The sequence below is a fragment of the Cynocephalus volans genome, chromosome 1 (assembly GCF_027409185.1).
Source record: "Cynocephalus volans isolate mCynVol1 chromosome 1, mCynVol1.pri, whole genome shotgun sequence".
Lineage (NCBI taxonomy): Eukaryota > Metazoa > Chordata > Mammalia > Dermoptera > Cynocephalidae > Cynocephalus > Cynocephalus volans.
In genome coordinates this window covers 76,246,885-76,535,242 of record NC_084460.1, presented here as the reverse complement: position 1 = coordinate 76,535,242, position 288,358 = coordinate 76,246,885, and the positions used below count along the sequence as shown (strand labels likewise).

Here is a 288,358-nt window from a genome sequence, read left to right as displayed (position 1 = left end):
ATAATGGATGGTTTTGTAGGCTTTTATAGCTGACTCGGAAGTTGAAGTTGAGATCTTTTACACAATTACATCTAGTTGTTATGAATCCATGCCAGTGAGGAAGCATGGAGAGCTGGGTTTTCAGTTCTTAGAGGAAAGAGACAGTTATTTCACAGATTGGTGCTTCAGGGCCCTCTAGTCTAGAAAAAGGTCTATAGAAACAGAGAAAATTCATTCTTTCAGTGACTGCGCTGAATCCGTAGCTGCTATCCTATCAGGGAGTATTGTTGCAATGATCTTTGGACAGTGGGGACAATCATTTCCAACTTAGATCTTTATTTAATAAAGTCTTATGCAAAGTATAAATTTTTAAGTGATCATGAATTAAAGTATTGAGAATATAATCACACTTGAGTGGAATTAATAGATTGATGTGGAATTAATAAATTTCACAGCAGGGGAGATAGGAAGAAGAGGAGAAATAATAAACTAATGGAATTTGAGGGTGTAATGAACCTAGAAGACAAATGTTTTCCCCTTCTGATGGGCCCTCTAGGGACAATTCTTGGAACATGGCCCACAGAAATTCTGTACAACCACATCCCCCTCTCTTCCCCAGCAGCAGCAAGACACTGCCCGGGCAAGAGTGTGGCGCCTTCTGCCCAGGCTCTAATTCATGCCTGCAGAATAACAATCTGCTCTTGGTGCACTGAACACAATGCGGGCCCTCTAAGCTGCCACTCACACAGGGCCTGCTAACACTCTTGGCCCTTGTTTCTGATTCTAGGCATTGTCGGGGCAGGGAGCGTGGGGAGAGGTGCTCACTTCCATGCTGGGAAAGGCTGAGCCCCTGGAGGCCCAGCAAGTCCGCAGATGGCCTGGGCAATAGTAGCAGCCAGATGAGCTGGAGGGCAGCTTACACCTCTTAGCAAACTTGCCAAACATTCAGGAATTTGAGAGTTGTCTGATCACTTCCCCCTCATCCCCCAACTAAAATATAAACAAACAAAACACAACACAAAAACTCCCATCTCATTAAAAATTCTTTTGGCATGGCAGATTTCTACAAAGTCTGACTGTATAGTACCAATGTCTTTCTAACACCCTTCAAATGACAGGGCTGACAAATTCCCAAGTAGCACTGGGGTAGCCATTAAATTATACGATCTTGACCTGGTTAGATAAAAAGTGAGGCTAGCAAAGGTGATTGATTGATTGTGATAGACAGATGACGTGGTAGATATTGGAAGTAGCAAGCTTTTTGCTCATCTTAACACTGTAGGCAAAAGAATATGTCAAAAACATCATACTCAGAATATATTCATTACAGGAGGAAGCAAAACACTCTTGCACTCAGTGGAGCTGCACATCATAGGTAAGCCTCAGAGCTGTTTTAAAGCAAAGACTGGTGTTGATTCTCAGCCAATTTAAAGCGTGAAAGGAGCTGTGAGACTATTTTATGGTAAAAATAAGAGCTACTACTTTTTGAACACTATGTTCCAGGGAGTTTAAATACATTAATTAATTTAAGTCTAATGGCAGCCTTGTCGGTAGGTACCGTTGTCTCCAATTTATATACAATTGAGGATTCTGAGGCTCATGGCAAATAGGAAGTTCTGCATGACCCCAAGTCCAGCACTCTTGGATTTAATGCATTAAACTGCCTTTCTGAGACTGAAAGGAGACACAGACCTAGGGACATGAAATAAATGGATTTTTTTTTCCTCTAAAGAATTGTCCTTTTCCTTAATCTTGGATAAAGTTTTATCTTAAAGAAGTAAGCATGGTTGCTCTTTGCAAGCAAGATACGACAACATCTAATATGAGCAAAAGAGTGAGCATTTCCATTTCTTCTGAATGAATCAAAACTGTACCAATAAAGTCTAGCCTTTGTGACAGTTCTTTGTTTCCTCCTTGGCCAGGAATGTCTGGACACACTGAGTCAGTCAGTGTCAGCACTCTCTCAACCTGCACGCAACTTGACATGAATCACTAGAAAGATTCGAAACTTAGGGTTGAGAAAAGCCACTGCTGTTAAGTTGGTACAGCTAAACATATTTGGGCTATGCTCCTGGATATAGCTTGTTCATTCATCTATTTGTTTATTCATTCAATAAATGCCTATTCTTATCTACTCACTTAAAAATAAAATACTGGGTAAAAAGTTCAATTAGTAAAAAAATAACAAAGAGTGAAGAAGTTTCTCACCTCAGTCCCCCAGTTTCTCTGCTTAGGAACAATGACTATTAGCAGTTTCTTGGGGATCCTTCTGGAGATACTCTGGGCATAAATGTACCTTTCTCTTGGCTTTCATAACTTGTTATTGCATTCCTGCAATAGCCTGGGCACTGGTTTACGTAAAGTGATGATCAAGACTTGGGACCTACCCTTGAGGAGGAAATAGACAAATAAGCAATTTCCACCATGTGATTGATAGATGCCCTGATGGAGGTGCTTATGGGAGTGGTGGTGGGCTGGTGGATCAGGGATGAAATATCAACGTGCCTGATCAGCTGTCACAAATAAATTGTTGTTACTAATAGCGAAGTGCCAGGGTTTGCAAATTATTGTTAAAAATAGATTAAAGCTTATACCTGTGATAATCACCCTCACTTGCATCTTAACTTGCTTTTGTGAGTGAGAGAGAAAAGCGTGGAGATCAAGCTGGTTCACTGAGAATTGTGCCCGATTCTGGGCATGCCCATGGAGGGTCTTCTTGTGAATGTGATCTGGTGCACATTCCAGGGGGTGGGGAGTGGGGTGAAAATTTCAGACATTTATTGTGCAAGGGGGGCATAATTCCTTTATTTTCTGGGAGGCAACTAGAAAGCTTTCCCTAAATAGTATACACTTCCCATTCAGTTGGAGTACTGGCCTCCTAGTTGCTTGGTTTCAAAATATCTGTACATGTAATAGAAGAGAAATCAGGAAGTGGCAAAGCCGCCCATCTGGATTGAATACGGTCGGGACAGTAGTTTGTGCACGGTGAGGCAGATAACGCTTTGCAGATTTAAGGGACAGCTCAGTCAAATGCATGTGGCTATAGGCTACTGGTGGAAGGCTTGGAGCAAGTCCTTTCAATGCAACTCGGATTGATGGGAGCTTCTCAGGAGCCTGTAGGCTTTGAAGAGGGGCATGTAGCAGTAATTTGGTTCACAAAGAGTTCATGTTTCCTTCGGTTCACCTGGATTCTCATCCCATATCGAGTTTTACTTGCAGTGTGCTCGTAAACCAACTCCAGACTCGGATGCAACCTCTGCTCAGTGTCTGATAGGGAGTTAAAGAGAGAAAATAAAAAATGGCATAAATATGTTTCACATGATTTCCAACTCAAGCTATGAGCTGGCTCTGGCTTGCTCAGTCAGCCAGGGGCAGGAAAAGTTTTGCAGACTTCAGTGACCCTTGCAGAGAGCCTGGTCTACATCCTGCCTTCAGGAGAAAACCCAGAACTGGTTGTGCCCTGTTTCAGTTTCTATGGCAGCTTGCCTTGCAGTCGACCTAGGAGAAAATGTAGCCCAAGAACATTCTCCTCTTCATCTTCCAAATGTGCCCCCCAAAGGGCAAGACGGTTTGCTGGTTATTATGACACATGAGGCAAAAATGCATCTTGGAATGAAGTGCAGCTGAACCGTGGAGCGCAGGACCATAAAATACAAACTTTTCCGAGGATTTCCTTCCTCAGGAGCTCAAATGGCACCCAGTTTAACAGCAGGGGCTCTATGCTGATGTAAGCTTTCATATCATGTCAGAAAGAACATAAATATAATTGCGCTCCCTCACTAAAGAAACCTGCACCCAAATTTGTACAGTTAATCAAATTTAAGTTGAAAATACACCGAAATATGTTATTATCCTTTAAGAAGTCAGCTGTAAATACTATGATACAAGGTTTAGGATTTGAGAGGGTTTTTTTTTCCCCCTTCCTTCCTTCTTAAAAGTAATATAAAGCAGAACTAGATCTGAGTGAAATCTTGGTTTTTCACCCAGTTTTTTTCCCCTAGCTGAGTTAAAGTACAAAAAGAGTGCATTTTCTAAGTACCTTATGGGATCCTGTCAATTTGTTTCTTCCCCTTGCTTTGAAAATGACCCCCAAAGAGATAAAATTACTTGCATTGATTCTTACAGAAAAGCAGCCAAGGTTTTATTAAAAACACTGTTCTTCATACTCTTGCATATTTTCTTTCCTTCTCTAATATAGGAGGATATCAAGTGTAAAGAAACACAAATGTGAATACGCCCTTTCATCTTTGCTCAGTTCCCCAAATCTTCTAACCTATCACTTTATTCTTCTTTATTAAACTTTAAAGCTGAGCAAGGGGAATGCTGCATTTGAATTTTGAGGGCTTGGGGGCTGTCTGTGATGCGTCACTCATTAGACTCTCATAAGCTCTTTTCACCTTGTATTGGAACTGGCAAAACATTTTTATACCTTGGGGAACATGTTCAAACTAAATGATTCCTATAAAACTCAGAATTCTGGAAGCTCATGTTCCTTAATGTGACTGGATTATTTAATATTTAGGGGAAAAAAAGGTTAAAAAGCATCATTGATACCTGGTTTCATAAATGAACTTTAAAACAAGTTTAGGATTTTCCCTCAAACACATATGACATATTATAGAGTACTGCTAGGAAGAACAATACTCTAAAATACATATGAAAAATAATTTGATGATGAAAAATAATTTAATGAAAAATGTGTGATGACCTGGATTTCTTTCTCTTCTTTTCTTTTTTTAAAATTCCAGCCTAATTTTGTTCACTAAAACCTGTCCCTGTCAAAAGCCACCTCTTGCTAAATGGGGGCAAAATGCCTGTGATAGCACATTAAGTGAACAAGAAAAAAAAGGAATTCAAAACTATGTTTTTTAAAAAAAGACTAAAAGGAAATGCACCAAAAGAATAGCCTAGAATTATTTGGTAACTTTTTCTTTTTTCTATTTCCATTCTTTCTGTAATTTGAGAAAATTACTTTTCTAACAATAATAACAAAAGACCAACCATAGTCCATATATTTTAGTGGGTCTGTTTTATCCTGGACCACCCTGTACATGGAGGTGCAGACCTCTGATTTTTAAAAAATAAGTGCTTTAAACTCTGAATAGCTTACCAGAAACTGTAATTATGTTTGATAAAATCTCAGTCCTAAAAGAAAAAATATTGGAGCAGTACAGTACATGCTGGGATAAACATTTTGAAACCAAGTGAATAATGAGGTTATTAAGTCAATGATGAACACACCTGAATTTTGATAAGTATGACCCAATAGCATATGGTGAAATCCTGGATCCACAGAGAGTGTCTCATCTTTACTAAACTCACCAGAATGAACATTTAGTCCCTATAAAGAAAGGTGCGATAAATCAGGGGAAAGCTGCAGATCCTGTCAGACCTGCCTGCATTCCTTTCCCCTCAGTGATTCCTCAGTTCAAGAGGGTTCATCCTTTGGGAATGTTTTAACACCCTTTGGAAACAGTGCCGAAGTCCAGGGCTTTGACAGCTTGATAAAACCTTATTTTATTCTGAGATGAAGAAAAATCTGCTTCTGGGAAGGGCTAAATTATCAAAGGAAATATGAAGTAGCCGCAGTAAGTTAACTGGCAGATCTTGGAGAGATGAGAACCCCTTTGAACTTGCTGGGAAGTTTAACAGCAAGAGTGAGGATTCCTGGGAGAAGATTTGTTACTAAAAAGAAGATAAAGAACCAATAAGTAGCTTTCCGGCTGGACAAAAGGCAGGAGACAGAATCCACCTGGCTGCAGAATCCATGTTTAATTCTTGCACTGGGAGAGGAAGTAAATACAGAGAAATTTATGAGATGGTATTGAAAATAGAGGCCAAAAACAAGAAATTGGGCAGTTTCATTTTTCTTTAATATTATGGACTAGAATGTAATTAAGTGGACTTAGTTGGATGACAAGTTGTGAGCCATTAGGGAATCTGGTGATTTACCAATGCCAATGCCACTTCTCTTCTTGGGGACTCTCTTTGAAGTCAGGGGATGTTGGGAACACAGTGGGTAAAAGGAAGAATGGGAATTAGGGTGGAAACTGGCTTTGTAGCAGTATCATGTCCCCAAAGCATTTATTGCTCTCCCCCTCCTCATTCACTCAGCAAATAGCCATGACCTTCTCTTTGTACCTGGTGTTCTGCTGGGCATTTGGGATTCAAAGATGAATACAGAAGAATTTCTACTTCTAGTGAGTCTGGAGTAACTTCAAATACTGACCAACTTCCTGTTCCTATTCTTGTCAGGAGGAGCAGCTCCAAAGAAGTGATGCCCTGTCCCATATTTCTATAATCTTTTGTTGCTAGTTTCAAGGCATTTCTCTTTTTGCATAATTTTACTCCGTTTAAAAAAAGGCAATTTATTAAATGTATAAAAGTCCATTTAATTTTGAGGTTATTTATAAGGCTTTCTCACCTAAATAAATTCATCTGTTAGAAAAGAAAATCCCAAGTCAAACAGACTTTCCATTCTGATTGTTGTTTTTTGAGCCATGTGTTCTCTGTACTGATTTCATGAGCTTCCTTTTCCATATGTTGGAATCCATGGATAGTATTAGAAAGACATTTGACCTATTGGGAGAGATCGATTAATTTTTATCAATTAGACATGAAGCTAGTCTGAAAACAACCACTAAAGGGTTTTTGTTTGCTTGCTTGTTTTTACCTATAAAAACATCAACTGGCAGCCATAAAACTGAAATATAAAAATTCGTTTAAAAAATCTCTATTTTGACTATTCAATCCTCTCTGAAGGGAGGAGAATAAACTTCTGATCTTTCCAAGAAGTGAAAACCAATTAATGTTTTAAAAAGTCACAGTATACTTGAAACCTGTTGTATATTAAGTGTTCAGAAGAGCCATTTCTGATCAGTCAAAATGCAAAACAGGATTCAAATACCTATTTCATGATAGGCTTGAACTACTTTGACCAACAATCTCAATATTTCATGCTTTATGGAAAAATTTTAGTTTCTCAGGGATCCTATGAAGATTGAATATGATGATTTTTAAGGACCTCTAGTTATCCCTGCCTCTGGATGTTTATGCCCTGTGTAGTCCCTTCTAACACTGTGTCAGGATTGATCTGTGTGACAAAAGAATATGGCAAAAGTGATTGCATATCTTTTTCTAGGCCTGATCATAAAAGACATGTGGCTTCTCTCTCTCTTTCTCGCTCTCTCTCTCACACACACACCACATGCATCAGTTTATCTAAGGGAAGCCAGCTGCTGTATTGTTAGGACACTTAGGCAACCCCATGGAGAGGTCCATGTGGCAAGGCATTGAGGCCTCCTGCCAACAGCCACATAAATGAGCCACCTTGGAAGCAGATCCTCCAGCCCCACATAAGCCTTTGGATGAACACAGTCCCTGCCACTCAGCTTGACTGTAACCTCATGGGGGACCCTGAGACTGAACCACTCAGCTAAGTCACTCCCAGATTCCTAACCTGCAAAAACCGTATAAAATAATAAATGTTTGTTAAGCTGCTAAGGTTTGGAATAATTTGTGATGCAGCAATAGATAACTGATACAAGAGTCCTTTCAAAACTGAGATTAATTGATTCTCTGATTCTCATATTACACTGGTAATATCTGCTGTGAAATATGCTTACTGGGAGGCTTGGGAAGTTTTAAATCTCTTCAGATGCCTGCACATTGCATACATTCATTAATACATATGCCTGTGTGATATAGTTTGGATATACTTGTACCCCAAAGGCTCATGTTGAAAACTTAAATCCCCACTGTGACAGTGTTAAGAGGGTGGGAAATCTTATTATGGTAGTTGAAAGGTGGGGCCTTTGGGGTGATTAGATTGTGAGGACTGTGTCCAAGGGAATGGATTAATCCATTGATGGTTTAATGGTGGTCATGGGTGTGGGTCTGATGGTGTTAAAAGAAGAGCAATTGAGGAGTTACTCTCATTCAAGCCATTTGCCATGTGACGTCCTGCATTGCTGTAGAGTCACCACCAAGAACAAGGCCCCCACTAGATGTGTTCCCTGGACTTTGGACTTCCCAGCCTCTGAAACTATAAGCAATAAATTTGTTTTCTTGTTACCCATTTTCAGGTATTCTGTTATAAGCAACAGAAATGACTAATATACCATGTACATGCATATATGCAAAGTTAGCACATTTTTTTAAAGTATTTTTTGAAATCCAATTTCTATTTTAAAGACAGTACATGCTTATTAAAGAAAATATGAGGGGAAAGTTTTTAAAAATTTCCCATAGTTCTAACACCCTAAGACAACTATTGTTAACATTTGAGTGTTCTTATCTATAATTTTTTGGGGGGTGTTTAAAAAGCAGTTTTGATCATATACTCTATACTGTATACCATGATTTTACTAAGCCCAGTCCATTTTCTTGAATAACAATGGCAGATAATGTGCTTTGCTCATCCTTGCCATTCAACTCCCTGCTCAGTGTGACAGGTTCTCAGGGAAATCAGATGCAACTGTGTCCTAAGTGTGCAGAAGGCCCGTGAGAGTGTTGTGTGGTTGGAGCCAGGACCTGGCAGGGATTGACCAGTGCCTGGGGGTGCCAGACACTTGACAGATGATTTATATCAACTTGCAGTACTAACATGTGTGTAAAAGGCCACTCACGGGCCCCCAACAACTCATATTTATGTCCACAAACTTCTTAGGGGAATTGACACTCCCTTATTCTTTGCTCCTCTTCAAAATAGGGCTGTGTAGAGATGTGGATTTACCGAGATGCTGATAAAGGGTAAGCATCAGGGCCCTGAGAAGGGTCCTGCAATGTGTACACATGGTCAACCATTTTTACAAAATTTGCAAAAGTAAGAAGCTTTAATAACAATTGGCTAAGACTGTTATCTCTTTCCATTGTACCCCGCCCCCCAACACACACACTTTCCTTTTTGCACGGTGGCACTGAGTAGCATGCAAGGGCATTTTATCCTCATAATTTTGAATTCTTGGTCTTAACAGATCCTGAAAAATTGTATAAGTTTCAGGACCTAAAAACCTGGATATACCTCTTCGTCTAGGAATTGCAAAAATTATATGTCTGAACAGCTTTTTTACTTGCTTTGTACTATGAACATAACTTATTTATTATTTGCTAGCCTAGTCTTATTTAAGTCAGTGGCAATTTCCGAGCCTTGATTGTTACAGAATTAGAGAATTTCTAATGAGATCAGTGTGCTCAAAATGGTTGCATGTAATTCCCATAGTAGTTTCATCAGAATCCATAAGTTCTCAGGAGGCCCTCCTCTTCATGCTCACAGAACCCCATTCATTGACTCTATGGACAGTTTTGAAGAAAATGGGTGTCTCTTCAGTTGTCTAATCCTACCCCTGAATTAAAAAAGAACCAAATAAATTTAACCTGCTCAACACCTTTAAACAGAAAAGAATGCAAAACATGTATTACCAACTGGATGGGTGTTTAGCTCTATAAAAGACTGTGCTACTCTCTGAATATTTATTCATTTCACCTGTTGATCAGAGGAATTTAATATTTTTTAGAAAAGCTTTTTGAAATTTTAAAATCAAATCAATGCCTACCGTGGTAGCCATGGGCCTGCACTCTTCAGACATCCCTTTAAGAGAACCTGCTGTGGGTGCAGAGCAGAAAGTGACAACCCCCCAGCTGCCATGTCTTTGGATCTGCTGCAACATTTGTGCCAAGCCACATCCCTCTGAGCTGCTTCCAGCCAATGGCTGAACGCTGCCAAGTTATGAGGGTACCAGTGCTGGCCCATCCTGCCTGACACTGGACTCCTTCAACACTCCCTGTCAGCCCGGCGAGTCTTTCTCAGAACTGCTCTGGGTTTTGAGGCTCTTCCCATCCAACATTTCCTTCTCTCTCTCTCTCCACAGGTGGCGGGCCTGATCCCGACAGATCTGCCTCTCCCTGTCTACTCCTGCTCCCTCTGCCCTCCATCCTTCACAGGCTTTCCCCCAGTAAGTCTCTTGCATATCAAATTCTATATCTTAGCATCTGCTTCTCTGAGCATCTGCACTTCCATAAATGGGCCAATCCAGAAGGGCTTATAATAAGAAGCAACAGTTCCTGGTCCCCTCCCCTTGATTCTCCCCTTTTCCCCATTCTTCACGTGGGGAACCACTTTTAACAATTTCTCTTTGCAGCTCTTTGGGCAGTTACCTCCATGTCTCTAAAATAATAGGTTTATGCCATATTTTTTATTATTTATTCATTATTTGTTATATATTGTATATATTTGTCATATGCATAGGCAATATATGTAAATTTATTTATTTATTACTATTTATTGCTATAATATGTTTATGCCATATCTTTCTTTTCTTTTTTAGCCATTGAGGTTTAATTGACACACAATGAACTGCTTATATTTAAAGTAAACAGTGTGATGAGTTTTGACATTTATATACATCATGAAAGTATCACTTCAGTCAAGGCAGTGAACATATCCATCACCCCCCAAAGTTTCTTTATTCCTCTTTAAAATATCCCTTTCCACATCTCTTTGTGCTCCCTCATCTGTTTTCTGTCACTATAGATTAGTTTTCATGTTTCTATAACTTTATATAAATGGAATCTTACAATGTGTAGTATTTTTTTTTCTGGCTTTTTTCACTCAGCATAATCGAGATTCATGCATGTAGTTGCATGTATTTATATTTCATTCTTTTTTATTGTTAAGTAGTAACAATAAAATGTTATATGTATAAACAATAAAATCTGTATGTATAGATATAGCATAATTTGTTATCCATTTACCGTTTGGTGGACATTAAGGCTGTTTCCAGTTTGGGGCTGTTACAAATAAAGTGGCTATGAATATTTGTATGCAAGCATTTGTACAGGCATATATTTTCTTTTCTTTTCTCCTCAGTGATCACTGTCCTTTACTGCTTGATGTCGAATGTCTTAAGTGCCATCGTTTCATGTATGTTATCTGGTATTTTAGTTGTTTCTGGCATGACGGTAAATTTGATCCGTCTCACTTCAGTTGACTGGAAGCAGAATTCTCGCATACCTCCTTAATCTACCATCACTTTCGAGTGATGCGACATTGCTTCACTTGCAGTGGAAGAACCTCCAGGACACCTCCGTCTCTTCCCTCCCAGCCTCTGTGCTATGGTTGTCATACATTTTGCCTGCACCTGTTATATAAGCCCTTCAATACATTATTATTATTTTCCTATTTCTTTTCTTTTTATTTAATTTCTTCAACTTCATCCTATTTCCTTATTTAACAATTTTAGGCTTGTCTGCTGATTCCTCTGGTGGTGGATGTGGACCTAGCTCACTTATCTTTCATTTTCCAAACCTGGCCTTCCTTTCTGCCATATCCCAGTGGAATTATGTCACTATTTTTAGATCTTTCTACTAGTTACCTTTGTAACTATAAAAAATATACTCACGTCCTTATTTCTAATTCTGTCGGCTACTGACAGGATCTTTTGATTCTTCACTTTGTGGAGTGAGAGTATGAATGTCCTTATCCTTTTCTTCATTTCTCTGTTCCCTCTTTTCCCAATCAAATGCTTATTTTTCACTTATATTGCCAACAAAGAAAACATGAACCTTGTCCTACAACTAGACCTAAGTCTTTGTTTTGCCTGTGGGTTGTTTCCAAGACTTGAAAACTGATCAACAGTGTTTACAGCATTGTGACTGTGTGAAGACTGTTCACTGCTCAGCCACACGGGAGACTATGATCCTATACCTTTTTCATTTTTACATAGACTTCTGTTTTTCTTGGATTTTCTAATTGTCTCCTCCTCTCCATACCCACCACTTGCGTTGTTGTATTTGTTACAACTTGATATTCCAGATTCTGAAAGATAGTATCAAATCTGTGGATTCTTTCTGCTCATATACGGTATCTTTCCAGAAACCTGCCTCTTGGAGCCCTTGTTTCATCAGCTCCAAACTGGATCTTTGCTCTCTAGATTTGCTGAAAAGCTATCACTATAGGTTGTCCTTCCATTTGTCTCCTGATTGGCTTAATAATTTCTTGAACTGCATATTTTTCTCTTTTTTAGTTTACTCTCTTGTTTTGCTGTAACACATCCTTCAATCACATCCGCAGAAAGGGTATGTGGGAGGACTTACTGAGTCCCTCCATGATAGAGAATACCTTTATGCCTTTATCCTGATGTGAGCATCCATATTGCACGCAGGTATTGATATTCAGTACTGCACCCCATAGACATGTACAATCAATTATGTTTCAATAAATTTCTTAAAATAAATAAATAAATAATAAAAAGAATACTTTTATTTTACTCTCAAATTTTATTGATAATTTAATTTAGTGTTGAATTTTTCATTTAATATCAGTTTCCCTCAGAACTCTGAGGGCAATATTTCATTGTCTTCCAGCATCCAGTATTGCTGAAGAGAAGTTTGATGCCAATCTGATTTTTTAAAAAAGGACAATTTGTTTTTTCCTTTTTGAACAATTTTTGGATTAAAAAAAAATCTTTGCTATTCTGAAATTTCACCATTCTGTGACATTGGGTCACAGAATGTCATTTTGCATTGTGTCTAGCGTTATAACATTTTTTCTTTGTTTTCTTCTTTTTTCTTCAGACTAGAGACTTGTGTCTTTTAGCTCTGATAGATTATCTTTTTATTATTTTTTAACTTATAGTCTCCTCTCATTTTGTCTGCTCTCTCTGGAGCTTCTGTTCATTGGAGATTAGCCTCCTATATTTACACATTACAATTTAGCCTTTCACGCTTTCAGTCAGTCTGTATTTTCTACTTTCTTGGAGATTTTCTTGATTTTCTCTTTCAGTCTGTTTATTGAAACTTTGCCAAACTACCACTTTTTAAATTTCTAACAGCTCTTTTTAAAATTTTCAGACATTTCTTTTATATAGCATCTAGTTTTTGAATTATAACTTTAATATCTAAAAATTTTCTGTGAGTGTACTACTTATAGTTTAAATATAATTTTCCAGTACACATTCTTAAAATGTACAAGTTTGTCTGTACCTTGTATGGACAATAAGTGTGTATGTGTCCATGGACATACATTTCTCAAGTGTTGGCATTTTTAGGCTGGCTGATTAGTTCAGTTGGTTAGAGCTCAGCCTTGTAACACCAGGGTCATAGGTTTAGATCCCCAAACTGGCCAGCCACCAAAAAAAAAAAAAAAAAAAGTTGGCATTTTAAAAATGTTCTAAGAGACATTATTTTTGTTCTTGGTAGAATGCAACTTTCTTCAGCACGAACTGAATTTTCAAAATATGGAGCCAATGTGTTCAGAATATGTATTTCCTCACTGAGCTAGACCAGCTGCTGCATTGAATTAGCTTTATTTTTTTAAATTTTATTTATTTATTTTTTAAACTGAATTTTTCAATGATTTTCTTTTCTTTATTTTTATTTTTGTCTGTTTCGTGACCCGCACTCAGCCAGTGAGTGCACCAGCCATTCCCATATAGGATCCGAACCCGCGGTGGGAGCGTCGCTGTGCTCCCAGCGCCACACTCTCCTGAGTGCGCCACAGGCTCGGCCCTGAATTAGCTTTATTGAAAGCTGCTTTTCTCCTATCAAAAATTTGGGAGGTCCTTTCTTTTTTATTATGTGTATATATTCTGCACATCAGTGGATAATCTGGGGTGAGGGAATTGGTATTGGAATAATAAATGACCAGAGCCAAATGGGGATACTTAACAGCCAGGACAGAAATTCTTGCAAATGTTTAGAAACTGAAGCCCCCTCAGAGTGCTCCTGGGATGTGGGTGCAGGAGGAGGAGAGGCAAAAAAGGTTATTATAACCCAGTAGTTGGCCCTCTCAGCATCTTTCTTCCTCCAGATAGACTAGTTGGGTGATCTGACTGCATGGATGTTCAGAGTTTTAAAAGCATATGCAAATTGGTAAACTATGCACCAAAATATTAGCCATTCTTATTTCTAGGTTTCAGGATGTGGGGTATTATCTTTCCTTTTCTAAAAAATATATATCTGTATTCCTAAATTTCCTACAATGAACATAATTACTTATGTAATAAGAAAATAACTTATTCTTAAAATGTATATATAAGGCTTTCGTCTGACTCTTCATTTACCATATTGAGAGTAGCAAAAAACCACAAATAAAACAAGGTAAAATAAAACATCAATTTTAACTGGAGTTAATCGGCTGATGATTGTACTTAAGATGAAAAGATGAAAATCCTGCAACGGAGGTGACCAAGTATGTGACATGGGGGGTTGGGGGAGAGAAGAGTGAGTGAGAATGCTGGGAGGGGACAGGGAAGGAGCTGGAGCAGAGAGGAGAGGCCCCAGGTTTGCTCTTCTGCCCTTCTCAGAGGTCAAAGATGATGGAAACATGGCTTTGGAAATAGTCTAGATTTGCAGATGGAATGTAATTGAAAATGGACATGTGAACTTTCAGTACTGCTGTGGTGTATACTCATGAACTAGCTTTCCTGCCCTGGCATAATAATTTAGAAATAAGTTACACATGTGGTTGGATGGTATGTACATCACTGACTGCCCATTTAAACAGGCGATATTCAGATCACCACACCACCCAAACAGCCTCTGCTTTGAAGAAGGCTTTTGAGAGGAGGGTGGCTTCTTCCTACTGAAGATCTATTCATTTACAAAATCAACAAATGCATTGGGACCTGTACTGAAATTTTTAGTCAGAGGCCAGAATTTAAAATGCTGTCAGGACCAAAACGAATGTATAAACCACATCACCAAAGAATTGCATTCATGAATGATTTGGGAGATGGACTAAAAGTAAAATTTAGATATAGTCTCAAGAGAATGAGAGCAAGCCATTAGAATACAAAAGCCAGTTTTGTTAAAAGCAGGATAAACATCACTCATCAGAGAGAGTTCTACCTTTTTGTGGGGATCCTTGCAATTCAGGGATTTGCATACATGGGCATTATTGGGAAACACTTATGTGTATAAATCTTGTTCCATTGCTTGTTGGGCTATATTTTAGTTTGTTTGAGTCATGCAATGATCAACTGGACTCAAAGACTTATTTTAAAATTCTAAGTCTGGAGTATCTAAGAAGACTTTGAAACCAACCCCTAACTTGAAGAGAGGTCAAATCCCAGAGAAGTAAAATTTAAATTGCAATCTTTTATTGCACATTTGATTGAATGATTATTGCTAAAAATGGATTAACAATTCCTAATAATAAACCAAAGGACAAATTCTAACTGTGGTGTGCCTCTCAATATATGACATACCCCTCAAATCAGGTCATTTTCAAGCTTATAATGAGTACAATGACTTGCTATCACTTGTCATACCTTCTTCTGTATTATCAGTGTCAGGAGCTGCCACTCTTTTCATGTTGCTGTATTCTGAGTGCAAGGATTGTACCCCCCACTCTCTGCAGCTACTCTCTCAAAACAAATATACTCACACAGCATAATTTTTACTGACTTATTTTTAAGGGTGGTATTATAAGATTTTAAGAAGCATAATTATACCAGCTAATGTTTTTGAGTGCTTACAATGTGCCAGGCACTGTTCTAAATGCTTTACATGTATTAACTAATTTAATCTTCACAGCAACCTGATCAGGTAATATAGCTGTTATGGATTTAATTGTGTCCCACCCCCAAAAAGATATGTTGGCGTCCTAATCCCCAATACCTCAGGACGTGACCTTACTTAGAGATAGCACCTTTACAGAGGTAATCAAGTTAAAATGAGGTCATTATGGTGAACCCTAATTCAATATGACTGGTGTCCTTATAAAAAGGAAATTTAGACATAGAGACAGACATACACAGAGGAAAGACAACGTGAAGAGACCCAGAGAGAAGATGCCATCTATACACCAACAACAAGGGCCTGGAATGGATCCTTTTCTCACAGCCCTCAGAAAGAACCAAGCCTGCCTACATCTTGATTCAGATTTCTAGCCGCCAGAACTGTGAGACAACACGTTTCTGTTGTTTAAGACACTCAGCTTGTGGAACTTTGTTACAGCAGCCCTAGCAGACTTATACAATAGTACTATTATTATTGCCCCCATTGAACTGTTGAGGAAACTGAGGGAAGAGAGTTAAGTAACTTGCCCAGGTTTAATTGTATGGATAGTAAGTGGGATAGGAATGTAGGCCGTCTGGCTCCAGAGTATGCCCTCCTAAATGCTAAGATATTTGACCTCTCTGAATTCAATTATCATAGACAATGCCCTTCATTCCCACCCTCCCTGCTAACCTCTTTATACCTGGTGCAGGGCATAATTATGATGCTCCATTGGTTAAGGTGCACACAAATGCACACAAAATGAAACAAAACAAAACAACAAATTAGCATAACAACAACAACAACAAAACATTTAATACATATATTGAACCCTTGCATTGAGTACTTATTATGAGTCAGGCTTCATACCAGAAACTGATACTTGCACATGAAAATGTTCATTGATCTCTGTCAAAGAACTCATACCTTAGAAGGGGATCATGTTGCTTCAGCAGGGCGAGACAGCACCAGACGGGTACATAGAGGAGAGATGAGTCAATTTTTGCACGGGAAGAGGCAAAGACCCTATAGAAGAGATAACCTTTAAGTTAGGCCTAGATAAGTGGAAAAAATTTGATAGGTGGCTGGTGAAGTTTGGAAATAGTTTCATTTTGGTGAATGTAGTTGGACATATAGGCATTACCAGCTCCAATTTTAAGAATATAAAAATGACAGAGAAACACTGGAGCTCCAGGAAAATACTTGGCATGACTGTTTCTATCAAATGAGAGAATAGCTGTAGATAATGGATATTTACTGGTTTTCACAGTTGTACCTCAAGTGCCATTGGCTTAAAGCTTAATAAGCCTACATGTCTTACTGGGGAAAGTCTTGGAAACCTTAATTGGATTCTCAGAGGCAGCAGAATCTGTACCAGTTGAATCTGGGACCAGTGAAGGGGGCTGATTAAAGTTGTAGGACCAGGGCAGTATTGAGGCAGAGATGACAAACTTACAGTCCTTGAGACAGGTCTGGCTTCTAGTCATGTTTTGTTTCATCTTCACAATATTGGCTAACACCAAAAATCAGCAGCTTTCTCATAATATTTAGAATTTTTCTTTCTTTTTAAAAGAGCACCAAAAGATCTGGCAATACAGGGCCTACATTCCTACAGGGGCTTCCTTTGTGTATTAGTCAAGGTAGACTATCCTATGCTGTCACAACAATAGACTCAGGCATGTCATGAATCAACACGGGAAAACTTTGTTTCTTAGTCATGTCAAAATCCACATGTCAACGTGCTTTAGGCAGCTCTTCTCCAAGTGGTGACCCAGTGACCCACAATAGAAATTGTGTGGCTCTGCTGTATTCATTGCAGAGCTCCCAAGAGCTCCGTGGGTATCTTCTCCATTTCAGTTGGGGGAAAAGAAAGAGTAAATGACTGAGAGGGAAATTTTTCATGGACCAGGCCTGAATGTAGTGCTCTTTCATACGATACACATTCTATGGGCCAAAACACACTGGCCATAACTAACTATAAGGAAAGCTGGAAAATATACTCTAACAGGGAGAAAGGGAAATAGAGTTTAGTAAGGTTTAATAAGAACACAGCAACTACATATGGGTTCTGCAGTTCACCGCAGTTCCTGCCCAGACTTCTTCATTAATTTACCTACATGGCTTCTGTATGTATTTGAGCTTGCAATCCCTAACTTAGAGATTTGGAGTTGTACTGAAAATTACTCAAATTTGGAATTAGACAGGCCTGTTTGAAAACTGGTTGACCACAGTATTGCTTTAGATATGGTACTTTAGTGAAATAAGCCTGACACAGAGGGAAAAATATCACTTGTCCTCACCCCTATGTGGGAGCTAAGAGAGAAAGAAAGAAGGAAAGAAAGACCACACTGGTGTGTTGGATTTGCAGAGGTAGAGAACAGAACTGGGGTTGCTGGGGCAGGGTTGGGGGGAAGAAGAGGGACATTGGGGAGAGGTTGGTGGGGGACATGGGGAATAATTGCAATTTGAAGTGGTGGGCATGCTGATAGCATTAATTTGCTCACCACATCTTGCGTACAGGTGCTGACAGTCAGCTCTTGCCCCATGAATATGTACAATCAATAATCAATCAATCAATCAATAAAAAATTTCAGCAAAGAGAAGAAAAAAAAGATAACTATACTTTAAGAGAGACCATAACACAGCGGCTTAAATGAAATAAAAGTTTATTTCTCCCTGACATAAAAGTCCAAGTTAATAGGTAATCCTAGAATGTAGGGCAGCTCTAATCCATGAGGTCATTCAGGAACCTAGGCTTCTTCTATTCCTCTGGTCTGCCATCTCCTGAGGTATAGCCCTGGTTCATGTGACTGAGGACGGTTCTTTGTCACCACTAGTGGGAAGAAGGAAAGAGGAAATGGAGGGCATGACATGTAAGTTAATCACATCTCTTCCTTCTACTCACATTCCATTAACCAAAATTTACGGCTCACAAAGCCTCAGGGAAGCTTGGACCTTTTGTGACTTTTTGCTGGGCAGTCATGTGCCCAGGTATAACTTGGGATATTCAGTCATTAAGAGAAGAATAGGGGCAATGACTATCAGTAGGCCATAGCCACTTACTACCACGCAGCTTTGGAAAATACTTAACCTCTCTGTGCCTCAGTTTCTTTATTTGTAAGCAGTGGTAATAACACCTTCCGATATGTGTCAGGAATGTGTTTGGTTACACATAACAGAAAACCTACCTACAGTGGTAAACAAAAAGGAGTTCAGTTTTCTCACATAACAGGAGATCTGAAGGTAGGTTGCTGTTTATCAGGTCAAAGATGTTTGGAAAAATATTTCAGTAAATTTTTTTTTTTTGTCTTTTTTCTCATGGTCTCAAGACTGTTGTTCAATCTTCAACTATCACATCCAAATTCAAGAAAAGAGGAAGTACCATTTGCATCTTTCACCTTTATCAGGAAAAGTAAACATCTTCCCAAACTTCCAGGCATTCAGTGAGTGATAAATACATATTATCTTTAAAAAGTTATTTGATCATTCTGAACCTCAGTTTCCCCAACCAATATATGAGATGCTAATACCTATGTTTTTGGGTTGTTGTGTTAGTATGTGTAGAACACTGCTTGACCTATGATAGATGCTCGATGAAGGGAAGGAATTATTATTTGATGCAGTAGAACTTTGATAGTTCTGTGTTTGAATCCTGGCTCCAATCCTTGTGGGTTTGATTAAGTTGCTTACCTTCTTTGAGCTTGTTTCCTCATCTTGAAAGATGGAGATCATAATCTGTTGTGCAGATTAAGTGGAGTTATACATAGGAAGCACCTGGCTCACAGGAGCAATTCTTGCAAAGTTTAAACAGAGTCACCCTGAGTTACTTAGGGTGAGTAGGAGAGGACAGATGACGGGTGGTCCTGCTGAGCTAGCTTCTCCCAGCACACTCCCAGAGAATGAGAGAGCAAAGCAGCCCATGCGGAGGAGGCATGAGGGGAAAGCCAGACACAGGTGAGCCCAGTAAAGAAAGCCTAAGTCTAGGGGCCTCTTCTCTCTTCTGCTCTGCCTGAGATGGAGACAGCTAACCAGGTGAGTTTGAACAGGGCTCTGTTTACCTGCCTCCACAGGAGGCCAGACCTTTCTCAACTGTCCAGCACTAGTGAGCTCTGATGGCCTGGAGGTGATCAGCAGACTCTGACAGGGCCCTGCCAATGCCGTCTCAACAGTCAGTTCTTGGGGCAGCAGAGGACACAGGCAGGGCTCTGAGGGTTGCCTTCTTCAGCAGGGTGCCGAGCAGCTGTGGTGGGGCTGGAGGACGTGCCAAGCGGATGTGGGTGAGGTCAGCCTGGTGAGTTACAAGGAGGCTGCAGGTCGTGACCTGCTGTAAAGCCTTCATTTCCTGGGGCAAATTTGGTCAATTAGAGTAAGGCCTTCTTTCCCCGTAACTCCTGGGAAGGGTCGTTGGGGAAAGAGATATTGAGGAGCGAGATTCAATAGTTTAGTGTTTACCCAACTGGTCTGCCCCCTAGTCTTTTTCTTTCTCCCTCCTTCCCTCCCTTCTTTCTTTCCTTCTTTCTCTCTCTCCCTTCCTTCCTCCTTCTTTTTCTCTTTTGTTTTCTCTCTTTTGCTTCCTTCCGTCTTTTCTTTTTCTTTCTTTTGTAACACCTTTATTGAGATATGATTTATGTACCATAAAATTCACCCACTGAAGTGTGCGATTTAATGGTTTTTAGTATACTTACAGAGTTGTGCGATCATCTGGAACACTTTATCACCCCAAAAAGAAAACCAGAAAACCTGTACCTGTTAACAGTCATTCCCCATTCCCCATCCCCAGCCTCTAGCAACCATTAATCTACTTTCTGACTCTGTGGATTTGCCTATTCTGGATATTTCATATAAACACAATCATACGATATATGGTCTTTGTGACTGGCTTCTTCCTCTCACCATCTTTCCAAAGTTCTTCCATGTTGTAGTGTATCAGTAATTCATTCTTTTTTATGGCTAAATAATTTCCCCTTGTGTGGATACACCACATTAATGATCAGTTTGTCAGTTGATGGACAGTTGGGTTCTTTCCATATTTTGGGTATTATGAATAACACAGCTATAAACATTTGTGTACAGGTTTTTGTGTGGCCAGGTTTTTGTTTCTCTAGTGCCACAGAAAAACTTGCACACAAATGTTTACAGCAGCGTTATTCATAGTAGGACTACTATATGAGCCAGCAGAACTGCTGGGTTATACAGTAATTCTGTGTTTAAACTGCAGGAACTCCTGGGCTGTTTTCCACAGTGACTGCACCATCTTACATTCCCGCCACTGTGTACGAAAGTTCCAATTCCTCCACATCCTCACCAACAGTTGTTGTTTTTCTTATATAGTCATCCTAGGAGGTGTAAAGTGGTACCTCATGGTTTTGATTTGCATTTCCCTGATGATTAATGATGTTGACCATCCCCACCTTTTTTTAAGAGCAAGCTTTTAAGAAAAGTGGCTTTCTCTGTCGGAAACAGCATGAAGATCCTGCAGCTTTTGGGGAAGGAGAGAAAGGAAAGGCCCTGCCACATCCCAGAATGGTTATTGAGAAGAGACAGAGCTTGTGCTCAGTTATTTAGAGAAGTACTCTGAAGGATTGGGAAGGGGTATTTGAGGACACTGACAATTTGCTTCTGGTCTCCTAACTTGCATTTACAGAGATTTTTGTCATCTCTCCTAGGGCTGAAAGATGGAGGCTCTGAGTGAAAAGTTGCTGTAAAGCCGAGGTGGTTAATATGGTCAAATGTTCAATAGTGTTAAGCTGCTCCCTTTGACTTTCCTGGAAACAAGGTCTATGAACAAGGTCAAGAATTCATCAATTGCCATAGCTAGCCTTAGGCAGAAAAGGACTTAGCGTTTAGAGCTCTGATTCCGAGGCACTTGCTGAGTTCTCCTTTCCTATGAGCACTGACTGGTAATTAAAGACCCCTTATTGCTGAAAGTAAATGAACAATCAGTTTCATGGCCATCTCAGTGGAACTAGATGGAACTGCTCCCTCCTCCTCTCCTACCTGGACACCAAGGTCATGAAGAGGCTGCTCCAAGCCCCAGGGAGAGAGAGGAAATCAATTAGGATTCCACTTTGTGTGCTCTGGTTTTTAAAAGCACTAGATTCACCTCTGCCTCCTTCCTGACAGTTCCCATTTTGCCTCCCCCACAACCGTAAAACAAGGTACTAGATCTGAGATCTTATGAAATCTTGCCTGAAGTGCTTTTCACAAGGAATCTTCTTAGGGCTAGTTCAGGGAACTAGGAAGGAAAAATGTCCTCCCCCTCTGCTTGGACACAGCAGGGAAAGAGGGGAAAGATGTGAATACCTCTGTAGATTTCTGGTAGGGAAGAACTCCCTGGGAAGAAGTAATAACTCGGGGCTCTGTTGGTTGTTCTTTGAAATGGGAGAACCTGGTATTTTCTGAAAAGCCACCATTTTGAACAGTATTCTTATGACCCTCTGCCGATGACTAGAAGGAGTGGGTGGGAGCAAGGGAGCTGATTTGCAAAAGGAACACACGTTGTCTGAATGATTTGTTCCTCTGAAATGCTTGGAATTTTCTTCTTCAAAGAACTGCTAAGTGGAATCTGGCTTCCAGGTATTTTGAAAACTTCTCCAAGCTTTCAGCAACTTTCCTGGATTGTGCGGAGACCATTTGTGTACTTAAAAAAAATAATAATCTGTAACATCCATCTCTTTGTGTGTCTGTTCCGGATAAATTCCCAGCCATGAAAGGTATGAGTCATGCTCTGTGGAGAAGGAAGTTGGCTGTATCTCTTACTTTGCTGGTCAAAGATGAGAACTAAAGGTGAAAGGGATTTTTCTTAAAAGTCAGGGAAAGAACTGGACACATGCATGTGCTGCAAAGATTTTCTGATGTGCTGTTGTATGACTTGGGATGAAATATGCTTGTGATGAAAACAGGAGGACAGGAAAAGTTATTTATTTTGGTGTGTTCTTGGGTGGGTGGAAGGTGAGGTGGAGAAAAAAGGACAAATGGTAATATGAGAACATATCTTTGTTCCTATGCCTAGTATTCTGATGGATTGAACCAATGAAGGGTTCAATCCCAGAACTAGTGCCAGTGCTATAAATTTTCCTAGAAACAAGAATGCATTTTCAATCTAAATTATAAAAAACTTCCTGTTATTTTTTTTCCTAGACATGTTCCCCAAACACCACCAGCTGACTATTAACTTCTCTCTCTGGGGTGAAGGGGTGGAAGGAAAGTGAGGGAGAAGCAGCGGTGGAGGAGCTGCAACCAGTGTGCAATACCAGGAATCCAGAAATCAAAGACTTTCCTGGTTATCACTGTATTATAATTAATCCTTTTGAATTTTGAGAAGGATTACGATAATTTACATGAAAAAGTTTCTTCATCAAAGTCACCTTGTTAATCTACTTGCTGGAGGGAATACATGGTCTCACTAAAAGTTAATGAGTTCTTAGACTGAAAATTGGACTGTGAGTAACATATTTGCAGCATTTAGCAGAACTATGTGGGAGGTTAGAATGCTGTAAATACACTGATTATTTAAAAATAAAACTACTTACATGCCAAAGTTGGTATAAAAACATTCCTTTGTATGAATAAGAAAATAAACACAATATTCTGGAAGAGGTTGTATATTCATTTGGTAAAGGATTGTTTCATCGAGGATAGCGTCATTAATGTATGTATCTTCCATCAAAATCCAAGCCATTTTATTTCGCAAGCAAGATTTGGAAAATTATAAAAATTTACATAATTGCCAGTGTACACTGAAACATCATAAAAAGTTATATAAAATTGCCTGTATATGTCCATTACACATATAGTCAGTGACCATAGTTTTAAAACCAGAAGCAGGGCACATAGTCTGCCAAGCAATCTTATACAATCATTCATTTCACATGCATTGCTTGAGTGCCTGTTGTGTGCCAGGCACTGTACTGGTTTTGGAGTTTATGACAGTGATCTAGAGAGTCACAGATGGTGATCATAGAGCAGATTATTTAAAATTGAAACCGCCTTAGGAAATCTAAATTGACTGATTGCTGTAATTACAAATCATGACTAGTTGGATATTACTACATCTTTTAATTGAATTTAATGGGTAACTTTTTCATGTGACAAAATGTTTGTATTTGTACATAGGTTTCCACATGGGGTATAAAATAGCATGCGTGTGTTGTGTTTTATGGGCCTTCGTTAATGTCAAGTCCCTGAAGCCTACAATTTAGAAATGGCTTACATTCCAGAAGTTTGTTTACAAGTCACTTGTTCAGTGGTTGGTTTCCAAAGCCAATCAGCAAAAATCTATTTAACCTATAAAGTAGCTGAAACAAAGCACTGGTCTTATAATTAAAACTAACCACTAGGGTTAACAATGTCTCTAAGGTTGAGGGCATTCGAAGTTCAATCTGGGGTTCCAGGAGTACATTTTTCCTAGAAGCAGTATGCAAATGGGAGTGGGGACATTCCTCTAATTCCAAGGTAATCAAGAGATCTATCACGTAAACAGGGGCAGGTCCAGGTTTTGTGGTGGCCTGAAGATTATGCCACTTGGGGTGCCTTCTTTAGGAAGAATGATTCACAATTATGAATACCAAATTAGATATGGGAACTTAGAAGGGGCCTGTGAAAGCTAGGACCCCTGAAATTTAAGCTTCATTAGTGTTCCAGTAAGTCTTCCTCTATAACCATGGCAGAGTCAGGCGAGGGGTAACAATTGATAGATGGGAGATTTGACAGAGGAAGTGAAGATTAGTGGAGGGCAGTTAAAGGACTAAGAGGGAAAGACACTAGAACCCTAACGTAGCCAATATAGGGGGATGGGGTGTTTAACAGCTGGAGTGTTTGTTCCCATGCCAGGGATAGTATCACCCTGACCCTTAATTGTCAGGATTAAAGGCATGTTGTTGGAGGGACAGGGCCTTCAGGGTGGCAGAAAAGAGCCATATGTGGGACATTAATAGGGTCCGTGAAAGGATGGGTGGGACTGGCCAAAAGTAGAGGAATGGGGGTGAGAATAGATTCAACAGCTGAAGTGGGATGGGGGCAGTGTTCAGGTTAGCTTCATATTGCTGCGATTAGGGGGTAGAAGGATTAAGTCAGTATCAGGAAGGGGGATTGTGAAGGTAGAAGGCAGGTGATTTCTCACCTGCAGCAGATGGAGGAAAGAAGCCAAGGTGCAGGGGTGGTGAGAAGGGGTGGAGTCCCATGGAACCCAGAAGGCGTTGATGTAAAGGCCGTGCATATGTCAGAAGCCACAAGTGAGACTCAGCCTGTAATTATGAAGAATTGTAACACTCAAACCAGGCCAGAGCATGATTTGGATACATATAAATTGAGAAACCCCAGTCATTTCAGATGAATTAAAACAATCTGTTAGCAAACCCACATAAACCTATAATCTGCAGTAGTTAGGTTTAGGATGAACTTTAGAGAGCACCCTGTGGTGACAGGAGATAGTCCCATGATCTTTAAATAAAGGCCACTGATGTGGTCAAGAATAGTTGTTTTTCCTGAGAAACAAGTGAAATGGGATTTTGATTTCTTACACTTGAAACAAAGCCAGTTGAGAAATGTAGAATCTGTTCTTGAGCACCAAACAGTCATTTCCCCCTAAAACCCCTGCCAGAGAAAGGCTCTGAAAAGAAGGCTTCTCTAATGGCTCAGCTGTGGTGCCTCACGTGGCCCCTGGCCACCATCATGAGGATTCTGACCAGAGGGATTTCCACATTTCATGCTTTAAGTGTTCCAGTTCTGAAAAGAATGCAAAGGCTATTATGCCCACCTATGTATCTACAAAGAGTGTCCTTTTAAAAGCCATCTACAGCATTAGGCAATGATAAAGAATAGAAGTTATGGGATATAGGGGTGGAATACAAGAAACTAATCAAAGGACTAGTGTCTCAGGAGCTCCACAATCTGAATCCAGGGCCATATGTTATATGGAAGAGTCCTGGGGTGTCTTTCTTATTTATGGGCAAGGCTGTTTCAAAGCAAGAAACAGAAAATGTGAAGTGTATCAGTCAGGTTCTCTGGCCAGGAAAACAGAAGCCATTCCAGGTTTTTTTGACAGATAAAATTTGATAGAGAATTGATTACTTATGAAATGGAAGAGCCGAGAAAACAAACATGGAATCGAGAGAGGAATTCCAGAGATCAGCAACACCAGGAAGCTGCTCCCACCTTAAGACTGGAGGGACTAGGAGGAAGTGCCCAGAAACCACCATCATTCAGTAAGAACTAGAACCGTGGCAGAGACTTCCCAGTTGGAGCTGAGACCACAGAAGGGACATACTGGTGCTGGAAGTACCACAGGGAACAGAGAGAGAGAAAACTACCCGAGCATCTTCCTTCCTTCGACCCCTCATTGTAGTACCCATGACCTCCACTGGCTGCACTGGGCTGGAAACCAGAGGTCAAAGGAACCTGGGAAATGTAGTTCCCTGAAATCAAAGCAGAGTTCTGGATTCCTATGAGAGCAAACTGATAGTGGACTACAAATCCCAGAAAATTTAAATTCTGTATAATACAGAGTGTTACCAGATTGTCTTGGAATTAGTTGCCCCTATATGATCAACCCTGCATTATTTCCATAAGGTGATTAGAAAATATTACTGTATCATCACTGAAATTCCTGAACTTAACCTTCATTATTTCTAATACAAAAAAGTATTTGTAAATAGGTAACACAGGAACATGAAAGAAAATTCAAAAGTTTTAAAAGGGTGTGTAGTGAAGAGTCTCAGCCACTCTTCACTTCCCTACATCTGTGTCATATCTACATCCATATCTATATCTGTCCTTTTTCTATATGTGAAAGATGCTATATACACTGCCCTGCTGACCCAAACTTTAGAACCCATTGGGACCTGCCAATTTAATACCAAAGATATTTCTTCTCTGTGGAAATAAAATGGGTGTTCTCACTGGGTCAGACATGTACCTAGATGATGAAGGGCTATAAATCATAAGGCTTGCAGGCATCCAATATTCAACCAGTCATGTAAAGAATTCTTCAAGGCAGTAATTCAGCAGCAGCTTTGCCAGGTCCGTCAGAATGATTCAAGGGTTTGGAATGACTCATTGGGGCTTGGGTTAAGTAATCTTGGCTTAATCATATCACTTGGAGCAAAGGTAAGTTGAAGATTTAAATCCTGGAGGCTCAGTATCGCATCTGGACACTGGCAGAGCAATTCTCAGCCCAGCAACAGTGTCAGAGTCAGAAAAGCAGCCCAACATAATGTCTGCATTGGTTGAAGAATATGTATATATGCACACATACAAAATACAAGCATATATTCATACATATTACAGATACACATGCACATGAGAAAGAAAGAAATCTGAAAATTTCTCAGATCTCTGGAGCAGAGACATCTTTATAAGCTTAGAAATGATAGAAGAAATTACTAAAGTAAACTGAATCGATTATGAGAACCTTAATAAGTTCTGCATATAAAAACACAAGAACACAAAAAATACATCACAGTGAAAATACTTTTACCAAATATGACAGATAAAGGAAAGACATTTTAATTATTTAACACATTCATATGAGGCCACACAGTGTGGTGAAAATAAGAGCCTCAGCTCTGATGTTAGACTTCTTATGATATGAACATACCTGGGTCTCAGTTTCATATGTAAAATGGTGATAATAACAATACTTATTGGGATTTTGTGAGGTTTAAATGTGATATGTGTGTAAAGTACTTAGAACAGTGTCTGGCATTTGATAAATGCTTGGTAGTAGTAAAAAAAAAAAGTTAGATATGTAAATGGAAAAGGACCTGAACAGTCAATTGCAATTAATAAATTAGCATAAGAGAAATATTTGAATTTATAATTTATTCTACTTTTGCCAAAATAGTTAAAAAAATTAATACCCAATGCTAATGAGGATGGAGTAAAACCAGTACACTTTTTGTGACAACAAGATTAGAACTATCCTTTGGAAAATAAAGTTGGCAATATATATTAAGAGCCATAAAATGCTTAAATTTTTGTTTAATTTGATAATTTTGCTACTTAGAATTTTCCTTAAAGATATAATCCAAAGAGATAACATGTGATAAACTTAATTTTTTTCTGTATTATTTATGAGAACAGTATAAAGTCCAAAGCAGCCAATACATGTTCCTATAAAATAGTTGATTATACTCTGGTAATTGTATATGTACACATCAATACCAAATGATAGCATTTGCTGCAAAATGGCAATTTATATACTATGGTTATGTAGTTTATATTAAAAATATAAAACTCAAAGTTATGATGATCTTATAGCAACATTCTTGTTATATAATTTTGCAATTTTATATGTTTACCCCATATTTAGACCCATATTAAAAGTCTGGAAGGCAGTACACAAAAATGAAAATAGTTGTGTTCAAGTGATCTAATTATAATTGATCATTTTTCTTTGTTTGTTTTAGTCCTTTAAAATTCTTTAAAATGACTTTTAAATCACGGAAGTAATGTATGCTTATTGTTAAGACAAAAAAAAAAAAAAAAAGAAGGTAAACTTTGCAGAGGCACATAGAGCAGAAAGTAAAAGTCCCACAAATAATCCCTTCCCAATATTCTACCCTCCCATCTATACCTACCCCTCAAATCCTGTTTCCTTCCTTAGAAATGACCTCTTTGGAATATGTCCTCCTAGATACCTCTCTATGCTTTTACACACACACACACCCTACACCCTGCACATGTACCACACATTTTTTCTTATATTAATGGCATTCCTACTATTCTGCAACTTGCTTTTTTTTTTTTTTTGCTTCATTAATATATTTTCTTTGATCTAATTTCTTGTCATTTCAAATAGAATTGTCTCACTATTTGTAATGAATGACTACATTGTGTTCCATACTATTGGCATACATACCACAATTTGTTTTTACAACCCACCACTGATGAATTTTTGTACAGTTTCCAATTTTTTGCTATTGGAGACATTGTTGCAATCCTTGTACTCTTTGTGAGTATGGGTAAGTATTTCTTTAGGATAGATTCCTAGAATGAAACTGCTGGGCCAAAGATTTGGGCATTCAAATTTCTGATTGTATTGTGAAAAGACTTCCTCAATTTATATCTCCGTGAAAATTCTTTTAAAGAAAGTAGTTGGAAACAGAAGTTCCATGAAACTAGCAGATAAGCAAATGTGCTTACATTCAATTGATTTCCACCCCAGAAGTAAGTCATTTAATTTTGGTTTTAATCCTTCAGATATCCTTATGAATTTGGCTAATTCATGATTTTACCATATTCCCCTCCCTTTTAAAGTTTTATTTTAACCCTTGTGATTTATCATCTGGTCAGAATGCCCATTTCTAGGTGTGGTGCTAGATGTGTGTATGAACTGGTCAGACCACACTATATCAAAAACTTTGTAAATTAAGCAAATTTTTACACCAGTTCCTAGAGCTGCTGGGCACGTTTGTGCAGTCTGTGCCCGGCCAATGGGGCAAGCAGGCACTGACAGCCTTTGTGCTCCACTCACCAAGCCCTGTACTCTGAACACAGGCAGTGGAGGGAAGAGTCCACTCAGAGGAAATACTTCCTTTTCACAAAGATGCCTTATGGAGGGTCTCAATTGCCCTAATCATTCATAATTAAAAATTTCTTTACTTAACTGAATATTCAGCCCTCAATAGGGCTTCTCATAGTAAAAGGACAATGAAAAATTTATATTAACAATTAGCCCTAGGATTTAAAGAATAAGTACAGTTCAAGCACATCTGGGCATTTGGCTATGATGAGAGAGACTTTAGGTGAGTTAAGGAGCCCCATGAGAACATAGCCATTAGGTAAAAACAGCAATGAAAATACAGTCTGATAATTTCCTTATCATTGATGGATTTTGGAAAATCATAAAAATTAACTCTTATGTAAATACTGCCAAATAATGAAATAAAACAGGGCTACGATATATTTAGTGTATAATTACTATAGCTGTTGAGTATGGTTCCATTGTCAAGTATCTTTTTTTGTTCAATCCTAATTGACATATTTTCAAGCAGATATAATTATTGCTATGCAACAGATGTTAAACAAAATATTTTATCTCATCTGTAATGAGGCACAAGTAATAATTCCAGTGGTGAGTCATCTAAATTGTGGATCATCTTTCAATTTAAAAAGACATCAATATTATACTTTATATTGTTTAAACTGGAACATACACAGTGTACCTATAAAAGCAGTCAATAATGAATAATTAAAATAGAAAATACTGAGCAGAGTTGGGGGACTGATGTACATAGATTGGGCAAAGATCTCACAAAACTCTTAGCATAGGGTTAGTCCCATGGGCCTAAATAACATCAGGAAAGGTTTAGGTTAGACCTAAAGGAAGTAAAGACGGACAGAAGGAAGGAAGGGAAGGAAGGAAGGAAAGAAAGAAGGAAGGAAAGAAGGAAAAAACAGACTTGCTGAGAGAGCTGTTGTTTCTTGGAGTTTTCAGGATAATGAAATAAGCTTTTTTGGATATCTTTATAAACAAGACACATGAACTTTTGAAAGTAGGCTTTTTTTGCTTTTGCTTTTACTTTTATTTCTGAAACTTCTGGAAGTAAGTTTTGGAAGAGAATGAGAGACTAGCTCTTGACTAGGGATTCTAAAATTCCAATAAATAATTCCTGACTGACAGTTGGCAGGTATAGTCTTGATGGGCTCTAATAAAGGTATTGATCAGTACTTAACAAGGAGAATTATTCCTGTTTTGCTCTCTGTGACTTTGATCCACTAAGAGGGAAAGTGAGGAACACAGCTCTCAATCTCCTTTTGGCAGCTCTAAAACTTTGAGAGTGTGTCCTTGGCCAAGTTCACAATAACACTGAATTCAGCCTGGGCCCAGCTGTTGAGTCCATGAAGGTCTCAGGCAAAGTGAGAATTGGTAGGATAGGTAGGAACAGAGCATCTGGTGGGTGGGTGACATTAGATAAATGTGCTAGAAGGTAGAGAGGGGAGCATGTACATGCCAGCAAGAACTACTGCTCAATTCTCTAAGGTTGGTAGCAGCTTTGCGGCAAGCCATTCTGAGTTACTGGGATAACAGGAGTGTGGCTGGTAAAATAAAAAAAGTTTAAGAACAGGTAGTTCTTAAATTTTGTTTAAGCATCAGAATCAAGTATCTCTCTTGTCAAACTACTAAACTGGGTCAGTTTGCAAATAACATTGGACCAATCTCGATCACTTCATCAATTCTTCCTTTCTTTTTTTTTTTTTGTTGAAACATGATTGATTATACATGTTTGTGGGGCATGGAGTTAAATATCAGTACCAGTGTACAATAAGTGATGATCAAATCAGGGTAATTAGCATATTCGTCATTACAAAATGTAAGCATTCTTTGCGTTCACTAACCAGTTTCTTACCAGCCCTCCTACTCTTCTCCATTTCTCACCTCTAGTAACCGCAGTTCTCTCCTTCTAAAAATTCACCCTATTATTGTGATTGCTGTTTCTTTTCTTTCTTTCCTTCTTTCTTTCTTTCCTTCCTTCTTTCTTTCTTTCTTTCTTTCTTTCTTTCTTTCTTTCTTTCTTTCTTTCTTTCTTTCTTTCTTTCTTTCTTTCCTTCCTTCCTTCCTTCCTTCCTTCCTTCCTTCCTTCCTTCCTTCCTTCCTTCCTTCCTTCCTTCCTTCCTTCCTTCCTTCCTTCCTTCCTTCCTTCCTTCCTTCCTTCCTTCTTTCTTTTTATCTTTTTAGCTCCCACTTAAGTGAGGACATGTGGTATTTGTCTTTCTCTGCCTGGCTTATTTCACTTAATATAATTTTCTCCAAGCTCATTCAAGTTGCTGTGAATGGCAGAATTTCATTCTTTTTTATGGCAGAGTAGTATTCCACTGTGTATGTATATCACATTTTCCTTACTTCGTCATCCCTCAGTGCACATTTAGGTTGATTTCATATCTTGGCTATTGTATTGAGCTGCAATAAACATGGGAGTGCAGGTGTCCCTTCGACATGATGATTTCCATTCCTTTGAGTATATACCTGGTAGTGGGATTGCTGGATCATATGGCAGTTCTACTGTAGTTGTCTGAGAAAACTCCATACTGTTTTCCATAGTGGCTGCACTAATTTACAGTCCCTCCAACGTACATGAGGGCTCCCCTTTCTCCACATCCTCGACAGCATTTGTTATTCTGTCTTTTTGTTAGTAGCCAATCTAACTGGGATAGTATGATATCTCAATGTGGTTTTGTATTTTCCTGATGATTAGTGAGGTTGAGCATTTTTCCAGGTTCCTGTTGGCCATTTGTGTCTTCCTTCGAGAAATGTCTGTTCAGTTCCTTTGCCCATTTTTTAATTAGATTGTTTGTTTTTTTACTGTTGTTTGAGTTCCTTGTATATCTTGGATATTAATTCCTTGTTGGATGTATAGTTTGCAAATATTTTCTACCATTCTATATGTTGCCTTTTCACTCTGTTGATTGTTTCCTTTGCTGTGCAGATTTTTAGTTTGATATAATCCTATTTGTTTATTTTTTCTTTTATTGCCTGTGCCTTTGGAGTCTTATTCATAAAGTCTTCACTCAGTCCCACATCCTTAAGTGTTTCCCTTGTGTTTTCTTCTAAATGTTTTATAGTTTCATATCTTATATTTAAGTCTTTAATTCATTCTTTCCTTTCTTTTTAAGCAAACGACTACCTGTTGCAGAAACTAGTCTCTCCCTCTCCCACCCCATTTCCTAAAAATGGGGGAACAATAATAGAAATATGTCTATGGGAAGATTCCCTGTTTAACTGAGTATCATCTACATATTTTTATCTAGAAGATATAGACCCTGAGGTCAAATCCCAGGTCATGATAAGATACCCATAATTTACCTTTATACAAAACGAGGAGCTCAGTCACAACGACAATAGAAATAGTTAACATTCATGGAGAGCTTATGGTGAACTGAGCACCATGCAGAGTGCTTGTGTGTATTGCATAATGCAATCTGAAATAGATATTGACTTGTATTCCTTATCCTTATTATATACTTGGGGAATCTGAGTAATAAAGAAGTTAAAGAACTTGCTTATGGTCACATAGCTGGTAAATGGCAGTAGCCAAGGCATTTTGATGCCCATAAGGAATTACTATACTGCATTCCCAAACCTAAGGAAATCCTAACAGTTAATATACTCAAGGGGCAAGCTGGATCCACTTAGCTCTTGTAGCTTCCTTTTGGTATCTTTATCCATGAATATAAACTATTTCTAAACATCACCCTGGAAGCATAGCTTGGAGTTCCGACCCTCCAGTGCATATGCTGTACACATTAAACTGTATACATAATGATATCATAACATGAAAGACTGAACCCGGCAGCCCTCTTAGAATACTGCAGGCTCTAGGTCCCCTTGAAGATTTAGTGTTCATGGGAAGAACTGTCCCCCTCAATCACAAAGTTCAGCTGAAACACTGTATGTAATCCATGACACATAGGGAGGGAGGAAACCTGTATTTATTTATGGGACTAGGATAAGGGACTAGTGATAAGGGACTATATGAGTGGGGCTTTTTCTTTCCTCATAGTTGGCAGAGGCCCAATCAAGCTGCCATCAGCTCCTCCTCTGGCTAGAAGCTTAAAGGAATGTCTGGAGCTTAAAAAAAAAAAAAAAAAAAAAAAAGCTAGGTCACCCAACAGGTAGAGCATGACAGGTGACTACACACCCTTTGCCAGGTACTGTGTTCACAGCCTGGCTCCAGCAGTCCCTTTTGCTGGAGCTGTGTATTTTCCTCTCTCAGTGTAATATTTTTGGATAGGACAGAAAAGTGTTAATGTAGTGTAATGCTAGCTCCATAAAGAGGAGCTTAATTCAGAATAGTCTCTCCCCCTCCCCTAGGCTAGGATGCCTATAGGTCAGCATTTGAGATACAGTTAGACCTGACCCAGCTGAACAAGGGAGATACATGCAACTAGCTAGTGATCTGGAAAATGTTCACGACACCTTGCTAAGTGAAAACAGCAGCTTATAAAACAGCAGTACACTTGAAAAATGCACAGAAAAAGACTAGAAGGATAGATACCACAAAGGTAACAGTGGTTACCTCTAGATGGTAGGAATATGGGGGATTTCTCTTTCATTTTATTCTTCATTCAAACATTATATATTGAGTGGCTATCATGATTGAGGCATAATAAGTTCTCAGTGAGTATTTTCTTTTATGTTTTAAAACATATATGATATATGAACACCTGTTTCTTTTGTAATAAGAAATAAACTATTTTTCAAAGACTATCTCATACCTTTTAAGAAAAGTTTTACCTCCTTGGAAGAAAAGCCAATGTGCCAAAATCATAAACTTAAATACAAATAAACTATGATGTGACCATTCATTTGACAAATGGATTCACCCCGTGGTTCTTTTTTTTTTTTTTTTTTTTTTAAAAGATGACCGGTAAGAGGATCTTAACTCTTGACTTGGTGTGGTCAGCACCACGCTCACCCAGTGAGCGAACCGGCCATCCGTATATGGGATCCGAACCCGGGGCCTTGGTGTTATTAGCACCGCACTCTCCCGAGTGAGCCACGGGCCGGCCCCACCCCGTGGTTCTTTTAAACAGAATGCTCTCCAGTGCTCAATATCTGATTCAGTTTTCAATAATTTGCCTCAATAATGAGGGAAATGTAAATTCAAACTTTAAAAACTGGGATAAAATTATTTTCATGCCTTTTGATTTAGCTCTGTAATCCAAATTAGAGTCAATAAATAAAAAAAGTAAACTATGCTGATGAAATGTTCTTGCCTACAGAATACAGCTATGCTTGCTGCCAAGGTGCCTGCTGCCCATCAACATCTCTAATAGGCTTGGCAAGCTGAACCAGCTGCAGGGACTCAGGCTGCCCCTGCCCCCAGTGCCACCCCTTCTTCCCTCTTCTACAAACCTTGCTGCTTTCTCTCATTTATAAGTGCACTGGCTATGATGGAGGCCAGAGGACTGTGAGGTGTGTAAGGAAAGGGGAATGATGCTCTGTCACCTGGTATCATGGCCTAATGATAGTGCTCAAAGAACAGAATAAAATAGACCTCACCTTTTCACAGTTAACGTAGAACGGGAGCATCTATCAGAGGGGGTTTTGTGTGGTCCAAGAGGCTAAGGAGGCTTGGGTAGAATGAGCGGTGTATGGATGCTGAGACCCCTCGCTCTGCTCCTGTGTGGATGGAAACAGTAAGGGGTTGAGGGATAGAAACAAGAATCCCCTTATAACCAGGGACAGTGAAAAAGTGAGTTAGGTCAGGTCTGGTGTGTCCAGAAGAATGGCTTTGTGTGCCTATGTGAATCCACTCTATTCAGTTCCTATCATGTGCCAGGCTCTGGGCTGACATGGTGGACACAAATGTTGTGACTCTCAGGTAGCTTACAGCGCAGGGCAAGGTAAGGCTTACATAAGCACTCAAATCCCATAATATTGGAGGGAGTGAGCTGCGGGCTGTGACGGAAGTCAACAGAAAGTCTGACCATACAGAGGAGACTTAGAGAAGGAAAATATTTCCTGGAGTTGGTGGCATTCAAGGGGGTCAAGGATTTTGAGAGGCAGAAGAGGGGAGAGAGATAACAGCAGGTGGGTCAGCTTAAGCAAAGTTGTGTAGCGGGGAGACATTACCCGCTTCTGTCTGGGTGGAGAGGAGGGTAGAGAGAGGAGCATGGTGACGCCATTTGGTCCCGCGCAGGGGAAGTGCCAGCCACAGAACTAACACAGTTTGTTTTAACCGCAGAAAGAGACATATGTCCCATGGCATCTTTTTTTTTATGTTAATTTTTTAGAACTGTACAACCATTGTAACCACCACCACTATGTAATTCCAGAACATTTTTATTACCCCAAAAAGAAACTCCACACATATTAGTCCATTACTCTGGACGTTTTATATGAATGGAATCACTCAGTATGTGGCTTTTTGCATCTGGTTTCTTTCACTTACCATAATGTGTTCAAGGTTCATCTGTGTTGTAGCACATATCAGAACTTCATTTCTTTTTATGGTCAAATAAGTTTCCACTATATCGATACACCACATTTTGTTGATCCACCAGTTGGTGAACATTTGAGTTGTTTCCACCTTTTGGCTGTTATAAATGATGCTGTTATGAACATTTGTCTACCCATAGGCATCTTAAATAAATACGTGGGAGCGCCCACTTGAATGACTCAAGTTCCAAGTATTTTCTTCTCTATCAAAGAATCTACCGGTCTTCCTAGGGCTTCTCTGTGGCTCAGCCCTCAAGAACCTGTACAAACATTTTGAGGACCACCATCGCTGGCTTGCTCTTTCTGCAGGTGTTGGAGCGGATCTATTTCGGGTTCCCTGTTGGTAGTTTCTTAACCTAAGAATAGGCATTATCTCCTCGTTCCATGTATGCACCAGGCTCAGGCTGCCCTACGTATGTGCAAGCCGGATTGCTATTGTACAGGTGGCCCAGTTCTCACACGTCACTGCTCTCCCTTTCACGGTTGTCTTGAAAGAGGCAAGATTTCTACTCAGCTATAATTAGAAGAGAAAAAACTCAAAACTCTGGACATTATCAAACCATTTTCTATGCATGAAAATGTGATCTAAAGACTTATTTTAAAAAAGGAAACATTCAGAGCTATTGTTTAAAAATACTGCATAATATTCAAAACTGTACTTTTGTTCTTTTAGGTGCATTTTTGCAATGTATTTATCTAAAATGTGAACAAGAGTGTAAGACCAGTAAATCTTGGCCCAAATCCACAAATCATTTCTTAAAACTACTCTTCTTTCTCGAAACTTTTCTTTTAATCCCCTTATCCCAAACCACACCCCTCTTCCTCCCATTCCCCTCAATAACTATAGACCTGTCTCACAAAAAGTCCCTAAATCACAGCCTTCCTTCTTAAAACTCTCTTTCTAAACCACAACCCCTGGCCTTTTCTTTCTAGTTACCTCATCCTCCAGACCACGGTCTTCTTCGAAACTTCTGTTTAAACTCATTTCCCAGGCACAGCCTCTTTCCCCAAATCTAATTCCTTGAGCAATAGTCCACTCCTCGAAACCAAAAAACACACATGTCCTGTGATTCACTAATGGGGTTGGGCCTGGGTGGGTCAGGGAGGGAAGAGACCAGGGTGCTAAGACCTGTGGAGGGTGGGGAGAAACGTGGGGAAGTTGCTGCAGACAGAAATTGGAGAACCATGATTTCAGGGACCCCTGGATATGCCCTGGGCTGTAGGCAGCTGCCTTCATTTGACTGGACTTTGATTTTCTCACTGGTATGTACTAAGCCTCTGGCTCATAGGAGATACTCAATAGAATTTGTTGACTTGATTAAGTTGTTGAATGAAGGACTAAGACGAGGTGACCTCTAAGCTCCTTTCAGCTCTATGTAAAACTCTAATATCCATGAAGTCAAGATGAAGGAGATAGGCAGAATTTTGGAAGTTTGGATTATCCAACCAATTACTTCTATTTTGTTGATCACTTTGCTTATGTAGGTGAAGTCTTTTTTGGTTAAGGTAGAAAATAAGTAGAGTCTTACTGGGAAGAGATACAAGATAGTTACTCCCTCCTTTAGACTCCAAAGTCCTTGACTGTATATCTGTCAGTAGGCTGCTAATAAAAATAGCTTTAGTTCCATGGGAATAACTGTGAGGACAATAAAATCCAGAGATGGGAACTGGGAGTACAGAATATCCAACCAAGATTGTTCTAAAGCACTCACAAGGCAGTAATGAAAGTGAAATGCCATGGTTAATAAATATTTGTTGATTGATTAAAGAACATGAAATACTGAGTATACCTCTGATAAAAATATCTTGTGGCTCTAAGCTTATATAACAGGGACCAAATGTAAATGAGCATAGTGGCTTCGATTAACAAGAAACCCCTTTCAAAAAGTTCTAAAAAATGTTTTAACTCAAAATGGGTCACAGATCAAAATGTAAAAAGTAAAACTATGCAACTTTTAGAAGAAGATATAGGAAATCTTTATGACCTGGGACAAATTTTTCAGAAATCACATATCCATAATGAACTCATATTTAGAATTTGTAAAGAACTCTTAAAATTTAGTAGATAGAAAAAAAAAAAACCCAGTAAAATTGGGCAAAACATTTGAACAGATACTTCAAAAAAGATACTTGGATAGCAAATTATTACATGAAAATATGCTCAAGTATATTAGTCATTAGGGAAATGTAAATTAAAACCACATTGAGATACTACTACACACTTAGAATGGCTGAAATTTAAAAAAAATTGACATTTCCAAGTGCTAGCAAGGATGCAGAGCAACTGGACTTTCAAACATTGCTGGTGGAAATGTAAAATGGTATAGTCACTCTGGAAGACAGTTTGCCAATTTCTTGTGAAATGAAACATACACAAACCATATGACTCAGCAGTCCCACTCCCAGGTATTTACTCTAGAGAAATGAAAACTCAAGTTCACACAAAAACCTGTACTCGAATGTTTATAGCAGTATTATTCATAACTGCCAGCAACTGGAATCTACCAAAATGTCCTTCAATGGGTGGATGGTTAAAGTTAAGCAAACCAGTTCATCCATACAGTGGAGTACTACTCAACAATGAAAAGGGAGGACTATTGATACGCATAACAATATTGATAATTTTTAAATGCGTTATGTTAAGTGAAAGAAGCCAGACACAAAAGATTATATAATATATGGTCAATTTATGTGACATGGTGGAAAAGACAAAACTATAGGATGGAGTTGCCAGAGGTTGGAGGTGGGTATAGAGAGTTTGATGTCAAAGGGGGAAGCATGAAGGTCATGGGGTAAGGGAGTTGTTCTGTATCCTGATTTTGGTGATGGTCACATGACTTTATGCATTTGTTAAAATTTAATTGCACCCCCCCCAAAGTGAATTTATTGTATGTAAACCAAAAAAAAAAAAAACCGTCGTGCAGATAATGGAAGTGAAAGAAAATTAAGGGCCGGCCCTGTGGCGCACTCGGGAGAGTGCAGCGCTTGGGAGCGCAGCGGCGCTCCTGCTGCCGGTTTGGATCCTATATAGGGATGGCTGGTGCGCTCACTGGCTGAGCGCGGTGCGGACGACACCAAGCCAAGGGTTGTGATCCCCTTACTGGTCACAAAAAGGACAAAAAAAAAGGAAAGAAAATTAAGTTATCAGAGAGCTTCCCTAGCTGAGGCTTTAATTTTTACAAGGAATAATTTTGCTTTTGATGCTTAACTAATAGCACAATGGGTACAAATGAACATTTTCCTGGTTCTGTATTTACATAGCAGCAAGTGTGACCCTTAAAGACATTCCCAAACACAGGGCTGCTGTATCCGTTTGCCTTTCCCAGCCAAGCTGTCTGACACTCAAGATCCTGTGACCTCGGAAGAATTATGACTGCCCAGCTAAACAAAGCGTTGATAACACCACACCTTGCACTTTTCACCTGAGCAAATGTCACCAAGATCTCATGCCTTGGTGAGTATGCCTCCTCACCAAATTCTCCCTCACCTTGCCCCCTGGACTAGACCCTACTGTGATGACAGGTGAGACCCAACCTGGGTGCTGCCCCCTGGGCTGGGCTCACTTTTGACAAGCCGGATTTAGTGCTCCATTTCTTTCCCTTACAAATCCTGTCTTTAACCCTGTGACCACTCCTTGTTTGGGAATTAAAGGTCTCCTTGAGAGTCTTTTGTGTGCTTGCCAGCCCCTCGCCAGGCTCTTGCCACTGCTGTGCCTCTGCCAGCCCAAGGCTTCATTCTGCAGCTCTAGGGAGGCAGGAGAGAACTTCATTGCTCACATCCATATCTAACCTGTTTATGCTCTTAAATTACTGCCCACCTGAAAAATCCTCAAAGTCCCAGGGGAACATCGTGAATTCCCCTCTGCCCAGGAGATGGTTTTGTGTTTTAATAGTCTTCCAAACTTTATTGTATGAAGTATTAGTGCTTCTTTGGAGTTTGTCATATGTCTGGATAATAAGTAAGTTTCAAAAATGTAATTAACAGACGTTCCAGTTGAATTTCCAAGGCTGGTAGAATTGTGTCCTTCTTCCTCTCTCTCGCCCCTTCCCTCCCCACCCCCACCGACCGCCACAGCATACATTAAAAGCTGACGTGCCAAACTTGCTTTCCTGCAGAAATTACCTCGGAAATGGAGCTGAGATGCCAGGGGTCCTGGCCTTGCAGAGAATCTAATCCAAGAAGACAAGCGGAACTGAGAGGCCTAGGAAGACTTGACGTTGAGGGAAAGAATTCACAGCTAATTTGGAGGATAAACAGGAAAGGAGTTCAGCAAAATATGAACACATTTCCAAGTGCTGCAGCAGAGGAAGATGTTAGGAAAATATAGGAAAACGGTCAGGGCCCCTCAGATGTTCAGAATCTTGCCAAGCATTTTATGTAAATATGCACGTGCGCCCAGGTGTCCCTTGGTTGTTGTCTAATGTAACCGCGCTGTGCGCCCAGGTGTCCTGGGTTATGGACTTAAGTATAAAGGATGAGTGGCTCTGATCCACGGGGCCCCCCACCCCCGGGAAGCCCCCTGGGGGAGGGCCCATGGGGAGGCCACTACTGCTGCTGGAGGCTGTTGCTGCCAGTGGCCCTAGGAAGCCCTGAGAGGTCATCGCCTCTGCTGCTGCTGCTGCTGCTCCTGAGGACTGAGTTCGTATCTTCTGCCAGTGGCTCCCGGGATCTTTCACAAGTACCAGCATGGACATGTGTATGAGGGGTCTGTGACCCAGCCTGGCATGTGAGGGGTTTGAGAACCAGTCTGTACAATGGGTTTGAAGGAAATACAAATATAATATTCCATACAAATGGAAACTTAGTATAACTAAAATAATGAAACGTTTTGGCTTTAGTTATGAATTACTTAACCAGACAATTAACGTAGCTATTGCCTCGACCCGGCAATTTGCGTGGTCGTCTAGCTTTACAGTAGGGGACTGGGACATTTGAGGAGGGGATCGCCCCCGTCCACTTCACTGCCTTCTCGCAGGCTTCGCAGTCGACAACCAAAACAGCCACCAACAAGAGGGCTGTTCCCGTCCCCGATTTATATACTTTTACTCCATGTGTACCAGGTATCTAACCACATTAGGGCTTCCAACCAATTTTTTACAATTTCATTTTGATTGCTCATGATTCCCTGTTGTTATTGTCATCAGCGTTGCATCCTGAAAGTTCACTTAGTCTGGCAGGCCCTCCCCTGCCCCAAGTAAAAGAGAACTAAGGTGGACTTTGTCTCAGGAGTGGGACATAACCAGCCATCTGGGGTAGTATGTATTCCTTCCTGCGCTAATCGTTCTACTGATTTTTAGGCGCTTGATTTTCAAAGGAAATGCAATCCTTATGTTTATACCTCATTTACACTCAACTTAAGAAAGCCTTCTTTCATAAGTGCCTTGTGATATCCCAAAAGGCTTCTTGACCACACATCTGCCTTCTCGTGAGTTTATAGAAATCTTCTGCTTCCAAGTTTGGAAGAAATGTCTTACTCTAAATTGTGAATCCAGTTAAACACGCCAGAAAGGTGGATCCCAGAAAGTTTAGCTCTGAATTTTCAGCTAACACCTACTCTCACAAAAGTATTTGAGAGCACTGAAATTTTAGTATCTAGAAAAAGAGTCTGTGGTGTGTGCTAATAATTCATTTCTGTAGTGTCAATAAGCTCTGATCCTGTAGTGAGTCCCATCACCAGGAATCCACACATTTGAATTCTGTAGGTCACTTAAGTGCCTTGCAGCAATGTTGAAGACATGGACTCTGGAACCGGACTACCTGCATTTGAATCCTTCGTTTGCCTCTTAAGTTGTAAATATTAAACGAGCTAAAACAGGCAAAGCACATAGCGCAGAGCCTGACAGAGTCTCTACTCAGTCCTATGAGCTGTGACCACTAGGCTTTTGCACACTGCTCTTGGGAACAAAATAAGAAATTATACAGAAAGATGTTTTTGTAATTATTGTAAAAGTACTTTTAAAGACACTGCTCATTTTGCCTTTCAATGTCCCGTATAGAAAATATGCCTTTGTTAAATTCATGTTAGATTGCTCAGGGTAAAAAGACAGAAATGGGTCTCTGCTGATTAACTGCTAGACTTCCTTTAATTTTAATATTGTACATACAGGTGAATAACTAGTTTTTAATTCTTATTTTATTTTTTTCTTTGGCTGCCAGGATGTCAGGATTTATGTTCAGTTGTAGCAGCAATCCTGATTTTAATAATAGTAGTTGAATAATAACTCTCATTTACCAAAACAAAACAAAACAAAAGCCAATGTTTAAGAGCAGTTTTGAGTGTTATTATCTGATTTTTGCATTAGCTCCAAAATGAAAACTAAAAGAGAGCTATGACTGCTAATAAACATACCTGAAATGTATAGACAGGGTCTTTTTGAGCTGCTTGATTTATTCCTATCCTGACTCAGACCTACATTGTATCCTTCTGAAAGAAACTGGATGAAAGGATAGTCTAATTTACAAATTTCAACAGCTGTTAAGATTACACAGTAACTGTCCTTTCACACTGTGTAGAATTACACCACAGTGAATTTGCTGCTGGTGTACAAGGGAGAAAATCAGCATCTAGGTGCTGATGAGTGCTCGTTAAATCAGACACACATAAACAGAATACTTTGGTTGATCTCCCTTTTTTTTGTCTTTTACTCCAGTGCTGTATAAAATATGCAGCAAAGGCTTTCTGGGAAAGTTTCTAATTCTCCACTTCTTCATGGACATGCACATAAATAGAAAGCATACGAATGGCCAGATCCATGACTGCACCCCAGCAGTTACTTACTATTCTGACACCCCACCCAGAGGAGGGTCCAAATCCATCTGGAATCTTAAGAGATTCCAGATGGACCTTATCATTAATCATCTAAACTGGGTTATAATTGAGAGTGAAAAGGGGCACAATTAATAATTTTGCCAGGACGATAGGGATAAACATATCCAAGACAAATTAGACAATTTTGGAAGAAATTAGACAGCATTGCCAAAAATGCCAGAGATTTATCTTGTGGGTAAATCCTAACAGGATTGGATTGGTTTGAACCTACTGTTATGATTCTTGGGGCACTGGGAAGGACTTTGGAAATATTTCTGCACCTCCCTTTCCTCACTGATGACTTGAATTTCACCATTACTGATTCATTCCTTTGGATTAGAAGTTCTCAACCAGAGGTAGTTTTGCCACCAGGAGATATTTGCCAGTGTCTGATGATAGTTATTATTGTCACAACGGGGAGGGGAGCTGCTACTGATAACTAGTGGGTAGAGAACAGGACATCCTGCAATATACAGGACAGTCCCCCACAACAAAGAAATTGTCTATCTGTTGGGGAAATAGAATAGTTTAGTCAGGGCCCTTGCCTTGGGTCCAGTTGGATGTGGTTCAGCATCTTTTGTAAGCAAATTGTCTGTGTGTGTGTGTGTGTGTGTGTGTGTGTGGAGTTGTGTGCCAATGTATCTTTAGTTTTGTTGCTATTCTTATGTTCTTTGGAGAGACAGAGAGAGAGAGAGAGAAGAGTTTTAGTGAAGCAGGCGGGTGGGTGTCTGTCTCAGGCGTCCTCCTGCTGCAGCCATGCTTTCCAACCTATGGCTTCAAGGACCTTTTGGCTGGTTACCTAGCTCATAGATCTGTGTGAAGGGGTCTGGTGAACCAGCCTGGCATGTGTGGGGTCTGGGGACCCAGCCTGGCGTGTGAAGGGTTTGTGACCCAATCTGTGAATGGGCTTGAGGGGTCTGTGAGCTCCAGACCCAGCATTAGCTCGAAAATCGGCCCAGTCAGTTCAGCATTACCAGCAGGTAAAAGAGCCCGACAACTGGCATGGCCGAGTAGCTTTACACCATCCCTAAGTGTTAATAGTGCTGAGGTTTAGAAACCTTGCTTTGGATTAAGCATGGTCTCGTCTCTGGCTCCCATTTGAAGACACATGAGGGTCAAGAGAATCAGAAGACAAGCCACAGTCAGGGAGAAAATATTTGCAAAAGACATATCTGAGAAAGGACTGTAACAGTTATCCAAAACAAGCAAAGAGCTCTTAAAACTCAACAATAAGAAAACAAACAACCTGGTTAAAAAATTGGCAAAAGGCATGAACAGACACTTCACCAAAGAAGACATATAGACAGTAAGTAAACATATGAGAAGATGCTCAGCATCATATGTCCTTAGACAATTGCAAATTAAAACAACAATGATACCACTGCACTCCTATTAGAATAGCCAAAATTCAGAACATTGGCGATACCAGATACTGACAAGGATGTGGAACAACAGAAACTCTTGTTCATAGCTGGTGGGAATGCAAAATGGTAGAGCCACTTTGGAAGACAGCTGGCAGTTTCTTACAAAACCAAGTAGATTCTTACCACATGATCTAACAGTTGCACTCTTTGGTATTTACCCAAAGGAGTTGAAAACGTATGTCATAAGGTTTATTCATAGTTGCTGAAACTTGGAAACCACCAGGATATCCTTCAGTTGGTGAATGGATAGATAAGCTATGGTACATTCAGGTTATGGGGTATTATTCAGTGCTAAAAAGAAATGAGCTATCCAAGCAATGAAAAGACATGGAGGAACCTGAAATGCATATTACTAAGTGAAAGAAGCCAATCAGAAAAGGCTACATATTGTATAATTCCAACTATGTGACATTCTGGAAAAGACAAAACTGTGGAGACAGTAAAATGATCATTGATTGCCAGGGGTTAGGAGGAGGAAAGGATGAATAGGGGGAGCACAGAGGATTTTTAGGGCAGTGAAATTATTCTGTACGATACTGGTGGATACATGTCTTTATGTACTTGTTAAAACCCACAGAATGTACACCAGCAAGAATGAACACCAATGCAGGCTTCGGATTTTGGGCGATGATGATGTGTCAGTGTAGGTTTATTGATTATACAGGATGGGCATCCCAAACCAAAGATCTGAAATCTGAAATGCTCCAAAATCTGAAATTATTATTATTATTAATGTTTTCTTTCTTTCTTTTTTTTTTTTTGCAGCTGCCTGGTATGGGGATCCAAACCCTGGACCTTGGTGTTATCAGCACTGTGCTATAACCATGTGAGCTAACTGGCCAGCCCCCCTGAAAATCTGAATTTTTTTGAATGCCAACATGATGCTCAAAGGAAATGCTCACTGGAGCACTTTGGATTTTCAGATTTGGGATGCTCAACTCCTGACAGAAATATCACTCTGGTGTGGGATTTTGATAGTGGGGGAGGCTGTGGGGGGGTGCAGGGGGGTAAAAAGGGATTACTCTGTACCTTCTGCTCAATATTGCTGTGAAACTAAAACTGCTCTGAAAAATGAAGTCTGTGTGAAATAGATTCATGAGGAAAAACAGACAAGTCCATCATACTTCATATGGAATGATTTTTTCCAAGAGGTGGTAAGAAAAAGTGATAGATAAAGGAGGTGCCAAGGTTAAAATATTGCCATCTTTAGAATATTGCCTATGCTGACCCTCCCACCGTGGACTGGGAGGTGGTCAAAATGTGAGGGAGGTGACTGCAACTTTCTGATGCTTTGAGAGAAGTTAGAAAAATCATTCATTCATTTATTCATTCATTTCACCAACCAAATTTTATTAAGTACCTGCTGTTGGCCTAACAGATTTTCCTATGGGCTTCTCATGCATAAGTGCGTAGTGGGAAACAGCCTAGAGCTTGAACAATTTAAGCCTATTTTCTGGCCATTCCTTATTTCCAGAGGTCAACAGTCAGCATGTGGTGGCTAGACCTATGCCAGCATCATTAAAACTTTGAGTGTGGACCTTAAACTCAGGCTACAGCTTCCTCATGCATGACATGATTGTTTTTACTCAATGATTACACACTCCAGTTATCTATCTTGAGGGTAAATCCGAAATCGCAGCAGTGCCCTGAACCTCTGGAGTGCGTAGAATGGGCCAAGTCTGAGATGCCCTCCATCCTAGATCTTGAAGTGAGTGGGAGAGAAGGAAGGCATTTGTCTAGAGAAACATTTCCCTTAATGTCCCATGCATGCCAGTTATTGGCTTCTGTACTCTTCTAATGCTCTAATCTAAGCTATGCATGTTGCCAGTTTTCTTCCAGAGTTCGTCTTGTCCCACTGACTTCAGACCTCAGAGACATGCAGGGCGTATCCAAGCAACTCCCAGTAACACCAACCCTAGTTACACTGATGACATCGGGTTCCTGTGCAGATGCCTCAAATGGATGTTGTAACAGACTAACAAAATTGATGGTGGGATTAACATGCACTGAGCCTTAATGAAAGCAATTTATTTTTCGTCTCATTCCATGCAGCTGTGATAAGTTTTTCTTCCCCACCCCCCCAATTCAGCTCCACAAAGCAGGGAATCCTTGGTTTTCCCCAAAGTAGCATACTTTTCCTGATGTAAACAGCAGACACCACCACAATCTCAGCTCAAAAAGTAGTTCAGAAGGAATATTTTTGTGGAATTTCAATTAAGGAAAGAAGCAGCTTACTTAGTATCCAGACATTTAGGAGTTGTACCTCTCTGAAAATTTCTATGCAGCAATTACTGTGTGCAAAAATATTATTTTTTCTTTTTATGATTTGGGGAATAAGATTAAGAATTGCTTTAGAAAAGCCATCTCCTTCCCCCTTACTTTTCTTCTAGATATCCCCTCATCTTTTAAGTTCCTATATTATGAAGTTTTAGATTCTCTTTTGTTTCTGACTTCCGTTTCTAGTTTTTCATAATCCTTCCTTTACTGCCTTTCTTTTGGTTCCATCTGGCGCTTTTGTATTTCATTCTCTTTACTACAACTTCTATGTGCTCTTTTGTTCTTATTTCCCCTGCCTTTCTAATTCCAGTTTTAGTGCCTCATTTCCATCTGTTGTGTGTATGTTTGTTTTTGTTTTGTTTTTTGCCACTTAATGATAATTCTTTCAGAGGTAATTCTCAGAGGTAAGCCTGAGGATTGTTTCCTTCTTTCAAGAAAGGAGTGTGTATGTGAACATTTTATACACTCTGATTAGTAGTATTTTTGTTTATTTCTCGAGTCCTCCAGTTTGGGACTTTTTCTCTCTCTCCTTGCCACAAATACTGACCGTCTGGGACTCTTTTACAATCTGCCATGATACTGTGACCTAATCTAATTAAGAGGATAGAAAAAACAAAAAGAGTTGATAAGAAAAATTGAGCTGAAGATTATCAGCCATGATTTTGGTTTGTTAGAGGAACCTGATGTCTCCTTTTGCTTGAGGGTCTGAGGGGTTGACTTAGAGTTTTCTTCCTGGAAGTCCTCTGCAAATATACTTCTCTCTGCCCTGATGGCATATGCATTGCAGGAGTTTCTGGAATAGAAATTTAATAGCCTCTAATGGTCTCTGAAGGAAATTAGACAGTGTTGCCAAAAATGCCAGAGAATAGAATGGCCATTTGAGCAGAAGAATAGGAATATCATGGAGAGAGGGTTAAGGAATTAGAAACAAAGAAGGAACTGGAATGTTCAACTGGTTTAGGAAAATCTAAGTACGAGTAAGAAACACAGAGCCTGTGTCTGCGTGTTCCTTAGTAGCTGTGTTGTATTACTTCAGCCCTCACTTTGATGAATTACTATTTACTGTAAAGAAGCCACGTTACACTATCCATGTGGGTCCAGCTTCCTTTTTGGAAGTCTGGCCCTAGCATACCAACACCTAGTGTTCTTCTAAGGAAGAAGAGCAGAAACTTTAATTTGTTGATAGGAATTAACAATTAAAATGTTCTGTATGGAACTCTAAATGTACCTTGAAAAAAAATCACACAGAAACTAAGCAGTTTCAAATATTTTTGAAATAGGTATGCCACTGGCTTGGAATGGAATTGTTCCTTTTTCTATTATTTATTTGGAAGATCATTTGCCTTTACGAACTAGATTGCAAACTGGCATGCAGTGTAAATTTAGTGAGGGTTAGAGGCATGTCTTTTACAACATTATATCCCCAGAGAACCTAGTGCAGAGCTCTGTACATTGTCAGTACTTAACTATTTGATGAATCAATGCACAAAGGAATAAACAGCAAATTTCAGTGAAGTTGGAAGCGACCCTGAGTGATCAGCATGTGCTTCTCTGTCCGGAATGAGGTCAACGAACACGTGCACGTGAAGGGTTCCTTCTTCCTGGATTTGCTTTTTTTTGTAGGAACAACAGGGTCAACTGCTTGTTCTTGAGAATCCATGGGGATTGGCACTTCCAAGCCAAGTTCCCAGTTGACAGAACGTTTGAAAACAGTTTGACGTGGACAGACTCTGGAAGGACAAAAGTGTATCACTTTTCTAGCGCCTCAGCAATCAGAACAGCCCTCGTTAAGTAACCAGATAGGCGAGGCCAACAAAACCAAATATGAAGAGATCCAAATAGTGCTTTCTGTGAATTTATATCCCTCAGTTGACATACAGATCTGATTAGACATAAAGCTGTTCTCCTTCCCATAAAGTCAGAGGATACTTAGGCTAAGCCAAAAGACTTTCTCATCTTAGCCGTTGAACAAAATGGGGGTTTCCGAAAGCTGAAGGGGACAAGGTGAAATTAGGCCACAACACAAGTATTGTTAGAGAATTTACAGCGTGAACCAGCAGTTCGTTTTTCCTTTTGACTTGGGTAGCCTGTGACGGATGACTGGTCAGTGACTAAGCAGCCATGCAAATATAAGCAAATGATGATTATTTTTTATCAATAGTGATAATAGTATCATTTTAATAGTAACTAAGTGTGCTGTGTGTTGACACAACTCTAATTCAAAGTAATATTTCCAGAGTATGGACCTTGGGATTACTTTCAGCACATTCACTACCTGTTAGCAAGACTTTGGCCCTCTTCATGGCACAGATATTTACTGGACAACACCATGCATCATGCACTGGGTACTGGAGAAGAAGACATCAAGGACCCAGCAACTGCCTTGTTCAATGGGGGTTTCATGACGCCAACACAACCTAAAGGAAGCTGAGAAATTCAATCCTCAATGAATGGGGTTTTTTTTCCCCACCGGAAAGGGTAACATATATTGGTTGATTTAATTGATTTCCTTCCCTCATCCCCCGCCTCATTCCATCACAGCCTCCTTGAATACACCCCATGATTCAGACATAACAACATCATAGACTCCAATGTGATGGTATTTTTAAAAAGACCCTTAAATGATGCAAACCACAAGGCTCAAGTTTGCTGTAAGTTTATATGTTGGAAACCACAATTTCATATGTATTTTTCTTGATAAATTTCAATTAGTTAATAAAGTACATCAATACCTGATAGCTATACAGTATTTATAATACCTCCTAATTGAGCCTGATCTAAAATTTTAAATCTTTGCCATAGCATGTTGTGGGTTGCATTGAGATTTTATGTACTGAGACAGGGCACTGATTTGTTCAGCAAGCACTGTCAAATAGATTATGTTTTATTTATGCCGAATATAATTTTATCATTGGCTTACTTCTTCCTATTCTTGTTTTGTTTTAAAATAACTGTTTTCTACTTCAGAAATAACACATACAGCTGAAAACTTTGAGGAAAAAACTCAAAGGAAACAGGTAAAAAAGTCACCCTAAACCCTGCCACACAGAGACAGCCTCCATTACGTCTGGTGAGGCCTTATGATGTTTTTTCCCATGTATATTTATCTTACATTGCTTGACAAAAATTGTATCACATTATACTTACAGCTTTGTGCCTGTTGTTCTTACTTAATGTATCGGGGCTGTTTTCCTATGTCAACAAAGATTCTGTTTAATGGGTGAATAGCATCAAAGTGTGTTCTTAAAGTGCTGCATTCTGCCTTGACATGGTCCAGTGGAAATATAGCCCCTCAAGCAGTGGATTTGTTAGGAGCAAGAACCTATTCTCAGTAGAGGGTCCTCCCCTTAGGAACACGGAGTTGATAATGCCAAGTGCGTCCTTGACCTTCTGGGCAGGATGGAGAGCTCTTCTTTTTTTCAAGCTTCTGCCTGATAAGGGTGATCAAACAGCCAGATTCAAGATTTATTACTTAGGAATCTAGTCTATTTGCAGTTGTTTAGAGCTTTCATTCATGTCCTGATCCTTTTATCCATTTGCTGCCCTATTTTAGAAACTTACCAATTAAAACCAAGACCAACCAACAAAACCCCAAAGGCTTCTGGTTGTACCCTATCTACAATTCTGAATCAGGTTCTTTTCTGTTTCGTTGTTTCTCTTCTTATGCAATTGCTACTATTGTGATCAATATCAATACTTCACATTTGCCTAGCACTTTATTTCTGCAAAATGCACCTAAAACATGTTCATTAGTTGTTGAAAAATGTAAACCAAACGGAAAATTTACCTCAAAATTTGATTATGATGTGTACATGAATGGATGTGTTTATCTATATCTATTGTATTATTATATGTGCAGTCTTTAATAATGCAAGCCCCAGAGGTTTTTTTTTTTTTAACATTTTTTTCTTGAATGTGTCATTTATATAATTCCTGAAGTTATTAGGCCCTATGATTTGGCATCTTCATGCATTTTGAAGTCCTAGAAAAGCCTGTGATAATTGAAAACAATGAATTATTTCTAAACCAAGACACAAAATAATAGCAATCATAATAACAGTTATTGCATTCATATCAGGCATGTTCTACCTACCACTTTTCATATTTTATTTCATTAACTTCTCAAAACAAATCTGAAAGGTATGTACTATTATGAGCCGTATTATTGCAGATGAGGAAAACACAAATGAGAATTTCTTAAAAGCCTAATTTTTGACAATTTTTACTACCTTTCTTCTGTAAGAGGCACAGTATGAATCTCAGTGCTAACTGCTCCCCTCTCAAAGTTAATAATGACAGTCTTAATAGCAATATGAGCCATCATTCATTGAGTGCGTACAATGAGGCAGGTACTTCATAAACACTATTTCTGGTCCTCACATGGTAGATTGTATTTGCAGCACAATAATATCTCCCTTCCACATGCTCCTCTGCAATGTGACCTAGTCACCCCCGCATCAAGAAGAAAAGTTTATGTGTCTACCTCCTCCAGTCTATTGGTGAGTGCAGTGACTGCTTCAAACAAGAGAATACAGCAGAAGGCAAGTTTCAGGATCGAGGCCATCAGATCTTAGCTGTCTCCACTTCATGCTTCTCAAAATACTTGCTTTTGGAAGCCAGCTACTGCATAAGAAGCGTGACTACTCTGGTACCACCATACTGTGAGAAGCCCAAGCTATATGGAAAGGCCCCAGAGTAGGGGTCAGCAAACTACAGCCCACCTATTTCATATGGCCTTCAAGCTAAGAATGAAACCCGGCTCACCCACCTATTTTGTATGGTCTTCTAGCTAAGAATGACTTTTCCTTTAAGTAGTTGGGGGGAAAACAATCAAAAGAAGCATTTTGTGACATGTGAAAGGCACATAAAATTTAAATTTCAATATCATAACATTTTTTTGAAATAGTTTATTATAGTCTGTTTCTGTTGCTTATAACATAAAAACCTGAACCTGGGTTCTTTATAAGAAAACCGAATTTATTTCTTACAGTTTTGGAGGCTGTGAAGTCCAAAGCCCAGGGAACACATCTGGTGAGGATCTTCCTTGGTGGTGGCTTCAGAGACACAGGGTATCACATTGTGAGATGGTGGAAGGAGAGAGAAAAAGACTCATTCACTCTCCTTTTAAAGCCCTCAGAACCACGCCCATGACCACCATTTTTAATCCAGGGGCACAGTCCTCAGAATCTAATCACCTCTTCAAGGTCCCACAATTCAATTACCTAATAGGAATTCCCACCTTATTAATATTCACAGTGGGGAATCAAGCTTCTAATACATAAAATTTGGGGGACACAATTCAGTCCACATCAGTCACATTCATTTGATCACATATTGTCTGTAGTGCTTTTGTTCTACAATGGCAGAGTTGAACAGTCATAACAGAGATTATGTGGCCCTCAAAGTCTAAAGTATTCTCTATGAATCTTTACAGGACAAGTTTGCCAACCTCTACTTTTAGAGAATAATAGGGGGAGGCCAGGAAGTACCAGGTAATAGTACATGTAAGTATATAAACATTTCATACATCTCAGAGCCTCCAGCCCCAGCCAACCCAACTGATGTCACATGGAACAGAGACAAATGGCCCAGCTGAGCCCTTCCCAAACTCCTGACCCACAATAGCAAAAGCAAAATAAATGGCTGTTTTAAGGCACTAAGTTTTGGTAGTTTGTTATACAGCAATAGATAACTAAAACACCTCACAACCACCCTACAAAAGAAGGTATTGTTATCCAAATACTTAGATGAGGAAATAGAGGCTCAAAAAGATTAAATAACTCATTCAAGTTCTCACAGCTAGCAAACAGAACTGGAATTTCAGCCTAGGTCCTTTTGACTCCTAAGCTCTATTTATGACACAACTAACCCCATAATATTCAGCCTTTTGTCTGTTGCTATAGATTTTATGCCCATGTCAGTCTTCATTGATTCAGTAAGTACTTACTGACAGTTCTCACCACATGTAAGCTCCACGCGAAGCTTTGTGGGGAAATGAGATGAATGCAGATGTTGCCTGAATTTTTTACTTAACTTTCTACTTAGCAAAGAAGACCAAGGGTAGTACTGATGTGATGATGCGTAAAACATTACAAAATCAAATTCAACACACTTAGTCAGTAGCTGTTGGCCTATCGGATCCCATTCTAGGCAAGCACACTTCCAGAAAAGCTCTTAATGTCACAGTTTCAGACTTTTTTTTTTAAGGAAAAGTCAGCAGTCAGTGAAGAGATGGCTTGAAAATGCATTCCGTCTACCCACATAGTTAGTTACATGTTAGTTTTTTAAAATTTTATTTCAGATTAACTGTCCTCTTCCATGTTCCAAACATGTATAACCATACCTGAGTGGAAGTTGCACAACTGGAAACCATTAGCATTGAATAGCAGTGAAAAGCAATGCAGGAAGCAGAAGCCTAGGGAAAGCCGTTTTGAGGGACCAGGGCAAGGAATGTGAAGAAAAGTTTTGAAGAATATTCCAAGTCGTTAGCCAGTCTTTTTCTGAGGTCATTGGTACAGAGAGATCATTCAGTGAAGACTATCAGCTACGAACACAACTAGATGAATGAGTCATTCTAAGAAGAAAACTGAGGCAGCTATGGGTGTAAAGGACATTTCCCTGCTTATCAAGGACCTCTTTGCTACTACTTGAGTGCTGGCTTCTTGAAGGCCAAAAATGTCACCTTTATAACATTTGACACACAGTCAGTGGTGTGCTGGAAAAGGCTGCTAACAGCTTACAAGAGCTGATTAAATTTGGGGGAATTTTTGTGTGCCAATTTTTGAAATCAGCCACGGTAGGAGTATTTACACCATGGGAATTGGCAAATGCTACAAATCAGGGCTTTTTTTTTCAGAGAGCCAGTTTATCAGCACACTATTGAGACAGAGTCAATGAAAAATGATTAGCCAGTAGTCCATAATCCTTTCAATATGGAGTGTATAATAAAGTATGAGGCAATCATTACATTTATGCTTTTAAATAATTTTTAGCAACATGAGAAAAAATTCAGGAAGCAAAACCGTATCTCTGGTATAGTCCCCCAAAATGTTAAAACATAGAGATATGTATTGAAAAAATATTTTAAAAAGAGATCAGTATCTTCACAGTGGTTATCTGTAGGTTGTGATTCATAGGAGATTTTTATTTATTTTTTATTATTTCTCTCAAGTATTCTACAAGAATGGGGCTGGCGGGGTAGCTTAGTTGCTTAGAGCGTGGTGCGGACAACACCAAGGTTCAGGGTTTGATCTCTGTACTGGGCAGCGCCAAAAAAAAAAAGAAAAAAAAGATATCCAACAAGGACTAAGTGTTACTTTAATCCTTTTTTATTTTGTGTACAGGAGCGACTGAGGGAAGAGATATAGGAAGAAAGAAGGGAAGAGGATGGTTTTCCCTTCCTCGTGCATTCAGTCCTGTGAGAAAAGGATGGAGGGATTCATTACAACGTGACCATGCTGCCAGGAGAGAGGTGGGAAGACAAATGGATAAAGAAAGGCAGGGCATGGCTGGTTGGCTCAGTTGGTTAGAGTGCTGCCTTATAACAGCAAGGTCATGGGCTTGGATCACCATTCTGGCCGGCCAGCCACACACACACACACACACACACACACACACACACACACACACACACACACACACACACACACACACACACACACACACAAAGGGCAGGAAAGGTAGTAGAAGGAATACTAGAATGAGCCTCAGAGGTTCTCTTGCTAGCAGCTATACTAAGAAGTCATGGCTATTTCACTTTCTGGACATCGATTTCTTCATCTCTAAAGTGTGCAGGCTACATGAGAAAATGGTGCACACATTTCATTCCAATCAGATGTTCTGTGTGATCTTCCTCTGACGGCAGCAAGCTCTTAGGATGGGCACGGGACGGCGTGCAGATCACCTGGCAAAGGAAAGCATGCCAGCAGACCTGGGGAGAGAAATGTTTGCTGGAGGGGAAGGAAGTGAATTTTGGCAAGGAGGGTGTAGAAGGGTGTTATTTAGTGATGGTGCTAGAAGAAAACTTTGCCATAATCAAAAACTCGAAGGTATTATCAAAGGGATGTTGGGAACAACCTAATTTAGGTTCCAGTTTTCTTTCATTTTCTACATTGATGAAGAAGTCTTGCTTCTCACAGATACATTTCTGCCTTCTACCAAGGAATTTCTGGATCTTGTCCACATGACAAGATCCCTGATTGTATGTTATAATGAGAAAATCAGGGATCTTCTAACATACTCTGTCAGTTTCCTAGAACTCAATAAATTTCGTCTTAGAGTGCTTTAGACACATCTCTTAAAGGTCCAGATTCTTTTCTAGGATCGTATTATATAAAATAGGCAAATCTTAAAAATATAGTAGAATTTTCATTAGTTGTTAACTCTGATACTAGTTTAGACAGACGTGGAAACTAATGGTTCAGTGTGTTGCTTTATATATGAGTTCTGTCTATACTGAGTTTTTGCTTATTTCTACAATTGTTTCATGTCTATCACAGTTATTCTCAATCATCTTGAAGAAAAAAAATCTCCTGATGTGATAGGGTGCAATGGTTCCAGCTCACATATTTAAATTTAATTAAAGTTAAAATTTTAATCCTTTTATAAAACTTATTTTATTAAGACATGCCATGTGTGTCACTTTTCCTCGAGGAACTCTGTATTTTTTTAAATAACTTTACTGGTCAGTCTTATATACGTATATGAAGTGGGAGTTGGTTCTCTCTCTGTGGGTTAATTGTATTTTTGAGACATTGCAAGAAAAACATCAGTGTTGCATTTCACTGAGTCTGTCTTCCCAAACAGACCCGGATAAGTGTAGCTTCCTGCAAGGCCACGGCCTTCTGTGCTGTGTGGAGCTGGGCACGAGGACACTGACACATCTGTAACCAAACCAGGGAGCCGCAGTGGCAGCCAAGAGCCATGCCTCTGGAATGAGGGCCCCTCATTCCTTTGTTCTCGATATTTCCTGGCAACGTGTCCACAAGCACATGCTATTAACAGATGGTGGGAGGCATAATTGGGATTTTTATCATAACATATCCCCCATGCTTCCACCATGCACCAAAGCAGCAGAAATGTACGGGCTCTCTGGCTTTGACACAGCAGGATTAAAAAACGTCTACTTCGAACCTCCAAAGGCTTGAGTCCCTGCACTACAGAGTTGACTGCTCAGTTAGATGTGGTTTCCACTCAGAAGTACAAAGCCCACTTCGATGATCATGTTCATATCAGATTCCTTTTAAGATCAATTGTTAATATGAGAGAGACTGGTTTCCCCTGAGCTGAGTGTATCTGGTAAGTTGAGGCATACATCTGTGCTGCAGAGTTGAGGCCTATGGGATTCGCAGAGAGCCCTAAACTTTGTACAGATAATTGTGCCTCAAAACCCCCACAGATGAAAAGGTCTCTTTTGCTTAACCCCATAGTTATGTGCTGAGCAAGTCAAAAAGAAAGCAGGAGCAAGAATGGAAAAGAACTTATCCAACAATTCTCTAAGAGGATTAATTTTGATTTTTTGCTGTTGATATTCAAATCTAGTTTGTGACATCTCAGTTCAAAATCAAGATTGCCCTGGTCTGCTTTATAAAAGCATATGTATATGTGTATACACACATATAATATTTTCTTAGAGAAAATTATTTTCTTCATGACTTATAAGTCTCTAAAGAAGTACTGTCTATAATATTCATATGACTCTTGTGCATTTAAGAGGCTTGCATCATCTAAAGAATTTGAGGGGTTTTGTTAAAAGTGTCTGCTGGTTGGGAATATTCCACATTACACCCACAATGATGACAATTGCAGGACTATCCTTTTGGCAAATGCCTGAGCATTGCAAACAGTGAGGTTTATATTTGGCAGTCAGTAGCATAGCTAAAGAAGCTTGAAATCTAAGATGGCAGTGGTTATTGCTGGTAGTAGAGCTGGTGGTTAGATGCTGGGAGTCAGATGGCTTGTTCAAATCTGACTCTTTCTCCTATGAGCTAAATGACTTTGATCAAGACAGTCACCTTTTTAAGCCTTGATTTTCCTATTTATAAATGGGCCTGATAATATTATCTACCTCCTAGGGTTGTTGTGAATTTTAAATGAAATGATATATGAAAAGTACTTAGCATAATGCCTGGCACACAGTATGTGCCCAATAAACATTATCTATTATTATTGGTACAAAGTGATATACAGGGCTAGCTACATAATGTTTAGTAAGCCCAATGACAAAGTGAAAATGTGGGGCCTTTTGTTCAAAAGATAGGAAAAAATGCTGTTAAAGGTAATAATATGTAAAACATTTTCTTTTTCTTCCATGCTCCCTCTTGGCTTGTCATAATGTTTTTTTTTTTTAAGTAATAGACTTTATTTTTAATTTTTATTTTTATTGAATCATAATTGACTATACATATTTTTGGGATTCAATGTTGACATATATTGATCAAATCAATATTACTAGCATATATATTATTACAAATTGTACTTATTCTTTATGCCCCTTGTCCGATCTCTCCCCATCCCCCTTTCCCTCCCCCTCCCAACTCTGATAACCCTAGATTTCTTCTCTCCTTCTGAAAGAGTAATGGTTACTCTGTTGATTTGTTGCCTAGATGATCTGTCCAGTGCTGAGAAGTGTGTTCAGGTCCCCCAATATTATCACAGAGAAGATGCTTCTTCTGTCACTCTGGAATGGGCTTTGTGGAGAGAGACATCCTCTTCTTTTCTTTGGTTTTTCTGCTGGTGACTCTCCTTGTGTCAGTGCACTCCAGTGGCTGGTGGACCATCTGCATTGTGATTGTGACACCTAGCTACTTTTGTTGCAGCCGTGGTTACTGTGGTGGCTGTGACGGGCCACCCACATGGAGGTGATGTTTTTGGCATGCTCCTTGGTGCTAGTGGTGTGCCTGGTTGTGGGCGGGAGGAGAGGGGGGTCTGGTCCCTTGCTCCATAACTTGGACCCCTGGGCGAGACTTTATTTTTTAGAGCAGTTTTAGATCTACAAAAATAATCATTGAGAAAGTACAGAGTTCAGACTTCTGGTCAAGATGGCAGAATAGACAGTCCCCAGCATCAGTCTTTCCCACAAATCAACCAATTTACAACTATAAAAAAGCAATGACAGCCAAGCTGGGGCTGCAAGAGCTCAGGGGAAGAGGAGGAGAGACCTACAGAGTTCATGAAGGCAGGAGAAGCCACGATGAGAGAATGAAAAAACTGCTCCAACCATTTCGAATCCCGGCCACTTCCAGGCTGGCCCTGGTGAGCACACGGAGCAGGAGCTGGTAAAAGCTGCAGCTGTGCCCTTTGCATGAACTTCCTTGGAGGCTGCAGGGGAGAAGAGGGCCTTGTTGGCCCCCAGGCCAGCAAGACCATGAATAGAGTTCCCGTGAACCCACATAGGAGCAAGAAGCCACAACAACTGAAGAAAAGGAGCCACTCAGAGGCCGGTAAGTCATCGCAAGGGATGAGCACATGGCCTGTCCCATGGGAAGTGTTTGGAGTGTGGGTGGTGGGGGAGACGGGCCCACCAGGGGAACACTGGGGCACAGCAAGGACAGCTGATCTGACCCCCAGTCAGCACAGACACACTCAGAGGAGACTGGTCAGGAATATAGAATTGCATGGGGTGCAGTTTGGTGAAAAGACTCAGGCTCACACCAGAGTTTCTACACAACCCAGGTGCACCAGATCTCATGAGAGCTGGAATTACCTATAAAGTCAACCTTTAAAACCTGAGCTGCACAAAAGCCTTCCCTAGGGAATCAGCAGCAAAGCAGCAATTTAACTCAACCACAGAGCACAAGTACTGGTCCCCAAAGGAAGTTCCCTCATTTTAGAAGTAAGCAAAGGACAACAAATTAGTTCCAGCACAGAGTTTAAGTGGTGGGAACAGCAAATAATCCAACACAGACTGAAAGAAAGCAGACTGAAAGAAAAAACAAAGTACCCACAACCAGAGACAAAGTTTGGTATTAACTAATAAAGGTCTCATTTCACCAAAGAACACCTATAACACCTAGAAGGACCCAAAGCCCCCTGGGATACCAAGCCAGAGAGTGGGGAGGGCTGGGGGCCTCAGCCATGCCCTTTGACACCAGTCCAGACGGTAGGGGCCAAAGGCCTCATCCACACTTCCGCCCTGACACACACAACCAACCCAGTGACAACCACCAAGCCACCACAGGAAGCTGGGGTGGTGGGGGTCCAAGGGCATCAGCCACATTCCCTGACATGTGCAACCAGCCCAGTGATGACCACTGAGCCTCAGCAAGAAGGGCCCTGGGTTCCCGAGCTAGGGTGGGGGACGAGGGCCTTTGCCACACCCCCATGACATCTGTACCCAGCCCAGCAATGACCAAGCCACCACTGGAAGCCCCTCCCTGGCCGCTCCTGTGAGAATGAGGGGGTGCCACAGGCCTCAATCCTGCCCCTCCTCCTTCCTCCTTCTTCCATCCCATTTCCTTCCCCTTTCCCCTCTTCCCCTCCCTCCCAACTGCTCCACAACATCCTAGAATAAAAAAATAATAATATTAATTTTAAAAAATTGTGAAAAAAAAAGATGGAGTTCACATATTCTCCCCTCCCCCATTCTCCCTATTATTAATATCTTGCATTGCAGTAGTGTGGTACATTTGTTACACTTAACAAACTGATACTAATACATAATTATTAACTAAAGTCCATAGTTTATATTAGGATTCACTTTTAGTATCGTACAGTTCTATGGGTTTTGACAAATATGGAATGTCATGTATCCACCATTATAATAACATACAGAATAGTTTCACTGCTCAAAAAATACCCTGTGCTCCACCTATTCATCCCTTCCTTTCTCTTCCCTCTGGTGCCTGGAAACCATTGATCTTTTCACTGTTGTACAGTTTTGCCTTTTCCAGAATGTCATATTGTTGGAATCATACAGCATATAGCTTTTTCAAACTGGATGTTTCTACTTAGAATATGCACTTAAGGTTCCTCCTGCATGATTTTTTTTTTTTTATGGCTTGATAGCTCATTTCTTTTTGTTTCTGATTTCCATTGTATGAATGTACTACAGTTTATTCATCCACCCACTGAAAGACATCTTGGTTGCCTCCAATTTTTGGCAACTACGAATAAAGTTGCTACAAACATACAAGTGCAGTTTTTTGTGTGGAGATAAGTTTTCAACTCATGTGGATAAATACCTAGGAGAGTAATTGCTGGATCACATGGTAAGACCATGTTTAGCCTTGTAAGAAACTGCCAAACTGTCTTACAAAGTGGCCAAAACATTTTGCATTCCCATCAGCAATAAATGAGAGTTCCCATTGCTCCATGTCCTTGTCAGCATTTCATGTTGTTAGTGATCTGGATTTTAGCTATTACAAATAGCCATTTGCAGTTTTGGATAACTGTTACAGTCTTTTCTCCAACTTGTCTTTTGAGAATATTTTCTCTCAGTCTGTGGCTTGTCTTTTCATTCTCTTAATGTTGTCTTTCACAGAGCAGAAGTTTTTAATTTTAATGAAATCCAACTTATCAATCGTTTTCTTTCATGGTTTGTGCTTTTGATGTTGTAGCTAAAAACTCACTGTCAAATCCAGCATCATCTAGATTTTCTCCCATCTTCTGCAAGTTTTACAGTTTTGCATTTTACATTTAGGTGTATGATCTATTTAAAGTTAATTTTTGTGTAAGGTATGAGGTCAGAGTCTAGACTGATTTTTTTTACCTGTGGATGTCCTATTGTTTTAGTACCATTTGTTGAAGAGAATATCCTCTCCCCAGTGAATTAACTTTGCTTTGTCAAAGATCAGTTGACTATTTTTGTGTGGGTCTTTTTCTGGGTTCTCTGTTCTGTTCCATCATTATTTTTGTCTACTCTTACACCAAAACCACAATGTCATGATTATCTTAGTTTTATAGTAACTCTCAAAGTTGTATAGTATCAGTCCTCTGACTTTGTTCTTCTTTGATATTTTGCTGGATATTTCGGGGTTTTTTTCCCTCTCCATATAAACTTTAGAATCAGTTTGTTGATCACTACAAAGTAACTTGCTGGAATTTTGATTGGAATTGCAGTGAATCTACAGATCAGCTTGTGAAGAATTGACATCTTAGTATCAAGTCTTCTTTTCCATGAACATGGAATACCTCTCCATTTATTTAGGTCTACTTTGATTTTTTTCTTTAGAGTTTTGTAGTTTTCCTCATATACACATGAGATCTTATACATATTTTGTTAGATTTACACATAAATATTTCGTGTCATGTTGTTTTTTATTTGCTATTTAATGATGTTCTGTTTTTAAAAATTAATGTTTTATTATGAATTATACCATTTATTTTATATCATGTAGTTCTAGTTTTAAAAGCAAATACAGGAACATTTAACTCATATGTGGAATTATTCAGATTATACAATTTATATTTTGTAGCTAGTGCATACATATGTATTTTGTTCTTGCCAGGACAGTGGAAAAGCTGTACAAAATTAGTTCAAATGTTTGGTTTTTTTTCACTTCATGATACCCACACATTCTACCAATGCTCTCTCTACCCTCAGCTTACTGGTGATTAGAGAGGATTGAAAGAAAAAGACCTATGTGTTGCTCTATCTTTTCCTTTAAGTCATCGTTTTCAACACAAGTGGTTGGCTTATATAGAGAAGTAACATAAGGAAAAAGGAATATGTTAGCATTCCTTGATTGTTCATATTTCTTAGAATGCCATTGCCTTCTTTCTGTGTTTGAAGCAAGTTCTGGTTCACATAGAAAGTTTGGCCCCTCAGAGCTGTCAACACCCCTGCTCACTCAGTCATAGACATGGCAAACTTACGTTGCACTTACTTTGGGTCTTGCTGAACTCCCATTCATTGTGAGTCCACTGGGATTCATGCCCATGGGCATCCTGAATGCTATGCAAATGGGGCACAAGGAACGGTGGCAGACATGCAATTGCATATATCTCCTTTGCTTACTGCATGCTGTATTATCACATTGAACTTACAAACAAAAATCCAAAGATAAAATTATTAAGAAGTTCAAGATGGCATCAGCACAGCATTAAACCAAACACTGGCCCTCTGAATGTGGGGCCCTGAGCAACTGTGCAGGATGTATGTCCGGGAAGACAGCCCTGCTGATAAATGAGAAGTGGTGGAGATGCAAGGCAGTGTGGCTGACCACAAAGGGATGCTAACTAGCTGGAGAATAATGAAGGCTTCAGTTGGAAAAGACATAGAATTTATTTCTGGTTCAAGAAATTGGGCCCCAAAATGTAAAGTTGTTACACTTTCCTCTGTGTAACCGAGATGGAACAAAAGAGAAAGAAAGAATGCACTCAAAGTACCATCAATGAGGCCTGGAGGGACTGCCGCCCATCAGAGGAGCAGCCCCATCCAAAATCAGCCTTTCTTTTTATTGACAAGACAAGGAAGTTTCACAAGAAAAATCAGTTGATTCAATCATCAAAGGACATAATAACAGGCAGTGTAAAACTTGTAACAGCAGTAAATTAGCAATGTGACATTCCAGAATGTAATTTGTAAAAAGCTAGGTTTATTCATCAACAAACAGCTTGTCCTTAGTAAACATTTTCTTTTCTACATACTTCCTATAGCAATTTCCTTAGCATATTTAGACAGCATTCAAGCAGTTTCCTTAACATATCTTGAGAACAATCAGTAGATTAAATAGTCAATAATCATTCAAGCCAGAATCAAACCAGCAACCTAAAACAGACAAAGTATACAATCCCATCCCTAAACAGTGATTAGAATTGATTAGATGGCTTTTGCCAACCTTATCTGTGGACTTTTGTCCCCTACTCAAGAACCTTTTGGCTCATTTATTCATTTCCTAAAAATCCTATTCTAAGATCAAAGGAGAATCAAGATTTCTAACCCACTACATAAAGTGGCTGGCCAGGGTCACACAGGTAAGGATTAGGGTGAGAACTCCTCTTTTCATCCAAGTAGTATTATTGAAATTTACTATGTGGTGTTATTTCAAGTTTCCTATTGACTCAATTTCAGCTGACATCCAAAAGTTTATTGTTTGACTTGATGCTTCTAGAAATATCCAGATTTACACACTGGGAGTCCAAGCTGAAACCCAAAGCAGTTATGGCTTTGAGTCATAGTCACAGATGTAGCAATCCTTTGGCTACTAAAATTTGTTTAAGGAGAGACCTAAATTAGGTCTTGTCATAGTGATAGGTTTTCAGTATTAGGCATTGGTTCTTCTGAAAAAAAGAAAAGGAGCCATTTTCATTCATGGTGGTGAAAAGTGACAGTGTGTTTTCCTGGAAGCAGCCTTTGCCATCTGAGTTTCAGACACAGAGACAACATCAGATTCAGTAGGAACTTCAGAGATAAACTGACTTAGTGGTTTTTGAACTGCATTCTGCAGAAACCAAGGCTCCCACAGAAGTGCTTTTGGGGATCCACAAACACTTGGTTGAATATATTTTATTTTAAAAAATGAGTTAGAAAATGCTCACTACTCAAATGTGTTATAGATCGAAGTTTAATGCCGTGGACATTGCAGATGGTTATATCATCAATTTTCTCTTGAAGAAATGTTATGCATTTTAATGTGTAAAATAGGTATACCCCTTTTATCTACACTGTGTGTTGGGGAGCCCTATGAGACTTCATCTTATAAAAGACTTCCCTTGCATGAAAGTAACATTTAAAAACCACTGATCTATTTATCCTCCTCCATGTAAACCTCTTAGAACAGAGGCATGATTCATAATAAATGCTCAACAAATATTAGCCATTATTATATCCTACAGATGGAGAAATTGAGGCCAAGGTTGAATAAGTAGCTTGTCTAACACTTCCAGATATTTGACAGCAAAGCCAGAATTCCAGCCTAAGTCCCGACTTCTAGATTGTTTCCCTTTTTCTTCTATTACAATTGCTTTCAGATCCCATCTCCAACAAAGCTGCTAAAATTTTGTCTTCTAGGCATGAACTGTTTTTACTGTCTGTTTGATCCTATCCTCCTCTTAGTCATGGAGAGCGAGGGGGGAAGGAGAGAGAGAAGGGTGGGGAGGGGTAAGGTGGCCGTTCAGCTCAGTTGCTTAGAGCACAGCCTTGTAATACCAAGGTCAAGGGTGCAGATCCCCATACCTGCCAGCCATCAAAACAAAAACACAAAGAAAAAAACAAAACACAATCACACAGAGAGTTTCCTTCCGAGAGATGATATATAGATTTGGGGCTCCTGTGTTGTCAGCAAAGTTGATCATATCTCCTACTAGAAGACCCAGCAAAATCTGGGATATCACCCCAAAACGTCCTTATCTTGACATCTTCAACATCAGAAAGGGACAAAAAGCTGATAATACTGATTTTAAATGTTCTAACTATTTTCCTCATAAAAACCATTTATATTTGGCAGAACATGGGTCCTAAATTTTGGTCAGAAATGTGGTTTCTCCTCCAGAGGTCCAGAAAACAGCCAGTTGTTTAGAGCCTAGAGGACAGGAAAGAACCCACAGCCTCCATGAAGGAATGAACGAGCTTTGACCACCACCCTGCAACTCTACACACATTGTGGCACTACTCACAAATTGAACATATCTGGAAATCCCACTTCTGAAAACTTTGTAGTCATTTATGCAGCCTGTTCTGAAGAAGTTCCCGCAGCTCCTTCTCTGTTCTTTCATCAGAGACCTAGTCTGTTGGTCCCCCTCAGTCACCTGGGCTCTGTCCTCCAAACACTCTTCTCCGTAACTGTCTTTCTAGACTGTGAACACCTTCAAGTTAGGGCCTCAATAAACAAATTAATAAATGACAAAAAAGTAAAGACCAAAACGACTTTAAAGAAGTTTAAGAGTATGATCAAAATATCATTTAAAAATCTACGTGGCAAATACTAGAAACTCAATAAATGCTTGAATTAATGAATTTGTGTTTTTACGTGTTCTTTCCTGAATATTTCCTGTTTTCTACCTACACTTTAAAGGGTTGTTGAAGAGAACACACATCGATAGAACGAATAAAGCACTAAGCGGAGCCGTCTTTGTAGAGAGGCCCTGCCCGTGCCTGGGCACCAGGCTACCTGCGGGTGGTTTCTGGTTACAGTGTCCGGCGATTCGCCCGAATGCAGCAGCACTAACCTACGCCCCCTTGTGGTCAGCGTGAGACATTTGTCAGAGTGGCTGGTTTGGGTTGGGTTTCTCCGCCTGTGCGGCCTTCACTCGTTTAGCACCAAGTTCTGACTTAGAAGCATAAGCATTCACAGATAAAAGCAAAACTCAAAACCAAAGTATTTTAATAGCAGACTAGTCTAATGTGAATGCAGGTAGACCCAGGGAGCCCGTTCCCTTTTCTCCTGATCTCTTCCATCCAGCTCCTTCACCTCCTCAAGTCAGGGCCCACCCACTCCAGAAAGTTCTTCCTGACTTCTTGCTCTCTGCGTTTTGGCCCTCACCCTGTGACTTCCTCCGTCCAGGCGCCTATCACCCTGCCTGTCTGCTTACTAGGTGTCATCCCCACCGGATGTGAACAACTTGCGGGGGGTGGGAAGGGCGTTGGGGGTGGAGGTAGCGGCAACTGTGTCTTGCATCACTTTATTCCAAAACATCTTTTATTGCCACCTAGAGGGTAGATGTTCAGTAAATGTCTGTTAAAATAAACAAGTAGTTCTTGCCACTAAAAACTTTGGGCAATTGGCATAATACCTCCGGTAGCAATTTTCTCATTTATAAACTTGGGAATTTGGACTTTAAGTCCCTGAAGAGCCTGTGAGTCTGGCATTATTTTTATCATCAGAATATTCTGTAAGGATTGCTCCTCTTTTGACTTTCTCCTGTTTGGGGACTTTTGGATACCTTTTTGGTTCTATAGGATTGTATGTTATGGTATGTTAATATTGAAGGTGAGAGTGGAGAATAATAGCTCTGTAAGTACTGGCAAAAATGGCACTGCAGAGAATTCTTCATGGTATACGTAATTGTATGAATAATTCTTTTTCAAAGAACTACATCTATTCCATGAAGAAGTCAAGGAAATTCTTATTTACAAATTTTTCAATTCGAAGACATACCATCTCATGGAAAGTTAGAAGTATGTCCTCCCGTTGGCTTGGAGTTCCCTTTAGTCAATTTCCTCAACATATGAAGTTTTAAAAGCATTTGATTCAGGACAACAAAGCATTATTTAGCAAATATTCAGTTTGTGTTCAAAGCATTTGAGGAAAATGAAAATGTGAAGAAAAGATGATTAAGCTTCCCTCAACAGGTTTTAAATTTCTATATTAACTCAGTTAATGAACATTGAAAAATATGTATGATTGTGAATCTAAGAACATTAATAGTTAATACACACTCTGCCATAAAATAGGACTGTGTCTAGGCTTTTATCAAAAAGATAAGAGGTAAGTGTTGGCAAGGATGTGGAAAAAAGAGAAGCCTTGTTCACTGTTGTTGGAAATGTAGATTGGTGCAGCTACTGTGGAAAACAGTATGGATGTTCCTAAATAATTAAATATAGAACTAGCGTATGACCCAGAAATCCCTCTTCTGGGCATATACCCAAAGGAAATGAAATCACCATCTCATAAAAATATCTGCACTCCAATGTTATTGCAGCATAATTCACAATATTATAGATATGGAAACAACCAAAGTGTCTGTAAGCAGATGAATGGATAAAAAATTGTGGTATGTATACACAATGGAGTATTATTCAGCCTTGAAAAAGGAGATCCTGCCATTTGCAACAAAATGGATGAACCTAGAGGACATTATGCTAAGTGAAATAAGCCAGACACAGAAAGAAAAATACTGCATGATCTAAATTCTGTGTGGACTCTTAAAAAAAAAGAATCAAATATGAAAAAACAGAGAGTAGAATGGTGGTTGGGGTGGGAGGATGGGAGCAGTACAGGTCAAAGGGTACAAAGTTGCAGTTATGTTAGATGAGTAAGTGCAGAGGTCTAATGTACAACATGAGGACTATAGTTAATAATATCATATTGTATACTAGACATTTGCTAAGAGAGTGGATTTTAGGTACTTTGACCACACAGAAAAAGTAATTATGTGAGATGACGAATATGTTAATTTGCTTGACTGTAGTAATCACTTCACTATGTATATGTGTATAAAAGCATCATGTTGTACATCTTAAATATAAACAATTTTAAAAAGTGTCCAAACTGTCAAAGATCTAGAAGACGTAAGAAAGGATTAAATACAAGTCTGGCAGTGAGACAAGTGAGAATTCGTTGTTTCACCCCAACTCTCTGCTTTGTTTTTGTAAGGATCCGTCTATCTGAGGCAGAGAGAGAGAGTGTGGTGTAGACTAAGAGTTCTGAAAACTTAAACGCTGGTTCTCCTGTAGTAGGATGTGTACAGGAATGGGAATGTTGGAAGAGACAGTCCTTTCAGAACTCAGGTATAATTGTTTTTTTTTTTTCAAGTTAAACTAAATTTGGAAGCCTGTGGATAGAAATGTATATTTTTCTGCAGCTCATGGACGAAATATTTTGTAAATGTCTGCAAAATACATTTGGTTTACAGTAAAGTTTAAATCCAATGTTTCTTTGTCTCTTTTTACAGTTTTTCACTTAAAGTCTTTTTTTATCTGATATAAATATAGCTACTCCTGCTCATTTTTGTTTTCCATTTGCATGGAGTATCTTTTCCCACTCCTTCACTTTCAATCTATGTGTGTCTTTACAGGAGAAGTGAGTTTTTTGTAGGCAGCATATAGAAGTGGATATTTTTGATGAACTAAGTTAGGACAGGAGGAATCTTCAACTAGTCAGAAAATAGAATTTTGAATAAAGAGGAGAAAAATAATTTTTTTAGATAGGATCTCTGTCGCAGTTGTGTGTGTGTGTGTGTGTGTGTGTGTGTGTGTGTGTGTGTGTGTGGTGTGTGGTTTATTTGTTTTTAGAGCCTCACTGCTAGTTTGTAAAGATGGGTTGTTAGATTATTTAAAAATACATGAAGTTCAAAATGTAAAATGGCCCCGTAATGACGCCTGTATTTAACTTTACTGAAGTCTTTCCAGGAATGTAGGCACATGTAAATCTGTGTGGACAAGATTACGTTTCCTTTTGGCAGGCTAGCTGGGAAAGGATTGTGCTGTTGAAACCATAAGAGCCCTTCTTTTCTTCTGAGAGTATTTTATTTTTACTTTGAAAAAAAAATCTATCAAAAACCTTACTAAATATCTAAGGATGACCGAAAGAGTGATCCAGATCTTCTATTTATATTTGGGGATTCTAATAAATTGAATTCATGTTTGAAAGAAAGTGAGCCGAGACACTGGGTACCATTCAAGCTTTACTAAAGGAAAAGAATCTGCTGGGCTGTGCTCAAAGTGGATAGCACCCCAGGGCTGTCCTCAAAATGGGGGACAGCCCCAGGTGTGGGGGTGGTAGAGCTTATATAGGGTGCCAAGGGCTGGCTGATATAATCAAGGAGGGGCATTATGCTAATGTGGATTGGGGTGGAGAACTGCATCCTTGTGGAAGCAAAAGGGGTTTGTTTTGCAGAAGTCACAAGGCTTCTCATAAAGGGAAGGGGGAAGGGGCTTGGTGCTAGAGTGCAAGACAAGGCTGGTGACTATTTTGTGCTTATTCTGTGCACAATGGCACCAGTCACATCCAAAATCCATTGATATTGCTTTTGAGCTCTAACAAATAATATGAGCTTATTAACTTTGTGACAACAAAAATTTGTTTCTTTTACAATGTGTATGTATTTCCATTTTTTATGCCTGTTCCTAGGAAAATAACCGTGTATTCATGCACAGTGCCATTGGTCTTCTTTAAGGTTTTGTGGTTTGACAGAGCCTGGTACCTAAGCGACACTCAATAAATATTTTTGACTGGCTGATAATTAATAAATATCAATTTTGAAGATACAATAAAAATTCCACTTGGGTTATAACAAGTTTATCTTAATCACACTTTTTGCCTAAATTTTTCGGTTTTTTTTTCTTTATTTGGATTTCCTGACCTCTGAAAATTGGAAGATAATTTTAAGTCATCCAAAAAGTTACCTCTAAACCCTCTAAAATAATGAGATACTGGGATTTGCTTCAAAATAATGAACAAAATTGTCCATGAGTTGATCATTATTGAAGTTGAATGTTTGGTACATGGGAATGAATTATGTTATTCTCTCTACTTTGTATATATTTGAAACTTTTCAATAATAAGGTTTTTATAAAAAAGATTGATAAGATCGAAATGGGGACCTGTGTAATACAGTTCCCGTGTCTTTCCCAAATATTTCTTTGTCCTTCTGGGTACTTTACTTCAAAGACAAATGGGGGTGGGGGAAACATTTCCAGGCTCCAAAAATTTGATAATATTGTTTTTCTCCCTAGCCCTAGGCCTCCTCTTGAGGAGTTTCTGGACAGAAATGAAGGATTCTGGAAACTTCCCAAGACTTAGGGTTGAGCAGCCTGCTTTAGTTCCCATTACCTTCTGGACTGGAAGGAAATGACCATTAGGTTCAACAACCGGTAGGAATGTGGCAGGGGAGGTGGTTCTCCACTGAGAGTAAGATAATGGCGGCACTGGTCACCTGAGGAGGGACTGCAAGTTTCCTGTTGTCTCAGGTGGGACACACTCTGAACTACTCAAATCGATTGTTGCTGACTGGGCTGGGTTTTCATTAATTATTTTGTTAATTGTGTTGACAATATCCCCTTTTTCTTAGCCTTTGAAAAAAAGCAAACACTTGTGACTGTTTACATAACTGCTAAAGGAAACACAAGATTCTTAGCAACCGAACTAGTGTACCTTGACCAAATTGTAGTGTGTCCTGTTGGACTGGACTGCCACTGTACTGATCGTCTAATTGGTGAATCTTTTTTGATCATTGGCATTTTACTGGTAATGTTTCAGCAAAAGAGAGAATAAATTCAAAGGCCATCTTTGCTCTTGCCTTGTGAGATTTTCTCACATCCCTCCTGTCTTCACTTCGCATATGTAATAATGGAACCAGTGTCAGCTTTAATCTTTTTCTCATTAACAATTGTTCAAATTTATATGTAATACCACGAAATCATATATATATGTAAGAAGTCCTCTCTCAGCACTGTCAAAGAAACTTAATACATTAGTAGTACTATGATGATGTTAAAATTGGTTTTGTTTGACTTAAAATGATAAAAAGTTGATGAACAGAATAAAAGAATTTTTATTGCTAGAAAGGCTTAAAAAACAAATCCTGGAGATTATTCTATCTGAACATTCTTACCTTACATAGTAGAAGTTACTGTGAGGCTCAGAAAAGCAAAGTGGCTTGTCTGTCATCACAGGTCCTTTTCAGAAAATGCAAGTTGCTTTTGCTCTCTCTGAAGAGCAGTTTTACAGGGCTTGACAAGAAAATTCACTTAGCACACCCGCAGTTCAAAAGTTAGTGACCTATAGGAGCTCCAGCAGAGCAGAAGAATGAAGTTGATATCATGCTCAGTTTTACTTTATGCAAGACACATACCATAGAGCCTCAAGCTTTAGAGTTCTCTGGGGACAATGTAATGCTTCTACTACAGAAAAAAATAGAGAAAAGTCAGCCATGAAAGGATCCAGTCCAAAAACTAAGTTAGTGTGCATTTGGGAAATCAAAATATTCTTCTCATATTCAAAGAGAATAATGACTATTAAAGTCAATTTTGTAGAAGTCTGCTTTTAATAATACTTTCTTTAGAGAAGAGTCACTCAAAAAAATTGAGAAAATAGATTCGGCCTCAAGTCAAATATTCTCTAAGCACCAAACTGATAAGATAGAGATGGGGGATGGAAGTGGGGGAAGACTTTTTTTTTTAAAAGAACCAGGAAATGAAGAATATATTACCAAGTGAAATGCATTTAATACCTTATTTCTTTTGAAAGAATAACATATTTATCGAATCAACTTTTTTCTGCTTATGAACTGCATATTATTTATAGCTATTTAAAGCTACTGAAAGAAAATAGAAAAAGGCAATTCGAAACTGTTTACATTTGCTTATCTTTTTTTATTTTGACTTATTCCAACCACTGCCACCACACATAGAATCTTTCCCATTCTAAGGGAGACAGAGACCACTTTGTATAATAAAAGTGGCTTTAAACACTTATCTTGTGGTCTTGGGAGAGTGGAGAAAAGGGGGGCGGGGGAGGTTAAGGAGAGTAAAAGAAAGAGCTCCTTTCTAACAACCTTTTAAAAGATTCTTGGAAATATTTAACTCTCATAAACTTTGCTTCACGTGTTTGACAAGCGCTAAAAAAAAGAATAAGGGAGACTGTCACAGTGGGCTGTAAAGATGGAAAGAAGAAAGACAACACAGATAAATCCAGGAAAGGAACGGTGCCTGAGCACAGACACTGGAGAAGGAAGCAGGGTCATAAATGTCGGGACCCTTGGAGTTGTAAAGCACTTGACCTTTAGTTCATCTGTGGACAATGTAAAATAAATACCATCCTACTCTTCTTATTTTAATTCCAGTTTATCGAATTGCATGAACTCTGGAAGTAGGTCATCTGTTCCCTTAATGCTGATGAGAAACTTTGAAGTGAGTAATTTCACCGTGCATAACTGATTGTCTATCAAAACTATCTCCTGAGAAGATTGAATAGTTCATAGACCTTTATACTAGTGACATACTGTGGACATTATTTTAAGGACCCTCAAAACTTTTTTTTTTTTTGCACATGATTACCTGTAAGAAATACATTTTACATCACAACACACATATGTATACATGTAAATCTGAATTACTGAAACAAAAGTTTCATGAAAAAACACTTTTCCTCACTAGGTGTGATAACATTCTGATATTTTTCATTTCACTCTATATCAGGTTTTCTGAAATTCTGCTCTATAACCCATTAGATTGATTTTACCACCCACTGAAGAATTGAGACTCAGAATGTGAAACACAGATATAAACAAATCAGGGTGCTAGTTGAACTCACGAATAATATGAAATTCAAGAACATTTTATCTGAAGCAAACAAATTTTGTAGAATTCAGAAGTTACCAAATTTGTCATTTATTTGATATAATGTAAAACTTCAAATGTTTTGGAATCAGATATTGTGGCAATTAGTATGTGGTTTGTACTGGTAAAAGATGATTTGGTTGTATAGCTCTTTTAAATGTTAGGCATTTTGCAATGAGAAAAATAATGATTTCTCAATTCCAGGAGGTCAGAATATGAAGTTGGAGCCTGAGATAAGAAAGAAAATCTTGTAAATAGAGAGTTGGAAGAAGGAACTGACAACAATCTGGAGATAGCAAAGAGTTATGAAGAACTGCAAAATACCCACTACAGTATCGCACCCTTAACATTGAATTTACCTTTCCTCAGAATTTCAAGAATTTTACAGTTAAGGAATTGTAAAATTTCTCTATCCAATGCTGGTCTCAATCAATGCAGGGTTCTCCTCTGTGTTACTCTTTCATTCATTAAAAGTATATTTACTGAATTTCTACACCATGTCCAGAAATCCATAAACAAACCAAATTGAAAGTGCTGCACCCAGGATGCTCACAATTCATTAGAGGAGATAAAGGATGAGCACAAATACCCCAACACGAAGTGGACAGTCATCCCCAACAAGCAGTGAGCTCCCTCTCTTTACTGTGTCCTGCCATGGGAGCTCAGTGGCTGGCTTTCTTTACTGGACAGCTCTGGCTGTTGGGAAGTTCTCCATATTGAGTTGACACCCATCACCAATCCTATTTTTGTCCTCAGTAGACACACAGTTTAACAGAAACAAATTTGGACTAAACTCAACTTTACCAGATTGACATCAAGAAGGGATGGGACCTCTCAAAATCTGAGAGGGACCGTTCTCTGACATCCCAGTTTGAGGGAGGGTAACTCCTGGGCTGAATCCTAAAATAGAATCAGAACCATAGACTATTTTAGTTGACAGAGAAGCTGCAAAGACTATTTAGCCAACTTCTAATATTCCTCAAATAGAAAAATGACTTTGCAACCTAATCCACTGGAATATTTTCTAAGAAACATGATTCTGGTTTCATTAAGGATATTAGTGGGAAAATAGGATTCACTTTTCAGAAGTTTAAGTCAATATTGCTGCAACAGAATTTTTCTCCTGAGGCTGACATTTGATATGGTTCAGGCCCTAAAGTGACCTTAAGCATAAAGCTCTGTGCTTTACAACGAAGAATTTGTGTAGGAAATATCCCCAAGTGAGCTGAAGTTAGGAAGAGCCAGTACAAACCACCTATAACTTGTAGCACCGGCCTTTTCAGGCTGTGGATTATTATTGTTGTTACACTTCATTCACAGTTTACAGTGTGTTCACTAACCTGCTCACTTAAAGCCTCACAATAATCTTTGAAGTAGGTATTTTTAATTCCTTACCTCACAAAGAGAAACTAAGGAAGAATACTCTTACACTCAGAGCCAATAAGAACTGGAAGAGTGTGATGATTTTTTTAGTCTGATTCCTTGATTTACAGAACCTGAGGCATAAAACTTTTTAGCTGTGGGGTAGATTCAGGACTAGAACTCAGGTATAAGGCTCTCAGGAGATCTCTTTGCTCAAGGTTCTGCACAAATTTGCCAGAATCCTGTGGGAATATTTTATAAGTCTCATGAGTTTCCTGTAAACATTTTTAGATGGAATCATGGTATACATAGTGTTATTCAACTGTTTTTTTTTCTCATTGGCTGTAACTCGAACACCTTTCCTTGTTGACACCTATGTTACGATCTCATTGTTATTTTTGAAGGGTGAAATAATTTGGTGGGCTCCCTGCAGCCATACCTATCATCTGTGGTTGGCGTCAGTCCTGGCATGTCTGTGCCCATGCCACATGGGCTGTTAAATTTTTTAAGATTATTCCTGATCCTTTCTCTGTATTATTCCAAAGGAGAGGATAACTGAATCTTTCAATTCTTTGATGCAGCCAACCTATTTCTCAACAAACCCAGCACTCAACAAAGGCAAGAACGTGTAATAAGCATGTAGATCTTCACCAAGCAGGGCAGACAATCTGGTGTTTTGAGAGCAACACTGAGGTCCTCCTATGGGTACCTAGGCTAAATTTGGGAGTTGATGCTTGGCAACAGCTGGTAGCTTCTGTTCTTTGATTTTCAGTGAGAATTCTGACTGTGGGAGCGCCCTCCATGGGTGCTGATGTAGATTAAATATGTTGTTCTCCCCTACCCCATGCTCATGTTGACATCTGATCCCTAATGTGGTGGTTTTGGGCACTGATTTGGCATGGGGTGTGGATCCCTCATGAGTGGATTAATGCTCTCCCTCGGGGGTGGGTAGTGAGTGAGTTCTCGCTCTATTAGTTCCCGCAAGAGCTGGTTGTTTAAGGGAGCCTGGCGACTCCTTCTCTCTCTCTCTTTCTTCCTCTCACCGTATGATCTCGCACCCGCCAGCTGCTGCTACTATCTGCCATGAGGAGAAGTAGCCTGAGGCCCACACCAAGTGCAGCTGTCCCAGAATCATGAGCCAAGTAAACCTCTGTTCTTTATAAATTACCCAGTCTCAGGTATTCTGTTAGAGCAACACAAAATGGACTAATACAGGTGTTCTAATCATTTTTACTCTTTTGAACTCATTTAAAGATAGAGTAAGTCTTAATGATCGTCTCCAAGAGTTAAGAAGTAGGATTTCTTCCTTCACACCGTCTTGAGTTATGACTGCACACCAGTAAGCAGTTGAGCAGAATGTACTTCTACAGAGCTATCCGTGTGGCCACAAAGGGCACTGATGTGAATGATGGCAAAATCTGATGTCTGTCTTTGATGGTAGAACTGGATGAGGAAATATTTTGGAATTTCTTCTCAATTTTCTCCCAAGTATGGTTTTGGCAGAAGGTAAAGTGGGTTTTTGTTTTTGTTTTTTCACTCCTAACTTCAAGATAGAAACTTCCACCACCCCTGTGATTCCTGTTGATGCTCTAGTACTACGCAGTTTCGTGTGTTGCCAGCATTCATGCCTCGCAGAAAAATAAATAACTTCATAGCATTTTAAATTAGATTTTCATGATTTTAACTCATATGTCCATCAGGATGACAGTCACACAGTGCCACCATTGATGGCTTTAAGATTTGCTGCACATGCAGTAAAAGTGAAACCATACTTGACATGAATGTCTTTGTTTTTTCTCCCTATCCTCAGCCAATCCCCCAAATAATAACAATGTAAAATGAGGAGTACTGAAGGGAAAATGTCTGGTCAGGCTGGTTAAGCAATTAATGAAGCTGATGGTGGTAAAGTGGGATGTACTTGTTTTTTCCAAATACTCAATCTTTCTAGATCTTCAACAAATAATTTTTTTTTTTTTTTGCTTTCCGTTTACACATTTGCTCACAGGATAATACCTGCCACCTATTACCAAATCTAAACAAATTTACTTTAATAATCCACTTATATCTTGCTGTCATGATGTACTCATGGGCTGGAAGAAATAGAAGAAAAAACAAATACATTTCTAGTGACTAAAAGCCCTGTTTTTGTGCTATCAAAACAAACTTTAAATTAGAATAAAACTTACACTCATCTTAAAACAGAAAATATTCTGCTAAGAGTAGGACATAGAGCAGTAGAGGTTGTACCACTGTGTGATAACATCAGGAGTAGCTAACAAACATGTCCTACCTGAACTGATTGTAAGACTGACTGGATGCGTGCTCAATCTAACATCAGTACATCAGACCAGTCAAACCATGAGTTGGGGTAGGTTTTCTTATGTTAGGTACTCTTCCGAAAACAATGGATATTGCTCTGATCCTCTTCCTCTCCTGACTCTCTCCCCATACACATCAAAATTAAATTATAAAACTGTGTATGATTTTCAAATGACAGAGCAGCCATTTCTGGAGGTTCTATTATACTATCCTCAATTTTCTCCTGCACTAATAAGCCTATTGATAACATCTACATGGCACTTAGATGTTCCTTTCTTTGATCTAAAGAATTAAATACTGTTTAAATGAAAACAAACACCCCTAAAAGGGGGACTCTGGAAAGATGGTATTAGTCATTAACACCACAGCATAAATTATTAAATTCAGGTAATTAACATTTATTACAGGGCTTCTGAGGACTTGTGTTAGGTCCAGGGACAGTAAAGACATGTCTTTGAGGAGCATTTGATCTTTGTCTTTTCCTTGTGCATTTCCTTGGGCAATGTTGGAAAAGTGGATTCGCTTTGGGGCTCAAGTTTGTCATCTGTGAATTGAAGGAATTGATGGTTTTTTAAATCTATAGGGATTTTTAGGCTTGTCCTCTGGAAAAGGAAAGGGCTCTAACCAGAGAAGCTCTTGATTAACTTATTAGGCCTTTTTGCAACATTTGAATAAATTTTTAAAGAAAGCATTAAAAATGAATAGTTCTGAAAATAACCCTATTAGATGATTTTTAGGATTTAAAATTATAACCTCTGATGACTCAATATTCTGTAATTTGAACCTGTTTCCTCTATTTAAATAGGATAGCTTCCTGAGAGGATATTTTCATAGAGGAGAGAGAAGTCTGTGGTACAGGACATTGGCCAGGGAGTTTTCTGGGTGCTGGTCGGATGAGGGCCCAAGGTGCTTGGTGTGCGTGTGTGCCAGTGTGGGTGTGTAGGAGTTTGCACCAAAGCTCAGCTTGCCAGTTTCTTAATTTTGCCAAAGCCTAGCCCTGCGGTGCATGAGAGCCTGGACCACCCACTTCGTGAAAGAAAATTTCTGAGAAACTTAATAATTTCCACAAATGTGTCCATTTCAGAAAAGTCATCTCTATGAAGTGCGTTTCCTGCCACTTTTCAGAAAGACGTTTGGGGCTTCAATAATTTCACTGACCACATCTCATCCAGCAAAATGTAGTTTAAAAAATAAGTATGAGAAAAAGGAGCTTTCTATAAAATAACCTTATCTGATATGAAGAAACTCTAAATACAAAACATATTATGCCTTTGGCTCTTTTCCCCCAGCCCCAACTTGCAATCTTTTCTGGAGCTGTTCTAAAACAACTCTTCTAACAATGTCAAAATAAATTTTAGGATACTCTTTCAATAGTGCTTTAAAATATTAGGAAGTGTGGCAATCACTAACTAATTTGAACTGATCAAAACAGAGAAGGGCTGTTTGGCATTATTTCTATGAAGCTCAGATAAAATCTCTTCTTGGACTGGGTGTAAGAATGGAAAAGGTTGGAGGCTATCTGGAATACTTTTCATTAAAGGCCTTGGGGTTTGAGATTTGAGTGACAGTGCCTCTACTTCTCTCTGTCCCCCATTAAACTCTGGACACTTAAGATCAGAATGAAGTCTAATGGGCATGTTTACAAGGATCTAGGAGCAGCTATCACAAAGGTAGGAAACTCAAGGGTTAAGAGTTGGGCCAGTGAGTTTCACATCTTAGTGTTGGTTCTGACTGTGACAGCATATGTACTTGGGGGTCTGAGATGTGATATCTACCTTGTAGAGAACAGAGGGGGATAAATAAAGTAAGAGGAGTTTCCCGGAGACTGGAGGGAAGTAGGCAAGTGAAGGTGTCAGTAGTGATGGCTGGCCTGAGCACTAGGGTGCAGGTGAAATGGAACTGTCCACGGACATGCTTCAGAGATCTCTGAAACTTCTTAGACTTGTAAGTGACTTCTGGCCAAGAACATGCCTAGATTTTAGGCATGTGACAGGTGTAGATCTTGTTAAGTGCCATTGTCACTGAAGAGATTTTTATTCAAGGTGGAGGAATTTAAAATATATGAAGAGAATCCAGATGCCCAGTTGAGTTCTAATTATAAAGATTTTGCTCCAACTAGGAGGATCAGAACAAGTGTGAGGTACTTGGTAGTGACAAATATGTTGGGGACTAAGAAGCAGTTTTGCTCCAGTCACCAGGTGACCCAGAACAGGTTCTGGCCCTTATTTGATCTCTGTAATCCTTCTTGGAAAGGTATCATTCATAGTGAAGGGACCTAATTTGGCTCAGGCTTGGTCCTCCCGAGGCAGTATCTATAAAATGGGTGTATTGCTAGTTAGTAAAGATGTTCAGAGGATTTTTCTCTGTGTAAAATGTTGTGTTATTTATTTTTTCTAAATAAGCATAAAGTAGGTATCAGTGCCAGTTCTTTCTGTCAATTCTAACTCTCTCCTAATTCCTTTTTTGAATAGGAAGAGGTAGATTATTATGTTTCCTATATTGAGAATTTCGAAGACAAGAGGCTATTTTACGGTAGGAAAGAAATTAAAACCACAGAAGATTTGTATTTTTTGAATCATATAGTATTTCTTGTTAAATTGAAGATACTTTGTATTGCATATCACGGTGCTATATTACAATTCTGCTAAGGTCTGGTAAAGGATCTACAAGCCTGTGTTGATAGAAGATTGTGTTCCCATGAAGAACGGAAGAGATAGATTCTGATAAAATGGGCCTGTGCCTCCGAGTAAAATCGCAATGACTTCTGATTTTGTGATATCTCTAGTCAATGAAGCCACGAAGTGAGATCATTTGGAATATTTTATATTAACTCACAGGAGGTTAGATAAGAGCGAAAGCAAAACTTTAAAATACAAGACTGGTTTAATCAAAACCAGGGGACCATGAACTATTTGGGACTCAGGAAGAAAAAGGAGAACTTGAAAGCAACTGTAATAAACAGGCCCCAATCTGCTGTTCCATGACTGGCTTCTACTTAATGGGAAAACTCTCTACGGTAAAGACAATAAATACGATTAGGGATCTGCCTGGAACAGGGAGTGTACTCTGACCTCTGGAGAGGGTTTTGCTCTCTCAGGAAGGCTTACCACGTCCTATGTGTACACTGGATGACTAATATTTATTATAGAGCCATGTGATGGAAAGGTGAACAAAGGTTGTCCCTGGCCAACTTGCATCCGTCACAATTGCTGCTCTTGTGGAATGTGATGTATTGCTGACCACCCTTGGAAGTTTTTGAGGCAGCCACGAATGCTACTTTATAAATATAGCTCGGAACCCGCAGGCATGCATTAGGACAGCTTATCACACATCTCCATGCTCATCCTGACTCTCAGTTGCAAAAGGATCCTCTCAACATTTCCCTTGCCAGTGCAGCTGTGCTTTGATTGGCTGTGAATGATGTCATGACACTTTATTTTTCTTAGTGAAGGCAAAAATCTGAGTGTGGCGTGTGTGTCCACACTGTGTTAGCTAATGGAGAAACTCTGCACATAGGTCTTGTGCCCTGTTGTACTCATTTACTATGAGCCTGTAATGTGGCAACTCAATGAAACACACATCAACCATGTGTCTTTTGTTATTTACAACTTTGGGAAGTTTCTGTTTGCTTTGGGTGCTTCCTCTTGGACTGTCTTTACAAGTTTAGTATTTGGGCCCTACTGTTAACAAGCTGGGTCTTTCCACAAACATAAGACAATCGGCTAGGCACAATGTGAAAAGTTTACAGACAGAATTCTGCCTTCACAAAGTTTTACGACAAGGAGGCTTTGTTTATAATTGAGAGTTGAACTGCCAGGTCTTTGCAGCTTATTTCCACAAAGCAGAAAACGTCTGGAAAGGAGACATTTGACTAGGTGGTTTTAGAAAAATATTAGCATATTTCCTGAGCTTAGAGTAGATTAGATGCCTCTCTGGTATTTCTAGAGAGGTAGAAAAATGCTCAGCGTAGAGTCCACAAATAACTGTTTAAATCACAAACTGAGTTGAACATATGCAATACTGTGTCATGAAATAGACCAAAATGTTTTCAGGAAATTGTCTTCACAATTTTTTTTCCTTAGGGTATGATTTTACCCTGCTCTATGCTAGATATATTCAGAAATTTTGGTTGCACAGTCAAAATAAGAACAATGATATTTTCACAATTAGTTTTATTATCATTTGTAGGTAGAATGGCTAATAAAAAGTTATGGACTCCAATGAAATAAATACTGGACTTAAGGATCCAGGGGGCATTTTGAGGCAATGTTCAGTTATGGACATTTCATGCTTTTATATTCTCATTAATCTATCCACACGATAAGCCTAACAAATATCCGTTGATACCGATGAGGGATATTTCACATGATTTTAGCATACTCATTAGAATCATCTGTATATTAAAATATCTCATCTAAATTAATTCTTATTTCATTGACAACTTTGGCTGGCTTCTTGAGATTTCCAGAAGTTTCATTACTCTTTCAGAGCATTCAGTGTAACTCATTCACTTGAAACTGCTTTCCTGGACAAAATACAAAATGTGTTCTGTTTTCATTATACCACACTCATTTTCTAAAAGGCAAATTTGCGTTATGTAGATAAACACAATTTTGGGCACTCATTCGACTATGTATTTGTCCGGAATCTATTAAGCTTCTTCAGAAAAATACTTGTAGGTATTAAACCCGACTTTCCAAAAATACCTAAAATCTTGAACATAGAATCACTGTAAAATTTATTTAAAGTTAAGAAGTTTGTAAGAAATTATAAATAATCAGCCTATACCTTGTTTCGTAGAATCACAGCTTGGATCTGAGGATAATCTATGATCCACATTTAAGCTGTCCCAGACACTTCCTATGGTGGTGAACTCACCTTCCATGATGACCCTCCCAACTTTATATGGCTTTCAGAGGAAAGTTAGCTGGTTGGTCTTGGGCAACAGTCTTAACCTTTCTTGGTCTCAGTTTTTTCACTTGTAAAGGTTTTAAATAATTTTCTGAGTTTTTACTGTGGGTCTGACAACTGCACATCTTTTGTGTGTGTTGTGGTGGGGGGAGGGCGGATGGACCAAAACAGGGTATAAACAGGTAAATGAAATGAAAGGTGTGGTGCAAAGAAATTTTAGGCCTTGGGGATATAAAGTTGAACAAAACAGTAGTCTAAAGGGAGAGACTGGGACATAAACGGTTATGAAGACAGGGCGATGAGCAATTTAACAACATACAAGGAATTGTGGGAACACCGAAAACCACTGCTTTTTGTTTTTTAGCAGCTTCCTCCCATCCACGCTCAAAGTACTGATTTCCTTTAAAACCCAGCCAGTGGCTCTGCTTTCTGGATCAGGACTCTCTCTAGGAGCCTCCTATTACCCTGTCCTCCACCGTCCCCTACACTGTGAAGTCTCATGACGTCAGGAACCTCATCTATTCTGTTCATTTCTCCATATCACCAAGTCCAGACCTCGCATATGGAGACTCCCAACAAGTATTTGCTGAATAAATAAATAAATGGGCCTAATCCAGAAGCTAGTGGGTAGCTACTAAAGGAAATTATGTAAAGTAGTGAGATGATCTTCTCCCTCCTTATTAGGCCATCTGGAAACATGATTCTGGTGGCAGCAGGGACGTGGATCAAAGGAGGCTTGAGCTACGAAGGCCGTGTAGGAGGCACTGCAATAATGGAAGTAGGGAGTGAGGCGGGTGAATGCTAAGGGTGATGCTGAGGACACTGGGGGTGGCCTGGACAGCTGCCTGGCCGTGAGGACGAGGGAGAGAGGGAGGTTGAAAATCACATCCTGAGTTCTGGTTTTGTGTCTGTGATCAAAACGAGGAACAGTTGTAGAGGCAGACTGTGGGTCTGACTTTGGAGCATGGTGACTGGAGGGTCTGTGGACAGGATGCAGAGACCCTCACTGGACTCATCACACCAGGTCTGGGGCTAACACTGTAGACATTGTTGTTGACCCCCCAACACCTATTCCACTCCTCTCTCAATGTGATTTGGGAAATTGACCTCTTCTCAAGGTAGGTCTGATTGATCTAAAAGTAATCCTACTTGCCAGAAACTGGTCCAGGAATAGGCATGTGGTCTAATTTCCATTAATGAAAGTCAGGGAGATGTTTGCAGGAAGCATCTGGGAAAGGTGTGGGAAGCCAGGCTCTCTCTTCCGTGGATTTGTATGAGGAAGCCTACAACCCCAGTTCTCTAGACAGCTTTCCTACAGCTGCAAATATACCCACCTGCAGAATAAGGCCAGCACTGTGGACTGCAGTTTGGAGAGAGAGAACCTACTTCCTTGATGATATTATTAAACTTGCACATCACCCATCCTGGAAGCTTATACTACCTCTGGACTGCCTCTTACGTGAACTTCTCTGTATCTTTTAATCCTTTATTATCATTTGGATAAGGATCTTGTTATTGACAGTCGAAGAAGAAGGCATCCTAACTAAAACAGCTGAAGCTTTGCATTTGGGGGTCATCAGCCAATGGGTGACTGATAAAACCAGGGATGTGAAAGAGATTACCTGGGAAAAGCAGGTTGAGAATGGAGTTCTGGGCACCTTACACTTATGATTGCATCCGGTTCTGAATTCTAGCCTATGACACAAGATTTTTTTTTAAATCAAACTCAATCTCCCTGAGTCTATCCTTCAACCAATAGCCCTGTGACTCTAAACATTCTACCTGTCACTTGGCCTTTCATTGTTTTGATGATCTCATTTGTGAATTAGGTGCACGTAGTCAGTCCACCTACATACACAGGTGTTCATGTTTGGTGAGCATATGTGGATATGCCTAACACGTATACAATTTGGGGAGGCTCTCTTACAAATTGGGTACAGAGCCTTGGAAGGGACAAGTGTAAATAAGAAGCCCTAAAGCTTTGAGGTGCACCTTCCTCTACTTAACTTGAGGATCATTGTGGGGAATGAATGAGATACGCATGTAATGTGCCTAGCACATAGTAACTATTCAATAAAGGTTACCTGGCATGACTATGAATAATTTAACACATAATTCATACCTAGATTAAGAAAATACACCAACATATGTGCTTATTGAATTTTTCTTCTGCTTGCTTGAACTCTGCCCCTCACTTCTGGGCAGTGTTCTCCCCGCCCCCACCCCCATCTGCCAGGGCAGATGACCATTAGGCACAGTGGGCCCAGTGCTTTGGGACCACAAACATTCAGGAGCACATAAAAATGTTATTTCTTTTAAAATCAAAAGAAAAAAAGTGAACTTTCAAGTTGAAGAAAATATTTTACTGTATAATGTAAGTATATTCATCTTCATTCCAATGCAGTAGTAAGATCTAATTTTTAATAACTTTTTATGGAGAAAGAGGCTCACAAAGGCAGAAGTTTCTAGGGCCACCAAAAGTCAGAATGCAGCCCTGCTGTCTGCTTCTCCTCTTTGAGTTGCTGTTTTCTCTTTGCTTCTTTTCTCTGTCTTCATCTCTCCCTTGCCTTCTCCCCACCGGTTATCACTGTAATTCCTGTTACTCTGTCTCTAGGGTCTTTTGGCCTATATTCATATGCCTCTTTCATGTAAAATGAAAAAATAAGATAAAAACTAGCATTTTCCACGTGTTAGTTTTTCTTTCCTTTCTCATCTATTTAATTCCTCAGGTTATCAGCTTTCAGAGTAAAGACACAGAATTCCTTTTAGAATGAAAAGACTCAGAAGAGAGCGTTTGAGACATACCTGAAACTGCAGCATCTTGAAAGCCTGGTTCCCGGTGAAGAGTGTTGCCACCCTGCATTTTCCACACTGGAACACAGTGAAGAAGATGGACGTGAATGAGGATTATAGCGCCATGGAGGCTTACTGTGCTGTGAGAACTCGCAAGAAAAAAGTGCCACTTGGGTCAGCCCTGTAGCTCACTAGGAGAGTGCCGCCCTGGTAACGCTCACTGGTCAAAAAAAAAAAAAAAAAAAGTTTCGCTTCTTTTTTTGGATGCAATTCTGAGTGTCATATATGTATTAATTCTTGGGCTCAAGACATCTCTCCTCTTGGAGGAGAGATTCAATCCATTATTTTTAGGTCATGTTGGGTAAGGGTGTGGGCTATTATTTTAGGTTAGTAAGAAGGTAAGATTTGGCTAATTTTAGATGATCAAGTTTCCTATTATGAATCTTTTTTTTAAAAAACCTAGTTTTGAAATGCTCTCATTTATAGTTCATTCTTATGAAGAACTTAATGTTGGAAGCATTTCTTAGTTCAAGGGGATTTCATGCTTGGGTAATTTTTGAGTTTTATTGTTTTACAGCTTACTTGCCTGACTTAAAATCCCTACTGCTTCTTAAATTTCACAAATAAATGAGTTAAAGAAAAAAAGCATACACACCAAAAACAACCAATACTAAACTTTCCCCTCCAACAATCCTACTGTCCCCACTGAGATATATGTAAAATAAGAAATAAAGTGGGAAGTTTTCCTGTTTCATGAATGCCTTGAATTCTAATTATTTCTTAAAGACAGATTTAAAACAAAGACTTTTGAATAATGTACGGATCATTAAGAGTGTAATCTCTAAACTCTAGCACATAATACAAGCCTCTGATTCACTGCAAAATTTTACACTGATTACCCAGGATGATTTCCAGATGTTTACCCTCTGCATGTAATTAAATTTTGGTAAAAATTATAACTTAGCTGCTTAAAAAAAAAAAAAGAAAACCAACTCTCAAAAGACACATGAAAGAAGTTTTTACTGAGACTTCCCCCCCATTGGAGTCACCCCTCTCCTGATAGAAATCCCCTCCAAAAATCTCTGGCTTACTTCACCTACTCCTAATTCTAACCAGAGAAGAGAAGGTCTAGATAAGAAATGTGATGGACTAATCACTTCAAGTCCATCATTTGGGAGGAAATTGCGACAAAATTTGCATGACAATAAAAATTGGTACAAGTAAATTTTGGGGTCTGTGTTCACAGATGTGAAGGGAAGAGGAAAAAATTACAATGGGCAGTAAAATTAAATCATCAGGGAGAATCAAAATACCACGGTAAAATAGGAGGATATAAGCACTGTCTTTTTACGTGTTGAGAATTGAAATGACAGGTTTGTGAAAACATATAAAATGTTTCAACTGGAACTTGACAGAATAATGTACGGCACCTAGAGGAGGGACAGATGCCACACAATGAAGGGAACAGAAAGTCAGGTACACAAGACAAGAGTTCAAAGATGCGTATTATGTAGAAACCATTAAAATATATTAATGAAAGAAGGAGATGGTAAAATAATCAAATACAGGGTCGTAAAGCAGAGGGGAAACACCATGAGAGAAGAGAAAGAAGGTAAACCAATTTGACAAGAGAGAAAGAATAAAGAGGAAGAATGAGAGAAAGCACTGGAGCCATGGTTCTGTAATGACCTGTTTCTCATGAAAAATGCATTATCCTAGAAGGGAATTATTTTTCTACTCCCTCACACTGCTTTGATTTGTGTGTCTACAGCACACCCAGCCCATTGGGATACAGCTGATGGATTCAGAGCCTCCAGAATGATAAACCAGAGATGGCCATCCCAATAGACACCAAATGCAGTGTAGATAATTAAATATCAATGCATGTCAGCAAGCATTCATGAGTGTGCACTCGGAACAACGCACGCTCCAGTATTCTCACAGAAAGTGAGGGTCTAGACTGCAGAGCAAAAACCCAGATGAACCACAATGGCAATGTGGGGGAAGGAGGACTCAAAAAGGGTAAATGTGGCTTTTTCAGTAGTTCTCACCTTTTTGGGAATAATAGGCTTCTTTGTGAATCTGATAAAAGCCTCAGACCTTTACCCAGGAAAATACACATTTGTGTGTACAAATAAAATTGTGCTTACGTCATGAGGTTTATAGGTCTCCTGAAGTCCAACTGGGGACCCCTAGTTTAAGATCTTAGTGTGAGTGCTGAATTTAATAGACATGGTATTTAATAGGCTACTATTTAAACTGCTTACTGATTCACTTGGGGTACAACCTTAGGAATTATTGGAACTATTGAATTTAACTAAACAGTGGAGCATAGATGTCAGCCCTCTGCGAAAACGTTAATAAAACAGCTACTTTCTTAATCCTCCAGCGGAGTTTGATTTTTTTTTTGTTTGTATACGTGTTTACTTATATCTTCTCATGCTCTAGAAATAATTTTGACTTTTAAGAATTCATATAATGCAAAAAAACAAAATAATACTTGAGAGAGTTGCACTGAAAAGAAAACATGGATAAAAAAAAGAAAATCCAGATACAAAAATTAGCAGACTTAAATGTCATGGTAGACATTTTACAATTTTGTAACTTCCTGGTGGTCAAAATTGAGACAGAGGGAGGCTTAATTACAAGACTTACAACAATTCATAAAATCAAAATTAATGTGGTGGTTGGATTATTGCCTATGGTACATTAGCCAATACTCTAAGTAACAGAAAACCCAACCAAGAGTGGTTTACATGAGCTGGGGGTTATTTTCTTCACATAACAGGAAGCCCAGAGGTAGGCAGTTTTCCAGTCATGTTATCAGAGATCCAGACTTCTTCCATGTGTCTTCTCCACTGTGTGCTGAGGGTGCTGCCTTTTGTCACCCTTGGAGCTTGGTTATCTCAGGTGAACTGCTGCAGCTCTTGGCATTACACCCATGACCAAGGCAGAGAGAACAGTAAAGCAGACTAAAGAGCTCTTCCCCAACTGTGTTTTTCATCAGGAAGCACTTGTCATCCTAGAAGCACCCTCACAGACTTCCTGTTATATGTCACACCCAGAACTGGATCACATGAACACCCCTGGCTACAAGAGAGACTGGAAAAATGAGTATCTGCCTTTTTGGCCTTTTTTAGAGAAAGGAGGTCAGGGGAGGACCTTTGGAATGGCTTTGGGATAGTGGCTTCTGCACAGGATATGGCAGTTTTTCCTCATATTGACCAACCTTACTCCCGGATATCCTCAAAATGATGCTACTGTGTGATACTTCAGATGCCCTAAGTATCGACCCCTGCAGAAAATATAGCAGCAAGTTCCATCATGTGCCATGAAACTTTACGTTCCTTTTTACAGACTGATGGCTTAGGCTAAGGCACAAATTTGGAGAAGGCAGATCTACAAGGAATCAAAACAATAATTCAAGTAACAGCTCTGTTATGATGTGGTTTAATGTAAGGGTAATATTTAGCTTATCTAGAGTAATGTATGGACAGCAATTTCCTTGAACCGCCCTTCCATAAATACTATTTCTCACAACAGGGCTTTGAATAAGAGTAGGACCACAGGGCTTTAAAGGATGTAATCTTCAGCACAAACCTACCTGGAGTGCAAAAGCCTGAATTGCTGATAAAGACAGATAATATATGCTTTGACAACCAAACAATGAGAGAGCAGGGTCAAGTTCTCTTTATAAAAATTCAGAAACATAACCAAGACATATGCCTGCTGTATAAATGTTCACTGACTGGTGGAGAAGAGCCCCAAGAAGAGGTAACTCCCTTTTCTACTGTATCCCCCTAGAATTTGTCTCTGTCTCAATGACGGCACATATTTATGTACCTAGTTTTAATGCAGGCTATGAGCCTACTCATTTTATAGCCCCAGGCCATGTTATCTTTTATATAACAGATGTAGGTCTGATTTTAGAAATATTTTAAAAAATATTCTTTTACTAAACAGTGGGTAGTAGTTGTTCAGGTGATATTTGGAGGGACAGCTTTGCACAAATAAATCGATGACAACTTATTTCATGCTATTTTCAGTAGTAATTACTTGAAATCAAGATATTAAGCATTGTTTGAACTCTTACTGCTAGAGGACCAGAATACAAAGTGCAATGGACCAGACACGAGAGAGTAAAAGCTCGGAGAAGAAAGATGTGCTTTACCCTGGAGAGCCTATGAGCTAGCTGGGGAGGGGGCACACAGAGCATATTTGGGAAAGGAAACCAGAATACTCATAAACAATGTTGTTTTAGTAAAGGGTAAGTTCTGTTTGGAAGAAAAAAGTATAATTTAATTATAATACTTCTGTGTCTAATTCTGTATTTAAGGTCATTTGCTTACTAAAAAGGATTAAGGTCAATGACTGGTTTTGTAATTGGAGGTGTTAATAAATGAAGAGTTGGTGAATGGAATTTGCTTATGTGAAATTTAAAAATACATCTGTCAATATATTCTTCATCATTTCTAATCAACCTACATCTTTTGTATTAGCTGTTGATTTAGACTAGAAACACACAATTTGCTAATTGTTTTTTATTGCTATAGACATAAGGAGGCATTTTCATATTATTTATGGTTTAGTAACAAACAGAAAACAATGTGATACAAATTATACACTTAATTTCAAGAAAAACAGGAAATGTAAGATGAACAAGATGTAGGGGGAACAGAAAAAGCTTATTTATTGTCACATAAGGTTGAAAAATTAAGAGGTGGGAAGTCAGTTATCTGGGAAGTGTGAAATTCTGGGCAAAGACTTCCAGATATTACATGTTAAGGAAGAGAGAGTAATGGTGCTTTCTTTATTCTCGCTATTAAATTCTTTGAGAGTGAGTAAAAACTATCTTCCAGTTTTACATTTATTCATTCAATAAACACTCTGGCACTATGGGGGGTCAGATATAAATAAGAAAGAATCCCTGTTCCTCTATGGCCCCTGGTCTAGTGGAGAAGAAATAATGTTTATACAAAAACAAAACAAAAACAAAAACAAAAACAAAACAACAACAAAAAACTGTAATAGAAGATAAAGTTCTAAATCCCATGACAGGAAAATAGAACAAGTCCCTGGGATTCTGATAAAGAAATACTATCTTCAGCTGTATGGCATCAGGAGAGGCTTCACAGAGGAGGTGACATTTGAGCTGGACACTAAGGGATCAGCAATACTTGCCTTAGGGAGATGGGATGAACATTCTAGGCAGGAGAGACAGTGTAACTAAAGTGCTGATGGCTGAAAAGAGAGGCACATGTATAGTGAAGAGAAAATCATCCAGTTTTCCTGGTCCATAAGAGTTCATTAAGTGGAGAAATGAGAGATAACGTTGAAAACATGAGTTCAGATTCTGGCGAGTCTGTTAGGTTTAAATGAAGGCACTTGGACTTTGATACATAAGGAGCTATTGATGGTTTTTTGAGTACCTGGTAGACACTGAACATATGTTTCTCGAGTGGATGAAGAGTCAGGTGATCTGCACTATGCTATCATTCTGCACACTCTGCAGACTCTAACACAGTTTTGTCACATCGTAAATATCCAACAATAGTTTCTAATTGGCTGTAAAAAACTGCATGATAAGGGAAGCCATCTAAGAAAGGTACCGAGACTGTCTGACAGCTTAGAGGGAACAAACAAGAGATGTGCCAACTCTGCTAGTGCTCAGTCTTCATATCCACCTCTCTGCACACTCCTGGGCACAGGGGTGGAAGTGCAACAGCTACATTTCTCAGGCTCCCTTGCTGCCAGCTTTTAGACAAAGTCCAGGAAATGAGATTTCTCCCATGAGATTTGGAAGGTGAACTGCAGGTGGAGGCCATTCTTAGTTCTACAGCAGTGCAGGCTCTGGCAGAAATACATTTTTGTAGTGGACAGACTTCACGCGGCACTGTCTAGTGACCAGCTTTGTGAACGTGGGGCAACTGTGAAACCGGCAGCAGTTCCTTGACCTTTTGGTGTTGTCAATGATTTCCTGACCTCTGGTTCACAGCTTCAGGGTAATAACCTCAGAATCAGGGTAATAACCTCAGAATCAGTGGCACGATCTTTAAGTCTAACAGGGCCTTCTCTCTTACATTTCTGTAGCTCTTCTAATGATTTTGTAGCACCAAATTCCCTGTATTAAATTCCTTTTTTGTTTAAGATACCTAAAACGGTTTCTATTTCCTGCACTGAATCTTGACAAGAACAAACAAAAAGGAAACTTGCATGGCAGAGGGAGAGAGTTATTCAAGGACAAGTCAATATGGGATTGAAAAAAGTAATTCAGGTCCAAGGCCCCCTTGAACTACCAAGGGAATCAAAGTGCCTTTCAGTCTCTCAGTCCCTTGTTCTCCAGCCTCTCTCAGACTTATCTGGAAAAAAACCAAACCAAATATTTTCCCCAATTTATAAAAATAATATATATTTATTGTAGAAAATTTGGGAAATCCAGGGGTGGTGTGTTGGCTCCCTTCATCTGTGCCTTACAAGGGCTACAAATTATTTTCTGTACAGTGCAAACCATGTCTCTTCCAATTTTCACCCAGCATTCTTTCTTTCTTTCTTTTGTTTTTTGAGTCTGTGAGTTTTCTCCAACCATATTCTTCTTTTTCCACTTTTTCCATTTCTACATTAAAAGCTGCTCAGGGACTGAAATCCTCTGACCACAAAAATACAGACAAATAGACAATGCATTCTGTTGATGAGTTTCTCTCATGGGTCTCTGAGCTAAGCAAGACTCAGTGAACATCTTGCATCTTTCTGGGACCTACTGTGGTTCTAGCTTAAGGCTTTGAGATGCAACCATAGACAGTTGACTTGCAATGCCACTCCCTAGGAGAAATTCCCTGGCTGTGAGAGCTCCTTTCCTAAATAAGGCAGGGATGCTTTCTCGAGGAAGTCGAGGATTAGTTGAAAACAATTCAATATCTAATCTCTGTGAGTGCAATGGGGCAAGAAAAGAAGTCTTCTGGGCCTTTAGCAGTTACCAATAATCTAGGTTATGGTGCTGTAACAAACAATGCTCAAATCTTAGTGACTTTAAACCAAAAGGGTTTATTTCTTGCTCAGGCTACTTGTGCCTTGTGGGTTGGTGGGAGGATTCCGACATTATAAAGTCTCTGAACTGGTGTACCCATTCCAGAAAGGAGAGAGTGTTCTGTAGGGTCTTGCATCAATAATTTAATACTTCAGCCAGAGACCCACGTCATTTCTACTCATTGGCTGGAACTTGTCACATGGTCCTGTCTAACCACAGGGAGATCAGGAAGTATAATCTAGCTTGTGTCTGAAAGAAGGAAGAACTGGAACTACTTAGAGAACAGCATTAATGAAGTCCATAAAACCTGAGAAAAGTCTAGCCAATTGTGACGATTAACACTCATGAGCCCCTCTTTGACCCAGACTAACTTGAGGCTATTGCAGTCCACATTTCTAAGCCTCTTAGTGTTTCAATCAAAGGAAATCACCTTCAACATTTTGCTCCTAATTACCCTGTATTCCTCTCACATTGTTCCTACTTCAAGGTAAAATCAGTAAAATGTTTTGAGAACCCTGGTGCAAAGTCCCAGCCCTGTCATAGCTCTCTTGTAACATCTTTGGCTTGGTTGGCACTCAGCTGTCCCCTATGGCCAGCCCAGCCTCACCCCCGCCTCCCCATCACTGGGAGCTGCCTGCGTGCATCACTGTTTCGGTCGATGGCAGCAATACACGAGGGCACCTCACTGTTGGAAAAGAACTGTCTTCCGCCTGCCAAGGACAAATGCAGACACACAAAGCAGTATCAAGCAAGGCTTCACATCAAAGGGAACCCTGCCTGGGCTTGCCAAGAGCAGGCTGCCTTGGCGGGTGGCTCTCCCTTCAGCCTTGTTCATATTCTTAGGGCCCAAGGGGCCCATGGTGTCCCTGCCAGGCCACCTCAACTACCTGGCACTCCTGTTCACTTTGACACCTGAAACTCAGGGCTCTCCTTGATTCTGAGTTCGACCACTTGAACAGAGCAGAATGCCAAGTGTTGAAAAATGTTGAGTGATTAGGAAGGAAAAGCTAGGAGAAATATTTACCTTTGAACTCTGAGAAGGACAACAGAATTCTTTACTTGTTCAGTGCAACGACACAGAGAAAATTTAAAAATCCCTGCCTAAGGCCTCAGGGGAAAAAAAGCACAAGAAGGAAACTTCCCTACTTAGGAAGGAAGGCTGCTCTGTGAGCAGAGGCTGAGGAACATCAGAACCGACACTGGAACGGAGACCGCCTGCCGTGGGCATTCAGCCCTGTGGGAGAAGCGCTGTGCCAAACTGAAGATCCAGAGAAACTTTGAGTTCTACTCTAGAATCAACATAGGAATTCAGATTCTGTTGCTTTAAGGAAAAAAAAAAAAAAGATTTTATTTTACAAAACGGATGAGGAAAAAGTGGAAACGTGGACCTGGCAAGGATGAAGACAGAGATAGCAGTTTTATTTAGAAAACAGGTAAGGCTTTCTGTTCTGGATGCTAAAGGACTCTTCTGGAAAGATACACTCATTATCAAAATACAATGGAAGTTAAAAAGTTCCGAAGTCAAGTATTGTGAGAGCTGGAAATGCGACTTAGACATAGTCACTTCCAAATTATTTTTTTGAGTTAAGAAAATCTAAGACTCAGGAATGTCTAGGGACTTTTTCATGGCTACACAGCTGGTTAGTGGCAAAGCTATAGCTAGAACCCTGAGCTCCTGACTCTCAGGCATGAGTTGTAAAATCACAGCATGGTGTAACGGAGCTAGGTATAGCATGTGATCGGAGCACACAGCTCTGCAACTTCAAGTATGGTATTATTAACATGGTGACTTCAACCTTTTGACTAAGATCTTCCACTGTGGCCAACCCTACTGTACTGTTCCAGCAGCTTCCCAGAACGGTAGTGATTAGGGAAAAAAAATATGGATGGGGCCCAGAGAAAATGTCACATTTCTAGTAGTGGGAGGAGATGGAGATAACACATTTACATAACTTCCTACTTTCAGAGCAGTTCATGTGACCACAGGTTCTTAACCTGGGGTCCCTAGAGAACTCAGGCACTCTGTGATGGGAAAAAATGTCATGTTTTACTAAATCTCACTAAAATGTGGCATTTCCTTCATTATGAAAGTAGACAACAAACCACAAGAGTGTTTGTAGTGTTTGGACATTTTCACTAGTAGAAATTAATATTTTCATGTTATATTAGTTGTTGTACATATCTTTAAATATCTTCACCTTCATTACCACTTCGCAATGATGGTAGTTTTTAAATTTGCTTTTAGATTTTAATATGTAGTGCTTAATGACTGAGCACATATATTACTATGCCATAGATTTTTATAAGTGTTTTGATAATCATATTTGAATATAATTGGATTCTTTTATAAGTCTATGTATTTTATTTCATACAGTTAAAGGCACTATTTTGAGAAGGGAATCTGTAGACTTCACCTGACTGTCAAAGGGGTCATTGGCACGAAGGTTAGGAACTCTTGACATGTGAGGGGTGAACAAGTGTCAGGTTGCTCAGGTTGCTGATGAATACTCATGTAAATTGGTCCCATGTCCCTGCCCCATCACCCTGCGAGCTCAGAATGACAGAGATGCTCACTTCTCAGTCTGGGTTGGAAACCTTCAGTGTCTCTTGCCACAGATTGTGCTTATAATTCCATGGTGCACCAGCCTTTGAAAGCTGGCATGACTATATTACAAAATGTGACAGAAAAGAATCCATTGTTTGACATTATTATTAAAATTAAAGCTGATAGGGAGTTTATAACATTTATAGTAGCAAGCTAGTGTTCACAGGTCCATGGAAGTTGACTTTTCTCAGGCAGTCAGCACTTCAAAGTCCACTCAAAAGGAAATCAGTTTTTTCAAAGATGGCAAGGCTGATTTGGCATAGCAAATAAATGTTCAGACTTACTATTAAGCAAAGAGAATGAATTTTAAAATGTTAAGGCACCATTTTTTACCTCTCAGATAGGCCGTGAGCTTTCAAGACAGTAATTCTCAGGCTTGGTAGAGTGTAATAAAATAGATATTTTCATAAGCTGCCCACAAGACCAAGACTTGGCATGACTTTTCTAGATGGCTATTTGAGCCCTATGTTTTAAGTGCTTTTCACCCAGTAATTTCACTTCTGGGAATTTGTCCTACAGACAGAATTACAAAGATATTCTTTCAAGGATATTCTTCGAATAGTATCTGTAACAATAAAAAATTGGAAATAGTATGAATGCAAACAGTACTGGTTAGTTAAATAAATCATGCTACATCTGTAGGAAGAACTATTATGTAGCTAATTTAAAAAATATCCATTCCGAGAATATGTAATGATATGGGAAAATGTATAAATATAATGTCAGACTTAAAATGCAGGACATACAACTGCATGTGTAAAATAATCCTGTTTTTTAGTTTAAAAAATATTCATTCTGTTTCTTTGCAATCTTCCTTACATACACATGCATAAAGAATATGCGTGTGTAAAAAAAACTGAAAGGAAATCTATCAAAGTGTTAGTATCCACAGTCTTTGGGTAGTGGTATTTTAGTTAAGTTTATTTACTTCTTCAAACTTTTTTGTATCTTTTGACATTAGATAAAGCAGTAAGATGTTGTTTTGAAAAAGATGAGCTGGTACCACATAGACCGATGTCTGTTTACAGTGCCTTCTTGTTGCTCCAGACAAAAGTTTGTTTTGCTGGTTGCTACTGAGTGTTATTTTCCCCTCACCTTTGCTCTCTTTCCCCACCACTGGCTTCCAGATGTCTGATTTAACCAAGTCCAGGGCACTCTACTCGTGCTTAAACAGAAAATTTGGAAACTGCATTAAGGTTGCCAATCTGATAGAGTCATAGTCATGAATGTCAACCAAAAACCTCTTGGTATAATGAAAAATAGCTCAATGGGGAATTTGAAATGTTTGTAAGCAAAATGGGGACTGAGCTTGAAACAGGTGAGGTTTTGAGGAGGCACCTGTCCCTCTTCCCTGCTCACCTGTGGCTGCTCCTGCCCAGCTGGACTCTGTGCATGCCATGGGTTGTGGGTAGGGAAGGGAAATGAAAATTCTTCCACAGCAACTTAACCTTTTGCTGATATTTGGTTGGAAGTGATACATTTTCAACTTTTAGTAATTCAGTGTATAAATTGGCTGGAAAAAAACCTGTTTGGATAGATGAAGACATTTTCTCTTGATTTTACCTTGAAGGTGAGAAATATGAAGATAGTTTTCTATTTGTAAATGTTTGTCTTAAGGTTTTATTACTTGAAATACACTTTAGAATTTCGAAAACACTAAGGTCTATATTCCATTCCTCTCTCTTTCTTAAACTTGGATCAATTTTCTCCTGGGTGAAGTTTAAAATAATAAAAACTGGGAAACCATTTATGCAGTGCCTCCTGTTGCATAGCGATCTACACAAACAGACCCCTGTCCCGTTAGAAGCTTCCAATAAAACAAATCACAGAGACTGTGTTCAGAAAATATAATTTCTAAGGCTTTTTTTTTTTTTAAATAAAGCTTCCTTTTTTAAAAAAAATAGAGGCAGAAGAGTGTAGGAAAAAAACTCAATTGACTTTTTAGTGAGTCATTTCTTATGCTACTGCAGGGATTAGAGAACTTTTTTTGTCTGTGGTGAGGCCAGAGAGGCTGAACTGGACACACAAGTACCAAGCCAATCAAAGCAAGAAAATCAATAAGAAATAATAGTAACTACCAAGCATGTGGTATCTTCCCTGTGCCAAATCAGTCACGTACTCTTATAAGAAAGCTCCTGTGTTGGTTATCTCCCGCTGGCACCCCTGGGTCCACTCTACCCTTCTCCGTCCTGTTCTCTGCCCAGGGAAGATGACCTGTATGCACTGCAGAAAGGCCTCCCTGTACCAGGGCACTGGCAGGAGAGAGGAGGTAGGAGGGTGAGATCCGGGTGTTTATTTTCCTGGCTTCTTTCCTGTTGGCTACAGCAGGTTGGCTGTGTCCCTCCACCCAGAGTCACAGCTTCTGCCAGGCAGCCCTCCCCTACAGCTGCTCTCCTTGCGTTCCTAGGGTTCGCCCTGCTCCCTCGTGCCTAGTGGTGGTAAGAGCTTCCTGCTGTTGCTAGCTCCATATCAAAGTGAACTGTTAATGGCAGTCTTCCCATCCTATTTATTGGGAAATCAACCAGATATCACCTTGCCATACATCCTCTAGTGTCTTGGAAAAACTATTAAGGTTTGAAATTATTTGTCTTTGCAAAATCATGGGTTTTGGCACCAAGTAGTTTTGGCTTTGACTGCAAGCTCTGTCAACATTGAAAATGTGGACAGATTATTAACCTGGCAGAGCCCCCCTTTACCCCCAAATGAAAGGGTAACTACCTTGCACAACGTTCAGTTAACATATATAAAACTCTGATTTCAAGGTATGATACACAAATACCATTTTACTCTTTTTTCCCTCTTTCCTCCAACCAGGGGTAAAAACTGGCTAAAGTTTATTGAGGGCCTACTATGTTTCATGTACTATTCTAAGCATTTCACACATATTAATTTATTTACAGCAATCCTATGTACTATTATTCCCCTAATTTTACAGATGGTAAACCTGCGGTTACAAAGGCTTAAGAAACTTGCCCAAGGTTTGCCAGAACAACTAGATGGCAGACTTTTCAAGATAAAGATCCAGCATATATCAAATTCCTGTCTGTCTTTCACAGGGCCTCACATGACGTCTTCCATAGTAGCATGGTAGGTGTTCAATAAATGTTGATTCATTCCAAGAGCAGAGGCAGTTAAGCCAATGTGGCAATAGGCAGAGCCCAGAAAGCCCACGTGGTCAAAGCAGCAGCTGTAACATGTGCAGCTAAGAGCTGGGGTGTGAGGCCCTGGTAACAGAGGAGTGGGCTGCTGTGGGAAGAGAGAGCAGCCAGCAGCCAGCCGGGGGCGAGGCAGGAAAGAGGAGGACTTGAGCTGAGAGGCTACCAATGGCTGGAAGGCTCACAGATGAAGCCTGAACTTTCTTCTCAGCAATGCTCCCAGCCCCAAGGAGACAGTAAATCTCACTGTGTCCTGTGGTTATACCTCTGAAGCATCTTTTAAAACACTTAGCCCCAAGCCCATGTGCCCTTTCCTGCTGCCTTTCTTACCTGAGTCAGCAACCTCAGAGCTTTCTGAGATTTCTGTTAAAAACACCCAAATCCTGGGAATCCTTCTCCACCAACACAACTGTCACTCATGCCAAGCATGGGACATATGGCCGAGCATCTGGGAGGGGGCAGATGGGCCAGGAGTGCTGGCAAGCAGCACATGCTTTCATTAGAATGGATGCATCACAGTAAATCATTTTGTAAATGTTCCCTCCCCTCCTCTCTTCATAGCAAAACATAAAGGAAGATGAATTACCCAAAGCACCATAATGCTGCTTGAATACACCAAAGCTTGTGCCTGAGACACTTACGGACATTTCCTTAAATATCTTTTTAACATCTTGGCCAGGTCAGGCATACCAATGGCATTACAGAGCTTGCAAATCAATGCCCCAGCTGTTTTGGTTTTTTAATAAAACTGAATGTGATCTATTTAAAATAATTGCCTTCCACCTCCCTAGTTTTCTACAGGGTTTTCAGAGAGTGGGACTGTGGGCAGCCCTGAAGTCAGGACTTGGCTCTGAAAGAATACTTGTTCCTTTTAGAGGAGGGGTGGGGTAGAAATCAAACATTTGCTAGATTACTGTCGTCATCTTTTCCCAGTCCCCTTGCCTCACAGATCCACTGATCTACGTGATTCACAAGACCAGTTTGCGGCTTGCTGTTGTTTTTAAATAATGAGTTTGCCAAAATGTTGAAGAATCTAAAGGTTTTAACTTCTAAAAAACACATTGGTTACTCCATCTGGGATCAGTCCAAGTGATTTATTCGTAATTTTATTACAGATCTTCTTCCAGGAAATTTTTTTGTATCTGATTACCACCAGAATGAAAATTGAAAGAGCCTCTACCAAGCATGCAATTATATGCACGTGACTTTTGCCCTGAAACAACGGAATATGTAAAACTGTCAACAGTAACCATCTTGGCCACTGGACATCCGTAGTCTCCAATTACAACAGGAATTCTGCATGAAAATAGGGAGGTGTCCCGTCAAATTTGGGGTCCCAGCAGGAGGAAAAACCCAATCTAAGTGCCTATAAATCAGAGTCCTATAATGATATTAGCTGACTGCTACTGATGTGGGTCATAAATGTGACACCACAATAAACAGTCGACTTTCTTTGAGGATGTGTCTGAGAACTCTTTTACTGGCTTTGAGAAATTAAAGCATCTCCATCAGGAAAGTCTCAACTGCTTTTGCAGTTTATTGCTTTTATTTTCTGTAGTTGATACAAAATGTCTAACCTTTTTTCCTTCCAATATTTTGCTTGGGCTACATTAGTGCAAGTTCATGTTTTCCCTGGGCCAGCGGTACCACAAACCAAAGCAAGACAAAAGAGGAGCTGGAGTCTGGCTGGGCCTCTGGAGAGGCCTCCTGCCTCAGCCTCCCCGCCCCTGACTTCTCACAAACCAGCTTTGAAGCAACTGAAATTCTTTCTTTCTTTTTTTCTTTTTTTCCTGACCACAAGCAAAATCCTGTCTCCTTGGTTCTCTGAAAGTTATCCATTCCTGAATTTTACCCTTAACCACAGTGGAGGAAAGGGAATAGCTGAGGTCAGGAAATATGGAAAGAATGTTAACAATCTGCCACTAAAATATACATTAAGAATATTTTCAGCAAGTGTAATCTCCATGTTGAACTTCTAAATCTAGAATTCTCCTGCCATGTGACCCTCTTCACAGTTATGTGTGCCCCTTTCAGCCGCATCCATCCCTTCCTGAATGGGCTCTCTGTGAAAGGTAGGACTGAGTATAAATAGACTAACCAAGTCTCCAAGTTTCCTTCTGGAGTCAACATTTGGCTGCACTGATCACAAATGTTGAAGTGGTTAGGTTAAAATAGTTGTCTTTTGCATGAGCCAGTGTCAGTGTGTGAATATCATCAGATTTTAATAGGCTGAAAAACAGAAGTGAAAACACAGGCATAGGTAACACTTTTCACTCGAATGGCTAGTTCTGTTAACAGAAATCCAAAGCTATAAATGTTTAGACATTTTTAAGAACAAAAGGAATGAACCAGGGATATCCCATCTCAGATGCTTTTGTTTTAAGGTTGTCACAGAACATTAACATTAGAAAGGGATTTAGAGATCCTTTCATTCAGCTCCTTCATTTTATGCGGGGCACGATAAACAATAAGAGTAATTGCCGGTGTACATGTATTATCTCATTGAATTCCTTACAGCAACCCTGGAATGTGTCATTTCCATTTTGCAGATGGGAAACTGAGGCACAAAGAGGTGAAGTGGTAGAGGTAGGTTTCAAACTCAGGCACTCAGGCTCCTAATTCAAACATCACATTAGAGCTCCTTGAAGGACTTGAACGTGTCTCCCAGCAACTGACTTATGCTCTTTGTCCTGCTCTGAGGCAAGTGGATGACTGCTAACTGCCTGGACTTGTCCACTGCTTCTTTGTGCCATGTTTTGCCCTCACACTGGTCTCAGTTGGCCTGACGTGGCTGTCATGATCTGAGACGGATTTGCCTTTCCCCCACGGCGTAGGCCTGTGCCTCCCCAGACACGCATGCTGGGCTGCATCTGTCGCTAATGGGGTCTCCAAATTTGTGCCTCTTCATGAGTCCCTATTTGGCAGCCTTGCATATCCGTGAATCTAATATGTGTAGTCATGCTCCTCAGCTGTTCCAGTTTGGCAGATAAGTGATGATGGCTGTGATCAGGTTATATCTGAGGGCAGACTTACTGTGGGCTTAGTTTTCTGAGTTCATCTTTGCAGGGGCTGAAGCTACCGTGAGAATATGGTATGTAATGTGATAATGATGACTCTGGACATGTCCAGTACTCATCTTCTTTAGTTACTAAGCACTTCACATGTTATTTCTTTGTAAGAAAATACCTTAGAGGTATTCCCCCTTCCCCTTTTATTCTTAAGATCGCTGTCTTGTTCAACTTTGTTTCCCCTATATTTTACCTAGCTTAGGGCATGAAACTGAAATACAAGAAAGAATAGCTTATAGTACAGCCCTCTTTTCTTATTTGACTTGTGTCGTGAGCATTTGTTACTTCTTGGCTGCTCATAATCCATACTGCATCCCAAAATACCCAGTTTCCTGTTAGAGAATTATCTCCCCCCATGGTGTGTGATTTCAGTAATTAATAAGGTCAAGTGCCCACTTCCCACACTGGAAGCTGAAGGGAAAAGTCCCTAACTCATAGGGTTGTTACATGTGTGTACAGAATGATTTAGTTCAGGCACAGCACCTAAAGCACACAGCAGTGCTGGTGTTTGCTCTTTCACCAGTGGTTCTTCCTCACTTGTTCCTGTTTGCCCTCTCGCTTTTGTTATTATTGTCAGCAGTATTATCCTATGGGCAAGGGCATATGACCTGAGCTGGGCTACTCAGACCCTTTCTCCTGGCACACTGCATGTTGTATTGTTGACACAAGGGCAGGAGATACAGTTAGTTTTTTTTTTTTTTTAATTGTGAAATATAACACATTTAGAGAAGAGTGCATAAAACTACATGAAAGATTTACAAATAGTTGAAAGCAAGTGCCCATGTAGCACCACTGTCAAGACTGTTAGCCCTCCAAAGCCTCCTGTGTGCCCCTTACCAATGAAACCTTCTCCTTCTCTCAGGGACAGCTTCACACGTGGGCGACCTGTGTCGTCACACAGGGCTTCATTCCCAGAAGGGTCCTGTGCTTGATTTAATGCTCTGCAGGTACCTTCTTGAAGATCTTTATAATTTTTGAACAAGTGGCCCTGCATTTTAATTTTGCTCTGAAGCTCACAAATTTTGCTCTTAAGATGACCATTATCCCGACTTTTGTGATGATTTTATTGCTTTTATTTATAATTTTACCACCTATGTATGCCTCTGGGGCTCTTTCATCCCAATGGTATGGTCTGATATAGTGTTCCAGCTATAAAAACCCTTCAATCCTATGATTCCTACTTCACAGGTCTTAGATGCCCTGGTCAATGTGTGTTTCCTTCCAATATTCCCCCAATACATTCTATTTTCTATAGGTTTGCCAGTGTCGATTTCTGTTGCTTACAACCAAAGAAACATTAACCAGTATAGTCTGTTACTAAAAGACTCTTAATAGAGAAAAAGACAGTGTATAGTAGCTTTTTTTGTTTTATTCCTTTTTGCACATACCTGGAAGTCTGATGAATGTTCCACGCACATAAAATTTATTTAAAACCCAACTAACGTCTAACATGAAAAATTCATATTTCTAGCAGAGAAAGTTGAAACTTGAAGTTGTGAAAGTAGTTACCCATATTTATGAAAAGGTTACCTTCACGACAGGCCATGAAGCCCAAAGTGCCTGCCAATGACATTTTTTTCTTCTCAGAAAAGTTGCTATAGATCACTAATGGATTACCACTTTCTTAGAGCATTCCTCCCTGTGATGTGTGGTTGAAGTGGGACCCCAAATCCTCAGTTACCTCTGTATCCTCATCCTCCTGACCTCAGTGACTAGCACAGGGAGAGGTAAGTGACCCAAGCAGAACCAATAATGATCCTCCCAAGGAGTTTTCTACCTGAGCTCTCAGGGAAGATGACCTTTGGTCTTTGGGGTTAGGGGTCAGGGTGTAGAGCTGCCAATGTGTGAAGAAAATTTTCCTATAGCAGTATAGACTGAAACTTTATGGTGCACACACAAAGAGTGGTTTGCAGAAGCCACAGGGCAGAAGTTATGAGTTGTCCTCATAACAAGAGCAGAGTCAGAGAAATGCTGGCTCCCAGACTTCTCCTGAGCCTCTGGGGTTACTGTGGTGTCTTAAGGGACATTTCCGTGTTCCATGAAGCGTGGTTTTACTAGTCGAGATGGCTTCTTCTGCTTCCTCATTTCCATGTGCATCCTAAAATAAACTTCCAACACCTGTTTCAGCCTCTGCCATCAGAACTGATGCCTTTAATGAAACATACTTACAAACTCTAGACTTGGTGATTGGACTTGAGACCCTGGAGTCAACCCGTGTACAGACTGACTGTGCTTACCCAGCTGCTCTTCTTACTAACAATGGAGCTGCCCTGTGCTCAGTCCCTGCAACTCAGGGGTAAGTGAAACAGCTCAAATCCAGCAACATCAAAATAGCAACCCAATGAAAGGAACCTAGACAGAACTGCTGCCTCATTGGCATATAGACCTGGTGATTCCTGAGTTCTTTTCTCTCCATCTCCACACTCTTGACTATATTTCAGGCTACCGGAATGCTCCCCGGATTGTGGCTGGCCTCCCTGCTTGCAGTCTTGTTCCTCTCAACTCCATTCTTTGCAGAGCAGCTGAAGCAATGATGGTAAAGTTAATAATAAATTGCTTGCAGGATGTGGCCCAATTCTTAGCGCACATTTGGGGTTGTTTGTGGTTTGGCTGTCGCTGACCTTCCCAGCTCACCACCTCTGCCCACCTCCCCCAACCCGTGCCTTCCTTGCTCCAGACCTGAACTCACTCTTTTGCCTGCTCACCTTTTACAAATTTTCTTCTGCCTCAAATACCTTCCCTCACCACTCACCCTTATTTTTTCCTACTCTTCTGCAGTGTTTAAGCTTAAATATCTCTTCCTCCAGGAAATTTCCCCTGAATCCCAAAGACTAGGGTTGCAATTATGCACTCTGTAGAGTTATCCTTTTTAAATTAAAACTGTGCTTTAATTTGTTTGTCTTTAGTTTGGCTGTAAGTTTCTTTAGATTGTCTGGCGTACAGATGGGGCACAAATGAATGTATGAGATTGGAGGAAACAATGGAATGTTTCTACTCCTGTAAGCCAGAGCCCAGGGCTGTGGTATGGTGAAGAGATATCAGAGCATTGGATGAGTAGCTGGGGTAAAATGTGGGGCCACAGATCCCAACCACTGGTCTAACAAGACCACTAGGAACCTTGAATTACTTACTAAACTGCCATTGTATCAGTTTACTTTAAGGCAATTCCCAAACCCAGCCATTTTCTCTTCTTTCATACTTTCACTAAAAGCAAATAACAGCCCTTCCTAACTGGTCAATACTTATACAGAAGACAACTTGCCTATTTCATCATTTCTTAAAGTAAAAACAATAACAAGACAGTCCGTCTAGGAAGCCTGGTGAGTTGTAGTTAGAAGCTGGCTTGGGAGTCCATTAATTAAAATTGTTTGGACTGGAAGAAGGACAAAATGCAAGTGGTTAAGCAGATTTCTTAAATTCTGTTAAAATGAGAGGAAAGATAAGAGAATCAGAAATGTCACCTCTATCCTGGTCAAGGTGGAAGATTTGATAGGTGAATGACATATCCTTAATTCATGTAGGGACGTTGGTTTGTTTTCTTTTTTAAAGACTTCCTTTCTCTAGAAAACACTGAAAAAAGCAAGCAGAACCCTGGAAGGCAACATCTAGGGATGGAAAGAGTAGTGAACTGACAATGGGATTCTGGGGAAGTCACTTGCCTTCTTGGAACCCCAGTTTCTTCATCTGCAAAATAGGATTGGTGATAACAGTTAAGCCTTCCCTGCCTGCTGGGAGGCGCCACAGGAGAGAGTGTTTTAGAAACAGCTTTGTAAAAGCCATAGTCCTCTGTAAGTACAAGGCAGCATTAATCCCTTCCCCCCAGAATGGCCAACAAAGGAAACAAATCCAGGGAAACTGAGTCAGTAAGCATCAGATTTGGGAGAAGGAAGGAAGCATAGGAATCCCATTTGCTTTGATTAAATTAATTATTTTGAGTAAATTCCCTCTCATCAATTGTGCTATAATGTTTTTTGGCATCCCAGACAGTTTTATACAATGTCATGTTGTGTTTCATGCTTTTTGTTAATCGATTTAAATCAGTACAGGAACTGAGGTTCCCCTTTTATTCAGCACAGAGCAGGGATATGGAAGGAATGTTCAGAGATATGTTTCCATATGGTCTCAAGTAAAGGTGGCCACTGGCACCAGTTAGGGCTAGACTCAGAATAACTATGGAGCATGCACATAGCTACATCTCCATACCAAGCAGACATCAGCAATCAGTCACAGCATTCCCCTCCTTAAGCCTGGAGATGGCCTTAGAACCTTTCCCAACACAGTGATAACTGTGATCAGGGTGAAATCCATTTGTCATGCCATGTCTAGGCACTGATCAGATGCCATGACTCTTCATAATCAAGTGGTTAAGCAGCTATTAAGTGCCCTAATGCCCTACTGAGAAAATTAAACCAGCAACTTACAGGTTTATGACTTATTCTTTCACATTTAAAACACTTATCGTTTGCACTTAATTCAAACAAAGAAAACAGGGGAGCAGAGTTAAATCAAAATGCCTGGGTTGTAATTCCAAAGAAGTTCGTTTCTCTTCTTCCAGCTACACAGGATATTTGATCCTTCTAATGCCATTAACTGCTGGCTTCAAACAACTGTGAAGAAGAGGAGGAAACCTGACACTGGCTGGATGGTGTTTATACAGATGCAGCTTCTTCCCCAGCGTATTTGGTTAGGAGGAGCTCAATGAGCTGGAAGCTGAATCTCAGGAATGTGTAAATAAAGTGACATTGACACAGACCTTTAGGAACATTTGCAAACCCCATTCTACCCCCACTTAGAGCAGAGGGTCTTCATCTTTACTGGACAGGGATCCCTTTGGCAGTCTGGTGAGGTTTATGCACCTCTCAGAATATTGTTGTTCGTACTTATTAAGCATTAAATAACAAGATCTAACTGCAAGTTAAATAACTTCCATAATTTTGCAGTAGTGATAAGGGCAGATATTTTGAGATGTCTGGGACAACTGTAATGTTATATAAAATTATCTGTGTTTCTTCTAGTAACTAAATCATAAGTATTGATACAGTGATTGATTACATTTAAAATGGAAAAGTTGCTAAATTTCAGAGAAAGATTAGTAAAAATAACGATGGAATTTTTTCCCCCATCCAACCAACTCATGAACCATCTGAATTATGTCCAAGGACCCCAGTTACAAACCTCAGACTTAGACAAGTTTGGATGTGGGAACCTCTGGGCTATCAGGGAAACGTTCCTACCACTAGACCTTCATTTAGAGAATACCTGATGCAAAAGAAAAGGGTCCTATGTGGATTGCTTTGCTTTGGTGTCAGACCACCTTGCTCTGCTCTTCAAAAAGAGAAACTTCTCTACTTTTACAGCTTTTTCCTCAAGAGTCACATACAGTTTAAATAAATTCTCTGCCCTAGAAACTGCATCCCATTGTAGATGTGAGAAAGCGGGAGCCTGACAGGTTAAGTGACCTGACCTACATAAGTAAACAGTGGGAAAGGCCATAAAACCGGCAGCATCTGATTTCTAGAATAGGGATAAAGTTCTATTACTTATGCTCCTTTTCTATCCTGGCAAATTAAAGAGTTAAGAAGGCCCAAAGCTCTTGGTAGTTCTGATTTGAACCAGAGGTCCAGGGAAGGAATCTCGCATACAGTCTGAGACTCCTCGAGGTCTGGGGGATTGCTTAGACACCATACCTAGCTTAGAACTTTTCTGCAGGCTTCTGTAGAGGAGCCACTACAAATCTAAGTGACCCCCTAAGCTCACCTGGTGTTGGTGGGAGCTGCTCTAACAGTATACCATTGAAACATTTGATAGTGTGAGATGCTTCTGTTTTGCAGTTGGTTTGATACCAGATCAAGCAAAATCACATATGTGTGTGGGTGGGGGTGGTATCTGGGTAAGAGGAGACATTTTAGAAAATATTGCCATTGGGACATTGTGCCCTTTGGCACATTAGGATTTAAAGTCACATTAGGATTTAGCTTATAATCCCTATGACAGCATTAAAGTTGATTAATGACTTGTTTTAATCGCAATTTCACTCCCTTACTTATAGATGATCACAAAAGGGTTCCCTAGAATTATTTAATACTGGAAAAATAACTCCTGAGAGTCAATCAAATTAACTGTTCTTTTCTAACAATACAAGAGCCAGCAAACAAGCCCACTACTCCTAGGGTACTAATGTACTTTGGTTCTCTTGTTTGGCATTGTTCATGATGACAGCTGCAGAACTGAGCTCCTGGGGCATCTTGGTTTCTCCCGGATTTAGGTGAGTGTCTAGAGCACAGGAATGTGAAAGGAATGAACAAAAATGACTGTATAGGTACCCTCTGCAGAGCTTTGCATTTCTATCAAATTGCTTCTTCCCTTACTTAAAAAAAAAAATTACCTAAGTCATACATGCTCAGGTAAATATAAACAATACAGAAGTGGATTGGGCAAAAAGTGAAAGTCTTTCTTTCTTTACCATCCTCCAATCCCAATCCCCCTGCCCCAGAAATTAAGTATCTTTCCAAAATTTTTTTCTATGTATTATATATGTACATGTATGAATATATAAACAAACAGAAAATACATAGATACAAGTAAAACACACATATTTCTTTACATAAATGGGAACATATACACTATACATATTTTCCTATGACCTTTTTATGTAACAATATTTCTTAGATATCTCTCCGTGTTTGCACATATAGTGCTATGTTATGCTTTTTAATGACTACATACTATCCCACTAAATGGAGTAGAATTGGCGATAGGTAAGAATCCCTGTTTAATACAAAATACATATGGATAATATGCAATACATATGGATGTAACATATTTGTTTAACCTTTTCCCTATGAATGGACACAGGTTGTTTGCAGGTTGGGTTTTTTGTTTTGTGGCTATTAGAAACAGTTCTTCAATATTACTCTACCTCCTTTAAGCTGCTAAAAACCATCCCTAGATGTGGTTTTTCTCTCACGCTGCAGGAATAAGAGCAAGGGAAGGAGAACAGGAAAAGGAGAGGGAGCGAATGGTGCGATTGATCCCTTCTCTTCCCACCTCCCACCTTCCTTCTACAATATGCAAAAAGAGAGCTCCCTCTGCTGGGATTGTTCTTTCTTCCTCCCTCTCACCTGGGCAACTCCTTTCATCCTGCAGGTCACACCTCACTTTTTATTTTCCCCTAGGCCCCCACCCCACCATCTGATGGGTCAAGGGTCGCTCCTTCGTGCTCCATGACCTCTCTACATCCCAAATCACATTAAAGTTCTCTGCCTATGCACCTGCCCCCAAAGGAAGGGAAGGATACACTGTGTATCCTTAGCACCTAGTACCATGATCAGCTGCAACAGAGGCCCAAAGACACACCTGGTGGCCTGAACCGAAGGGCCTCCAAGTGAATAGCTCCTCACACAGTGCACATTTGGTCTGCTTACCTCTAAGTCTGTGTTGAAGCCAACGACATTAAGTTATGAATCACTGGGATAACATTGGAACATGAGACGAGGTATACAGACCAGGAATAGATTTCAGAAAGGTTAAAAGAACACAGCCAGCCTTCAGCAGTCCTTTCCCTGGCCTTCCCCACACTTGTCACACCTGTGGGATTGTTCTGATCTTAGAAGCAGGCTCCAGAAGATTAAAAAAGAACAACACCAGTTCTGCAGGTTTTATTTTTTATTTTTATTAACATTTTTACCTCTGCTCTGTCTGATCTCTCTCCAGCAGGCTGCTCTGATGTGCCCAGTTTAGTTATGCCCTTTCCTGGTTGCAGTTCTGCTTGGAGGAAAGGGAAAGAGCATGGAGGGACTAGAGAGAAGCCCCCCCCTCCCCGAAGCAGCCAGTGAGTGGAGTGGAATCCTGAAACTAGACTGTATGGTATCTTGGGGATCAGCTGGTTAGTAATGGAGAAAAGAGTGGCTTGGGGGAGATAAACACCATCTTACAGTGCTAGTTCCACCCTTCCACCAGATTGCTGCTCCCTAATTCAACCTACAGAGAAATTCTGGAGAAAACCAGCAATAAGCCAGTCTCCCACTCTGGCTTATACGACTGCAGCCTGTATCTACACAGCAGCCCCAACAGTGAGCGAGAAAAAGAGGGATGAGGAGAGGAGGTGCTGGAGAGTGCTGTGGGTGGGCTTTTCTCCCCCCTGCGCTCTACAGAGAAGCACGCTGACACCCAGAAAGGGGGAGAGCCTGATCCCTCAGCTGCTGAGCCTGCAGCGGACCTCTGAGGAGAATCCAGGTCCCCTCCAGGTCAGTCTCTGCACTTTTTCTATGCCCTGCATTTTGACCAGGTACAACACTTATCTGCCACACTTCTGGTATAATCCATGTCTAGGGGAGGAGTCTACTATGGCTAAAACACCTCCTCCGCCTGACTTGCCAATTTCCCATTTAGAATATTAGTTTTATTCTTTGGTTCTTTTATAAATGCAAATACCCCTGGAACAAACAACACAGGCTTAAATGATTCATTAAATCTTTTCTGTAGACAGCAATGAGCAGAGTGAGTTGGGGGCTGATGAGGGCCTGGGGGAAGGTACGTATGTGTATGTGTGCATGATGTCTAACTTTCCAGATGAAATACAGATGTCAAAACGAAGAGGTGGATCTGGGTTTACTTTTTCTGGGGAGACAGTTCTGCCATCAAGGACTTTCCCCTTAAGAGTGTTCATGGTCACTCTGACTACAGGTGAGATGTGGAGACTCCATAGTTCCTGTCATGCTCTGGCTGCTCCTACAATCATAAACTCCCACTGACCCAGATTCTTCTTGGCAGCCCACAGGAAGGTGAGTCTCTGTTGATCAACAGATTAGTTCTTTAAGGTGGAAGACTGCCAGAGAGATGTGTCAGCAGCTCTCCTTGGCAGTGCAAGGTGGGAGAGCTTGCTTTGCTGTAAGGTGTATCCTGGCTAATTTCTGGGCTTCTAAATCATCTGCTTGTTCCCGTGCCCTTTCCTCCTTCCTCAGTGGATTTCTTAGGTCATTGCCTAGCTCCAAAAACAGGGGTGCCTTCAAACCCTGACATCTGCCCTGTTCTGGTGAATCTACCTTTAATAGCTATTTCAGGTTCCTTCTAAGCCTTGTCAAGTCTCCACATTTCTACTTGGAGGAGCCCAAAATGGAAAACAGAGTCTATACATGGCACTACAGCTCTGAATGCTAGGAGCACTGTTTAAGGCAGCACCCCTCCCCCCACCATGTTCCCTTGTGAGAATGAATAAGAGAAAGTACCACAGCCATAGCTCTCTGAGTGCCTTGGGGACAGGAGTATGAATGCCCAGACTCTGTGGTTTATACAGGGCATTTAATAATACCACTAACAGCTAGACTTTCCCCTCCTTAACAGAGTTTGATTGCATGAATCTCCCAAAGGTCTTCTTTGAAATAGAATTTTTAAAAAGTCAACAAAAGTGGAAAACATTGCAGTATTCCAATAATGATTGACCTCAGGCAAGGTTCTGCTAAAACTGGAGGAGGGGGTGTGTTTCCTATGGGACATGGAGAATTCTTTCTCTCTGGAAAGTCTCAAAGACTAGAGAGGTAATGGGAAACACAAAAGCTAGTTTGACTACTGAGATTTAATAAGGCCTGACGTTTCTATGCCTAATCCTCATATATATTCCATTACAGTTATTTTCAAGACAGACCACCAAAATAAGGTTGTTCTATGCACACAAAAGGGGGTAAAGGCCAGGGAGAGAAGGCGGGACTATAATCATTATAAAAATAAGAGAAATAATTTCAACAAAAATTCTGGAAAAACTAGCCCTGATTTCTATTTCTCTAGAAATTCTCCCTTTAAATTATCTGCCAGCCTCCAGTGAAATTCTAAACTAAGTTCTTTATATGCTTAAAACATAAAATCCAATGTAAAACTAAACATTTTAAAAATAGATGCCCGAATGACATTGTGGAAAGTGGGAGAAAGAAGATTTGGTAAGTCAACTCTTCGTAGAATATTCCAGCCTGCCTGGATCTAGACAAGGGAGGAATTTAGAACCCAGCTGCACAGCTTCTCTCTGCGGCTGGTCAGACATTCTCCAGTGACTCTGGTGGTAAAAAAAAAAAAAAAAAAGGGTTTAAAACTTGCTTCAAAAAACAAGCAGCTCCCATTCGTGACTGTTAGAACTCAGAAAATTGGGCCTGTATTCACTCTGGCCCAATCAGTGGAAGACTACATGTCTCACATAAGGCTGCAGTACCATCTACCCTCGAATGGAATGAGTAATTTTGTGCTATTTTTGGATGGTGTGGTTCTTTAAAACAAAGTGATAAATTAAAGTGACCTCAGTAATGCAGCAAAAATGTTAAACTGTTTTAAGACAAATGGAAAATGTGGCCTTAGTGTACAAAGAAGGAGTCAGCAGCTGGAAAGGTTTGAAGCCATCTCTCAACTGAGTTAAAAGGAATGTCAGCCAATCAGTTGGTCTGGTATTGAATTTTGGAAACTACACTGTGCCCAGTATTGTGCCTGGGCATGAAGAATTATTAATGTTAAATTTTGTTGTTGTTTCTGAATCCATCCCAGTTAATACAGAATTCCTTGAAGGCAGGCACCTCATTTGTTTTTCCACAGTAAGACCTCCGATGTGCCTACCTAAGTTAACATCCCACCCTCCACAGTTCAATGGCCTATTTTTGGTTACAGCCAGCATCCATTGCCTTCCCAAGTCCAGGCATTGCACTGTCTCTGCACACTGCACTTAGCTAAATCCTGTATCCCACACATCCTTCAAGGTCAAGTTTAACCCCTGTCATTCCTTAATGAGTCCAGCCTGTGCTCGTTGCTCTTTTCTCTCCTCTCTTATTGCACTTAGGGTAGGACCACACAGAGGTGTTCAGATGAACAGCGGAGAGAAGAGGACATGCCAGGAACAGCAGGGCAAAGGCAGACTGAACACCCCCAATGATGCAGGGGAGGGAGAAAACGGAGGGAGCAGGGAGAAAGAAGAAAGAAGATGGATCCAAGTTCAAATCCAAGTTCCTTCACTCATGAGCTCTGAAATCCTGGGCAAATGACTTCATGTCCCTGAGCCGCAGGTTCCTCCGCTGCCAAAGACCTCCCTGAAAGGGCTTTTGTGAGGGATAGCCTGAAGTATCTGTAAAATAAAGAAAGGAATCTGTGAGAAACCCGTCTAACCTAAATTAAGGTGGCACATGGGGATGAGGAGGCACAGAAGGGAAGGTGGTCTGAGGCGGGCTCAGCATCCCCCCCCCCCACAGCACCAGCTTCTTTTCTTTACTTGCCCTGTCTCAATTTGTAACCCAGGGTCCAGGGTCTCCTAAACACCCAGTCACTGGTCCCTTGCTAAAAGGTCCAAAACAGGAAGCAAACCCAGTGGGGAGCCCAGTGCACCATAACTCTTTGTGCTGAGTTTCTGTTGTTGCAGGAGGAGGCAAGAAGTCACGAACCATAAAATACCTGCCCTCAGAATATGTCAGCTGAAACTGAAATACAACCCCAGAGACGAACTTCGGTGAATCTCCACTCAAGGAGGAGCTGGGACATTGCCACACCTACCTGTCCCTGTTATATGTTGTGGGTCAGCCATGACAGAAGTCTCAATTCACCAGGTATGGACTGTAATCTGTACTAGCCAACGGCTCAAGTTTTAGCCCATATGACAACATCAGGAGGTCCTGCTATTGTCCAAAGGTCATATTCCTTCCTGGGTCCAAAGGCAAATTTGGCTTCAGAACTGACCAATGAACTATGTCTCAGAGTCAACCAATCCAAACTGAGCAAGCTTATATCCTTCATTTATAAGAGAGGACCTAAATGAGAACTTGGCAGGAACTTTAGCTATTTGAGACAACCCTTTTCCCTTGTTCAGGGAGACACTGCTTTGGGAGCCATCCCCAATGTTCTCCTTACTCTCAAGTAATAAAGCCTTTTACTCCAGTGCACCAATAAAAACATGAGGGGTAAAGAAGTGAGTTCACTGTCAGTGCACTGGTAGCATTCACAAAAGTGCTTTAGAAAGAATGTTGTGGCAATGGTATGTAGAGTATATTAGAGAGGAAGTGAGTCAGAACCAGAGCTTCAATAGCTTCTGAACTTGAGAAATTTCTAAGATTTGCTGTGGAAGAGTTATATTTTTTTGCAAATTGGGACAGCCCTCTTCTCAGTCCCATTGAAAGTGTCCAGGCTCTGCACTGTGTACTCACCATCAAAGATCTTCCAAGGGAGCTCTCCATGCAGCAATAATTATTTTCATCGTGTTTGGCTCAACAGGATGTATCTTAAGATACCAGGATTTATTGAGTGCTTAGTATGTGCTATGCACTGTCCTAAGAACTTTACAGATGTTAATTCAATTAATCCTCACAATAATCCTATGAGGTAGGTAGCATTATTCTTCTCATTAACTGGGGAAGCCAGGATTGCAGCCAGTCTGACTTCAGAGCTTAACCAGGTCAATACTCTACGCTGCTCAATCCCCCATGGAAAATAATCCTCTGGCTTCCCTTTGCATTTGCAGGTGGTTTTTATTTTATTTTATTAAATAGATAACTTAGCAACATTAAATAAAAATTTAAAAAATAGTTTTTGTATTTTTATGTATTATTTCTGGTCCTTTTTTACTTTTGAATGTTGTATTAGTCTGTTTCTGTTGCTTTTAATAAAATACATGGAACTGGGTATTTTATAATGAAAACGAAATTTATTGCTTACAGTTTCTGAGGCTGAAAAGTCCAAACTCTAAGGAACCCATCTGGTGGTGGTGACAGTGACCCAGGGGTCTTGCATTGCAAGATGGTAGAAGCAGGGAGAGATTAACCTCCTCATTCACTCTCCTTTTAAAGACCTCAGAGCCATGCCCCTGACCACCATTATTAATCCATTCACTAAGAGTAGTATGAACATTTTTACTATGTTAATTCTTACCATCCAAGAGCTTGGAATGTATTTCCATCTTTTTGTGTCCTCTCTAATTTCTTTCAGCAGTAGTTTGTAGTTCTCATTGTCGAGATCTTTAACCTCCTTTGTTCAATTTATTCCTAGATATTTTATTACTTCGGTGACTATTGTAAATGGATCAGCTTTCTTGATTTCTTTTTCTGCTAGTTCATTGTTGGAATACAAAAATGAGAAAGATTTTTGTGTGTTGATTTTGAATCTTGCAACTTTACTGAAATTGTTTATCAGCTCTAAGAGATTTTTGGTAGACTCTTTAGGTTTTTCTGTATATAGGATCATTTTACCTGCAAACAGGGACAATTTGACTTCATCTTTTCCAATCTGGATACCTTATATTTTGTTCTCTTGCCTGATTGCTCTGGCTAGTGCTTCTAATACTAACTTAAATAGGAGTGGTGAGAGTGTGCATCTTCATCTTGCTCCCATTCTTAGGGGAAAAACTTTCAGGATGCTATTGGCAGTGGGTGTGTCATACATGGCTTTTATTGTGTTGAGATGCTTTCCTTCTATACCTAATTTCCCAAGAGTCTTTATCATGAAGGAATGTTGAATTTTATCAAATGCTTTTTCTGCATCTATTAAGACAACCATGTGGTTTTTGTCCTTGATTTTGTTGATGTGGTGAATCACATTTAGTGATTTGCATATATTGAACCATCCTTGCATTCCTGGGATGAATCCCACTTGATTGTAGTGTATGATTTTTTGATGTGCTGCTGTGTTCTATTTGCTAATTTTTTTTGAGTTTTTTTGCATCTATGTTCATCAGATGTATTGGTCTGTAGTTTTCTTTTTTTGTTGTCTCTATGTCTGGTATTCATATTGAGTGATGCTGGCCTCATAGAATATGTTTAGGGGAATGGCCTCTGTTTCAATTTTTTTGTAGTAGTTTGAAGAGAATTGGTATTAATTTTTCTTTAGAGGTTTGGTAGAATTCAACAGTAAAGCCATCCAGTTCTGGGTTTTTCTTTGTTGGGAGACTGCTGATTACTGCTTCCATCTTGTTACTTGTTATTGGTCTGTTCAAGTTTTCTATTTCTTCTTGGCTCAGTCTTGGTGGTTTGCATGTGTCCAAAAATTTGTCCATTTCCTCCAGATTTTCAATTTTTTGGAATATAGTTGTTTATAATAGTCTGTAATGATTCTTTGTATTTCTGTGGTATTTGTTTTAATGTCTCCTTTTTCATTTCTGATTTTTGTTACTTGGGTTTTTTCCTCTTCTGTTTTTGGTTAGCCTAGCTCATAGTTTGTCAATTTTGTTTATCTTCTCAAAAAACCAACTTTTTGTTTCATCGATCTTTTGTATCACTTTTTGGGTTTTTATTTCATTTAGTTCTGCTCTGATCTTAATTTTTTTTTCCATCTACAAATTTTGGGTGGGATTGCTCTTGTTCTAGTTCTTTGAGGTGTAGCATTGTTTATTTGAAATCTTTCTATTCTTTTGATGTGTTTATTGCAATAAACTTCCCTCAGTACTATTTTTGCAGTATCCCACAGGTTTTGATATGAAGTGTCTTTATTTTCATTAGTTTTAAGAATTTTTTTGATTTCCTGTTTAATTTCTTCTTGGACCCATAGGTCATTCTGGAGCCTGTTGTTTAATTTCCATAGATTTGTAGAGTATTCAGAGTTTCTCTTGCTACTGATTTCGAGTTTTAATCCATTGTGGTCTGAGAAGATACTTGAAATGATTTCAAGTTCTTAAAATTTTTTGAGGCTCGATTTGTGCCCTAATGTGTGGTCTATCTTAGAGAATGCTCCATATTTTGATGAAAAGAATGTATATTCTGTAGTTGTTGGAGAAAAGTTCTGTAGATATTGTCAGTTCTAATTGTTCTGAAGTTTAGTTTAACTTCTGTATTTCTCTGTTGATTTGCTGCCTAGATGATCTGTCCAATGCTGAGAGAAGGGTGTTCAGGTTCTCTACTATTATTGTACTCTGGCCTTTCTCTTTTCTTTAGGCCTAATAGTGTTTGCTTTATGTATCTGGGTGCGCCAGTGTTGGCTGCATGTATATTTATGATTGTTGTATCTTCTTGCTGGATAGATTCCTTTATCATTATATAATGGCCTTCTTTGTCTCTTTTTATGGTTTTTGGTTTAAAGTCTATTTTATCTGATAAAAGAATAGCTACTCCTGCTCGTTTTTGGTTTCCATTTGTGTGGTATATTTTCTTCTATCCCTTCCCTATTAGTCTCTGTGTGTCTTTACAAGTGAGGTGAGTCTCTTGAAGACAGCATATAGTTGGGTCTAGATTTTTAATCCAGTCCTTGAGTCTGTGTCTTTGTGTGTGTTTCTCTTTATTTTTAACTTTGTCTATAAGAAGTATATAAACTTTTTACATGTGACAATATTTTTAAAGCATTTTATATTACATAAAAGATAAGCGAGAGAGGAAGAAATTATGTCAAGAAATCCAAGCTAATCTTGCTTATTGCTAAAATTTATATCTGAGCTTCTTAGCTCCTAGAGAAACAAGGAAAAATCAATAGGTTTTATGGCTTCCATTGTGTGTGTGTGTGTGTGTGTGTGTGTGTGTGTGTATCTCCATTAATTCAAGAGTTTTGACAATAATTTGCCATGGGACTTGTAAAAAAGAGATTCAAAGCAACATAATGATATTATTTGTACTAGCATATTAAATAACTGCATTTGTTGTACTGGTGACTATTACATATATTGGTCCTTGGGAAAAGATTCAGATGTAATGTTTTGTGAGGGAATTGCTATGGAAACCAAAGATATGTGCCTTGTGCTGTCTCTTGGTTAAAATATGCAGCTTTCATGGGCATAATATTAAATTGAAGTTTTGTAAATGAAACACTGTGAAGGGCAAAGTTAAATGGGTAGGCTATGTTACTTTCTGGTGAGCTGGTGTAATAGGGAATTGAGCTTGGATGATATTCTGTAGTAAATGGTTAATATATCCCATAGATGAGTGTTTTATCTGTTATGTTTCCCTAAGGGTGGAACACTTTTTTTTTAATGCATAAAGAACTCTTAAAAATGAATTAGACAAATCTCAACAGAAATTTGGTGAAGGACCTGAGCAGACAAGTCACACACCCCAGAGAAACATATGTGACTAATAAATGTATTCTAAGATGTTCTTGTGGGCAGGGGTGGCAGCCCGTAGCCCCTTCCTCAGAACCCTGGGCATGCTCCATTACTTGCCAGGTTGTAGGTGGGGGCTGGCGGCCCATGACCCCCTGCCTCAGGACCCTCGGTAGTGTGCTCTATTGCCTGCCTGCAAGGTGGCCCACGGCCCATGTCTAAGGACCCTGGGCAGTGTGCTCTATTGGTAGCTCGGTTGTCAAATTTGTGTCTTTTGAAAGGGGAGTTTAATCCATTTACATTTAGGGTTGTTACTGAAAGGTATTGTCTTACTCTTGGCATTTTATCAATTTTTGTTTGGATGTTTTAAATATCTTTCATTCTTTTCTTCCCCTTTTGTTTGTCTTTGATGTTTGTTGGTTTTTGGAGGTGGTAAGATTAGTTTTTTTCTCTTCCTCATTTGCATTTTTGTTTTATCAGTGGGTTTTGTTCTTTCTTGTGTATTCATGGTAGTGATTATTGTTTTTCAGATTCCAGATGCAGGTCTCTCTTGAGGATTTCTTGTAGAGCTGGTAGTGTGGTGGTGAACTCTCATAGTTTTTGTTTGTCTGGGAAATACACTATTTCTCTTTCATTTCTGAAGAATAGTCTTCCTGGATATAGTATTCTTGGCTGGCAGTTTTTTTCTTTAAGTATTTTGAATATATCATCCCATTTTCTTCTGGCTTATAGCATTTCTGTTGAGAAGTCTGCTGTTAGTCTGATAGGGGCTTCCTTACAGGTTACTTGATGTTTTTCTCTTATTGCTTTTAGAATTCTCTGTCTTTGAGTTTTGACAGCTGGTTATAATGTGTCTCAGGGAGGATCTTTAGGGATTTGATCTGTTTGGGGATCTTTGAGTCTCCTGGAATTGAAGGTCCATGTCGTTCCCTATACCTGGCAGGTCTTCCTTTATTATTTCATTAAACAGATTTTCAATACCTTTTCCTTTCTCCCCACCTTCTGGAACACTCATTATTCAGATGTTTGTGTGCTTAAGACTGTCTGCTAGCTCTCAGATTTTCTTCATTTTTTAAAATTCTTTTTTCCTTTTATTCATCTGCCTGGGTTATTTCAAAAAAGCTATCTTTGAAATCAGAAGTTCTTTCTTCTGCTTGCTCTAGCCTGCTGTTTTAGCTCTCAGTTGTGTTTTTTATTTCATTGAATGAATCCTTCAGTTCCATGAGTTCTGCTACATTCTTTTTGAAGGTATTAATCTTTTTGTAAATTTCCTTCTTCATATCCTGGATATTTTTTCTTGTTTCATTATATTGTTTAACTGAGTCTTTTCATATCTCATTGAGTTTCCTTAAGATTGCTGCTCAGAATTCCTTTTCAGTCATTTCAAGGGTTTTCTGCTCAATGGGGCCTGGTCCTTGAGAATTACTGTATTCCTTTGTTGGTGTAATATTTTCTTGGTTTTTCATATTTCTAGTATCTCTGTGTTGATGTCTGGTCCTCTGGTAGGGCAGTTGCTTCTTCTATTACTCTTGAGTGGGCTTTGAGGAGAGTATTTCTACTGGTGACTCTCCTGGTGTCAAAGCAGTCAAGTGGGCAGCAGGATGCCTGTACAGTGACTGTGGCTGCTATTGTGGTGGCTAGCTGCCCTTGTGGCAGCAGTGGCTGTGGTGGACCAGCTGCACAGAACTGGTGTTTCTGACATGCTCTTGCCCTCTGCTGGGTGGTTGGGGGCTGTCCGTTGCTCTTCCTAGGATCCTGGGCATGTTCCTGACTTATGCCAGGCATTGGGGCTGCCCACAGCACCTGCCTAAGACTCCAGGGTGCTCCTGCCTTCTCATGAATTTTTAACCTGTTATCTCAGTTCTCCTGGTTTGTGATTTACTTTCCTAAATGTGAGCAACAAATAAATAATAACAGTAAAAAAAGTAAATCTACTATTTATTTATTTATTTATTTTTATTTTATTTTATTTTATTTTACTTCGCAAAATACATTGTACTTGATTTTCATGCCCCTTTACCCGTTCCTCTCCACCTTCTCCCCTCTAAATCTACTATTTATTAAGGAAAACATTTACATCAAATTCTCTTCATATCAAGAAAATACGAGATGTCAAATGTTAAATCTGAGTGATAGGAATACAGGAAATTTTCTTTTGATCACTTTTTCCCTGTCATTTTAATATATCATAGTGGAAAATATCTAATTCACCTTATGTTTTAAAAATTATGTACAATTACAGCATTAATTAAAACAAGACAAACCTTGGATAAATTACCCATGAAAAACACTTTCTGTGGCTACAGGACCACAAGGGCTGGCGGATATGCCACCCTCACTTGCAAAGACCCCTGAACACCTTTTTAAAAATCACATGTCAGGCCATAATAGAGCCCAGCATAGGGATTCCAACATATTGTTGACTTGTCCAAGATCATTATTTAGTGGTAGTTGAAAGAACAGAATCCAGACTTCCTGATTCCCTGCTTTCTTATTTGTTAATTATGTCCCAAATGAGCCAGCTTCCTGAAATTTTCTTTCTAAAGAGATTTCATCACATACATTTTCCTACTTTGCATTGAGTTCATGGGTTTATGATCTTAGGAAGATAAACACTGTATCTGGGTTCAGGGGTAGCAAAAACCTGGTGTAACCTCATCCAGTTCTACCTCTCCTCCTCACCTGTGGCAGACATCATTAATACATCATAGAACTGTCTTCCCTGAGCTCAGCTTTAGCTCAGATCCTTCTCAATACAGTACTCCAGGCAGCCGCTACAGCAGTTGGCTCTAAGGATGAACCTACTTGCTCTTCCTGGATGGAGCAGTCATGTCAGCATCGACCTTTTTCTTCCTTTGTATCTGTCTTTGGTTCTAGCCAGTCACAGCTCCAGCCCTGCACTTCTTCCTTACTCTGCTTGAGAGAACAGGTACTCAGGCCAAAAGCTACTTTCATCCCAAAACACAGAGCTGGGGAAATCATGGCCAACCCATTTACTTTGCATGTTCAGAAAACCTTAAATAACTGGCTCAAGCACCAACAGCTGTGTTCATGATGAAACCAAGACCAGGCCCCCGGCTGGCTGACTCTTTGTCCAGTGCTCTTTTACCACTCTGCCTGTCTGACTCTGGGCTTTATCAGACAGAACAAAGAAAATATTCCTGGGATCTGACACGTGTAAACAGTCCCCCATCACCCTGGCCACGGCAGGCTGCCAAGACAGGAATGAGGCCAAATTTAGTGGGTCTTTCAGCCCGGTGACCCCAGTGGAAACAATCCCCTGATATAAAGCAGGGAAGGCCAGAGCAAAACGTGCTGGCTTACAAAGAAGAAAGTCTGGGATGCTTCATTCTTCTGATCCGGGTGGTGATTTATCGCAGGATGCCCGTCATTCATACACGGCTGTCAGCAACTTTGCAGGAATTCTAATCTGGATTCTTGTTCTGAACACATAATTCCCTAGTTACTTCCTCCTACTTCCCAAACTTTCAGAGGTTTCCTGTGCGTACTATCCTAGCTGCCCCTCTTGATACTTAGCAAGAGGGCTTTTAAAAATGCCAAATAGTTTGGAAGCCTTGGGCAACTCCTTCAGTTTTTCTGGATCTTAGCTTTCCCATCCTTAAAACTCAGCAATTGGACCAGCTCCTCTCTAAGACCTGGCCCCTAAATCCTATGACAAGACATATTTGAGGAAACCCCCTTAAATAGGAAAAACATATTTAGCTTTCTATATCTTAAAACTTGGCTGGTTACCTATATTAGCATGGTGGGCTGGCTGGGACAGGCACCGGCACTGGGGTGTCCTCTGAGAATGCCCCCAGCCCCCAGCAGCTGGCTCCCCCATGCCTGGGAAACTGCTCTTGCTCAGATCCCCAATGACTTATTTGTTGCCAAATTCAGTAAACACAATATAAAAGAAAAGTAAATTATACAAGAACTGTGAATATATTCTCATGAAAAATCAACAAAGCAGAATTATATAGTGTATGTATATGTATATATAGAGGAAGTCATGTATATATGTAAACATTTACAAATATCTCATTTTTTAGGGGTGCTTATTCTGGGTGTTTCAGTTTACTTTTATTTTTACATAAATGGGATCAAAAGTAACACGTCACTCTGTAATGTGCTTTTTTCACTGAACAATACCTCTTGGTGTAGTTGACCACGTTGGCTCATACAGTCTTTCTTTTTAACTTCTGCAGAGGATCCATTGTGTGGATACACCATGTTTTGTTTACTTCTTTCGTTAACCAGTTCTCCTTTGATGGGTATTTCTTTAGAGTTTTGCTATTGCAAAAAAACACTACAATAAACTCCACATATTTTATCCACATATTTGACAATTTCCCTAAAATAGATATCTCAAAGCAAGACTGCTGGGTTTATGGAAATGCACATTTTACATTTTGAAAAATTCTGCCAAATTGTCCGTCAATATGGCAGTACCAGTGGGAATACCTTTCTCTCCATATTCTCATGGATCTTTCAGTGTTTTTTATATTTGCATTTTCTTCATTATTAGCTAGGTTGAGCACTTTCACATATATTTTTTGTCATGTATATTTCTTGTATGGATTACCTATGAGCATTTATGTCCTTTGGTCATTTTTCAGTTAGGTTGCCTTTTTTCTTATCAATTTTCAGAAGTGTTAAAAAATTTTTTGTAAGTGAACCCATGTATTCATCACCTAGTTTCAATATCTACTCACACCTAACATATTCTCCCATTCACTTCTATCTGCAAAATTATCATCACATATAAAAAGAAAGATAAATTCTCTTAATATCATCAATATCCAGTATTCATATTTCCTCCATTAGCTCTTACATTTTTAAAAATCATTACCTTAATATCATCAAATATCCAGCCAGTGTTTAAATTTCCTCCATTACCTGTAAGTCTTTTTTTAACAACTTGTTTGAATCAGGACCCAAATAAGGCCCATAATTTTAATTGGTTAATATGCCTTTCAAGTCTCTTTTCACTTATACATTCTCTCTCTCATCTGGTGAAGAAATCCAGTTATTTTTCATATGGCATTTCCCATAGTCTGGATTTTGCTGATTACATCTGATGGTATCATTGAATTTGTTCCTTTGTCCCATGTATTTCTTGCATACCTGTAGTTAGATCTAAGCCTTGATCAGATTCAGGGTTGAGGGTTTAACAAGAATACTTGGTAGGTTGTGTTTTGTATTTCCAACAAGGCTACATCATTCTGGCTGTCTGTTTGTGAGGTTGGCAGCCGGTCATGATGTGTCGTTCTGGGTCCACTTAGGAAACAGAAGCCACACGGTAATTCAAATACAGGCATTTTGATATAAAGGATTATTAAAATAAGATAGGAGATCAGCTATGAAGATATAAAGAGATCTCTAAAGGGCATCCTATATCTGAGAAAGAGTACTCAAGGAAAAATAAACCAGAAAGAGGGGCTCCTTTCCAAGGCGGAGGTTCTGACTTTGTTGGAGAACACGAACTTTTGGCACATGAGACAGCAAGCAGTTAGGTTCACTGAGGCCTCGTGCAAGCAATGGGTGGAGGGCCTGGAGTGCAGTGTTCACATGGGGACGGCTGTGGCAAACAAAGTCCTGGGACACAGGCCAGCTGACAGTGGAGGGCAGTGCCCAGAAGGAGTCGGGGCTCCACTGTGGTCATGTGGCCTGGAGTGCACACTGAGGCAAAGTGGTCACTGGTCCCAGCTGGAGCTGTGAGGTCACTGAGGGACTGCGCAGTCTAGGCATGTGGCTGGGGCAAAGCACACTGCTGGATGACCCACACATGTACTGTTGACAGGCCATGTAAGCAGGAGCCAGAGAAAACAAAGTTCAATATTCCCAAACCAAGAAAAGCCCCCTTCCTTCTGCAATGTCCACCAGCACCCCCTACTGACAAAGCCTGGCATAGTGCTCATTGTAAAGGAGGAATGTCTAGAGCCCAGTCCATTATCACAGAGCAGGTACTGAAGGATGGATTTGGGGCTGAGAGGCAATACATTGATATCTTGCATAACAATCATGGCTAGGTCCATTATTTCATTAGGGATTGCAAAATGGTGATATTCTAATTCTATCCTTCTTAATAGATTAGCTGGAATGCTTCTAGAGGGAGAAATTCCCACATTCCCTCTTTGGTTACCCCAAGGCACAGTGTGTACAGAAACTTAGCTCCTACCCCACTGCCACCATTTTTCCTTTTTTTTTTTTTAACCTAGTTTTGATCCTTAGAGTCCCAGTATTTTTTGCTCACTTACCTTATCTTTAAGTGCAAGTCTGATCTGACCTCTACTTCTGGCCTCCTGCATCACCTTTTCTCTCTGGTCCAATGCCTGACTTCAGGTCAAAGCTATTTTTTACTCCCTCCTGAACTTTGTCTATGACTTTCCTGAACAGAGGAGGTGCAGCTTTCATTCACATCGCATATAATCCTCACAAACACCTGATGAAATGGGTGCCATTGTCTGGGTTTTATAGATGGGGAAACAGTATTAGAATGGTGACGTGAGTACTTCTTGGTAACCCCTCTGGAGATGGGAAGAGCTGCGGTTAGCTCCTAAGGCTGCTTCATCTGAATGCTCTTGCTTGTTTCTCTTCAGGTAACTTCAAACTCACATGCCTCCTGGCTTCTCACCAGTTCTTCATTTTCTTCTCAATTTTTAGGTCATTAAAAATGTTCTTTACATTGTTTCCTTCTAGCATCACCATTGATAACCTCCAATCTCTCTTTCAGGATCACCTCCTCCAATATCCAATCCAGGTCTTTATTTCCAGGCTGGGATTTCTTCTCCAACAGTAGCCAAATGCCTCTTAACTGCATTCAGCTCCAAGCAATTTAACTTTCTCTGGTCTCAGACTGATGGCACTGACACCTAAATCCTCTCTAATTTTGAAGATACTGTTTTTTACCGTCCATACCCTTACCCTCCCCCTATGCAGAAGGGAATGAGGACCAAGATGAGAATTTCTCTTCCCAGAGGCAGTGATGCCACCCAGGGGACTGCGAAGAAGGAAATAAACAACTGCCAAACCTGGCATTGACGTTACAACTGGCTTTCTTCATTCTCCATGAGCCAGCTGTGAAGTCCCTATCATTCCAGCTGTGCAGAGACTGCTGAAAATCATCATGAAATTTCCCTTTTCCTCTCTTCCTTTTCCAGTTCACCTTTCCTCCTCCAACAACTCACCTGCCACTTTTCCTCTTCTCTTGAGTCATCCTTCCACCCCACGGTTATCACTCCCACCTCGTGATCTTCCTGAGCCCCCTCCATTCCTTCCTCTTGGTCCATGGCCCCCTCTCTTCCTCTCTTTCCTTCCTCCTACCCAAGCTTTACTGGCAAAATCAAACAGAATAACAAAAGACTGGGGAATAAGTCAACAGCTCTCTAGCCTCGTGTGGAAGTCCCTGAGAAGCAGCTTCCTTAATCTCCATTGACAGAGAGTCTCTGTGTTTCAAAGTGTTTGGCCCTCGTTCAAGGCCAGTGGCAAGGGCCATGGAGTTATTATGTTGAGATGAAGGTAAATCCAAGCAGTTTCTATTTTTAGATGCAATTGTGTTTCTGGAAAAGGCGGCACACCACATAATAGGAAATCCTGAGAGTGTGAAGACTGTTTCTTGCCAGTTGAAGCATTGTTGTCTTTGGCTGTTCTGACAATAGCAGAAAACTTAGAGCAAGTGGACAGAGTCCTGGAGGGGCCGGGGAGGGCAGAACCAGGCTTTTGTTGGGCAGGTGAGAAGGAGAGTGAAGCATGGAGTTGGGGAAAGTGGGGATTTGCAAGGGAAGGTGATTGAAAACTGTACGTGAACGCAAATAAGTTGTAGAACCCTGTCAGAGGAGGAAACCAGATCTGAGAAAATCCTGACTGCTTTGGAAAAATTCTGTCAAAATGGGCTGAGCTAGGGCAAGGCATCGTCAGCTCAGTCTGTGCTGTTTGTTATTTTAAAATGGCCCATCATTAGGTAGATATCTAATGGAGGCTTCACAAGGGTGACCATGATGACAGGTAGAGGAGGAGGATGGGGATAGTGATGACCATGTGGGAGAAAGTCACAGGTTCATTTATTTTAAAATAGGAATGTTTTTGTGCTGCAGAATCTTCAGGCCTAAGAAACTGGAGGCTCCTTGTGCTGGGGGTCTCTAGGTAGTTCTGGAGCCCTGTTTATCGTTCTCTAATACGCACAAGAATCACCTGGGATCTTGTTAAAATGCAGATTCTGATTCAATAAGTCTGTTATGAACCTGAGATTCTGCATTTGTAACAAACTTCCCAGTGACTTCTGCTAGCTGATCAATAAACTCGTCCTCTTTGTACACTCAGGCATCTTTTCCCTGCTTTGTGTTCAATGACTTCATGTTGGTGGCCTGAAATTGGCCATGGTAATATCATAAAAATCAGCAAATGCTAAAGATACAAATGAGGACTTTTTTCTTTCCTTTCCCTCCTCTTCTCCTTTTCTTTCTTTTTGGAGAGCTGGTATACCAGCATACCATCGGACTGGGGGAATGACCGCAAGAAGGTCCATGAGTCCATTGAGCTCATTCTGAGACTAACAAGGACCATTTATCACATGCTCCATTATTCATGTTCTGTATGTTCTCCTACCTAACAGTGGGCCATGGTGGTGTTTTGGGTTCACTGTCTTCAGTGCCAACTCAGATCCTATATCTAACAGCTCTTGACAGATGTAGGTATTCTCCTTTCCCCAGTGTAGAATTACCCACGTAAATGCCTCGGGGAAACTTTAGGAAGTATTGGGGGAAGAGCTCTGCATGTATTTGGTGTGGTATGTTGCAGGATCCTTCCTCAAAAAGACCTGGCCTCCCCCTCAATCAGTGAGCTCTGGATCTTAGAACTGAATCACATCTAGAAACTGGGTGAAGGATGCAATTTTTCATTGCAGCAGCTGATACCAGACTTCCGCTCACTTTCTCTTTTTGGTTATATAGATCAAGCAATACCCCCACTGCCTGCCCACAAACTCACTGCTAAGCGCCACCACGGTCTATCATTCATCACCAGGGACCCCTGCAGGTCCAGACCCCCAGGTTGTTTTTATGCCTTGCTTCCCATTTCATGACAATGACTTCCACCTTGGTCCAGTGCCTCCACTTGGCTCTGGTATTCCAGAATGGTATCATCACCATTGACTATGGAGCTCAATTCTAAAGCAGCATGTCCTACAGTCAATCTTGTCCTATGGAAGACAGCCACTGCTGAGCTTCTCAGGGGTGCTGGTGTCTCCCTAATTAGTGGATTCTTTATTATTTTAGTAAAGAGAATGTCCTCTGTGCCCTCACCAGGATGTTAACCCTGAGTTATGTGACATGCCTCCATATCAATAAGTTCTTCCTTATCCAGCCTTATTTTGTGTCCCTGCCAACCCTGATTTGACACTCTCAAGATCCATTCCCATGCATATTCTCCCAGTTCCTGCCAGTACTTATTGGACAGGTCCTGTGGCTGTTTTTGGTGAATGATCTCTTTCCTCTCATAGGAGGGACACTACTTCCCCACCCAATCCTTACTGAGATGTGACCAGAATTATTGGTCCAGCAGCAAAGAGGAGCGGCAGGAGCAGATCTTCAGGACAGCAAACATCATCTAGCAAGGCACCTGGTTCGGGGGAAGCCTGGTCTAATTTCCAGGTAAGTGGGGGCTGCTCTCCTCTAGCAAGAGTGAGGGGACTATTTCTGCCAGCTCAGAGGTTCTTGGGAATGTGGGGTTCAATGTTCCCCATCCTGGGTATCAGGGTCCCACTCCTTTCTCATCAGGGCCTTCACTTTCCTGTGGGAGACATGCCAGGGCTGTGAATTCAGCTGCCTTCCTTACTCTGGCATGCTGAAAATCAGGACCTAGACCTGGTTTTCTTCAAAATCTTCTTTACAGCTGCAGGAGGTGAAGGTTTTTTAAATGCTGCCATGGAAGCCTTCTAGCTTTCACACTGTGCTCTTAAGTTGATGGTTGGCTGACCTGAGCCTGTCATTTTCTTCTTTCAGGGCTTCAATTGTAGTTAACAACAACTAACCAACTCTACAGTCCTCTGCTACCACATCTCTGAAGAGCCAGAGCTACTGCATAGCCGACGGATCTCCTTCCAGCAGACTCTGTCTCAGCTCACTGCAGATGTGAATCGTGCAGAAGTTACCTGCAAGTTAGGTAAGAGGAGAATCTTACAGAATCTTTCAGAACTCCACTTAACACCAACAGTGGGGTCTTATTCCTATTAGGCTGGTGAGTGACCCAATTCCAGAATCTCTTCCCAAGGGTCTGCTTCCCAGGATCACGTCCAGCACTAGCTGTCTTAGGCTGGATTCTCCCTGAATCAGCCATGACACAAGGATTTAGTACAAGAACGTAGTTATTTGTGAGGTGACCCCAGGGGGCACTGGTGGAGACGGAGGAGGGTACGGAGCCTATGAAGGGCATGTTATCAAGCAGAAGACCTCGGTGAGACCCTGGGAAACTGGGAGACACTCTTGAACATTCTTGAGTTCCCCTGCCTTGAAGGACGAGGAAGTTGTATTTATCCACCTGCACCTCATCCATCATTGCTTGAGGGTTGCCTCTGGGGGAATTAACTTGCTGGCAGCCCAAAACAGCTCTTGGCAGAGGAAAATCTTGGGTTCACACTGATATTTAGAGGTGAGTGCATTGTCGGCCTCTGCTATAACCACAGAACTGAGCTAAGGGTCACCCCACCATGGTGGCAGCAGCAGTGTCCCCCCCAAAAAATCCAGAGTAGACCTAGCCAAATGGGAGGGTGCTTGGAAAGTTTCTTGGGGAAAGAGAGACATGGCAGAAGCTGTGTGATCCTGGTACTGGAGCCACTGGGTGAGCACAGTGTTCGGGAACCACAGTTTCAGCTGGAGAGCGAGTACACTACCCTGCCATGTGGGGTGTCACCATGCCAGTCCCTGCATGAGACTTTCCCACTGGGATGCCAGGAGTAGTGGCCCATGGATGGACTAATCCCATAAACTTCCTCCTGAGGATTAAAGCTGTACCCTCCAGGCAACAATGCCTTATTAAGAAGTTAAGAAGACCCCCTGGGTGAGAATGTTAGGCACAGGCTGGAGGAAAGTTATTTTGAGATACACAGGTTTTTAGGCTTCCCCTCCCCAAATTACACGGAAAGTACTAACAACTGGCTTGCATTAGAACAGGGTTTTCAGAGCACTTTCACATAGATGAGTTCAACTGACCCGCAAACAAACCAAAAGACAGACAAGGGTGGGCATTTTCGTCTTCATTTTACAGATGGGAAAATTGGGATGCAGGAGATTAAGTGACTAGCTGGTCACAAGGTGGGAAGCGGAGGAGGAGCTGCTCAGTCTCAGATCTGTCATTCAGTGCTGTCCCTAGACCAGCATTTCCCATAAGCCATGTCTCCCATTCGCAGTAAAAGGGCACCTCGGTGGCAGGAACACACCTGCTTCTTTCTGGCATCCCCAGTGCTGCATATTCTGACTGCTTAGTACCTGCTGAGCAGATGAATTGTAACCCCCAGAAGACGGGAAGCCGAGCAGCACCTCTGTCAACTCGCCTTTCCTCGTCTCCTCCCGGCTACGCTCGCACCCAGCACACACTTGCAGACACACGCACACTCTCTCCCGCACTCTCACACACACACTCACAGTCTCTCACACGCACGGTCTCAGACACACACTCTCGCTCCGTCTCTCACACACACACTTTCTGTCTTGTCTCTCTGTGTCACACACACACTTTCTGTCTTGTCTCTGTGTCACACACACACTTTCTGACTCTCTGTGTCACACAGGCGCACACACACACCCCCTGACCCTGCAGGCTGTACTCCTTTGATGCTTCTTGGAAGCCCTCGCACACAGGAAAACCTGAGAAATCTAACGAAGGACAGGGCTCAGAGGAGCCCTGACATTTGTGAGGAGACCCCACCGCTGTCTGGGAACGCCTTGGAGCTCGAGGCGGCCCCTCGACCACCGAGTCCTGCCAGGGCCGGGACTGTCGCGGCAGCTCAGCAGGCGCGCGGCGACGGCGGGAGCCGCAAGGGGGAGCCCGCGGCACGCGAGCGCTTGTGAAGGCGGAGGTGGGGGGGGACAGGCGAGGGGGGCGGCGGAAGCGGGGGGAGGGGTAAAGGTGGGGGGGCGGGGGAGGCAGGGTAGGGGCGGACAGGGGCGGGGGGCGCGCGAGAGGGTGGGAAGGCGGAGGCGGGGGGGGAAGTTGGGGGGAGGCGGGGGGGGGAAGGCGGGGGGAGGGGGGGTGGGGGTCGCGGCCGCCGCACCGCGGAGAGTCCGGGCGAGGGCGGGAGGCCTCGGGGACAGGACAGAGCCCGAGGAAACCAGAGAGGCAGAGCGAGCAGGGCGCGGTAACGTTTTAATCAATCGTATTTAATCTAAAAATTAGTGGGCGGGGGACTTTCGTCTTTTACTTTGTACTATTCTGATTTTTGAGGGAACAATCAGACACTATTTTCTTAGTTGAGTGAATAAACATATATTTAAAACACATGGGAAAAATAAAGCAAGCAGTGAGTAAAACGATGGAAAAGCGCCGCAGTTGCTCTGGAGTTCTGGGGACAGTCAGTGTCGTCGCTGGGGTTTGCTCTGTGACAGGCGCTGCCCCACCAGCCGCGCCTGCACTCACTTCTACTGTCTCCTTTTCTTCACTCGTTATCTTATAAATTTTAATTGCCCCGTTGAGCACACTGCTTTTAGCCTGAAACTCTACTAGAAATGAATAGCAGGCATTGTCGATGTTTTGCAATGATTCTTGATTGAAGATGCTAAGATATTTCCACTCCTTTATGAAGATAGACCCCGTAAATGACTGATGCCATTAATGAGCTATAATGTAATTGTTAGAACTTCATTAGAAACAGTAGTAAAACTCTTTTAGTTGCCTCTTGGAAGCTTCTATATATAGAATTTACTTTGTATATCTTAGGAGGTACAGCTATAAAGCAATGAGAATGATTTTAATTAAACATCTCAGACCTCTTATATCTAATTGACACTCTTCCTGCAAGCCACAGGAACAACATGATTATTACAGGCATAGCCAAAGCATTTGACTTAAGAAATTGCCCTCTGAGTCCCTTTAGGAAAAACACATACACAAACAAAATCCATTTATGTCATGCCTCTTTAGAATTCCAAATGTTATTAGCGATATTAAAATGTGTTTTATTCATTTGAATTTAGCCACGGGTAAAGCAAAGCTTTTCTGGAAATTAACTCACCCTCAGAGGATGACGACTCACTACCTTCATTAGAGGCTATGGTACCAACAAACAGCACCTGGCCTTGGTGTGAGGGGCTGGAGCTCTCTGTTTGAAGGCAGAAGAGGTTGATGCTCTGGCTGTCTCTGTTGAATGCCCCCGCAGGTGGCCCTGGTGTCCATGCAGCTGCAGTAGTGCAAGAAGCCTGAAGCCAGCCTCTGCTCACTGTTCACATTGACCAAAGCTGTTCTGAAGTGGTCTGCACCCTGCAGAAGTGGGGCTTGTCCCTTTCCAATGCTTCCCAATCTTTTGCATGTCACAAATACATTGGAAGGGCTAATATTTTTATTAAAAACTAGAACAAAAAACTGGAGGGCATTTGGAAGCATCTATGTGGGGGTTGATGAAAAATTACATTTTCCTGACATACTGGTGAGTATTGAATTTGTATAAAACTTCCAAATAAAATCTTTTAACACTTTTAGCGAGAACCTTGAGTGTGCTTCCATGAACATAAAGTTTTTTTTGTAGTAGGTTTTGTGCTTAAAACAACTCCTTGCAATATTTCCTCATGACTTTTTAATGACGAATTCTTCAAAGTTTTGATAGTTACCATCATTGACTTTGCCTCAGAAGGTGATAACATTTTTAAGACCAGTTTTACAACCATGCAAAAACTTACAGTGTTTGAAATTATAACAGAAGAGAACCAAACTGTTCTTCCTCTTGTTTCACTGACAAAGGGAATGTTGGGCATTTCCTGTGATAATGGGAATGGGTTTTTAGTCCAATGCAATTTTTCCAGAACAAGTATTTCAAAATAAGGGGCTCTGACTGGCAGAAAGTACATTCATCATTAGAGTGCTTACCTTGCGGCAAATAACCAGAAATATCCCAGGGAAAGGAAGAGAGATTGGGGAGCTGTGAAGGACAGGAACCCCGCCAGGACTTCTCACCACCTCATTCTCCATCGATCACACCGATCACATTGATCACATCCATCGATCTTGGGTCCCTGGAGCCAGACTCCTCTGGTAGCTGCCTTGATCCCCCAATAAGACAGGCAATGCAGCCTCCTACAGCTGATAAAGCTGTCCAGGATGGGGGCATCTCCTTGACTGCCCTCAGCTCACTCCTGCGAAGCAACCAACACCAGCCGTGACATCATACCCAGGCTCTCAGACCATCAGGAGACCTTAGGAAATCAGGGTTGTGGATTATACCAGGAACCTATTTGGAGTATCCACTGTGCTGCAATCCACTGGCTGGGAAGCTTCTTCTCTTCTATTTTGGGCCCAAGGAGTCTTCTCCATGCACACACCGCACAAGGAACTTCTCTGGGAGAGAGACAGAAGGCACCTCGAGCCAGAGCTCCACCGGTATCAGATGCCCTCAGCTGACCTTGCACTTGGGCCGAGCACTCTCTGAGCTCACTGAGGTTAACCACAGCCTCAGAAAGTACATGTCTTAGGACTCTTATTTTGGGGTATCTGTTACGATTGAGATGTGACCAACAACCTCTTTGCTATTCAAAGTGGAATATCTAAGAGTTGTTCCAGATGTGGTTGGAACCATGGTGTTATTAGAATAAGTGTACACTCACCCAAGATGATTTTTTTTTTTTTTTGGCAGCTGGCCAGTATGGGGATCCAAACCCTTGAACGTGGTATTATAACACTGCTCTGTAACCAACTGAGCTAACGGGCCAGCCCCTAGGTGATCACTTTTAAGGGAATGACACTCATCTGGGTATTAGTTTTCATGATGAAATAACCTGCCTCTTCCTGTCCTTATACCTATTCCTCTTTTTTCCACAGATGGAGAATTCCACTGAATTCCACAAGCACTAGTTTAATGCCCAGCTGAGTCAGCATGTAATTGGCTTCATGAGTGGGCTTTGTCTAAGCTTAATCAGTTGTAGCTTTGTACCTCTCATTTGTTTGTAACCCCGCCTCAATACGGTATAACAAATTACCTCAAAATTTAGCATCTTAAAATAACAAAAAGTTATTAGCTCATAGTTTCTGTGGGCCAGGAATCAAGCGTGGCCCATCTGGGTGCCTCTGGCTTAAGATCTTTCAAGAGGCTGCAGTCCAGCTGTAGGCAGGGGCTGCACTGTCATATGAAGACTCGGTAGAGGGAGGATCACCCTCCGAGCTCACACACATGGCTGCTGGCAGGATTTAGTTCTTGTGGGCTGTTGGACTGAGGACTCGGTTCCTGGCTGGCTTTTGGCTGGAGGCTTCCCTCGGTTCCTTGCCACATGAGTCTTTCCATAGAGCAGCTGACCACATGGCAGCCACTCCCTCCGCGTGAGCAAGCGGGAGAAAGGAAAAATTCCCCCAGGTGGAAGCCATTAGATTTGTACCCTAATCTTGGTAGTGATACCCATTACTCAGTCTTGGTATCTCTTAGAAATAGGTCCACAAGTCCAGCCCACACTCAAGGGGAAGAGGTTTCACAAGGGCCAGAGGTGGGGATCATTGCTAGCCATTGCCCACCACGCACCCCCAAGCACCTATATTTGCTCCCTTTCTATGAGGTCTTTTGTGGATTATGACCTGGTTTCTCCACCCCGCTAGGAAAGGAGCATTACTTGATTCTTGTTAGCATCTTCTTCGTATTCATTCATTCACTCCTTCATTAAATAAGTGTATATACTGAGGCCTAATATATGCCTGCTTGCATTTTAGGTGCTGGGGAGCCAATGGAAAATAGGCACAGAGTTTCTTTCTTTTTGACCTCTTGCCTAGAACTCTGGCCTGCTGCAGTCCTCTCAGAGGCCAATTAGCAAATGGGTGGCCCAAAAGAATTGGCTGGGTCAGAAGCACTGTGCCACCCATCTGCATCCTCCCTCCCATGGCTTCCTGCTGGACCTCCTCCTGATCCTGCATCACTCTGGGGCTGGTCACCTCTTTCCAGTAGCTGAACCTTGTTTCTCCATCCTGAGCCTCTCCAGTTCAGCTACTTCTCCTGCCAGAAGGAGTGATGGAAACTCTCTATGCCTCAGCTTCCTAACAGGAAAGCAAATTGTATAGTAAAGAGAGAGAATACAGGAAAGTACTTAGAAAAGTGGCTGGCATTTAAATACATTTAAAATACAGTCTTCTCGGGCTGACCCCATGGCGCACTCGGGAGAGTGTGGCGCTGGGAGCGCAGCAGTGCTCCCGCCGCAGATTCGGATCCTATATAAGGATGGCCAGTGCGCTCAGCGTGGTGCGGCCGGTCACAAAAATGGCAATAAAATACAGTCTTCTCAATATTATTATTCTGTACACCTGTAACATTACCACAGAAGCATCCCCAGGTGGTTGTGTGAATGGGGACATCAGTAAAAAGATTATACTTGTTTCCTGCAACTTCACCATCACTCTGGAGCTCTTTTCCTGAAAGCATATCTGATTTCCTTATGGAAACCTGAACTCTTCCTCACCAGCACTGGTTCTCTTTTCAACGTTTCCTACGTTGCCTCTCTTTGCCACTTAGTGGAGAGGCTGTTGGGTACCAGTGCTGGTCAGAAGCACCGTTCCCTTACCCCAGCTCGTACACTGTCGGGCTATAGCTCATTTTTGTCTTCTATTGTGGCACCTCTTGGCTGCAGGCTGCTGCAGGCAGGAGGATTTGGGCTGAGATTTCATTTTCCAGCTCACTGGGGTAGCCTATCTATAATGCCACATGGTCAACTGCACCCCAGCTGTTTGGAAAAGACTGCAAAAAAGCCAGCAACTGTGTTGAAACTGGGGTTCCCCTCCTTGAGTTACGGTGAGCTTTAAGGAAAGAAGAGGCCCCTGGAAGGAACTGTAGAATCCTGCCTGGCCCCCGCCCCATGCCCTGAGTCTTGGCAGAGATCACACAAGTAGCTAAACTTAGATCAGCACAGCCGCTGTCAGCCCTACTTCTCTTCCGCAAAGCAGGTGCTGCCTGGACATGGTTGCACTTTCCCTCTTGCTGCCACGGCTGTCCCTGCTGTCCCTGCTGTGCCAGCCATGAGAATTAGGATCTGGCGTCCTGGCTTACTTGTTGTGGTACAAATAAGTGTTTGTGTTCTCATCTTTGCTCCCCATCTGTAGCTTGATAAACAATTAAGGAAGTTGGATTGCTTGTTGCTGACCACAAACCAGAGAGGAGTAGGAGAGAAAGCCTGGAGTAAACTGCAAGCATTGCTCATTAAAACATGGAGGTCTGCAGCTCTCTTCTCAGCAGGTGGGCTTTCGGGAAGCCTTTCTCTCCCCTGCTCTGGCGCCAGCTGCCTGCCCCTTTCTGATATTCCCCCGTCACCCTTTCATGATTTTTTCTTACTCTACCCCTTACATACCCCATCCTCCACCCCCATTTGTTTCTCCCATAAGCTTGTGTCCTCCTTGCAGGCTTCCCCGCCTCACCCCTGGATCTCCCTTCTGAGAGGAAGCGATCTCCCCTGTTGCAGGTCCTCTGGTCTTCTTCTCCCACCAGCATACCCCTCCTCCCTCTAATCCCTGCCACCCTGCTGCAGCTGTGGCTGGGGGTGAAGGGTAGTGGAACGTGGATGGGGGAGCGGGCTTCATCCCTGTGCCAGGTAGGTTAACAGAGCTTCTGTGGAAGAGAGTCACAAGCATCCAGAAGCAGAATGCAGATTTTTCTTTAATGGAAGAGGGCTGCTGGCTTTAGGGCAGGGGGAGGTGACGTAGAGTGGTATAGGGCAGTAGGGCAGGGGGAGGCGGCAGAGAGTGGTCTAGGGCAGGGGGAGATGGCAGAGAGTGGTCTAGGGCAGGGGGAGCTGGCAGAGAGTGGTCTAGGGCAGGGGGAGGTGGCAGAGAGTGGTCTAGGGCAGTGGGAGGTGGTAGAGAGTGCTATAGGGCAGTGGGAGGTGGTAGAGAGTGCTATAGGGCAGGGGGAGGTGGCAGAGAGTGGTCTAGGGCAGGGGGAGATGGCAGAGAGTGCTATAGGGCAGGGGGAGGTGGCAGAGAGTGCTATAGGGCAGGGGGAGGTGGTAGAGAGTGGTCTAGGGCAGGGGGTGGGGGTAGAGAGTGGTAGATGACCTTTTGGTTCTCTCCTCATCTCCAATCCTCTTCTGCATCCAGCTTCGTGACTCCTATTAAAGGCACATTTGTCTCCACCTGGATCTTCAAAACTGTTTGTGTGGCTGAGGATTAGAAGTTATCAGTCAAGAAATCCTCAGAAAATATAAAGAACTCTTACAATTCAACAACAAAATGACAAACAACCCAATCAAAAAATGAGAAAAGGACTTAAAGAGACATTTCTCCACAGATATACATATAGCCAAAAACCACATGAAAAGTTACTCATTATCATTAGTTATTTAGGAAATGCAAATCAAAACCACAGTGATATACCATTTGACGCCTACTAGGATAGCTATAATTTTTTAAAAAATGCAAAATCACAAGTGTCAGCAAGAATGTGGAGGAATCAGAGCCCCGCACACTGCTGGTGGGAATGTACGATGCACAACCACAGTGGAAAACAGTTTGGCAACTCCTCAAAAAGCCAAAGTACCATATGACCCAGCAATTCCACGCCTAGGTGTATACCCTAAAGAATTGAAAACAAGAACTCAAACAGATACTTGTATACCAATGTTCATTGTAGCATTATTTACAATAGCCAAAGAGAGAAACAACCCAAGTATCGCCACCAGAGGAATGGATAAACACAATGTGGTACACTATACAATAGAATATTATTCAGCTATGAAAAGGAATGAAGTTCTGATACATGCTACAACGTGGGTGAACTTTGAAAACATTATACCAAGTGGAATAAATCAGCCACAAAAGAACAAATATCCTATGATTCTGCCTACATGAAATATCTAGAATAGGCAAATTCACGGAGACAGAAAGCAGGATAGAAGTTATTGGGCTGGGGGAGGTGGGAATAGGTAGTTATTGCTCAAAGGGTACAGCATTGCTGTTTGGGTTGATACAAGGTTTTGGAAATGGATAGTGGTGAAAGCTGTACAATACTGTGAAAGTAGATAATGTCATTGAATATACACTCAAAATGGTTAAGTGGCAAAATGTATGTCATATATTTTTGGTCATGATAAAAAAAATTCAATAATGAAAAGAAAGAAAGCTCCAAAGGACGGGTATGTGAGCACAGGCTCTGGAGGTGGAGGGGCCAGAGGTTGAGTCTTGTGCGCCATCTACTAGGAAGGTGACCATGGGCAAGTAGTGACACCTTAGACAAATCTACAAACCTCCTGCAGTCTTGATTTTTCTCCCCAGGAGGCATTAGAGTGAAATGTGTAAGAGCGTGGACCCTGGACTGGCAGAGCAGAAGGGACAGAGTCCTGCTTTGAGTCTGTGTGACTTTGGGCAAGTTACAGAGCCCAGTTGCTCTGTTCTCCTCACCTATAAAATGCGACAATACTACTCACCTCACTGGGGTTTTATTAGGCTTAAACAAATTATTTTGTGTAAAGTTCTTTAAATAGTACCAGGCACATAATAAGTGCTTGATAAATATTAGCTGTAAAATAGAAGGGTGGAAGTGGGGGTGGATTAGTTTAGAGGCTATATGCAATAAGATTATTTTTAATTTAAAAATTAAAGTCACTAAACTATTAAAACAAAAAACTTTCATGCACAGCAGCATTATCATAGCTTTATACCCTCTAAATCTTTAGACTTTCTAAATTCCAGATGAGTTTATTGAAGCTTAGCTTTTTTTTTTCTTTCTTTCTTTTTTTTTTTTTTTTTTGATGCTCCTGCTGTGCTGGTGCCCTAAGCATTTTTTAAGTCGGCCTAAGCAGTAATTCACACTGGCTGTGGGAAAGGTCTATAAAAAATTAATATCTACCTCAAGAGGTGATTTTGAGGCTTAAATAAGATAAATATACATTTAAAAACTCCCTTTCATGGCATGCAATCTTCCTCAGTCCTATAAACCCAGTGCCCCCTTTTTATAATAGATACTTGTTCACAGCCTGTGGCAGGCAGAATTCTAAGAAGGTCCCTAAGATTCCTACCCTGCCCCATGTAGGACTGCTGCCCGGTACAGTCCCCCCCAACCTCCCGAGTGTGGGCAGGGCCAGTGAATATGATAACGTATGAGTCCCATGATTAGGTTACTAATTGATGGACTGTGAGTTAATAAGAAAAGAGAGTATCTTGAGTGGGCCTGACCTTTAGAAGAAGGTGAGAACTAGATGCTGTCCTCTGGCTGGGACAAAACAGACCGCCACATTGTGAGAGGATCTACGGAAGAAGCCACCTGACAGAGACCTGAGAGCAGCCTTAGATGCTGAGAGCCACCTGTGACTGACAGCCAGTGAGAAACAGAGACCTCAGGCCTACAACTGTAGGGAGCTGAATTTTGCCAACAACCTGAATGAGCTTGGAAGCAGATTTTTTCCCAGTTGACCCTCCAAATAAGGATACAGGCAGCAAACACCTTGATTTTAGCCCTGAGACATCCTAGGCAGAGGACCCAGCTGAACTCCTGCCCATGGGAACTGGGGGTGACGACTTTGTGTGGTTTCAAGCTACCAAGTTTGTGGTAATTTGTAATGCAGCAATAGAAAAGTGATATGCCTTTTTGCATCTCAAAATATGAGGGTACTTCAAAAAGTTCATGGAAAGACGTCTATTATCTTTTAATTCTATTTTTCTGTGAACTTTTTGAAGACCTTTGTAGAGCTAGGGCTGGGTCTGGAGCTCACAGACCCCTCGAGCCCATTCACAAACCCTTCACACACAGGTCTATGAGCTAGGTAACTGGCAAAAATGTCCTTGGAGTCTTGGTTGAAGAAGGAATAGTCTTTATTCAGCACACACAGGTCTGAGAGCTAGGTAGTCCAAAGGAAAAACTCAGAAACTCAACTGCTACCAGCAAAGTCCAAAGAAAAACTGAGCAGCTGCCAGCAGAGTAAACATGCTCTATTTTTAGACACGAACTTCTGCCAGCCAGCCTACTTCACAAACTGAAGAACACACAATCAGCAGCAAACTAAAAAGATACATTGGTGCACATGTGCACTAACTCCACCCACACACAACTTGTTTACAAAGAAATGTGCTGCTCCCCTTCCAACCAGACCTGAGCCAAACGAGCATGACTAAATTATCCTATTTCCCCCCCACAAGACCTCTCGTAAAGTTCATAAATAACATAATCTACTTATACACATCATTTTAAAATATCAATGTAGTGTCCTAATTATAAGAAGTAAAAGGAAAGTCATTTCTGAAGGAGACCATACACATTTCAACAAGTGCCCATGCTCAATCACACTCGAAACATCTGAAGGAGTCAGATATTTGCACCTTTACATAAAACCACTGTGAATGTCATATGTACAAATGCAGATTGACTCAGGATCTCAAATGCTGTATGTGATTTTTCAAAACAGTGAATGACTCCTGGTAAAATTCTGTACAAAACAAGGTACAGTCTTCTGTCCATTTTTCTTTTTTCTTTTCTTTTCTTTTTCTTTTTCTTTCTTTGTTTCTTTCTTTCTTTCTCTCTCTCTCTCTCTATTTTTCTTTCTTTCTTTCTTTCTTTCTTTCTTTCTTTCTTTCTTTCTTTCTTTCTTTCTTTCTTTCTTTCTTTCTTTCTTTCTTTCTTTCTTTCTTTCTTTCTTTCTTTCTTTTTCTCTCTCTCTTTCTTTCTTTCCTTTCTTTTTTTTTCTAGTTGCATTCCCAAAATGTCAGTGTATATTAAAACCTTGCAAAAAATATTTTTTGCTAAGTTGGGTTTTATGTACATATAACTATAAACAAGTCTCATTTACGTGATTTTCCACTGTAACTTTCACAAGTCATTCGGGATGCAGAAAAATTGTTTTGGTTAGGAGCCCATCCACTAGAGGCCAGGAGCCCCCTTCCCTGTCATGGTAAAATGCAAAGTTCCCCTCCAAATTTCCAAAATGACCCTCAGGGGACGGTGCTACTATTACTTTGTCAAGTGCTACTAATACTTTGTGATGCCTCCACCCCTGCCCAGAATGCTTTCCTGGATTTGTCTTTTGGGGTTGTTATCTTGAGAAAACATACATTATTAAACACTGAAAATGCTTCCGCTATAAGCCTTTTTGCTTGTTTGGCAAGATAACAATATTGAAATTTTAAAAATCCCTAACTGCGCTAGGAAGGAGACAAACCAGGGCAGTGCACCCTTGCCCTGCACCGTGGGCAGCTTCCCGGCGGGGACATGTGTGGAGGCAAAGCTGTGCGACTCGGAGGGTCACATCTGAGCTCTGGAAACAGGAGGAAACCGCCTTTGCACCGACTCCTGCGTCTGCCGGTGGTGACAAGGTCACACGGATAGTTCTCGGGCTGGCCTGATGCTCATTTCTTCCGCTGCCCCCAGCGGTGAACTGGTGAAGTGCAGCGCGCTCCCCGCCGAGGAGCGGTCGGCGCCGGGAGGAGGCCAGCGCTGCACAGCAAAGGTCGAGGCGACACCGCCCCCACGTGCTGCAGGTGGGAGGCCCTTGCCCACCCCACCTGAGGGGGCCTGCACAGCGGGGAAGGAAGGTCCGTGGGTCCAGCTTGGGCCCCTCAAAACAGCACCGACTGGATCCTTTTGTGAGAGGCTCTGGAGGAGAAATGCTCAAAGGTTACCTGCTTCCCTGCCAACCCCGGCAGGGTTTTCCTCCCGGGAGTCTCAGCTCCCCGCTGGCCCCTGCAGGGAGGCTGAAAGTAGAGCAGCTCGCCAGCAAGCCCGGAGGCTCCCTCGGCGCGCAGGGCGTCCCAATCGTGAATTGGTTTTTAACACCCTGTTGGAGAAAACGGGAGCAGGAAACCTCGCTGCTCCCCGCAGCACCAGAATGGATTCATTCCTGGAGGGTGCTTCACCCCAGGACACACAGCCTCTGATCTCATGTTAATTCGGATTCTGGATTTTAGTGTGAGTTCCTGCCTAAGGGAATCGGGGGATAATGCTGCTTCAGAACTCACGTCCTGGTGTGGACTCGTTCTGGAAAGTGTGCAATGTGTTTGGGCCCCGTGCTGGTTCCCATTCATTACGAATTACCTCTTCCCCCTTATTTCCAGACCTGTTCCTTTTTAGCCTCTTACAAGGGAACATTTCTGCTTTAAGCCAGGAACAGGAAGGGCCCAATTTCATTAAATTCACTGGTCAGGCACAGACACTTTTCAAAGTACCTTTTTGCCTGGAAAGCAAGACAAGTACCTTGGTGAAGCTTCTTTGGACAGTACGTTCATTGTTCAGCAACAATCTTTTGAAGGGGACATCAAAGTGATCTCTGCTCTTACTAGCCCCATGGAAGAAAGAGCAGCTTTCTAAACGTGAACCAGAGTAAGATTGGGAGTTTCATCATTAGGACCAATGCGACAGCCTGCAAGTGCTCGGTTCTATCTCCCTCTGGATCCGCACCCTGTACTTGGGGCCACTATGTTCCTCAGTTTCAAAATACACATTTCTAAACATGTCAACATCTTTAAAATTGGGATGTGTCTTTTAATATGATGATATTGGGCAGCATTTTTCTTTCATGGTATATAAAATAATGGTGTGTCTTATAATTTATAATATCATGGATTCAATGAGATATTACTAACAGAGAAGGCAGCTGTGGAGAGCACCTTTCCTGAAAGTTGTGAGTAAAAAATGCCCTGTGAAGAGATCTTAGGTTGCACCTTTTTTTAATTTTTGGTTGTACCTTTTGATAGGGTTATCAGATCTACACACAATATAGAAATAGTAAAATGCTTCCAGAGTTCCAGAGTGCCAAATGATTGGATACTCTCATAGTCAGCTTAGCTAAGATGCAAAATATTAATAGCACTTGAATGTCAGTTAGGCTGGGTGGATTAAACAACAGACATTCTTTTCTCACTCTTCTGGAGGCTGGGAAGTCCAAGACCAAGGTGCCAGCAGATTCAGTTCTTGGTAAGGGCCCATTTCCTGATTTACAAATGATCACTTACTTTCTCCCTGTGACCTCCTACAGCAGTGAGAAAGAGGAAGCAAGCTCTCTGGTCTCTTCTTATAAGAAGACTAATCCCATCATGAGGGCCCCACCCTCATGACCTCATCCAAACCTACTTACCTCCCAAAGGCCGCACCTCCAAATACCATCACATTGAGAGTTAGGGGGTTAACATATGAATTTTGGAGGGGCACAATTCAGTCTATAGCAGGTACCATTGCCGGTGAGATGGTGCCATCACTTGGATGACAATTTTCCTAAGTCAATTCTGGTTGAACACAGCACTTACAATTGAGCGATTCATGTCTGTGTCCAGCCACTGAGGGTAATTTTTGATGTGCCACAAAACACACAACCTTGGACCTTTTCTGGTCAATAATTTTAACAAAGTTATCATAAAGTTGTTTAGCTATTTATGACTTAAAAGCACAGAGGGACAACTTATATCCTATGTGGAAAACAGTTTCCACTGAATAAAATCAACAATGTGGAGTTTAACAAAGCAAAGGAAGGATTATTTGGGTACAATAATCCATGGCATATGCATAGCATGGCGGAGGAAAGCACAGGATCATTCCTTGCAGATGAAGGTTTTGTTCAACATCAGGTTTGATATGAAGCAAGACTATAATAGAATCATGAAAATGGATAGCAAAATGAATTGCATTTTAGAAAGTGTCCTGATCTTAAAATACAGTGGTTTTACTGAACCCTAGACACAGATTTTTATATATGTATGTATGTGTGTGTATATATCTATTTTTAAAAATTTTTTTTTCCTTTTTAGCTGGCCAGTATAGGGATCGAACCCCAGACCTTGGTGGTATCAGGGACACAGATTAATATGAAGCAGAGTTTCTCAACCCTGACACTATTGGCACTTTACAGATAATTCTCCATTGTAGGGCTGTCCTGTGCCTTCCAGGATGTTTAGCAGCATCCCTGAGTCTACCCACCAGCAGCCAGTAAATTCCACCGTGAGAATTTACCCCCCAAACCCCCTAAAGTCATGACTATCAAAAGTGTCTCCAGATATTGCCAAATGTCCTCTGGGAGGCAAAATCACCCCCCACTTGAGAACCACTGATATAAAGTGTTATATTCAATTTTTGGAATCCCATTTTAAAAGGGTAACAACCAAGCTAGAGAAAGATTCCCTGATGAGAAGGACAATGATTACATTAAAGCATTTAATGAACGTGTACAACATAAAAAGAACATGTTGATCGGGAGCACTTAAAAGCAAGATCCCTGGGCCTCAAGTGTCCACTAAATGCTTTTCATTCAACGTGGGGTTCCATAATAATCTTTGATTATTTGAAGAGCTCTTGGTTGAAGATGGACTTGACCAAGGGTGTAGAAGCTACAAGGAGGTAGATTTCAGGGCACAATGAAGGCTTTTCTCTTAGTTGCCCTGTAAAAAAAGAAAAAAAAAAAATCAAATGTTACATTAGAGTACAAAATTAAAAATCAGAGCTTCTGTCCTTTACTCCAACTGGCTCCCCAGGGGTAGCCACAAGTAATAATTTGGGGAGATTGTCAAGACCCCTTCAGGTAAGATGGGTTGAGTGGAATGGTCACCAGTGTCCTCCCTCTGCCAGATTCCTGAAAGGACATGGAACCAGCCCAACCAATTTCTCCCTCCTGCATCTCCCTTTCCTCCCCTCCCACTTTGCAGAGAGTCTTTCTGCAACATTGGTTACAAGACTTTTTTTTTTTATTGTGAAAATTTTCTAACTTCCACAAAAGAAGAGAGAATAATTATTAAAACAAAAAACACTCACCTTCTTATCACCCAGATTTAACAATTGTCAAGATTTTGCTACATATTTTTATTTACCCGGTTTTCTTTTTTTTTCCTGGAGTTTTAAAAAGCAGATCCCAAACATCATGTTATTTCACTCCCATGTACTTCAGTGTGTTTCTCAAATACACATATATAATTCCTAGACTTTTATGCTGTAAAATCAGAGGATGGACAATGAAGGACGAAGCTGAAAAGAACTGGACAAGGAGGGGCAGGAAGGGCACGGGGAGGAGGGGGGAGGGAGGATTTGTCAAAACTGACATAATCCAGAGCTGGAGAGAGTGAGACGCAGCTGCAGGACTGGGAAGAAGGAGGCGGGTTTGGGGTGAGCTAGCTGAGAGGCCAGGGAGAGTCTAAGGTTCATTAAAAGCAGGAGGAGAGGCAAGGGGATGCTAGAGGATTATTCAGGATTATATCTGATCACCCTTAAATTCCTTCAAAAGACTCAACTAAAGACTGAATTTTGAAAACCTAATTTTTTAATATTTGAACGTAAAAATATGACTCTACTCTTAGTTTGAACCACGTGGAGTTGGCTCCAATAAGGCGCACACACATTAACTGTTAGTTTATCTTAGGAAGAAAATAGAACACACGAATTTCACTCAGTATTGTAAACATCTTAGAAAGTGTTTTTCTCAAGATCCTCTTACAATGGTCCAGGCACTCTCTAAGTACTTCACGTGGACTATCTTGTTTAAATTCACAACAGCTTTGTCATATAGGGACTGTTATTATCTCCATTTTACAGATGGAGAAGCTACGGCTTATATTCAAGGTCATTGCTTTGGGGGGCAGAGCCAGGTTTTAAACCCAAAGCTACCTCACTGCAGAGTGTGGCTCTCAACCACTCTGCCACGCTCACACTGTGCCATGGGTGGGATGCCCGCCTGACAGTGGCCTGGGGAGTTCCGTGGCTCTGTGCTGTTGGAAATGCCACCCCTGCAAGTCCTACATTCATTTCTGCAGGCCCCACAGGGGTTTCTGTCTTTATAAATCCCTGTAAAAATGCAAACTGTCCTTGGGAGGGCAAAATGAGTGGGACGAGTGTACTGCTCAAGGATGGGATGAGCTGGAAAGGAATGAAGTGGTCAGGAGCAGGAACTGGGACACACCTGGTCTCAAACCCTGCCCCTGCCCTCATAAGCTCTGGGACCTTGGCAAATCGCTGAACTTCTCCAGGTCTCAGTGTGCTCTTTGGCAAAGTCATAGTTATTACATGATTGCCAGGGTTGGAGGCAGGTAGATGACGAAGAGAAAATGGAATATTTTATAAGTACTGAGAGGGAAAACAGCACAGAAAGGCAGCAGTGTCAACAAGAAGTTTAACTGGTTGGGCTGGTGGTGTCAGCCTTTTGTCCCGCCTACGTTGGAGGCTTTGAGGAGCCTTAGTCTGTGTCCAACAAAGTGTAAGTCATAGTTTCTGAAGTGTCCCTACTAGTGATGCCACTCTTTGGGCTAGACCTGCTGACATGTAGAGGCATGGCCTAGTGGGTCATGTGTGGAACAGAGCCATCGCCTAAGAGAACAGCACTGTAACTAAGGTTGGCAACATGCCAAGGATGGACACTGCCCTGCTTGCCATTGTTCACTATCGTGAAAGAAGCCAGGTCCTCGGCATTGCACAAAGGGTGACCAACTTTGGAGATGGGACTTTCGGTGCCAGAACTGGGACCGTCCAGGCTAAGCTGAGATGAATCACTCATCCTACTTGCACAGCTCTGGGATGAGCTTCACAAAGTTGCCTATGTGAATGGCACGCCTTTGTGTGGAGCACAGTTTGTGTAACTACATACCAGTCATTTAAAAAAAAATCTTTCTGGTTCAAGTTGCAATTATAATGGACAGTTTGTATCCTCAATGGTTAACTCTAAGTGCTTCTACCCATGAGAAAAGGCTAGAGAAATAAATAACAAAGTTGTCTGGTCTCTAGCCAGAGAAAAGATCTATGTTTTTTGCCTCTAAAAATAAATAACAAAATAATTTGGTCTCCATTTGAAGAATGGGGACAATTTCCCCCCCCCTCAACCTCCTATTTCTTCAACTGCTTAATTCCCTCAACATTTTCACACTTACGGAAAGGGTGAAATAGTACAACAAACAACGTATACACTCCACCTAGTTTCTAGCAATTGTTAATATATTGCCAGATTTGCATTCTATCTATGTCTGTTTCTCTCTCTGTCTCTATAAACATATATGAACACGTGTCATATTTTTCTCATTTTCTTCTATCTCTCATTCTCTCTGTGTGTCTATATATCCATATACCTGTGCCATATTTGAGTTCTCTCTATACGTGTTTACATGAAAATATTTTTGTATATTTTTTATTCTTGTTGGTTTGGAAGCAAGTTGCAGACATGACACTCTACCCTTCAATTCTTCAGCACATATCTAAGAAGGATAAGGACGTTCATCCAAATGCCATAATGGCACTTAAGAAAATTTAGAATTCCATAAAATCATCTAATATTAATTTTTCCCAGTTGTACCCAAATCGATGTCTCTTACAGAAAAATTACATTATTCTGTCACTTGAGAGTGGATTTAATTTTTTCCCATTCCCTTTCAGTCTTTATCTTGTTGAATGCTGATTCCCACAATATCACCAAAACAATCTGTTGCTGAAACGAAGCAGAGTTTATTGCTGACTGTGGTAATGGAGGATGCCACCTTGACAGAGCCTGATATGTCCTTCATGTCCTCCGGAGAAGAAGGGACAGTTGGAACACTTATTGAGACTTTCAAGTCTGGTTTAAGGTGGGTCTTTCAAAGTGAGGTGGGGAAGTAAAGTAAAAGTTGTTTGTAATCTGTAAGTCCTGTATAAATATGGTATTATCAGTAGCTTTAGGATGAAAAGTTTGCTTCCCTAGATGTTGGCAGTAACCTAAGGAGCTAACCGAGGCCTGGCCATGTGGGTCAGCACTCCCTCCTTCCAGACAGGAAGAAAATACTTTCTCTCTTGACTCTAGCCCAGGTGGAAGAGAGAAGAGGAGGAGGACTGCTGTGGATTGAAGCTTAATTCCCACTGTAATTGTTGAGGGTGGGAAATGCCATTATGGCATTTGAAAGGTAGGGCCTCGAAGAGGTGATTAGATTGTAAGGACCACACCCTAGTGAATGGAATAATAAGTCGGTTTAATGGTGGTTGTGGGCATAATTCTGAGGGCTTTGAAAGGAGAGTGCCTGAGGAGCTACCTCTCTCTCTGCTCTGCCATTCTGCCATGTGAGACCTCTGGGTCACTGTCATCATGCCAAAGGACTTCACGAGATGTGTTCCCTGGACTTTGGACTTCCCAGCCTCTGAAACTGTAAGCAATAAATTTTATTTTCTTACAAATTACCCAGTTCCAGATATTATTATTATAAGCAACAGAAACAGACTAATGCAAAGACTAAATAAACCCCTCCTAAGCCTCCTGGGTCACATCCACCAGCACCAAACTAAGAGGCTGTAGATGGTACAGAAACTATATTTTCTATGTTATCTCCTTTTGGCCTTCTGTAAAGTTTTTCATACATATAGTAAGTGTTACAGCTGCTGCTCATATCATCCATGGGAACATTCGGTAAAATTTGTAATAAAATATGTGACACTCTCTTCAGGATTGGCTACAAAGAACTAACACCCACTCACGTCATTTAGAATTTCATTTGGCTGCTACTAATTGAAACACAAAATGACAGTGGCCTAAGTAAATCAGAAATTGCTTTTGTGCACTTAACCAAAAACACAGGAGGAGACAGTCTTGGGTTCACACAAAGGCTTCCCCTTGTTATCAGGGACTGAGCTCCCTCTGTTTCTCGGCTCCACCTTCCTTAGCACTGGCTTCCGCCCTCATGGTCGCTGTGTGTCCATAGGTGGCTGCTGGAACTCCAGCAATCACATCTGCTTTCCACACCAACAAGAAGGAAAGGGGGATGACAGATGGGCATGCCTCCTAACTGAGTCTGTCCACTTTAAGAAACTTCTTAGAAATTCTATCCAATTACTTCTCATTAACCACCCCAATGTGAGAGAGGTGGGGAATTGTCTTTTTAGCTACTCTGAATAAACTGGGTTTCGATTAGTAAGGAAGAAGGCGAGGGTGAAGATTGGAGAGCTAACCGGTGCCTCTGCCAAACTGTTCAAACCAGTTGATGTCGAAAGAGAAGCATACACGTGCCGGTGTGCAGAAAGCTGTTACCCCCAAATACAGTACTTTGACATGCTGGAACAAAAAACAGCCTCAAGGTCTCTCTGCCCTTCCCTTCCCCTCTCCTGTCTCTCAATCCTCTGTCACTCCCCAAGGCACAGGATGAAGCCGTTCCCTTATGTACCTAAAGTCTGGATGTGACAAAGAAGGCAATTACCTCTGGTCCTTTCCCTGTTTTAACTTGACTCATATCACAGGAAGGAGGCCTGCAGTCTGTCAACACACCTGGACTAATTTTTGTCACAGAGCACTGTCTTCTATTTCGGTCCCATTCAGCATTTTAGAGAGAATCCTTTATCAGTCATTGTCTGTTCTGTGGGCCAAATAGACTTTATCCCAGGCCAGTGTATGTTCTCCAGGCCCACTGAACCCTGCTAAGAATCACTTACTCCTACACCCCATCTCCCCTTTCCCTATGGAGATAGATATATAAGCTCCATACTCACCTGGAAAATTGAGAAATTACTCTTGTGAGTCCCCTGTGCATTTCTCCCTCCCAGTATGATAAAATAATAAAATTTGTTATGCCTTTTCTTCATGTTAATCCCTGTTAGTTAATTTTTCAGAGAACCTTCAGTGTCTTGAAGGGGAAGTTTTCCCTTAGTGCCTACACATGGGAGCCACAAGGAAGCTGGTGGCAGGAAGTGTGTCCGGGTCCCATGGGAGGCAGGAACCAGGAACTATAGCCTATTGGAAATGCAGGCTGCCACTTTGGGGGGTCTATTTCTGGAGCTATGTGATTCATAATCTGTTTTTCACTCAGTATGATTACCTCCCACTTTACTTTTTCTCCAATCTGGCTTTTTGTTTCTCTTTGCACAAAGTAAAAAATGGTCACTCTCTAGATTCCAAGTTCTCATGTTCTCTGCTTAAGGAAACTGGTAGAAACTGCTGGCTTCTCTGAATTCTGACCCTCATCTTCCCAGGAAAGAGAATCTGATTATGTCACTTTGGTCAGGGGCTACCCCGTTCAACTATCTGTGGTCAAAGAGCCACTCAGTACAAACATGTCTGCTAGGTCCACGTGTGTGTGTGTGTGTGTGTGTGTGTGTGTGTGTGTGTGTGTGTGTGTGTGTGTGTGTGTGTGTGTGTGTGTGTGTGTGTGTGTTGGGGTAACAGGAATAATTCTCCAAGGAGCACTCCTCAGCCAGAATGGAGGCTTGCCCGCTAAGTAGTCATAATAGAGTCAAATGAACTTCTACTTACAAAAATACAGATAACCAGTAAGCTGAAATTAGAAAAAATTCTCCCTGACAATATGAAATCACAGAGGCCCTGCCAGACCCTTGAAATACCATCTGTACTTCACCTCAAGAAAAGAGTAGGTTAGAACCTGTATCAGTCTTAAGTGCTTTCTCTATCATTCTGAATCTTAAAAATAAAAACAAAAGCAAAGAAACAAAATATCCTGTCATTTATTTCTGAGCTGGATGGGGATGCCCAGTTGACCAGAGTATCCCATTCTCTGACCTGACAAATAAACAGGGGCTCACTGTCTTTCCCTGGAGTCTGAGTCTGGAATGGTTTTTGGTCAAATAGGCTCCACATCTCCATGAGTGTTAAGATGCTGAATGTGAGCCACTCCCCCCCACCAAGTGTAATTGTTGACAGCTGTGTCCTGAGACGTGTTCCTTTGTTGCTCATCCGCTGAGTGAGCCGAATCGCTTCATTGACATTCAGGCCGTGTTACCCGTTCAAGTGCTTGTGAGGTATTTGGATTTCAGACGAGATCTTTTTTTTTAAACTCTTGTTCCAAACATGACAAGCCTCCATTTTTGTGATGAGTTTTTGTGTATATGGGTGCTATTGAAAGTGGATTTGCATCTTTGTTCATTTGTCATGCAAAGATGTACAGAAATGACTGTTACGGGCTGACCTAGTCATTAAGGCCTTTTATATTTGTGAAGAGCAAATTTCAAACCATTCCTTAGAGTGGCTAGGACTGTCGGTGCTTCACCGCCCACAAAGATAGTGTCAGCTCCAACGGGTGCTTGGCAGGGACAGGGGAGGTGCTCCCTACAAAAAAAAAAAAAAAAATCTCCGTAGGCTTCCCTGAGCCAGCCCCGAGCACACACACACTTTAAGCAAAAGACAGGGAAACTGCTGTGAATGTTCAACCTAGGATAAGTCCTTCTACCTACCCGTCCAATGAGATTTATGCTCTGAATCCTTTCTCTGCAGGAATTCAGGAGCTGTAGCAGCAAGCAGCCACTGCTCAGACAGGAAGAGTTCCTGTGCAGACACTAATTGCTTATGTACATTCTTCCTTCCCAATACAATCCCAGTTACTATAAGGGTGACAATGTGCTGTGCTAAAAGTGCTTGTCTGCTCAGACTGCCTTGCAGCTAGAGGTGACTTGTGGGACCCAAACCTTGACCATCAAATGTGAAGGAAAATCATTGAACGAAACCTTCAGAAAAACTTCAGTAGCAGGTCTGCCTGGCAGTCCCACAGGCTCTGTCCCTTCACTGCTTTGCGCTTGCCTCATTACTGTCTTAAACACTGCTGCACTGGCTGGAGCTACAGCAGCCATTCTGTATGGATACAGAGCAGGAAGACGGAAGAAGCCTGGGTCCCTGATGGCAGCCTGGAGGAGACCTACCAATTCCAGGCTGCCCAGCTCTGGTCCTCTGTTAGCTGTTTAAGTCACTAAATAGGATTTTCTGTTATTTTCAGCCAAATGCATTCTTCATTAAGAACCTCTGTAAGGGCACAAAGGGGGGGGGGGTTGTTGTTTTGTTTTTTCTTTTTCTTGGTTGGGGCTTATTCTGGTTATCTATTACTACTTAATAAATTGTTCCAAAAATTATGGCTTAACCATTTTATTACATCTTTTGGCTTTGTAGGTCAAGAATTCAGGCAGCGTCAGCTGGCAATTTTTCTGCTCCATGTGGCATTGACTGAGGTCACTTGGTGGTACTCAGCTGGTGGGTGGGCTCATCTGGACAGCACAAGACAGTTTCACCCATATATCTAGTGCCTTGGCAGGGACACTTGTAAACTAGGCTTCAGTGGAGTCTGTCACCTGAAGCACTGACATGTGCCTTCTCCAACATGATGGTGTCAGGCTGGTACGTTACATAGTTGCTCAGAGCACCCAGGGAAAGAGAGTTCCAAAAAGATTGAAGTTACCAGTTTCTCAAAACTGGGCCTGGAAATAGGCACTGCATCCCTTCTGCTGCATGATATTGATCAAAGAATCTGCAGAGCCTTAGATTCTGGGGCAAAGGGGACTTAGGTCTACCTCCCAATGAGAGTATCATCAAAGAATTTGTGGCCATCTTTAATCCACCACAGGGCAATGAGCTGCAGGATTACTCTGACCAAGTTGGATCTATAGTCCTACAATAAACAGATATATCTGTGAGAGTAGGCCTAATATTTACACTCTGTGATATGTTTCAGGTAGACAGGTGGTCTACAAGGTGCCAGGAACTAGTCTAGGCACTGGGAATACAGTGATGAACATAATCAATAGGCCCCTTGTGTTAAATTTGAGGTTGTAGGGGAGGGAAAAATGGCTTTCTTCTGCCCTCCTAGGTTCTTTGGCTGGGTTACAAATTAAATTGATGTAAGATAGATTAATAGGAGAAAAACCATATTTAATTTTATGTATGCATATGAGAGTCACACAAAATATGAGAATCGAAGAAAGGGCCAGATGATTGAAGCTTTTACAGCATCCTGAGCTAGAGAGAGGAATAGGGGCCTGGGGCTTCTGGGGAGTGGAGACAAGTTATGGGAGGGTGAGGGGAGGAAATGCATGGTAAATAAAGGCAGCCTTGTGCAGATCAAAGTCTCCCAAGTGATAGAGTTGTCTTTATGAGCAGCCCTCTTCCTCATACAGGCACTTTTGCTCATGTAGATTTCTTTTAAAGATATAGATTTATTTTACAAAAGGGCAGATTTTCAGAGCTACTCCTATGTCTGCAGCATTTCAGAATAACCAGCTGGAAATATGCCAATGAAGCATATTTTGGGGTGGCATATTCTGGTCTCCTACAGTCATATTCTGGGGTGGTATGTCTTGAGTTCCAACAAGGTTCCTGTTGAACATGCAACAGGGGATTACTATTAAAAGACATCTTTGAAGATATGTGATGACCTAAGGTGGTTGCTATGATTACATAAGGAGCCTGGTCCACGGATGAGGACTCCTGGCTTTTCATCTTCAGCTCGATGCAAAGGATCTTTGTGACCATGAGAAAATACAGTAATACTTTTGGGTTTTAGTTTTACCATTGGTAAAACGAAGGGACTGGATTTTATAATCTCTGAGGTCTCTTCTATTGTAAAGTTTTTTGGGTCTAGGCAATCACTATTTATGATTATGAAAAGGGCTGGAGTCATGATTTCTTTTCCTTAACTCTTAAAAATAACAGGCTTTTTCTGTAGTCAAATTCGTCTGCATTTTCTTCCACAGACATAGTTCATTTATAGAGCAGACCTCAGAGAGAACTCAGGGTAAAGGCAATATTTTTGTGAAAATTAAATCTTCCCAGCTAATTTGATTTCTCTGGCTTTCCCTGAGAACTTGTTCTTTCTAAACTTTCCCTGCTGTTCTCTTTTCAAAATTATAACATAAAATGTTTCCACTGTCATTGGAACATGACAGACTCAGTAAGACCAAATGTTCCAGGGATCATTGGGTTCCCAAGGCACATGGGAATTTGGGAAGTCTTAATAACAAAGTGAATGAACAGGGGCCCCAAAAGGAATAACTGAGGTTTCAGTTAAGAAAAGGGGACCCTACCCGATCGACAGATAAATGCCTAGAAGTGTAATATTGAACTTGGGGGTGAGAGGACCACCACAGTCATTTCTTTCAAGGTATTCATTACCTTCTTTCCATCTCAATGATTTGTAATAATAAAATGCAATTTAATCCCATAAAAATTTTGGGATGTCATGGAACACTTAAATGACTCAGTGAATTCATGGAACACCTAAGTGACTCAGTACTCGAGTTTGGCAGCTTTTAGAGGTGGAAAAACCTGGGTTTCTGGTTGTATGTATGACTTTTGCTGTGACTCCCTGCAGTATTCTGGGCAAATCTATTAATTATTTTATGATCATACTATGGATAAACAATATTTGGGTTTCTAAGAGAAAAAAGTACCTGTAGCATATTTTTTTCTACTATTATCTTAACGCAACAGATTTGTAATTTGTTTGGGGAAGTAAATACAATAAGACCTCCCTATGACTCTATCTCAGGATCCATTCCAGGATACAGCCTTATAAAGTAAGACTGCTTCATACAGAGTCTTTGTGGTATATCAGTCACTAGTCTCCTTTGGGTTGATTGGCCCCAGAAATATTCAAAGCACACAAAATGACATTTTATAGTGAATAGTGTTATAGTGAAGATTCATCAAATAATAATAATGTAATAATAAGGGTACTAAATGCCAACAATGTGTCAGACACTGTACTAAAAGCTTCTCCATATACGTTTTTTTTTAAAGATTTATTTTATTATTATTGTTTTTAATTGACACATATAATGATACATATTGATGGGGTACAGTATGATACTTCAATACATGTCCATATATAGTGTTTAATCCTCACAGTAGGACTGGAAGTTCTCATTGTCTCCATCTGAAAAGACTGAGGTTCAGGGAGGTAGAGTCTTCACACTGGTGAGTGGAGTAGTGAGGCTGTGACTCTAACTCAGTCCTGTTGCCAAAGCCCAAGATTTTTCCACTTTTTTTTTTTTCTTTATCCAATTAGTCCTTTGGGGGTAATGCAAATATTATTAGAACACCATAGAACATTTGAAACCAATTTATATTTTGTTCACTTGGTAACAAAAGACAAGACAATCAGGTAGCAATTACATTATGGAAACAGGGTATTTTCCCTTTAAAACTTATATGGTAAATACCTGTTGCCAAATATTTCTGGATTCTATGGGGCTCTTTTTCACCTTGGCAAATGCTATGCAGAGATTCATGAAAACCACAACAGAGACTAGCTATGTCTGTCTGGTGGGCAAGAAGTTAAAATGCCCTTTAATTTTATCAAGTACTAACTCTCTGCATTCTTTGAGTTTTTAAATTTATAGTGCCGTCCCCACACCTTGTCTTTAGAGTATATTCTTCACTCCCAAATTTCTTTGTTAACCTCACTCTTCTTTATTGCCCCAGGGGCTCTCTTTCTGCTCTTCATTTGCAAACACCTCTCCATGCCTGTCTGGCTGCCCTGACTCCTGTTTACTCAAGATCATTTAAGAGCAAACAACTTGAGAAAAATACCACTTTCAGAAATGGTTGCACACAATACTTCTCTGTCCTAGCCCAAATTCTTGATTTTTCTCCAATCCTCTTCTAGGTGGCTTTGCAGATACTTCATTTCAATTCAGAGTCCCTGTCATGAACTTGTGCAGAATAGGTAGTGCAAACATAAATCTATTATAAGTACTAGTAATAGATTTACTACTTATTGTAATCTTCTATAAAGATTTTAAAGAAAGGAAAGTAAAACCAATGTCCAAAATGTAGTTTTTTAAAAAAAAACATAGTTCAATTTGGAAAGAACTGACATCTTTACTATGTTAATCTTCCAATCCATGAACAGAATACATCCCTCCATTTTTTAAGATCTTTAATTTTTTATCTGCATTTTGCATTTTCAGCACATGAGTCCAGTGCCCATTTTATTATATTTATACCTAAGTATTTTTTTAGCAATTATAAACAGTATTGTGTTTTTGTTTTGACTTCCATGTATTCATTGGCGTATATAAAAATATAATTGACTTTTACATGTTTGATCTTGTATCCTATGACTTGCTCAACTCACTAGTTCTAGGAGTTGTTTTGTACATTTCAAAATACGGATCTGATGAATTTAAATTTAAATTGTATATGCTTTCTCTTTCATTTTCATTATTACCAATATGGATTTAAATCCAGAGGGTGCACTAGTTAGAAACATTGTCCCAGATGTTACCAAGCACGTAATTTTCCTTTAAAAAATGTTATTAGCATCCTAAGTTCTCATCAGTGCACATAATAAGAACTTGCTGTATGCTATAATGTATTCCCAAAACCTTAAGCATAACCACTGAAATATACATAGACCTAAAGCCAACTGTACCTTACCTTGTAAGTTGTTTTTGTTCTTCCATGTGCATTAGCTATATGTACAAAGAGAAAACATAAAAATACACTTTTATATCTAATAAAAGACTAGTGGTCTCCATATCAAATGAGTGTATTGACAGTAAGCTGTGTTTTGCTCATTAGAATGACAAATACTCTGCAATACATGGTCTTTGGTTTAATCAGAGGGTGGGAAAGACAAAACCATAGAAGAAAACTTAGTTATCTCATAACTAGATTTTCTTTAGCATGCCTCCAGTTAAGTGCTTTCTAAACAAGAGAAAAATGCCCCAAATACTTTTGTTCCAGTATATGAATTGGGTGAGGATGGGGTGGATAATGGAAGGGAGGATATTCAGAACTGCCAGTAGATCCTGAGACCTAAAAACCCAGACCGGACAAGGATCAGTTTAGCTAAACCAGAATTGGTACCCTTGGTATCCCACTATATCTGAGTGTGGTAACCCCAAAGTGGACCAAAACTTTATTTATGGTGAGGAAAAATTAATCATGTTTCTATTTAACATGCTATGCATAAGGCAAATTATTTGTTTTAGGGCATTTATTTAAACTGATGTTTTCCACAAGCACCTTTACTTTTGTACTTAGATGGAATTTTAATATGTCTTTCTTTTTCACGTTTTTTCCCCCTAAAACTAGCTTAAGACAATTAACTCATAACTGTGGACTTTCAATGTCTGTTAATGAGGAATTAGATAAATAAGAGCAACCCACTCACTGAGAAAAACTAGTAAAAAAAAAAAGTGAGTTAATTATATATAAATAGGTATGTTTGAAAACATGAAAGAGCTTATAAAGCCAAGAATGGGAAGAAGATGAAAACCCAGAAAGGCGAGGCTTTTGCCTTGGGATTTTTGTTTACTTAGAAGATGCAGGTGATAGGCTTAGGGGTTGGGCATTACTTAGGTTAGCTTTGAGGAACCAGAAGGATAAAAGTTGGAATAAATGGCTTGCCAAGACAGGGCCTTGGTGAATCTCCATGTATTGGTTTGGGACCCAAAGTATGATATCCTGGAACTTCGGGTGAACCTGAAATACATTATCCCTCACTGGCCTCTCACAAATCACGTGCAAATAGTCCAGTATTGCTAGGGACTCCAGGTGCTTGGCAAAAGTAAGTCAGAAGGCTCTCTGAAAAAAATATAATAGCACCTTGGCCTCAAATATATTCAATAAACAATTTTTCAAATACAATGTCTGGCACACAAGATAGCTGGGCACACAAAAAGATAGGACAACATGAACAATAATTAATAAAAATAATAATGATAGAGTTTATGGAAGCTCCAGATATTAAAGTTATCAGATACATACATTAAAGTAACTATGCTGCCTATGTTCAAGAAGATAAAAGGCAAAATTGCAGATCTGGTTAGAGAACTGAAAACTTAAAAAATGTAGAGCCAATTAAAAAAACAAAAAGAAATTCTAGAACTGAAAAATACAAGAATGAAATTAAGAATGCAATGGATGGGTTTAATAGCCAATTACTCACAGCAGAAGAAAAAACAGTAAGCTGGAAACAGGCCAGAAGAAAACATGCAGAGTGAAGTATAGGGATAGAGGATGAAGTAAAGAGAAATGAACATACAAGACATAAAGGACACAGTGAGAAAATCTAATTCACATAAATTTGAGTTAGAGAAGATGAGAAAATAGGGTGAAAGCAATATTTGAAAAGATAACAGATGTAAATTATCCAAAACCAATGAAAGCTATTAATGTACAGAATCAAGAATCTAAATGATTTCCAAGCAGGGTAAATACACAGAAACACAGACATCTAGCAAAAAAATCAAAAGCATAGAGAAAAACTTAGGTAGATTACTGAGAATACTCAGTCTATCTGAATGAAATCAAGAAAAGAGACTAAATGAGAAAAAAGGGGACGATTAGTAACAGAGATAAAACCCAACTATATCTGTCAATTATAATAAATATAGACTGAATAAATCTTCAAGTGAAAAAGCAAATATTGTTGAACTACTTTAAAAAACAACCAGACTTACAGTTTCCAGATTGGTATGTAAATAGCCTGGAAATAGTCACTCTTCCTAACAACAACTAAAAAGCTGATCTAACAGAAAAGTCAACAACTCTTTTTACATCTGTCAGAGAAGTGGAGTCAGAGGGCAAACAACTGCCCTTAAAATCAGATAGATGGATAGGCAAGGACAGAAAATCCTAACCTACTGCAGCAAAAACCCACAAGCAGAAACCTCCGTGGGAATGAGCCTGATATGAATTGAATTGTTCCCCTAGTTTTATGTATTAGAAGCTTGACCCCCACTATAACTGTTGAGGGTGGGAAATCCTATTATGGTAATTGAAAGGTAGGGCCTTGAAGAGGTGACTAGATTCTTAGGACTATTCCCTAATGAATGAATTAGTAATGGTGGTCATGTGCATGGTTCTGAGGGATTTAAAGGGGGAGTACATGAGAGTCTCTCTTCCTACTCCACCATTTTCTATCATGTGAGACCCCTGCATTGCTGTAAAGCCACCAGAAAAGAAGACCCTCATCAGATATACTCCCTGGACTTTGGACTTCCCAGCCTCCAAAACTGTAAGCAATAAACTTCATTTTCTAACAAATACCCAGTTCCAGGTATTTTGTTATAAGCAACAGAAACGGACTAATACACAACCCCAGATTTCTTTTACCCATACCCAGTACATTACAATATCTGGCTATCGAGGAAAGAAAGAAAAAAAAAAAACTACAAAAACTACAAGGCATACTATAAGGCAAAAAAAAAAAAAAAACAGTTTGAAGAGACAGAACAAACATCAGAAGCAGACTCAGATGTGGCAGAGATGTTGGAATTATCAGACTGAAAGTTTAAAACAACTACGATTAATATGCCGAGGGCTCTGATGGGAAAAGTAGACAATACGCAAGAATAGATGGATAATATAAGCTGGGAGATGGAAGCTCTAAGAAATAACCAGAAAGAAATGCTAGAGATCAAAAGCCTAACAGAAATGAAGAATGCCTTTGATGGGCTTATAGTAAACTAAAACAGATGAGGAAAGAATCTCTGAGTCTGAGGATATCTCAACAGAAACTTTCAAATCTGAAAAGCAAATATTAAAAAAAGACTGACTGAATTCCCAGAATATCCAGTAACCGCAAAATAACAAGAATAGGTGAAACATATGACTAACAGGAATACCAGAAGGAGAATGAAAAGAAAAAGGATCAGAAGTATTTGAAATGATTATGACTAAGAATATCCCCAAGTTAATGTCAGACACCAAACCACAAATCTAGGAAACTCAGAGAATACCAAGCAGGATAAATGCAAAACAAAACAAACTAACAAAAAACCTAACCTACACCTAAGCATAGCATATTCAAATTGCAGAAAATCTATGAAAAAGAAAAAATCTTGAAAAAAAGCAAGAGGAAAAAACCATCTGTAAGGGAGAAAATATAAGAATAAAATCCAACTTCTACTCTGAAATCATGCAAGTGAGAAGAGAGCGGAGTGACAATATTTAAAGGATTGAGAGGGAAAAAACACCAACCTGGACTTCTGTATCCTGTGAAGTTATCCTTCAAAAGTGAAGGAGAAATAAAGACTTTCTCAAACTGAAAATTGGGGAATTTTTGCCAGTAGACCTGCCATGTAAGAAATGTTAAAGGAAGTTCTTCAGAGAGAAGGAAAATGATATAGGTCAGTAACTAGGATCTACATAAAGGAAGAGCATCAGAAAAGGAATAAGCAGAGGTAAAATAAAAACTTTTATTTTTCTTATTCTTCATTGATCCAGTAGCAGTTGGTTCAAAATAATAATAGCAACAATACATTTGATTATGCATGCGAAGTTACATATATGTGTATTAGTCCATTTATGTTGCTTATAACAAAACTACAAAGAACTGGGTATTTAATAAAGAAAATGAAATTTATTGCTTATAGTTTTGGAGGCTAGGAAGTCCGAAGTCCAGAGAACACGTCTGGTGAGGGTCTTGGTGGTGGCAACTGACTCAGGGTATCACATGGCGAATATGGCAGAGTAGGGAGAAAGAGAGTTCCTCATGCACTCTTCTTTTAAAGCCCTCAGAACCATACCCCTAACCACCGTTATTAATCCATTCACTACAGCATGGTCCTACAATCTAATCACTTCTTCAATGCCCCATCTTTTAATAACCATAATAAGATTTCCCACCCTCAACAGTTACAGTGGAAATTAAGCTTCTAATATATGAACTTTGGGGGACACAATTCAATCAATTTATAGCATTCTGCCCTGGCTCCCAAAGTTCATGTCCTTCTCAAAGGTAAATACGTTCATTCCATTTCCAAAATCTTAACATTTCAACTCAGAAGGTCCAAAGTCCCATCTGTGAAATCAAAACAACTTATCTACTGTCAAGGTACAATGGTGGGACAAGCATAGGGTATATATTCCCATTCAAAAAGGGAGAAATAGGCCAAAAGAAAGGGGTAGCAGGTCCTAAACCAGTCCAAAACCCAGCAGGGCAGGCACTAAATCTTACGGCTGGTGAATCATGTACCTTGACTCCATTTTCAACGTCCTCCACATGCTGGTGTGGGGGTTGGGTCTCCAAGTCCTCGGGGAGCTCCACTGCTATGGCTTTCCTGGTCTCAGGCCAAACTTCAGCTCTCCCAGGCTGGCATTCCACTCTGGTAGCTCCACAAGTCTGGGGTGTCCATGGTGGTCCCACTCCCACGGTTCCAGTAGGCATGGCACTATGGCACTATTGGGGTTTGTCTGCTTCAACTGCGACCCCACATTTCCACTTAGCATTGCTCTAGTGAAGGCTCTATGCAGTGACTCTGCCCCTGTGACAGATCTCTTCCTGGGCCCCCAGGCTTTTCTGTACATCCTTTGAAATTGTGGTGGAGGCTCTCAAGCCTTCAGAGCGCTGGCATTCTGTAAGCCTACAGACCAAATGCCACATGAATGCTGCAAAGGCTTCCAGCTTGTATTTTCCAAAGCTGTGGGTCCAGTCAAATCAGGGGCCAATTTAGCCCTGACTACAGCAGCCAAAGCAGCTGAGGTACTGATGTGGGGAGAAGCATCCCAAGGTGGCCCTGGGCAGCAAGCCCATGGAGGGCACCTCAGGCCTGTTCTCTGAGACCATTCTGTCTCCCTAGGCCTCTGGGCCTGTAATGGAAGGGTTGGCCCCAGAGCCTTCTGCAGTGCCTTCAGGGCTTTTTCCCCCTTCTAATTTACATCTGAGATCTCCTCAGTATTTCCTTTACTGTCCATATTTCTATCAGCATTCTGCTCAACACAATTTAACCAGTATTTAAGAAGTTCCAAATCTTCCCTGGTTCTCTTGTCTTCTAAACTTCTACCAGCATCTAGGCTTTTTCTAGATTGTTCCTCCAAATTCCTCCAGCCTCTCCACAACAGCCAGTTCCAAAGCTGTTTCTACATTTTCAAGTATTTATTATAAGCAACACCCCACTTCTCTGGTACCAGTTTTCTGTATTAGTCTGTTTCTGTTGCGTTTAACAAAAATACACAGAACTGGGTATTTCAAAAAGATAATGAAATTTGTTGCTTATAGTTTTAGAGGCTGGGAAGTCCAAAGTCCAGGGAACACATTTGGTGAGGGTCTTGGTGGTGGTGACAGGGACTCAGGGTATCACATGGTGAGTATGGCAGAGCAGAGAGAAAGAGAGTTCCTCATGCACTCCCCTTTTAAAGCCCTCAGAACCACACCTCTGACCACCATTATTAATCCATTCACTACAGCATGGTCCTACAATCCAATCACCTCTTCAAGGTCCCACCTTTCAATTACTGTAATAGGATTTTCCAAGCTCAAAAGTTACAGTGGAAATTAAGATTCTAATATATGGACTTTGGGGACACAATTCAGTCAATCCACAGCAGTACAATTATGTATAAGTGAAATGAATGACAGCAATTATACAAGGGACGGGAGGAAGGAATTATAAATATTTTGTTGTTATAAGGTACAGCCATTCATTGCTTAATGATGAGGATACATTTTCAGAAATGAATCATTAGGCAATTTTATCATTGTGCAAACATCATAGAGTGTAATTATACGAATCTAGATGGTATAGCTTACTACACACCTAGGGTGTATGGTATAGCCATTATAGTCTTATGGAACCACCATCATTGTATATGCAGTTTGTCATCAACTAAAATATCACTATGCAGTGCATGACTGTACTTGTATTAACTGTGAATTGGGACGGTGTTATTTGATGGTGTTATTTGAAAGTGGATTTGGATTAGTAATAAATGCATATTGCAAACTCCAGGAAAACCACTGAAAGGGGGGTGGGGAAAGAGGTACAACTGGTGAGCTCAAAAAGGAGAGAAAAGGAAATCACAAACAGGAACAAAGAACAAGGGCAACAAATAGAAGGCAGGAACAAAATGGTAGATAGTAATCCAAGCATATTAGTAATCTCTGAATTCACTCTTGTTTTTGTTTCTGGTAGCTGGCCAGTACAGGGATCTGAACCCTTGACCTTGGTGTTATAACACCACGTTCTAACAAACTGAGCTACCCAGCCAGCCGCTTGTCAGTAATCACTTTGAATGTCAATGGTCTAAGTGCACCAATAAAAAGACAGATTGTCAAAGTTAAAAGTTTGACGATCTCTGTCACTCACTCAAGGTACCTCTCACTCCTATTTACCAAATCCCGTGCGAAAGACTATGCTGTTTTCTCATCTTTCTATCAGTAGCATCGGCCACACTTACATTACCTCCTTGTGGAACTTCTCTCCCTCTGGGGTCCTTTTCTTTTCTTAACCATAAGGTGTACCATCTTCATCCTTCTCTCTTTTTTCTTCCTGGGGCATCTCAACCCTGTCATACCTTGAGCTACCCTCTCTGGGGTTAAACCCTACAGTTCTGTTTGGTTCTAACCCTAACTTCTATGCTATGGTCAGGTTACCTACTACCAGTTTCCTCCGAATCCCACCAACACTCTGTCTAAAGTAGAATTGATCATCTTACACATACACTTGCCTCTCCCCCTGCCTTCTCCATTTCATCAGCTCAACCACCTGGGCTGGAAACCACAATATATTCTCTGGTTCTACCATTTCCCTTTCACTTCATATCCAATCAGTCAGTTCAGAATATTCTTTTATTTTGAATATTTTTATTTGGAGTCTTTTGTTTTGGGTTTTTTGTTGGTTGGTTGGTGGCTGGCCAGTATAGGGATCAAACCCCGCACCTTGGTGTTATCAGGCCCTCTCTAACCAACTGAGCTAACTGGCCAGCCTATTCTGAGTCTTTTTAAAAACCTTCTGAAATGACCTCTCCAGTCCCATTTATTCTCCTGCATCATTGTTGCATTCTCCCACCTGGTCTCTTTTTTCCTAATTATTTTTGCTGCTGCTAAATTTTATCCTTCCAAAGCACATGACTGGTTTTATTTCCCACTATTACCTGTTTCAGAAAACAGTGCCTAAAGTAGGGTTTTTCACAGTGGGTCCACACTCATTAGTGTGGATCATGAAATTAATTTAGGGAGTTAAATCAGCCTTTAAAAAGTGAAATAGAATTAAAAGTACCACAGTGCATGACACATGGAATGAAAAGTACTCTTTTAGGAAACTTTAGTTTTTAGCATATAATCATATATACATATACATTATATAAGTGTGTGTATGTATGTGTGTGTGTATCTTCACCTAGTGGGCTGCAGTATAGAATTATTTCTTACTTTGGGTTGTAGGAAAAAAAAATGGTTGAGAGCCACTGTTGTAGAGAATTTCAGAATGCTCAGGCAGGCAGTCAAAGATCTCTAGACTTTGGCTGCTGTGTACTTTGCCAAATACAATTCCATGGCTTTCCTACAGCATTAGTATCCCTCTTCTTTACCCAAAAGAGTACTATCTTCAAGGAACCGTTTTTTCCCCTCCCCTTTTAAAACAGGACCACCAGGAAGCAGTATAGTATAGTAAAGAGCCAGACAGTCTGAGGTTGAAATCCCATCTCTGCCCTTAAGTACCTGGGTGACTTTGAACAAATTACTTAATCTATCAGTGCCTGTTTCCTCACTTATGAAACGGGGATAATAGTACCTACCTCATAGGACCATTGAGAGGATTAAATGAGTTAATATCTGTAAAGATTGCCAGGAACATAAGAAGTGCTATTATCTAAGAGGCTGTAGTAGATTGAATTATGTCCCCCCAAAACTCCCTGAAGCTTGAATTGTGTCCCCCAAGTTTTATGTATTAGAAACTTGGCCCCCAATGTGACTGTTAAGAGGGTGGGAAATTCTATTATGGTAATTGAAAGGTGGAGCCTTGAAGAGGTGATTGGATTGTAGGACCCATGCAGCAGTGAATGGATTAAAAATGGTGGTCAAGGGCGTGGTTCTGAGGGCTTTAAAAGAAGAGGAGAGTCTGTCTCTCTTTCTCTCTCTCTTGCTCTCTTTGCTTCCATCATCTTGCAATGTGAGACTCCTGGGTAACTGTTGCCACCACCAGATGGACCTTGGACATCCCAGCCTCAGAAACTGTAAGCAATAAATTTCATTTTTTTATAAATCACCCAGTTCCAAGTATTTTATTATAAGCAGTGAAAACGGACTAATACAGAGGCCTTGTTCTAAAGTCAAAAGAACACTGACAACCTGGATTTGAGTTCCCTGGCTCCATGATTGAGCCAATCTTAACCACTCTTTCCTCATTTGTAAAAATGAGGATGGTTATAAAGTATGAACTCTCCTCTGTGTCCCCAGCACCTTGCACAGTGTGATACAGAGTGTGCAATAAACATTTATTGGATTTACACAAATAAAGAAATAAAGACAGAGATTGTCAAAAAACGAGATGTGACTATATGTTGTTTACAAGAAACACATTTTAAATACAAAAACACAGATAGATTAGAAGTAAATGGATGGAGAAAGATATACCATGCTAACACTAATCAAAACAAAGTGGAAGTGGCTATATTAATTTCAGAAAGAGCAAACTTCAGAGCAAGAAATATCAGGAATAAAAAGGGGCATTACATATGATAACAGGGTTAATTTTTCAAGAAAACAAAGCAGTCCTTAATGTGTATGTGCCTAACAACAGAATGTAAAATATGCGGTGCTAAAACTGATAGAACTGCAAGGAGAAATAGATAAATACACAATTTCAGTTGGAGACTTTAACACCACTCTATCAGAAATGGACAAATCCAACAGGCAGAAAATCAGTAAGTAAATAATTGAACTCAACACCATAAATCAACTGGATTAGACATCTATAGATTACTGAATTAAACAACAGAAGATTACACACATTTCTCAAGCTCACATAAATATCCACCAAGATAAACCACATTCTGGGCCATAAAATACACCTCAATAAATTCAAAAGAATAGATATCACACAATATCTGTTCTCACACTGCAATGTAATTAAATGAGAACTCAATAACAGAAAGATACTAGATCCCCCAAATACTTGGCAATTAAACAACACACTTCCAAATAACACATGGGTCAAAGAAGAAATCTCAAGAGAAATTTAAGAAATATTTTGAACTAAATAAAAATGAAAACACAACTTGAAACTTGCGGGACTTAGTGAAAGCAGTGCTTAGAGGGAAAATTACAGCAGCAGATGCATGTATTAGAGAGAAAAAATCTAAAATTAATAATCTAAACTTCAACCTTAGGGAACTACAAAAAGAAGAGCAAATTAAATTCAAAGTAAGCAGAAGAAAAGAAATTAGAGCAGAAATAATTTAAATTAAAAAAGAAATCAAAATCAATGAAACTAAAAACTCATTCTATGAGAAGATAATATAATCAATCCGCCTCTAGCTAGACTAATAAAAAAATAGAGAAGACATTAATTACTCATGTCAGAAATGAAATAGGGGACAACACTATAGATCCCATGTACATTAAAAAGATAACAAAGGAATGCTATTAACACCTCTATGCCCCAAATTTGATAACCTACACAAAATGGACCAATTCCATGAAACTGGAAGACACAATCTGCCAAAACTCACATAAGAAGAAACAATCTGAATAGGCCTATATCCATTAAGGAACTTGAATCAATAATTAATATCTTCCCCAAACAGAAAGCACCAGGCCCAGATAAGTTTACTGGTGAATTCTACCAAACATTTAAGGAAGAAATTATATCAATTCTCTACTATCTCTTCTAGAAGACAGAAGTAGAGAGAATACTCCTAACTCATTCTATGAGGCCACCTTTACTTTAATACCAAAACCAAACAAGGACATTACAAGAAAAGAAAAGTACAGGCCAATATCTCTCACAAATCCTCAACAAAATATTAGCAATTTGAATTCAACAATATATAAAAATATTACATATCATGACTAAGTAGGATTTATTCCAGGAATGCAAATCTGGTTCACCATTTGAAAATCAATTAGTGTAATCTATCACATGAACAGGCTAAAGAAGAAAAACCAAATGATCATATCAACAGATGCAATAACAGCATTACTGAGAGAAATTAAAGACCTATGTAAATAGAAAGGCATGCCACATTCATTGATTGCATACTTAATATTATGATGTCCATTCTCCTGTAGCCTATGTAATTAATGCAAATCTGTGTTTTTAAATTTTACATGCAAGTACAAAAGTTTAAGAAGGCCAAGACACTCTTGAAGAACAAGATGAGAGGACTTGCTCTCCAGGATATTAAAACGTATTAGGACAGTTTGATATCAGGGCAAGGTAGAACAATAGAACAGAATACATCACTCCATAACAGACACACACAGACGCCTGATTTATGACAAGGGGGATACTGCAGAACAGTGGGAAGAGGATCGTCTTTCCAATAAACAGACCTGGGACAACTGGAAATCCATATGTTAAAAAAAAAAAAAAAAAAAAAAATAGTACTTGGCCGCTTCCTTCTGTCCAATAAAACGTCAGTTCCAGGAGATTCAGGACTAAATTCGAAAGGGAAAACAATAGAGCTAAGTAGGAAAAAACTAGTACAAATAATGAATTAATCTACCTCCCTAAGTTCCTCTGGATGTTGAGCCTCCAGACCTTGATTTTACAACAAAGGAGCCTGTGCGTGGTCTGCCTCCTAGGAGGAAACATTTTACGTGTAGTCACCGATAAGCAAGATCTTAGGACGACACAGCCCTCTTTCCGTTCCCGGTGCGGGGCCACCAAGGGCGCAGCCCGGCTGCTACGCGGCGCTGAACTGTCACGTCCGTGGCTCTGACTTTGTCGTCTGTTTCCTTGCGCAGGACAGGTGCGAACGCCGTCGCCTCGCGGCCCTTGGGGAAGGAGGCGGCCGCTCGGTGCGCTCGCTCTTGTTCCTACCGCGAGGTGGCGCTCGTGCCCTCCTTCCCTCCGGGCCTCGCCGGCGGCCGAGGACGTCACCGTCCGCCAACCAGGGATTACACCGAGATGTTACCCTGGGCGAGGGTGGCGTGCAGCCTTCCCTGAGGACAGCGGAGGGCTCAGGGGGTCCCCTGTCAGCTTTGTACTTCCGCCTCGAGGCCAGCGTGAGGTCATTTCAAACCTGCGGTTCAAGGCCTTTTCCTTAGGCACCCAAGGAAAACAGAACTGTGACCTCCCTCTGCAGCGACAACCTCGATTTTATCTGAGCAGCAAATATTTCCTCATAGCATACAAAGAAGGGCTCAGTATGAGTTTATGGTCCACCGAAATGAGTAAATGATCTTTTGTGACCATCTGTAAATGTACTGGGTCACTCTGCTCCTGGCAGACTAGACCTCCACCCCAGGGTGGCTGTGAATTCCGGATGGGAACAGTCGCCCCTTCAGTCCTGCCTCTGCAAGAACCATCCGTACCCTGGTAGAGCCTCCACTCACCATCACTTCCTTGCTTTGTTTTCTCATGGATTTATTTGTTCAGTTGCTTATTGTCGGTCACTCCACTAGATTGTCAGTTCCCAGGGACCTCGTCTATTTCGTTCAAGTCATTGTGCTAGGCATATATTGCACGCCCAGTAAGTGTTCGTGGGGTGGATGGTCCTATAATTCCAAGCTTCTCTGGATCAGTTTTGTTTATGGGTTTTCTGCTACCTGACATGCTGTCCCTGTTCCACAGTTTGTCAACTCATTTGTGGAACTCTAGCCCTTCCCTAGGTGCCTCTGAAAAACCTCCCACAGAAGGTGTCTTTGGTGTGAAAATCATCACTAAAATTTTGAGAAGCTGTATAGAAGTGACAAGGTTGTTTAACCCTTGAACATTAGTGTTTCGTGGATGTAACAGTCTCATCTCCACACTTATTGCTGAGACTGTCCCTAATGCCTCCAAGCCATGGATCTCTCTGGACTATCAGGATCTTCCTGTCACTTCTCTCTTTTTATCTCTCTTCCTTCTTTCATCTCTCTTCATACTTTTTCGCAGAGTAACTCAACTCATCTCTTACTAGTTTCTACTCCCAAACTGAATTCAAAGCCCAGCTTTGTCCACCTAAAACCCATCAATGTATTACCCAAACTAAAGAACCATTCCCTTAGCTAACCCAAAGGTCAGAGATGGGACAGTGTTCTCTTATGGTAGCACCCTTCCCCTCTTTTTTACAACTAAGATTTTCTTATTGTTATCTGATTCTGTTATTTTATCCCTCTGTCCCCCCAAAAGTTAGAATACACACTCAGCATCCTTCCTATTCTCCAACATTTTTATCTAGGATAAAAGTGGTTCAAAAGATGGTAGATAGAGGCCTTGAAGAAGATAAACAAATCACCTGAAAGTCTGGAGCCTGAATCCTAGATGTAGAAATGGGGAGGAGGAGGGAAATTTTCCTTTACTTTGCCTTAGTGATTGCCTAAAGAGGTATGTGGGGTGTCTGAATTTATCAGTTCTAGGTTTCTTATTTGTAGGGGGGAAGAGTTAAAAGGAATCATCATTTCAATTCTTGAATTTCCTCTCTTCCCCTTAAGCCTCCTTTGACCTTTTATGTGTATTAAGTGAAGCTAGCTGTTGAAACAGATAAACCCTGGACTTTCAGAAGCATCAAACAATAAGGTTTATTTCCCATTCACTTTACTGAATGGGCTTTCATGTGATCATTCAGAGACCCAGGCCCCTTCCACTTTGTGGCTCCTTCCTCTTCAGTCTTTCAGCAGCTGGCAGATGGGGAAAGAGACTGTGGGGGAAATAATTTGCTTCTTAACCACTTGACCCTTTACAAAACTCTTCTGCTTACAGTTCATTGGTGAGAAGCAATTCACGTGGCCCATCTACATGTAAGGGGTAGGGTGGGGGGTGGGGAGCAGGGTCAGATGTAGCCCTTGGCTGGCCAAGGGGAATCTTTGGTGGCCAACTACCCATGCTTATTATATCTCTGAAGACCAAATTTCCGTCTGGAGATTAGTCTCATATAGTTGACCTTTCTACCTTCTTCTAGCATCATTTGTCATTTCTTTAAGCCTGAGGCTTCTACTCTCAATTCCTTATAAGCCCCAAAATGCTTCCCTTCTCTCAGACTTGTACCCCAGCCTAACACCTTTTCTCTCCCTGAACAACTTAATCTATTTGAGGGGCATCTATACATAAACTGTTTCTTGACTTTTGCCTCTTTCTTGCTGGCCAAGCCTGTGTCTCTGTGTTTCTGTCTTCTCTTCATGAATGTGTTGTCACATTCTCAGGAGTGCTCAGGACTCAAAGAATCCTGATTCTCCCTGCCCAGCAAGGGCTACATTTCTCAGCCCACCCACCCATGCACTTACGTCTAGAAGGGCCAAGTGACTGATTCTCACCAATAGAACGTGAGCACAAGAGTTTTAAAAAGACCCAAGTGGTTAAGAAGTGGGTGTACCTTTTCCATCATCTCTTCCCCCATCCACTAGCTGCTGAGAAGAAGAAGGAGCCAGCAGGTAGGTGGCGGGTACTGGGCTCTGAGTGATCACAGAGGCCATACAACCTGCCTTGGACTACTGCCCCACTTTCGGGGGGTGGCTTCTACAGGAACAGTGTTGGACACATGAGAGCTAGCCTCTGACTCCCCCTCACCTTCTTCTGACTTCTGCCCTTTCATGTGGCCACTGTCCCCTGTTGTTTTTCTTCTTCGTCTTCTTCTTCCTAGATTAATTATTAAAGACTTAAGATATAATTTCAAAACAGCTTCTTTAATAAAAGACTTGAAGTTGGAAAAGACTTCAAAACCCGCAAAAGAAATTTGTCATATGGAATTATAGGCACTGTATTAGGGAGGGAGAAGGAAATATTTTTGGTAAAGGTATTCGCCTATAGCCTCTTAAATCTCCTACAGTTATTAATATGTACCATTCATTAACATTTATCACACACTGTACTAAGTATTACCTATAAGCTTTCATTGAATTTTTTTCTACAAACTTATGAGGTTGATTCAATATTTGTCTTCTCCAACCTTTAGACATCTGAACTAGGGACTATTCCTGGGAAATATGCCAGGCTGTCTCCTTCTTCTTTCCCTATTTGGTTTAAAACATCTGCTTATTTTTCCCAGGCATCATAGTTCTATTCTTTTCCCCCCATCTTACTGAACTGTAAACTGGTGTCTGAGAACATCTCTGTCTACCACCTACCTGCCTACCTATTTAGTCCTCTGTTCATGTTCAAAGAGATTTGAGAAAGTGTGTGTCTCATACATATTCATAAACCCCACAGAACTTAACCAAGCAACTTTTCTGTAGAAGATGCTTAATAACCATATATTTGAATAATGGATGACTTCCAATCTTCTAAGTCTCACATTCTAAGTACTCCTGATATTCCTAAACTTAACTGGGTATCAGAATCAAGCAGGAGAATTTGTTACTATATCAAAATTTCTGAGGATGGGTTTTAGAGATCTCTATTTTTAACAAACTCTCCAAGCAATTCTGAAGCAGCCAGCTTGTTCCCAGCTTGCAGGCTGGCATATGAAAACCCATGGACCACTCTACCTTTCTTCACCCCAGAATCCTGAAATATCTCTGCTTCCCTCTTCTGTCCACGCTGCCCTAACCATTTTCTCTTAGCAACGAACCAGAAACCAGTAACCAAGTTGGTCCATCATGAGATTCTCACCATGAGACAAAGATAGGCTTCCAAAATCTTTACCAAATGGTAAGCTCTATTAGATATTGAAACTTTCCCCTACCTATCAGCCCCTACCTGCGAATAGGTAACCATTTCTACAACCCCAAAAAGAAACAGAGACATATTTCCTAGATACATTTCACCATGTTGCATATTTTACTCAGTCATAAATTCCTGAAAGTCTCCACACTGAGTTTTGCCTTTAAGCTGTCTTTATATTGACTTGGCATTTAGGAATCCCATGTTCTCAGATGACCTGATTCTGCTGTTTTCTCCTGCTGACCCCACCTGCAGCACAGTCTTCTGGGGAGCATTTTGTAAAGAGGCTGTTAAAGTAGAACAAGCGGATTCAAGAGAACTGCCATCTGGTTTCCACGCTGCAGATGCCCACATGAGCCTGGAAAAATCTGGCTGGGGAGGAGGTGGAAGATCCTGTGGGCTGGTTGATAAAGAAGAAATGAGAGGGGACTCTTTTTCCTTTCATGTTCCTACAATTGGACCTGAGCACCATAATTTGAGAGAGAGAGAGAACTCATCACTCTTATTTGGACACTTTGGAACATCTAAAAGTGTAAGAAAACAACCTTATTTTATATTCTGTGTTCTGGAGACACAAGTGTTTGCCACCTCTGTAGCTCTCAAGAGTGGCCCAAGAATGGAGTTCTTATCTAATCACTCCCATTTTCTTCCTCTTGCTTGTGCTTTCTGGCCAAACTCCTGGTGTGACAAAAGGAATTTTCCAGCTATATGTATGCATGTGTATGTCATTTTAATTTTGTATGTATAATATAATATTATTTTCTACATTTGCTAAAGACAAAGCTAGGAACATTTAATTTGATTCTAAAAATTTAGAATTTCAGAACTTAAATCCTAGAGATTATCTAATCTGACCAGTCCTTTTGCAGAGGATAAAGTTGAAATCTAGAGAAGCAAAGTGACCAGCCCAACTGCGTACGGTTAGTTAGGACCGGATCCATGCTGGTCTCACTGATGGTCCCCCCAGGTTTCTCTTCAAGGAAGGATTTGTTGCCTGTGCAGCTGGGAGGGCAGTTAGCAGAGCCCTTTTGCTGTCAGCCTCTTTAGGGTTCCCCTCAGCTGCAGAGAGTAGCCTCACTCAGGTACAGGCCCTTCCTGGGGCAGCCCATATCCAATGACTGTTTGAGATGACTTAATGTGGGACACCTTGATGGGCCATTTTATCTCCAGAGCTCCCTGTGGGACTGGCTGACACTGTCAAGAGGTCAGCGGAGCTACTTCATGGCTTGACTGCTCCCCACGCTTTCCTTCCCCTGCCCCGTATATGTTGATCCCAAGGGCACTGCTGAGTAAATTCTTTCCCACTGACCTTCCTCTCAGAGAGTGATTCCCACATAGCCCAACCCGGAATAAGACCTAAAATAAAAATAATGTCTCCTGATTCCTGCTAAAACGTCCATGCCGGAAGTATAAGTGTGTGCATGTGTATCCACGGCTGTACGCATGTGTAGGTGTATGTATGGATATGTGTCTGTATGCATTCCCTGCCTCTCCATTGCCTAAGAACTTTCCCATTCAGGAGATGAAAGATATCTCATAATTTATTTCATTATGCTATTCCAGGATTTTGCCTCTCTAGCAAGATGGTGGTCACCTGGTCTAAATGAATATTGCATCTTGCTTTGGCATGGCTTAGCTCAGCTTGTACAAGATTAATGCCAAGTTCACATCCTAGTAGTAAGTGAGTGACTCCCTGAGATAGCAGAGATCACAAGAGACCTGTAAGAACCCCTTCAGTCTTCTACCTCATCTATAGGCAGTGACCCCCCAAAAACTGTCTATGGTCGCCCTCAGTAAAGCCAGAGCAGACCATCACACATCAGAAGAAATGCTGTATCTCTTTATATTTTCCTCACTCCAACCTGTTCGTGGTTTTGAAATTGCATATACTCTGTCAGCTAAGGCAGTGGTAAGAAAGCAGTCGCTCCTTTGTGCTACCTCAGCTGCCAGCCTCTCTCCTGGTTTCTTAGCTGACCCCTGCCTCACCCACAGCGAGCCTGACTATGAGTCAAGGACAATTGCCCCCATGTCCTACCAGCCAACCCTGAGCAATACCCCTTCCTTTTTCTTCATGCCTTTCCCATTTCACTGGGTATCATTTACTAGCTGAGTTGATCTTGGATAACTTGCTCAAGTTCTCTGGCTCTCAGTGTCTTCGTCTGGAAATGAGAATCACGGTACCTACCTTGTGGGGATGTTGTGAGGACTGAATGACAGCATGTTGCGAGAGGTCTAGACTCAGGGCTATGACCACAGTGTGCGTCCAGCTGCAGTAGCTCTTCCCCACTGGCAGTGAGTCTCCTGATCTGTGTGGTTTCACCCTCCCTCAAACACTGTCCTACGTCCTCCCATACCCACCTCTCAGCAAAGGAGGGATAACAGACATAATTCGGAAGAAACGACCAGATGATAAGACCAACAGGGAAACAAACACACATGTATAGTGCAGAATGTAAATCAAGCCCAAACTTACGCCAGAATTAACCCGTGGTTCTGCAGGACATCTATATCAGGTACTGTACATATGTGAAGTAGCCATACGTTTTGAAATACTCTCACAAACTTGACATTTGAAAGGGAATTCTCAAAGTGTACATTTTTGAGCACTTTGCTAATAACTTAGTTATTTTCATCTCTCTTCTGCTCCTTCTATTTATTTCTCATGAATATTACATTGTAAGTGTATTGACACACTGACATTTTGAAGTCTTTTCACTTAAAGTCATTCCTCCCTGAAGATTTCTCACCCCCGTCCCCTGTCTACTCCCTCTTAAGAATGAAAATATGAAAGAGATAAGGGAGCAAATTATATAACTATAAAAAGATTTGCATGTTTGATGAACACGTAGTATTGGTGGGTTATAAGAAAAGACAGACTGTTACTTTCAAGTACATGGCCATTTTGTAACTCTAGATGGCCCTAAATCTGTTTCTCACTGGAGAACAATCACGATGGAAAAGAAGAAAAAAAATACTGAGGAATGAAAGAGGAAGATATTATTTTAAAACATAGTATATATATTTGGAAAAACAATTTTTTAACTGAAAGTTGAATAAGTATGGCAAAAGAGAAAAAGAACACACATTATAGGATTTCCCTATGCCCTTGGTAATGCCATCTGCCTTATAAAACATATTTTAATACTGGGGCATTTTTACTTTTATTTTAAAATTATTATCATTATATTTTATGTCGGTGAATTTATTTATCAATATCATAGTAATTTTCCAACAAATCCTATCCTCCTTGTTTCTACTAGGAACTCCACAGAATAAAGAAATGCAATGGTTTTTAACAAAATTCCCACACAACGAGGATACAGGGCGTCCTCTTCCTACACTGTAAGTCATCAGTACTTTTGCTAATGAGAACTAACATTTCTGTGATATTAACTCTGTGCCAGGCGCAGTTCTAAGCACTCACACGCATCACTCACCGCTTACAATGCTGGCGGCTGCGAACGTCACTTCACAGTCGTGTCACACGTTGCACTACAGGTCTTCACTCTACAGCCGAATAACCTGACGTCGAGGTGGCTCTGGTCTGGGAGGTGACTATTCTGTTTAGGTTTCGACTCTGTCACACTTGGAACATGACTCTGAGCTTCACAGATCTGGACCATCAGTTTCTCATTGTAAAATCGAGACACTATATTGAATCATCTTGAAGGACTCCTCTTCCTGTAAAATGCCCAGATTTTGTGCTTCCATGTTTTGTACCTAGAAAACTGGACTTTGAAATTCCTAAGACATTTTTCAATGGAAAACAAAGAAGACTATTATAATGAAAACCTTGGCATTTGTCTGAAGGTGCAGAACAGTGTTGCCTGCAGAGTTTGTCTTGGGAGTGATAAGTTCCTATTTCAAGCAGGAAAGAATTAGAAATTGTGGTTGAGGGGGGTCACTGTACTTCAAAAGAAATATATATATATATAAGCTCAGAAAAGGGTAGGATGTGAAAAAGTTTTCAAGGATAGGTAAGTGAGGGATAAGGGAGGGGAACTGAACATCACAACATATTTTTCCTTTTAGAAAACCATCTGCTGAAATTCTGAGCATGAGAACACAGTGGGATTTGAAGGATCTGGAATAAATGAAGTGAAAGAAATGCTGAGAAATCTCTAGACTGAGCAATTTCCAGACAAGGGAAGGGAAGTCATGTGACTTGCTCTTCTGGTCCAACAAAAATATGTAGGTTCTTAGAGGGCAAACTGTGCTGGGGGCTCTGGCGGAACGGATATGACTCAAGGACCACAGCGACAGAGAGCCCCGCAGCAGCGGGTAACGAGGGGAAAGTGCAGGCACTGGGCACTTAGGACGCACAATAGGAGCAAAGAGTGGATTATGTTAAACATAATGAAGCAGCAGCATTTTAGATAAGTAAACTACACAGCATTAAAACTCTTGTGATCATATATATCATTTGCTTGTTCTGCTTGCTCTCACAGATGAGGACACCAAGGCCCAGGGAATTGAAGGGACTTTACGAAGATCATCAGTGCTCCTGAATCAATGTGTTGAGGGTCAAACAAGATTGACACTCAAAAAGTAATCTCTTTTACTCTTCTAAGTATGGGAATAACCCCAAGAAAAAGACTTTTTCCCAAGGAAAGTACTAAGTGGTAATCTGTGGGCCCTTCAGCAATCTGTTCTGAAGGTTACAGTATTAATTTATCCTGTCTTCTAAAACTGCTGGTACGCTATTTTTATGTAAGAAATTATGAATCAGCTGAATTAACAAGCTTATCTCTATTGGTTTTATAATGTCTGATTTAGGAAAACACTAATATTAAAAGATGTTCTAAAACACAAGAATTAAAGCAATAGAAAAAAATATTTTTAAAATCTACCAAACAAATACAAACAGCCTTCCTTAGAGGAAAGCAGCAATGATACAAAGGCCTGAGAAACTGAAGAAAAGGAAAAGAAAATCCACCCATGGCTATTTTTAGCAGTTGCAATTTTTCAATTTTATGTGTTAAAAGTAAGAAAGAATGGAAGTTAAGATTCATCACTGAGAAAGAAAAATAAAAGGTGTGTGTTCTCAGTGACTTAATCTAACTGCCAGATCTGTGACCTGCTATAGTTCTCCATGTCTCATGTTTTCAAAAATGGCAAAATCTGCAAAGAGGAAAACAGGAAAATGCTTTGAAAGCATTTTTATGATTAGAAGCTGAGATTCAAGAAGTGAGCCAGGCCTGAGTCTCTCTCCTGTAGCCAGTGTAGAGCTCAGATCTAAGGGATAGAGCTGTGGCATCTTTTATTTCCTCTTCTATCTTAAACCAGTTTGTCACTAACATTTGGTCCCTGCCTTTCTAAGAGGAGCCAGTCTCCACCTCTGCTTTTTGGCTCCTTAGTCTTCACTAGAGCTCTTCAAATTAGAAGCTTCATGCACTTCAAGGAGGCCAGGAACGAAGGGCTTTGGAACAGAAATGGTTTTTGCCTTTACCTTAGGCTGTTCCTGCTGCTATTAAAAACAAAAAATGCTTCAGTTCAGGTAATATATAAACGACAGAAATTTATTTCTCACAGTTCTGGAGGCTGTAAGTTCAAGATCAAGGTATGGGCAGATCTGGTATCTGGTGGCCTGGTGTCTGCTTCCACAACGGCGCCTTGTTGCTGAGTCCTCACACAGTGGAAGGAACAGAAAGGCAGAAAGGGCTGAACACTGTGTGAAGCTTCGTTTATGAGAGCTTGCACCTCATTGTGGAGGTAGGAGCCCTCATGACCTACTCATCTCCTAGAGGCCCCTCTTAATACTATTATATCAGGGACTAAGTTTCAACACACATTTTGGAAGGGACACAAACCACAGCATCCCTCTTTCCCTTTGAAGAAAAAAACTAACAGTCCATTGGCCTGTGACATGCAGAGCCTTGTGGACGGCACCTGTACCTGTACAGAGAAGAGGAGGGGGAAGAGGTGGCTGATGTACCCCTTTTCTTTGAGGCTGCCCTCCACTGCCCTGGGATCTCTCCCAATCAAGCCAAAAGCACCCAAGAGTTGACTGCAACCAGCTGAACAGCCTGCCTTTGGAAAGAAGGTTTCTCCTGGTGGCTTTGAGGACCGAACTAGAATGAGGTTCCTAGGCAAATGCTGTAGTTGGAATTTGAGCCATTTCACAGTCAGATACTTCTTGCTGAATATCCTTTTTGAGAGTATCCCTTGTGCAATATTACACTGTCTGTGGCTGCCAGGTGGTTCTTGGGCCCATTCAGGCAACAGCTAACTGTACAGTTAAACTCTTTCCCCTCTGAGAAGAGTAGTTTTGAGTTCCTCCTTTGCATAGCTTACTGTGAATGTCAAAATTATTTGAGAACTGGCCTGGAGGGTTTAAAGCTAACATTTGTAATAAAGATTTTCCCCTCAAATTAATCTCTTCATCTCCATGGCCACTCAGTTCAGCCACCGTTATTAATGGTCTTGTTTCCTCAAATCCCTCCTCTTCCTGCTACCTGAAGAATCTTCCCGAATCACATATCTGACCTTGACCCTCCCACACTCACAGGCCTGCACTGCTCCCCTGGTTCTCTGCCAGCCACCAGAGCCTCTGGAACCCGGCTCTCCCCGTCCTGCCTTTGTCCTCACCACCCTCCTCCCTGCTCCCCAGCTCACCACACAGGCCACCTTTTCCCCATTTGATTTGCGGGCACCCAGTGCAGACTCATTTTCAGATGTCAGGCCTGATGTCACCTCCTGTGGGACGACGTCTCTGACCCCTTGATCTGGGTGGAACATCCCTTTGCAGTGGACTTGGCCATGCACACATCCATCGCCCTCACCAGGAGGGAGCTCCTGCTGGCCAGGGGCTGCATGTCACCTGCCAGTCCCCAGAGCTTGGTCCAGTGCTTGACACTTGCAAGAGCTCACCCCATGTTTGGGGACATGAATGAAGGGTGTCATTGAGTCCAACAACCAGAGAGGAGGAGCTGCCTGCCACAAATAGCCAGATTTTGCTGCTTCCTCCATTTTTCTTTCTTCAGCAAAGCTAAGAGAGCACCGAGACTGCACGCTCTGCCCTCTGCAGCCAGGAGGAGGGTGAAGAGAGGAGGTCTTTGTTCCTTCTCCAGATGGCTGGAGCTGGGATGGAGCCCAGCAGCTGTGTTTGGGTGGAAGGCGAGAGGGCAGATGGCCTGGTGTCTGTTTGCAGACAGCCTGACAGGCGCAGCCCTGACGCAAGGCACTCTCTGAGGTGAACGCAAAGGGACGGTGGTGGCGTGGGGCAATGTAGGGCAGGCCACTGTGCTGGCATTCATGCTCAGACACTAGCCAGTGTGCTCTCAAGGCAGCAGAAAGAGAATCCTTCTATTCCCGGTGGTGACTTTTAATGTTTCAGTCTAAACAAAGCCTTTCTTATATAAAAAGTCTCTTAATTACTATCATTTAAAAATCAGTTTAACACAAGCAAGCCTCATTAGACTTCAATTTCGTTTTCTGCAAATTTTGGCAGCCATTGAATTATTCACCCAACTAATGCTGGTGATGGGGGGTAGTGAGCAGAGGAGGGGGGCTTCTTCCTTGCTTAAAATATTTAGAACCAGAAAATGATACAAGACCTAGTCACTTGCACTAGGACAGCAGTCACATGCTTAGATCCAATGTGCTCACTGATGTCCTCATCTCCTCAGGAAACTCTTTCATTTAAAAAAAAAATTAGCTAAATCCTTGGAGAACCAGGGTGAGAGCTGAGGGCAGCAATGTCACCACCTTACTAATTGCCCCTCCTTGGTCCAGAGCCAGTCAGTCCAAAGAACAAGACACAATGTCACACTTGGTACCAATGTCTGATAGACACATTTATGAGACAGCCCCTCCAAATACATGATTCTTTGATCATCCATTTAATCATAGTTTTCCTAATTAAACATTCAGGCCATGGTTTGAAATCACATTTTAGTTTCTGCACATAGATGGAATGTCAAGGTGCTGTCACATTGCAGAGGTATAAACAATCCACCTCCCCAAAATGAATTTTAACAACAATGAGAAATGAAATTCTGCTGAGAGTCAATTAGGGGCATCCCACTGAGGAAAGTGGAGTTGTCTTCTTTCCTCCCCAAGTACACATCCCCACTTACCAGGTGGAGGGAGCCCTCTGGAGCCTGAGCATTCTGAGAATCACGATTCTTTAAGGCACCTGTAATGAGACAGAGTTGTCGCCAGAGAGTCTCCCAAATTTCCTTCTTGTGCCTCACACCTTAGTGTATCCTCACCAAGGGTTCCCAGCTGCCGAACAGGCTTTGGATGAGCTGTCCAACATGGTAGCCAGCAGCCACATTTGGCCACTGAAATAAAATTTTAAATTTAGCAAAATTAAATGAATTAAACATCCAGTCCCAATAGTCACACTAGCCACATTTGGAGTGCTTGATAGGCACATGCTGCTACTAGCTGCTGTACTGCACAGCACAAATACAGGGCATTTCCTTCACAACAGAAAGTTCTACTGGATGGTGCTACTTATGGCTAACTAGGCAATTCACTTCAGCAATTCAGACTTGCTTGATTTCATGACTGAACTGATCCTTTGTTTGAATTTATTAATCAGCTCATTTCAACTCACTGTGCACTCAAGCAGCTGCTGAGGAAACAACAGGAGTGATTTGTTCTGTAAAATGGTAATGGTAACAGTAAAAGTGTTAACAGTAGTGCTGGCTGGCATTTGTTGGGCACTTATGCTCCAGGCTCAGTGCTGAGCACTTAATCTGTGCTTTCTCACAATCTTCACAACAACTCTATTATTATGCCATTTAACAGGACAGAAAATTAATAGCAGAGGTGGAAAAGGTCTTTAGCATTCATCTATTCTTAGTTGACAGAGCTCAAATTCTGGAGTCGGACTGCCTGGATTCAACTGAGTGGCTTCAGGCAAGCAACCTAACCTCCTTGTACCTCAGTTTCCTCATCTGTAAAACAGAGAAAATAGTAGGCTCTATTTTATGGATTGCTGTGAAATTTCAACATGAGTAGTTCATGTAAAGTACTAAGAACTCAGTGCTTTGATTACTTATTACAGGTGAAGAAAACACAGTGCGATTAATGACATGCTCAAGGTCACACAATTAATACAAGCCCAGTTCTCTTTTCCTTATACCAAATGAGCCCTTCTTGCATATAAGTCACACTGTGCCCTCCTTCCTTCCCTCCACAAGCCTTCACTAGCTTGGTCCCTTTTATCTTAACCACTTGGCAGCCAACTACTGGTATCGTGAGTGACATTAGCACTTTTGCATTGGCAAAGTCCACAATGACTCTCCCATGGAAGTGGCCAATTTCGAGGGCTTTCTGGCTTGATGACATGTGGAGAATAACCTAGGTGATCTCCAGCGTCCTTGTCACTCCCAATGTTCTCAGATGATTTGAGCTAAGAAAGTGAAGGCAGGTTCCTGTGTTAGGTAAAAGAGACTAGATCTTTTTACCCAATAGTCTGGATCTTAGGATTTTTTGCTGGAGGGTAATAGCTGAGGAAGAAAAAAAGATGAGTTCACTAGACTAGCCCCATCAAGGTGGCCACCTACACGGTATATTTCATCTATGTGGGATAGACCTCTGAAGCCTCAGTCACCTGCAGGAGTGTGCTATAGTGCTCCCTGATGCCAGGCCCTGCCTGAGATACTCTCTTTGGTTTACCCTGTCCTGATCAGAGTTGCTCACCTTAGGGTCCTTGGTTTTCTTAAGAGGATATCAACTCACTGAGGGTTCATGTGTTTGGATCTGTCTGCTCTTACCTGGAAATCTGGGGATTGAAGAGGAAAATTCTCTTTAACCTCAGCACCAAGAATGGCTGGGCAAGTACTGAGCAGCTGGATTGGTTTTTATCTTATGGACACTGAATATGTAATCCATAGTACTTCCTCCTCTGTCTGCTGGGAAGCTCAGAGCCAAATTTGCAACCTATTTCTAGTAATATAACATCCATTCGGTATACAAACCCTACCCCTGGCGGCTCTTTTACATTTTTTTCTTATCCATATTTCAATTCTTCAATTCCTTTCAGCACTATGCAGGATACAGGATATAAATAATAAAGATAATCTCTGGTGTCATTTCAGGACCTAGAAAAAGTCCTGGGCATCCCAGTCTATTCAGTGTTCTCCACAAAGCTAGGTCTTCTCATTTCTTAACTGTACAAAAAATATAAAATGTGTACATCACTGATGTTGTAGTTCCCTATGGTGTGATGGAGGGTTGCTCAAAGCACATTGTGCTATAGGAGAAGGGTAAGACAAAGAGAAGGCATTGGCCATAACGGAAAAAGAAGAAAAGGGGGATTCAAAACACAAAGGGAAAGAATTAGACTTGAGGGGGTTGGCTTGCAGGCACTGGAGATAAATTTGCCTGCATGACTGTTTTTCCCCAAGCCAATCTTACAAATTATCCAGCCCCAACTGGCACAGATACCCAGGCAGGCCTTCTGCAACGTAGTTTTAAAATCTACTTTAAGTATTGTACAGCAGTGATTCTCAAACTATTATGTGCATACACATCACTGGGATTCTTAGTAAAATGATTCCGATCCAGAAAATATGGGGTGGGGCCTGAGACTATGCTTTTTTTTTTTTTTTTTTTTTTTTTTTTTGCTGGCTGGTACAGGGATCTGAACCCCTGACCTTGGTGTTGTAACACCAAGCTCTAACCAACTGAGCTGCATTTCTTACAAGATCCCAGGTGATGGAGATGCTGCTGGTCCAAGGTCCACACTTTGAATATCAAGGATCTACAGGACTTACATGGCGGTGGTTGTCAACTGGACGTTTCTGGGGAGAGAATCCTCTGGGTCCATGCTGTCTCTTCTAGTCTTCCAGTGCCTATCTCTGAGGCTTAAACTCTATTTCTTTCCAAGCATTGTTTGGATTTCCATGCATTGCTGGTCATAACATAAAATGGTGCAGCCACTTTGGAAGACAGTCTGGCAGTTTCTCAGAATGTTAAACATAAGAGTTACCCGATGACCCAGCAATTCCACTCCTAAGTATATACCCAAGAGAAATGAAAACATATGTCTACAAATAAACCTGTGCACAAATGTTCATAGCTTCATTAACTCCTAATAGCCGAAAAGTGAGAAAACCCAAATGTCCACCAATTGATGAATGGATAAAAAAAGTGGAATATCCACACAAGTGGATATTATTCAGCAGTAAGAAGAAATGAATTACTGATAAATGCCACAACATGGATAAACCTTGAAAATGTTATGCTAAGTGAAAGAAACTAGTCACAAAAGGCCATCTACTGTGTGACTCCATTTATGTGAAATACCCAGAACAGGCAAATCCATAGAGAGGGAAAGGAGACTACTGGTTGCCAGGGGTTGAGGGGGGTGGAAATGGGGAGTGACTGCTAATGGGTACAGGGTTCCTTTTTGGGGTGATGAGAATGTTCTAAATTTAGATTGTAGTGATGTTTGCACAACTGTATGAATATGATAAGAACCACTGACTTGTACACTTTAAATGGGTGAATTTTATGATGTGTGAATTATATCTCAAAGCTGGTAAAAATCTTATAGGGGTCAGGGGGTGGGAGCATGTCTTGAGAAAGCCCTTCATCCTCCTCCCTCCATCCAGGTGGTAGTTCTCTGCCCCACGTGGGGGTTCGTGCTTCCCTTCTTCCTGCTGGGAGACTCTCCACTTCATTACCTGCTCTCTCAGGTCTTGGTGATATGTCTATATTTAAAGCAGTCTCATTCCAGATTTTTTTGAGTGTGCTAAAATGTTGTTTTTTTCATAGGTTGTGAAATCTTGGAAAAATTTCAAAACCGAATCTCATTAAATGAGCATTCCATCTGATGTTGTGACAGAGCATACTGTTAGTAATGTCAGTAGTGTTGTGACAACAAGCCTGCCAGATCTGAGTTAAAGAAGGTATGGGAGTTCAGGTCAATTGACTTTTCCTGTTTTGCTTATGATGCTTCAATTCTCACTGAGAGTTCATGAACATTTGGAAAGCCAGACTAGCAATAGGATTACTCAGACTTTGCTTTTAGACAATGGTGGTTTCTTTCATTTAATAGATATGGGCACTTGCCCCTCTTATTTACTGCTAGATAAGATCTGGACATCTATGTTAGGTCTAGATGGAGATCAACACCTTTAATTTAAAGATGAATTTTCTGTCACAAATATAAATCTTAAACTGTAAATAGAGTTAATTTGTCTCAGCAATTTAATCGATCACTACAATATGAAAAATCTATAGCTGATGGGTTTGTCTCAGCAGCACTGGCTTTGTATGCAGATGGAGAAGCTGGGTACTTCTAGCATGCGATGGTAACTGGTCAACTGTGCCCTCCTGGGCCCTCTACTCCCCGCCTACATTCTCCAACACAGTCTCCACTGATTATGACTGAAGTTACACAGTAAAAGATTTAGTTATTTCACGGGCTTATTGATTGCTCTATTTGTCTTTTTTTTTTTTTTTAATTGAAAAGACGTACAAACACCCTTGGGAGGAGGAGCATATTTAGCACTTTTGAATCACCACGACCTTGGCTAACCAGATTCCTTGAATTTGTTTATCAGATTCCTTTTGTCTCCCTGATAATTCAGAGCAGCACCCAGCAAAAAGGGGAGAGGGGATTCTGATTGAGAATGAAGAAGCAGAGAATAAAGAGCCAAGGACTGGGTGTCAGAGGTCTGGCTCATCCCCTAGGGTCATCAGTTACTTAATTTCTTTATTTACAAGAGGCTTTAGTTTCTTTAGTTACAAAAGGAGAATAATAGTGGCGGTGACATGTGTCCTGCCAGCCTCCCAGGTGGGATCACAGATGGTGGGTCTGTGCAACTGAATGTAAAGGGGATTTGAAACCCTTAACAAGGCTTTGCAAATGTGCAGCCAGGCAGTGCTGGAGGCACCTCCATGATGTGCAGGTCACTGTTTAGCGACCCAAGTAGATCATTTCACCGCAATTGCACGCAGACCTGAAAGGGCTTATTTTCTACATACTTCCTGTGGAAAACACTACGTGGGTCTTTTTAGGGTTTTTTTTCCCCTAACCTCCTGTTATGAAAATTTTCAATCATATATAAAAGTTGAAGGAAATTCACAGTGAACACACATATTAGTGCCACCTAGAATCTACAATTAACATCTTACTATATGTGCTTTATCACAACTCTCTCTGTCTTTTCGGGATTTTTAAAAAAATTGGTTTTGCCTTTTTGCCTTGCATGCTACTTATTAAGATAATTTATCTGGTGAGCAACATGTACAAAGGAGGAAATCAAATAAAGCTTCCCACATAGGCCTATTATGTCCAATAAGAACCTCAACTGCCAACTCTCCTCGCCTCCTTCCAAAAAAAAAAAAAAGAGTAGGTTTTCATATTTAGGTAAGAACACATAGGAAAGAAACATGAGGACTGTTTTTGTTTTTGTCTTTGTTTAAGCATCATTGACATAGGCAAAGAGGGTGGCTGTATTTTAAAAAAAAAAGAAAAGAGAAAGTGTTGTGTATTATTAAAAGCCCTAAAATAAAACAAAGACAAAACTATAAAAAACAAGTTTAAGCAGCTCTGAATATTGGTTTAAACTGTGAGCTCTGCACCTGAAGAAATGTCCAAGGGAAAAGATACTGTTACAGAACCAAGTAAAAGTTTGTCTCTTTGAGGGACCGGTGGTTTCTATATCAAAGACAGAGAAGGCTCTGGAATACCATAATCTGGAACAGAAGCTTTTTGGTAGATAATAAGAAACACCACACAATAGTACTGAGCTGTGTGTTCCAAACTTAGTCATTCAAGCATCCTTCCACTATGCCGGCCACAGGCTTACCTCTAGTATTATTTCTCACTTAATAGTTTTCTTTAAACTGACTTTTTTTTTTTTACTTAAATACATATATTTTCAAAAGAAACCTTGTATCATTCCCATAAATGGAGAACCAAAATTATTTGCCATGAAAAGAAACCAGCTTTAAAAATCAGTGCCATGAAAACCAAACCATGTTATTAACTTCCAGCTCAGTTCTGTTGCTTGACAAAAGCTCTGAACCTGGGCTCGTTCTCTGTTTGTTTAAAAAATAAAATAGCAAGAAGGCAAGAGTTAGAGAGTCGTTAAAACTTCAAGTGGAAACTTTCTTCCTGATTTAATCAGAAGATTGAAGCATAATTCAAAGGGGAATAAATTTCTTGGCAAGTGATTCCGTGTAATATAACATGGAGTCTTCTACTGTTCTGTATACCACCATGGCACACATCCCACTGGGAGTAGAGAAACAGTGTACAAAACACTATCTTGGCAATGTCTTCTGTGATCCTCCAGTTCCCACTTTTCTTTGGAATGGAGTTCAAAGTCATTTGTCTCCTGGTCTTCCCAATTACCAGAGTGTCTTTCCTCACAACTGTTCATTATGCAACGACCCCAGCAATTCAGAGTATGTCAGAATTTACCCCCACTTTCCAGGTGACACCTGAATGCACCCTATCCTTGTCATTCCCCAATTCCTACCTGCCCCATTTCCTCATTCTCCACCCTTCTTTGACCCATTCTCTGTCCTGGAGATTACCACCTAAATACCAGCTTGGATTTGGCTAAAGAGAAGCAACTGCAGAAGATGAAAGTGTGGGAGGAGAGTGGCCAGTGTTCTCACCCCACTCCCTTCCTGCTTGGTGAAGCAGTTCTGCAAGTGTCTTCACCCCTCCATACCTGTAGCACCTGCAGAGGGTCCTATCCCCATGGGTATAGCTTTTACCAGCTTCCAATCACACTATCTCCTCCCATTGCCCCTTCAGACTGAGGTAATAAAGACATCCTATTGATGATGAATCACCTCCAAGTGATTTAACATTCCTTGTTTGATCCCTTAGTCCTATCAGCACTTCCGTAATAATTCCTTATTAATGGATCTTTGTTTGAATTAAGTTGGAGAAGTTTTTATTTCTTGACAGATTCTGAGTGATACAGATGGGAACCTTACTTTCACTATATATTCATTTGTATGGTTTAAACTTTTTCCACATGCTTGCCTTACCTATTCAAAAAAATACAAATAATAAAAATAATAAATCAAAGAACTAAAAATATGACATATCAAAATTTGTGGAACATGGTTAAAACAGTACTGGGTGGGGGGAGTTTTTATCTTTAAAAGAAGAAAAGTTGAAAATCAATGATCTAAGCTTCCATCTCAAGAAGCTAGAAAAAGACAAGCAAATGAAACAAACAAAAATACAGGAAATACAGATGAGAGGAGAAATGAATGAAATAGAAGTAGAGGTAGAAACAAAATACAAATAAAACCAAAAATCAGTTCTTTGAAAAGATCAATAAAATTGATAAACCCTGAGCATAGGATCAAGAAAAAAAAAAACCCACAAATCACCAATGTCAGAAATGAAAAAGGGGACATAACTACAGATTCTGAATATTTAAAAATAAGCTTGAAACTAGTATAGCAACTTTATGCCAAAAAATTTGACTGCATTGTTGACATAGACAAATTCCTCGAGAAACAAAAATTAATTACACTGACATGAGAGGAAATACGAAAAACAAATAATCCTATATTGATTAAAGAAGTTACATCAGTAATTAAAAGCCTTCCTCAACCCTAGAAAACCAAACCAAACCAAACCAAACTGTAGGCTTGGATGGCTTTGTTGGTAATTTTTTCCAAACATTCAAGGGAGAATTAATATACTTTTTAAAGAGAAAGGGGAAACAATTCCAAACTTTTGAGTTTTATGAAGCTAGCATAACCCTGATATCAAAAGCTGCCAAAGACATGATAAGAAATATGACACTCCACTATGTTATGAGTAAAAACACTAAAGTCTTAAACAAAATAATTTTAGAAAATTGAAACCAATGATAAATAAAAGAGATTATTATGACCAAGTGAAGTTTTACAAAATTGCAAAATTGATTTATTAATCAAAAATCAATCAGTATAATCGTTAAGTTAACAATATAAGTGAGAAAAATCACAGAATCACCTCAATACATGCAGAAAATGTATTTGACAAAATTCAAGTTATTCATGATAAACAAACTAGGATTAGAAGGCAACTTCCTCAATCTAATTAAGAGTATCTATAAACATGAAATAAAGTGTAGCATATGGTAATAAATTATAACATTAAATAAATTGTAAAATATTGAACTTGTTACCTCAGAAGCTAGAAATAAGACAAGGATGCCCAATATCACCACTTGTATTAAACATTATGTTGGTGGAAATAGCTAGAGCGTTAAGGCAAGAAAAAAAAAAAAGATATAAAACATGTAAATAAAGAAGTGGCACTGTTTTTATTCACAGATGATATAATCATAGATACATGGGATTTATCCAGTAACCTTGCTAATTTGGATCAGACAATTCAATATTGTTGAGATGGATTTCTTCCAAAATTGACATGCAGATTCAATGGCATTGAAATCAAAATTCCACTAGATTTTTTTGTGTTTGAAAATTCATAATATTTATATGGAAATACAAATGGCCTAGAATAGCCAAGAAAATCCTGAAGAAAAATACAAAGTTGATGGATATATACTACCAAATTTCAAGATTTCCCATTGCTATATTATGAAAATATATATTTGGTTTTAATCCTTGTGTCCTGACATACAATTCATTAAATCCCCAGACTCTCCAAAGTGGTTTTCATATGCTAATGATGGCTGGCAGCCCGTAAGTAGCTCCAGGATGGGGGCTGGTCACAGGAAAGACCAAGGCAGGACTTTCAGTCCCATCCCCAACATCCAGGGAGGGCAGAGAGGCTGAAAGTTAAGTTGATGACCAGCGGTCAATGATTTAATAAATTATGCCTAGGGTAATGAAACCTCCATAAAAATCCAATAGTTTCATTCTTTTTTATGGCTGAATAGTATTCCATTGTGTGTATATACCACATTTTCCTTATCCAGTTGCTGTGGATTGAATGTACCCTCCAAACTCATTGAAGCTTAAATTGTGGCCCCCAAAGCTCATATGTATTAGAAGCTTAATTCCCACTCTAACTGTTGAGGGTGGGACATCCTATTATGTAATTAAAAGGTGGTGCATTGAAGAGGTGATTAGATTGTAAGACCATGCCATAGTAAGCGGATTAATAATGGTAGTCAGAGGCATGGTTCTAAGGGCTTTAAAAGGAGAGTGCATGAGAAACTCTCTCTCTGCTCTGCCATATTTGCCATGTGATACCCTGAGTTGCTGTCGCCACCACCAAGACCCTCACCAGATGTGTTTCCTGGACTTTGGACTTCTCAGCCTCTGAAAACATAAGCAATAAATTTCATTAACTTTATAAAACACCCAGTTCTGTGTATTTTATTATAAGACACAGAAGTGAACTAATACACCAGTCATCCAGCGATGGATATTTAAGTTTGGTTCCATAGCCTGGCTGTTGTTACTAGAGCTGCGATAAACATGGGAGTGCAGGAATCCCTTCGATCTGATGGACATATACCCAGTAGTGGGACTGTTGGATCGTATGGTAGTTCTATCTGTAGTTGTTTAAGGAAACTCCACACTATTCTCCATAACGGTTGTACTAATTTACAGTCCCACCAACAGTGCAGAAGGGTTCAGCAACATGGATGAGCTTGGAAAAAATTATGTTAATGAAACAACCCAGGTGCAGAAAGAGAAATACCCCATGTCCTCACGCATAAGTGGGAGCTGAATAAATAAATAAACAAATAAATAATAAAGAGAGAGAGAGAAAGAAACAATATGTTGAACTTTTAGAAGGAGAGAATGGAACTGTGATTACTAGAAGTGGGAAGAGGGAGGGAGGGAGAAGGAGGTTAATGAGAAATTTGTTAATGGACACAAAGAATGACTACATAGTGGAAAGACGAATAAGCTAACTATCCTGATTTGACCATCACATATTGTACACAACTATTGACAGTAAACTTTGTACCCCATGGATATATGTAATCATTTACACTTCAATTAAAAAAACAAAAAAACAAGAGGCCTGGGTTCCGAGAGCATCCAGATAGCTGAACATATGGAGATTCCTGGAAGGTGGCAGACCCAGGGAGGACATGGAAGCTCCGTGCCCCTTCCCCACACCTCACCCTACGCAGCTCTTCATCTGTGTCCTTCGTAATATCCTTTTTAATAAACCAGTAAAAGTAAGTGCATGTTTCCCTGAGTTCTGGGAGCTGCTAAAGCAAACTAATCAAACCCAAGGAAGGAGTTGTGGGAACCCTGATTTATGGCTAGTTTGTTAGAAGTTCCAGAGGCCTGGACTTGCAACTGGCATTTGAAGTGGGAGGCAGTCTTGGGGACTGAGCCCTCACCCTGTGGGATCTGACACTATCTTCAGGTAGATAGTGTCGGAATTGAATTAGAGGACACCCCGCTGGTGTCTGCTGAGAAACTGCTTGCTTGCTTACTCGCCAGTGGGGAGAAATCACCACATATTTGGTCACTGAAGTAGGGTCGTCTGTGTTGATTATTGCTGAGTAACAGCATAGAGGATAAAATACTACAGTTTGTGTTTTTCCCACACCGATACATCCATAAAACTGCAGTGATTCAGACAATGCAGTATGGAACTAAGGATAGGCAAATCAACCAATGGACTAAACTAGGGGCCCGGAAATAGGAGTATATACCCACCTACATAGAGTCACCTGATGTGCAATAACAACACGAAGGCAGAAGCAGAATCGTTGTAATAAAGGAGTCATAGCAATCATGCATCTACATGGAAAAAAATGAGCATTGCCTCTTACCTCACATCAGACAAAAAATATTTGACATTGATAGTAAACCTACATGTGAAAGGTAAACAAGAAAGTTTTTGTAAGAAACATAGGAGAGATATCGTTATGAACTTGCATTAAGCAAAGATTTACTAAACAGCACACAAAAAACACTAACTATAAAAAATTAATAGATTGGACATCATTAAAATTAAGAACTGCTCATGAAAAGTCAGACCCTCTAAGGGAGTGATAAGGCAAGACACAGCCTGGGAGAAAACATTTACAATGCACACATCCAGGAAAGGACTTGTATCCAGAATGTATAAAGGACTCCTATACACCAATAAGAAAAAGATAAACACCTAAATGAAAAGGGGGCAGAAGACTTGAACAGACATCACAAAGGAGGATTTCTATATAGTGAATAAGCGCACAGAGAGGTGTTCAACATCACTACTCATCACAGAAGTGAAAATTGAAATCACCAGAAAACAAGAAACATCCATCGGAATGGCTACGTTTAAAGACTGGTACAAATTATCGGTTAGGATGTCAAGCAACTGAAACGCTCTCACATTGCTGGTGAGAGTATAAATTCCTGCAAATCCTGGAAAGCTGTTTGGCATTATATACAGTATTAGTCTGTTTTGTGTTGCTATAACAGAACACCTGAGGCTGGGTAATTTATAAAGAACAGAGGTTTATTTGGCTTATGATTCTGGGACAGCTGTATCTGGCGTGGGCCTCAGGCTGCTTCTACTCATGGTGGAAAGTGGCAGGCAGGCAGTGGGTACAGCAGATCACATGGCGAGAGAAAGAGAGAGAGAGAGGAGGTACCAGGGTCTTTTAAACAACCAGCTCTCACAAGAACTAATAGAGCAAGGACTCACTCAGTAACCCCACCCCCCAGGGAGAGCATTAATGCATTCATGAGGGATCCACCCCCATGACTCAATCAGTTTCTAACACTGCCACATTGGGGATCAGATTTCCACATGACTTTTGGGGGGGACAACACATCCAAACTCTCATATACTAATGCTAAATATATAACTATCCTTTGACACAGCAATCCTATCTCTAAGTATATATTTAAGAGGAATGAAGCCTGGGCTACCAGAACACATGCGCAAGAAGGTTCACAGCAGCTTTTTCCATAATAATCCAAAACTGGGAACAATCCAAATGTCCATCAGCGAGAGGACAGATAAATAAATTCTGGCTATTTATACAATGGAATACAACACAGTAATAAAAAAATACACAAAATGACATGACTGAATCTCACAAATATTAAGCTTAGCAAAGGAATCCAGACACGATAGGGTAGGTGCCTTGTGATGCCGTCTATATGAAATCAGGAAGAGGAAAACGTTGTACTTTGTTTTACAGCAATGATCTCAAATGTACCCCACAGTTGCACTTGTATAATACATAAAAATAACACAATCTCTGCTCTTTAAATAAATGAACACGATCAAAAGAATTAATTACATTAGCCCTTCTGAACACTGTGCCTTAAAATCTAATCACTATTTAACTGGGAAGACAGAGTAGGAGCTTGATGTTCTTGGAAATTCATTTAAAAGCCAAACAACAACAACAACAACAACAACAAAAAACCTCAGCAAAACATGGAACTTGGATGCAAACTCTGGGAGAAAGGCGAAACTTGAATTGATATCGGACCCCAGGAATTTCCTCTGGCTCCTCCTCCCACTCAAGCTTGGGAGCAGTTCAATGCACTTTGCCTCGGGGTAGGAATGACACAGCACAGAGGGAGAGAAGCCTTTTTAGTTTTAAATGCCTAACCCACAACAGGGACCAGAAAGAAAGCTGGGCATAGGACAAAAGATTCTAAAGAATACTTAATGACTCAGAGCCAGTTTCCCACCCTCAAAACTAGCTTTACAAAATTCCCTGGGTGCTCTGTGCCTTGCCTTCCCTGGGCTGCACCCTGAAGGTGGAAGGAGGGGGAATGAGAAAAAACCAGGTAGGTTTGAGGAATCCGAGTGCAGAGGACGTCTATTCTTGCTTTCCAGGTGGAACCTGAAGGGTGGTAAGCCTCCTTAATTCATCCTGCACTTGGCAGGAAGCAGGAGCAAGGAGTAAAGATGGTTCCGTGGGGTGTTTGGGATGATGGGCTGAAGCAGGCTCATAGAATTCTCACATGCTTCCAAGCAGAAAGTGCAGATGCACCAAAAATTGGATCCAAAAGTGGGATGAGAGAAGTAAAAAGAGCCACACTTGCAGAGGCTGGGAGGTCAGAAATATGGATAAGAGAAAAGCACATCTGTGGACCAATGAGGAGAGTAAATGTTGTATGTCTGAGCATCTTCCAGCCTTGTAGATGGTGACCAAGGGCTGGATGTCCAGGAACTTGGATGCAAACTCTGGGAGAAAGGGGAACCCTGAATAGATTGAGAACAAGTTTCTGCCTCCAGGTGGATAAAGGCTAAAGTATAGAGTTGTTGAAGAAAAACAAAAACGATTATTTCTTTTGCCCAATTGGGAGTGTGTCCTGAGATTTACATACCTTGTGCTTTTCTAGAATGCAAGTTTTGGGGTTGTGGTGTACTCCATTCAATTCTCTGCTCATCACACTTTGATAAGCAGGACAACAAGGCTATTTGAAGACTGGGTTTCCCATTGCAAAACCTATTACTACTTCCAGCTGCATGGTGCTGTGAAGCAGCAGGAGAACCGGTGAGGTGTCCTCACTCACTTTCAGGATACGTGACAACAGAAAAATAATAAACGTATGAAAATTCTCAGATTTCCTCTTCCAAGTTCATTAAAGTGGACCCTGCCTTTGTCAGTTCAGCCTTAAACATTGTGCTGCCCCCCTGAGAGAATTCTGCCTTTGCCAGAGAAGTTATCCAGAGGTTTTTCTATGGCAGAATTGAGAGGCAATGGGGAAAGGTAGAACAAGAAGAAAAAGGGAGTCCCATTATAGTCCAGGGATCGGGGCTAGGTGTGGGTTTCAGGTGTGCAAGGTGTGAATAAAGTGGATGAAGAGGAAAAAGTAGCTTTATAAATCATTGCTACAGACTAGATGTACCCTCTACTGTGTTTGAGTGGTAAAACCTTTAGGTATTTTGAAATTGCTTTTGGGTGGGTGAGACTGTACCACACTGTTGGCTGCAGTTTCAATAGGACCAGTTTCAACAGCAACCAGGGTTCTTAATAGTAAACAGCAAGGCATCCACTCTGGTGGATTTAAGCTGAAATACTGTTTATTAAAAGGGTTTGGGGTGGCTCACAGAAAGGGCAGGAAAGCAAGAGAGCTCGGTATGGGACTATGTATGTTTAGAATGATCCTAAAACCTCACCACAGGATTTCTCTGGTGAAGATGCTTCCAGTACTGTCACTTGCATTGCTAACATCACAAATTTGGTCATGTGGTCCCTCTCAGGTCTCCTTTCCTTCTTTAACTTTGATTACAAGTCTGGGGCAGGTGTGTCTGAAGGGTTGAGCCCAGGTCATTTGCCGGAGATGTGGGAAAGTATGTAAGTGTCATTTTCAGTTTCTATGGTGGGTGGTGGACTCTGTCTTACATCTTGACCCAAAAGGAAGGGGAATTTATCCCCAAATTGGTGGAATTCATAGGCAGGGAAGCCAGAAAGGTGGCACTTGTTTACCACTGAGGTCAACTACCTCATAAACTTATGTGCACAAGTTTTATTTGTTAAAAATGCAGATTTCATAACCCTTCCTCTGAACTACTGAATCAGAATCTATGAGAATGGGATCCTGGAACTGGTGGTTTTTAACCAGCACCTCAAATGATTTTTATGTACCTCAGGCTTTAACACATACCCCCATCAGCTCATGGGTATAGCTGATAGTAACTCTAAAAATTAGTATATCTTAAAGCTTTGTTGCCTTTCCATCCAGGCAACTGGGTAATAAAGTATAACTCTCTGTAGGAGGTTGTACAGCCTATGGATTTAGAGTGTAACAGGCATTGGTGTAGTCCTAATTCTACCCTGTATAGCTCTGCACTTTTAGAAAAGTTGCTTCATCTCTAAAATGGAATAACAGTAACATGAACGTGTATGAGTTAAGGAAGGACAGGCAATGGTGCTATAACAAACAGCCTGAATTCTCAATGGCTTAATGTAGTAAAGGTTTATCCCTCTTTTGTTGTTGTTGTTTTTTTTTTAAATAGACTTTAGTTTTTAGAGTAGTTTTAGGTCAAAGCAAAATTGAGAAAATTATAGAGAATTGGTTTAACTTTTTCCTTAAATTTTTGGTAGAATTCACCAGTAAACCCATCTGGGCCAGGTGCTTTCTGTTTTAGATGATTAATTATTGAGTCAACTTCTTTTATATATATATATATATATATATATATATATATAGGCCCATTTAGAATGTTGATTTCTTCTTGTGTGTTTGTTTTTGCAGATTGTGTTTATCAAGGAGTGGGTACATTTTATTCAGATTATCAAATTTATGAGCATAGAGTTGTTTGTAATATTTCTTTATCATCCTTTTAATGTCCCTGGGAACTGTAGTGATGTCCCCTTTCATTTTTGGTATTAGTTTTTTTTTGTTTTGTGTGTGTGTGTGTGTGTTTCTCTCTTTTTCATTCTTGCTTTCTGTCTTCTTAGTAGAGGTAGAGGCTTCTCAATTTTATTTACCTTTACAAAGAATGATTTCAGTTTTGTTGATCTTCTCTGTTAATTTCCTGTTTTTAATTTAATTGATTTCTGTTCTAATTTTTATTTTTTATTTTTTTCTACTTACTTTGGATTAAAATTACTCTTCTTTTTCTAGTTTTCTAAGATAGAAGCTTAAATGATTGACTTAGATCTTTCTTCTTTCCTAACATATGCATTAAATGCTAAAAATATTCCTCTAAGTGCTGCTTTCACTGAATCTCACAAATTTTGATAAGTTGTGCTTTCATTTTCATTTAGTTCAAAATATTTTAAAATTTCTTTTGTGATTTGTTCTGTATCCTATGTATTATTTAGAAATATGTTGTTTAATCTTCAAGTATTTTGGGATTTTTCTAGCTATCTTTCTGTTATGGATTTCTAGTTTAATTTTTGATATGGATTGCATTGTGTCCCCAAAAGTTTCATGTAGTAGAAACTTAATCCCCACGGTGACAGTGATAAAAGGGTGGGGAATCCTATTACAGTAATTGAAAGGTGGGGCCTTGAAGAAGTGACTGGATTGAGAGGACCATGCCCTAATGAATGGATTAATCCAGTGATGGTTTAGTGGTGGTCATAGGCATGGTTATGATGGCTTTATAAGGAGAGCAACTGAGAAGCTTAGCTCTCTCTTGCTTCTGCCAGTCTTGCCATGTGATACACTGCATTGCTGTAGAGTCACAACCAACAAGAACAAAGCCCTCACCAGACGTGTTCCCTAGACTTTGAACTTCCCAGCCTCCAAAAATGTAAGAAGTAAATTCTATTTCTTTATAAATTACCCAGTTTTGGTATTTCTGTTATAAGTAACAGAAATGACCAAATACACTTTCATTGTGGTCTGAGAAGACATTCATTATTTATATTCTTTAATTTTATTAAAGTGCATTTTATGCCCCAGAATGGGATCTCCCTTGGTGAATATTACACATGAACTTGAAAAATCTGTATTCTACTGTTGTTGTGTGAAGGAGTCTACAGATGTCCATCATATCCATTTAACTGATGGTATTAACTATGTCTTTAATAATTTTCTGCCTGCTGTATCTATTTCCCATTCAGACTGTTTATTGTTAGTGTATAGAAATGCAACTGATCTTTATGAGTTGACTTTGTGTCCTTCTACTTTGTGAACTTCTCTGTTAGTTCTAACAGGTTTTGTTTTTGAACCTTTAGGATTTCCTACATATAAGATCATATCATCTGTAAACAAAGATAATTTTACTTCTTCCTTTCTAATTTAGATGACTTTTATTTCTTTTTCTTACCTGATTGCACTTGCTAGAACTGCCAGTACTCTGCTGAATAGAAGTGATGAAGGTGGGTATTCTGGTCTTGTTACTGGTCTTACAGAAAGAGCGTTCAGTATTTCTCCACTGAGCATAGTGTTCACTGTGGTTTTTCATATACAGGCATATTTCGTTTTATTGCATTTCACTTTATTGCACTTCACAGATAGTACATTTTTTACATATTGAAGTTTTGCGGCAACCCTGCATCGAGAAATCTACTGGTGCCATTTTCCCAGCATTATGTGCTCATTTCATGTTTCTGTGTCACATTTTGGTAATTCTCACAATATATCAGACTTTTTCATTATTACATCAGTTATGGTGATCTGTGATCAGTGAGTGGTCTTTGATGTTACTATTGTAATTATTTGGGGGTGCCACAAACAGTGCCCATGTAAGACAGCAAACTTCATTGATAAGTATTGCGTGTTTTCTGACTGCTTCACGCACCAGTCATTCCCCATCTTTCTCCCTCTCTGTGAGCCTCCCTAGTCCCTGAGACACAACAATATTGAAATTAGGCCAGTTAATAACTATACAATGGCCTCTAAGTGTTCAAGTGAGAAAAAGAGTCACGTCCCTCACTTTAAGTCAAAAGCTAGAAATGATTAAACTTAATGAGAAAGGCATGTCAAAATCTGAGGTAGGCTGAAAGCTAGGCCTCTTGCACCTGTTAGCCAGGTTGTGAATGCAAGGGACAAGTTCTTGAAGATTAAACTGCTACTCCAGTGAACACATCTGGTGAGGTAATACAGCAGTGCAGGGTATTGCATAGCTAGAATGGTGGAGCAGAGAGACAAACCTCTCCTGTGCTCTTCTTTTAAAGCCCTCACACTATTTACAATGTCCCTGATGACCATTCCATTCATTAGGACATGGTCCTCAGAATCTAATCACCTCTGCAAAGCCCCACCTATCAATCACCGTAGTAGGATTTCCCACCCTCAGCAGTTACAGTGGGAATTAAGCTTCTAATATATGAACTTTGGGGACACAATTCAGTCAGTCCACAGCACCATCTCATAGGATTGCAATGAGAACCAAATGTGTGGCATGTATGAAGAACCACCCACAAATACTACTTTCATTCCCTTTTCTCTTTTTGTTGCTTTTGTTTTGTGTTTTTAAGGGGGAAGGGAGATGCCAGGTGACAGAGTACTTGTGGTTTTATTTAACACAAATAAAACATGCCCCTGAGCTGTCTGTTCATTTTCCTCAGTGTGTAGCCTTGAGGCCTGGCGACTCTGAGGGCCAGCTGAGCTACTCTTTCCACAGTGGCTTTCACCATTCTTGGAGGAAGCATTTTGAGCAACTTCAGCACACTGAGATTTGTTGCACACCAGCAACACTTCCAGCTCTTTGATATTGTGGACCAGAAATTTCTGGAAGCCACTGGGCAGCCCGTGCTTCATTTCTCTTTGTTCCCATAACCAACTTTGGGCAGCAAGATCTGGCCCTCGAATCTTCTCTGCACCCTATTGTCAGTGCTTCTGGGACTCAGCTAGTCACACTAATTTTGGTGTATCAGTCTGAGTGGTGATGGATGAACTCGGTCCATTTTTGATGATTTTGGCTTCACGAGGGGTCTGAGGGTGACCATGATGCCAAGCAGAAGATGTCTTCCATCTCTGTAGGCAGCATCCAAGGAGAGGGGAGGATGATTTTCTTATTATTTTGAAATGACTTTTGGTACAAGATTAATAGACCTTCACTATAAAAAAATTAAATAGTACGCATAAGCAAAAGAATTTCAAAATCACCTAAAATCTCACCACCTAGAGATAATAGCTATTAAAATATAAACCTTTTTTCTTTTACAAAAATAAGATTTTATTGTGCACACCATGTTAGAAGCTTTTCTAAACAACATAATCATATAGTACAACCACCTTGAGTTGTCATTATATTCTCTTCTACATCCTTTTCAATAACTACGTACGAAGTACTGAGTCTTGCAGATATACTGTAATTTTTAAACACTTTACCAATTGTTGAGCATTTTTATTATAATCAACACCATGATGAACATTTTATGCTAAATCCTTGCACACATCCTTGGCTCTTTCCTTATTAACCTGGGATTTTCCACTTCCTTTAGCTCTCTGTGTTTGAGCTGGACGTACATAGCAGAGAATACCTGGCTGGTCATGCTGGTCACTTAATAAGTCACGCAGATTAGAACTGGTGGAACAGGTTGGGTTTACTGCTATAAAAACCAGCCAACCCTAGCTTTGACATTTAAAATTGTTCCTGTTCCCTGGAGATTATGTCCCAGCTCAAACCTTCTCTGGCATACATAGTGAGAGAACTGCCTCATGAATTATCTCATATTCTTAAGAGAATACACTGTCATCTTTGTCTGTGTCAAGAGGAGCCCCTGGCAGCATGGGCTGTGTTACTATTTATAAAGTATATTTCATGTATACTAGAGGGTGCCAGAGGTATTAAGTCAATGAGAGTCATTTGCACGATGTATATGGGATCAGGATATAAAATGATTTGAAGTCCTCTATTGGTACAGAGAATATTTTTATGTTATGATATCTACAGATTAGCTGAAGATAGAATTTTTAAAAGTCTGGCAAAAATGTTCTCATAAGAACCATTCCTCTCCTCGTGGATCTTTTCTTATGCTCACTTCTTGTTAAATGGGGTTCAGACAGAGGTTAGTGAAGCCCTTAAATAATTGTGCCATCCCCTATTTTTAAAACACCCCAGCTCCTTGGTTGCCTGTGCAAGGTGAAGTCCCAAACCCTTAGCACATGCAGACTCCTTTCAAGTCTGGTCCCAAACCTCCATTTGCAGCTTTATCTCCTGCTTGTTGATCCTTTCTTAGTGATCCACTATGGATTATAATGCTTTATATCATAATTGGTTTAAATATCTGTCCCTTCCTTCCCATAACTTTTCTTATTAGCCATATATTATCCTATTCCTCTCCCCTGTCTATTTCTAAGAACCTAGTAGCTGGCATACAGTAGGTTAGCAGCAAATATTTGTTATTAAAAATAGCTCACATTTGATAAGAAGGGCTAGCATTACTATGTCCTAAGAGCTTTCCGTGTGTTATCTCATTCAATCCTCACAACAACACTATGAGATTGATACTGCTGTTATCCACACTTTATAGATAAGGAAACTAAGGAACAGAGGTTAAGCAACTTACCCAAGATTACAACAACAAATAGAATAGACAGCAGAATGAGATTTAAGCCTGGAAAGTAAAGCTCCAAAATCCTGGCTCTTAACCTACACCAAATGAAATTCATTGTAAAATTAATGGTATTTACCATATCATTGGGACAGAGACCAAATGCAGGGAAGTAGTACGGTTTGCTTGACAGCTGCACGGCCTCTGTAGACTACTACTTAAATTCTGTTTTCACTGTTACCAGCTTTGTCAGTTTGGAAGAGTTAAATTTTCTAAGCCTCTGTTTCTCCATCCATTAAATGTGGATAATAGTGGCCCCAACCTGGCAAGATTGTAGTGAACATTAAATGATGTAATATTTAGCTCAATAAATACTGTATACACATAAATGCTATTATTAGATCATAAGACCTGAACTTACTGCTAACTATTTGCTGTCCTGGAGTGAATATTTCAAATGCCTTTGCAAACAGACCATTCATTCTTCAGTCACCTGCTTCATGTCGGCGCATGTGTGTATATTGATCTCACACACACCACACGAAGCGAATATGAAATTACAAGGTTCCTAATCCAACTACATGGCCTCCCACAGTGTGTTCTGCACCAGACATGTTTGCTAAGGCTTTTGGCAGAAGCTCCAAACAGGGTCTCAGTGTCACTGCACGATGGCTTTTGGGGATTCCCCTATTTCTAACATTACAGGAGTCAAAGAGTAAGACCTATCCTGGACCTCAAGCAGTCATGAGAATTTGGGAGTAGAGAACAGATTGGAGGCAGCTCCATCCAGAATCCAGAAAAGAGCCCTCCTTTCAAGCGATCCACCCAGCATCCACACCGCAAGCCCGGATGGGCTCGACCTTCCAGAGACTAAATTCTCATGGGGCTCTTCTCCTACCAGGAGGGAGCTGGGTGAGATTTGCCCATGACCTCCTGTCTCCTCTTGTTTTATTTCTAGCGGGTTCAGGCAGCTTGCCCTGAAAATATAGTTCTGACTAGAAGAAATATGATCTCCTTTCTTTCATCACCAAAGCTCCAAGTTAAAGCCAAAAGTAAACTGAACTTCTGAAAATGAAAGGGAGAAATCAGCCAGAACAATTGAGAATGGTGCTGGGAGAGAGAAAGGGGCAGTGCAAAGGTTCCCAAAGATGCGGTGGCAGTAGCAAATGCAGAGCTCCAGTCTGTGCAGGCGGGGAGCTTACACCTACACCCCCACCCCACGCAGGACTACTGCTGAACAGCCTGAAATTCAGCCTGATGCCAGTCAGCCTTTACCGCTGAAGAAAGGGTTTGGGGAGCGTCACAAGCTGCCTGGGATAATGTAAATCAGCAGAGGGCTGTGAGGGCCTGCAGAGTTCCCTGTCTTTTCAAAGGAAGTGATTGCTGGGAGAGTACGATCATAGGATGTTGATGTTGGAAGGAATCAAAAGAGTCAGAGTGAATCTGCTTGCCCAAGGTCACAAAGCTATTTGGGGGCAGAGCATGATTGCTAGTCCGTCATCCCATTCTGTCCCCCTCTCTCCCTCCTGCCGTTGACTCACCCATAAACCTTCCATCCTTCCATTCCACTAGTCATGCCTAACATAATGTGGGCTGCACATTGGAGCTGTGACACCCCTGGTGTGCTGCAGAGTGGGGAGGAGGCTGTGGGATGGCCTACACAGGAAACGCCATGGCGTCTGTTTTTCTACCCACTTGTGGAAATCAATTTCATTCTGGATTCCATTTATAGAGTTAATTTTCCACCCAAAGGAGAGATCACAGAGCTCCCAGATCAGAGAGAGAGAGAGACCTCCAGGGCTACACCACCCAGGGAGAAGCTTTTGGTGATCAAGTAGATGAACAGGCCAATAAAGTTGACAACACTTAATACAATCATTCTTTTGCTACATGTGGCTACTGCTCCTCAACACTTTAGCAAGAAAAGAAAGGGTATCAATATCAGAATGCTTCTAGTAACTTATCGAGTACTTGCTGTATGGTAGGCAGTATTATTTCATCCTCAACAACCCCATTTTAAAGAAGAAGAAATTGAGGCACAAAGAGGTTAAGTAATTTGCCCAAAGCCTTGCAAATAGCAAATAGTCTGACTACAGTCTAAATAGTCTGATTCTTCACCATGCTTTTGTTAGCTGTCTTGTAAAAGTGTGTAGAATTCTTGCTTTGTAACATGGGTTCAGTCATCTCATCGAGTTCTGCTATCTTTGTCAAGTCTTTAATTAAGGAACCCTTCCTGATATTATTTTTGGCCAACATCTAAACCAAACCTGTTCATAACAGTTGAGATGCTAGTTAATTTGCAATTCTTACAAAATGTTGCTTGACAAGACTTTTTTTTCTGTTTGAATGTGCTATATGCTACATGTCCAATGTGAGCATGTTGGTATTTCCTTCTTGCCATTTTCCTTTTTATTTAACATGATAAAAACCACAGGATACATTCAATGTCTTGACTGCTCCCTCCCCTCTCGTTATATGATGTATTGTTTTGTGTGGCTATGTGGTCTGTATAACCACCATTTTTCAATGAACAAATAACATTTCATTGAGTAGCTCTATCATTATTTGCTCATGATGATAAATAAACAGGGAACATAAAGCCCTATGATGAGATCTTTGGGCTGTTCCAAATTCCTTATGGTATCAATAACTGCAGTATCCTTAATCTGTTTTTTACTTACCAGATATATTTTATTCCAGGTTAGCAGTTTTAAATTTTTTTTTTTTTATTTTAACTTCTCAATATACACTGTAGTTGATTTTCATGACACTTTAAGAGTTTTGAATTTCTTAAGGAAGCTCAAAGCAGGGTTTGTGCCTTTGTGAGTTTAGGTGGGAAGAGTTTAGTGAAATTTACATAGGTCATGAGCCAGCCTAGAGGTCTCAGCGAGTTTACTGAGCAACACGGAAGCCCACATAAATCAGTAGCAACAGGAGGAGCGGTCGCCAAACCAACCAAGAGAATATGTACAAGAGATCTAGGAAAACCAGAAACATCACCAGGTCTCAATGTCCCAGCTGGAGAGAAAACCCTAATGTCACAGGAACACTGGCTACCCATTCACATAGAAGCAGTTTTTCTAGAGGTGACACATTAATCCTGATTTTCAGATTACTTGGGGCATTCTTAGCTCTTTGCAGTAACAAAAATGCACAGCATGCGTGCATGTACACACAATCCAGAGATGACCTCTATCCCTCCCATTCATGTAGCAGAGGTGGGAGACCTTGGGGTTGCAAGGCAGGAAGGCCTTCATCCCTTCCCAGCAATATTACTATTAATCGACATGGGATCATATTTAATGAAATGATTAGATAGATGGTTTTTGTTTTTAAAGTACTTTAAGAACCACAAAATATTACATAAATGTTAGCTCTTAGGTATTGTTAGGGCATGTAGAAACGCTGACTTTTATAATAATTACCATTATCCATCTTGAGGGTTTAGGGTGGGAGCGGTTACATACCCATGTCTGGAAAGTATTTCATACCTATTTAACAGGGTAGTTTGAGATTTTCAAAATGCGAAATATTGATAAATTTTTGTATTTCCCCTGCTGTAGGAGTCTCAAAAAGAATGGTCTTCCCTCCCCACCCCCCATCCCCAGCCTGTCGCAGTGGTAGTCAGAGTCTGAGCAGCATGCCTCCAGGGGCCTGAGCAACGTTTCTGTGGCTGGGCACCCAGAAGGCCCCTGCCCTCCAACTGGGGAGACAGAAGCCCCTTTCACTCAGTTGTTCACCTACTGGGCACCTGCTGACATTTGAGCTTGTGCTTCTCCATTCTGGGAGGTCATGATTGAACCTCGGCAGTCTTTCTTACTTCCTTGATCATCCACACAGAAAATTCAGTTGCCAATTCTTTGGTTCCATCCTCTCAGTTGAGTGTCGTCTCCCTATTCCTACTGCTGCTGCGCTAAACTCTGTCAGCTCACCTCTCACTGTCTATTGCAATCCCCTACTTGGCCTCCTGGCTTCAAGATTTTCCCTTACTTCAATTCATTCTACGCATCTCCACCAGACTGACTACATTCCTAAAACAACACCACATTGCCTCAAGTAATTTACTGTCTCCAAATTCCTTGATGAATTCTTTTCCCCCACATAGTGTAATAGTTAATGTAGAAAATCCAATGTACTCTATGGACAAACTGTTAGAGATAATAGGAGAGTTTAGCAAGTGCTATAGATTGAATGACCACTGCCCCTCCCCCCACCCCCTGCCACCTCACTGAAGCTTAAATCCCGACTATAACTGTTGAGGGTGGGAAATCCTATTATGGCAATTGAAAGGTGGATCCCCGATGATGTGGTAAAATTGTAGAACCATGACAGAGTGTATGAATTAATAATGGTGATCAGGAGTGTAGTTCTGAGGGCTTTAAAAGGAGAGTGCTTGGGAAACTATCTCTCTTTCTGCTCCACTATTTTCTGCCATGTGAGACCCCTTGGTCACTGTCACCATCACCAAGACCCTCCCCAGATGTGTTCCCTGATCTTTGAACTTCCCAGCCTCTGAAACTGTAAGCAATAATTTTTGTTTTCTGATAAATTATCCAGTTCCAGGTATTTTGTTATAAGCAACAAAAACAGACTAATATAGAAAATTGGTACCAGAGAAGTGGGGTGTTGCTTATAACAAATACTTGAAAATGTGAAAGCAGTTTTGGAACTGGGTGCTGAGGAGAGGCTGGAAAAATTTGAAGGAGCAGGCTAGAAAAAGTACAGATGCTAGTGAAAATTTAGAAGACAAGAACACCAGGGAAATTTTGGAATGTTTTAGAGACTGGTTAAATGGTGGTGACCAGAATGCTTATGGAAATATGAAGTGTAAAGACCATTCTAAGCAGGTCTCAGATAGAAACAAGGAGTTTATTGGAAACTGAGGCAAATGTCACCCTTGCTATGAACTGGCAAGGAACTTGGCTGCATTCTATTCATGCTCAAAAGTTTTATGAAATGTGGAACTTAAAGGTGCTGACCCAGGATATTTGGTGGAAGAAACGTCTAAGCAGCAAAGCATTCAGGAAGCTGCACAGCTACTTGTAACAGCCTATGCTGAGTTATAGCAGCAAAGACAGGACATAAAGCCAGAATTTAAAAGGGAAGCAGGTCATAAAGAGTTGGAAAATTTGCAGCCTGGCAATTTAGTAGAGAAGCAGAGGGTATTTTAGGAGAAAAATGCAATGGTGCTAAGAAGATTAGTACAAATGAAAGGGATTATCAAGAGAAGGGGGAAGGCCCTGAAGACACTGCAGAAGCCTCTGGGGCCAACCCTTCCATTTCAGGCCCAAAGACCTAGGGAGACAGAATGGTCTTGGGGAACAAGCCTGAGGTGCCCTCCACAGGCTGGCTGCTCAGGACTGCCTTGGGAAGCTGCTAGCACCAGCACCCCAGCTGCTTTGGCTGCTCCAGCTATAGCTAAATTGGCCCCAGGTGTGGCCAGACTGGCAGCTTTGGAAAATACAAGCTTGGCGGTGTCCATGTGGTGTTAGGTCTTCAGGCTTGCAGAATGCCAGAGCTTTGAAGGCTTGGAAACCTCTGCCCCAATTTCAAATGGTGTATGCAAAAGCCTGGGGGCCCAGGAAGAGATTTGTTCCAAGGACAGATTCACCATAGATGGCCTTCATGAGAGCAATGCCAAGCATAAATGTGGGGTAGGAGTTGCCGCAGAGAAACCCCATCAGCTCCATGCCTAGTGGAGCCATGACAGCAGGACTGCCATGAAGACCCCAGATTTGTGGAGCTATCAGAGTGGAACACCAACCTGGGAGAGCTGAAGTGTGGCTGGGACCAGGAAAGCCTCAGGAGAGGAGCTGCCCGAGGACCTGGGGATCCAATCCCCATGCCAGCATGCAGAGGACATTGAACACGGAGTCAAGGTATAGGATTTGCCAGCTTTGAGATTTAATGCCTGGCCTGCTGGGTTTTGGACTGGTTTGAGACCTGGTTATTTCTCCCTTTTTGAATGGGAATATGTACTCTATGTTTGGCCCACCATCGTATCTTGGAAACAGATAACTTGTTTTGACTTCACAGGTGGGACTTGGGACTTTGGGCTTTGGACCTTTGAGTGGAAACAATTTAAGACTTTGGGGACAAAATGAATGTATTTGTATGGGAAAAGGACATGAGTTTTGAAGGGTCAGGCAGAATGCTGTAAATTGGATGCCCCTCCCTGAAGTCTCACTGAAGCTTAAATCCCCACTGTAACTGTTGAGAGTGAGAAATCCTATTATGATAATTGAAAGGTGGAGCCTTGAAGAGGTGATTAGATTGTAGGACCATGCAGTAGTGAATGGATTAATAACGGTGGTCTGGGTGTGGATCTGAGAGCTTAAAAAGGAGAGCGCATGAGGAACTCTCTGCAACACCATTTCTGCCATGTGAGACCCCTGGTCACTGTTGCCACAAGACCCCCACCAGATGTGTTCCCTGAACTTTGGACTTCCCAGCCTCTGAAACTGTAAGCAATAAATTTTGTTTTTCTATAAATCATCCAGTTTCAGGTATTTTGTTATAAGCAACAGAAACAGACTGAGACAGCAAGGTTGGTGGATACAAGAGCAATATACAAAAATCATAGCTCTCATATACAGAAAACAGCCAACTAAAAAGATATAATTTTTAGATCAATATTTCATTCACAATATCATACATTGACTTACATATTGACCATTCACTGAATGACCAATTTGCACACTTTGCTAAATTTAACAAAAAGTTTGTTCAAGTATTTATAAAGCTGACAGCAATTCATATTCAAAACCATGCCTCAGACTGTTACTTGTCCCTCATTATCCACTTTCTCCTGCCTTCTGCTATGGCAGGGATTGGTAAACTGTTCTTTCTTTTGTGTTCATGGTAGTGATTAGCATTTTTGGACTCCAGATGCAGGACTGCCTTGAGGATTTTTTGTAGGGCTGGTTGAGTGGTGGTGATCTCTCATAGTTTTTATTTTTCTGGGAAATACACTATTTCTCTATCCTTTCTGAAAGATAGACTTGCTGGGTATTATATTCTTGGTTGGCTGTTTTTTTTTCTTTTAGTACTTGAACATATCATCCCATTCTTTTCTGACCTATAAAGTTTCTTCGAGAAGTCTGTCTTTAGTCTGATGCAGACTTCTTTATAGGTAACTTAACACTTTTCTCTTGGTATTTTCAGGATTCTCTTTGTCTTTGAGTTTTGCCAGTTTGACCATAATGTCAGAGGACCTTTATGGATCAGATCTGTTTGGGGATCTTAGAGTCTTTGAATTTGAAGGTCTGTGTCTCTTCATATACCTGGGAAGTTTTCCAATATTATTTCACTGGATGTATTCTCAATGCCTTTTCTTTTCTCCTCCCCTTCAGGAATACACATGATTCGTATGTTTGTGCACTTAAGGTTGTCTGCTAACTCTCTTAGATTTTCTTCATTTTTTAAAGTCCATTTTTCTTTTTCCTTTTTGTCCACCTGGGTTATTTTGATGATACATCTTCAGGTCATAAATTCTTGATTTTGCTTGCTCTATCCTGCTGCTTAAGCTCTCAGTTGTGTTTCTCTTTTTCCCTTTTCTTTTCCTGTTTTCATCGAATGACTCCTTCAGTTCCATGGATTCTGCTATATTATTTTTTAAAGTTTTAATCACTTTGCAAATGTCCTCCTTCATGTCCTGGATAACTTTGCTCAGTTCATTGTGTCATCTAACTGCATCTTCTTATATCTCATTAAGCTTCCTTAAGGACCCCTGTGGGGCCAGCCCTGTGGCTCACTTGGGAGAGTGCGGCACTGGTAGCACTGAGGCCACGAGTTTGGATCCTATATATGGATGGCCGGTGTGTTCACTGGCTGAGTGTGGTGCAGACCACACCATGCCAAGGGTTGTGATCCCCTTACCAGTCAAAAAAAAAAAAAAAAGGACCACTGTGGCAGTGGTCCTGTAAAGGCTATCTTTATCCCTCTTTTATATATTAAAGAAATAAGCTTCTTATTGGTTTGTTTTATTGTATTTTTCCAAATGGACATTTTTGTAAATAGACTTATTGAAATATAATTCATGTACCATAAATTTCACTCTTTAAAAGCATCAGCTTCTCATGGATTTGGTCCCTTATCCTTTGAACCCATAACTTTTTTGTTTATCACACTTGGGCTTGTCTTATAATTATTATACCTGTCACATTTCCTCTACTCACATCCTATAGTGCCTGGCACATTTAGGAGCTCAATATTTTATTTGTTGATTTAAGACTGTGTACTGATTGTATTTATGAACACATGAAAATATTGGTTAAGTTGACATTTTATGATAGGAAAAATTTACATATGTTTGAGTAATCCATACTTACTTTGACTTGTTCCTAGAGAATGAGGATTCTATTCAAAGCAACACATTGAATTGAAAGCAGTTCAGCAACATTAACAATAGAATTCAAAACAGGATCTTAATGAAATTGACAATTGTTCTTTCATTATGCAAATTTTAGTAAGGGTCCTGATGCAGGAAAAAAATAGGGTATCTCTTGTGGTTGATAAATCTTAGCAATCCTATTTTGCAAATAAGAAAACTAAAGTCTAGAATAAAAAAATATTTCTGAAAATCATGTCTTATTATTAGATATTATCTAAAGATTTTCATCATAACCAGTTTCTTGTAGCTATGAGGGTCTTACTTCACCTACATCAATCAACACTTCTCAAAATGTGGTTTGTAAAGAACTATAGGATGCTTGATAAAAATATGGATTCTGGAACCCTACCCTGTGCCTAAAAATTAGAATCTCTTGGGAGAGGGCTTTGAAATCTGCATTTTAAATCAGATCCTCCAATGTTTTTAATTGAAGTGTCAGAACCTCAACCCTACATAATTAATGATATATTAAGCCAAGGACCTTAGTCCCTGGCTGAGCATCAGAAGCTCTCATGGAACTTGAATTACCCTATTCCTGAGTCTCACCCAGAGATTCTAAGGCAGCAGCTTTGAGGACCACTCCATTCTACTCTCTCCTAACCAAGACTCAACCTCCAGAGGTTTGGAATAACTGGAACTTCAGTGGACTTTACATTTGGATAAAAAATTGATATTCTAAAAGATCATCTAAGGCACTGAATAATATTTGGATATAGCTAAGATTCCATTATGTTCTTCATACTAAGCCATCCTGCTGAAGAAGAAAGTTATAATACTACATTTTGGAAAGATTTTCAACAGAGTTGTGTTTACTTCCCAAAAGACCACCAGAAACACCTACTGATCAAACGAAGCCAAGCTTCTTAGCCTTTCTGCGGTAAGAGAGAAGAGAAAATCCCACCTTGAAAAAGTTTTGGCTGTGTCTCAAAGGGGGATAGTCAGGGGAGAATATATATATTGACTTAGGGCCTGGGATGGATGATTTTAAGGCAAGGTTTGCAAGGTAGGAAACTGAAATTGGGCAGAGTTTACAAAACAGTAGCTTTGGGTTGTTGGACACAGGGAGGGGACAATCCACAAGTATTGATGAGCAAGCTGTCACTCCTGGTAAATCAGTCATTTAGTTGGTCCTCAGTTTTATCCTCCAGGAACTAGTATTACCTGGAGCAAGTAGGTAAATAACTTGTTCTGGTCCCAGGACTGTTAAACACAGAAGAAAAGTATGTTTGTTTCCATTCTAATTGAAATAAAAATATTTGCACTGAAGCCTTAATTATCCCCCTAATTCCATTTTCCATTTTTGTAATTTGCAAACACTGTAGTAGAAATAAGTGACTTCTGTATTTTATGTAACAGTTTGCAGAAAGTGAAATAGGAGGTACTCAATTTCCCTGGGTTAGGATTTCAGGACATACCTCTGGATTTCAAGCCACTCCCCAAGGTCTCAGGCCCCTTCACTAGGCCCTCCCATAGAGGAGAGTTACTGTTGTTTACTGGACCTATTTTCAGCACCAAAACAGGAAGATTGAGACCACAAGAGTTGGACTTATGCAAATCCAGTAGCTGAGCATGCTCAGTAAAAGGAATTTATATAGGCTTATACAACCCCAGTGACTGAGAATGCTCAGTGGAAGGGTATTTGTCCTTTGAATGACCTTCCACTAGTGGTGCTAAAGAGCACAGAATATTCTTAAATATGTTCAGTGCATGTGATAGAATTTGACCCATGAACCTGCTGTAAGAGGAGAACAACTGAGCATGTGCAAGATTATGTTACATAAAAGGGAACTGCCCCTTAGTTGAATATTCATTAGATATCATGAATATGTATTAGACAGCAAAACTATAAAAGCAGAATCCCAACAGAAGTGGGGGACTGTTGCTCCTTCTCTCTGGTGTCAACCTGTACTCTGCCTGTGGAGTGTGTATTTCTTTCTTTTTGTACCAAACTTGCCCTTGACAGACTGTTGTTCACTCTAGAGCCAGCCTTCACTTTGTGAATGTGTATTTCTTATTTTTGTTTTAAACTTGGTGTAGGCCCTGCTCAGTCTCTGGAGCTAGACTGTACTTTCTCTGTGGAATCTGTATCTCCTATTCATTACATTAAACCCATTCTCATTTTCTACTGTGACTCTGCTCTTGAATTCTTTCCTGTGGCAGAGTCAAAATCCTGGACAGGGGACAGGGTGGGTTGAGGCCAGCTATGGAGCCTCCTCAGACCCCCTCGTCCAGCATCAAAAGCATTCACACATGTTGTGTCTTTTGGTACAACAACCTGTGAGGTAGTTAAGCCAGGTGATTTAATATTCGCATTTATAGATGAGGAAATTAAAACTCAGGGAAATTATGTAATTTGCCCTGAAAGTAAAGTGTTTTAACTAGGAAGTGTACTCTGGTATTCAGACTCCAAAATCCATACTCTTAAAAAGCACTACAAACAGGTTTTATTGTGTTAAAATGTTGCTTTTTAAATGCTGCAGAATCTGGGGATAGTTCTTGAAGCTTGTTTAATGTAATTTGGTAGTAGGAACACTGGAAGGACCTCACTATAACTTGGCCACAACTATAAACTTTCAGAATCATGGACCCTGGAGAAAGAGCTATAACTGGCCAACAGAGCAGTAATTAGCTAAATATAAATCGACTGAGAATTAAAAAATAAATGGTGACTTCCTGAGTGCAAACAGCACTGCATGACACTTTTGTCCTGGTGGCTATTAGCTCCTTACTGCAGACAACCTAGAAGCAAGTTCTGTGGGTTCCAAGTTATAAGCCCCTATAGAGTGAAATGAGTTTTTCAGGTATGCAAAGCCCCCCAAGCCTGACCAGGAAGTTATAAATCTTCTCAAGTGGAAACTTAATGGTGGGGCTTAATGAGCCATGTCACTTCCATTAATGAAATGAAATATGCCACATTTGCAAATGTTCCTTTAAATTGCAAATCTGTCTAAACAGGTCTTTTCAGATAAACAAATGCCACAATTTCCCTCTGGACTGGAAAAGCACACTCTGTGATGATCTGGGGTAAAAAAAAATCACAAAGTCAAATAAGGGAATATATCACAGATATCATAGATGTAACACACATAATGAACATCTTGTGGAAACTGGAAGCCCAAATAGATTAGGTAAATATCCATTGCTGCTTGAAGAGAGGGAGAAATCAATGATCCCATGTGCTTTTCTCAAGTGGGGCTCATACTCTAAATCTGAGGCTTGGATTAGGCTCATTGTACATTACAATCACCTGGGGAGCTTTGACAATTTGTGATGTTCAGTCCTCAACCCAGACCACACGGGTTTTAAAACTCTTCAGGTGATTCCAGTGTGCTGCCAGAATTGAGGACCACTGTCTACATTGGTGGTTCTCAAAGTGCAGTCCCCAAGCCAGCAGCACCATCACCTAGCAACTTATTAGAAATGCAAAATCTCTGATCCCATGCCAGCCCCTCTGAGCCAGAAATTCTGAGGCTGGAAACTAGGAATCTGTGTTTTAATAAGCCCTGCAGGTGATTCTGGTATATGCTAAAACACTATTGAGAAGCACTGCTCTAAATAAAAGGGCAGTGTCCCTCCACCTGCAGCTTAAGGGAACACAAGCCTGACCTGCCCCAAACACTGCTTTGGGACATGTGGCTTTTGTCTAAAGACAGAAGCCACTATTGACACAACATCTAGGCCTCTAGATTTAAGGTGAACTGTGAAGTACTGTAATTATGAGCTATAAACTGTGGAGTTTGAAGAGAACAACAGAAGTCTCTGGCCCCAACTCCAGGGCTGGTCCCATGAGGCAGGCTAAGCCAGGACAGAGCCCCTACCGAGGACCACTGTAGGGAAAGTGAAAGAAGATGGTCAGGGCCCCTCAGATGTTCAAAATCTTGCCAAGCATTTGATGTAAATGTGCTTGTGCACCCAGGTGTTCCTTGGGTATTGTCCGATGTAGTTGAGTGTGGGCACCCAGGTGTTCTGGGTTATGGGCTTACGTATAAAGAATAAGTGGCTCTGATCCACAGGGCCCGATGCCCCTGGGTGGGGGGACCACTTGGAGGCCGTTACTGCTGTTGGAGGCTGTTGCTGCCAGTGTCCCTGAGAGGCCACTGCTGCTGCTACTGCTGGGGACTGAGCTCGTGTCGCCTGCCAATGGCTCCCGGGATCTTTCCCAATTACCTAGCATGGACCTGCGTGTGAGGGGTCTGGGGACTCAGCCTGGCATGTGAGGGGTCTGGGGACCCAGTCTGTACAATGGGTTTGAAGGGTGTTGGGAAAATACAGGAAAATGGTCAGGGCCCCTCAGATGTTCAGAATCTTGCCGAACATTTGACGTAAATATGCACATGCACCCAGGTGTTCCTGGGTTACGACTTAAGTAAAAAGGACGAGTGGCTCTGATCTACACTGCCCCCACCCTCAGGATGCCCCCTGGGGGAGGGCATGGGGGAGGCCACTACTGCTGCTGGAGGCTGTTGCTGCCAGTGTCCCTGGGACCCTTCGAGAGGCTGCCACTGCTGCTGCTGCTGAGGAGTGAGCTTGTGTCATCTGCCTAGCAGCTCCTGGGATCTTTCCCAATTGCCTAGTGTGGACCTGCCTGTGAGGGGTCTGGTGACCCAGCCTGGCATGTGAGGGGTCTGGTGACCCAGTCTGCACAATGGGTTTGAAGGGTCTGAGCCCTAGCTCTGGAAACTTAGTATAACTAAAATAATGAAATGTTTTGGCTTTAGTTATGAATGGCTATAACCCTGCAAGTTGTGTAGCCCTAGCAATACAACTGGTGTAGTCGTGTAGCTTTATAGTTATGAATTGCTATAACAAGACAACCACTGTCAGTGACCCATGGCCCACATTTGGGGTTTGCCTCCCAGCACACACTACCCTTTCTTCTGAATACAGGCCCAGATTTTTGTTGAGGGATCCACCTGTCCCGCACCTCTAGTCCCCAGGTGGATCTTGCAAGCCAGGCCAAACACCTAAAGGCACTGGCACCAAGGCCCGAGGCCCAGCCTTCCTCTCTTCTCCATCTCCTACCACCCTCCTAGGCACCACCAGCCTCACCCCGGACAACCATCCAATTCCTTGGCCGTGCACTTTCTGAACTTCTCCATTTCCAGTGACCTTCTATACTCAACCTCACCCATTTCTACTCACTGTTAGATCCACACATCCTGTTTTCGGCCTTCAGCCTCCTCTTCTTCCAGTGTCTTCACTTGAATCCTTCTGTTTGAACACTTTTTTTGTAAACCTCAGTAGCCCCTCACCCACTGTCCCTCCCTCTCTTCCTCTAGTGCCCCTCCTAAGACAATGAATGCCCCTCAGTCAAAGGTAGGGAATAAAAAAATGCATGTTTCATATCTTAAAACACTTTTCCTATAATTGCTATTTAAAGTTCAAATCCCTCCCACCCTGTCATAATGCAGGGAGTGTCCCTTCTGCTATCAAAGGCAAATCTCCCCGTAAGCACTGTGGTCCTGCTCCCCACCCATCTTCCAAGAAACCTTATGCTTTCATTGTCTGCCCTTCTGTTATCCTGCTCTTTCAATCTCATCCTGGCACCTGGGCCCTTCCCATCATCTGTTACACATGTTCCCAGCCCTGTGCTCTTAACTGATTCTTCGCTGCATCTGCCCCAGCACTGTCGTACGCTCATGCTCCTTGCTCAACCTCCCTGCAAGAGCTGTCTACACTTCCTCTCTCAATTGGCTCGTCATTTCTTCCTCAGCACTTTCTGATACAGTTTCTGTTTCCACTGCACTAATATATCCAACAAGCTCCTTGTGGTTAAATCCAGCAGACGCTCTTCAGTCCTCACTGCCATCAACTTCTCAGATGCATCTGACATACTCCCCTTGCTCTGCCTCCTTCTGTATTATCCCCACCTGTTAATCCCCACGAGAAGATGAACTTCATGATAATCAAGGCTTTGTCTGACTCGTACATGCTGTATCCGCATCCTGGAACAGTTCTGGCACCTACTGGGTACTTGTTAAATATTTATTCAATGAGCAAATGAATCAATCGATCACATAAATAGTCAATTCATTATAGTACATGAAGGAAAGTATGATGTGGAAAGGGCATAATAGGGGGTCTAACCTCACATTAGGGAGTGGCACATGGGTCAGGAAGTTTACTCCTGGTTTCCATGAGGTCACACTCCATGATTTTTCTTTCCACCTCTCTGTCCTCTTGTTTTCCTTTGCCAGATGCTTCTCCCTGCTCTTGCCCTAATGTTTCATCATTCCCCAGGAATTGTTCCCAGGCCCTCTTCTCTTTTCATGCTACATTCCCTCCCTAGGTAACTTCAGCACTGTCATTTACCCCACTACACCACCTCCCAGTTAGATGCCCCCAGCCTAGTCCTGTCTTCTGAGCTCCAGACCCAGGTAGGGAAAATATAGGAAAATGGTCAGGGCCCCTCAGATGTTCAGAACCTTGCCGAGCTTTTGAGTAAATATGCACATGCGCCCAGCTGTTCCTTCGTTATTGTCTGATGTGGATGCGTGTGAGCATCCACATATATAAAGGATGAATGGCTCTGATTCACAGGGCCCCCTGACCCCGGGATTTCCCTGGGGGAGCCACAGGGAGGCTGCTACTGCTGCTGGAGGCTGTTGCTACAAGCTGTTGCTGTCAGTGCCCCTGGGATGCCCCAAGAGACCACTGCCGCCGCTGCTTCTGCTGCTACTGCTGAGGACTGAGCTCGTGTCATCTACCAATGACTCCTGGGATCTTTCCCAATTACCTAGCATGGACCTGCATGTGAGGGGTTTGTGACCCAGTCTGTACAATGAGTTTGAAAGGTCTGTGGGCCCTAACCCCTAGCCTGGACAATACAAATGGAAAACTTAGCATAACTAAAATAATGAAACATTTTGGCTTTAGTTATGAAGTGCTTTAACAGTACAATTAGCATTAGCTATTTCTGTAACTCAACAATTGGCGTAGTCGTGTAGCTTTACAACCCACATAGCCAATATATCCCTGCCTGCTCAACATTCTCACCTGCATGTCTTATAAGCACTTCAAATGCAGCATGTCCAAAATAAGACACAGATTAGTGCTTCCTCATGCCCCATATTTGCTTCTCTTGCATTGCTCTCTGTCTCAGCAAGTGGCACCACCTCTACCAAGTTCCTCGTGCCAAAAATTCACACTTCCTTCTCCCTTAATTCCCCTCCCTGGAATTAAGGATAATTATTTTAGATATCATCTGTTATAATAAATGGGATTCTATCTTTCTTAGGCCCCTCATTCTTTTTTCTCTATCTACTAGATATAGGTAAATCTCAATTGTAGCACACATACACAATTTTCTTTTACAAATGCTTGTTTTATCTGGAGTTATCAATTGCCTCTTTTTCTTTTTTTTCTTTTTTTTTTCCATTTTGCTCCCTGGCTGTGTCTTCCCATACCTCTACCAGTTCTATAAAACACTTCTCAGTACTGAGTTGCATAGTCCTTCCAATACATGTTCCCCCCAGGAATATTCCTTTTAGAGTCCTTCCTCATCTGCTGGGTCCCTGTTTCCCGATCGTGTCTTCTTTTTTTCTTGGTTTACTCATTTACTTTAATGAAGCATATCCCCCCGTCACTTCCTGAAGCGTTGGTAGTAAATTTTTTGAGAGTTAACATGTCTGAAATGTCTTCATCCTCATATTAAAATACTAATTTGTCTGGATACAGAATTACAGTTTGAAAGTAATTTTCTATCAAAATTTTGAACTCATTTAAAAAAGATTTTTATTTTAATTTTAAAATTTTTTAATGTTATTAATTGACAATTTATAATTGTGTATATTTATGGGGTACAAAGTGATGTTATGATTCATGAATACAATGTGGAATAATTAAATCAAACTAATTAACATATCCATTACCTCAAATACTTATTTTTTGTGGTGAAAACATTTGAAATTTACTCTTAGCCATTTTGAAATGTACAATACACTATTATTAACTATATTCACCCCACTGTGCAGTAGATCTTTAAAAACTCCCTCTTCCTCCTAAGATTTTATGCCCTTTGACCACTGTCTCCCCAGTGCCCGCACCCCTCAGCCTCTGTGACCACCATTCTACTCCCTGCTTCTCTGAGTTTGATTGTTTCAGATTCCACATATAAGTGAGAACACGCTGTGTTTGTCTTTCTGTGCCTGGCTTATTTCACTTAGATAACGTTTGCCAATTCCATCCATATTGTTGCAAATGACAGAATTTTCTTTTTTAAGGTTGAATAGTATTCCACTGTGTGTGTGTGCCACAGTTTCTTTATCCACACATCTGTTGATGGACACCAAGGTTGATTCCATACCTTGGCTATTATGAATAGTGCTGCAATGAACATGGGAGTACAGGCATCTCTTTGACAAATTGATTTCAAATCTTTGGGCAAATATCCAGAAGTGGGATTGCTGGATTATATGGTAATTCTGTTTTTAGTCTTTTGAGGAACCTCTATACAGTTTTTTCATAATAGCTGTATTAATTTACGTTCCTGCCAACAGTGTACAAGGGTTCCCTTTTCTCCATATGAATATATTGTTTTGATCCTTTTATTTTTAAATGCTGTGGTTGAGAAGTCTGCTGCCATTCTGATTTCTGGTTCTTGTGTGACATGCTTTCCCTCTGAAAGATTTCGAGCTCCTCCGTTAACTTTGGTGATCCTAAATTTTATGATGATGTGCCCAGACACATTTTTTTTCATGCATTCCTTAGACCCTTTCAATCTAGTAACTCATGTCCTTCAGTCCTAAAAATATTTCTTATGTTACTATTACAATTTTTATATATGATTTCCTCTTCACCATTTTTTCTATTCTCCCTTTCTGGACTAACGTTTTATTTTATTTTTTGCATCATCTCTCTTTCCTCAAAGTTTTGGCTTTCTGTTTAATTTTGATCCCTGCCTTTCACAGCAAAGGCTTTTCTTAAAAGACTGATCCTTGGATATGATAATTTGGCTTAAGCAGTGCTGTGTGTTTGGGTGGAGCTTGTTGTTTGGGGACTTTAATGTAGGGCAACTGCATGGCCGCATGGCTTTCTCACAGGGACCCTCAAATATCAGTTTCTGGGTATCTTTCTCTGTCACAGTTCAGTTTCTCCAGAGAGGATCTTCTGATAGCCTGCCTGGGGGTGGTCCATACGTTTTCTTTGATTTCCTGGATCTGGCAGCTGGGATTTTCTGAGGTCTCACTTTTTAACTAGCAGACTCGCTCAATCCCTCATTTTTCACAGTTCTGTACCTTGGTTTCTGAATACAGTACCCTTCTAGTTCAGTCTCTCCATGAGCTCTGTCTCCTGTTCACTGTGAGGCTGCCAGAGGGGTAGTCTAGTGGGATAAGACCACTGGGGGAGGTCTAACTGCTACTCCTACAGATCTTCAGACAATCTCCCTGTTTGCAGCCCTGTGCACTACTTCTGCCTTTAGTGGTAACTTGTGCTTCCAATTCCGGAACTTCTTCAGGGTCCTGTGGGGTGAGCCAGCTTGTCTTTCCTTGGTCTGTCTCTCTACCGGTGCTTAGCCTGGACTTTCATCCACTCTGCTAAACCTCTTCCCATCTTTATACTTGATGGTTCAAGATCACAAAGGACTCCCAGCTTCATTGAAAATGGAGGTTTGTATTCCTTTTCGTTTATTTCTCTCTCCTATTAATTTAGGGGGTGATTTCTGAGAAAATAAAGCAGAAAGGACTGTGCTTTACTAGGCGATCTTGAAGCCAGAGGTCTTTACTTCTCTGCTTTTGACTTCAGCCACTGGGTAGACATATGTGACTTTTACCAAAATGGAGAAAGCTAGGAATAAAGGAGGTTTGGAAAGAACCCCTCCGATTTTTTTGGCCATGTTAATTTTGAGATGCCTACTAGACATGTCAATTGAAGATGCTGAGGAGACAGCTGGAGACATGAATTTGGAGTTCTGGGAAGAAAGGGTATGGATTCTATTTAGAGTCACAGGATCAAATGTGGTTACCCAGACAAGCTATATGGATGGTGGTGAGAAGAGCGTGCAGAGCCAACATTTCCACGTCCAGCAGAGAGGGAGAAACTAACAAAGGAGACTGAGAAGGAGCTGGCAGTGAGGGAGGCAGAAAATCAGGTAAGTGTAGTGTCTTGGAGGCCTGGAAACAAAAGGGTCTCGAGAGTTCAACTACATGCTATGAGAGGTGAAATAGGGGAGCTATTGCATCTGCCAACACAGAGATCACTGGCGACCTCGACCAGAGCAGCCTCTGTGGAGTGATGTGGGCCAGAGTAGCTTGAGAGGAGGGGCCTGAGGAGGGACTACAAGGTGAGGAAGTGGCCTGGGACTGTAGACAGCACCCCCACCAACCTCCTTTTACGTGTGCCTTGTTCATCATCATATCTTTAGCAGCTAGTAGTCCTACCCAAAATACATGTTGATCAACTGAAAGAATGAATCTGATCCAAATGCCCCTACAGTGCTAAGGTCTTTCCTGAAACATGCTCTTCCACTCTGAGCTTAAGGCAAACAAACCTCTGTTCTTATTGTCCCTGTGCTTCAGCCTTTCCCCAACCTAATTTTCTTCTTTCCACTAAAACCTGATCTCAGAAAGCAAGCAAGCAGAAGGACCTAATTAAGGAGAAAAAATTGTATATTATTTATGATTACGACTGGGTAACTTCCTAGTTCATCTTGGAAAAAGAAACAGAAATCAAAAGCTGTCTTAGGGTGGTGGTGCTGTTATTTTTAAAATGTTACCTTAAAATTTTTGTGATGTTTTAATTACATACATCAGTCAAATAATAGTGAAAGAAGGGGAAAAACTTGATTTTAAGATCCAAGACCAGTCATTTGTACTTAGGAAAATGTTAACACTGAAGAGTATGAACAAACTAAAGTTGCAGAAAGTCAGTGCCAGAGAAACCTAATATTAATCACAATTGTACCTAATACATAAAGAGCACTGAAATGAATTCCTTTGGGCAGAATTTTTGGAATCTGGTCTTTCTTGGGAGCTGATACTATTTTCTTAGAGAGCAATGGCTGTGAGTGGCTGGACACTGGCAGGATGGTTTTCGTGTCCTTCCTATGGCCTCCAGGTTTAGAATGCCTTTACTAGTTCTTATATTAATCTTACTCATACTATTTTATGTCTGGTAGGAATCCAGCCTCACTGGTATATAAAATTTTGATAACTTGGCTCTTAGACAATGATATGTTAGTATCGTGCCTGTGCAGTAGGGTTCAGACAAACTTCCATTATGTATGTTGCTGGGGTGATGAGAGGTGGTAGAAGTAGAGAGATTGTTGAAGATTGGTATGTAATGTATGAACTTGAAGCACCTTTGTGATGCTGTCCCTCTAACCGACGTCTCTTGCCTGGTGCAAATCTACTGGGTAGTCATTGCCAATTTAAAAATCACTGGAATTTTGCAGTTTGTCCCTAATTGTGGCAACAAAAAAAGCTTGGTATCCAACTAAAAAGACTTCAGAATTGGTCCAAAAGAAGGGGATTTTTGGAGTGTAGGAAAGAGAGCTGGGGACTCTTCACACTTGAAATGAAACTTCTAACACAGCAGTGTCCATCACCAAAACACATATGTACCTTTAAACTTTTTAGGCGCCTCACTAAAAAGTAAAAAAATAAAACAGGTAAAAGTAATTTCAGTAATATACTTTTACTTTAACATATTCAAAATATTATCATATCAACATGTAATCAATATTTAAAAAGTCATTGAGCTAATTTGACATTGTTTTTTGTGCTAAGACTTTGAAACTCAGTGTGTGTTGCATTCTTCCAACACATGCCAATTGGGAGTAGCCACATTTCAAGTGCTTAGTCTGGCCAGTGGCTACTGTGTTGGACAGCACAGCTCTTAAATCATTCATTCCCGAAAGAAAGCAAAAGGTTATGACTATATTCTGTAAGCTTCAGGCCAAAAGTTGGCCTATCTGGACCATTCAAATGCAAATCACGTTTGTTTTTTGGTTTGTTTGCCAACAAGAATTGCGCTATTGAGCTGAGAACATTCTGAAGCCTGCTGGACACAGGTTTTGGGGACCACTCAACTTAAACAGGCTTTCTGCCTGAAGGACCAACTCCCATTAACTATGAAGTCTCGGGCATTTTCTTTTCCCGAGGCATCTAGTATTTTTCCTCACTGTACAAATTAAGACTTTATTTTCCTGATTTCCAGCATGTCCTATATAGCAACTTATATGTGTTTTATGAGTCTCTTGGGAGTCTCTGGAATTCACAAGGAATTCCATTGATTGTGTAACGATAAGCAAAGCAGAAAAGACTCCATCTGTTCTGTGGGGTGGGTGCTCCTGAACCCAGTTACAGCTAATTTCTGCATTAATTGATCATGAATTCAAATAACGTGTTCCTTTACCTCACAGTATATTGGCTTCTGGGGATTGCAAATACATTATTAGGATGACCTAATTCATCCTTCTGTGCAGACTGGTAATTTTGGGTGATAAATACCCAGTTTATCTGTCTCCTTCATTTAGTGAGCTAGAGCTTGTTGCTCCCAAGTGTGACATGGTTGGGGGGGCTACTGGGGGACCCTACTCCAGTCCAGCTGGCTTCTGCATTCTAAGACCATTCTACATCCTGTGCCATGCTGTCTTTCATGCTGTTCCCAATTAGGTCCAAGAGGCTTTCACAAAGATTGAAATGCACACAGAAACCCCATGTTTGACTTTCAGAGGATCAGCGATGTCATTTTTTTGTCTGCATGAAGGATGGCACCTCAAAATTTTCCAAGCTGGGTCAACTCTGCAGACGAATGACCTATTCATTGTCAAATTGCCAGCTTGGGCCCAGGCAGCAACTTTCTGCACCTGGCCTGCCTGACTCCCAGAAGTCTTCTCCAATAAGCCTGTCACACTTCTAAAAAGGTGAAATTTTAGCAGACTGTTTATAAAACTGCCAAAGGAACATTTATCATGAGGTGCAAACAAAAGAGGCACAGGAGAGAAATGTTTTTCACCAGATTCACCAGAGCTCTGAAATGTGTCTTCCAAACAGTCTGGGACACCTCTGCTCACCCTGTGCAGCCCTGCAAGCACCCAAATGTCAGCAGAACAGGGGCCCTGAAAGGGGGACACACCCTGGAGTGAAAACAGGCTGGGAAGTCCAGTATGCCTAGGAGTGTCCGAATCCTCCACTGCTGTGCAAGGGATTATTGAAAAAATATGCTGAGGGGACATTTTTCTGATTACTGCAGACAAAAGAGTTCAAAAGGTCAAGGAATTGCTGAGTTAAAATACCCCCAGCTGACTGTATTTGCCCCTAGCATTATATTAAAATTTGATAAGCCACCTATGACAGGAACACAAATAGACACTTCCTTCAATGAGATGGTGATAAATCAATTGCTCACCAGGAGCAGTGGCCACTGAAACACAGACTTAGCAGTATTATGAGTTTTTTCCAATGACTTATCCAGCTTGCTGTCTGCCAACTTATTTGAACTTGTCTGGGGAAATACCAGAATCAGAAGTTAATGTACTGAAGAAGCTACCATCAGAACATTACTCATTAACTGAAAAGACCTTAAAATAACCAGAAAGATCTGGCTGCAGCCATTGATGTCAGACAAATATAGAGCCTGCTGTCTCATTCCCCTGGAGGTCACAGGCCAGGCCATCCATGACACATTTTGGAAACCAGGAAAATAAACTCTGAAGGTCCAACCAGTTTTGCTAGACCATTCAAGCTCAGAAGGTTGCAGAGCTAGAAGGTGTTCTAAGCACCTCAGGATGCCCCCACATTATCGGCAGTCAGATGTTTATGGCCAAGGCACGGACCTGACCCATTACAGATAGAAGCATCTCTGGACCACCGCTGAACTGGATGCCCCATTTGGTCTCTCTCTATGCCTCTCTCCCTTCCCTATCTTCCTACCCCCACTACCAGCAAATGGAAATAGAGAAGTAAGGCTGGGGGCAGAGGTGGGCACCATACAAACCTCATGGTGCCTGGGAAAGGAGAGAGACAAACACCATGACCGCTATCAATTAAAAGCCACTCTGAGGAGCCACCTTCTTGCTGGGGTAGGAGGTGGGTAAGGGACTGAAAGCAAGTCCCACGCTGACGTGTTTGTTTAGGTGACTGCTTCTTTCCTGGGTTGTGAGCGTCTTGAAGGCAAAATTTCTATCTTAAGGTCAACTTTTAAAACAATATGTATTTTTTTCTGGTTATGAAAGAAATACATGCTCATTGTAGAAAAAAATAGAAAACATGAAAAATATCTGTATTTTCATCTGGCTTTTTTAAATTTTATTTTATTTTATTTTATTTATTTTTTTTTTAAATTTTATTTTGTCGATATACATTGTGGCTGATTATTGCTCCCCATCACCAAAACCTCCCTCCCTTCTCCCTCCCCCCTCCCCCACAACAATGTCCTTTCTGTTTGCTTGTCGTATCAACTTCAAATAATTGTGGTTGTTATATCTTCTCCCACCCCCCCCCCGGTTTGTGTGTGTGTGTGTGTGTCTGTGTGTGTGTGAATTTATATATTAATTTTTAGCTCCCACCAATAAGTGAGAACATGTGGTATTTCTCTTTCTGTGTCTGACTTGTTTCACTTAATATAATTCTCTCAAGGTCCATCCATGTTGTTACAAATGGCAGTATTTCATTTGTTTTTATAGCTGAGTAGTATTCCATTGTGTAGATGTACCACATTTTCCGTATCCACTCATCCGATGATGGGCATTTGGGCTGGTTCCAACTCTTGGCTATTGTAAAGAGGGCTGCGATGAACATTGGGAAACAGGTATACCTTCGACTTGATGATTTCCATTCCTCTGGGTATATTCCCAACAGTGGGATAGCTGGGTCGTATGGTAGATCTATCTGCAATTGTTTGAGGAACCTCCATACCATTTTCCATAGAGGCTGCACCATTTTGCAGTCCCACGAACAATGTATGAGAGTTCCTTTTTCTCCGCAGCCTCGCCAGCATTTATCGTTCATAGTCTTTTGGATTTTAGCCATCCTAACTGGGGTTAGATGGTATCTCAATGTGGTTTTGATTTGCATTTCCCGGATGCTGAGTGATGTTGAGCATTTTTTCATATGTCTGTTGGCCATTTGGATATCTTCCTTAGAGAAATGCCTACTTAGCTCTTTTGCCCATTTTTTAATTGGGTTGCTTGTTTTCTTCTTGTACAGTTGTTTGAGTTCCTTATATATTCTGGATATTAATCCTTTGTCAGATATATATTTTGCAAATATTTTCTCCCACTCTGTTGGTTGTCTTTTAACTCTTTTAATTGTTTCTTTTGCTGTGCAGAAGCTTTTTAGTTTGATATAATCCCATTTGTTTATTTTTCCTTTGGTTGCCCGTGCTTTTGGGGTCGTATTCATGAAGTCTGTGCCCAGTCCTATTTCCTGAAGTGTTTCTCCTATGTTTTCTTTAAGAAGTTTTATTGTTTCAGGGTGTATATTTAAATCCTTAATCCATTTTGAGTTGATTTTAGTATACAGCGAGAGGTATGGATCTAGTTTCATTCTCCTGCATATGGATATCCAGTTGTCCCAGCACCATTTGCTGAAGAGGCAGTCCCTTCGCCACTGAATAGGCTTGGTGCCTTTGTCAAAGATCAGCTGACAGTAAGTGTGTGGGTTGATTTCTGGATTCTCTATTCTATTCCATTGGTCAGTGTGTCTGTTTTTATGCCAGTACCATACTGTTTTGGTTATTATAGCTTTGTAGTAGAACAGTATATGAAACATAACAGGCACTCAATAAAATTGTGTTGGAGAGGGAGGAAGGAAGGAAAGGAGGAGTCAAGTCAAGGATATGGGTAACTGTGACATCAGCCTCCTTATTAAAATGCACATAAGTCGGGGCCCTGAGTCAGCAGGTGCGAAAGCCGCAGGGGCAGGGCCGCTGGGTGTGGCTCGGGCGTGGGGGCTGCCCGTGCTCTGGGGGCCACGCCGACTTTGGTCTCAGGAGTTTACCAGAGGTAGAAAAGAAGTTTGTACCAGACAGCAAGGAACTGGGATTACTTAGACTGCAGAAGAGAAGCCTTGGGAGCAACTTAGAAAGAAATATGATAATATTATTTCCATTATAAAAAGTAATATATGTTTATTAAGGACAAATTGGAAAATATGAACAAATCCCCTGTAGTCCTAGCCCTGTTGATATTTGGCACATTCTCCTCAAGCACATTTTCTAGACGTGTGTTTCTGTCATTTGCTCTTTTCCATCACTGGGATCATGCTCAGTCCATGAGGGGTCATGGCCTGTCAGTGGTGATGACACCCATGTAGGGGGTTTAACTAGCACTGAAGAAAGCAGAATGAAAGGGCGTACAAGATGCTCAAACTCATTCTCCCGGGGTGGGCAGCATTGTTTTATGCAACCTCTGTTTCGGTAACAAAAAGTAAACACGTGTGGGTGTCCTGAGTCAAGACACCAAGTGAAGTGTTTACTATGGGTTGTGTGCGGTCAAAGGGTTTGAGAAACATTGTACAATATTTATTTTTGCTGTCCCACTAATTTAATAGAAAAATGCTTATGTGTTATTGTATAAGAATGAAAATATCATTATTAGTACTCTAATATGCCATCAAGTAGATGAACTATAATTTGCCTAACTCTTTCCCTTATGCTGGGCATTTGTTTTATTATTATAAGTAATATGGAAATAAAAAATCTTTCTGCGTAGGTTTTTTCCACTGTTAAAACTATATTTCAAAACATGAAATGATTATATCAAAGGATATTATTTTCATGTGTAGCAGACAGAAAATGTCATCGTCTACATAACTCAGAAATGCAGTTTGTAAATTTCTTTACTTCCTGTAACTGAATTTAACTAGTCCCAACTTCTGTTTCTCATTAGCAGAAAACTTAATCTCATCACTTCAGGATGAATTACTCCTCTGGTTTAAAATTCCATTTGTTTTTAGTAACCACTCAAAAAATTCAGGATTCTTGCTCCTGCCTGTGGCTCTCCCAGAGTGGCATCTGAGCCCAGATGAAGCCCCTAGGTAGGTGCAAATTTGGCCCACAGTTATCTTCTGGCCTTGGTAACCTCCCCTCAAGTGTAACTGCTCCCACCAGCTCTTGGGCATCATTCTGTCCCTGCTGTATCCGTTGCCTGTGGCCTTGGACAATCCTGTCTATACACTCTGCTCCTCCTAGCCCAACCAGGAGGCCTTTCCCAGTCTGCTGGCCTTATCTGCACTGCTGCCCGCTCCTGGGGCTCAGAAACTTTCAGCTGTTTGCCTTGAATCAGCCAGGGTGTGCAGGATGCAGTGCAGCTGTGCTCAGGTCCATCTCTCCAGCCACAGCTACTCCAGCATTCGTGTGCCGTGTTGTGGGCACGGCTTCCCCGCAGTGCTGGGCATCTCTTGGGCTTCTCCTCAGAAGCCAGGCAATGGTACCTTCTGCTCTGCGTTCCTCCTAAACTTATCTAGGGGATTTCCATTCTCCTTGCTTTTGCCAGTCATGGAGGTGTACAGCTTGGACCTCCCTTCAAGAGAGTAACCTGCCATTCAGATGCAAGTGTGTCATTCATTGGCTGACAGCCCCCTGCTATTTGCCCCTTCGGGCTCTTCCTTAGCTTTTGAATTGAGGCCACACTCTTCCCATGCAGGGCCCAGCTAACAACTGAGCACAGCAGGGATAGGCAGGCATTGCCAGTTATGCCCAACCCAGGACTCCTCTAAGAGGCAATCTTGGCTCCACAGCTCCCCATGGATTGGCAGTGGCTCTGTCAGATTTGAGTTGCAGTCATAGGCTCTCCCAGGGCCCAGCTCTCCCTCTTTTATCTTAAACAGGTGCTGCCCCTCCCCCCATAAACTTCTTGCACTCCTAACTCCATCCCGAGGGTCCAACTGACTCAAAGCCTCTTCTCTCCAGGGCACTGGGCCCAAGGCCCCTTCCCAGGGACCACTGGCATTTAACCCTAGTCACTGCCCTCCAATTCTCTAGTTCCTATCACTAGTCAGGCTTATATTTCCCTTTGGTGAGAAAATGGATTTGACATCATCTTTCCTTTTTATGGCATAAATTCCCTGCTACCATTTCTCCAGGGCACTCACCACATTGAGCATCACAGCATGCTGGGCGTATGTGGGGTGCCTTCCCTCACACTGAACCTTCAGAGCCACCACCTCCATTCCACAGATCCAGAAAGTCAGAGTCGAAGTCACTGATAGACTTTGGATGTGTTTTCCTCTCCAGAGCTCATGTTCAAATCTGACCCCAGTGTGGCAGTGTTGGGAGGTGTTTGGGTCATGGGGGCGGATCCCTCATGAATAGATTAGTGCCCTCCTCGCGGGGAAGTGGAGGGTAGTGAGTGACTTCTCACTGTGTTAGTTCCTGTGAGAGTAGGTTTTTTAATGGACTCTGGCACCTCCCCTCCATCTATCTCTCTGCTCAGCCATCCACCATGTGACACCCTGTGCTGCTGTCACCAACCACCAACATGGCCCTCACCAGATGTGTTCCCTGGACTTTGTACTTCCCAGCCTCCAAAACTCTGAGCAATAAATATTGTTTCTTTCTTTCTTTTCTTTTCTTTTCTTTTCTTTTTTTTTATTGTAACATAGTTGATTGTACATATCTGTGGGGTACAGAGTTGAATATTATTACCTGTGTACAATATGTAATGCTCATATCAGGATAATTAGTATTTTCAACATTATACAATGTAATGTTTTTTATGGCCCTTTACCTGTTCTTCCCTTACCCCCTCCACTTACCCTTTTCCCACCTCTGGTAAGCTCAGTTCTCTTCTCTCCTTTTGAAAGTTCAACATATTATTGTGATTGTTCTATCTTTCTTTCTTTCTTTTTTATTTATTTGTTTATTTTTTAGCTCCCACTTATGAATGAGGACACGCAGTTTTTTTCTTTCTGTGCCTGGCTTATTCCACTTAACATGATTGTCTCTAAGTTCATGTTGCTGCAAATGGCAATATTTCATTCTTTTTTATGATAGAGTAGTATTCCACTGTGTATACATACCACATTTTCCTTATCCAGTCATCTGACTATGGACATTTAGGTTGGTTCAAACTCTTGTCCATTGCAATAAACATGGGAGTGCAAGTATCACTTCGACATGACAATTCCCATTCCTTTGGGTATACATCCAGAAGTGAGATTGCTGGATTGTATGGCGGTTCTATCTGTAATTGTTTGAGAAACCTCCATAATGGCTGCACTAATTTACAGTCCCATCAACAGTGTGGAGGGTTCCTTTTTCTCCACATCTTCACCAGCATTTGTTATTCTCTGTCTTTTTTGATAATAGCCAGGCTAACTGGGGTGAGATGATATCTCAGTGTGGTTTTGACTTGCATTTCCCTGATGCTGAGTAATGCTGAGCATTTTTTCATGTGTCTGTTGGCCATTTGTATGTCTTCCTTTGAGAAATGCCTGTTTAGTTCCTTTGCCCATTTTTTAATTGGGCTGTTTTTTTTACTATTAAGTTGTTTGAGTTCCTTGTACATTCTGGATATTAATCCTTTGTTGGATGCATAGCTTGCAAATATTTTCTCGCACTCTGTAAGTTGTCTTTTCACTCTTTTAATTGTTATTTTGTTTTTTTGCTGTGCAGAAGCTTTTTTAGTTTGATATGATCCCATTTGTTTATTTTTCCTTTTGTTGCCTGTGCTTTGGGGGTCATATTCATAAAGTCTTTGCCCAGTCCTACTTCCTGAAGTGTTTTCCCTATGTTTTCTTTTAGGAGTTTCATAGTTTCAGGTTGTTTATTTGAAATCTTTTTATTTTTTATTTTTTTTTATGTAAGTGTTGATTACAATAAATTTCCCATTAATACTACTTTTGCATTGTCCCACAGGTTTTGGTATAACGTGTCTTTATTTTCATTAGTTTTGAGAAATTTTTTGATTTCCTGTTTAATTTCTTCTTGGGCCTATATGGTGTTTAGGCGCATGTTGTTTAATTTCCATGTGTTTGTACAGTTTCCAGAGTTTCACTTGTTATTGATTTCTAGTTTTAATCCATTGTGGTCTGAGACGATACTTGAAATGATTTCAATTTTTTAAAATCTGTTGAGGCATGATTTGTGTCCTAACATGTGGTCTATCCTGGAGAATGTTCCATGTGCTGATGAGAAGAATGTATACTCTGTGGTTGTTGGATAAAATGATCTGTAGATATCTGCCAAGTCCATCTGGTCTAAAGTGTGGTTTAAATCCTGTGTTTCTCTGTTGATTTGTTGCCTAGATGATCTACCAGTGTTGACAGAGTGGTGTTCAGGTCCCCAACTATTATTGATTTGGGTCTGTCTATTTCTTTAGGTCTGATAGTGTTTGCTTTATATATGTGGCTGCTCCCATGTTGGGTAGGTATATATTTATGATTGTTACACCTTCTTGCTGGATAGATCCCTCTATCATTCTATAGTGGCTTTCTTTGTCTCTCTTTATGGTTTTTGGCTTAATGTCTGTTTTATTCAGTTTAAGAATAGCTACCCCTGCTCGCTTTTGGTTTCAATGTGTGTGGTATATCTTTTTCCATCCTTTCACTCCTAGTCTGCACGTGTCTTTACAGGTGAAGTGAGTCTCTTGAAGTCAGCATATAGTTGGGTATAGCTTTTTAATCCAATCAGTTAATCTGTGTCTTTTGAATGGGTAGTTTAACCCTTTCACATTTAGGGTTGTTATTGACAGGTATTGTTTGATACCTGTCATTTAATAGTATTTTGTTTAAATGTTTTCAATGTCTTTTGGTCATTACTTCCCCTTTTATTTCTCTTCTTCCATGTTAGTTGGAAATTTGAGGTGGCATGAATTAGCTTCTTTCTCTTTCTCATTTGCATTTTTGTTTTAACAGTGGGTTTTGCTGTTTCTGTGTATCCATGATAGTGATCATCATTACTCAGATTCCAGATGAGAGACTCTCTTGAGCATTTCTTGTAGGGCTGGTTGTGTGATGGTGAACTCCCACAATTTTTGTTAGTCTGGGAAATTCACTATTTCTCCCTCATTTCTGGAGGAGAGCCTTGCTGGGTAAAGAATTCTTGGCTGAAAATATTTTTCTTTTAGTATTTTGAATATATCATTCCACTTTCTCCTGGCCCGTAGGGTTTCAGTTGAGAAGTCTGCTGTTAGTCTGATAGGGGTTCCCTTATAGGTGACTTGATGCTTTTCTCTTGCTGCTTTTAGAATTTTCCCTTTGTCTTTGAGCTTTGCAAATTTAACTATAATGTGTCTTGGGAGGATCTTTTTGGATTGAATCTGTTTGGGGATCTTTAAGTCTCCTAAATCTGAACATCCAAGTCTCTCCTGTACCTGGGAAGTTTTCTGCTATTACTTTGTTGGATATGTTCTTAATGCCTTTTCCTTTCTCCTCTCCTTCAGGAACACCCATGATTTGAATGTTTGTGCACTTAAGGTTATCTGCTATCTCTCTTAAATTTTCTCCATTTTTTAAAATTCTTTTCTTTGTCTGCCCAAGTTATTTCAAAGAGACTGTCTTCAAGATCAGAAATTCTTTCTTCTGCTTGCTCTACCCTGCTGCTTAAACTCAGTTGTATTTTGGTGTTGTTGTTGAATGACTCCTTCAGTTCCATGAGTTCTCCTACATTCTTTTTTAAAGTATTAATCCCTTTTTAAATTTCCTCCTTTGTATTCTGGATATTTTTGCTCAGCTCAGTTTGTCATCTAACTGGATCTTCTTTTATCTCATTGAGTTTCCTCAAGATTTTTACTTGGAATTCCTTTTCAGTCATTTCAAGGTTTTCTTGTTCTATGGGGTCTGGTCCTTGACAATCATTGTGTTTCTCTGGTGGACTCATACTTTCCTGTTTTTCATATTTCTAGTATGTCTACATTGATATCTGCTCATCTTGCAGTTGCATCTTCTATTACTCTCCTTCCCTAGACTCCACTGGTGACCCTCCTTGTGTCAGTGCAGTCAAGTGGTTGGTTGTCCACCTGCACAGCAGCACTGGCTGCTGCTGTGGTAGCAGGCTGGGCTTGTAGTGGTGGTGGTTGTGGTGGTAGTTTTGCTGGTCTCCTCATATGGCAGTGGTGGCTCCAGCAGCAACAGTCTGCTTGCACAATGATGATGGTCGCCTGGTGGTGCTGGTGGTAGTGGCAACTGCAGCAGTAGTAGTTTCAGCAGCCACCTGCATGGCCAGGACAATGAGAGAAAGGCCCTGAGGGCATTTCAGAAGCCTCCATGGCCGCCCCTCCCATCACGGGCCCAGAGTCCTAGGAGACCAAATTGTTCCAGGGGACAGACCTGAGGCATCACTGCCCCATGCCTCCTCAGAATGCTGCTCCCTGCATCCTGGCCTCTCAGTCTGGAGCAGCCTTGCCTCAAGTGAGGTTCATGCCACAGCTCTGGAATGCCTCAGATACATCCATGTGGTGTTATGTCTGCAGGCTGGCAGAATGCAAGAGCAGTGGAGGTATGGCAGCCTCCACCCAGACTTCAGAGGACGTATGGAAAAGCCTGGAGGCCCAATCAGAAACCTGTTGCAGGGGTGGAGCCACCACAGAGGGCATCCAGTTGAGAAGAGCAGAATGTAGGGTCAGAACCCCCACAGAGCCCTCACCAGGGCAACATCCACTGGAGCCATGAGAGTGGATCACCGCCAGTATCCCAGAACTGTAGCGCCATTGGCAACATGCAATGTCTGCCTGGAAAAGCTAAAGGCACGAGTGCAGCCCAATGGGCTGCTCCCAGCATAGCCACAGGGGTGGGGCTGCCCAACGCTTTGGGAGCCCAAATCTCCCATGGTGCCCAGGGTGCAGGACTTGGAGTCAAAGAAGATTATTTTGAAGTTTTAAGATTTAATGTCTGTCCTGCTGGGTTTTGGACTTGTTTGGGGCCTGTTTCTCCTCTCTTCTGGCCTATTCCTCCCTGTTGGTATGGGAGTGAGTACAAACTGTCAATTCCAGCATTGTATCATGGAAATAGATACATTCGTGTTTGATTTTTACAGGTTCACAGCTGACAGAAGTTTTGCCGTTAGTCTCAGCTGAGACTTTGGATTTTGGACTTTTAAGTTGGTGCTAGAATAAGCTAAGACTTTTGGGACTGTTGGGATGGAATGATTGTATTTAGTATGAGAGAGTGACATGAGTTTTGAGGGGCTGGGGGTGGAATGATACAGTTTGGATGTTTTATCCCCCCCCCAAAGCTCATGTTGAAATCTGACCCCCAGTGTGGCAGTGTTGGGAGGTGTCTGGGTTGTGGGGGTGGATTCCTCATGAATAGATTAATACCCTCTCTGGTGTGTGGGCAGGTGGCGATAGTGAGTTCTCATTCTATTAATTCCTGTGAGAGCTGGTTGTTTAAAGGACCCTGCCACCTTCTCCTCTTTCTCTCTCTTGCTTCCTCTCACCATGTGATCTCCTTGCACTTGCCAGCTGCCTGCCACTTTCTGCCATGAGTAGAAGCAGCCCGAGGCCAGTGCCAGATTCAGCTGTTCCAGAATTGTGAGCCAAATAAGCCTCTTGTCTTTATAAGTTACCTAGTCTCAGGTATTCTGTTACAGCAAAAACAGACTAATACAATCACTGAGGTACTATGTAGGTCACTCCTGAAGAGCAAGTGCAAAAAGATACATGGAGGATCCAGCTAGCAGGAAGGAACTATGGTTTTCTTTGTCTTTTTTATTTATTTATTTATTTTTTTTTTTTTGCCTGCATTCACCTAACCTTTAGCTGGCCATTGGCATGTAACTTACATGACTGTTGACTGTTATATTAAGAAAAAATTAATTTCTAAAACTTGATCGAATATTCTTTTGGGACAGCTCAGAATTCACTGATTACCAAAGGTCTCAGGGAATTGCTAATTGTCATAATAACTTGGATAAAAAATCTGGGAAGATGTGGTTTACATGACACAAAAAAGGAGTTTAATCTGTGTCTGAGTTAATGAATGAATTGATATGTAGGATATAAGAAAATGATGGCAAAGAAAAAAACTCTAAATGTTTCTATCTGGCCCAGTATCTATGACTTCTACAACTACAGGGTGAGAATGTTAACAATCCACTAAGATATGCTAGTATTAGGTGAATCCCCAAGGAATTCTCAGAAACTGGTTCTTTTGTGGAGATGACCTGTCAGTTGCAGAGGAGACTGAAGGGGGAAACAAAGCAGATAGCCTCAGCCTGGAGTGCAGAGCTGGCATTCCATGGTCGAGGCAGCTCTCCTTGAGCCCAGGTGCTGCACACATCAGCTGTCCATGGTCTAAGCAGCACCTAGGACAGCACTGCTAAAAATTCAATGTGAGTACAAACCAAAGGGGCATCTAGCTAACATGCAGATTCTGATTCTTTAGGTCTGGGTAGGGTCTGAGACTCTACATTTCTAACAAGCTCCCAGGTGATGCGGTGGATGCTGTTAATCTATTGGCCATACTTTGAGTCCTGAGGACATAGGTTATGCTCAGAGAGCTCAATGCTTAATGCCAGAGGCACGGAAAACTGCTTGAATAGTTTCTAGCCCCATCCCCAGCCCATACTTTCAAAGATTCCTATGGGGGTTCAAGTGAGTCTGGCAACGTGCGCTTTGGAATTTTTGTTGAGAAAAGTTATCGAGAAACAAACACAAGCCCATCATATCCTACTGCAGCTTTGTTTCTCCCAACCTAAGACAAATATTTCCAAAATAGGGGATGTGTGTCCCTAAAATGATTTCATTTGATATATAGACATGGCATTAAATGACCTCGAATCAATAAGGATATTACTGGCTTTTCAGTTCTTTTTCAATACTCCTGATTATACCAAGGAGAAAGTCTCTGCTAGGTGCTAGTACATCTTTGAACACTTGCTTCTTTCCCTGTATTAAGATGTGATTGGTTGCTAATAATAGAAAACCCAACTCAAAATACCCCAAATAACTGAAATAGCCTTGAGGGCAGGAGGAAGGTGCTCAGGCTGGTCTGCTTGGCTGGCTCTGGGGCCTCCAGGATGTTGGGGCCTCCACCCCTCTTGGGCTGGCAGCAGCTCTTCCAAATGGCTGGAGCAGCTCCAAGCCTTGCACTTGTATCCAACATTGGCCCCAGTTGACATCCAGAGGAAAAGGTGCCTTCTCTTCCAGGGGCTCCCAAAAGAGAGAAGACATTTTTTTTCCCTAAAAGCCTCCAGAAAACTTCCCCCTCATGTTTTATCAGCACAGTTTGGCTCACATGGCCTTTTCCAACAGTCTCAAGGCCAAGAGTAGCCCTGAGCCTTAGTCCTGGGTCCTCAGCAAGGGGGATGAGTGCTGGGTGGTTATAAACGAGACTTTCTTCATGCTCTTGTCAACAAAAAGAGAATAGGCCCCTGGCTGGATGCCTTTGTGCAAGCAACAGTGTCTGGCTTGATTTGGATAATGTAAGAGGTTTTTGGCTTTTCTTTGTTTTTTCAGTTGCCTTTTCTTGATGGCAAGAGGTACTGATTTCCTATATACACTTGTAAAAGGAAATTTTTTATTATTTACATTTCAATTTTAAAATGTAAGTTAATTAGTTAATTTAAAGAAAATATTAATTAAGGAATAGAACAGATAATGCATGAATGTAACAAAAATTACGAAGGTCATAGGAAAATGAGAAGTTTAAGAAACATCACTAAGCTGTTTCTTCCTAGCTAACAGATATTTGGGCCTTCTAAATAAAGAAGGTTAGTAGTCTGAGAAACATCATCAGCTGCTCAGCTCTGGTGGTTGTAGTCTGATGGGTTTTCAACCCAAACTGGATTAGAATCACATGGGAGTTTTGATGAAGCAAATGCCTGTGCTTCACCCTCCAGAGATTATAAATGGTCCCCTGTGGGGTCTGGGTATCAGAATTTTTAAAAAATCTTCACAGGCTATTCTAATATACAACTCAGGTGAGAACCACTGTTGAGAACTTTGGAGACTCCTTGAAACTGAGAGGATTCTCACATTAATCTGGTTTGGCCTCACTGCTAGGCTGCCTCCAGCCCTGAGAGTATAACCTGTCTTATGTTTGTATCCACTATCAAGCCAGTCGAGAAGAACACGAAGATGTGTGCTGCTGGCCGGAGACCAAAGAAGTCAAGAGCATTATTTTAGGTGTATGCAGCACATTTTGAAAATACTGTTTCCCAGGTAGTGTTCTCACAATAAATTTACACGACAGTTATAAATACAAGAAGATGTCAGTGTTAGATCGTGATGTCTCTAATGTGTATTTTGAAATAAGAAGTGTGAATTAGGGCTTGGGGTATTTAAAAACTATTTTTTAAAAATCTATGTCCATTTTGTTATTATATTCTTATTTATATAAAAATATTAACCTAAGGGTGCACAGCTTCAAACTTCAGTTGTTCATCTGCTGTAGATTTAGCTGAGTGTCTGGAGATGAGTATAGTCACTGAGATACCAGAGTTATTATGGTTTCAACGTATAATCATTGTCAAATTCATATTAAAGATCATATATTTATACATGAGGGCTTTTCTGTTGCAATGGCATTTATAAAATTAGACACCTCACTCTTCACAAGTCAATCTGAAGATCAATACAATAATAATACTGTACTTAGGAGGGTGTTGATTTTCTACTTCCATATTTTCTCCACATGAAATTTAACTTGACATTTTGGTCTTCCTTCCACATCATGGGAGTGTTGACATTTTTAATCCAACTACATTGTGGCATCAATGAATGTTAACAAAGGTGCTTTGAGTTCTTGTGTAAGAACTAAATGTGAAATGCCAGTGAAGGCTCATGAGATGGAAGAAACCCAATCAAAGGATAGAATGAACTTTCTGCAGCTCTGAAAGGTGCCTATTTTGCTAATGAGGTTCCTGCTATGGCTCAGTTGCTGGACCAGGAATGAATGATTTGTTGAAGATGAACGGATCATCACATGGAAGAGAATGTGTCACCGTCATTTGTCCCATTTCTCCAACCTGCTCTTTTTTTTCAACATGAATTTATTTCAACAAATATTTATCAGGCACTGGTATGCCAAGCTCAGCTACTGAGATAATGAATAGGAGCATAGAGATCTCCCATGGAGGCCCAGGTCAGGCGAGAAGGCAAGACACAGAGCTCTTAGGGGATGAGGTTGACATCCAGTTCCAAAAGGAAAAAACTTTGCCATAAATGGGTGTGGTTCTTATAACAGAGAATTTCTACTGATCATCCCAACAAGCAATTAAACTTAGCTTGGAAGGATAAAGGTCCTCCAGATGGGTGAGGCTCATGTTTTTATGCATCTGAACTGCATCAGGTCCAGCCAGCAAGACATTGACTCACAGTTTGTCTCCTGTCCTTGTCTCCCTGCCTCACCCACTCCTCTCAATATCCCTGGGCCCAACCCTTGCCTAGCCTCATGAAACCACCATCTGCACCTGACTGCTGGCACTATCTGGACTCCTATTCCAGGAGCCCACACCTTGATTCTCAAAATTTATATCTTTATTACAAGCCATTAACATTGAAACCTTATTTAATATTCCAGAATCATGTCTGAATTTTACTTTTACATTCCATACTGAAAAAAACTTGGGCTGGCTGGTTAGCTCAGTTGGTTAGAACACATTAGAACTCCAAGGTCAAGAGTTCAGATCCCCTTATCATCCAGCTGCCAAAAAATAAAAGTTTCACTCAAAAATTTCACTTTGAGAATTAAAGTGTAAATAGGAAGATAATTCATAATTTAGATCATTTGTATTCCTTAATGCACTTGTAAGTTCAGATATGGTCTTACACCATGATACACCAATAATCACATATTGAAACTAGTAAATAATATAACTGTAGAGCATCAACAATATTTCTACTACAGAGGTATTGGAAGGGTGTATTATACAACCTTCTTTCAAGTTGTAAAGCAAGTCTCTGAGCCTGGCATCATTTGAAATGTGATAGCACATAAATAGGATACTTAATTCCAGAGAGTACCCTTGCATGGGTATTTGCTAACTAGCTAAGTTGTGCATGTGTTTGTGTGTGTGTGTGTGTGTGTGTGTGTGTTTCAATAGGCTGTTACTTTTATTTCATTCTTGCTTTTTGACTAGTGTCCATTAATATGCATGTCTTAAATAGATTTTTTTTTCTGCTACCAAAGACAGTACCCTTGAAAGCTAGTACAGAAAGTGAATCCTGACACATTCTCCCTTTAATTTATCAGTACTGATGATTTTTTTTTTTTTTTTTGGTGGCTGGCCAGTACAGGGATTGGACTCTGGACCTTGGTGTTATCAGCACCACACTCTAACCAACTGAGCTAATCAGCCAGTCCCAGTACTAATGATTTTATGGTTAGGTTTGGGTGCAGAGAAAAAAAAGGGGGAAAGTTGTACACAACAACCAATTACCTGTCAAATTATTTTTCTTTTCTTTTAATTTAACATTAGAGATTATAGCTACAGCAAAATGGATTTTTTTCCCTCCCTATTTAAAAGCACTCTGTCCTGATTGATATTTAATGCTTACAGTGACCTCAAGGGACACGTATTGTTTGCATCCATGTAAGCCGCCTTCATTTAAAAGGTTCAGTGTTACAGCCCCGAAGGGCAGTTCATTTATTTAGTTGCCTTTGGTCAAAACTGTAACAGTCCCTGAGCACATTAAAGGAATATTGATCATTCAGCCCGCTACACTGTTTGCAGAAAGGCAGATGAAACCACTTTGTGCATTATATAAATATCCTTTCACTTATAGCTGAAAGAGCTTTATTTACACCTGCCTAATGCTGCCTTTTATGTCTCTGTTTCACTTTCTGCAGAGTTTATCTTTGCTCCATCATATCTTTTAAAGAGTATCGGTCACAGTGAGTAGTGGTAAAACTCAAGAGGAAATATGGAACTCCAGTGGGGGACAGATTCAGTTCTTTTTGAGAAAGTCATTAGGGCTATTCCCGAGTATTCCAGACACACCATAGGGTTGTACTTCCTTGTCCACAGGAGGTTGGGAGTGGCCATGGGATTTGCTTTGACGAAGAGAGGTACGTGGAATTGGCTTGTGTCCCTTCCAGAGAGAAGGTTTAAGCGCCAGTGTGTACTTTACCACATTCTCTTTTCCCAGTGTCATTATGACCAGCCATGACCCAGAGAGTAGCTGTTCTAAGCCACTGAGATTTGGGGGCTGTTTATTATTGAGCATAACCCACACTCTCCTATTACACTTTTTTTTTTTTTTTTTTGTCTTTTTGTGACCGGCCGCACCAGTGAGCGCACCGGCCACCCTTATATAGGATGCGAACCCACGGTGGGAGCACTGCCGCGCTCCCAGCGCCGCACTCGCCACGGGTCGGCCCAACACTTTTTTTTTTTTAAGTCCTAAGGAGAAACTATCTTATAAATGTCAATTAGAAGGGAATTTTATTCAGGGGTCACAATAATCAAATAAGACCATTATCTCATGAATAAATTGAGTAAATAAATTAAAATTCTGTATTTATGTAATGATTGACCCATCCCTTGTTCTTCCCAGCATTATTTTCCTTCTTAAATAGAAGGATAAATTGTGTGAGCTTTTAGGACGCAAACTTCCATTGCCACTTTCATTTTGAGTTGGGTTTTTTTAATGCCATTTTTATCACTAAAGAACATGTGGCCCTGAGCAAGTCACTTCAATTGTCTAGGCCTCAGTTTCCCTGCTATGGAGAAGGAAGGAATTGGAGTAGACTCAGTAGATAATCCCTATTGTCTCTTACAATATATTAGTCTGTTCAGGCTGCTATAACAAATACCATGGAGTAGGTGTCTTATAAGAAACAGAAATTTATTTCTTGTAGTTCTAGAGGCTGGAAAGTCCAAGATCAATATGCAGGCAGATTTGGTGTCTGGTGAGAGCCACCATCTTCTCACTGAAACCTCACATGGCTGAAGGCTTCGTGAAGGATCTCTCTGGGGCCTCTTTTATAAGGGCAGTAACCCATTCATGAAGGCTCCACCTTCGTGACCTAATTACCTCCCAATTTCTGAACACCAGCACCTTGGGAGTTAGGATTTCAATATATAAATTTGGGGGGTACATCAACACATGGTCCATTGCAAGCAATAATATTCTGTGCTTAATAGGTATAGTTCATAGAAACCAATAGGACAATTAAGTGGTGCCTAGAACTCAAATCTTTTAGCTCTTCTTCTAGTTTCTGAAAAGCGTGTCTAAAGCTTAGATCAGTGTCATTATAGGGCTATATTCTCTTATGAGAGAGAGGCCTAAAGTAAAAGAGGATTTACAAAGAAATTAGAGTGTTCAGAACTTGTTGTGGTTTGGTTTTTTTGTTTGTTTTTGTTTTGGGGTTTTTTTGTTTATTTTTACTTTCTGTTTCTGTTTCTGTTTGTTTTGGGGTTTTTTGATTGAAATATAACCTACATATGGAAAAATGCACAAGTCATAAATTAAGAGATTGGTGAATTTTCATAAAGTGAACACTCTTTTGTAACCAGCACCCACAGCAAGAAACAACATGACCAGCACCCATACACCCTCCTTGTCACAACCTCTGACACAAGGGTTCCCACCATGCTGACTTCTAACAGCAGAGATTAGTTTTGCTGGTTTTTAATTCCATTGAAGAGTCTTCCTTCTTTAGTTAACAGTACATTCATCCGTGTTGCTGTGTAACATTGCTGTTTTCTTGCTCTCATTGCTTTGCAGAATTCTGCTGTGTGAATTTACCACAATTCATCCATTCCACTGTGAATGGACACTTGGGATGTTTCCAGGTTTGGGCTATTATTAAAATGGACATTTTAATGCATGTCTTTTGGTTGATATTATTTCCCTAGAGCTTCAAGTTGACATTCAGGAGGTAGTCATCTTTAGACCTAAGTAAGAGGATATAGCTCTGTGGCAAAAAAAAAAAAAATGCATGTTGGAACATCTCACTATGATTAGAGAAAAGAGAGGAGGAGGAAAGGAGAAAGGGAAGGAGGAAAAGGAAAGAAGGAAAGAGAGGGAGGAGAAACTCTGTGGAGCTAGAGGATTGAGTGCTGATGAGCTCTGCTGGCCGGGGGATGCCCTTATCCCTTTAGTCTAATCCTTCAAACCTTCAGGCTAAGATACCTTGTAAAATTTCCATGGAAGCCTTTTCTGAAGCAGCATCATTATGTCAAAGTAGGAAGTCAGCAAAGATAGTAGGTGCTTAGCATAAAAATATTTTTTAGACTTATTATTGAAAATTGAAGGAATCTTGTAAACAAATACAGTATGTCAAATACTAAATGAAACTTAGTATTCATTTCTAATTTGGAGAGAAGAGGGAGAGTGAACTATTACTAATTTACCTGCTTCCAATTATGAGAGATCTTGAAACACACACCACCCGCCAATTTTGGGTGTGTAATTATACTAAAAAATGGCAAATGATCCTTAAGCGTAACTTTTCTTTTTTCTTTTCTCCATAAAACCATGAAATGAGGAGAGGATAAATAAGAGACAGCATGCCCATAAGCTTGTCAGTTCAAATGATATCATTGTTTTTGATCCTGAAATGTGGGGCTTTTTTGCCTCCCAGAATGCAAAAGCCTTCATCAAAACCATCCCGTTCCCCCCTGAATCTTTAGCCCTTTGTTTAGTCATGTTTCTCCTTATACATGCTTTGATAAGTTAATCCACTAGCCAGTGGCCAAAAGAAAGCAGTGGTTTAGTTAAATTACTGTAAATTATTGAGTCCTTTATACACATTCTCTCTAATCCTCCCTACAGTTTTGAGCAGTAATATCCCTGTTTGCAGATGAAAAAACTGAGGCTCAGTGAGGTTAAGACCTGTGGCTTATAAGATGCAAGGTCAATATTTAGACATGTCTGCTCTTGTCTACCATCTTCTTAACCCAAATCTGTAGAGATTTAGCAAGTGGTGCCTAGTATCCTTAGAGCACTGGGAAGCTCTTTTTTCCCCCAGGGGACGTTTTGCAACATCTGGAGACAACTGGAAGGAGGGAGATCCTACTAGCATCTAGTGGGTGGGGTCAGGAATCTACTAAACATCTTCCAATACATGGGGCAGCCCCTCACAGCAAAGAATTACCTGGCCCCAAATGTCAACAGTGCCAAGGTTAAGAAACCTTCTTTGCAGAGTGTTTGCACATCATAATGGTGTTTATTAAGCCTAGGAGAGTATTAAATTGCTTTTGAAGGTGGCAATGAGTGATAGTTGAAAATATATCAGAAGTCAGAATATCTGTGTTCTAGTCCCAGGTTCACTGTTAACTAACCTCATAGCTTTATGAAAAATAGACTCTATAAACTTCAATTTCCCCATGAGTAAATGGATAACAGTAGTATCTGTCTTATTTTTTAATGCATTAAACTTTCGTTTATTATCTACTATGTGCCAGGCCATGTGCTAGACACTGAGTATGCAGCAGGGAACAAAACAGGCATCATCCCTGCCTTCAAGTAGCTTAGTGGGAAACAGAGGCAAGTAGAACCAGGGGTGCTCTGCTAACCTGGCAAAGAGACACCTCATCTGGTACCATACAGTCTGAGAAGCAACATCTAAGCTGACAACCTGGAAAAAGAAGTTAGGCAAGCAAAGGAGAAGGGAAGAAAGTAGAGGGTACAGTGTTTGCAAAAGCCCAGAGGTGAGAAAGAGCATGGGACAACTGAGGAACTGAAAACGGTGCTGTGTGACTAGAGAGTAGAATGTGAAGGGAGAAAAGAGGTGTGCCTGCGGAGGGATCAGAGGTCAGGTCTTGGAGGGTTTTGTGGGCCAGAATCAGGAGGAGGGACTAGCCTGGTGGAAGAGAGAAAAAAGGAAAGGTTTTAAAAGCAAGGGGGTAACATCATCAGATTTGAATTTTAGAAATATCATTCAGGCTGCACAGTGGGAAATGGATTCTAATTACTCCAGGGCCTGGGCAACCAGTTAGAAGTTTGTTGCTGCTGTTCCAGCAAGAAGTCATGGCGACCTCATCTGGGGTAGAGGCAATGGGATAAACAGAAGTAAATGCATTTAAGAGAAATCAATCAATTCCTGCTACTGGGAGGTTGAAAAGATCGTTCTGCTTTAGAGCAGCAAAGTTTCCATAAGGAGGCATGACTGCCACTGCTGTTCTAGAAGCTTACCTCAGCAGATTGGATTCTGTGCGGGGCCTGTGTTTCTGCCTCATTAGGGTGAAGTTTTGTGGTGTCTGGATAGCAGGGCCTAGGTCACATGTCCACACTGGAGCTGCAAGAGATGTTAGGAAAATGAGTTTCTGGCTTCTCCTTGGGAAAAATGGCCTAAACTTAGGGTGTTTTAAAAAGAAAGGCAAATATGCCCTACAGGAACCATTCAGAGTGATTTGTTAGAGCCTATTTAGAAAACAAACCTGAAAACACCATTCAAACTAAAAATGTTCTTCCTCCTAAAAACCCCACTTCTTGGAATCTATTACCTGGAAGTAAAATTACCCACACATAAAGGCACATATGCATAGGGATATTATCATAGCCTTGTTCACTGGCAGCAAAAAAATTTTTTTGGTAACGAAGTGAATTTCTTTCAACTGAGGAAGAGCTGAGTAAATTGTGCGACATTTGTGCCATTAAATATGTGGGCAGTTAAAAGCTAAAGCTAAATATGTGGGACTGGGGCTCTTACAAAAAATAGAAAATAGGCTAGGGCACCTCAAATAGAAGCCTCTTCTTATTTTCACAGATTTTGATTTGCACCATCACGCAGGGAATGGGAGGGGGAGAGGTTTCTCTTAGTACCGCTGGCCTCCCTTCTTCTCAATCAACACCCCTGTCCAGATTCAGGTTGTTGTGTATTTAGCTCATAACAGCTGCTTCACTCAGGAGCTCATCACCTGAATAGGCTGGCCCACTGATAATCAGGAAGTCACCACGCTGCAGTGCACCCTGCTTCCTACGGATGACTGAGTCCTGGTCTTGGATCTACTCTACACCACCACTGGGTACACTCTGTGACTCAGCCCCGTCCTGCAGGAAGCAATGTCCTGACAGAAAAGCACCAGTAGTCAGTCCCTGGGTCTGAGCTGAAACTCTTCCACCTATAATTCTCTGACTTTCTGGGTAACGGTTTGGCTATAACAACTTGGTGGTCTGTCTCAGCATCCTTGGGCTATCACAAAGTACCAAAGACTTTGTGGCTTATACAACAGATATTTACTTCTCATGGTTCTGGAGACTGGAAGTCCAAGATCAAGGTGCCGGCAGATTCAGTCCCTGGTGAGGACTCTCTTTCTGGTTTACAGACGGTCATCTTCACATGGCTGCTGTGTCCCCACATGGCAGAGACAGGGCTCTGATTTCTTCCTATTCTTATAAGGACACTAAACCCATCATGAGGGCTCTGCCCTCATGGCCTCACCTAACTCTAATTATCTCCTAACGGCCCCTTCAAATACCATCACACTGGAAATTAGACTTCCATATATGAATTTGGGGGACATGAGCATTCAGTCTGCAGCACAGTCTCTGAGGCACTACAGTGCAGTCATTAAGAACACAGACTCTGTAGCCAGGCTGAATCCTGGTTCTTCTGATTACCAGCCATGTAACCTTGGCCAAGTTACTTAGCACTTAGCCTTTCTGTACCCCAATCTATTCATCTATAAAATAATTAGAAACAGCACTATCTTATACAGTTATTGTAAGAATAAATTAGTTAATACTAATGTAGGTAATATATCTATAGAGCAGTGCCTTGGACATACAATGAGCTTGATAAATGTTATTATCATTATTCTCTTCTGGGTCCAAGTATATCTTAAATTAGTCTCTTCCCAAAATAATCAGCCTCCAAGGACCCCAGCAGCTTTCTTTCTATCCCAGCCTTTGGTCAAGTCTCCCAATTTAAAAACAAAGCAAAGCTGTATTTATTACACGTACAGTATTATAGTAATGGGAATTCATGAAGGACATGGCTGAAATTCCTGGGGTGGGAGAGGCAGAGAGAGATTTGGGAAATTCACTGTAGCCATCCCCGTGTGGGGACACTTGGGAGGGCGCTCTACCCCAGTAGTGTTCTGTACTCGCAATGTTGCCATTTTCCATTTTCAAAAGCCTTATTTAACCATTGTAATTTGCGGCTTTCTCCAAGGCTAAGTATAGAGCAAAACACAATAATGCAAACTGGCTCACGTGGAGCTGAAATGAGTAGTGTTCTCTCCCCAAATTCTCTTGCAAGCTTTAATAACTTCTTTAGCTCCTCTGTTATTTTCCAATATTGTATACCTGTTCCAGAGGCATTCATTTTGTCTTTCCTAAGCCATCTTTCCTCTGCTGGGAAAATGGCCAAATTACTCTGCTCCTGTCCTCCTACCACACCTCTATTTTTTGGTTTTCAGCTCCCACTCTGGGTTTACAACCAATTTAGCAGTTGTTGATCATGGCGAGAGGCTATAATTGAGTCAGCACTGGAGATAGACTGACTTGTCAGAACAGTTCATTAGAGAGAAACCATTTCCAGGACAAGGGGTGGGAGAGTGAGAAGACTGTACATATGCATTGCATTTGCATAGGAACTAATAGAATGGGCTCCAAAGTACTTAGCTTGGGTCATTTTCTTTGACTCCATGACACACTATTCTTTTTTTTTTTTTTTTTAAGTTAAAGATTAGTGTCTAACAGAAAGCAGGAAATTTCCCTGTCTGGATTGAGGCATGGACACTGTGTTCAGACTGGGAGCTCTTAGAAATAGCAAAATACTGCACAGCATGTCATGGGAACTCAGAAAATGTGAATTAAAATCTAGAGGCAGATAAAAATAGCCATGCTTGAAAAAGACAGCAGGTTGGTCAATGGTTACCATATGGCTGCTTTTACAGATTACCTGTAGTCATGACCTTTTTTATATTTGGATTTTCCTACCAAAAGGAAAATGACTGGATATTTCAAAGTATCAATATAAGAAGGGTGAATAGCTTGAGCTGAAATTTAGGGTGAAGGGGGCAGAAGAGATCTGCCTCTTTGCTGGGATGTGAGGGGCTCTAGAGTACTTTCCAGAAGAGTCCGAGATGCCCCTCTACCCACATTCTTGCCAGACCCAATTGCCTAAGTTCTTTGAGCACTCTGAGTTCTTCAGCACCTCTATGCCTTTCTTTCCTCTGCCTGGAGCATCTCTTCCCACACACGCACCCACTGCCCCCACCCAGACTGAATTCACACAGTGCTAAGTCTTCTCCCAGCTGGGATTCATCCCTCCTCTGCATTCCCATAGCTCTTTGTCCATGCCTCTCTGATTATGTTTCAGTCTCTACGATGCTCCCAAAAGCACACCTTGAGTAAAAGATTTGAGTATAAGAAATTATTCAGGAGAGAAGACCTGAGGAAACACTGTGAGGGAGCAAGAAGTGAGATCAGGAAGGGAGAATGGCCAAAGAGAGTACTTTAATGAGCAGGTTACTGCTGCGAGCAACTGTGCCTCAGCCTGCTGGGGATGCTCTGAGAGTCTGGATGGAACATGCTCAGAAGTGTCCTACTGAAGAGCGAGGAACTGTTGTCCTCACTGGTTGTGAGCTGCTCTGGGGGGTGTTAATTCTTTGGCACTTCTGGCCTGACTCTAAGGTGCTGAGTTGCTCCAAGCCTACCTTCAGGTAGAAAAATGCTGGAAATCGGAGCCTCTTCAGAACTGTCCGGTGGTGGAGGCGGAGAGGGGAGGGTGAGAAGATACGGGCTTGATGAGGACAGTCTGCTCAACGACTGACAGTTGTGCAAGCTCTTTGAAGGCAGGAAATGAACTTATCACAGGAAGGACAGGCAATAAACCCGTCATCACAGCGAGGGTGACCTCATTAACGTGCTCCTGACCCCTTGGCACCTCCACCGTGGTACAAAACCCATCATTTAATTTTCAGCAGATTAGATTTTTATTTTCTAAGAAGGGGGACTTTATTTAGAGAGTAGGAACAGAGGATAATATTGCTGGCATTGTCTTTGGTGTGATTTCATATTTTGGGCTGATGGACCTAGATTTGAAGTAGACAGAAGAGGAAATAATAACCGAAAATATAAAACTACAACTTGCTGGTTCCTTTCCATTTTTACTTGTAAAATGATTTGTTACAATAGCTAAGTAGATTCTTGATTCAAGAAACCAGAGCAAAAAGTGTATTTTCTTGCATTGCCTGATAAATAATATCCAGTGAGTGCCAGAGAGAAGGTTCAGACAAAGAAAGAATAACCACCCCCAAAAATGGGTTCATCCATAGTGATTTCAATTAGAGATGAAGAGGCTGAGCAACACAACCAATAAAACTTTTGACCACAGTACTTTAGTTTTCCAGAACTTTCAAAAAGAATGTTTTTGAAGATTTCTGGTTTCCGGTGTGGTATGTGAGTAGCTAAGAAGTTGTCACTGTATCCTAACAACAAGTACAAAGATAAACAAACTGAAAAATTAACAACTCTTCTTAGATCTGTTACAGAAGTGAGGTCACAGAGCAAACTTTTGCCTCCAAAATTGGAGAGACAGAGAAGTGGATACAGAAAATCACAACTTACCAGAGCATAAACCCATGAGCAGAAACCTCTATAGGAACCAGTGCTAAGGGAGAAAAAGTATCACTGACAAATTTCTGGCACCTCAATGTGGACAAGTCTGAGACATAAAAACTCCAAGGGGACCCAGTCATGCACGTCCCGCCCTGCTTCCCCCTGTGAGTTTTGCCTCTAGGAGCTCCACCAAGTTCTCACAATGAATATCAGAGAAAAAAATCCCTCATGCTTCCAGCAGAAGGAGGATAAAGTAATGTTTTTGAGCTATCCCAGATCATTCTGTTGGCCTGCTACTTTACCGTAGCCTAACCAGCTGCAGTTTTATCAGAGCCTAACCTACCTGGGGAAGGGAACACCCAACTCCAGCTTCTTCTAGCTTTCCATGTGTAAGAAGGAAAATACCCACTCCAGCCTTCTCCAGCCATTTGTCCCTCAGAAAGAGGGAAGAACTGTGAAGAACTGGGGAGGTTCACAGTCCAGAGTAACAGGCTCATCAAAAGACTGAGTCCTAATCATAGGACTATGGAACACTGCCCCTCCCCCACATCTTACCACCGCATTACTAGAAGCTAATTCACAGCAGTTTATTTTACCCAGTACATCATGTCCACCTCTCAACAAAAAATTACAAATAAAATGCATAAAAGACATAATAAAATGCAAAAAACAGTTTGAAGAGATAAAGCAAGCATCAGAACCAGAATTAGATATGGCAGAATGTTAGAATTATCAGACTAGGAATTTAAAACAGCAAGGATTAATATACTAAGTGTTCTAATGGAAAAAGTAAACAACATCCAAGAACAGATGGATAATGTGAGCAGAAAGATGGAATTCTAAAGAACTAAAAAAAAAAAATGCTATAAATCAAAAACACTATAACAAAAATGAAGAATGCCTTTAATAGACTGGGGGAAAGAATCTCTGAGTTTGATGATATTTCAATAGAAACTTCCAAAACTAAAAATCAAAGAGAAGGAAGACTGAAAAAAACAGAACAGAATATTTAAGAACCGTGGGACAACAAAAATGGTGTAACTTATGAGAAATGGGAATACTAGAAGGAGACAAAAAGAGAGAAAGAAACAGAAGAAAGATTTGAAACAATAATTATTGAGAATATGCTCAAATTAATGCCAGACACCAAACCACAAATCCAGGAAGCTGAGAGAACACCAAGTAGAATAAATGTCCCCCCAAAACTATACTTATTCATATCATATACAAACTATGGAAGATTAAAGATAAAGATAAAATCTTGAAGGAAATCAGAAGAAAAATATACCTTACTTACAGAGGAGTAAAAGTAAGAGTTATAGCCAACTTCTCTTCAGAAACCATGCAAGAAAAAAAGAGAGTGAAGTAAAATATTTAAAGTGTTAAGAGAAAAAAACCCACCAACTAGATTTCTGTACTGTGTGAAATTATCCTTCAAAATCAAAGGAGAAATAAGGACTTTCTCAGACAAACAAAAATTAAAGAAATTTGTTGCCAGTAGACATGCCCTCCAAGAAATGCTAGAAGTTCTTCAGAGAGAAGGAGAATGATTTAAGTCAGAAACTCAAATCTACATAAAGAAAGGAAGACCATCAGAGAAAAAGTGAAGGTTGAATAAAAACTTTCATTTTTCTTATTTGACCTAACAGATGACAGTTCAAAATAATAATAGAAACAATGCATTTAATTATATATGCATATATATGCTTATGTATAGGTGAAATGAATGACAACAGTGATACAAGGGACAGCAGGGAAGAATTACGAATATTTTGTTATTATAAGGTACTCACACTACTCATGAATTGGTTTAGTGTTATTTGAAAGTGGACTTGGATTAATTATAAATGTATGTAGTTCAAACTCTAGAGCAATAACTAAAAAAAGCATTTAAAACATATAATTTATATGCTAAGAAGGGAAATAAAATAAAATTATATAAAATGCTCAATTAAAACCACAAAAGGTAGAAAAAGAGTGGAAGACAAAAAATAGGAGCCAATAACAAAGGCAGTGACTGGAAAACAGTAAAAGTTTGGTAGATATGAATTGAACAATATAATAACCACTTTAAATGTAAATGATCTAAATTCATCAATTAAAAGACAAAAATTGTCAGAGTCGATCAAAATATAAGACCCGGGCCAACCCCGTGGCTCACTCCGGAGAGTGCAGTGCTGGGAGCGCAGCGGCACTCCTGCCGTGGGTTCGGATCCTATATAGGGGTGGCCAGTGCGCTCACTGGATGAGCGCGGTGTGGACAACACCAAGTCAAGGGTTGCAATCCCCTTACCGGTCACAAAAAAAAAAAAAAAAAAGAAAAAAAGAAGACCCAACTAAATGTTGTGTACAAGAAACTCACTTTACATATAAAGACACTTATAGATTAGAAGCAAATGTACGAAGAAAGATACACTATACTAACACTAATCAAAAGAAAGCAAAGTTGCTACATTAATTTTAGACAGAGCAGACTTCAGAGCAAAAAAAGGTGTCAGGGATAAAAAGGGGCATTACAGAGTGATAAAAGGGTCAATACTGAAGAAGACAATGATCCTTAATGTATATGGGCCTAACAACCGAGCATCAAAATACCTGAGACAAAAACTTAGAGATCTGCAAAGAGAAATAGATGAATGCACCATTGCAGTTGGGGACTTTAACATCTGTCTACCAGGAGGGGACAGATCCAGCAGGCAGAAAATCAGTAAGGATATAGTTGAACTCAACAGCACCATCAATCAATGAATATAATTGGCATCTATAGACTACTTCATTTAAGAACAGAAAAATACACATTCTTTTCAAGCTCACATGGAACATTCACCAATATAGACCATATTCTGGGACATAAAACACATCCCAAACATTTTAAAAGATTAGAAATCACACAATGTCTTCTCTCAGACCACAATGAAATTAAACTAGAAATTAATAACAGAAAAAGATCTGTAAAATCCCAAATATTTGGAGATTAAACAACATTCTTTTGAATATTACATGGGTCAATGAAGAAATCTCAAGAAAATTTTAAAAATACTTTGAATTAAATAAAAATGAAAATACAACTCATCAAAACTTGTGAAATGCAGTGAAAGTAGTACTTAGTGGGAAATTTATGGCATTGGATACATATACTGTATTAGAAAAGAAGAAAGATCTGCTAAAGGACTGTCTCTCAAAATATACAAAGAACCTTAAAACTCAGCAATAGGAAAATAAACAAGCCAATTAAAGAGTGGACAAAAACCTGAGCAGATACTTCGTCAAAGAAGATATACATATGGAAACTAAGCACAGAAAAAGATGCTCATCATCTTATTTTATTAGGGAGTTTCAAATTAAAACAATGAGCGTTAGAGTGGCCAAAATCCAGAATACTGATAACAGCAAATGCTGACAAGGATATGGAGTAACAGGAATTCTCATTTACTGCTGTTGGGAAGGCAAAATGGTACAGCCACATTGGAAGACAGTTTGGCAGTTTTTTACAAAACTAAACACACTCTTAACATATTATCCAGCAATTGCACTCCTTCGTGTTTACCAAAAAGAATTCACAACTCCACACAAAAACTGTACGTGAATATTTATAGCAGTTTTATTAATAACTGCCAAAAATTAGAAGCAATCAAGGCGTTCTTCAGAGGGTAAATGAATATAAACTGTGTTATATCCTGATGAAGGAATATTATTCAGCACTAAAAAGAAATGAGTTATCAAACCATGAAAAGACATGGAGGAATCTTAAATGCATGTTACTGAACAAAAGAAGCTAGTTTTAAAAGGCTATGTACTGTATGATTCCAAATATATGACATTCTGGAAAAGGCAAAACTATGGAAAGAGTTAAAAGATCAGTGGTTGCCAGGAGTTAGGGAGGAATGTATAGGCAGAGCCCAGAGGATTTTTAGGGCAGTGCAACTATTCTGTATGGTACTACAATGATGGATACTGATGAATGTCATTTACATTTGTCAAAACCCATAGAATGTACAACACCAACAGTGAACCCTAATGTAATCTATGGACTTTGGGTGATAGTGATGTGTCAACATACGTTCATTCATTGTAACAAATATATCACTGTGGTTGTAGAATGTTGGTAGTGGGAGAGATTATGCATGTGTCAGGACATAGAGTATATGGAGACTCTATGCTTTCTGCTCAGTTTTGCTGTGAGCCTAAAACTGTTCTAAGAAATAAATTTTATTAATTAAAAAAATAATAATGTCTTTGATTGAATTGTTAGAAACACAAACCTGTATTTTGCCAAATTAAAAAGAATTCTTTTTTTGAATCACGATACAACTAATTAACTTTTAGGTGACATAATTTGACATGAGAATTCATGGTGCCTTTTTACATTTATATTTAAACTAAATATAATTCAATAAAGTACTTATTATGGATTCTACTGCCACTCACTTTGACAAGTACTATTGAGAAATATTAATCTTAAAATGCATAGTTCAGAGATGCTGGATCATCTTTATTCATGAAATTATGTTCCCAGAATCAGCCTAGATTTCATTTACACAGTTTGTGCTGCCCTGCATTTCATTTCCACATTTGTATTCTCTGCCTCCCTTCCTAAGTGTACTGAGGCTCCACATAATGGTATATGATTTGCAATGTACTTAGAGAGAATGGTCCTAAATTGCTTTGAATTTTAAGTTCAAAGTATATATTGGTGGGTAATCGTTAAACTATTTATATATTATTCCAAATACAGATAATAATTGTTTTACCAGTCTTATCTACCAACAAAAGAAATCTTATCCACAGAGAGATTAGGGGAACTGAATGATCATTTTGTGCCAGACTCTGTAAGAACAACAGAATGTATAGTGAATTTGGGGGCCAGTTCTTGCCTAACTGAACATTTCATTGACACTTGTGCCTTTTCCTGTGGCTTACCCTGAAAAAAAACACACATTTTCTCAAAAAGTGGAATCCTTAAGACCTTTTGTTTTGTTTTGTTTTTATCTTTCTTCTCCCTATTTTGAGTTGTGGAACATACTAAAAAGCATATGTACTTCACAGGGCCTGGTTTTCCAAAGTCTTGCAGTTTCAAATATTGACCTTGCGGAGGACTGGAAATTTTCCTCAGGCTATTATAAGTCTTTGGTGCAAGATAAAGAATTGTGGCACAGCAAGGTTGCTGGCTCAAGGACAGACTAGTTACTGATGGTTACGTAAAGATCCTGAGAAATTGCTGTAAGAAGGAATGTTTGCTAAGATCAAGCTTTTGTTAATTGCCTTACTGGAATGTCATCTGGCTTGTTTCACTGAAAGTTACCAGCCTATATTGTTAAACTGTAATCCCACCTATGTTCTCTTCCTGTAACTTCCTGGTCTGGAAAAAAATGCAGGAAGAACTCCACTTTGGGGTTAATTTCTCGAGGAAGGGATGCCTCTTGCTGGAGGGTCCCAGGGAAGTTAAACACTTCAGGGCTTCTCGCTGCTCAGTAGAGATGGGCTTTGAGTAATCCTTTGCATCTCTGTCACCCAGGGGAAGTAGGGTGACAAATCCGTGGGGGAGAAGCAACACAAAGCAACATGAGTTAATGAGCATTATTAAGGATGTAATAACATTTTTAAAGGGGCAGGATGTTTGTTCATTTGAAAAGCTTCTAGATGAGAGCTCTAACTCAGGAATTCTTAGCCACTTTTTCTCTATGACCCCCTTTGGCAGTCTGGGAGACCCTATGGACACCTCCCAGTAGTAGATGCTCTCTAGAAGAAGAAATGTTCACCGATTTGAATGGAATATCAGCCTGGATCACACCTTGAACTGAGTTGGGGCCATGAATGAATGAATGAACAGATAGACAGACAGACAGACAGACAGACAAAGGAAAAGAAACTGGTGAAGGATTTTCATGGAGCTCATGAAAAGCTTCTGGTGGAATGCTACTACCTTGTTACAACAAATGGCCTTTCAGGAGGTCAAGTTCATCTTTTTAATCATTTCAATCAGGACATTTAAGCATTAAACTTTCCCACTTTCCATGAGGCTGTTTTAATTTGCAGACCGTGACAGATGACATTCCTTGCAGTGTGTCCCTCCCCCTTGGGGGTTACACAGGCCCAGCATCATCAAAGGCCTGCCAGAGGCTTATGGCTTAAGTACATCAGAGTAACCTGGCCCTGGCGTTTGGCAGGCCCCGGGGCATTTGAGGGCAAGGCAGGAATTCACAATGAGAAAGTTACTTGTGGCCTGTGTTGGAGATCTTTTCAATTAAAGCTTTTAACGTTTTTCACAAGCAACCCCCGGGGCTGCGGTCATTCCCATCATCAGCTTTGAGGGATGGCAGATAACACAGCATGTGGGTCACCCGGCTCACTGCAAACACCATCCAAACTCACTCCTTCTTCTCCAGAGAGCTCCAGGCTCTGACCGGGACATAGATCAAGAAAACTGATTTCACTTACACAAATGTATAAATGTAGTTTTCAGCAAAACTTGCTCCTGTTGCTTATATCTTGTCTTTGAGTCATTAAAGATGAAAGGAACAACATCCTGTGGTCTCTTCACACACTGGGCAGCACCTGGTGTCAGGAAGGAGAACAGGCCTGGTTGAAATCCCAGTCCTGCTTCTCACTGTGTGACTCTAGGCAAATCGCTTCACTTCTCCAAGCCCCCTTCCCACATCTCTGCAGTGCAGGTGATGACACCCACCTCACAGCTGTACCTAAGATGTAGTCTCTCTCATTCATGGGTCTAACCATAAGGGGCAGTGTGTATGTATGATGTATGCATGTCTCTATCTATCCACCTACACATACACGCACACACGCACAGACACACATACACACATGTATTTAAGAACTGAAAGATTGCACAAGAAACATCTACATTTCCAGTTTCTCTTGAAAATAAATCAGAAGATCTGGTGACGCTGGGCTGGTTCTGAGAGGCAGCTGCCTCCTTGAGTCATGGCAAGTGCTCATAGTTTACCACCTTCCAGACCACCTTACTTGTTTTGTGACCAGCCTGTCCCCTTTGGTCATTTAACTGTGCCATTTTCTGTCTGTATCTTCCCCACCCCCACCTTACCCTACACCATAGGTCTTATCGTAAGAACTCCTGAAAAAAGCAGAAGCAAACTCCAGTTCAAATAGACTGGGGGTGGACAGGCAGGTACTTCCAGTGAGGGCCCTCCTTTGTCTCTCACCTTGTTGAGGTATTAAATTTGGAAGAGAGGAATTCAGAGGAGATGAGTCAATTCTTTAAATTAAGAGGCGTTTTTGGTATAGCTCTCATCAGGAAGGTCCTCTGACTTTCCTCATGGTTGCCTGGCTGAGCGATGGCATTGCCGGGGGTGGGGATGATGCAGTGGGTCCCTGATTGTATTTCAGCTGTGACAGCACTTCTCCATGAGGGCAGCTCCAGCACTAGGGGACATGGTGTTAACTGTGATACTTTTTTTTTTATTGTCACAATGATTTGGGGAGTACCACTTGCATTTGGTGGGTAGGACCATGGTGGTAGATGACTGCAATGTACAGGAAAATTCCCCACAATAAAAGATTTACAGCATCCCTCACAACTTTTGAACGTCCCACCAGATATTCATGTTATTTATAATTATCTGAAACACTTGTTTGTAATTATCTTAACCTAGAACCCAACTCGATTACACATGCAAAGTGTTTTCAAACAGTTTTAACAAGCACTGAATTTTACAGGAGTTCAGGCACAATGTAGAGTGAAGAAAGCATGTACTTTCTCTGTGAGAAATTTATCAAGAGTTGGTTTCTATTTCAGAAACTGTCTGAAGACATCACTGTTCAATTGCATTGGGGGTGACAACTCAACCAACTGAATCAGTTTGCCTGTGTAGATGCCTCATTCAGGATGTTTTTACCTATAGTTGCAAATGTCTGATTATTTCGTTAAGGATAATTTAAGAAAATATTTGTGCTGCAGTGGAAAACTGTATCGTCTATAGCACAACCTCTGGGTCATCTGATTCTGATTCTGATTCCATGGGAGCTATTCTATAACTCTGTAAAATGTAGATATTTGTCTGCAGAAATGCAAATTCTGACCTGCCTGGTAAAGGTTCAATTGACATCTTTTCCCCACTGTTGTAGAAGTTAGCTTTGCCCCCATTTCTACATTTATTTCAATATTCATGATCTATAAATGTGTCCATTCTGTGGTTTCTCTCTTGAACAGGTTAAACATTTGCTTGGTTCCTCACTATTAAAATATATAACATATGCTCATTTTTGTATCTGGGCGAGAGTCATGATTTTATCTTTTTTAAAATTATCTTTTAACAGTAGTCTTGTCTGAGCATTTGCAAATTGAGATAGATATCTTATTGAAAATTACTTTCCTTTTAATTCTCTTATTATAGAATGTTATTTTAATTTTTAATATGTCATCTATAAATTTCATTTCAGGATAGCAAATGGGGTGTTCAAACATTTGTTATAAAAGAGAGCATGGGGTCTGATAAAGTTTGGAATCACAGATTTCATCAGAAAAATCTCTCAACAAACCACATATGTAACTGAGGAGCTGGGTCATTATTTCTTCCAGTCAGACAGAAAGTTCAGGAGCTCCAAGCTATTTACAGCAACACTAGATTGTGAATTATTTTGGGAACCACCCTCAATCCCCCCAACTCCAGTTTAGTTTAGATAAGACAATTTAAAAATAGCTATTTATGAGTACCACCGGCCCAAACTTATTCTTTCAATATCTTTCCCCAGATCATCAAAAGTTAAGACTATTTCAGACAAACTGCATTGTCAGGCCATCTTAGGTAATGCCAAAAATATTAAATGAGGCAATGATATCATCAAGACAGCAGAATAGACGGTCCCCAGCATCACTCTCCCCACAATTGACAAATTTACAACTATTGAAAAGCAAAGACTGCCAACCTGGGACCACTGGAGCTTGCGGAAAGAGGAGGACAGACCAGCAGAGTTCATGGAAGGTGGGAGAAGCTGTGGCAAGAGAAAGAAACTGCTCCAACCGTTTCAAGCCCCCAGCTATTTCAGGGCCAGCCCTGTGAGAGGCAGGAAGAAGCCGCAGCACATGGAGCAGGAACCAGCAAAAGAACAGCTGAGCCCTTTGCATGAAGTTGCCTGGAGTTTGCAGGGGAGAAGAGGGTCTCAGAGCATGCCATACCAGCCCCCCCCGCCAGTGAGACCACTGACAGGGTTCCTATTGACCCACATAAGAGCAAGAGACCCCAGCCTACTGAAGAAAGGAACCACCAAGAGGCCAGTGATTCATCACAAGGGACCTGCTTGCAGTCCACCCCACAGAAAGCATTTGGAGTGCAGGAGGGAGGCTGGCCTGCTGGGGGAACATGGGGTGCAGCACGGGCAGCTGATCTGCCTTCTGAGTGGCACAGACCCACACAGTGGAGACTGGTCAAGGTGCTAGAACTGCAGGGGGCACAGTTTGTGGGGAAGACTCAGTCCTGGGCCAGAATTTCCACACAGCCCAGGTGTATCTGACCTCACAAGATAGGTAAATGATTAAAGGCCAGCAATTTAAGTCCCATCTCCATAAGAAGCTTCCCCCAGAGAATCAGCAGCAAAGTGGCATTTTGGCACAATCACAGAGCTCAAGTGCTGGTCCCCACAGGAAGTTCCCCTGATTTTGGAATTAACCGAAACTACAGACCAGAGACAAAGCTCTGATATTAACCAGTAAAGGTCTAACACCAAAGAACACCTATAAAACCTAAAAGAGGTAGTAGCCTCCTCAAATGCCCAGGCATCAACATAAAGACACAAGGATCAAGAAAGAACAGAGAAAGATGAAACCAACAAAGGAAACAAATGAAGCACCAGCAGTGGGCCCAGAGGAACAGCGGGTATATGATCCATCTGACAGAGAATTCAAATGAACTATCTTAAGGATGTTCAGGGAGTCATAAGAAAATACAGATAAAAAATTAAATAATATCTTGAAAACAATCTAGGAGCAGAATGAGAAAACTGACAAAGGAATTGATTCAATTAAAAAAATAGAAATTTTAGAAATAAAGAATACATTATCTGAACTGAAAAACTCTATAGAAAGCTTCAACGGCACACTCGATCAAAGACAGGAAAGAGTAAGTGTGCTCAAAGATAGAACTTAGGAAATTATCAAATCAGAGGAGCAAAAAGAAAAAAGAATAAGAAAAAAGAAATAGAAATACAGCAAATATGGGACTCCTTCAAGTGAAGTAACCTCCTCATAATTGGCATACCCGAAGGAAAAGAAAAAAGAAGAGACATAGAAAGCATACTCAAGAAAATAATGGCTGAAAATTTCTCAAGAACGGAGAAAGATGACAGCTTCAGATACAGGAAGCTCAGAGGTAGCCAATCAAATTCAGCCCAAGGAGGAACACCCCAGGGAACATCATAATCAAATTACCAAAAATCAAAGATAAAGAAAATACTGAAAGCAGCAAGAGAAAAGGAGCACATAACATTCAACAAAGCCCCCAATATGTCTGTCAGTGAATTCCTCCGTAGAAACTCTTCAGACCAGAAGAGAATGGGATGATATATTCAGGGTACTGAAGGAAAAAGACCATCAGCCAAGAATTTTCTATCCATCAAACCCAACTTTCAAATATGAAGGAGAAATGAAGTCTATCCCAGACAATCCGAAAGCTAAGGGAATTCATCAACACTAGACGTGCATTACAAAAAATGCTAAAGGGAGTTCTTCTATCTGAAAGGAGATGATGCTAAGAAGCAGCAAGAAAACATCTGAAGGTACATAATTCATTAGTAAGGTAAGTTCACAGACTACCTCAGAATACTCCATTGTCATAAGGGTGGTGAATAAACCACATATGTCCTTAGTATGAAGACTAAAGGACAAACCTAACAAGAAGACACTAGCATATACAGCAATCATATAAGAGATAGGCAATGTTAAAAGATGTAACCTGAAACGTCAAATTGTCAAAATGCGAAGGAGAATGACGTCAAAGCATAGAGTTAGCTGTTTTTTCTTAGATGTCAAAGTTAATTTATTAGTTTAAAATAATCTGTTATAACTATAACATGTTTCTTTGTAAGCCTCATAGTAACCATAACACAAAAACTTATGAGACATATTTAAAATATATAGTGAGAAATCAAAATACACTGCTACAGAAAACCTCTCAATCACAAAGGAAGACAGTAAGATTGGAAAAAGGGATCAACAAAACAACCAGAAGAAAAGGAACAAAATGGCAGTAACAAGTCCTTATATATCAATAATAAGTCTAAATGTAAACAGATTAAATGCCCAAATTAAAAGACACAGCGTGGCTCAATGGATTACAAAACAAGAACAAACAATTTGCTGCCTATAAGAAACTCACTTCATCTATAAAGACACAGACCAACTGAAAGTGAAGGGATGGAAAAAGAGATTTCATGCAAATAAAAACCAAAATAGAGCAGGAATAGCTGTAGTATATCAGATAAAATAGACTTCAAGCTAAGGAAAGTAAAAAAAGATGAAGAAGGTCATTATATAATGATAAAGGGACCAATTCTACAAGATGACATAACAAATATAAATATATACACACCCAACTCTGGAGCACTCAGTTATATAAGGCAATTACTGTTAGACCTAATGGGAAAAATAGACTCCAACACAATAATAGTTGGGGATTTTAAACCCCACTTTCAGCAAAGGACAAATCATCCAGACAGGAAAATTAACTAGGGAAACATCAGAATTAATCTCTACTCTAGGCCATAGATAGAGAACATTTCTTCCAGTAGCCTCAGAAGTCACTTTCTTCTCAGGAGCATATGGAAGATTCTCTAGAATAGACCATAAGTTAGGTCACAAAACAAGTCTCAACAAATTTTTTAAAATTGAAGTCATAGCAACTACCTTGTCTCATCATAATGGTGATCATAATGGCATAAAACTAGAAATCAACAACAAAAAGGGATACTAGAAACCATATAGATAACATGGAAATTAAACAACGTGCTCCTAAACAACAAATGGTTCAAGGAAGAAATCAAAAAGGAAACTTAAAAATTCCTGGAGACAAATGAAAATAAAAACACAACATAACAGAACCTATGGGATAGAGAAAAAGCAGTTCTAAGAGGGAAGTTTATAGCAATAAATGCCTACATCAAAAAAGAAGAAAGACTTCAAATAAACAACCTAAGGGAGCAGGAAAAACAAGAACAAACCAAACTCCAAATCAGCAGAAGGAAAGAAATAACAAAGATCAGAAAAGAAATAAATGAATTAGAGATCGAACAAACAATACAAATGATCAAGGAAACAAAGAGCTGGTTTTTCAAAAAAATAAAATTGATAAACCTTTAGCTAGATTAATGAAGAAAAAAGAGAAGACTCAAATAAATAAAATCAGAAATGAAAAGAAGACATTACAACTGATACCACAGATATAGAAAGGATTATAAGAGACTACTAAGAACAACAATATGCAAACAAACTGGAAAACTTAGAAGAAATGGCTAAATTCCTGGACACATACAACTTACCGAGGAACTAGAAAACCTAAACAGACCAATAACGAGTAATGAGATTGAAGCTGTAAAAAAAAATCTTCCAACAAAGAATACCCTAGGACCAAATAGCTTCTCTACCAAATTCTATCAAACATTTAAAGAAGAACTAATACCAATTCTCAAACTCTTCCAAAAAATTGAAGAGGAAGGAATACTTCCAAACTCATTCTACAGGGCTAACATTAACCTCATACCAGAACCAGAAAAAGACACAACAAAAAAAGAAAACTACAGACCAATATTCCTAATGAACACAGAAACTAAGATCCTCAATAAAATACTACAAAACAGAGTCCAACAACACATTAAAAATATCATTCACCATGACCAAATAGGATTTGTCCCATGGATGCAAGGATGGTTCAACATAAGCAAAACAATAAACATGACCCATCACATCAACAGAATGAAGGGAAAAGAACATAGAATCATTTCAATAGATGCAGAAAAAGCATTTGATAAAATCCAATACCCTTCATGATAAAAACACTCAACAAATTAGGTATAGAAGGAATGTATCTCAACACAAAAAAGCCCATATATGACAAACCCACAGTTAATATCATACTGAATGGAAAAAACTGGAAGCTTTTCCTCTAAGATCTGGAACAAGACAAGGATGCCCACTTTCCCCACTCTTATTCAACATGGTACTGGAAGTTCTAGTACCAGTATTGTGTCTAGCCAGCACAATAAGGCAAAAGAAAGCAATAAAAAGCATCCAGATTGCAAACGAGGAAGTCAAACTATTCCTATTTGCAGGTGACATGATCCTATACATAGAAAACCTTAAAGACTCCACCAATAAATTACTAGAACTAATAAATGAATTCAGTATATGGCAGTATACAAAATCAGCATGCAAAAATCAAGTCTTCCTATACGCCAATAATGAAATGGCTGAAGAAGAAATAAAAAAAGTAATTCCATTCACAATAGCTATCAGAAAATGAAATACCTAAAAGTAAATTTAACTAAGGAAGAGAAGACCTCTACAATAAAAACTATAAAACATTGGTGAAAAATATTGAAGAGGATACAAATAAATGGAAAGATATTCCATGCTCTAGGGTTGGAAGAATTAACATCATAAAAAGTCCATATTACCCAAAGCAATCTACAGATTCAATGCAATTCACATCAAAATACCAATGACATTCTTCACAGAAATAGAAAAAAAAATCTTAAATTTGTGTGTAATCACAAAAGACCCTGTATAGCTAAAGCAATCCTGAACTAAAAGAACAAAGTTGGAGGCATCACACTTCCTGACCTCAAAATATACTATAAAGCTATAGTAACCAAAACAACATGGTACTAGCATAAAAACAGACAAATGGGCCAATGGAACAGAATAGTAGAGAGGCCAGAAATAGACCCATGCACTTACAGCCAACTGATTTTTGTTAAAGGTTCGAGAGTTTAGAGTGGGGAAAGGACAGCCTCTTCAAAAAATGATGTTGGGAAAACTGCATATCCACATGCAGCAGATTGAAACTAGACTCCTATCTTTCACCATACAGAAAAAAAATCAATTCAAAATTGATTAAAGATCTAAATTTAAAACATGAAAACTATGAAACTACTAGGAGAAAACATAGGAGAAACATTACACAAAATGGAAGTGGACAGCACTTTTTTGAGCAAGACTACAAAGGCACCAGCAACTAAAGCAAAAATACACAAATGGGACTACCATCATCATCATCAAACTGAAAAGCTGCACAGCAAGGGATACTGTCAACAAAGTGAAGAAACAACTTACAGAATGGGAGAAAGTGTTTGCAAACTACACATCAGACAAGGGGCTAAGATCCAGAATGTATAAGGAACTCAAAAAACTCAACAGCAAAAAAACCAAATAACCTAATTTAAAAATGGGCAAAGGACCTGACCAGACATTTCTTAAAAGAAGACATATAAATGGACAGCAAACACATAAAAAAATGATCACCATCACTAATCATCAGGGAAATGCAAATTAAAACCACAATGAGATATCATCTCACCCTAGTTAGAACAGCTATTATCAACAAGACAAAAACTAACAAATGCTGGCGAGGATGCAGAGAAAAGAGAACCTTCCTACATTGTTGATGGGAATGTAAATTGGTACAGCCATTGTGGAAAACAATATGGAGTTTCCTTAGAGAATTAAAAATACATCTAACACATCTACCTTACGACCCAACTATCCAACTTCTGGTTACATACCCAAAGGAAATGAAATCAGTGTATCAAAAAGACACCTGCACTCCCACGTTCATTGCAATGCTATTCACAGTAGCCAAGAGATGGAATCAACCTAAATGTCCATCAATGGATGAATAAATGAAAATTGTGGTATATATACACAATGGAATACTATTCATATTTATTTTAAAAGATGATGTCCTATCATTTGCAGCAACCGGGCTGGAACTAGAAACCATCATGTTAAGTGAAGTAAGTCAGGCCCAGAAAGACAAACACTGCATGATCTCACGCATATGTGGAATCTAAAAAAAAAAAAAAGTAGTTCTCGTAGAAGTAGAGTAGAATAATGGTTACTGGGGAGGGGAGAGGGATGTGGACAGGACAGGAGAAGTGATGGACTAATGGGTACAAAACTATGCTATTACTCCAAGTGAATCAATGTGCAGGATACGTATGTATTGAAACAACACACTGCACCCCCCACACAAATATATACAAATAAATGTTAAAAAAAAAAAAAAAAAAAGATTGGATGAAGACACTTTCCCTCTTACCTCTTTCTTAATTTGTATTTTTTAGCCTAAGATGAGAGCACCCCACAGAGTGCTCAGTCTCCACCTCACATCTGGGGAATCCTAATCCTAGCTTGCAGCCCTGTAGTAGGTCTTAGGACCAACTATTATACATTCATATGATGCCACATTTTAGAATCCAGAAAGGGTGAAACCTCAGGCTGAAATATCTTTAAGCTCAGAAAGAAACAGGGAACTGACTCACCCATCTTGACACCATTTCACCCTTAGCTGCAGGCTAGGAATGTCTTCAGCTGACAATGATGAATGAACGAGTGAGAAAAAAGATCCACTCCTGATTGTGTACTACTAAAATATCCTTATTTCAAGACATCACTTTTCTTTTTGTTTAATAAACACATTTACCCCCAAAAAGGCACAGAAAAGCTAGGCAAATAAAAATAAACGTTAGAAAATTTATAAGCCTGGCTTATATGTCACTTTTTTTAGAGGATAATTCTCACATTTTTTCTTCCACCTACAAAAAGGAACATGCATAATAAATGAAACTAAGCTTGGCAGGAAATCTATCAATAAGGTTAATTTAAAGTGTAGGCAGAATAGCAAATCTCCATATGGCTATCAAGGGGTTTGTTCTTGTTTTAAAACCAATTGACTTCCAAACAGCTGAATATACCTCTCTGAAGAAACCAGATAGAAGGAAATCCCAGCAATTTAAACAACCACTTCACCACCCTGATGATGCATATTTAAGGAATTCATTTTTAGAGTCTCTTACAGTATAAGAGCAAGGCTGCCTGCCTTCAAATCCTAGTTTCATCACTCAAAAGCTCTATGACTTTGGGTGAGATACAAAAGTTCCATAAGTTTTGGTTTCCTTTTCTGTAAAATAATGGCAATATACAGTGCTGTATAACATTATATATTATATACATGGTTCAGATGACTATATTAGATAATCCATAAAAAAATAATTAGCATTGTGCTGGCATTACTATGATGATGAAATATTTAAGACTTGATTTTTTTAATACCATAAATTGGTGTATGCAGATAACTGGAAGAGTAACATTTTAGAGATTAATGATTTTAAAAGAGCAGTTCCTGCAAAGAGAAGATAAGGAGGTAAGGCCTTGGAGAATGGCAGGCATTCTTGTTTTTCAGCAGAGTAAACTTGGTTCTCCCCAAGTCCTCTACCAAAGACTGTACTGGGAGAGGACTCTGAACCACACTGGGAAAAAGACAGTTTTCCTGTTGATTTCATTGGGAGTTAAATATGTACATAAAACACACACACAAAAGAGCATCTTGGGAGATGAAGGTTTTAAATGTCTTCAGCAGTAAGGTGCTAATGTTTGTTTTCTGGTAACTGGTGATATTACCGTGCAGTTTTAATCATCACAGAGTAAATGTTGTCTGAAGGTGTTAGCTGAGTCTAGGGCCATTTTTTCAATAGACAAAATTTGCTCAACTTACACAGAAAGTTTGTGCCCTTTCATAATGGACTAAAGGCAAATTGCAAGGGCTGGCCCGTGGCTCACTTGGGAAAGTGTGGTGCTGATAACACCAAGGCCATGGGTTCAGATCCCTATATAGGCATGGCCAGTTAGCTCACTTGGGAGGGCGTGGTAATGACAACACCAATCAAGGGTTACCAGTCATCTTTCTAAAAAAATAATAATAATAATAAAATAAAGGCAAGTTGCAGACTCGGATATAGCAAGATACCATTTTTTGTTGCTGAGTTGTTTAAGAAAACAAAAGTAATATTGCAGGTGTGTATATATATATGGTGTATGTCTAAGCATAGAAAGTAAGTCTAAATGGAGACTCACCAAATTTTAAATGTGGTTTTAACTCTGGGGAAGATGGACAATAGAGATGGAGCAGAGGTCAAAGAGGAAAAGATTTTTTCCTTTAAACTATGTTGCTTGCTTTATAGACAGCTAACAAGCAGCATGTATACTTCTATAATAAGAAGGAAGGAAGGAATTACTTAACTTCTTGTTTTTTTCCCCCCATCAGTTTCCTCCCTAAGGTCTCTTTCAGCACTAAAAGTTTGAATCTTTGTGTAGAAAAACAGACACAAAAACTATAGGAATACAAATGGCTATCAAGGATATATTCACAAAGGCTACTTTTACAGTATGTTCATTGTTGGCACAGGTTTACTCCAGTTAAGACTGCTGTTCAGACTGACCCTAGAGTAGCAATTGTGCTTCAAATCATAAAAAAAGATAAAATTATATTCAGCATAGTTTTGCTTTAAGCATATTTAGTAATTTAGAATGTGGCAATCTCTAAAAAATATAGAAAGATATATTAAACAAGCCAGAATTTATCTCTCAGAATGCCCTCATTCTTCCCATGTCAACCAGGTAATATCCTAATCAACATTGTTGATTAATCTCCTGGCTATAGAGTTCCCAAATTATGAGTTTTCACTCTGACTCTGCCACTTAGCTATGTTACCACAGGCAAACTAATTAACTTCTCCAAGCCTCAATTTCCTAACCCATAAATGAAGAGAATTAAAGCCAGAGCAATTAGGCAAGAAAAAGAAATAAAAGGCATCCAAATTGGAAAGAAAGAAGTAAAGTTATTTCTGCTCACAGATGACATGATCTTATCTATACAAAGTCCTAAAGATTTCACACACACACGAAACTGTTCTAACTAGTAAACTAATTTAACAAAGTTAAAGGATACAAAACCAACACACAAAAATCAGCTGCATTTCTATACACACGCAATGAACAATTTGAAAAAGAAGTTAAAATAATTCTATTTATAGTAGCATCAAAAAGAATAAAATACTTAACAAAGGAGGTAAAAGATGTACACCGAAAACTACAAAATATTGTTGAAATAAATGAAAGACACAGGTAAACAGAAAGACATCTAGCGTTCACAGATTGGAAGACAATATTGGTAAGATGCCATACTACCCAAAGCAATCTATAGTCAGTGCAATTCCTATCAAAATATCAAGGGCATTTTCTGAAGAAATAGAAAAATTCACCTTAAAATTTATGTGGAATCTCAAGAGATCCTGAATAGCCAAAACAATTTTGAAAAAGAACAACAAAGTTGGAGGACTCACACCTCATGATTTCAAAACATTACAAAGCTACAGTGATCAAAACAGTGGTACTGACATAAAACAGACAAATAGACCAATGGAATAGAATAGAGAGACCAGAAATAAGCCCTCATGAGATGCCAAGACTCCTCAACAGGGAAAGGTAAATCTCTTCAACAAATGATGTTGGGAAAACTAGATAGACGTATGCAAAAGAATAAAGTTGGACTCTTATCTTATACCATATTAACTCAAAATGGTTTAAAAACTTAAATGTAAGACCCAAAACTATAAAACTCTTAGAAGAAAATATAGGGGAAAAGCTTCATGACATTGGACTTGGCAATGACATATCTTAGATATGATAACAAAAGCATAGGCAACAAAAACAAAAATAGGCATTTGGGACTGCACAAACTTAAAAATTTTGTGCATCAAAGGACACAGTCAACATAGTGAAAGGCAACCTACAGAGTGGGAAGGAATATTTGCAAATCATATATCTGATAATGCATTAATATCCAGAATATAAAAAGAACTACCATAACTCAACAACAAGAAAAAATTAAATAACCCTATTAGAAAATGAGCAAAAAACTTGAATAGACATTTCTGCAGATATGATATACAAATGGCCAACATATGAAAAGATGCTCAACATCATTAATCATCAGAAAATGTAGATCAAGGGCCGACCCCATGGCTCACTCAGGAGAGTGCGGCGCTGGGAGCGCAGTGGCGCTCCCGCCGCGGGTTCGGATCCTATATAGGGATGGCCAGTGCACTCGCTGGCTGAGTGTGGTCACAAAAAAAGACAGAAAAAAAAAATGTAGATCAAAACCATAATGAGTTAACATTTCACACCCATTAGGATGGCTACTATCAAAAAAACAGAAAATTAAAATGTTGGTGAGGATGTGGAGAAATTGGAATCTTGTGCACTATTGGTGGGAATGTAAAATGGTACAATCACTACAGAAAACAGTATGGAGATTGTCAAAAATTTAAAACTAGAACTACCATATGATAGTATGGCAGATCCAGAACTACCATTTTTGAATATATATCCAAAAGAATTGAAAGTGGGATCTCGAAGAGATAGTTGCACATGCAGTTTCATAGCAACATTATTCACAGAAGCCAAAAGGTGAAAGCCACCCAGGTGTTTCTTTTGTTTCATCCTTTGATGAATGGATAAATAAAATGTGGTGTATATGTACAGTAGAATATCATTCAGCCTTTAAAAGGAAGTCCTGCCACATGCTACAACATGGATGAAACTTGAGGACATCATGCTAAATGAAATAAGCCATTCACAAAAAAGACAAACACTGTATGATTCCACTTATATGAGGTATCTAAAATACTCAAATTCATTGAAACAAAGTAGAATGGTGGTTACCAGGAGCTGGAGGGAGGGGGAGGGTGGAGTTGTTTAATGGCTATAGAATTTCAGTGTTGCAAGATAAAAAGTTCTGGAGATCTGTTTCACAACAATGTGAATATGCATAACACCACTGAACTGTACTCTCACACTTAAAAATGCTTAAGATGATAAATGTTATGTTATGTCTTTTTTACCACAATAAAAAGAAAAGAAGAGAGCCCCAGTGCGCATGGAGCAGGGAGACATCCAGCAGGGGAGGTGGAAGCTTGGCAGAGACCACACACCCTGCGGTGCCACCGTGCAACCCAGCAGCCCAGCTGAGTGAATGCTGACCAGAGAGGTGGCTCCCCAGAGAGGCCCAAGATCTGAGGAAACCACACACACAAGGCACTAGTGGCCAACTGAGCAGACACTGAGGTAGCCATACCAAATTGGCAACACCAGCAGCATCCTAGCCAGACAATAGTGTCAAACCTGTGGACTGTGAAACCCCCTGCCACAATGACTAAACATCAAAGGAAAGATACCAGAAATATAAAAAATCAAGAAAGTACACCACCAAAGGGTAATAACTCTCAAGTTCTAGATCCTATAGAAAAAGAAGCCCTTGAAATGTCTGACAAGGAATTTCGAGTGATAATTCTAAGGAAACTGAATGAGATACAAGAAAATTCAGCTAGACAACATGATGAAATGAAGAAAAGTATACAGGACCTGAAAGAAGAAATGTACAAGGAAATCAATGCCCTGAAAAAGAATGTAGCAGAGCTTGCCAAGCTGAAGAATTCATTCAATGAAATAAAAAACACAACGGAAAGTTTAACCAGCAGGCTAGCAGAAGTAGAAGAAAGAACTTCTGACCTTGAAGATGGGCTGTTTGAAATAACACAGGCAGACAAAAAAAACCAAAAAAGAATTAAAGGCATTGAAGAAAATCTGAGAGAGATATCACACAACCTTAAGTGCTCAAATATCTGAGTCATGGGTATTCCAGAAGGGGAGGGAAAAGGAGATTGCATTGAAAACATATTCAACAAAATAATGGCATAAAACTTCCCAGTTATTGGAAAAGACACAGATCTTCAGATTCAAGAAGCTCAAAGATCCCCAAACGTATTCAACCCAAAAAGTCTTCTTCAAGACATGTTATAGTCAAATTGGCAAAACTCAAAGACAAAGAGAGAATCTTAAAAGCTGCAAGAGAGAAGTGTCTAATCACCTATAAGGGAGCCCCAATCAGGCTAGCATCAGACTTTTCATCACAAACCCTAAAAGCCAGAAAGGAATGGGATGATATATTCAAAATACTAAAAGACAGAGATTGCCAGCCAAGAATACTCTACCCTGCAAGGCTATTCTTCCAAAATGAAGGGCAAATAGTATATTTCTCAGACAAACAAAAACTGCGGGAGTTCACTACCACACACCCAACTTTACAAGAAATTTTCAAGGGAGTACTGGGTTTGGTACCTGAAAAATAACCACCACTGCCATAAAAAACCAAGAAAAATCAAAACCCACTAGTATAATAAAAATGGCATTCATGAAGAGAAAACAAACAAACAAAAAGGCTATCTACAACCCAAGGAACCAACAAATAGAGAAAACAAACAGTAAATCAGAAAGCAAGGAACAAAAGACACCTAAGACATCCAAACAATAATCAATAAAATGCTAGGATTAAATCAACACTTTTCAATAACAACTCTTAATGTAAAAGGCTTAAATTTTTAAGCCCCAATCAAAAGACACAGACCAGCCGACTGGATTTTAAAGGAGGACCCAACTATATGCTGCCTTCAAGAGACCCACCTCACCCATAAAGACTCACATAGACTAAGAGTGAAAGGATGGAAAAAGATTTACCATGCAAACAGAAAAGAAAAATGAGCTGGAGTAGCTATTCTTATATCTGACAAAATAGACTTTAAACTAAAAACCATAAAAAGAGATAATGAGGGCCAATACATAATGATAAAAGGATTGATACATCAAGAAGACATAACAATCATAAATGTTTATGCAACCAATGTTGGAGCAGCCAGATTTATAAAACAAACTCTATTAGACCTAAAGAAGGAAATACACACTAATACCATAATAGCAGGGGACCTGAACACCCCACTGTCAATATAGGACAGATCATCTAGGCAAAGAATAAGCAGAGAAACACAAGATCTAAACAACATACTAGACCAATTGGAATTGGCAGATATCTACAGAACATTCCATCCAACAACCTCAGAATATTCATTCTTCTCATCAGCACATGGTTTGTTCTCTAGGATAGATCACATATTAGGTCACAAATCAAGTCTCAACAAATTCAAAAAAATTGGAATTATCCCATGTATTTTCTCAGACCACAATGGATTAAAATTAGAAATCAACAACAAACAAAATTCTGGAAACTATACAAACACATGGAAATTAAACAGCATTGTACTTAATGACATATGGATCCAAGAAGAAATCAAACAGGAAATCAAAAAATTTCTTGAAACTAATGAAAATAATGATACATCATACCGAAACCTGTGGGATACTGCAAAAGCAGTATTAAGGGGGAAATTTATCGCATTAAATGCTTACTTCAGAAGAATGAAAAGATGGCAAGTGAACAACCTAACACTTCACCTTAAAGAACTAGAAAAACAAGAATAATCCAAACCCAAAGTTAGCAGACAGAAAGAAATCATTAAGATCAGAGCAGAACTTATTGAAATTGAAACCCGAAAAACAATACAAAAGATCGAGGAATCAAAAAGTTGGTTTTTTGAAAACATAAATAAAATTGACAAACCATTAGCATGGCTAACAAAAAAAAAAAAGAGAGAAGATCCAAATAACACAAATTAGAAATGAAAAAGTTGATATTACAACTGATTCATCTGAAATACAAGGAATCATTCGAGACTACTATAAACAACTATATGCCAACAAATTTGAAAATCTGGAGGAAATGGATAAATTTCTGGACACACAAAAGCTTCCAAAACTGAGCCAAGAAGACGCAGAAAATCTGAACAGACCAAACAATAAAGGCGATTGAAGCTCTTATCAGAAGACTCCCAACAAAGAAAAGCCCAGGACCAGATGGATTCACAGCAGAATTTTACCAAACATTCAAAGAGGAATTGACACCAATTCTTTACAAACTATTCCAAAAGATCAAAACAGAGGCAAATCTCCCAAACTCATTCTATGAAGCAAACATCATCCTGATACCAAAACCAGGTAAAGATACAACTAAAAAAGAAAACGACAGGCCGGTATCCTTGATGAATATAGATGCAAAAATCCTCACTAAAATACTAGCTAACTGAATACAGCAACACATATGTCAAATTATTCACCATGATCAAGTGGGATTCATCCCAGGGATGCAAGGTTGGTTCAACATACGCAACAACAATAAATGTGATACACCATATTAATAAAATCAAACACAAGGACCATATGGTCATCTCTATAGATGCTGAAAAAGCATTTGATAAAATTCAACATTCATTCATGACAAGGACCCTCTCTAAGTTAGGTATAAATGGAAATTATCTCAACATAATTAAAGCCATATATGATAAACTCACTGCCAATATCATCCTGAATGGGGAAAAGCTGAAAGCTTTTCCTTTAAGAACAGGAACTAGACAAGGATGCCCACTCTCACCACTCCTATTCAACATAGTGTTGGAAGTACTAGCCAGAGCAATCAGAGAAGAGAAGGAAATAAAGGGCATCCACATTGGAAAAGATGAAGTCAAACTGTCCCTGTTTGCAGATGACATGATCCTATATATCGAACAGCCTAAAACCTCTACAAAAAAACTGTTGGAATTGATAAATGATTTCAGCACATTAGCAGGATACAAAATCAACACACAAAAATCAGTAGCATTTCTTTTCTCCAATAGTGAACATGCAGAAAGAGAAATCAAGAAAGCTTGCCCATTTACAATAGCCACCAAAAAAGTAAAATACTCAGGAATTGAGTTAACCAAGGAGGTGAAAAATCTCTATAATGAGAACTACAAACCACTGCTGAGAGAAATTAGAGAGGATACAAGAAGATGGAAAGATATAGCATGCTCTTGGATTGGAAGAATCAACATAGTGAAAATGTCCATACTACCCAAAGTGATATACAAATTCAATGCAATCCCCATCAAAATTCCAATGACATTTTTATCAGAAATAGAAAAAACTATCCAGACATTTATATGGAATATCAAAAGACCACACATAGCCAAAGCAATGCTGAGCAAAAAAAAATAAAGCTGGAGGCATAACACTACCTGACTTTAAACTATACTACAAAGCTATAATAACCAAAACAGCATGTTACTGGCATAAGAACAGACACACTGATCGATGGAATAGAATAGAGAACCCAGAAGTCAACCCACACTCCTACAGCCATCTGATTTTTGACAAAGGCACCAAGCCTATACACTGGGGAAGGGACTGCCTCTTCAGCAAATGGTGCTGGGAGAACTGGATATCGATATGCAGGAGAATGAAACTAGAACCATACCTTTCACCATACACTAAAGTCAACTCAAAATGGATTAAAGAATTAAATATACACCCTGAAACAATAAAACTTCTTAAAGAAAACATATGAGAAACACTTCAGGAAGTAGGACTAGACACAGACTTCATGAATACGACCCCAAAGGCACAGGCAACCAAAGGAAAAATAAACAAATAGAATTATATCAAACTAAAAAGCTTCTGCACAGCAAAAGAAACAATTAACAGAGTTAAAAGACAACCAACAGAGTGGGAGAAAATATTTGCAAAATATACATCTGACAAAGGATTAATATCCAGAATATACAAGGAACTCAAACAACTTTACAAGAAAAAAACAAGCAACCCAATTAAAAAATGGGCAAAAGAGCTAAATAGGCATTTCTCAAAGAAAGATATACGAATGGCCAAGAGACATATGAAAGAATGCTCAACATCACTCAGCATTTGGGAAATACAAATCAAAACCACACTGAGATACTTTCTCACCCCAGTTAGGATGGCTAACATCCAAAAGACTTTGAATGATAAATGCTGGCGAGGTTACGGAGAAAAAGGAACTCTCCATTGTTGGTGGGACTGCAAAATGGAGCAGCCTCTATGGAAAATGGTATGGAGGTTCCTCAAACAATTGCAGATAGATCTACCATACGACCCAGCTATCCCACTGTTGGGAATATACCCAGAGGAATGGAAATCATCAAGTCGAAGGTATACCTGTTCCCCAGTGTTCATCACAGCACTCTTTACGATAGCCAAGAGTTGGAACCAGCCCAAATGTCCATCATCAGATGAGTGGATACAGAATATGTGGTACATCTACACAATGGAATACTACTCAGCTATAAAAACGAATGAAATACTGCCATTTGCAACAACATGGATAGACCTAGAGAAAATTATATGAAGTGAAACAAGTCCGACACAGAAAGAGAAATATCACATGTTCTCCCTTACTTGGGGGAGCTAAAAATAAATAAATAAATACACAAAAAACCGGGGGTCGGGGGGGGAGGGAAGAAGACACAACAATTACAATTCCTTGAAGACATTGTTGGGAGGGAGGGGGGAGAGGCAGGAGGGAGGGAGGCTTCAGTAATTGGCCACAATAATCAACCACATTGTATATTGACAAAATAAAATAAAATTTGGAAGAAAAAAAAAAGACTTGTTTAAATGGGGGTGGGGGGTGAGGGTGGAATACCACATGGGACATTTCACAAAGGAAGTGAAAATAAAGCCAGGTTTCAAAAAAAAGGGAAGAGAGTTAATGAGATGCATGTGGAGGATGTGAAATGTAACAAATGTACATTAAATACTAGCTATTATGGGGTTATCAGATGCTACTCCCTCCAGTCAATTCCTTCCCTAGTACCCTCTTCCCGGCGTTTTCCTCACAGGCACAGTATGGCATTTCTCAACCTGTACTTGTATTCTGTCCTGTTTCACAGCTATACTTACACCTTTGTACTATCAAAAGCAGGAGCAGTGAATTGTTCAATATTGTGTTCCCTGCTGGGTCCTACCCAGTGCCGTGCACATAACAAGTACTTGCTTTTTTAAAAGATAATTTCTTTTTTTTTCTGTTCATAATGAGTATAGCACATTATTAATATAGAAAATACGAACAATAGTAAAGTAGGAAATGGGGAAAAATCATCCCCATTAATCATCACAGTTAATATTTTATTTTTTCAATAAATACTTCCTGAATTAAACAGTGAAGACAAAATGCTAACTTGCCTTAAAAGGAAAATAGAACTTGGATATTCAAATCAGTTTGGGGATTATCTTCCTTGAAGGTATTTCAGAGTAGGCTGAGGCACCTGCTAGCCAAGGGCTTGATGAGAAAGTTGGAATAAAAGAGACAGTATAACTATGATAATACAAACATAGAGCTTTTAGTTAATATTATTTTGGTTGCAGGCAAAAGAACTCATCTCTGGCAACTACATCAGAAAGATGAATTAATTGGTGTCAAAGTATAATTTTCAAAAAGCTAAAACATGACTCTTACCCAATATATAACATGTATATGGCAAAGATTTGTTTAACTAATTAACGAGGGAACCAGCAGGATGGTAAAGCTGGCTCAAAGAAGAATACATGGGATGGATACACAGTCATAAAAGACAGGCTGCAGGAATCGAATTGCTAAATTAGATACAAAACAAAGCAAAAAAAAAAGCAATCGTAGCCTCTCTGGGAATCTGTTCTGCTGGACAGAAATTATTTGCATCTCTATTAGACAAAAGTGATATGCAATTTAATTACTTAACATCTAAATTTAAGAAAACTGGATGTAAATCAATAGTCCATTGCAGGCCAAAGTTCCTGCCCTGCAGTGTCACATGACCCTTAGGTAGGCCAGTTGGACAGTTCTCCTGTATGACATTGAGAGGCATGCAGTCATCCATCCTCTTGCCTTATTTCTAAAGTTTTGATAGTTTTTCTATACTGAGAGTCTCAAGTCATTTAATAATCATAACTAACAAGTATTGAACATTTACCATGGGCCAGGCCTGTGCTAAATGTTTTACATGCAATATCTCACTGAGTTCTCACAACAACCCTGGGAATAGGTACTATCACTACCTGCTTTTACAGATGAGCAATATAAGGCTTAGAACAGTCATTTCCTCAAGTTTATATGTGTAATAACAAGACAATGCCTATCCCTGGGCTCAGCTCTATCTGCCCAGCATAATTCTAAACAGGAGGCTGTGCAGAGAGATGCAGGCATTGTGGGAGGTAAGGCGAGATGAGGCACTGAGGTATAGAAGGGAAAAAAGAGTAGAGCTTTAATTGAGGATGACAAATCTCCATACTTTATAACTCCCATTTTATATATGCTTTATGGTACATATTTTTTTTTTTAATATAGTAGTATATATGAAGTTCGTGATGGATAAACATACATGTATGAGTGTCTTAGTCATTCCTGCTGCTATAACAAAATACCACCAACTGGGTACTTTATAAAAAGCATAAACTTATTACTGACAGTTATGGAGGCTAGGAAGTCCAAAATCGTGGCACCAGCAGGTTCAGTGTATGGTGAGGGTCTGGTCTCTGCTTCTAAGATGTTGCCTTGAATGCCCTGTCCTCACATGGTGGAAGTGGGGGAGCAAAAAGAACCTAGCTAGGCCCCTCCAACCCTTTTATAAGGCACTGATCCCATCCATGAGGGTTCTGCCTTCTAGAGTCCCCACCTCTTAATACTGCTGCATTGGGGATTACAAAATTCATCATGAATTTTGGAGGGGCACAAGCACCGAAACCACAGCACAGAGATCTGTGAACAGGCATACATGGAGCAATCAGAAGGCCTGGTGCCCTCTGCTGTGAGCCTTCAGTTTGTCGGGAGTGATTTACGTGCATTTTCACTTTTGCTGCTCAGCATTTCTGACTCACTTCTCTAACCTTACTCTGTTTTTTCAAGACTTAGTTTAAGATTTTGGTACCCAGCTGTGTGGGTTGAGAGCCTCACACCTCTGCCTGGCAGTGAGGGGGTGTCTGTCGCATTTGCATTTCTGGAGAGATGAGGAGGCGCTGGGAGGCGACACTGTTTTCCTTCTGTGCCCTGGCTGGGAAGGCAGACCCGCTTTCTCATTCCTGTTTGTCCATGGCTCTGGGCTTTGTGAGAGTGGAGGGGAGGGACGCTTGCCATAAAATGGACAGTGGTTCATACAACACAATTCTCAGTTTTCCTACATGGGGCTTTCAGAAATCATGTTCATGGGTGGCTGAAATGATCCAAAGACGAAAGAAAGGAAACAACCCAGGTCCTAGCCTTGGAAAATCAAAGGGACAATAAATGCTGGATGCAGAGTCCACAGGAATTAAGGAGATTTGCTTCTGGAACAAAGTGCTAGCTAGCACTCTTCCCAAAGCCAAACTGAGGAAATGCACAGAGCTTCTGGAGCAAAGCATGCCAGTGTGCTGTAGCATCGGTATTATTGGGCATTTTCTGAAATTACTAGTTACACTTGGTTGAATAAATACTCCTAAATGCAATTAAGAATGTATTATATGTTAACTTCACGGATGAGCTAAGAAAAATACTCATTATCTTGTCTCTCTAGGAGATACTACAAAGCAGTATGCACATACCAAGAGGCTTTGCAGTCTTGCTGCAATTGTGGGGACAAAAAAGTAGAGACCAGAGCTCCCCAGCCCAGCAGGGGATGGCTCTTCAGCTCCCCCATGCCCATACACAGACTCCTTCACGCCCACCCCCTTCCCCAATTTGGAAGCCTCCATTGAAAAAGTTGTGTGTGGAGAGTTTGGAAAGGCAGCACCCCCGAAAGCAGATGACTTTCATGGACCTCCCCAAAGGTGGGTGATGGCATAAAAGGAGAGTCTGGCCCCAGAAAAAAGGAGGAAGCCTTCAGAAGGGCATAGTTGGAATCTCAGCCTTCCACTGCAGCTCCTCAAACCAATTGTTGACCTAAAAAGATACTGAGGCCAAATAAATACATATAGCAAGGATTTATTGAGCTAATATGACAATTTCAACTGGGGAGATACATAGTCAGGTCACCCTGAGAAATGCATTCCAAAGAGGACCGGCAAAGTTTAACATTTTCTAATCACAAGAAGGGGGAAGGATCAAAGGAAAGACAGAGAAAGACAGCCCTGCCTAATTACTTCATCAGGGTTTCTATTGTTTATACATGACATAAAGATTTGGAATTGTTACTGGGTTACATAAAGATTACAAGAAGCATTCTAAGTTATTTTATGGCTTCCTGGTGCCGTTAGGTCTGCTTCTAAATAAAAATGATCTAATGATGTTTTTCAGAACAGGTGGACATGACTACTGACTTATCCCAGATCTACCAAGACTGGGATATAATTTAGCTAACCTGGTCAGAGCAGACTTTTTTGGTTACCGCAGTCCTTACCTTTTTCCTAGAAGCATGAGGTAAGCCCACCAGGTGATTTCCTCTGGGCTCCCTCTTTTCAATTGTAAGGTGCCTCCAGAGTGGATTGTAGAACTGGGCCTGTCTCCCCTCTGCAGAGAAGTTTTGCCGTTTGTTTGACAGTATGTCGTGCTGGGTATGATACTTGGAAGTCCTCACCACTTAGTACGGTCATTACAAGTGGCATCTACAACCGCCTTGTGAGGTTCACAGCAGCAGCACCAGCAGCACCGGGCACCAGCAGCTGCACAGAACCTCTGCCCAGCCCAAAGCCTACTGAAACAGGATGTGCCCTTTAACTGGCTTCTCCAGGTGATTTGGAAGCACTGATTTGAACTGTTTGAGAAGTTAAACTTCAGTTTAACTGCTCTGAGATCAAATCCCAGCTTCACCACTTATTTCCTGGGTGACTTCAGTAAAGTTACTTCACTTCTCTGAGCCCAAGTTTCTATTTGTAAAATGAAAATAAAAATAGGTTTCACCTCACAGACTGTCACAAAGAAGATGTGTGATCTTGCATATACAACCATAAGACCTAGCACAAAGTGCTCAGAAATAGTCTGAGAGAAATGTGTCCCCCACCCCCACCCCTACACACACCAGAAAGCCAGCACTGCTATGTCTGTGTATCAAAGTGTATCTCAGCCTGACCAGCATCTTCTTTTCTCAATCTATGTTAATGAAAGGCTGATTAATAACACTTCACCCATGATGACAGAGAAAGGCCTAATTTGACACTTCTCAAAGACCATTAATGGGATTCACTGACTCTTCTCTTGCTGGAAGTGAAGAAAACAAACTGCTCTTCAGTGGTTTGTGATAGCCAGCTTCCAAGATGGCCCCAAGTATCCTCACCTCCCAGACTTCACACACGTATGTGGTCCCCGCCCACCTGAATAGGACTGACCTGGGTAACTAGTCCAATACTGCAGAAATGATGAAGTGTGACTTCCAATGGCAAGTCAAAAAAGATATTGCAGCTTCTGCCATGTTTGCTCTTGGTGATTCTGGGGAAGCCAGCTGCCACATGGTGAGGACATGTAAGCAGCCCTAAGGAGAGGCCCATGCGGGAGGAGCTGAGGCCTCCTCTACAGCCAGCACCAACTTGCCAGCCACGTGAGGGAGTCACCTTGAAAGTGATACTCCATCCCTGGCCACGCTCCAAATGACGACAGCCCTGCAGCCCCAGGTGACATTTTAACTACAACTCCATGAGAGATCCTAAGCCAGAACCTCCCAGCTAAACCATTCCTGAATACTTGACCTGCAGAAACTATGTGAAATAATAAATATTTATAGTTGTTTTAAGTCATTGCATTATGGGGTAATTTGTTATCCACCATTTGATAATTAATCTACTCACTATAATAGCCCCAACACACACACACACACACACACACACACACACACACAACACACACAACACACACACACACACACCCCTAGTCTTTCCTGATAAAATTCTCATATCTAAGATCAATAGAAAGGAATAAAAAGAAGGGAATAAAGTTCTCTTTCACTCTCATTTGATAAAGCGTTCCAACAGTTCCAGATAAGCATAGACATGCGGGTCAAGATAAGAAATGATAGCGGGGGGGGGGGGGGGGGGGGGACCACACCCTTCTTCCTTCCCTTAAGTTTCCATAGAAGGGATGGATTAACCACTCTATTTCCTAGGGAGGGCAAAATCCTGAGAATTTTCCTTCCAGGACTCCTTCAAGTCCCTTCACTCTCTTGCCCTGGGGGGAGCAGACTTATCTGGATGGTTCATTTGCAGGAAGGAACTGAGCACACTCAGCTCTGTCCCATCCTTCCAGCTACAGATTAGTTTGTAAAAACTATGAGTGGTTCAAATTTCTTACATGATTACATGATTAACTGTGCAGCAATCTGATCCCAGAGCTCTTGATATTTGGCTATCCGCTGGTTGAAATATGTGCTGACTGAATAATGTTCCAGGGTATATGCACACACCACATTTTCCTCATTCCTTCACCTGTTGATGGACACTTAGGACACATAGGCTGTTTCCATATCTTGGTTATTGCGAATAACAGGGCAATGAATGTGAGAGTGCAGATATTTTTACAAGGGGTGATTTCATTTCCTTTGAATAAATACCCAGAAGAAGGACTGGCGTATCATAATGCAGTTCTATTTTTAATTTTTTGAAGAACCTCTATATTGTTTTCCATAGTGGCTGTACCAATTTTCATTCCCACAAACAGTGTGTAAGAGTTCCCTTTTCCCCACATCCTCACCAACACTTATCTTTCATCTTTCTGATAACAGACCTTCTGACAGATGCGCGGTGATAGCTCAGCATGGTTTTGTTGCATTTCCCTGAGGATTAGTGATGTGGATTTGGCTCACTTTGGAAACTGTCAATTACTGTCACAAAACCAGTCTTTCTTGGCTAGAAATAGACTTAGGAACTCCACTTCTGACACTTTTGGGAATTTCCTTGCCATTTTACCAAGAAATTTCACTTATTTTGGAAGGGAAATAACTCACAGCCTTTTCTGCTGTGCATGGCCCATTGCCGCATGAGAAAGCACAGGCGCATAGTGGCCAGCCCTGGCTGGGCCCCGCCTGAGCACCGGAGACCACTGAGCCCACTGCCAGGCCCTGCTGCAGTCTGACTGGAGACCGGTCAGGAACAACATAGTGTGATTCCCAGACTTGTCAAGCCAGTGGTCTTGCCATTTCTACCACTGCCATTTTATACATGGAGAAACCAAGGCACATAGTCCTGGGGTCACAAAGCCAATAAGTACCTACCACGCTTCAGGCTGTATTGTAAGTTTCCAGGGAGCAACATGTCCATTTTCTGTGTAGGCCATTGCCTTATACGAGGGTACTTCAAAAACTTCATGGGAAATTTTGTATTAACTTTAATTCATTTTTTCCACAAAATTTTTGATGTCCCTTGTATGCTGTAGGTATTTGAGGCACAATAAACAATGGCTGAGAAGTGCCAGGCAGGGCCCTCCTGAGGGAGTCAGTGACCTAACGAACCAGAGCAGCTAGTGAGTCTCATAGCTGTGGGTTTCCAGCAGACGCCAACCCTAAGCATGTGGTGACTCTGCATCTTCATGATTATATTTAGCTTGTACTGCATCACACACTCAACCAAACACATCAAAACACAGTCTTGCATCCAAAGAACTAAATATACGAAAAGACACAGAGAAAGGAGGATGTGTCTGGAGGAAGAGAGAGAGCCTCTATTTTCCACGCTGTTTCCAGGTTCTGGCTTGCACTAGCTGCTGATATTAGCTTACTCTTTTCTGCTTTTCTTACCCAAAGGTATGGAAGAAGGACATGGCTATGCGAGCCTGATCTCATGGATCTCTGTAAACTGATTCCTTGAGTATAGTGACATGTGTGTGACCAGCCTCATTCACAGAGTCTAGAACTTTAGTTCTCGAACCTTAATGTGCATCAGAATGACCCAGAGAGCTTGTTAAAACACAGATTGTTGGCCTCACCCATAGCGTTTCTAATTTCTTTACATTGCTGAAAAGTTCCCAGATGACGCTAACCATCTGGGGACCATGCTTTTAGAACTCCTGGTCTCCAAAATATAGTAGCTCTGTGAATACTAGTAGTGGCCCGAATCCAAAATAGAGTATTAAGTGATAAAAATGAGGGTTGGGTGGGAGTGAATGAAGTCAGGGGAAGAGTTCACTACTATTCGTGTGGAAAATGGGTTGACATATACACTTATAGCTTGCATATTTATGGACTATTTCTGAATGGTAATAAAGAAAATGCTACTAATTGTCGCCTCGGGGACTAAGGGTCAGGGGTGCTATGTTGATTGTTCTGTGGGTCCTGCCTCAACCCTGACTCAGATCATTTTCCTGCTATCTGTGCTCTGCTCTGTTCAGAGAGTATCCACTACCGCCTCCATTCTGTCTCCTTGATGGTTGACTTCCTCTTGGGTTTGGCCATCGGGGGCAGCAGCAGGAGATCCGAGAATGGACAGAGAGGAAGACAGATGTTTCTTCCATGCTCCTTCCCTGCGTCTGTCCACAGTTAGCATCTCCTGCAAGGCCTCAGCTCTCACTGGGCTTCACTAACTCTGTGTCCTTCTTCAGTCTGCTGCTAGTCTCTGGGGCTCCACACCCCTTGTTTGTCACCTTAACCCTGCCCCCACAGGGTAAGTCATCTTTTAATAAAGCCCCTTTATTTGACCCTCCTGGAGGGGAATTTTTCTTTTTGCCAGGAGATTGAGAGGAGAAACTTACTACTCACTTGTAGTGGATTGAATTATGTCCACCCAAAACTCCCTGAAGCTTGAATTATGTCCCCCAAGTTCTATGTATTAGAAACTTAGCCCCCACTGTGACTGTTAAGAGAGTGGGAAATGCTATTATGGTAATTGAAAGGTGGATCCTTAAAGAGATTGGACTGTAGGACCGTGCAGTAGTGAATGGATTAAAAATAGTGGTCAAGGGCTTGGTTCTGAGGGCTTTAAAAGAAGAGGAGATTCTGTCTCTCTCTCTGCTCTCTCTGCTTCCACCAGCTTACAATGTGAGACCCCTGGGTCACTGTCACCATCACCAGATGGACTTTGGACTTCCCAGGCTCAGAAACTGTAAGCAATAGATGTCATTTTTCTTTATAACGAGCCCAGTTTCAGTTATTCTGTTACGGCAACACAAAAACAGACTAATACATCACCGTATATCCTTTTGTATCATTTAAATATTTTGCCATGTAGCTTGTATTATCTGTTCAAAAATGCAGATATAAAAAAAAGATCATAGAAATTCAAATTCAATCTTGAGTAATCCAGAACAGCAAGTTCCAGTGTTTACTGGAGAACTGGTCTCCTTCAGCCCCTAATGTCCCTTCTTCTTCAGCTTTAATCTGATGCCAATAATGAATTGTTCTTTCTCTTCTTACCTTCTAGTCCTGTGAGTACAGCTAAATTGAAAGCTCCTGGAAGACAAGGACCAGAGCTGATGCCTCTTTGTGGTACACTTGCTGTCTGAGAAGCAAGGGTATGATGTGGTGGAAAGAAATTTTCAGCTTTGGAGTCACATAGACTGAGTTCAAATCACGTCTATGCCACTTGCTTGCTTTGATTCCACCAGACCTCTGTCCCTCTTGGGTCCCTTAAGGGGACTCATCACATCACAGAAAGGGTTTGTATCACTTAACATGGCCTCTTGGATGCCATGAATATTAATACTTATACATTATTTCATGAGCCAAGAAGTAAATCATGAAGCTCTTAGTTGTTTTCATTCCAATGTGTGTATACAACATACACGCTTACCCCATGCTGAGCTGCACCCGATCCCTGGCTGGAGTAAGGGTGGGACAGGTCAAGCAAGGAAAAGGGCTTGGCCCTAAGGCAGTGAGATTTAGAGGACAGAAAAATTGTAAATAATGGTTTTGAAAGCTTAACATCTATTTAGCGAGAGTAATGATTTAAAGCGGGCAGCCACCAGATGGTGTGCACTGTTGATAATGCCCATCTGTGAGCCATACCATGAATTATAAAATTGATTTGGAGGAGAACATCTGCTGTTTGCCTCAGGTGCTGAAGTGTCTCCTTAGAGCTCTGGGCCAGTTATGGGTGAGGCAGGCTGAGGTGCATGCTTCTTAATACCATGTCATGTTTTTACTTAGCAATAGAAAAAACCCAAACCCATGAATGCTAACTTTTTTAAGTTATAAAATGTTTGTGGCATGAAGAGGGGTGTGTCAGAACTTCCTGTTTCACACACAAGTTGTCTCTGTTTCCAATGCTGGGTCTGGACAGCTCCTGACCTTCTTCCCCAGGTCTGGCACCCCAGCTTCTGAGCCTCTCGAACCTCACCTGGGCTCCTGACAAGGGCTGCAGGTCTCCTGCATCAGAGGCCACTTGGCTGCTGCTTCTCCAGCTTCACCCTGTAAACTCCCTCCCCCACCCCCCAACATCACACCACAGATAATGAACGTTCCCACCTTCCTCCTTGGTCTCAGGACCAGGTCACCTGGATGACCCAGCCTGGATTCTCTGACAGAAGAAGGGACGAGGCACAAACAATTTCCTTAAATCTCTAAGGCCCAGTGTCTGCATCTGTGACGCTGCTGCCCTGACAAGCTGCAGTGAAGATGGACACAAGTCACTGGGTGGAGGTGGAGGGTGGAGGTGGAGCAGGCGGGCCCCGAGCCACAGCCCCGCACAGCCCCAGCACACTTCTTCCTTTGCTTTCTGTCCCATTGCAGCGAATGCCCCCCTCCTCCTATTCCCTTCAAAGCCCTGAGTCAACACTGTCCCTGTGAAGCCTCTTCACCCCCTCACCCACACGGTTTTTCCTTCCCAGAACCCTGTAGGTATAAGATCCACCTGGTTACCTGCTACCTCCACCTGGTTACCTGCTACCTCCTGCTACCTCATGCTACCTCCTGCTGCCTCCTGCTGCCTCCTGCTGCCTCGTGCTGCCTCATGCTGCTCTCAGTTATCTTCACTCATGCCTATCTTGCCTCTCGCATACATCACAAAGCCCCCGAGAGCCACGCCTTCAGTGTCTTTGCACCTGCTGCCATGATATGTCTGACCTGGAGACAGGAAGACAGAGAGACTCCTCTTCACCATGTAACATCTTGTCCTGTGTCATTGGTCCTTAACCTGCACAGTGCATCGGAATCACTAGCGGAACATAAAAAGTGCCCATTCTCAGGCCCCACTCCCAGAGATCCATTTTCAATGGGTCTGGAATGGAGCCCACAATGGTTGTTTGTTTAAAAGCTCCCAAGTAATTTTAAAGTGCGGCTGAGAGCAAGAGCCACAGCAGGGCACAGACCACGACAGCTTTGCCCTCGGCTGCACTGAACCCCCGCCCCCCCTGGGCCACTTCAGGTTGTCTTCTGGTTGCACTTCCTACATTTTAACACTTCAAATGATATCTTAACGTTAAATGGCAAACCTCAGCTCCTTTCTGATAAAATATACAAGGAATCGTCTTTAGGCGAGTGAAAACTTTCTGCCATTACCTCACTGGGCAGAGAGTCAAGCTGTAAAAAATAAACCTTCAAAATGAGACTCTCATTTATCAAAGATCTGTTCCCCAAGCACCTGCATGAAACCAGCAGCCACCACGTGTGACTTTGCACTTCCTTCTCCCAAATCGGTCCAGCGGAAGAGCCAGCAAACAACAAAGACAAGAGGTGCTTTACTTATTAGAGTCACCAGTAAATAGTGATATGAGAAGAGAAAAGGGGGCAAGAAACAAGGATGAGGAATTAATAAGACTATCATACAAAATGATTTAATGGTGAATACATGAAAGTGAATTAATGAGGCTTGTATGGCATTTACAAGTTTCATTTCTCAGTGAATTCAATATCTCCTGAAAAACTTGTAAAAATATTATATTTTCAATACTTTCTGCTAACAAGACAGAAAAAGCAACCTTGAGGAATATTGTACTCATATGCCTCTTTTTTGGTTTATTATAGTTTTAATAGCTGGTGAAATGAAACCATGAGGCAAAAAAGGAAAAACCCAACAACCCACAGAACTCTTCAGCAGTCGAGGTGCTTTTAAATGCATTTCTTTGTTAAGATAGTTAGAACAAATAAGAAAAAGAAACCATGAGGAAGTGTGCAATGTACTAACAGAGTTGTCTCTAAATTGTAATGTTTGCCTAAGTCTTCCATGAGCTACCAATGAGTTTTTAGATATTCTGTCAGATTCATTTTCTTGACAATTGCTTTCCAAGGAGCTCTGTTTACCTGCTCAGAGCCGGGAGAGCTACTGTACTTTGTTGTAGACTGTGGAGCTGCTTTACTGAGGATCTGTTGCTTCGACTTTTTCTCTGCAGTGTACAGTTAAACTAGATTCTAGAATTTAATAATTTACTTCTATATCTACCCACTTATCCTTTTCATGAGCAAAATGTTCATTAATCATGAATCTTTGGTATTGAAAAGTTTCTTAGAGAAGTATCAATGAATACATATGCCAACAAAAATAAGAAATGAACTAACTAAGAAGTCATTCAACGGAAAAAACAGGCGCCCTTCCTAGGAGAGGTGATGAGAAGCCCCAGAAAACTGTTCCATATCAGTGTCAATACTTGAAATTGCCAGCTTTTTATTTTTTGTTTTGTTTTTTATTTTAGCCATCTGGTAGATGTATACTGGTATCTCATTATGATTTTTATTTGCATTTTTCTGAAGACTAATGATGTTGGGCACTTTTCATTTGTTTATTGACAATTTGGATACCTTCTTTTTGCCTATTCAAGCCTTTTCCTATCTTTTAAATGGTGTCGTCTTCTTTCTATTATTGATTTTTAGGAATACTTTTATATATTCTGGATATAAGTCCTCTGTCAGGTTTGCCTTATACTCTGTTAAAAGTATATTTTGACAGATAAAAGCTCTTTATAAAGTCCAATTTATCAGTCTTTTCCTTTATGATTAGCACTTTTTAATGTCTTACTAATATTGGAGTTTTTATTCCCAAATTGTGGATATTCTGTATATACTTTTTATAATTTTTTTAACTTACCAATATATTGCAAACCGTTTGACATTATAATATTTCTTCGAGAACACCTTTTTAAATGGCTATGTGTTATTCCATTATATGGATGTATTATTCCTTATATAACTAAACACTTTCTGTTGGACATTCAGATTGCTTCAGAACATTATTTAAATAAAATTATAAAATCAATGAGTGTTTAACAAATTAGAAACCTAAAATTTTAAATGTAGACTTGACTCTTTCCAATCTTCATTCCCCAATGAGCATATATTGAGCACCTAATGTTTCTTCAGCATTGTGCTGAATATTCTGGAAAATATAAGAGAACACATAAGGTGAGACCTGTTTTTAAGGCACTGACAATACATTGGTGGCCCCAAACTTAATCTGTTTAGCAACTAAGGAATAATTGATAGCTCAGCTAACTGTTAATGACTATATCTGGATTGGGAAGAAGGTCAGGGAAATTGAGATGGGGGTGCACTAGAAGAGTTAGCTTCAAGAAAGGAGTGGGTATTCAAGGATCTTCACTGGCTGACCTTGAGCACTCCATAGTGTGGAGACTGCAGAATCAAAGGTGTGGAGTCGGGAGCAATGAACAGTGTGCATCTGAAGAACGGAGAGGTTTCATTCGAGATTGAAAGTAAAGATAAGTGTAGACATGTTATGAGAAATAAGAATGGATAATTGAGATGAAGCCACGTTACTGAGTGCTTTGAGAAATTTGGATCTGATTCCATAGGCAATAGGTCCACTACAGCTTGGAGTAAGGAGTTTGGGAGCTGTCCCTTCAAATTGCAGATTCATTGAGAGCCTTTAGGTTACTGGTGAGGGTTGAGGGAGGGCACTCAGAAAGACAGATTAAAATTTATAGTAATAATCCAAGGGCCAGGTGATGTTATGTTAAAATAAAGATTTATAGCTAATACAATTTTTAAATAAAAGAGAAACTAGATATTTGCCTACAGAGTCTCTTATTTGGTTCTAAGTAATATACTAAGGTATTTTTTAAAGTGTCATTTCAAAAAGAAATAAAATATCTTGTCAATAATTATTGAGAGCCACCAATGAGTGTTCCATCGAACAAACTTCCTACACACAGGAATAGTTATGATTCTGTCACTGTATGAGAAAAAAAGAAAAATATGATTGAACAGTGCCTTTTTTTCTTTTGGATTATTTTTATTTTATTTTAACATTTACTTGTACATATTTGTGGGGTAGAGTGTGTTGTTTCAATGCAAGCATATACTCTATATGGATTAGTGCAGCATAGATAGCATAGCTTTTAACCATTAATCTACCACATCCTCTCCCCACCAACCCCTCCTCTCCAAGCCTCTGGAAGCCATTATGGTACTTTCAACTTCTGTGAGAACCACATTTTCTTTTTAGCTTCCACAGATGAGTGAGACCACGTGGTATTTGTCTTTTTGTGCATGGCTTACTAAACATGATGGTTTCCAGTTCCATCCATGTTGCTGCAAATGACAGGATTTCTTTCTCTCTCTCTTTTTTTTTTTAGTAGCTGAATAGTATCCCATTGCATATATATATCAGTTTTTTAATCCATTAATCTGTTGATGGGTGTTTAAGTTGATTCCATCTCTTGGCTGTTGTGAACTGTGTTGCAAAAAACATAAGAGTGCAGGTGTTTCTTCAATACACTGATTTCATTTGGTTTGAGCTTATACCCAGTAGTGGGATCACTTGGCCATAAGGTAGTTGAACAGTGCTTTTATGCTTTACATACATGGAGACACATGGAACATAGTGATCTGGGTTCGAATTCTAGCTATGCCAGATCAGAGAAGTCATTTAACCTCTCTAAACCTCACTTTTCTTGTCTATAAAATGGAGATGATAATAATAATTAGAAAAATGCCTGTCACATTATAAACTATTATTATCCTGGTCTATGAGATAGATGTCATTGTTTTTATAGTTTCATTGACAATAATATTGGCTGCATAGAGCTAATTTATATTGGAAAGAATATTGCCATTAATGATAGTGGTAAATGAGGAGTTAAAGGATGTTGTAAGCAACAGGTAATGAATAATGAGAGATGTAATCAAAAGCACTATCTAAGGGGCCGGCCCGTGGCTCACTTGGGAGAGTGCAGTGCTAATAACACCAAGGCCACGGGCTCGGATCCCATAAAGGGATGGCCAGTTTGCTCACTGGGTGAGCGTGGTGCTGACAACACCAAGTCAAGGGTTAAGATCCCCTTACCTGTCATCTTTTTTTTTTTAAAAAAAAAAAAAAAAAAAAAAAAAGCACTATCTAAGGACAAAGCGCTGTTCCTTGGCCCTGAATCTATTATAACTATAGTATTATCAATAGTATTAAAGTGCTTGGTTTCTGTAAAGCCTAAGACTTGGAAACGAAGCCAAGTGACAAACGTATATATTTATTTAATGGCGGGAGACCCGGCAGCACTTGGAGACAGGCACGGTGTCCCACTCAGGGGATGAATGTGGGCCTCCCGCCAGCTTCCTTGGAGGGACTGTTACTCATCACAGCTGGAATGTTCCCTTCAGAGGGCTCCCACCGGAATGGAAACTGCACACTGGCAATTTATATACAAAAGCCAACCCACGTTTGGCTTTGAAATTTCACTGGAAGAGCCGTATGAAGTCTGCTAGTTATTCACGGACATGCTCCCATTTCTGATGCAAGTGCTGTGGTTTCGTTTTGTTATATCACAGTAAAATTAGAAAGCGGCAAAGAAAAATTAAAGGACTGGCATGTGGATGTCTTCTAGCCGACAAATTGGTATGTGGCAAGTTTTCACGGTTCAATTGTCATGTAAAAATAGTCGTAATTCACACAGCCCTGTGTTTGAAGTGTGTAAACTGGCCTTTGCCCCTCGCGTCCTGCCCTGCCCCCACCTTCCCTTCCTGAAACCACAGTCATTCTCTCCCCTAGGAAGGCAAAGCACACCCTGCAGAGATGCAACGTCTGGAACGCACCAACACCCTGCCTCCCAATGCACTGCCATTTGTGTGAACTGTATTGGAACACCTCTTAACATCTAATAAAATTGTGCGATCAAAAATATAAATGTGCAAATTGCTCTACAGTTGAATCTTGATTCAAAAGGAGTAACCTCTACAGTTAACCTTGTAGCTGGAATGCTTTCCATCCTTATTTGTACAGATGCCTGACTCTAGGCACCAAGATGTCTCCCCAGGTAATGCATTACCACAGATCAGCAGAGTGGTGATCTGCTACTCTAAAAGCATGAGCACGTGTATCATCACATCTGATTTTCACAAGAAATGTGGGATGGAAACAAGGCAGGTACCACACTGCCCATTTTACAGATGGGGACATGGAAGTCAGGGAAAATGACCCCAAATGTCCCAACTTAAGAGGGGCAGAAAAGGGGCTCAAATACAGTGACCAGAAAAAGGTACTGTCCAACACTTTATCCCACTTTCCTGATGTGTTTTTTGCAAGGGAAAGAGGGCCTCATCTCCTAAATGATGAGTTAAATCTCAATTTATTTAAATGATAAAGGATGAAAATAAGTAGTTTCTTTTAGCCCCAGCCAGAAAAGCAAGCATAATACTGGATTAAGTATGAAATATATAAGAAATATGACGCTGTCGTTTTGTTGGTTGATTTTTTTTCTTCGTGAAATCAGTTCTATACTCATTGAGGTTCAATCAGCATTTAACTGAGCAACCACAATGTATCAAACAATGCATCAGACACTGGAGACTCAAAGGTTCACATCCCGGCCCTTGTCCCGATAGTCCTTTGTGGAGACAGCCTAGTAAACAGAAATTACCCCACAGTGTTCTGGATGCTGTGCTGGAGAGGTATACACAGACTGCTGGGGGAGCCCAGAGGAAAGGTTGGGTGTATCAATCAAGAAAGGTTTTCTGCAGGAGAAGACATCTAATATTCATTGTGAAGAATGTGTAGGAGTTCTTTGAGTAAAGAAGAGAGAAAAGAAATTCCAGGCATGTTTAGAGACATGGAGATAGGAGACAGCAGGAAATCAATACAGTTCCTGCCAAGGGGCACAGGAAAGAGGGTGGGGAACCATTTTAAAGGGGAATGGCATGTAATCATAATGATCACTAATGCTCACACAGTGCTTGCCATGTGCCGGACTCTGTACTACACACCTTACATATGCAAACTCATTTAACCTTCACAACCACCCTGGGAAGAAGGTGTGATTACCATTCCCAATTGCAACAAGTGACTGAGGCACAAAAATATTAAGTAACTCCGCCAGTATTCCATGGCCCATTCTTTCAACACTGTGCTGTAGACTGCTTTTCAATAATGCGTGCATGTGTGTGTGTGTGTGTGTGTGTGTGCGTGAGAGAGAGAGAGAGAGAGAGGGAGAGAGAGAGAACATGGAAAAACTCCAAAAAGAGAAACAAAGATGACCAAAGTTTTGGAAAACATGTAAATTTTAGAAAAAATTAAACCACTTGAGGGGCTTTATTCTAGAAAAGAGGGCCAAGAAGGTAATGTGAAGAAAATGAGCCACAGTGTTATTAAGGAGCCTGTAAATTAAGCTCAAGTAGCATTTTCCACAGGTTTGAAGTAAGCTGTCAGACCTGCATCACCTGAGTGTTTGCCACCTCTCCTTCCTGCAGGCAGAGTACCTCCTAAATGCTTTGAGAGTCAGAATCTCGCCAGGTGTTTGAACAGCACATGAGAAAGGCACGTGAGCTTGTTGGACTGTGTAAGCCCTCTGAGTTCAATAAATATTCATTGATGACAAACTGAATTGAGTGCTATAACTAAGATTAGTAACATTAATAGGGAACACATTTAATGTTAAGCAAAACTGTTAATGTCATGCAAAGTTTTTAAGTTTCATGGCTAATAGGTATAAATTCAGTAAGAAAAGTTTTACAGGTTTTCTCTTGTCTTTTCAAAGAATTTTCATATAGATTAGCTATCACTAGCTATTAAGAAGATCAAAGTCAAATTCGCAGTCCACTTCTGGCAAGGTAGAAAGAACTTTATGATATTATTTTAATTACTAATCTTGCCTCCATTTCATCTTTTTTCATAGATTATTTCCTCCCATATCCACTATTTCCTTTTAAAAATCTTTATTGCATTATATGTATCTTTGAAAATTACCACAAATTCTTTTGCAATGAGGTAGAGTAGAGTTAAATACATTCCTAAACCAGATATTACTAGGAGATTCCTTGGAGAGTAGGTAAAAATGAGTTTACCCTTAACCCCAGGACCACAGAGTATTCTCAGGATTTTTACATTCCTGTGGGACATGTCAGTTCAGGCTCATTTATTCATTTTTTCACTCATTCTTTCAACAAGTGTTTACTAATCACCTCCTACATACCAGGCATTATTACAGGCAACAGCAACACAATGGTGAAAAGCACAGGCGAGTTCCTGTTCCGGTGGAACTTACATTCGGGTAGGTGGGAGGCAGACAAGCAAACAAAAGTGAAAGAATTAGGGCCGACCCTGTGGCACACTCGGGAGAGTGCGGTGCTGGGAGTGCAGCAGTGCTCCCGCCGCGGGTTCGGATCCTATATAAGGATGGCCCGTGCGCTCACTGGCTGAGCACGGTACAGACAGTCACAAAAATGACAAAAAAAAAAAAAAAAGTTAAAGAATTAAATGCATGGGAAGGTATTTTCAGATAGTGAAAGGCTTGATGAAGAAAATGAAACAGGGTCACCTGAGGTCCTGAGAAATAGTGAATTTCTTCTTGGGGGGTCAGGGAAGTCCTCCCTGAAAGGTGGCCACTGGCTGAGGCCTGAATGGCCTCTTGGTGGCTGCAGATCTGAGGGATGGTTCCAGGCAAAGGGAGTCACCAGGCCCAAGGCTTTGAGGCCAGGCTGAGCTGGGCACATTTACAAAGGTGAAGGGAGGACTGAGTGGCTGGGTTTAGTTGGACTCAGAAGAGAAGGGCTGGTGACAGGAGATGAGCAGCCCACAGGGGCAGATCACATAGGACTTTGTAAACCAGGAGGAGGTGGGAGTTTATGCCAAGTGGGGAATCTGAAAAGATCTCATTTCTGATTTCAAAAGGCCACTGTTTCTGTTATGTGGAGAGAAGATTACTGGAAGCAGGTGACCCATTGGGAGGCTCTGCAGTTGACCAGTGCACAGAGAATGGCCGCTTGAGCTGTGAGGTGTTGGGCATGTAGGTAGAGTAGATGGAGGCAGGTTCAGTTTCAGAGATGCTGAGAGAAACAAACCTCCATCCTCAATCCCCTACCTACTCCCTTTACTGGCTTCTGCAAGAAATTCAATTGCACTACGATTGCAATTTTTGGAATTTTACTTAATATGTGTAGGGCCATGGGGAGAGGCTCCCTTTGGGGAATGTGTGGGTATCTTTGATACAGTCGCCTTTGTCTCACTGCCCTTTTCAAGGGTCCACTGAACCCACATGTGACCCTCTCCTCTATGCAAATCCTCCTCGTATGTAATTCTGTCCCCACTGCCGTGTTCCTCAGAAGGAGCAGCCCCTTTGCATCAGTGCCGGCTTAAGATCACTGCAAGCATATTAAATGACACAGAAACCCACCCACATTCCACATTAAATACTATTTACATATGAGTTGCCTTGTAGCTCACTAGATGATAGGCTGTTATAGTTTGTAGGATTTGATTAGACATTTATTTTTATTTTATAATTTATTTTTCCATGGTTTTAATCTCTGCTCGTTTCAGGTCTCACACATTCTGTAGGCTGTTGCAAGCCTGTAGCCCCCATGTCCATGGAGCCTAATGATTCAAACACCCGTGACCAGGCCTGTCTGTGTGGCCCAGCCTCGCTGGCATTCTGGTGAATAAAATCATCTCCATCTCACTGCACAGAAGTGTGAACTGCAGTGTCAGCAGGTTTCCATGACATCGCCCGCAATGTGAAGCGCACATCTCCCCCACCCTCTGCTTGTTCTAGGCCGACAGTGCAGACAGGGCTTTCTGTGCCAAACGCTCTCTTCTTACTGCAGGTGCCTTTCCTCTCCCACACGCCTCCACTCCTCAGACCTCAGCCTGCAAGATCAACCCAGAGCCTGAGGGAGCAGAAATTCTGGGCCTTAGATTTTCTGTCGCTGACCCAGAGGAACGGCATGGCCTTTACTCGGGAGCCCAAAGCCAGAGACTAGACTGAGGGTGGGGTATAGGCCGGGCCAGAGAGAGAACACTGTGGGAAAGGATTCAGGACCCCCACATGCAGGAATCTTGGAGAAAGAGGTGAAGGCAAAGCTGGGAATGAGAGGGAGAGAGGAGGAGGAGCAGGAGCCCAGTGAGGGTCCAATGTGAGGAAATAGCTGCGAAGACAGACCTGAGCCTGGAAGATTCCAGAAGAGCCATCCCCATCCTCTTCTGCTCCAGCAGGTGCTGCAGTTTGTGTTTCAGCAATCAAATGGTCGCCCTACCTCTTCCCTTCTGACACAGTTCCCACCCCTGTCCTCTCACTCTCCTTTCCTCCTCTGTCCATCTAGCACCTCTTGGAGATCACAAGGGGCCCTCCTTTTAAAACTGAGCGTTAGATTTGGGGGTTGAACATGTTAATTCTGGAGCCAGACTGCTTGGGCTCAAATCCCAGGTCTGTGGCTTAATCACCTGTGGACCTTGGGCACCCCTCTCCACATGCCTGTGCCTCAGTTTTCTCAGCTGTAAAATGGGATGGTAGTAGTTTCTACTCTCCCTGAGTTGTGAAGTTTCCTGCAAAACATCTAACAAATAATAAGCACGCCATAAATGCTTAGCTATTATTATTTTAGAAAATTGCCAGAATAGGATCACAAAAGTGTGGTGTGTGAATATTTTTAATATTTACATTGAACAAATTATAACTTTTAATTTAAAAAGTGCAGTGGCACATACTGTGATATTTATAGATAATTGCAGAAGTTATGGGGTTTTTTTTTTTTTTCTTTAATTAATTGATAGTACCCTAGAAATAGAAAGGTCCAATCATGGGACATGAGTTTAGAGGTGGATGAGAAGCATCTGTGTATCTATGACTATATTTATAACTCATTTGGAAACAGTGTTAAAAGTCTAAGTTTGAGGTCCTTTGTGAATGTTTGTCTCCAAGCCAAATGCTTTTCCTGGTTCCCTTCTTGACTCCTGCTCCCACCCCACGCATACCTTAGAATGACTAGAGCAGATAAATGTGGGGAGTTGGAATAGACTCCACTTCCTGTCTCTCTGATTTCAAAATTAGATTAACAGGGTATAAGGTCTTTACTTCTATAATTAGATGATTTATAGATTTGCATATATTAGAGAGAGAGAGAGAGAGAGAGAATGAGATTTAGCTTAAGATGCAAATTTTGAGGGAGAAATAATGCAAGGCTAAAACTCATTTGTCCTGTAAACCATTAAGTGCAGAACAGGCTTTGTGAAGGTGAAGGCCTGTGGGTGCTGGTAAAGACAAGGGTGGGGAGGCAGGCAAACTTCCCCCACCTCACAATTCTGTTTTAACTCACATAAGCCCAGTGGAAGCTGTCAATAAGACAAGCAAGGAATGAATGGCTTCCTATCAAATGGCACTTCACGGCTACAAACATGACCCTAAATTACAGCAGCCTATAACACAGCAGCCTCAAGAGGGACACAGAGTTAACACTGCCCATGGTTTCCCCTGGAAACACCAATGTCATGCATGAATGGCTTTGTGGCTGCTACCCAGGGAACGTTGCTTGTAGAACTTTAAAAACAGGAGCCTTGCCAGCTCTCTGGGAAGCTGTGATGAAAAACCTACCTAGAGTAGAGCAGACTGGCTGACCTTTCAAAGACCCTTTTGTCCTTGAGAGTCTGTGGTTTTGATGTAATGTTGAATATTTTTCAACTTCCTCTCAAGAAGAGTCAGTAAGTATATGAAATATAAGATCTAGTTCTGCACTAATTCCCCCATGCATTTTTAAAAGGTTAAAAAACTGAATAAATATTGAGGTCACTAAATAAGTAAAATCCAAATACGACAAGAAATTTAAATTTTTCTGCTTTGCAGATCCAAGAGTTCAAAATTGCGATGAAGGCATACTCAGGGGAAAATATTTTTTTAAATGGGAGACAAGTCATTGTTGCTCTGCACATAGTAAAAACATGGAACATTTTTTTTTAGTGAATGAGTTGTTGAGGAGCACATTTGTCCATGTCTTAATGTTAATTATTTTGGAGGAATAAAGTCATTGGATAATGATGACAACTTTAAAAATATAGCTAATATTTATTGAATGCACTCTCTCAGTTATCTATGTATTGTTTTATATGAAGCCTCCACAAAATTTAATGGCTTATTTTATTATTTTATTTTATTAATATTTTCTTATTTCTTAGGGTTTTATGGGTTGACTAGGCTCAGCTGGGTGGTTCTTCTGCTCCATGTGGTATCTGCTGGGACTGGAATGTCCAAGATGGCTATCTGGTGTCTCAGCTGGGAAGGCTGGAACAGCTGGGGTTTGGCTGGGCATTTCTCTCTCTCTCCAGGTGGTCTCTCCAACAGGATGGCCTAATCTCTTTATGTGGTGGCTCAGGGCTTCAAACGCAAGTGACCCCTATGTGCAAGCCCTTATTAAGACTACTTCCATATAGCTTGCTAGTATCTCAATGGCCAAAGCAAATTACCCACCCAAGTTCAGAATCAATGGGTGATGGGACAATACAAGGGCTTCAAACTGGAAGACATGGTTCATTTGGGGCTGCCAGTATTTAACTGTCAACCACACAAGATATGCATCCTATTGGGGGCAATTACATCCATTTATCTTCTTTAAAAATCAAAACAACCCAATAAAATGGATCTTCATTCTAAGATGAGAAAACTGAAACATAGAGTGGTTAAGTTACTTGACAAGTCACACTGGTAAGAAGTGACAGAGCTGGGATTGAATCCATGCTGTCTATCCCCAGAGCCTGAACTCACTAGTCTAAAGGCACAAGCACAAGAATAGGAAGATATTAACTTTCAAAAGCAAATGATGTCTCAAATATTTAGGTAATATTTGAGTTGAGGATTTACACATTTTATAGCAATCATGAGAATTTTGTCCTTTTTGTTTAAAGAGAGGTCACATACATCTTACCTCCTGAAAGAATTGTGAATCACAAGAGGCAAGAGCACTAGCTTGACTGATTAGAATTTTACTTCTCTTTAGTCATTGAGTAAAATTCAGTGACAATTTCCTCAACTATAAAATGGGAATGATAATAATCTAGCTTGCAGTGCTGTGGTAAGAATTAAATTAGATAATACAGTGAACATAAGATACCTAGAATGTTCTCTACATGTAGAAGGTGCTTATAGCCCTGGGAGTGTGCACGCTGCACAGAATTGGCTGTGGTAGGACAGGTGGTGAGCAGGTCTCTGGGGACTCATGATCTCCTCTGTGAGCTCACTGGAGAATGATTAGGGCATAGGTGGGACAGGCTGTTACACTGCTCATGGCTTGGAATCGTGGGTCAGAACAGGGTGGGAGAAATTTCTGGTTTTCTATACCTCACCCCAGGGACACCAGAAAAAGTAGACACAATGGTCCTTGGAAGACTCACAGCTGGTATCACCACAGGACTAGTCTAACCAACCATCCCAAGCTGACCAGGCTCTACTCTCTGAAAATGTAATCCAAATCTAAGAATCTTTTAAGGAATCCCCCAAGTTTGGCATGTACCAGCCCGGTAAGGATCAGTTATCTAGTCCTGATCACCTTCCAGTTCAAACAACTATTTTGATGCTAGTGAAGATATGGAAAAGGAGAGAAAAGGAAAAACAATTTGTCATGGATAA

The 288,358-nt window shown here is 40.5% G+C and overlaps 1 long non-coding RNA gene and 1 pseudogene across 5 annotated transcripts; both read right to left on the bottom strand.

Moving 5' to 3' along the window:
• Nucleotides 1-138,852: 138,852 nt before the first annotated feature.
• LOC134375002 (uncharacterized) lies at nt 138,853-270,126 on the bottom strand. 5 transcript variants are annotated; one of them, XR_010023381.1, is made up of 6 exons: nt 270,004-270,126; nt 246,345-246,461; nt 235,533-235,635; nt 174,472-174,530; nt 151,299-151,333; nt 149,717-149,927 (listed from the first exon to the last, which is right to left on the bottom strand). It is a non-coding gene; the product is annotated as an uncharacterized LOC134375002 (long non-coding RNA). The 5 variants fall into 5 exon arrangements; XR_010023377.1 differs by lacking the exons at nt 149,717-149,927; nt 151,299-151,333 and adding an exon at nt 138,853-139,596; XR_010023378.1 differs by lacking the exons at nt 149,717-149,927; nt 151,299-151,333 and adding an exon at nt 169,837-170,074.
• Nucleotides 192,149-192,624, bottom strand: LOC134385407 (large ribosomal subunit protein eL32-like; annotated as a pseudogene).
• Nucleotides 270,127-288,358: the final 18,232 nt, after the last annotated feature.